Here is a 288,358-nt window from a genome sequence, read left to right as displayed (position 1 = left end):
CCGCTACGGTGCTGGCTGCTCACGCTTAGTCATGCTTGCCTGGGCTTGTCTGGCTAGCATGTTGCTCCGCCAGCCATCTCCCCAGCCTCAGTTTTATGGCTTTTGAAGGCTGTGACTTGCAGGAAAATGGCAATATGCTTGCCACAATTTATGAAGCAAGCCTGGTCCATTATATCTAGCTAAGCCCGCACTTGATTCTCCTTTCCTCGGTTTCCCCAAATGTCCCTTTATTGTTCCATGGCCTTATCCAGAACACCACACCACACTTAGTCATCTGCCTCTTCTTGGTGTGACATCTGTTGAGCCTTCTCTTCTTTATGATGACCTAGAACAGTGGTTCTCAACCTTCCTGATGCCGTGACCCTTAAGCACAGTCCCTCATGTTGCGGTGACCCCAACCATAAAGTCATTTTGTCACTACTTTGTAACTGTAATTTTGCCGCTGTTATGGATCATAAATGTAAATATCTCATATGCGGGATCACTGACACAGGACCCCCAAAGGGCTTGTGACCCACAGGTTGAGAACCTTTGACCTAGCCACTCTTAAAGACTACCAGTGGGAGGTCGTGTGTAGAATGTCACTCAACTGCAACTTATCTAAAGGAGGTTGGGTCTAGGACAGCAGTTATGGGTCTAGGAAGAGACAATTCAAGCCCCCTTATCACATGGTACCCTGTATGCATGTTCTCAGTGACTCACTGAGGATGCTGACGTTGGCCACTAGGTTGGGGCAAGGCTTTATAGGGTCTACACCCAGTAGCATCTCAGTCTCCCCTTTGCACATTGGGCTTTGGCTAGAAGTTGCTGTGTGAAGTCCACCCTTGAAGCCTGTTAGCAATGGTCACTCCAAGCATCCATCCTGCTGTACCTCAAGCTCGTCCTCTTATTCACGTGTAATCCAACACATGCAAAGTTCCCCGAGGGCAGAGGCCAGTCTTCCTTACTCTGCCTTCAGTGTGTGTGCCAGCACCCAGGAAAATCACTGAGTTTTTCACTACAAGTGAGAATTCTTAGCCTCAGAGAGGCCAAAACAGGAGAGTTGAATTTCCAGCTAGAGCCTGGCTACTTTGTTCATGGTGCAGGGAAAAAAAACCAACTGCTACTAACATTATTATCAGAGAAACGGGAATTTAAAAAAAAAAAAAGAATAGTACTAGGCACCATAGCAGCACTCAGGGAGGCAGAAGCAAGCTGATCTCTGTGAGTTCAAGGCCAGCCTGTTTTACAAAGTGACTCTAGAACAGCCAAGGCTACACAGAGAAACGCTATCTTGAAAAACCAAAACCAAAACCAACCAACAAACAAACAAAAAGAAATAGCATTCTGGAACCACTCCACCCTCTCAAGTTTGAACAACAGTCTCCACACTGACAGATGCAGGAGATCTGAGACAAGGCACAAATGAACTCCAAGAATTTCCTTTCTACACTTCAGTTCTGGCACTTTGTGTTTGTGTGCAAATGTGCGTGCACATCGTGTGCGTGCTTGAGCATATATGTGAGTGTTAAGTTGGTATGTGAGTGAGGATATATGTGTAAGTGTGTGTGTGAGTATAAATTTATGTGTGAGGAGTGTGTGTGTGTGTGTGTGTGTGTGTGTGTGTGTGTGTGTGTGTCCTGCTCATAAAATCCCAAGTATGGTCAAGGCAACATCGGGCCCCCTAGATGTAGAAAAGCACCAATATCATAAGCATGTACTCCCCAGGAAGAGAGCTGTGGGACCTCTCTGTAGGCTGGCTCTGAAGGTCCCTGGGTGTTCAGATACCAAAAGAGCCAGGCCCAGGTCCCAGACCTTGGAGACAGGCACTGCTCTGCCTCCAGATGGACCACACAGATACTCTTTCTATGTCTCAGGCCATACTGACTGACTAAATGATTGTACTGATACCAGGGCTGGATGAGCCTTAGAGTGAGGCTAGGGACACAGAGTGACTCCTCTCACATGCCACTACCTTAATTTATTTGCATCTCTTGGAAATAACTGCAGAGGAAGATGCTGAAGCAGAGCTCTGCCTGGTCCTTGAGTGTCCATGTGGCAGAGCAGGTACGCAACATGAGATATGTGGCTTTTTCTAGAGCAGTTACTGAACTCAAGGCAAACTGTGGGTTACTGAGAGCCAGTGAACAGCCCCAGCCAGGGTCAGGGGAACAAATAGTGTGAACGAAAAAGAAGGAGGTGGCAATGGGCAGTGTGGAGAGGTACCAGAAGCCTTTACTGGGGGTGAGGAGGCAAGAGCCTGCCTTTCCAACAAGCAGCAGTTCAGTTCCAAAGAGACTGACATTCAAGAAGTCCTTGCACGCTGACAAAAACATAGATGACATCAGACATTTCACATAGGAAAACAGGATGCACATGCAGCCTGCTAGGCCACTGGGGTCAATGGAATGAGTGGCCAGCTGGCCCATGCATCAGGAGAAGCACTGTGGAAAGCAGAGCAGGCAGCACCTCTAGAGTCACAATGTCACCAGACACACCACAGCAGCAGATTCACCACAGTCACAATGTCACCAGACACACCACAGCATGGTCATTGCAGTCACAATGTCACCAGACACACCACAGCAGCAGATTCACCACAGTCACAATGTCACCAGACACACCACAGCATGGTCACTGCAGTCACAATGTCACCAGACACACCACAGCAGCAGATTCACCACAGTCACAATGTCACCAGACACACCACAGCAGCACAATCTTAAGGTGACAGGAAAGACCTAGGAGAGGACATATGGAAGCTCAGTTGAAACAAGTAAGAGGGATCATCATCAATATAGGGACCCCGCATCCGCAACCAGGACTGACACATGCAACCCTCCAGAGCATCTAAGAGGGCGGTGGCACATTTTCTAAGGATTCATCCAGTGCTGCCATCACCAAGACGTTAATTCACAAAGCCTAGCACCATAGGCTCACTCTCAGGAAATGGCACCTGTTACTATCCCCATCGTGAGGAGCCTGGAAAACCCGGGTCAGACTGGGAAAAGCCAGGGAAGGAAATTATGAGGACACAAGGCCAAGTCCTGGCATAGGCTCAGGCTATGCTTCTGCTACCCCTCGACCTTAACCCCCGCCATCTTGTCCGTCCTTGTCTAGAGCAGGACTGACGTAGCACCAGATATCCGCTCTACCGCTGCTCCTGTGCCTCAAGTTCCTCTGCTAGCTCAGAACAGGTAGCATAGCTTGTGTAGAATGACCAGTTGTGTACACACACACACACACACACACACACACACACACACACACACACACACACGGGATCATAAGCAGCCCTCTGAGCTGTACTTTCCCTTGCAGGATGTTAAGAAACAGCAAGTGCGTGTAGATGGGAAGCCGCTCAGAGCTGGGAGGGCACACAGTGTACCAAAGCCATCAACAGCCCACTGTGACTCCGTGGAGGTGTAAATGACCCGTGGACGCAGGGGTACTCTTTCCAAGCAGCTCAAGCCCATGAAAGCCGTGTAGCCAGGACTGGCAGGAGTATCCTCATTAGTCGTGGACCGGTCATTGTGGGGTCACGGCCAGTAGATGGAACTAAGGACAGAAGAGGGAGGGAGGAAGCAAAGTCCAGAGCCATGAGGAGTTTGATATTGTTTGGGTTGGGGAGGGGGCCCTCTGAATGCCTATGCTTGGTCCCAGAGGCTGGGGCAGTTATTAGGAGGCAGTAGGACTTTTAAAAGGCAGAGCCTAGTGGGAAGAGGAGGACTCTGTAGGTTTGCTCTTAAAAGAGGTGTTGAAACTCCACACTCACAACCACTACCACCACCATCACCATCACCACCACCACCATCACCACCACCAACAACAACAACAACACCATCACCAATACCAATACCACCATCACCAACACCAACACTACCAACACCAGTACAACACCAACACTACCACTACCATCACCGCCATCATCACCAACACCATCACCACCACTACCACCACCACCACCATCACCACCAACACTGCTGCCACCATCACCACAGCCACCTTCCTCTCCTTGTTTCCCAGCCATCATGACATGTGCAGTTTTCCTCTGCCACATGCTGTCACGAGCCAAAAACAACAGGACCAAGGGACACCAAGTGAAACCTATGAAACTATGGCCAAAAATAGTCTTTCCTCTTATTGCATTGGCTGTCTCGGGAATTTTGTCGAAGCATCCAAATCTAACACAAAGTACACGGGTAGAGGGGTGGTCATGCCAGGAAGAGTTACAGACAAAGAAGGCCAGCTCCTCTGGGGATCTGGAATGACAGACCCTCTACCTATGATGCCTGGACTGCAAGAATGTGGGACAGGCTGAGAGGACGGTCGATGGAGAGGTAATGTCCCATGCATTGGGGTTGTCCATGCATTGCAACCCTCATTACTCTTCTTCAAGCCCTCAGACTCTTGCTCAGTGATGGATGCTTTGACATTTGGGTTAATTGGGTCTGGTTTTCTTTAGACAAAAAGCTGACCTTTGGAGGATGCTCACCCAAAACAAAACAAACAAACAAACAAACAAGAAACTTCTGCTATGTGTGTGCAGCAAGAAACGCTCACGTTATCTAAGTATATGTCCATACAACTAAATCTGGAAGGGTCTCAGCACACTGTCTGGGTCTGCCTACCCTGAGCTCGTTCTCAAAGTACAGTCATTGTCTAAATATGGATAAGCATTTGCTGTAATGGAAAATTGTATGTCACATTGAACACTATCACTGCAACAGTAAAATAAGCCAGCAGTCAGTCAACTAAAGTTCTCCATGAAAATTCAAAGCGGTTACTGCTCCATTTTAAACTTTTTATTGAGATACAGTATATGGACAGAAAGTGCTATATCTCACACGGGATGTCATCAGGCCACAAAGAAGGGCCATTTCCATCCTCTGTGACCTCTAATTGCCATCTGCAAGGACAGCGCCTGACATGGACGAAGCTGCCTGTTGAGTGTCATGTAAACTGACTCATACAGCACAGACTCTAGGAGTAGGACTTTTCTCTGCTCGACATCCTGTGGAAAGACCCATCCGTCCCGTGACACACACTTGTAGATTCTCCGCTCCCTGGTTGCTGTACTGCAGCCTGTGTGAGAATAAAGCTCAGCATCCGCCTTCTCTCTTCTGCTGATAGCTACCAGGCTTGTCTGCAGGCTGCCAATCATCACCGTGCAGCTGTGGACACCTGTGTGTGTGTGTCCCTTGGCAGCTGTGGACACCTGGGTGGGTCCCTTGGCAGCTGTTTTGGTTTCTTGTGACTGCTATTATAAATCATCACAAAACGGAGTGGCTAAAACCCCATTACATGCTCACAATTCTTGCTGTTTCAATAGGTGGGCGTTACGGTGTCAACAGGGCCATGGAGGGCCACGGCCTCTACAGCAGGCTGCTGGGAAAACTGCAACCCTTGCGTCATCCAGGTTCTTGCAGTTCCTGGTATTCCTGAAGTTGCAGCTGCACCGCAGGAATCTCCGACTCCGTGAGCATTTTGCCCCTTTCCTCTCTGTGGCCAGCATCCTTCTGACTCACCTATAAGGACCCTTAGTGTAGTATTCAGGGCCTACCCAGACAATCCAGGATGCTCTCATTTACAAAGCCTTAGTCCGTTTGTAAATCACTGATACTGAAGGTAGCACCCAAGGGGACTGGGACACGAGAGTGTTTGGGGCCTTGTACACACTGCACATTTGCTGGAGCTGAGGTTGCTCCTGAAAACATATGAGTTTAACTTTAGCTGGTACCATGAGGTCCCTTCCTCAGGCAGCTCTGAGGACTTATACCTAATCGACAGGTAGAATTCCAGCTGCCCCACAGCCTCCCTATGCCTATCACTGCCTTCTGATGATCACGGCTCTCCTGGTAGATGTGGGGCATTAGTAGAGCTATAATTTGCTTTATATTTCCATGGGAGCTGAATAGAGTTCAGAACCTTTTTGTCTGGATATTGTACTGTGTGTGCACGCGCTTGTGCGTGCATGTGTACGTGTGTGATATGTCGGGGCATGCATGCACTTGTGCACATATAACATTCTTTATCCTTTTCCCTATGCAGTTGTCCGTCTGGTTTTTTTTCTTGCAGATTATACAGCACATTGTTGGATTTTTAGTATTTGTTAAAATATATATTCCACTAAAGATGTGTGTGCCCAACGGGGGGTGTGGAATCAAGGCGCCAAGGCCTGAGATGCAAGGTCCAAGGACTTATCATCAACTCTAGAAAAGGATCCCTATAGAGGACTCCAGGTCTCCATCAGCTTGGATGGCTTCCTACAGGAACACAGATGGCAGCACACTGGTCACTGCAGGGGACTGGGTGAAGAGGACAAAAGTCGGCCCCCACTGACACCTGGAAACAGTAGCTAATTCCACCTAGGTGAAGGATGGCCACTAGAAGAGTAAGTTCTGCTTGCACTTCCACAGGCAAGTATGAATTCTGTGGGTCTTTCCTGGCTCCACAGGCATGGCTGTCCGAGTCAGCACAGCGAAGGCTAAAACAAAGTCTAAAACAAAGCGTTGGTTCCCACTGCAATCACCCCCATGTGGGCCTGGCAAGGTAGTAATGTCCGGGAAATGGTTCTGCTGTGGCCTGTGAGACATTAGCTACACCAAGCTGTCGAAGAAGGTGGATGCCAGAAGGGTCTGCACACCATGTCTCTCTCTCTCTCTCCTCTCTCTCTCTCTCTCTCTCTCTCTCTCTCTCTCTCTCTCTCTCTCTCTCTCTCACACTCACACACACACACACACACACACACACTCGCATACACACACACCAAGAGCGGCTTCCCTTTCAAGCCGTGCTTTCCAAATACCAGCAGACCACTCGCAGCTATAGTACCTGGGAGTAAAAGAGGCCATGAAGGCTGATGGGAGCACTAGGAGCCTCATGGGAGAGAACAGAGTACCACACCTCCACTCTGAGCCAAAGAACAAAACAGGCTGGCTGCGTTTCCAAAGACAGACACTTGCGCGGCCCGGACTGTTGATATCTGGCCTGCTGGAGAAAGAGCTGCTTCTGACCCATCCCATCATACCAAGAGAACAATGGCTGCCTCACCCTATTGGAAACTGAAGAGGGAAGGGCAAGTGGAAGCTACAGCCCTTGGGTCTCTGGGCTACAAAGGAGGGACCTCAACATCTTCTCAACGGCTGTCGTGCTGTTAAGGCTGGGAACCCAGCAGAGGGGCTCAGGATATCTCTGGCCACGGTTCTGCCTTGCCCCAAGCCAGGGACCATGGCCAGCCTAGAAGGAGTAGCGGCCAGAAAGCCACCAGGAGCCCAAGAAATAGTCCTCAGTGTCCCAGCTAGACCAAGGCTGGCTGTGTGCAGGCAAAGAGGGGCTCAGCTGATTGCAGGTCTGTCCTGAAAGCTACTTTCTCTCGGCAGACAACTGAAAACATATTTCCCAGGGCCTGGGCCCGGCCTAGGGTAAGTCAAGCAAAGCTACACAGGTTAACTCTGCGTGAGCAAATTAATAATGTGATGTATGGCTTGTCATAGATCTTGTCGGGGCTGTAGAAGAGCGGGGGCAATTTAATCTAGCAAGCCTATAAATCTCTAAAGGGTGAAATTAAAATCCATGCTCATGAGGCTGGGACGCAGCAGCCACGGCCTCCTACAGAGCACCCTGGGGAAGTCAGGGGGGGAGGGGGGGAGGGCGGAGAGAGGCTGGCGAACCCTCTGCTGTCCTCAGAGAACCGCTCTTGGTGACCGTAATGTGGCCCCAGGTCCCCAACTGAGCCTTATTCTGCCCTATGTCCCTCTGTGTGTCACCTCACCCACCTGTGGATGTGACCATCATAAAGGCTCCCCATAGCTACTCCCCCATGACTGTACTCTCAGGTCTAGAAGCATGGTTCCAGAAAATCCACTATAGCTTGCTCAGTAAGCTGCACTGTGGTCACTCCATCTGCTCTGTCGCCAACCCCTCAGGACTAGCCAAGGTAGTTCCAGATCTAACAGTCAGGATGCATAAACATCATGCACCCATCTGGACCTTGACCTACACAAAACTATATAACCCTAATGCCAGAAAACCAGTCCTTCCCCTGTGCCCTGGACTCCCCACAGTGGCTGGATGTCCTGTCACTCCCTTCTCTAAAATGGGATCCGTGAACAGACCACTCCCAGCCCTGGCACTACACCTCCCTGCTTGTGCATCTCGAGGAAGACCTTGGACCTAATGCGACGACTGAGCTCTGGTGCCATGAAACACTCTCCAGCAGCCTTCCATACTGCACCACACCACACAACACCACACCAAACCATACCACACTGCACTGCACCACATCACACAACACAACACCACACCCCACACTCCCTACATAGGAAACAGGGAAGACAGATTCAACAAGGACTCAGAAAATATCCATTGGATGGACGGGTGGGTGGATGGATCACTCAGCAAAGGGAATTAAGGCAACTAAAGTAAAGTATGTGGCGCCTCAATTTGAGCGTAGAGGAGTCCCTGCATATCCAGTCAGTAAATGATAACGGCTAAGTGAGGGGCTACCCTTTAAATACCCAGAAACCTCCCTACCCCCTACTTCCTCTACAAAATAAATATCATATGTGATGTGTAAAAGAAATGATGTATACAGGGAGTAAAAGCTTGGTTTCACAAAACAAAGGGCAGGGAACATTGCAAGCCCGGGCCCCTTCAAAACAGCTCTTCACATGGGACCAATGCAAGTTGGGGGTGAAACTGCCCCAGGGAATAGCAAACCAAGTACAACAGCTCACACCACTACTGCTGATTAAGCAAAGAACTACATGTGATCAAGAAGGAAAAAAAAATCAGTATTTGATAAAATGGAATTAATTTCAGAGCTAAAATCTGCTAATGGTCTCACAAGTAAGTCAAGACTGGCAGTTTCTGACCCAAAACATCACAAAGATAGGGCCCCGGAACTAATGGTAGCGTGTGCGCACACATGCGCGCGCACGCACACACACACACACACACACACACACACACACACACACACGCAAAAGCTGCAGTGCCCTGGCATTCAAAGAGCAAAAGACGTTCCCGGGGGACTCTTTACCACAAAGTGAGACATCTAGCAGGGATGTGGGTTAAGAAAATTGACTGGACTCAACGCCATTCTGAAGAAACAGATGCCAAGACAGACTCACTCCTGCCTCTGGGGCTGAAGATGGACGTAGGACCCACAGCCAGAATCAGCTCACACATCAGTCAAACAACAGCTACCACGGGCACTAGCCAGGAGCCAGAAGCAGCCACGGGGCCCAAGGTGACACCAGGTATCTGAGACATGGCAGGCAGGTTAGAGATCACACACACACACACACACACACACACACACACACACACACACACCCTGCCCTATGACCACACTGACTGAGGAACGTGTGCACAAGTCCAGTGTCCACTTCTTCCTCACTGTCACTCTCTGCCTAGTGAGGAAAGCAGTGTAGATGGGCGTGTGTCCTTCTCACAGCGGAGGCAAGACAGCCTGCTGCTAGTGGAGGCCAAGCCCGTTTCTCTGAGCTTTTAGACACCTCACACATGTTTCCCTCTGCTCCACCCTCCCCGTGACAGCTGTCAGCAACTCTGGATAATGTGGACAGATGTTACAACACGTGGCTTCACTTACTACACCAAAAGACCTAGAAACATAAACTGTGCTTTATGTGAACAATGCGCACACTTGCTGTCAGAGAGACCTGAGAAATCCATCATGCCCTAAATGCATGCGCTCGCTCGATCGCTCTCCCGTTTGGGAAACAATGGATTCCTCAAGAAAATTGCTAATCAAACCAACTGGGGGGAATACCATAAACTATATATATATATATATATATTTAAATTAACAATGCACACAACAGTTCAGAGTCATTCATATTTAGCGCTCCCTTGCTGGGAATCAATTCCAGGAATATAAAACCAAACAAATGAAACAAAAGATAAAGCATATGCGCACATAAATATGCATATATATAAAGTCACATCGGCTGAGAGTTCGGAAGCCGGCGTCACTCTCCTAGCTGGCACTTACTAGTCTGAGTTTCTTCAGAAGTGGCTGAGTGATCCCAAACCGAGCGACTCTCTCTACCATTCCTGAGATGGGAGATGCTAAGAACCAGGATCACTTCAAGTGTAAAACGGGCCCCAGCAATGGCCGCTGTTCTGAAAGGCCCCCAGCCTCTATGGCGCTTGATTTCTCTGCCATCAAGCAACAGATTCTTCACGCACATACTGCAAACTAACCCTGTGTGCATTAGGGGCAGGGGAGGCCCCCAAATCCTAGTCAGGATTACCCAGTTTATAAATACCCCCAGGAAATCCTGCCCCCCAAAAAACAAAACAAAACCAAAAAAAAACCTCTGGGAGGGAGATGTGCATACAGCCTCCTCCAAGCTCTCAGGCCAATTCTAGCTTCCAGAAAGAAGAAAGTGCTTAGGCATCTAGAAAATACTTCTGTAGTCACTCTATGCCAGATTCTCAACCACATACTTTTTTTTTTTTTACCTTTCATGTCTGATCTTTCAATCACAAAACAACAACAGATGTGTCGTTCTTTGGAATAGCATTTCAGAGTTTAGGAAGCATCTGCGCTAGATTCTTGGTAGGCAACCGTTGACACTCACAAACCACACCTCCCCAGCCAAACAGAAAGAAGCCACAATCGGCCTGAAGCCACACAGGCACCTCATGAAGCCATTGTCACCACAACAGAATCCTGCGTCAATTCAATCCTGGCTTTCACTCATGCCTCAGAACTACTTTAGACCTAAGAGAAAGGCTCCAAGGCCAACAACTTGGACAGGGCCCCAGGGACAGAAGCCCCACAGCCAGGCTGGAGTCACAGTCTTGTCATTCTGGATCCCGTCTTCTCTCTCTACCTCCACTTCCTCCCTCAGGAAAGCAGGGCAGCTTACACTGCCAGGGCAGGTCGAGCACGGGCAGTAGAGTCAGGCAGGAGAAGGCTTCCAGCAGGAAGACCTGGCCAAGACCGACAGACAAAAACCGAGCGCCCTTGTGACACTGAGCCTGACATGATGTACGAGACAGGTTTAGAATCATCCTATGGAGGAGAGAGGACCCCAAAGATGGCTCATAAAAATCAGGGGCACTTGCCACTAAGCGGCCTGGTTTATATTACCAGGGAGAGAGAAAGGCCTTCCCCTGTTGTCTTCTGACCGCCACATACGTGGCGCGTAAGCACAAGCGCACACACATACGTACGCATATGAGTGTAGTAAAATGTAACGGAGAGTGATGGGGAGCAGAGCAATGGATTGGAGGAAAAAGAGAAAAAGAAAAGAAGCCTCCAGATAGAGAAGGAGGGGGCCTGAGCACACGTGCCCGCCTCCTAGTGCATGGCTGCGAAGGCGCCTGTGAGAACAAGCAAGGCTAACTCTGGTAGCTGCTGGGCATGACTGCAGACGATCCAAGCTAATACAAATCCATAAGACCCCTCAGCGGGGAGCCAGAAGGCCCATTCTACGGGGTGGATTAGCCCCAACACCACAGTCCCTTCCTTCCGGTCTCCATTAAAAAACAGGTTTGCACGGTCCAGAACTGTAGCCCCGTCCTGCCTGTCATTGCCCTCAAGGTTCTGCACTAGGCTGCAGGAGGATCCAAGCATGAAGAAAGTTTGCTTCCAGTCCTAGCTGCAGGGAAAGGCAAAGATAGTGATGCCCCCCCCCATGGGGGTTCAGGCATTCATTTGTCCCACGATAGCACTGACGACCTGTCCCAGGCACAAGTCTAGATGCTAGGGGCGCAGAAGGGAACGGACTTTCCATTTGAGCAGCCTGTGACAGACACTAGATAATAAGTGCTGTATACAGGAGTGGGGCCCTGGATTTCAGGTCCTAGGGACAGACAGGAGGCTGCATGAACAACGGGGAGGTGGTGCCAATGCACGGGAGGCGGTCAGGGAGCTGGTGTATGAAAAGACCATGGAACAAAGGATGGAGCAAGCCATGCAGGCATCTGAGGAGGCCAGGGAGCAGGCGCTAAGGCTCTGAGGCGCGAGCAAGCCCAACAACTTGACGTCAAGGGATAAGAAGGAGAAAAGAGCCCACCTTAGCTGGAACCGTCAAGGATGGACATGACCTGCGCCGAGTGGATGGTAAAGCAAGGGCAAATTAGGTATGGGGCTGTCTGCCAGGAGCTGGGCAGCCCTGTGGGATCACGCTTAAGGAGAGAGAGCTATGGAAATGAGGCCAAGAGGACAGGTGTGGAGCGGGCAATGGGGGGGGGGGTAAATAACTGAGCACTCAGGAGAGTGAGACAGACTAGCACTGCCCCGACTGCCTGAGGACCAGGCTCAAAGTCCAACCCTAGGAAACCTCGGGGCCAGCACGCATGGAAAGCATAACCCAGGACCTGTAAGCTTTCTCAGTGAGTAAAGGCATGCTCTGCCAAGCCTCATGAGCCGAGTTCAACCCCCAGAACCCATATGATAGAAGAGGAGCATCAACTCCCAGAAGCTTTCCTCTGACCCCTTACTCTGTGGTATGTGTGTACCCCCACCACCACCACACATACACAAATGTAAAAAAATTTTTTTTAATTGTTTGCAGAAGAAGATTAAACTTAACCTGCACAGATGGTGCTACCCATCTGTAGTAGGCACCAACGGGTGAAGTTTCACAGAGCCTAACAGCATGACCTTGAAGGTGCTGTCCTCCTCGGGCTCTCTTGAATTTCTGGACAGGGACAGAGTGAGGACCAGCTGCAGGAGAGGCGACAAGCCAGTGCCCATGATGCTGACTCAGCCTATGCCAGCAGGCTGCTTGGAGACTCCTGCTGGCCCTGGTCCAGCTGGTAGGTGGGGCATAGGAGAGGAGAAGGTGGAGGAGAGATCTCCCCCCCCCCCCCCCCGCCCCACCGCTGAGAGCTGTCACCTCATCATCCTCCAAGGGAATGAGTAAGCATCACTCGGGCCCCTGCCCCGTGGGGCATCATCTCAGGTATAAGCCTATGTCAGAAATGCCTGCCTGCCGACCAGCAGCCACACCATCCCTCACCAGTGGCTTACAAGCCTCATCCTCATCACCAGCTAGACAAGGAGCTGGAAGCAGGAAAAGAGGCGCACGGCCCAGGCTGCCACCAAACCAAGGGCGCAGGCTGTAGGGCCTGGTACGCAGGTGTCTGCCATTTGTGCTATCTTTGGAGACCCTCACCTGTTGAGCCACATACTCAGAATGCAGGAGGGGCAAGAATGTGGGGGGCGGGGGGTAAGTTGAGGGCTAGAGGGTTCCTCTGTGTTCAGGTACTAACCAATTCTGTCCCTCCAGCAGGCCTCGGTGACAACTGCCCAACCTAGACAAAGCCCTGGTTGATGCCAAATGTGTTTTTCCTCTGAATTTCCTCAGTTTTGTCTAGGAAAAGTCAAGGTGTCTTAGCACTCCCTCTCAGCCTCCAGGGGTGTGATTGGTGTCTTTTATAATTATCTTTTATTTTTACCTAGCACTTCTTAGCTCAGTTGGCAAATTGGATATTTATGCACCTCCATTTCACAAACCATCTCTACCAATTATTGCTGTGAAACTAATATTTTATTCAAAACAAAAAACACAGAAACAAAAAAAGCAAAACAGAAGGGCGTACTTCTGAACTCTCCCAGTGGTAACAAGTTACCACTGAGCTCTGGGGTTGCCTCACAAGGGAAAGAAAACAAGCCGACCCTAATGGTCCCCAATGTCAGCTCCTGCCAGCACAAACCTACTCTGCCTCCACTCTGGCTCACACCAACTCACAGAGCATCAGGCTCAGTACAGTCCAGTACCCTAGACATGGAAAAGTGGCAGTGGGGCGAGGCAACCTGACACCGGAGAGATGAGAAGAGCCTGGGGCTGGTGGCCCATTGCTACACCCAACCCAGCTCAGAGACTCCCCAAGGACAAATAGACAAGGGCTGCTTGGTATCACCGAAGGAGGTCTGTTGGGACCCCCCAGCTCATAGTTAGTTCCACTTATCCACTAGTGCTGTCCACGTGGCTCAGAGTGCCTGCAGATCACAAGTCTGTGTCACTCCCCACTCTGTCCCAGAGCTCCGAAGCTCAGGCGACCATCTGCAGCCCACGATGGCCACCTAGCAATCAGAGTAGGGTAGAGTAGTCTAGCCACTCTGGCTGGAGTCCCCTGCTGCCAGATTGCGGCTAACCAGGAAAGCTCTCACCTCAATGGAGGGACCCTGACCCAAAGGAAGACTGCCCATTGGTTCTGGGCACCTGCAGATCTGTACTTCAGGGGGAAAACGTTGTCCATGTGGACCCTTAAAGCTTGTGGCTCTTTCTTTCTGAAACCACTGCCCTTTCTCAAAGGGTGAGCGATATCCATAAAGGGAGGGGGTCGTGGGGTTTAAGAGACTATGGACAAATCAGCCCAGGGGTGAAAGGTCAAGCACAATATGGGGGTTTAAGAACTTCACCCTGCACAAGGCTGTGGTGAGCTGGCTCTATTTAAACTCCGATTTAAGTCTGGCCTCTGTCAAGTTACATACAAATAGATATCAAAGATTTAAAAGTCTTTCATAAGTAAATTCTAAGTTAAGACTAGCAGCCTCCATCTGAGGCACCTATAGCCAGCCCCAGGCCCTTGCACAACCCCATTTGTACCTGCTCCAATCCCTCCAGACTCAGGGGAAGTTCGACCACAGCTTTGACTTAAAGAGGCCTGCTGCTCAGGATAAAAACAAGGCTTGGAGAAGCTGGAAACAACCTTTGCCTTCATCCTCTACAGCCAAGTCCCCATGCCAGGCTCTGCCTGCCAACAGGAACTATCCAGGCTGAGGGGCATGTCCCCGACGAACCCCCAGAGAATATCGAGTGTGGAATTTTTAACTGAGTTTCTCCCCCCGGGCCTCATTATAAAGGAAAGGGGGAGGAGGTTGGGGTACAGATCAAAGACCAGTTGCCTGGAAGCAGCGATGCCAGCAGAGACCCCAAACTCCCGAGTTGCCGCCCAGAATCGGGACTTGGTATCTGTGCCAAGCAGCTCGCCCCAGCGGACCGCACTAGCAGCCCAGCCAGCGTAAGGGAACCCGAGGAAGTGACCAGCTCCTCTGGTCGCACCAGGTAGCCCCCCTTGCCGCGGCACTGCCAGCTCCTGATAACCAAGCTGCCAGCTGATCCCTGCCGCGCCCGGCCGCTGGTCAGTGGCGGGGAGGGTCCGGCGAGCTCCCCGGGTCAGAGAGGGGCGCTGGTCCGTAGCACCCCCAGGGCCAGCAGCGGCCCGCCCTGTCGACGATGCCCCTCCGCCGCTCCAAGGTCCGAAAGGGAGCGCTGGGACCACAGCATCCCCGCCGCCGCCGCCCCCCCACCCACCCACTGCGCCCCGGGCCCCCCACACGGAATCCAGCAACCCAGGCTGCTGCCGCGGCGACTCGGTCGCCCTGGGCCCGGCTTACCTACTGTCCCGCCGGTTGCGAGCTGCGCCGCCGCCCCCGACTGGGTCGGCGAGGGCGAGAGCGGGGCGCCGCCGCAGCTCTTTGTGAGCCCGCGCCGAGCCGCACACGGAGACTGCTAATGAGCCCGGGAAGCTGGATAGCGGCGGGCGCGCCCCGGACGCCGCGCACGGCACGCAGGGCCGCCTCTGCCGAGCGCACGCGGCGCGGCCCGGGAGCACCCGCACCCACACCGCCCTCACCACCGCCACATCGGCCGCCCCCGCTCCTCCCGCGCCCGGCCACGCGGGAAGGAAACGCTTTCTGAAGAGACCCTAGGGATTCAAGGGATTCAAGACCGCGCGCCCGCGCAGAACGCAGACAAAGATGCTGCGGCGCCTCTAGGCGCGGCACGGGGACAGCGGCGGGACCGGCGGACTAGCCCACCTGGGACCTGGGTCCTCGGGACACTGGCTGACGCGGGCTCCGCAAGTCGCGGTGGTGCCCTGGGGAGCACACAGATTCCTGGGAGTGCGCTGGGACCCGCCAGTTAGGGAGCCTTACAAGTCTGGTCCCCAGCGGGCAGAACAGGTAAAGGCGACGCTGCCGGTGCCCGCACCCTGCCCCTGACGCCGCGCTGCCCCCTGGCGGGCTCCGGAGAGCGTGCCGCGCTAGGGGGCTGCGGCGACCGCGCCCAGCTCTGCCAGCTCCGCTCTCTGCGGAGCCCCAGCTTGAGTCCCTAGGGCATCGTGGCCTCAGAAAGCCTCTGCTGCAGGGAAGCCTCGTCCTGCTTACACACTGTCGAGTCCCAGGGGCCTGCTGGCCACTAGACCTTTTCACCGGGTCCCTGGTGACCACGGAGTCTCTAATACCTGTGTTGCCTTGGCTGTCCAGAATGGAGAGGCTCCCTAACCTCCAATACTCCCAAGAGAACCAGCTGCCCTACCCTTGGTATAAACAAGCCTCTTGAAACCCTTGAAGGCTGGACAAAATGCTGGTGTCACTCTTGACCTTTCACTCAGCCCTACCCACTTGTGGCAACTTGCAGGTCTAAAGTATTCAGGGTGCCTTGTTTAAGGGGCAGGGGCTCCCTTACCTCACTTCAGTCCCCAAGGGCTTCTAGTTGACCTCGGTTCCTCTCTCTCCCTCCTTCCCTTCCTCCTTCCCTCTCTCCTCCCCCCTCAGGGGTAAATTGGGATGAAGGCCAGGTACATGAAGATCGGAGGAGTGCCACAGAAGTAAGAGAGTGGCGGATAGGGCCAGCAGAGCTCTTCCAGATGCCCACAGTGACAGGAGAGACCCTGAGAAGGGCCAGGAGAAAAGCTGAATGCAGGGTCAGACCTAGTAAGGAGGAGCTCCTGAACCTGTGGCCTGTCTGCCTCCCTCTCCTTCGCCCTTCATCCCTTGTGCCAGGGCCAGTCATCATAATAGAGAAGCTTCTGCCCGGCCCAGGAACCAACTAGGTCAGTCCCACTCTAGACCCGTTCTTCCTCCTAGAGAGGTGAGCGCGTTTTACTGATTATTTCCCACCACCTTAAACATCAAACGTCCTATTGACCCAACTGACAAAAAGTTCAGCCCACGCTTTTCTCCAAATGCAAAATGGGTCCCTACTACTGAGTGTTAAGTGTGAGGTCCGGATGTGTCCATCTGCTCTGCAGTGCACAGGACATTGTGCATACCAGGCAAGCACCCTAGCACCCACCTCCCTGGAGCTATGTCCCCAAGTCCTTGGGGTTTGTTTGTTTGTTTGTTTGTTTGTTGTTGTTTTGTGGGGGGGTTTTTTGTTTGGTTTTGTTTCGAGACAGGTTCTTGCCATGTAGGTCGGGCTGCCCTTTAACTCGCTGTCCTTTCTCAGCCCACTGAAAGCTAGGATTACAAGCATATGATGTCTCCCTCAGCAATCTTGCTTGACACTAAGGTGAACAAACTCCATAGACAACTAGACACGTATGCCTGAACACGCCCCCCCCCCACACACACACATGGTCTCACCTCTCCCCTGGGTCTGTGCATGGGGGGGGGGGAGTCTTAGCAGTTTGAGGACATACCCCTTCAAAGACTCACAAATTGTAGCCAGGAGCAACAGTGTTTGATGTCCATAGCATCAAATATTCAAGCCCACCCACCCCCTGCCTCACTCTGAAGAGGCTGGGTCAGCCCACTCTTGAACAACTCTTTAAAGAACAGAGTGGAGGACGTGCTAAGCACGCGACAAAACTGAAAGGTCTCGCCTGAAAATGATCTTCATAAGCAAAGAAAACCATGCAAAATGTTTGCAAATCAATCACTGAGAAGCGTTTTCAGAGAAATGTTGGCTGATTTAAAAATAAAATAACCAATTCACAGGAAAGGAAGTACAGACGACTTGTATATCTTTTAGCGCTTTTACTGCGTGCGTGCGTGCGTGCGTGCGTGTGTGCATCATAGGACAGCTTTCAGGAGTTGGTTCTCTCCTTCCACCATGTGGTCGCAGGGATTGAATTCAGGCCGTGAGGCTTGGCTGCAGGCGTCTCTAAGGGCTAAGCCATCCCACAAACCTACAGACAACTTTTAAACACATGTGGGGATGGGAGTGTTGTTCCACCATGGGACACCATCACAGAGTACATGAGACCTTGGCATCAGTCCCCGGCATCACAAAAGAACAAAAGAAAAAGAAAGCAAATTAAAACTACACTAAGGTGTCATTGCTTTTACCTGCTGGAGACTCAGGTGTGAATAGCACAGTATGTTCCAGAAGCCAAGGGGAAACTGGCAGACTTCCTCATTGCCCACAGGAGTATAAACTGTATAACATCTATAGAGGAAAATTCAACCACTCTTAGGAAAACCACACATGCCTATTGCTTTGCATTCATCAGCTCTCTCTAATAAACACCCGTGATAAGAGCTTCTTAAAGGGAAAGTTTATTTAGGCTCTATCTCCAAGGTCCCAGTCCATTGGTCAGTTGACCTTGGTCCTAACCTCTGGTGAAACAGAACATCATGGAAAGGAGTACATTGCAAAGAAGCTGCTCGTGGGAGGATGTACAGTCCCCTTTGAAGGACACACCTCCAATGACCTAACTTCCTCCCCCTAGACCCCACCTCCTAAAGATGCCAGACTGCAGGCCAAGCATTTAACACTTGGGTCTTTGGAAAACGGTCATCTAGTGTGGAAAGTCCTTCAACCTAACTCCCTCACCATGTACATTTCTAATGGAATAGTAACACATGTGCAACTGGGCTGGGAGCATGGTCACGCTTATGATTAAAATAAGATATAAGGAAGGCAATAAGACAATAAGGTACCAGGTGCCAGATATTAGATGAGCATGGAGGGGGAAGGGAGGAGGGATACCCCAGAGAGAGGGTGGGGGTGACAGAGGAAGAGAGAAAGTAGAGGTAAGAGGGTAAGAAGAGAGAGGAAGTAGGGAGTAAGAGGTTAGAGAGAGGGGGGCGAGGAGGACTTTCCTTTTATATAGCCCTGGGCAGGGCCATGCCTCTGTGGCAGGTAGGCAGTGACATCACAAGTAGGCCAACTGAAGCAGAATCCTAACATCCCTACCTTTTCCTATAATTAAAAAATGAGGAACGTTGGATAAATGTAGGTAAGGGAGAAAAGAGACAGAGAGAGAGAGAGAGAGAGAGAGAGAGAGAGAGAGAGAGAGAGAGAGAAAGCAATAGAAACAAAATGTCCAGATTATGTAGTTAGAAGAAAAAACTCTGCCCTGAGAGTTCAAGTTAGAGGGCAGGCTGTGTCAGCCATGTCCTGCAGCAGATAAGGATCAAGGAGTATTGGGACAACCTGGAGCTGTTTGTCTTGGACCTGGAGCACACCATTTCTGCCTTTTGTAAATGGAGAAAGGGCAAAGTAATCGTCTTAACTACTTTTTTGCTAACAGTAGGGCGGCAATAGGGGGGTTAGAAGGCCGAAATGTTGGCCAGGTTCCAGAAGAATAGGCTGTTGCATTTGCTGTCCAGGGTCTGAGAACATCTGCAGCTGGGAGGGGCAATGCAAGTCCAGCTGGCACGATCTGTGAGGTTGGACGGGAGCGACTGTGGGTAGCTGCTTTGTCAGTGTCTCAGATGTAGGAGGTCTGGCAGGGTACTGGAACATATATGTGGGCAGAAGACAAAGTTGGTAGGTTAGGGAGAAAATGCCCTTTAGGTGTACATTTGAACTCTTTGGAGAACAAAGAGAAAAGGCTTGAAAATAAGGAAAGAGACAATGCTGACAATGCTTGAAAATTTGGGGAGAGCAAAGAAAAGGTTTGGATGTGGGAACTTCCTTCCATTTTACCCTAGGAAAGGCTTGAACATGGGAGAGCAGAAAAGAAAAGGTCTGGATGTGGGAACTTCCTTCCATTTTACCCAATCACTGGCAATAATTAAAACAGTTTAGTTTTGGATCTGCCCAAGTTTGGTTGCGGAGGCATGTAAGCTTAGAAGCCCTTAATGTGGGTCACATCTCTTTGTTCCTTGTTCTTTGACTTAGCAATATGTCCCAGACCATAGCCTGGCACAGTGGTCATCAAAGAGACCAGAGAGACTCCAGTCAGCAACTGATGGGAGCAGATGCAGAGTCCCACAGCCAAACATTGGGCAGAACTTGGGAGTCCTACAGTGGAAGGGAGGAAGGATCAGAGGATCCAAAGGGGTTGGCGCACCAGGAGAGCATAACCCACACAAGGCCACAGTGTGGTATTCTAAGTAGCAGTCTATCAAGGTGGCTCTGTATGCCCATCAGCTTGGCATAGTCATGGAGGATGCCTCTGTTGAGCTGTAGTGGGGACTCAGAGACAACTGCACAGCGTCTCTTCTCTGTAGGGCAGGATCCTGAGTGGAGGGGCCTCACCCAAAGCCTCAAGTTCATCTCTCCTTTCCTCTTGCTTTGATGAACTTGGCTTACCCACGGGTGACCCAGTCTCCTCTCAAAACATGGGGTCAGAGCCAGAACGTCTGTGATTAATTGGTGTCAATTTTGTGATGATCTGGCCAAGTCTAGCGGTGTGTTGGCCAAAACCACCACTTAGTAGGTTTTCCTGGCACTTAGTAGGTATGGTCCAGGTGACTGGAAGAGCACAGAAGAGCTGTCTAAAGAAAGAAGCATCTGCTTAAGACAGGAGGCTCTTAGGCTGGACACCTACAAAGCCGTCATACTCCCTTCTAATGGGTTTGCCCACTTACGTGGGGGGGGGGGGGAATTGTACAAATACATGTGAAGCACCAGTTTGGAGTGACTGAGAATAGGGGACTCTGTTGCTACTTTTCCATGGGATAGTGGTGACAGAGCTGTGACCAAAGAGAGGCCCTGGATCAAGACAGCAAGTGAGGCTGTGCTTGTCCAGTCTGCCCAGTCTTTGGCAGACTACTCTGGGGGTAGATGTGTGTCAGCCACACTCATACCTTGCTCTCTGACAATCCTTGGGACCAGGCTGGTGAGAAACATCCTGATCCAAGAGCAAACGCTTTCTGCACAAGAAGAAGGGACTAATTGAAGGTCCTTCTTTCTCAGCACTGCCCCCCCACACACACACACCCTGAAAGATAACTCAAGGCTCAGCCTGGCCAGGCCTGGTGAACCACAGGGTTGAGAAACAAAGCATCGCTAACACCTTATGAAGCATAGATAGGTAGCAGTTGATTCCCTTCTGAGCTAAGGGCTGGATGGGTGTGCTGCCTTGCACCCCATTTCTCTCACTTCTGCCTCACTAGTCCTGTTTCTCACCCTGTGCCAATGGCCAAACCTCCATGATCTGGCCACCTGTCTCAGAAACATTCTTGGCACTCTTTATGCAACACTGCGTGAGCCTAGGAAGAGCCTTCTAGTTTCTAGAGAACGAAGAACCGTTCCTTAGCAGCGGGGTCACGTTCTCTCTGCTGCAGTCCTTTGATGCATTCTCAGAGAAGCTTTTGTTAAGAGACTCCAAGACAGGAAGCCTACCCTTCTGAGTGCTCAGTTCCAGCAAGGCCTGGCAGCTTCCAGCTCCATGGCTGCCAGCCCTGCAGGCAGGACCCCCAGCCTGGCCTGATAAAACCTTTGAAACCTAACATTCACAATGTGTTCTCAGCCGATGCACTGTGCCCAGTGCAGAGGAGCCACACAATAAAGTGGTACTGCTTGAACATGTGAACAGGTGAAACAAAAATATTTAGGAAGCCATTCTGAGGCCTTCCTAATCCTCAGAGTCTGTTTTCTCGGCCTTGGGTGTGTGCTCAGCATTAACTACCAATTATCGATTAAGTAAAAGTATTCTCACAAAGGCTCCATCATCACTTCACTAGGTTCACTCTTGGAGGGCACAATGAGTGAGGGCTTCAGTGAGGACTGGCAGGGGCAACATAAAAAACGGGGAGCAATGGCTGAGAGAAATGAGTGTCCTGGGCCAGATGGAGAGAGCCGCACAGCATGACTTCGCCCCTCCCAGGCCTGGGTCCCACAGAGACCCTGAGTGGTGAGGCTATTCAGAGGCGGGGCTCCTCCTCATAGTCTGACTTAGAGATGTGGAGACAGCAAGAACAGAGGATGTCTGTCCGAGTATGTTACAGGACCTTCAAAGTCACCGTGGCCAGGGAGAATGGAAAGGGCGTCTGGCTAGGGCATTGGTGGAGTGTGAAGCTCCCAGCTGCCTGCACTGGCTCCAGCTCTGGATGAATGAATACCCTTTTTATGTGACATGAGGATCAAAGGGTTTGGGGCTTGGGTGTCTGGTTTGTTTTCGGTACTAGGGATTACGCCTCATATCTGCTACACGGGTGCTCTTCCACTGAGCCAGATAACAACTACTTTCTGTCATTGAAGCAACCCAACTTGTGGTGCAGCCAACTGTCCACATCTGCAGGTCCCTCAGCTGAAGGTCCCGTATCTGCAGCATCAACCAAGCTCAAAGCAAAAATATTTGAAAAGAGAAAGTATCTATATCAAACATGTACAGATGTGTTTCTTGTCAGTATCAGGTGATAATTTCCCCCAGCATTTACATGTATCGGGTACTGTCCATCTGTTAGAGATGCTTTTAAATAGACAGCAGGATGTGTATGTTCTGTACAAAACTACTAAAGAGACTTGAGCATCCACATGCGCATTTGAGCAACTGGTGGAATCAGTTCCCCCGCATACCGTGACAGCCACTGTGCATGGTAACTACAACATCAGCCACCACTACGTTTCTGGAATAGGGATGCAGGGGGCACACAGCAGCCTCCTCATGGTATTCAACAGGTCTCTCATGCACTGTCCACCAGCTTCATGGGTTAGGTGTCTTGCTTGCTTGTTGTTGTGATAAACACTTTGACAACAGCAACTTAAGCAATAAAGAACTTGTTGTGGCCTCCTGATGCAGAAAAATACAGTCCATCATGGTAGAGAAGACGTGACAGCAGGCAGGGAAGGCATAGTAGTGGACAAAGGGAGGCTGGATGGTCACATGCCATCCACGTTAGGGATGCAGAGACTTAACAGGAAGTGGAGCTGGGTTATAAAGTCTCAAGGCTCACGCCCGGTGACTCACTTCCTCCAAGGAGGCTCTACTCCTCAATGTCCTGAGCCTTCCTCAGCAGTGTTGCCAGAGCCAGTGGGAGACATTTTGCATTCCAGCTACAGCGCTAGGCTCTCTTCTAGGCCTGTGCCTAGACTGTTTGAGCGTTTGCCTTCGTACCACTGGAGTCACATAGCCTTCTCAAGCCCAGAGCTGGAACTGCCTAAAAGAACACAGCTCCACCCCTATCACTAGCCACCTCCCCAATGCCAAATCTCAAGGGACCTGGAAAGAGTGCAACAAAGGCTGTGCCTACCAACAAAGCTTGAACTACCACCACAGTGGGGCTAGCTAAACACTTATCATTGGTAAACATCACATCTGGCAGCCAGAGAAACTGGCCAGAGATCCTGACATGCTGCCATCTTTTGAAGATACCAAACAGTTTACCTGAGTCTGCAGAGGGTGCTATTACAGAAGAACAGGGCTAGTGAGATGGCTTAGCAGGTCAAGAAGTGTTTTGCCAAGTCCAATGACCTGAGTTTGATCCCCAAGACCTACAGAAGGAAAGGAGAAGCTGGTGAGGTGGCGCATACCTTTAATCCCAGCATTCGCTGAGGCAGAGGCAGGTGGATCATTGTGAGTTCGAGGCCCAGCCTGGTTTACAAAGTGAGTCCAGGACAGCCAAGGCTACACAAAGAAACCCTGGAGAGAGAGAGAGAGAGAGAGAGAGAGAGAGAGAGAGAGAGAGAGAGGACTAACTCCTGCAAGTTGTCCTCTGACCTCCACACACAGGCTGTACTGTGTGTGCATTCACATGAATTAATTCAATTTATTAATTAAAAATAAAATAACAAATGATGGCTTATACACAACAACCATTTGTTTCTCATAGTTTTAGAAGCTAGGATGCTCAAGATCAAGGTGGAAACAGACTTGGAGTCTGGTCTTGCTCAGCAAATGGCTGCTTTTTCACTGTATCCTCACGTGAAGAGAAAAACAGCTGAAGTAAACCCCTATAAAAGTGATAATCAAACTCTTTAGGTCTCTTCCTTCATGACCTAGTCACCCTACTAAGGGCACCCTAATACCAGAATTCTGGGGATTAGGTTTCAGCCTATGAATGTTGTGGGGACACAACATTCAGATCATAACACAGCTTACAGCAAAGCCTTCTGTCAAAAAAAAAATTCATACAGATTGGGATCATTGTACACACTCCCAGGGATGCAATGAACAGCAGCCAAAGTTGAAAACTAGAGTCTTGGGGCTAAAGAGATGGTTCATCAGTTAAGCACACAGGCTGCCCTTGTAGAGGACCCAGATTCAATTCCAGTGCACCCGGGTAGCAGTTCAAAACCATCTTTAACTCCCATTCAAGGGATCCAGTGCCCTCTAAAGATAGGCAAAACATCCATACACATAACATTAAAAAATAATGATAATAATTTATTTGAAAAAATCCACAGTCTGCTGATTGCATGAGGAGTCAAGAGGTCCCCTGGAAAACCTTACAACACTGTCACAGTTACACACTGCAATCTCCCCCTTAGTTTCTCCCTATAGATGCCTTTGGCCCTTTATTTGCGAACACATGTGGTGCTCTGGGAACAGGAAAATGTCAAAACCTTTTAGGGACTTTCAGACATGGGCTCTGAAATGACATTAAGCCTCAGGACATTTTTTAGAAAATTCTTAGAAGAATAAAAGGTCACAGTGCTCAGCCACCAAGAGGGTCCGTGGTCATCAGGTGGCATTTGCCCCGAGCCTGAAGCTGAAGCTTTACCCTGTAGTCACTCTCAGTTCTGAATCATGTGGCAGGGACAGACATTCAAAGCCCCTCACCCTCCCCATTGGCCTTCTTCACCCATGGGATGAGGACCAGCACAGTAGTGATGCAATGTTTTTGGTCAGACAAGACCTTCCTATCAAAGCCTAGTTGTATATGACCAAGTACCCAAGATGCCAGACCCTCGCAGTCATCAAAATTGATCCAGGACAGTGGCTCCAAGCTCATTGTCTATATAGATACCAAAGAAAATTAATGACACAGGTCTTCGTGGGAGTATGTAAAACAGCAGCAGGCTTGATGAGGAATTATTACAGAAAAGTGAGAAATAGAGGGAAAGAAAGATGTTAAGAGAGGAAAAGAAAGCAGTGAGAGAAACTTCCAAGAGTTGGGAGGGGGGGTTCAAGGAAAGAAAAGATCGTTGGATTCCTTCTGTCCAGCATTTCTACAGAGCAAGGGCAGAAAGTGGACAAAGACTAAGGTAATCGCTTTGGAGACTGGCTAATCCTCTGGACTATCCTGGTCCACGTGTTCTATGATGTCCATCCACTGTTCATGATGATGCTCATGCACCGTTCATGAGCCGCCTGCTCAGTTAGGAGTAGTTGAAGCCATGCTCAGTCCATTTCCCGCTTCAACTCTGTCTCCTAGCTCTTAGTCACCTGGGCAGCTTTACTTCCCCTACCTTGCAAGTGCGGTTGACCACACTAAGCTCTCTGTCTTCATCATCACATTTACTAGATCTGCATGTAGTTAAGGCTGCCTCAGGCTCTAGGATATAGCTGAAGCCCTTCCTGGTTATGTCAAATTCATCTCCTTGTCTATAAGGTGGTCAGGCACAGTGTTCTACATGGAAACTTCTCATTAACAGCCATCCTTGCAGGGGAGTCTGTCACCATGTGCTGCGTTAGAAGCAAAGATGTATGAAAAGACAAGAGTGCCTAATATATGCTCCTCGAGGGCTGTGAGGGACAACTGGTCTGCTTATCATTGGCCCAACACCCTGCCCCTCCTCTTATCAGTCTAGCTTGATTGGCTCATACCCGGCTATAGCCCTCTCATTCATTCTCCTCAGTGGCCCCAACCTTCCTTTCAATCCCAGCCTGTGTAAACGGCAAAGTGTGTGAACAGTTTACAGCTTTCACTGTGGACCCTCTTATCTTGCTACCGAGCAAGAACAAGCTCCTGCCTTGGTAGGAAGGGCCAAGGCAGTATGCCCCCACCCAACACAAACACGCATGCACTCGAGTGCACGTGCACGCACTTACACACACACACACACACACACACACACAAGGGTCCGGAGGCCTCCGTCCCTGTGATAAGAATGATCTGGTACGCGGTGGGCTGACTGCCCCTTCTCTACTTGATCTGACTCTTTGCTCTGGATAGATGCCCTATGAGACTTGGAGAACGACAAGGGAGTTCTGGAAATTTTGATATGACTTCAACTGCGCCTGTTGTTACAGATGTGGCATGCCAGATGTGTTTCCAGACATACATACAGGCAGCTGGCCTGCTGTGCATTAATTAGCTGTTCATTTCCCTCGATTCCTCCTGCGAAGAAAGAAGTGAGAGTCCGTAGGTTCCAAGTGAGAGTATGGCTGTGTCACCTTGCTCATGCACTGGCTGGCTGCTATTGGGAACAGCGGGAGGTAAGGGGGCGGGAGCGGGGGGGGGGGGTTGTGTCGAGCTGCACAGGACCCCTTTGCTGCTCCCTCTGGAACTACCTTGCCTCCTTTCCTGCCTGGTCTGTGTCCATAAAGATGACCTATGGGTTCTGGACCAGTCAGATTTCTGTCAACTTGGCACAATCTGGGAAGGGGGAACCTCAAAAAAAAAAATGAATACCTTCATCAGATTGGCCTATAGGTAAGTCTGTGGGATGTTTTCCTGACTAATGCAATGTGGAAGAGCACAGGCAGTTGTGGATGGTTCTGTCTCTGGGCAGTGGTCCCGAGTTGTGTAAGCAAGCGATGAAGAGCGAGCCAGTAAGATGTCGCAGGATATTTGATCTTGCTGTGAACCCTGAGATTGTGAACTGTAAAATCCTGTTTCTTGTTTGGCCTGGTTGAGCCCTAACACACAAGAACTGTCTGTTTATTGTAAACAGGTGATTAAGGTGTGGTTCAGCCAGCCCTAGCACATACCTTTAATCCAAGAGCTTTCAGTACAAAGGATTTAATAAAGTTAACCCTAGGTCAAGAGGTGGAGCAAGAAGCCAGCTGGCAGGGATTAAGGAGCAAGAAAGACTTTGAGTTAAAGGGTAATTTAAGACAGAGTGGATAAGAAGGGGGCTTTTAGGCTTTTTGAACTTTGAGCTAGCAAGCCTTTAGCTGTGGGGTTTTGGCCTTTTCCTCCTAGGCTGTCAGCTGAGCTAGGGAGCCTTTTGTGCCTTTTCCTCTGAGACAGTGAGCTGAGTAGGAAGGTCAGCCTTTCTCTGCCTCTCTGAGCCAGCAGGTTTTCACCCCAGCATCTGGCTCCCAAGTCTTTATTGGTAAAATCAAATGATTGGGATTTTCATTTTTTATAACAACAGTAAGAAGCATTCCTCCAGGATCTCTGCTTCAATTTTTACCTCCAGGTTCTTTCCTTGAGTTGAGACCCCCACTTCCTTCTATAATGGACCGTGATGTGGAAGTATAACTCAGATAAACCCTTTCCTCCCCAAGTGGCTTTTGGTGATGGTATTTTATCTCAGCAATAGAAAGAAAACTAGGATAGGCTCCCCAGCCGTCTGTTTGGGTTTGCCCTGTGGGAGGGCACAAAGAGAGTGCTGCTGGGTTTGGCCATGTGCTCTTCTAGCCTTTAGTTACTGCCCTACAGCCCTCTCCTGCAGCTGCCAGCTTCGCTGGATTCCAGAAAGCACTCCCCACTTGCTCTCTCCTTTAGGCCTGGGGTTGCTAACAGCTACTCTGTGCTGCTAGCACCAGGGAGTGGTCCTTTGGATTTTTAGTTCCAACTCACCGTTTCACTGGATTTCCCTTTTTTATTTCATCTGAAAGTACCACAGGGTTTCTGTGACACTTACTCAACTATGAAGTGAATGACTTAATCCATTCACCTAGTATTTATTTGGTATTATTACCTGAATGAATAGGGGGCTCTCCAGAAAGACAGATTCAGTAGATAGAAGAGGGAGAATGAAAGGGAGAAGGGATAGAAAACGAAAGAGGAGAAGAGGCAATATGAGACACAGTAAGGGAAATGGCTCATGTGATTATGGAAGCTGAGCATCCCACACAGGCCAGCTAGGGACCCTGGGATGCAGGTCATATCACTGCTAAACAGCTTCAGAGTCACAGAGGCTGAAGGAACAGTTCCTATAGTGGTGTGCAGTAACTTCCCTTTAATTGAAGCATTCTATCCTAAACTGAGGCTTATTTAAAACTCAAAAAGCAAATAAAAGAAAGCTGCTGAAATAAACAACTCACAAGTCTCAGGAAGTTCCTGAAATCTCCAAGACTGACAAGTTTCATCCCCAAGCTTATGTGAGCAGTAAGAACTTCTGAGGAGAAGAGAATCTCTGAGCAGCTAAGGTGTTTTTGGCTTTGCCTACAGGTCCAAAAAGAGTGTTCTTGAGTTATCATTTATGCTGTAGTGGGTTTTCAATAATTTAGCTGCCCTTGAGACATCCATGCTCCTGTATGTAGCTCTTTACCTATGAGCTTGTAAGTAGCTACAGTAAGACCACTGGTTCACAAGTTTGGACTGTGGTGGAGCCATGCTTTGGGTCTACCATCAGTGACTTATCTAGAGTGAATGGATATTCAGTCACATCTCCCTGAGGAAAAGTCACACAACATGTAAGCCTGGATCTCTGGTGCCCTAAGGCAGAAAAGAGTGCTTCAGGTGCTTCACAGAGTCAAATTCCCTTCGTGTGTGTGTGTGTGTGTGTGTGTGTGTGTGTGTGTGTGTGTGTTCCCTCTGGTCCCTGGCTGGTTGGATGGCCCTCACCCACACTGAATGTGTATCTTCTCCACTTAGTCCAGTGAATCACCAGTTCTCTGGGTATTCCATCACTGGGTCTACTTGGCACCTAAAATAAGCCATCACGCCATGTGATCTGTGCTAGGCCTTGAGGACACCACTGAAGCAAAACCAGATATGCTCACTGCCTCAGAGCTTTGTGGAGGGAGATGGGCATAAAGGCAGACACCACTCCAACAGAGGGAAATGTCAAGTGATGCAAACACAGGGAGACGGTTCCGTGTTAGGAAAGTTCCCAGTAGGAGAGGTGCTTGTGCTGCAGAAAGAAGTACAGCATGTACAGAGACACTGGGACTGTCTGGAAACACATCACATGAGGAACAGAAGAAAAGCTCACGTGGAAGAAGCTGAAGAAACTGGCGGGGGTTGGGGGGTTGATGCAAGGAATAGGCCAGGCCTATAAGTCCTTAGCAATGACTTTACTCTAATGAAAGACACGTGAAGCCATCTGGGTAAGTGAACAGTGGCTCTCAGATGCCTTTTGAGACCCATGCCCTTCTATAGTTCTTCCCGTTGAGTGCAGTGACTCCCAACTTAATTCTGATGAACAGAATCCACCAAAAGTGATGGGGTGGCCCTTTTGACTCTGGGTTTCAAAGTGGACGGTGGCTTCTACTTCAGGTGCTCTTCCATTGCCCTTTTCTTGCTTACCAGCTGCCACGCTAAGGCAGCACAGCACTCAGGCAGCACAGGTGGTCCTAGATCACACCCAGGCCAAATGGGACCATGATTACTGTGAGCTGGATGACCCACATTTAGGGGCCTGGCTCAGCTGAGCTCTCCAGTGCCTGCAACAGCACCCTCCATAACCAAAATGCCATGTCTTGAGAGTCTGAAAGCCATGGGCACTAACCAAGACATGCTTAGCCAAGCTAGCCAGGCCCAGGCTACCACAGTTGTGGTAATAAATATTTGTTCTCTTGAGTTCTCAAGTTTGGGAGTAACATTTTAGGCAAAGAATTACCATAATTTTTGGACTATAAGACACATCTGACCATAAGACGCACCCAGATTTTAGAGCAGTAAAACAAGAAAAACTGTAAAAACAGCAATTGGACCATAAGGTGCACCCTAATTTCGCCCCCCCCCACACACACACACAAACACTTTTGGAGGGACGAGCATCTTATAGTCTGAAAAATACAGTATCTCAGCAAATAATGGAGACCTTCAAATTTCAGGGCTGAAAGGTGTATTTGGGTGCACAGTTTTAGAGTTTCTACCTGTGACTGACTGGCTCTACCAGTTAGGGGCCTGTGGTGAGTCAGTGCATCATGGCAGAGAGCATTGTGGGAACACACTGTTCATCTTATGGAGGCTGGAATGCAAAGAGAAAGACAGGCAGGGGCTGGTATCCCCAAACCCCCTCCAAAGGCTCGGTCTCATGGACCTAACTTCCTTCTTTTAGGTTCCAGCCCCTGAAGGCTCCCCGATTTCCAGGTAGTACTCTTGGCTGGTGGTCAGGCCTGTAACAGGTGCACCTGAAATCATAGCAGTAGCTAGCTGAGCACATGTGCCACAGGAGGAGCACATTTCACCCGTCCAATAAACAGTGAGGCACTGCTAAGTGCTGGGTACCTCATAGGTGCTGACAGCATGCACTGAAATTGTGATAATAATGATTAAGCCATGTAACATATCTGGCATAGGAAGTTTATTGCGGGGAAAGGAGAGGAGTCAGGGGAAGGAGAGATAGATTCTTTTATCCAGCACACAGATGTAAGAGGTTGCTAGGACCCAAGAGTCAGGCTAGTGGAATCGCCTGAGAACTAACATTCCTCCATTTTTATTTAATTTTTTAAAATGACAAACTTAGGAAGAGGCGGTGAGGCAGGAATGAGGACATTGTGTTCAGAGAGGCAGCTTCCTGCTTACTTGGGGACAATGACATTTTTGGGGACCCTGAGAGAATTGGGATACTGGCAACGTCCTGGGTGAGCCAGCTGCTTAACTGCTGCCCAGGATCTGTGAGACCATCTGCAGCTAGGAAACTGCAGGCCCATGTGAAGCAGTCTCCCGGGTTAGCCTGGAGCGCCTGTGGGTAGCTGCCTTGGTGCTGTCTTAGATGCAGGAAACATCTGGACTCGACAGGATCCTGGGACATATACACACGCAGAAGACAAAGTTAAGTAGGTTCGGGAGAAAATTATTTTTCTTAAGTGTACATTTGAAACTTTTAGGCCCACGGTCTGGAGGAAGGGCGTCCCAAAACCAGGGAATGGGGGAGGAATCCCATCCTCTGAAATAGGCAACAGGTGGGAAACTTAGGATGTTGGTTGACAGTTTGAGAGGAGAATCTGAATGGATTTCTTGCATAAGTATACAAAGGAGATAAGTATTAAACATGTTAGCATTACCATTGTTTGTAATCTGCAGTGAACTATACATTGTAGAATAAAAACAGTAGCCACACAGCTTTGTGTCGTAGCATAACAGAGACTTGGGAAATGATTTTGGGTTAACAGCATGAACATTCTTTAAGGTGATCTCAGGATGCCTTCCGTAAAGTAGAAGGGGGAAAAAAACCTCACTTGATCTTGATTTTCAGTATGACTACACATCAAGAGAGAAGGGTTTTCACCCCCTCTATCCAAAAGACTGGATGTATATAAATTTAGCACAATGAGAAACAACTTTTAAGTCTATACCTAAAAGACAAACCAAAGGAAATTTAAAACCTTGAGCTTGGAACTACGATAGTGATTGTATAGTGGAATGGTTTACCAGAGTTAGATTAATAAATCAGAGCTCCACTGATTAGTGTCAAAGCTCTGAATGGACTTAATAAAACAGTAGCGTGGCAATGGGAAGACATCTGAAGCATTTGTCATTCATTTTATATAAATCACTTTCTTCAACCCTCAAATACTCTCTTAGGTCCTCATGACTTAAGCATTTGTGTCCTTAGGCCTTATGTAAGTATTACATCTTTCTTCTTCAATTATTTACCATGAGGCACAGGTGAGACTGCTGGGATCAGTCACTGTCCTTTAGCTAAAGGCATAGCAAAAAGCTACATCTGAAACCTGTTTTTTGTTTTTTGTTTTTGACTCTGGTAACAAGGTAGACTGTGCCTAGACCTATTAATATCATCTCTAGGAAAATGAGGCGTAAGGCCTGACTTTTATACATAAAGAGGACTGAGAAGGCATCAGAAGCCTGATTATCTTTTACTATGAGGTCTGTGAGCAAGGCAAACCTAGGTCTCTTAAAATAAGAGACCTAGTACCTAGTAGTTTTAACTAGCTAATAAATTGGCTTTTGAACTAACATGGTAGTAGATTACCTTGGGGTAAGGAGCTGGTTGCCTCTTCTCTAGCTGTCAAACTGCCATTAGCTTAGCCGTCAGTGTGATCAGAGACCTGAGAAGGATAAATTGTAATCTGAATGAATCAATCTATCAATCAAAATGACAGAGACTAGCTCATAGTCCACTACCTAGACAGTTGTCCCAGATTCCTGGAATCTCCATGTCACCATGGGCAGCGGCAATCTGGCCATCAAGCACAGAAGATGAGAGGCTGCTTTTGCGTATGTAGAGGGAGAACGTGGGAGAGACTGACCTCATCTCGTCGTCAGCAATGTGAGACAATAGCTCTCTGGGTATCCAGTTTGTCCACAGTTCGTGCTGGGCCCTAGCAGCAAGTGTTTGCGTACCACAATCCAGGGGTGGGGTCATCTGCTGTTGGTTGTGCCCGTATCTTTTCAGAGACCTTGGGAGTTACTGTTAAGATGTGGGAGTCTTTGTCAGCCTTTTGTTGATAACAAATGAATAAGGGATGACATATTCATCTATGGCTGCTTTCTGCTGACACTGGGGTGTCAATATCGGGGGGGGGGGGGCAAAAAGCTGGAATGTTGGCGATGTCTAGGAAGAACAGGCTGTTTTACTTGCTGGTCAGGATCTGTGAGACCGTCTGCAGCTAGGAAGGGAAGGGCAGTCCGCGAGGTTCGACTGGAGCGCCTGTGGGTAGCTGCCTGGGTGCTGCCTTGGATGTAGGAAACACCTGGACTTGACAGGATACTGGGACATATACACGGGCAGAAGACAAAGTTAAGTTAAGTCAGGGAGAAAATCATTTTTCCTAGGTGTACATTTGAAGCTTTTAGGCCCACGGTCTAGGCGGTTGGGGGAGAGGAGACCCCAAACCAAGGACTGGAGGAGGACTCTCACCCTCTGAAATAGGAAATGGGTGGGAAACTTAGGCTGTTCATTGACAGTACTTATCTGGAGTGCATTTGACCTGAGAGGTAACAAAAGCTAATTTAAAATGTGTGTCTAACTATTTATGTCTTTGCTGGTTCTTGGATGCACGAGTGAATGCTGTTTCACTCTCCTGCCTCCGGCTGTGCCCAGGGTTCACCTCTAGGCTTTCTGGCCAATGGATTTGGTATGATAAATTCAAATGTAATTTTAAAGTTGTTTTATATTGTTGTACAGTATTGCTGACTCTAGAACCAGGTTATTGTACGCCCTTTCTCAGACCCAGAGTCAAAAACAGGATATGGTTAAAATCCATAACTCAGGGCTGCTAGTTGAAAGCTTGTGCTCGGATAATCTTACAAACCACGTGACACGATTCTAAGGAAACAGCCTAAGTTTCCCATCCATTTCTTATTTCAGAGGGTGAGATTCCTCCTCCATTCCTTGGTTTTGGGTCTCCCCTCCCCCAACTACCTAGACCGTGGGCCTGAAAGCTTCAAATGTACACCTAGGAAAGGTGATTTTTTCTCCCTGACTTACTTAACTTTGTCTGCTCCCCGTGTATGTTGCAATGTATTAATTCTAGAGACATTCAACTGTTTACGGTGTTAGAACTTGGTTGTTATGCTCTGTCTTCACTCTCAAAAAGGTTAAAAATCACTGCCTTAAAAATATGTTTCACCTTGTTTTTGCTAATGTTACTAATCTATATTATGACTTTAGATTTTCACGAGCTATAGACTTTTTATAAACTAAAGCATATAGGAAACTGTTATGGTCCATAGTGGTGCACTAACAAAGTCAAAAACAATTCTAAGTCTTGGTTATTTGGTTTTGGCGGCCCCAGCTGGTTCCTCAGCAACCCTCCTTCTCCTCCATGTGTGGTCTGCGGAATGCTCCCAGACATAGGTTCTCAGCCTCTCAAAGGCCAGTGTTTGCAATCTTGAGTGTGCATCAGAGTCACCCAGTGGGGCTGGCAGGCTAGTTAGAGATTGCATTGCAATTGAGGGTGTTTTCGTCAGTGGACCTGGAGTGAGGTCTGGGGTTTTGTTTGTGGGGTCATTTGTGAGGCAATGCTTATGCTGCCGGTCAGGAAGCAGTTTGGGAACCCACCCACCACCTAGGCCCTGAACCGAGAACCAAGCGTGGCTCACTCCTCTTGCTTTTCATTTTTGAAACATTAAAGCCAGGAAATTGTTTATGCTCGGGTTTTTGCCAATTTGAGAATAGTACTCACAGCTGATAATCTGAGCTGCTGCGCTGGGAGAAGTGTGGGGTTCCTGGGAAAATACCACATGGATGGACACGAGACCACCCATCTAACTTAGCTGCTGTTTGAGGCGAGAGCCTGCTGTTCCAATAGATTTAAAAACAAAACAAAACAAACAAACAAACAAAAACCAAAAAACAGATACTATGTCATTGTGACCGATACATTTTCTTCTCTGGAGTTGTTTTTCTCACTACCCAGAGTAGTTTGTGGGACTTAGCTGGAATCTGGTGCAGCCACCCAGAGAACACTAGAGAACACACACGGTGGCTCAGAAGGGAATTTCAGATATCTCAAGTGGGCAAAGATAGGGGAAAACCAATTCCAGGCAGCCTGCCTCTCTGTTCCCTTAGTTAGCAGGAGTTACTCCAGCAGCCACATCCAGGCTCAGGGGTCCCTCTGGTGATCCCAGCCTCCACCCACTGCCTTCTTATGCAAATGAGCCCTCACAATTCACAGGCTGTAGATGGCTTGGCAGATCTCTGTGTGTGGTTTACTGGCTTGGGAATCTGAAATATGTTAAATCTCAGACATGTGTTAAAATGTGAAACTCCACTAAGGTGTAGGAGGAAGACACAGGATATAGTAAATGCAAGCTCAGGGTTCTCATAGCAACCATGGAAACATATTGGAGCACCCTCCTCCTCAGCCTGGCCCTCCTTAGTCTCTGCCTGTCGCCGGGAAGGGCACCATCTTCCCTTTTACTGCACAAGCCAGAGAATGGAGAAGAATCCTGGCAGGGCCGCTCCCTCAGCAGACCTCCTGCTAAGAGCATGCACACACTCACTCACAGGCAGCTGACAAAGGCCTCTTTCTTTAGCTTCCAGTCCATCTGCTGTCCTCTATCTCCCCCATCCCCCTTCATCTGGGTTTGCAGCATCCGCTCTGGTCCCCACAATCTGTTCTGTGCTTGGCAGAAAGAGCATTCTGCATTTGTGTTATCTATCTATCTATCTATCTACCTATCTATCTACTGTTTTTACAGCATCTGTGCTGGCAGCATCACAGAAGCACAGCAAAAGATTCTCCACCTCACACACAGTGGAGCAGGCTAGCTCCAGACCGCCTCTGAGCTGCCATTTCTTACTGACTAGATTGGCAAAGATGAGAATGGTTTTTATAACACTTTTGATGGTTTGGGGGGTGGGGGTGTGGAGTGGGGTGGGAGTGGTCAGCAGACACTGTTATCTGAGCCATGGCTTGTAAATGAGGAGGTTTCTGGTCCACAATACTGTTGCCATGGTAACTGGCAAGTTTGGTCAAAGTTACACACCACGGTATGGCTTGACCCATTTCTAGGTACTTACCAGGGTAGAGGGTTTTGTGGTGATGACTACAACAGTTTGTATCCCACGTGAGTATAAATAATCTAACATTGAATCATGAGGTGCTGAATGAAGGGCACATTTGCTCGTGGAATTCTATATAGCTGTAAAAACACACATAGAAACCCTCTATGTTCCCTATCATGTACTGGTATGTGAAAGAAGCAACTTTAGCTTGGTGGCGTGAACCTCCATATCTGCTTATCAGGCTCTTCTGAAGGGAACAATAGGAACTGGTGACATTAAGCCATAGCAAGCTAGCCAGTCACCCACAGGGTAGAGACCACTCCTTCTGTCCTCTGTCGCTCCTTCAGGACTTCAAACCAGGCTCTGCACTACCCATCCCAAAGTAGCTACACCAGTCACTTCTGTTACAATGATGGTTATGCCACACAGCATATCTAGTATAAGGAAGTTTATTGGGGGAGGGGAAAGGGAGAGGAGTTAGGGGGCAGATGACTGGATGTGTAGTTAGGCAGATGGGGATGGACATGAGGGCAGAGGAGGACAGGGAGAGAGAGCACGTGGAGACAGAGAGAGAGCAGAGAACTCAAGAGGTTAACAGAAAGAAAGAGACGGAGAGAGCTGATGTGGCACCCCAGGCCAGGCATGGTGGCATGCACTCTTGATCTTAGCACTCAGGAGGCAGAAGCAGATGGATCTGTGAATTTGAAGCGAACCAGATCTAAATTTTGAGAAAAGGCCCTGAAAGAAGAAGAGGAAGAGGAAGAAGAAGAAGAGGAGGAGGAGGAGGAAGAGAAGGAGGAGGCTGAGGAGGAGGAGGGGAAGGAAGATGAAGAAGAAGACAAAGAAAAAAGAAAGAACAAAAAAAAATAGTGTGGTTGCTTGAATGGGTTTAGCCCCATAGACCCATGTAGTTGAATGTTTGGCCCATAGGGAGTGGCACTATTGTGAGATACAGCCATATTGGAGGGGCTGTGGCCTTGCTGGGGAAGTGTGTCACTGTGGAGGTGGGGCTTTGAGGTCTACCTTCAGTTTAAGATGTAGAATTCTCATCCAGCCCATGTCCGCCCACGTGCTGCCATGCTTCCCACCATGATGATAATGGACTGAACCTCTAAAACTGTAAGCCAGCCCCAACTAAATGTTTTTCTTTATAAGAATTACCTTGGTCATGGTGTCTCCTCCCAGCAATGAAGCCCAAACTAAGACAGGCAGAGTCTTCTTCATCGGACTTTAAAAAGTAATTTTATTCTTAAAAAAGAAGACCAGCAGACATGGTGGCATGTACCTATAATCCCAGCACTTCAGAGATTGGGACAGGAGAATAGTAGTGAGTTTAAGGCCAGCTTGGGCTACATAGAAAAACTCTCAAAAATATAAAACAAGTGTCTGGAGAGATGGTTCAGAGATTAAGAACACCAAATGCTCTTGCTAAAGACCCAGGTCTGTCTCCCAGAACTTATGTCTGGCAGCTCACATTCATCAGTAACCCCAGATCCAGTGATCTGACGCCTCCTTCTGGCCTCTCTAGGCAACTGCACACACACAATGCACATAAACTTACAAAGGCATGCTGGTACCTGCTCTCTCTCTCTCTCTCTCTCTCTCTCTCTCTCTCTCTCTCTCTCTCTCTCTCCAGAGAACCAAGGACGCATAAACAAATATGGTGTTTTCAGAATTGGATATTAAGCAATTATCAAATATATAATTATTAGAGAATTATTTAATTAATGTAACTATTTGCAGATGATATATAGAATTCAAAGAAATCTATGTACAGTCCACCAAAAATAATACATATATACATATATGAGAGGCTAGAGAAATGGGTCAGAGATTAAGAGCACTGACTGTTTTACCAGAGGACCTCCAATCGACTCCTAGCACCCACATGGCAGATTACAACCACCTATGACCTCATTCCTGGGACTTCTGATGGCCTCTTCTGGCCTCCAAGGGTACCAGGCCATGGAACATAGACATACATGCAGCAAAGCACTCATCCATACAAATAAATTAATTTTAAAAATTTAAAGCAATACATGATCTAACAATATTACTATCTAGAAAGATAATATATCAAAAAGCAACCATACTTCCTTATATTAACATAAACAATTAGGTAAAAATTTAGAACAATTCCATTTTTAATAGTGTTAAAAACTATCCCACATACAGAAATAAACTCGAGTGAATACATGAACATTGTAAGACATAAAGTTATGTGGTATCACCTGATGACTTCAACAGAATTCAGTGAAAATCAAGATAGCCATGTGTGAGCACGTGAGCCATACACTTGTACACTGGCATACTAATTATAAGAAGTTCAAACAGCCACAACTATATATGCTAGCATGCTAATGATTGCAATCACAGGCATGGATCAGTGTAAGGAAGGGCAAGTCCAGATGTAGATCACACATCTGTAATCGTTCAATTGCCTTTAGAAAGGAAACAACACAGGAAATAGGTCAAGGGTGCTCTAGTTAAATAAGTGGTGCTCAGCCAACCAGCTATCCATACAGAAAAGTACCACACACAAACATTAATTTCATTTGTATTGCATCTGTAAACTAGCAAACAATAGAAATCATTTAAAAACATTAAACAAAGCTCGGCCATGGTGGTGCATGCCTTTAAGGGAGTCAGAGGCTGGAGGAACTCTGAGTCCCAGGCCAGCCTGGTCTACAGCCTGAGTTCTAGGATGGTCAGGGCTACACAGAGAGAGATCCTGTATCTCTCCCTACTCAATGACCACTGGGTCAAGGAAGAAAGAAAGAGAGAAATTTAAAGACTTTCTAGAATTCGATGAAAATGAATGTGTGACATACCCAAACTTATAGGACACAGTGAAAGCAATGCTAAGAAGGAAGCTCATAGCACTAAGTGCCTTTGTAAAGAAATTAGTGAGATCTCATACCAGAGACTTAACAGCACACCTGAAAGCTCTAGAACAAAAAGAAGGAAACCCACCCAAGAGCAGCAGACGGCAGGAAATAATCACACTCAGGGCTGAAATCAATACAATAGAAACAGAGAAGACACAACAAAGAATCAACAAAACCAATGAGCTGGTTCTTTGAGAAGATCAGCAAACCCTTAGCCACACTAACTAAAAGGCAGAAAAAGAGCATGTTCAAATAACAAAATCAGAAATGAAAATGGGGACTTAACAACAGACACTGAGGAAATCCAAAGAATCATTAGGTCTTACTTCAAAAACCTATACTCCACAGAGTTTGAAAATCTAAACAAAATGGATGATTTTCTTGATAAATACCAACTACCAAAGTTAAATGAAGATCAGGTCAACAATCTAAGGAAATAGAAGCAGTCATTAAAAGTTTCCCACCCCCCACCCCCCAAAGAAGTCCAAGGCAAGATGGTTTTAGCACAGAATTCTACCAGATTTCCAAAGAAGAGCTAATACCAATATTCAAATTATTCCACAAAAATGAAACAGAAGGAACACTGTTAAATTCATTTTATGGGCCACAGTCACCCTGATACCTAAACCACACAAAGACTCAACAAAGAAAGAAATCTATGATTATTTTCCCCTATAAACATTGGTGCAAACATACTCAATAAAATACTCACAAACTGAATCCAAGAACACATCAAAAACACTATCTACCATGATCAAGAAAGCTTTATCCCAGAGATGCATGGTTGGTTCAACATACACAAATCCATCAGTATAATCCACCTTAGAAACAAACTGAAAGAAAAAAAAATCACATGATTATCTCATTAGATGCTGAAAAGCCCTTGACAAAATCCAACACCTCTTCATGACAAAAGGCCTGGAGAGATCAGGGATACAAGGCACATACCTAACCACAATAAAGGCAATATACAGCAAGCCAATAGCCAACATCATCAACTTAAATGGACAGAAACTTAAAGCAATTCCACTGAAATCAGGGACAAGGCAAGGCTGACTACTCTATATATATTCAATATACTACTTAAAGTTTTAGCTAGAGCAATAAGACAACTAAAGGAGATCAAAGGAATACAAAATGGCTAAGATCAAAAACTCAAGTGCCAGCATATGCTGGTAAGGATGTGGAACAAGGGGAACGTTCTTCCATTTCTAGTGGGAGTGCAAACTTGTACAACCACTGTGGAAATCAGTCTGGAGGTTTAAAAGAAAATTGAGAATAGAGCTACCTCAATGCCCAGGAATATGACTCCTGGGCATATACCCCAAAGATGCTTCACCATACAACAAAGACACTATGTTCATAGAAGATTTATTCATCATAGCCAAAAATTTGAACCTAGATGTCCTGCAACTAAAGAATAAATAAAGGAAATGTGGCATATTTACACTGTTAGGTGGTGGTGGCACATGCCTTTAATCCCAGCACTCGGGAGGCAGAGGCAGGCGAATCGCTGTGTGTTTGAGCCCAGCCTGGTCTACAAAGCAGGTCTAGAACAGGTAAGGCTACACAAAATTACAAAAAACAAAACAAAACAACAACAACAACAAAACGATGTCAGGGTGCTTCTTCACACCTAGCCAGAAGTCTGGAATGGGTGGCATCGGCCGGATCTAGGTCCAACAGGAAGTGGGAGAAGGTCTTCTCTGGGGATTGTAGTGTTACACCTCTTTCGGGTGCTTAAAGCCCTTCACCAAGTGAGACAAGAAGAAAAGGACTGGAGCTTGAGCCCCGCTGGCGAGGCCACAGAGCGGGCAGGTCTGTCTGTGTATCCAGCGGTGAATGTCCAGAGAGGGGGGAAAAACCCTCTTGGAAGCAGCTCTCAAAGCGTTACAGCCCAGCCAAACAGCAACCCTTAGATGATCTTCGGTGAAACAGCTCATGTGTGTTTCTTCTGTGGTAAACAAGTCCTATATGAACCTTCGGGCGCCGAGAAGGCGTTTTCGGGGTGAATGCATATCATTGGCTGTGGCTGTGATGCTGGTGAGGCTCTGGTTACGTTCAGTTGGTTCAGTTGCCGGCTTAGTGACTACCTTAAGAGGTGGGGGCTGCCATGTTATGTGCGCCAGAGCACGCAGGTGCAGAACAGGGAAGGAGCGTTTCTTACTCTGCTGGTCTCAAGTTTGAGACTTCGAGGGTCTGAACACACTCCACCTCACCAGGTCCATGGCAGCTCCCCTGGTGGCGTGGTCCACATACCCCACAAACATGCAATGTACTCACTTAGAAGTAGATAGTAGTCACGAAGTACAGGGTAACCATGCTACGGAGCTAAGTAACAAGGAGGACCCAAGCAGGGACGCTTGGATCTCACTGAGAAGGGAAAACAGATTAGACACAGGGAGGAAAGGTGGGAGGAGGGGACGGGGTTGGGGAGGGGAGATGGGAACCGGAGGGTTCAGATGTGGGGGAAGCACTTGGAGAGACCACTGGAATGGAGGGGGCAACTCTGGGACAAGCTAGAAACCCAGGGTGATGGAAACTCCCAGGAATCTGTGTGGGCGACCCTAGCTAAGACTCCCACCCGTGGGGGATATGGAGCCTGAAACGGCCATCTCCTGTAGCCAGAAATGACTGCCAATAGAGGGATTGGGACACCAATACCACGCAAAACCTTAGACTCAAAATTTGTCCTGCCAGGCTGGAGAGATGACGGCTCAGCGGTTAAGAGCACCGCCTGGCCTTCCAAAGGTCCTGAGTTCAATTCCCAGCAACCACATGGTGGCTCACAACCATCTATAATGTGATCTGATGCCCTCTTCTGGCCTGCGAGTGTACATGCAGGCAGAACTATGCATGCATAATAATAAATAAATAAATCTTTAGAAATACTCATTTTCAGTTAGGTAAAGATGCTACCGTAACCTAACTCCAACCAAAAGATGAGAATTAAAGTATAACCTTGAAAGTTTGGGGCCTTGTCAGATAGTGGGTGAGCATGTCTGTTGACACCCCTCCTCTCCATGTCTGAAATGCAATGGGGTGTTGGCCACCCTGCCATTGTGAAGACAGGAGCTACCTAGGGCAGAACCAGAAAGCTGCAGAGCCTCAACAGCCCTCGGCACGCCAGCATGACAGACACATAACCTGTATTTCTTTATGATGTTTGAACAGATCTCCTGCTTATTCAGTTATGCAGGTCTAAGTGACAAATGCATCAAAAAATCTACAGCAAGCAACACGCTTAGTGAAATAAGAAATCGTGGCAATCAGGACTAATATAATGATGTTTATTTTTTTAGGGCTATCAACTAACATTATATTTGTAATCAAACAAGAGAAAAGAATTGGCAAATAAATATTTGAAAGGAAGATGGGGGAGCTTGTTATTATTCACAGGCAGTGGATTTGCTTCCCAGGAAATCCTAAGGCAGCCAATGCAAAGCTATCGGATGGATTCAGTAAGAGGATATGATACAGTACCAAATATTTAAAACTCGAAAGGGTTTATGTACTATGTCTGTGATTAATCAAACAAAAGATGAAGAAAGCAGTATCAGTAATAGAACCTAAAGTTAACTAAGAGATGGGTAGCTTCGCGTGTGGCACAGTGCACTGTGTCCATCTGCTTAGCTCCAGCGAGTGGCACAGTGCACTGTGCCCATCTGCTTTGTGAGGATCAGTGATGCCCCAGTGCAACCACAGTCGAAATTCAATGTATTTGTGTGAAACAGATTATCTTAACAGCCAGCGTGAAAATGTATCCAGAAATAGGCACTCTGGTTCTGAGAAATGGATTTCCTGGCTTGGTCTCAAGACTTACTGCATCCCTTTTGTTGTTGCTGCTGCCGTTGCTCTCGTGACCACATAGGGAATTTAACCCAAGGCCTCATGGATGCTAAGCACTTGCTGTGTCACTGAGCTACACCCTCGGGCCTTATCACAGATATAAAATAAATGCTGTGACACTAGCTCGGGGACACGATGGGTTAACAGACAATGTTAAATTAAATACCCAAGACCAGATGCATGCTATGCAGAAAATTTTGAAGTACTGGAAAGAAGAATTTGAATCAGTTGAGAAAAAAACTTGTTATTTAGTAAACAGGACAGGGGAAATTGGCTGGTCCATATGGAAGATAATGTAAAATAAAATTCAGAGAAAAAGATCTACAAATGTGTGTGTGTGTGTGTGTGTGTGTGTGTGTGTGTGTGTGTGTGTGTAACAATGATAGTAAAAGAAACTATGGGAGGGGTTGTATGGAGGAAAAGGAATGGGAAAATGATATAATTATATTTTCATTTTAAAAAAACTCTAGGAAAAAACAAAACCAAAAAAGATCTCTAATGTAAGAACAAGCACAAAATAAATATGTCACAAACAGAAATGTTTCAAAATATTTTCCAAGCCAATAATTAGTGTACCAGTCATACACCTAACTCCTGTCAGTCAGTAGGAAAAGGAAAGCCTTCTAGCTGGGGGGAAAAAAGGCCAAGAACAAGGCTGGTAATTAGCCAAAGAAAAACAGACCTGTTCAGCAGTCTTACCTACAGCTGCTGACAGAGGTGGGGATGGAGAGGCCTTGCTGAGTGTGAATATGGCCTGGGTTTAGCAGCACAGGGGGTGAAAAGTGACTGAGCCTTTCCAATAATTATAAAAATTAAAGCTAAAATAAAATGCCACTTTCCTCCATTGCTCTGGGACATCAGTGAATCTGATAACACCAAGCCTAAGTAAGATTTGGGGTAAAGCACATAGTCCTGTAAATGGCAGGTGGAAATAGAAAAGACTGCTTGGGTGGCATTAGCAAAAAATGTGAATGTTGTAGATTCTGTGATGAACAGTTTCATCTCCAGTGATCTGCTCTAGGAAAAGGAGCTGAGGATGACGTCCTGTGCAGTCCATGTCTTAGTGGGAGACTGAGGGGTATAAGACCAAAGAAGCCATGCTGACCCCGTGAACAGGGCTTAGAATGCTATCAAGGTGTGGATTTCTCTGTAAAGCCTGCTCCCATATCTCCGTCTTCCCTCTGCGTGTGTAGTTGTGGTAACCATATATCTATGTGCTAATCGTGGCAGAGAGGCTGGAGAACGGATCACCTGATATCTTGGAGTCCCTCAGCCTGCGTTTTCAGAACAAACCTCACACCGCCTGAGAAATTAACCTCAATTTATGCAAGCCACTTCAGATAGTTTCTCTCTCTCTTGCAGCTGAAACCATTCCTAATTGATTTGGCCTGTTTTAAATAGCATGACAGTTGTCGTTTGTATATGAAATGTCACCCCAATAGGCTTGTGTGCTCGATCCCCGGCTGATGGTGATGTTTGGGAATGCTCTGGAACCTACAGGAGGCAGAGACTTGCTGGGGGGAATGTGTCTCTGGGGGTGGGACTTGAGGCTTTGTAGCCTGGCCCTGCTCCCTGCTCTCTGTCTGCTCCAGACTGTCCTCGCGTTCCCACAGTCATGCTCTCCCACCACAGTGGACTGCATCCCCTCGGAACTGTGAGCCAAAACAAACCCTTGCTCCTTCAAGTTGCTTTGGCCAAAGTGCTGTATCACAGAAACAGAAGACTCAAAATTTGTCCTGCCAGGCTGGAGAGATGATGGCTCAGCGGTTAAGAGCACCGCTTGGCCTTCCAAAGGTCCTGAGTTCAATTCCCAGCAACCACATGGTGGCTCACAACCATCTATAATGTGATCTGATACCCTCCTCTGGCCTGCGGGTGTACATGCAGGCAGAACTATGCATGCATAATAAATAAATAAATGTGACCGTCATAGAAGGGAGGCGAAGGAAACCCCCTGGGCAGCAGCAGAACTCTCAAGGTACAATTAACACACACCAATAAAATAAAATCAAAGATTGCTGATGAGGGGCTCCTGCTTGCTGGAGAGTGAAGTACTGAGGATTACAAGTACTCAACTTTCCTTCCAGATATTTTTCCTCTCAAGCAGCCCCTAAAACCCACACAAACTTTAAACTGGATATTTCAGGAATCTACTCTAAAGATGCATGGAAAATGACACACACACACACACACACACACACACACACACACACACACACACACACACATATCCAGGGGGAAGGTGTCAGCTATGAAGACGCAGACCCAGGCACTGAACCCATTGAACCTTGGCCTTTGATTCCGCATGCCCAGAACTGTGGGAGACAAGTTTCTGTTGTTCCTCACCCTCCTGGCTGGTGGTGCTTTATTATAGCAATCACAATCGACCAAGGGAAGTGGCACAGCTGACTGCACCATGGCTTCTGCTCATGGGACATAGTGAGGCAAGGTATTTGGAGTCTCGACAACTGCACTGTGTCCTCACAAATCAATTAGGTTAATTGGTTTTTCTTTATGAGCAGTGTTCACTGTTGGTAAGGTCTGTTGTTTTGTTGTTGCTGTTGTCTGTGTATAGAGGCCAACTCACCATCCGTGCACACATGAAGAGAGCACATGATGTCAAAGACCACGAAGCTTATAGAAACCAGGCATCTTAAGCTAGGCTTGGTGGTGCTTGCCTGCAATCCCCGCACTCTGTGGGATGAGGCCGGAGAATCCCAAGTTCAAGGTTATCCTGGGCTACTTAGAGGATTAGAAGCTAGCCTTGAATACAGAGAGATACATGCCTCAAAACAAAGAAAGAAATATGCCCCCCAAAACATGTACAAAGAAAGAAAAAAATCTTGAGATGGGATATAATGTAATTAAGGGTTTAGGGTTCAAATGTAACTCTCACACACAAAAAAATGAAATAACCATTACTTATTGAAAAGAAGTCAAAGGATTTTGCAAGGAAGGAAAACAAACCACTCTATGTACACTCTCCCAGCTCCCTAACTGAACATAGTAATGTAGTGATATACATACATACATACACACATACATACATACATACATACACATATGATTATGTTTGGAGATGTAAAATGGAATTTTGAAGGAAAGAGTGAGGGAGGAGAGAGTAAAGGGGTTCAGGAAGAAAAGTTTACCTTCCATGGGGGGAGGGGGCGGAGCTCAATAGAAAATACTAAGGACTGAAATATCAAGAAACAGTGACAATGGAGAAGGCTGCCCAGTGACTGACAGGGGACACACAGGCAACATGGATATGCTGGTAAGAGTCACATCCCTGGATTGAGCACAGGGACTGTATCAAGCTTTATCACGCCGCTCAACCCAGACACAATTTCAGACTCATAAGTTATTTATTTCTGGAAGTTTCTATTTACTGTTTTCATGCTATGGTAGAGGATGGGTAAAGTGACTACTGTATTTCAGAAACACGGTGCTTGAAAGGAAGTGCTTTTTTTTTTTTAAAGTAACCACCTAATTAGTAAAGCGTGCGGCTTCATTTCAAATAATTCAAGCAAAGCAGTGTCTGTATCCTGCATCTGTCTGAACACAGTCAAAGAATGGAGTCCTGTGAGGAGAATTCTCAGTACTGGTGAGTAAAGTCCAAGAAAGGAAGACATGAGCCTTGTGACCTCAGTTTCTTCAAAACCACCGAATTGTTCTTAAGTTGTGCTTTTGCGCCCCTCCCAGATGTAGCAGCTAGGAGTGAGTTTATAACAGATTATTCTAGCACTCCTGTTGTTATTTGTTTATATGCCTCTGCGGGAAAACAAGTTTTTGCCACATGTGTCTCGCCCTTGTGATGGAACACTTTATTCACGTGACTCCCTCAGAGTATAAAGTGTCTGATGCTCTGAATAAAGCTGCCTATTGCATGAGACTTTAGTCTGCATCATTTATCAGCTCTATTCTCCCAGGTCCCACTGCCTCAAGAGCAGTAAACAGTATAAGCTTTGAGCAGGAATGTCGGTGTCTCCCAGGATACAAAGAGAGAATGAATCTAACCAAAATTCCAATGTCCTTGAAGAAATTCACAAGCTGTCTCTAAAACTGTGTGAGAAGGGACTTTAACAGTCAACATAGCTCCGAAATACACTGCTGGGTGCTTTGTATTCCTTTACTTCCAGTAGCATTTTTGTCAGGTATGGTGACATATGCCTTTAGCTAGTATTTGGGAGGCAGAAGCAGGCAGATGTTTGTGAGGGCAAGGTCAGCATGGGCTATATAGTGAGTTCCAAGTCAGCCAAGTGCTACACAGTGAGACTCTGCCACAAAATAAAAGGGAAAAGGGGTGGAAAGTAAAAGGAGTCATGTTCTAGAAAAGAGATCACAAAAGTGACAAGAATAAGGCAGGCCATATGGGCAGAAAGACAGAGACCAACAAGCCTGAATACAATCCTAAAATGGAACCACACATCTACAGGCAGTGGACCCTCTCTGTCTCTCTGACTATCTGTCTGTTTCTCTGTCTGTTTCTGTCTCTGTCTCTGTCTCTGTCTGTCTGTGTGTGTGTCTGTGTGTGTGTCTGTCTGTCTCTCTCTCTCTGTCTCTGTGTCTGTCTCTGTTTCTCTGTCTCTCTCTGTCTCTCTCTGTGTGTCTCTGTCTCTCTCTTTCTCTCTCTCTCTATCTCTCGTGTGTGTGTGTGTGTGTGTGTGTGTGTGTGTGTGTGTGTGTGTGTGGTGTGTGTGTGTGTGTGTGTGTGTGTGTGTGTGTGTGTGTGTGTATGTGTGTGTGTGTGTTTCACATGCCCATGGGTACATATATGAAGGCCAGCTATCTCCGCCTTCCTGTTGATGCAGGATCTCCCACCCCACCCTGCAGCTTGCTGTTTCAGCACCTACCAGTCTCTGCTTCTTGTAGTATGCAACTGACTTTTTATAAATTGGGGGAGAGGGGCTAGATTCTTGAATAGATGTGTGCCTGTACAGAAAAAGGGACCTTGGGCCATATCCTGCACTGTACATGACAATGAACTCAAATGGACCATAGATCTAAATGTAAAACCTAAGCTCATAAAAGTTCTAAACTCCGAAGAGGAAATTGTGACCTTGGGCTCAGCAAAGATTTCTGGCAATATAACTAACACATGAGTCATAGAAGAAATAGCCAATAAATAGGCTCCATAAAGTGAGAAACCCTGCTCCACAATAGGCACTGTTAAGAGGATTGAAAGACAAGACACAGGAATGGAAGGGAAATACTTAAAAATCATATATCGGATGGGATCTTTGGTTCCAGAAAGAAAATATTTACAAAATTGTACACATTAAATATGAATATTTACTATCAACCCCAACCAGTGAAGCTGTTTTAAATTGAATGTTGTAGTTGTGACCTGATGTTGAAGTCTGTGTGGTTAGAAAAGCCAGCACTAGCTGGGCACGGTGGTGCATGCCTATAATCCCAGCACTCTGAGAGGGAGAGGCAGGCAGATCTTTGTGAGTTCGAGGCCATCCTGGTCTACAAAGTGAGTCCCGGACAGCCAAGACTACACAGAGAAACCATACACAGAGAAAAAAAAGCGAGGGGGGGGGTAGAAAGAAAAGCCAGCACTATTGTAATAATAAAATATGAAACCCATATGTAATGCAGGAGGGGCTACACGCACATATAATTTCTCTCACCAAATCGCTGCCAAGAGTACAAAAGGGCCATGGGAGGAGGAGCCGGGAAACTGAGGTCAACAGAGCCAGAGTGACATACAGAAGCTGTGACGACAGAATTACTTTCTCAGAAAACATGCAAGGATTTGTCATGAGGGCTGGGCTTTAGCTGGGTGGCGAGTCTACAAACAGCACCTTCAGCTTAGATTTTAGGAAGCAGGGTGTGGGTAGCTATTAAAGTACAAAAGTCCTGAACATCTGTTTAAACACACACACACACACACACACACACACACACACACACACACACACAAATAAAACATGTGGTGGGGAAATAAGCCAGTCACAAAGAAGACATCAGAGGTCTCTGCTGACCTAGGGACAGATACCTTGGGAGGTCCAATATCAGAGGGAAAGTGACCTATTTTAAAAGGCAGAGAGTAGAGGGGCTGAGGATGGCAAAGTGTCTCCCATCCCATGTCAGCCTGAGTAAGGCTTTTGACTTAGCAGGAGGAACTCTCTCACACTGCAGAATAGTTAAGCCCTCAATAGTCTTCGGTCTGTTGTCACTTTGCAATGCAGAAAACTGCCCCAAGAGAAGAGCAGGTAAAATGTCCATCCACGAGTCAAAACAAGGAGCTGAGGACAGCTTCTGTGGTACAGTGTTAGCAACATCAGCATGAGAACCTGGCTTTCACCCCTGGGATCCATCCAAAAAGCTGGATGTGTAGATTGCACTAGAAATCTCAGCACTGGGCACGTGGAGACGGGTCGCGGAGGTTCTTTGGCCAACCGGCTTTGTGTAATCAGCAAGCTCCAGGTCCCAATGAGGGACCTTGTGGCTGTAAAGCAAAGTGATGTTAACCTCTGACCTCTACAAAAGCACACATGCACGTGCATCTGCACAGCAGCATGCACACGCACAAGTGAGGAAATAGAACCCAAGATGACGACAACACTCAGGCTGAGTGTCAGCTCTGGGAACAATCCAGGGGTGGGGGTGGCGGGAGGCTGAAAAATAAATTATCAGAAAAATAATAGATACCCCCAAAGAGCTGGGCAGAAGCTCTTGCCTAGGTTAGCAACAGCAATGGAAGATGAAGAAGCCCAAAAGTCCTCCCCTCCAGCACTGGGTGCCTGGCACTGGCGACTGACACAGCAGAACTAAGACTCCAAACGACTTCTGAGGCAGCTGGAGACATTTAGTAAACCACACGCTGGTTTACCAAATGGTACAGGAGTAAACTCTGGAACCCTGACAAACAGAGCACAGCAAGATGGCAGAAAAACCTGGTGGGGACGTGGGTCCTCCCAGTGGGCGGGGGTCCTCGGGGTTCAAAAGATGAGGTCCTCAATGCATTCGGAGGAGAAGGATTGTGTTCCAGAGCTACATGAAATGTTAACACACACACACACACACACACACACACACACACACACACACACACACCCTCCCCAGAGTGGCCTGATTGGGAGGAAACACTTAGCGCAATGTACTAGAAATACCCAAGCCATGTGAGTCTTTCTGCTTCTGGGCTAACTCACTCAGTATGATAGTTTCTAGTTCCATCCATTTGTCCACAAATTTCTGGATTTCCTTGTTTGTTTGTTTGTTTATTAATTTATTTATTTTGGTTTTTTGAGACAGGGTTTCCTCTGTGTAGCTTTTCCACAACGACACTGAATGGTCTCAGTTCCTCCAATCAAAAGACACAGACTAGCACATTGGATTGTAAGTCAGGGTGTATCTATTATTGGCTGCCTTCAAGAAACACACTTTGCCTTCAAAGACAAACACACCTCGGGAAGAAAGCATGGAAGAAGACAATCCAGGCAACCAGGATGGAAGAAGCAGGTGTCACTGTTCCAATACCTGCAAAATTGACTTCAGTCTGAAACCAATAAGATGAGATGAAGAAGGCAACGTCATCCCAGTTAAAGGAACGGGCCAGGAAGAGAGCATCACAGATCTAAACATATGCACATCAACCTCGGGTCACTCTGTTTCATAAAGTCACTGCTGTAAACTCTAAAGCCACAGGCTAACCCAGCACAGCAGCAGTGTGTGACATCAGTGCCTCACTGTCACAAGCAGACAGCGCAGCCTGACAAAACTAAACAGAGAAGTGTTGGCTTTAAATGATACCATCGGTCAAATGGACCTAATAGACTTCAACGGGACACTTTGTCCAAACATCACAGAATACGCAGTCTTCTCAGAAGCACATAGAACCTTCTCTAAAACAGACCATGTATTAGAATGCAAGGCAAGTGCCAACAAATAAAAATAAAAATAAAATAACTTCTTGCATTCAATCTGACCATGACAGAATAAAGCTAGAAATGAATGGCAGTGGAAACTACAAAATAATATACAAGCTCAGGGCCAATAATACTCCACCGAATGATGAGTGTGTCATCAAGGAAGTCAAGGAGAGGCTGGGCATCGTGGTGCACACCTTTAATCGCCCCCAGCACTTGGGAGGCAAAGGCAGATAGATCTCTGTGAGTTCAAGGCCAGCCAAGAATATGTAGTACAGCCCTTTCTCAAACAGACAAGCAAGCAAGCAAACAAACAAACAAAAAAGAAAGAAAAAAAAGAAAAAAATTAGATACCACAATTAAAAAACACAAGCCCAATTATAAGCCAAGCCTATGAGAAACGATAAAAGCATTCCTAGTAGAGAAGTTTAAGGTTTTAAATGGTTACATTAACCAAAAAAAAAAAAGGGGGCCTGAGGGGATGGAGAGATGGAAAAATGGTTCAGAGCACCTAAGCTCCATTCCCAGCATCCATATGAGATAGCTCAAAGCTGCCTATAATTCCAGGTCCAGGAAAGTCAACATTCTTTTTCTGGTTTCTTCAGGCACCTGCACTCATTCCACATACCCCCTCCTCTCACACACATAATATAAGATAAAAATAAAATCTCTTTAAAAAGATAGTTCACACACAAAAATAATTTAATGATGTACCTTAAGGTTTTGGAAAAATAAGAACAAGCCAAATCTCAAAGCAGAAGATATAATGACATAATTAATTTAATGTCAATTAAATTATGATATATTTTATTATTTATTTACTTATTTCCCAGGAAGACATTATATAAATAGAATCAAACAAATAAAAACAAGAAACAATACCAAATAATCAATAAAACAAATAGTCAGGCCTTTGAAAAGATAAACCAGATGGGTGAACCCTTAACCAAACTAACCAAAAGAAAGAAGGAGTGGGCTGGAGAGATGGCTCAGAGGTTAAGGACACTGACTGCTCCTCTGGAGGTCCTGAGTTCAATTCCCAGCAACCACATGGTGGCTCACAACCATCTATAATGTGAACCAGTGCCCTCTTCTGGCCTGCAGGTGCACATGCAGACAGAGCACTGTATACATAATAATAAATAAATAAATCTAAAAAAAAAAAAAGAAAGAGGGAGAACCCAAATTAATAAAACTAGAGATGAAGCCATTATAAGAGATACTAGAGAAATTTGGAAATCACAAGTATATACCTTAAAGACTTATTATATTCCATGGCTGAGGAGATGACTCGGTGGGTAAAGGCATCTGTGGTCGAGCCCTAAACCCTGAAGTCAAACTCAGAATCCGCATGGCAGGAGAGAAACAGCCTCCCCAAGTTTTCCTCTGACCCCCACACAGGTCAGACATGCCCATGTATGTGCATGCACTCCTCTCTCTCTCTCTCTCTCTCTCTCTCTCTCTCTCTCTCTCTCTCTCACACACACACACACACACACACACACAGACACACACTCACACACACACCACACACAAACACATACTCACAAGTAAGTTAATGAAAATGCTAAAACATATTCCAATAAAGTAGAAATTGTGAAAGAAATAGTTGACGATCTGAATGCATATAACCTCCTAAAGTTAAACCAAGATGAGATAAATAACTTAAACAGATTTACATCAAGAGATGAGATGGAAGCAGTAATTAAAAACCACTTAAATAGTCCAGCCCCAAAGAGATTTGCTGCAGCGTTCTAGGAGGACTTTAACAGAGTGCGCACCAACCCTTCTCAAAGGATTTTGTAAACTGGAAAAGGAACGGCAGCTTCCAGCCTCATTTTATGAAGCCAGTATTCCCTTGAAACCAAAGCCAGAAAAAGACACAACAATAAGAAGAAAATTATAGACCAATCTTCCTGATGAACATAGCCGTGAAAGTTCTCAATGAAATGCTTGCAAACCAAATTCAAGAACGAATCCAAAGGATCATTTATAATCATCAAGTCTGCTTCATTCCAGAGGTATAGAGCTGGCCCAACAGAAGGAAACCGATAAATGTAATCCATCACACAAACTGACGCAAGGACAGAAGTCACACAACCGTGTCACTAAATGGAGGGAAAGCTTTTGACAATATCCAGAACCCTTTGTAATAAAAACCCTGAAGAGACTAGAGAGGGAGGGAAAATGTTTCAATATAGTAGAGGCTACACATGAGAAACCTACAGCCAATGTCACACGCACAAGGGCAAATTCCTGGTCCTTGGCAAAGATTGTTTGTGGTCTTTTTAAAGTAGATGAGAGAGGGTTTTGCTCATAGACTTTATTGATGTTGAAGGGCTCTAATGTGCCCAAGCATGGCAAACATGGCGCTGGCAGATGTTGCCCTCCTCCTTTCCTATCGACCTTATGAAACCATCAGATTCCTTTATTTAGGCACATTCCTAAAGCTGACACTGTAGGCCCTTTTCTTTAGTTGGTCACTTCCTTAAGCCTGACTCATTACTGATCATCACCAAGATCCAGCAATCAAAATTCCCCATTTGGCGACACTGAATAGCCTGTCCAATCAGAACCCAGCTAATCCAAACATGGACTTCCCCCTTTTCCCCTTTAAAAATCACTTCTGCAAAGCCATTTGCTGCTGTTTCTGCCACATTCAGATTCACCCACGTTGCCTCTCTGTCTTGCTTAATAAAGAATCTTTTTGTGTTGTGTTGTGTTTGGGTGTGGTCTGTGTCTAGTTGGTAGTCCAGAAAGGAACACTCTGCATGGCACAGGGTCCCTTCAGTTGTTGCTATAATAAGCAACCTGAAGCAGGCTAACTTTATAAAATAAGGAGGTCTGGTTAGCTCTGAGCTTTGATGTTATAAGCTCAAACAGCGTGACACAGACTTCATGGATGTTCCCCTTAGCTGCCCGACTCGTACTGGATAATAACAGGAAACTGCTGTGGTGTGGCGAAAAGAGATCACATCTCTTTAGAGTTCCGCCATTCTTTCTGAGAGCATACCAGACAGAACCACCCTTGGGCCTTCCCCGGCACTGAGAACCAATCCTCAACACAGATCCTTTGTGGGACAAGCTTAAGCCACCTCTACACCCATTGGTTTCCAGTCTGTTAAAATTATGTTGATGAGTGTCAAAAGACAAATTCACTTTGGTAAAATGATAGTGTTTATAGTTTTCTAGAAACCATCGTCTTCACGATTGTTAGACCTTGTGATTGAAAAGTTGCTTGCCAGCCACTGAACACAAGGGAGGTCAGAGGACGGCTCTCCCAGGACTCGGGTCTCTCCTGCCACCTTGTGGGATCTAGGTGAAAGTCAGGTCACCAGGCCTGCTCACAAGCGCCTGCTGAAGCTCTGGGACCCTGGGACCGCCTCTTCCCGGTGGTTTTATAAGGTATGTAATTTGGATGCTGCTGCTCCAAACTAAATTTTGCTTCAGGCTTTCTGGAGGGGTCGGCTTATCTGTCTTTGCGGTCTGCAGAGCAGATGATCTCGGAGCCTTCGTGGGTTCTCGCCACGCCGCTTAGCACACAGCCCCTGAGCTGTGTGTCTGACACCTGTGCTTCTCTCCAGGAGACCCCCTAATGGAGGAGCCTGGCCTCTTCTCCAGCTGTTCCTCTCTCAAGAGGAGTAACCCCGGGTCCGGGAGTGTGATGTTCTCATTTTCCTTCCGGTGGATCCAGAATCTGCCGCCGTACCCCTCACCCATGCAGCCGTGCCTCTAACAGCTGTTTTTTCCTGTTGTGTCCTGGTGCTCTGCCCTGAGCCTGTAGAGACATTTTCAGGAAAGATGGTTGAGCATGCTCCATACTCATCATGGAGATGAACTGGAGGGCATATGTTTTCGAGAAGCATCGAGAGCTTTCATAAACGGGAAATTTCCTTTCAGGTTTCACCACCAGGCAAGGCTGTGTGGTAGAGTAAATGACCTACTTGTCTTTGCCTTAAATAAGGAAGCATCAATAAATAGCACATTTTTACTGAACTGACACCCTGAAGCACTCCTGGAGTCTCAGCCACAATCACTGCTAATCAAGCTTTAAAATCAAGTTTCAAAGGATAATCTACGATTTAGAGGCCATTTGCAGAGACTACAGGAAGCAATCCTTCCAAACTCTTGCCCTTGTTGGAAAACTTTTGACTTAATCAGTTTGGGTGCTGGGGCCTTGAGATTGGGGGTTTGCTTGTTTCATGTTTATGTAATTAGGATCTTTTCAGTTTCTAGTAACAGAAGCCTCAGTGCAGGATGACTATAAAAATAAGGAAGTTGGGTAGGCCAAATGGTTCAGCAGATAAAGGCTTTTTCCGACAAATCTGTGAGGCCCACATGGTAGACCTCCATAGTACACACACACACACACACACACACACACACACACACACACACACAGAGAGAGAGAGAGAGAGAGAGAGAGAGAGAGAGAGAGACAGAGACAGAGACAGAGAGAGAGACACAGAGACACAGACACACACACACACACACACACACACACACACACACACACACACAGAGAGAGAGAGACAGACAGACAGACAGACAGACAGACAGACAGAAAGTCAAAAAACCTGAAAAATGATGTCAACTGGCTCATATAAACAGTTTTAAAGCTCACTGTGGAGGCTGAGGCAGGACAACCATATATTTTTATTATAATTCCTTTATTCTTCAAAATATAATGAAGTGTGATTACATCCACCCCTCACTTCCTCCCTCAACCTTTCCAACATCTCCCCCAAAACACCCTCCTCCCAGGTTCTTCATGTCTTTTTTTTTTTTTTAAATAACTGACTAAGTCCTATCAATACAAGCATTGGTATGTGCATCCACTGGGGCATGAAAAACCTACCAGTAGCCACACCCTCAAATAATGCTCCTCCTCCCCCAGCAGTTGTCTGCGGCCAGTAGAATCTCTGTAAGGGATAGGGGCTGCTGAAGTTTGGGCTGGCTTGATCTTTGAGGCCCACCTGAACCACACTGATAAAATCATCCAGGTACACAACTGACAGAGGAAAACAACCAACTCAACTGCATGTTGTCTACAAGAAATCTGTTTTAAATGTGCATACACCTATAAATACAAGGAGAGTAGTGGAGAAGACAGCCATGCTGATGGCGACCCTAAGAACACTGAACAGCGATATTAACTTCAGGCAGAGCAAGGAAAACTCTCAGGGATAAAGAAGTTGTTTTCAGAAGGACAACTAACAGGGTAATTCTCCAAGAACACACATCAGTCCCTGTTGTGTGTATGGCTAACTGCAGAACATCATTATATGTGAGCAAAGCTGGTTTTTTAAAAGTGAGGCCAAAAGGGTGAATATACTATGATAGAGAATCCAGCTCCCGTGGGCTGAAAGTCAGCAAAGACAGCTGAACTCAACAGCCCTTGTCTATGGCTGGAGATGGTAACTACAACTGTAACCCTCCATTCCTCCACGGCCAGTGTGGAACTGGCACGTTCTGGAGCAGGACACACAACCAGGCAAGTCTCTGGTGCCCCATATTGGACCATGTCCCCTGGAGGGGGAGACCTGGTGGCACTCAGAGGAAGGATAGCAGGCTACCAAGAAGAGACTTGATACCCTATGAGCATATACAGGGGGAGGAGGTCCCCCTCAGTCACAGTCATAGGGGAGGTGAGTAAGGGGAAAATGGGAGGGAGGGAGGAATGGGAGGATACAAAGGATGGGATAACCATTGAGATGTAAGATGAATAAATTAATAAAATATAAAAAAATAAAAATAAAGAGAGGAGCATCACATAGCCAATGCTTTCGGAACAACACAAGCTAGAGACCAGTGACCACAATTATTAATAAGCACCAAAAGACTTAGTGATGAAACGTGGCACAGATGGGTGAAGAAATGACAAGTTTAAGAATACTTAGAACTAATAAAAATGCTGCAATTAGGTGGGGATTTATGGCATTGAATGAATACATTGGGGGGGGGGACCCTGAAACCAACAGTCTATGCTTCCACTATAGGACCTGGGACATAGAAGTACTAATTTAACAGAGCAAGGAACAGCAAAGGAAGTACTCAGCATCAGGGCAGAAGGGGCAAGCACGAAGATCAGTGGCAGAACATTTGTCTGGCACTCATGAGGCACTGGGTTCATTTCCTGTATGGAACACCACAAAACAACCAAACAATCAGGTAAATCTTAAGAGCAGAAGTGACATCACCAACAGGAAGTGAAGAGACAATGGAGTCGACCAAGTTAAAAGATGTGTCATTAAAAGACAGGGCATAATATGTCATTAATACCAGAAGGTAGGGAGGAGAGAGAAGAGGGGAGAGAGGAAAGGAGGCAGGGAAAAGAGAAAGGAGGAGGGAAAAACCATGGAGATATAAAAACATCCAGCGGCTCATAGGATCCTGGGGCAGGAGCTGGACAGACACAGCACAGAGGAGCTTCAGGCGTGAGCTTTGCTGTGTACCTTAGTGGGAGGCACATGCCATCATACAGCTGTCCAAGCTGTGCAGCACACAGAGCCTGATGTAGACGGCTAGTGTGGCTGCTGTAGCAGCACGGGCTTAGTTGTTAGCTCCCCTTTGGGGAGGAGCTGGCAGTGCTAAGGCTATCCTGTGGAGCAGAGGAGACGCAGGAACATTCCTTTCTGCCCAAATTTGCCGTAAACCCAAAGCTGCCCTAGAATGTAGAGAGTCTATTTGAAAAGAAAAAGTATATGGCATATATATATATATATATATATATATATATATATAGAGAGAGAGAGAGAGAGAGAGAGAGAGAGAGAGAGAGAGAGAGAGAGAGAGAAAGAGAGAGAGTCAATTATTTAGATATCAACAATTTTTCAGCATGTTAACAAAAAACTGTTATTAAAAACAGAAACATAAACCCTTTTATTTTTAAAAGTATATAAATTTCAGAAAAATGTAAAAATGAGAGACTATAGACAGATAAGGCTAAGGTACTTATTAAGGCGTAATTATTTTGCTCATCTCATTTTTAATGCTCAAAGAATCCCAATCAAGCTTTTTAAAATTATGTAAATGTATTGGATAATTAACATTTTAAGAAATAATGTTATTAGGAAAATTTTTCTGAATTTTAAACACCCCGCAAATGTACAAAATTAATTTTCTATTCAGCACTAAATACATTTTTAAAATGTTAACTTTTTCACATTAACCTGCCAACAAAGATCATTACTCTAAAGGTTTTTCCCCCTATGGTTGTTGGATGGTTGCTAGTAGCAACCATAGATGTGTGTGTGTGTGTGTGTGTCTCTCTCTGACTGTTCACCTTTGCTATGAGAGGGTAACTTCTTCCAGCTTTAGCCTTCTGGGTCAGGAGTAGGAGAGGACATTTCCAGATGTGTCTAGGGAGCTTTCTTTTCTGCTTTGTCCACATATGGATGATCTGATTTTAATTCCACCACTGGCAAGAATGATAGAATTAAGGTTTAACTGGGAGGATTTTGTGAGACTTTGCATATGTGAGTGAGGATAAGGATGAGTATCTAACAAAGTCAGAAAAAGGGAAGGCTTCCGGGAGGCTACACAACCCGAACATACACTTCCTTGTGCATATTGTTACTAAATTTTACTCATCTTTTAAAAGTAGAAATGTATGAATTAACTTATGGCTCTTATAAAATAATTGTTGCATTTTCGCTTTCATATTCTCACAAGATTATCTCAACGTGTAAGCTATTGGAGAGTTGCTCTTGTCTGCTACTGATACAAGACTCCATTGTGCCCAAAACCTGCTCTCAGGCTTTCACTAACTCTGTATGTGTTGTTTGATGATACCAGATATGCCCCTCCCGTGGGCAAAGGAAAGCACACTCCGCCTGAGAAGGTGTCCAGTTCAGTCCTTTACAAGGTTGTTTACTTTGGGGTTTTTATCCATTGTTATTAAGGATCATTGAAGTTACAAACTGTTACTTAATCCTTTTATTGTATCAATTCTGTGTTTATTGTTTCAGTTTTGAATTCTGTGTTTCCAGTTGTATCATGGGGTGTACATAATTTTTACTATTTGTCATCTTGCGCTTGGAGCACTCTACACCACTGCACAGTGCACCTTTCTATTCCTGGTGTTTTTGTTGGTTTGGAAGTCTAGTCACCGTGCAGGAGTTCAGCCACTCCGCTTTTCTTCAGACACACATTTATGTGACAGCTGTTCTTCTATCTTTCACTGTTAACTACTAATATATCATATATTTTAAGCAAGTTTTTTACTGTGGCGCTTGGTTGGGTCATTTGTTGAAGGTGTTTTCTTTCCTCCAGGTTATGTTTTGGGCATCTTTGTTAAATATTAAGTGGCTGAAGCTATGTGTATTCATGTTTGAGCCTTTGATTTTATCCTATTTGTCTACATGGTGTTTTTCTTTTTCTTTTCTTTTTTTTTTAATGAGGTACAATGCCAATTTAATCAATGAATTCCTCAGAATTAATACATATAAACCAAACCCTCCAGCCTAAAGGACTTTCTAACCCTGAAACTAGAGGGACCCTGCAGGAGGATGAAAATCTGGCACTGCTCCTTAAAGGACAGGAAACTTCACATCCTCTGTTCAGGAAGCATTTTATTGTTGCTCTGAGGACGGGAGCTGGTGCAGGGGACAGCCTCTCAGAGCATCTCCTACATAGCCTGGCCTAGCTTCTGAATCTTGCTCTTTGCGGGCATATCAACATACTTCTCCCCGATTGGGACAATCATCCCACCCAGGATTGACTGATCAGTCTTAACCTCCAATTTCAGTGTCTCCCCTTGACCCAGGGAGCTCTTCAGCACTGCCTTTAACTCAGAAAGAACCGCTTCTTCTAAAGGAGACGCTGTGCATGGCACTTCAACACGGTGAACAAGCACGATGGTGGAAAAGGCAGAGATGCCTCCCTGGGTGTTGCTTAAGTGACCGTTTTCAGCAAGTAAACTCATGAGGGTGGCCGTCAGTGGAGAGAAATTCTCCTTTGTCGTGAGGTCCTTCAGGCTTTTCCCTTTGATGGAGCGCTTGATGTAGGGATTTAGGGCAGCAAGAGATACCTTGGAATCCTTCAGGAGTTATCCCACTTGCAGCAACTTCTTCTCTGCTTGCTCCAGCTTATTCTGTTTAGATGCCGCAAAATAAACGGCAGTGACATAGCGACCTTCGATGCCATATATCTGAACAGGGGGCTTCACAAGCTTGGTAAAGGGCCTGACCACCGAGGTACTGAAGCTCCGCACCTGTCGGGACAGCCCGGACACTGCTAGGGCGGTCATCTTTCTCGGGCAGCTCCTACATGATTTTTTTAAATGTCAGTCTCGTTTTTTTTTTTTTTTTTTTAAATAACTTCGGCTCTGTAATATATCTTAAGATCTGGAATGGAAATCCATCTAGCATTGTTCTTTTTCCTCAGGATTGTTTTGTCTCTCTTAAATCTTTTGTGGTCCGATATGAATTTTAGGATAGTTTTCCCCATTCTGTGATGAATGAGATAGGGATTTTATCGAATGTGTAAATAGCTCTTGGTAAAATGATCATTTTCATAATATTAACTCTACTTATCTGTGAGCATGGGATGTCTTTTCATTTTCTAGACTCTTTCTCTCCCATTCTTTTTGTTTGTTTGTTTTTCAAGACAGTGTTTCTTTGTGTAGCTTTGGCTGCCCTGGATTTGCGTTGTAGACCAGGCTAGCCTCAAACTCACAGAGGTCCTCCTACCTCTCTGCCTCTCAGAGTGCTGGGATTAAAAGTATGTGCTACTGAGCCTGGTTCCTCTCTTTCTCTTTTCTTTTCCTTCCTTCCTTTCTTCCTCCCTCCCTTCCTCCTCCCACTTTCTTTCTGTATTTTAAGAAGGAATGTTTATAGGTATTCTTTGAAAGTCTGGTAGAATTCTGCTGGGAATCCATCTGGCCCTGGGGTCTGTCTGTGTGTCTGTCTGTCTGTCTATCTATCTATCTATTAAGATGGAAAGTATTTTTATTTAGGTTGTTGATATCATCTGGCTTAATTTTGATGATTTGGCTAAAACTAGAAAATTATCCATTTCTTTTAGATTTCCAGCTTAATGGAGTACAAGATTTAAAAACATTCCCTTATAATATTCTGAATTTCTTTGTATTAGTTGGAATATTTCCCTTTTAATTTGGATCCTCTCTCTCTCTTGGTTAGACAGGCCAAGGGTCTGTTCTCCTTTCAAAGTCCTAGCTCATAGATTGACTGGTTTTTTTAAAAAAAGAATTGTTTTGTTTCTATTTCTATTATTGCTACTCTTATTTTTATTATTTCTTGCCAGTAACTGGGTTAGTATTTGGTTTCTTCTTGTTTTTCCAACTTTTTGAGTTGTATTATTAAGCCATTTATTTCTTCTCTCTCTCTCTCTCTCTCTCTTTTTTTTTTTTTTTTTTTTTTTTTTTTTTTTTTTTTTTGGTATGCGCTTAGATAGAGCTATACATTTCACTCCGAGGACTGCTTTCTATGCATTCCAGAGGTTTTGTCATGTTTTCATTTTGATGCAGCTCCAGGAAATTGTTTCTCTCTTGATGTTCCTCTTTGGTCCACTCATCCTCATGCGACAACTCAGCGATGAGTTGTTCAATGGTCATGAGGTTTACTAGAGGTTTGTTTGGTGTCAATTTTAAGTTTTATTACATTGTGATCAGATAGGATACAAGGAGTGGTTTTAATCTCTTTGAATTTGTAAAGATTTGTGTGTGTGTGTGTGTGTGTGTGTGTGTGTGTGTGTGTGTGTGTCTCAGGATGTGGCCTATTTCAGAGCAGGTCTCATGTGCCGCTGAGGAGGGTGTGTGTTATGTGGAGTTTGGGAGTATCCTGTAGATACCTGTGAAGACCATTTGATATATGGGGTCAATTCCTTCTGATGTCTTTCTGGTTTTGTCCAGATGACCTGTCTACTGGAGAAAATGAAGTAGCGGAATCACCTACTATTGATGGTCGATGTTAATTTGTGTCCTTAAATCCAGTAGCACTTTTTAAAAACATGCTATTAGGCAGCTCTGCGTTTGGTATATATATCTTTAGGATAGTAATGTCTTCTTGGCTAACTGTTTCCTTGATTAGAATGAAGTGTCCCTCTTTTATCTCTTCTGAATGGTTTTTAGTTCAAAGTCTATTTTTATCAGATATTACGGTGACAATGCCTGTTTGCTTCCTGGTACCATTTAATTGGAGTACTTTTCTTTATCCTTCTACTCCAAGGCAGTACTTACCTTTAAAGCTAAAAGGTGTTTTGTTTTTCTAGACAATAGACAAATGGATTTTGTTTCTTCATCTATCCATCCAGTCTGTATTTTGTGATTGGAGAACTGAAGCTGATATTTAAAATTATTATTGAAATGTGTGTATTAATTGTGGTCATTGTATTGATTTTTTGTGTTGTATTATGTCCTACATTGTGTTTTAATAATTATGGTTTCATATTTTTTCACAGTCTCTCTCCTGTGCACATTCCTCTCTTTAGCCTTAAATATTGTTTCCTGTATTTTCTTTAGGTTTGGTATATTAGATATACTTTTTTAAAGGCTGTTTATATTGTGGAAAATAGTTTTCTCCCTCAATTATGGCAGATAGTTTTGCTGGGTATATTAGTCTAGGTTGCCAGTCAGTCTTTTAAGCCTTGGAAGTAATTGCTCCAGGCTCTTCTGACTTTCCAAGTTTCCAATGAGAAATTAGCTGTTAGTCTGATGTGTTTTCTTTAAATGTGACTTGTTTTGTTTTTCTTGCTGCTTTCAATACACTTTCTTTCCTTTTCCCTTTTTCTTTCTTCAAAACAGGGTTTGTCTGTTTAACAGCCTTGGCTGTCCTGGACCTCCCTTTATAGGCCAGGCTGGCCTCAAACTCATAGAGATCCACCTGCTTCTGCCTCCCAAGTGCTAGGATTAAAGGTGCACTCCACCACTGCATGGCCCAATACACTCTCTATGTTATGTATTCTTAATATTTTAACTGTAATATGCTGTAGGGATCTTTTTCTCTTGTCTTGTATATTTGGCTGTTTGCTTCTGTCATCTGTATAAATGTGTGTTTCCTTAGCTTGGGGACATTTTCTTCTATGACCTTGTTGAAGATCTGGTCTATGACATTGGCTTGGAATTATTCTCTCTTGTCTATGTCTGTAATTCAAAGGTTTGGCTTTTCATGGTGGCCCATTTCCTGTATGCTCCTTTCTTGTTTTGTTTGTTTGTAAATAACTCATATTTCCTGTTTATTTGGTCTTGATCCTCTGGTTTATTTTTGAGTCCTGATATTCTATCTTCTGCTTGATTCATTCTACTTGCATGGCTTTCCATTGAATTTTTCAGTTAGGTTACTGGGTTTTTGCAATTCCATCCTCATTTCAGCTTGAGTCCTTACTGAATTCCATTCTCAAGTTCTGGATTGTCTTTGCCATTTCCATTAGCCGTATGTTTATATTTTCTTGAGCACCATCAACTTAAGTGGTTTCTCTTTTATTTTGTATGTTCTTTAAACTCCTTAAATTCTTTGGTGAAGTTTATGATTGCTCTTTTAAATTGTGTGATTTATGGTTCATCTAGGAAATTCTCATTGGCACGCACTTCTACAGGACTGGCAGGTTGTAGAGAGAAGATATTGGGTGGATCTTTCATGTTGTTGATATTTCTGTGATGGGATTTGCACTTGTGAGTTTCTTTGGTTAGTTGTAAGTCTGATAAGGACAGAGCAGGTTGGGGCAGAAGAAAGGGTATTGGGGGAGGGGTTTGCCATAGATATTGGAAGTGGGTTGGGTGTAACAAGATCAGGTGGACAAAGGTGTCTGGGGTGATGTATGGGATGTGCTTCCTGTCCAAGCTAGGGGTATGGGGACAGATCTGATGGATACAAAGGTTGGATGTGGTGTGGATGGGCCTGTGAGTTGGGAGATAGGTAGGAGGGCCAAAGCAGAAGAGAAGTTGTTGGGATCAGTTGCAGGGCAGGCAGAGGAGGCCTGACTAAGCTGTGGCACTTGACATGGGACCTGGGGTGGATTTGGTGGGTTGGGGGAGAAGGCATGAATGGAGAACAGGGAGAGTAACTGGGATAGACTCTGGAGAAGGATGTGGGAGATATGTCTGAGTGGAGAGGTTGGATGCAGTGCCTGTGGATATGATTTTAACAATGCCACATATTTGGTAATTAAGATTTCCTCCAAATTCAAATAACAAATACACATATGTATATACATGTACATATATTTTAATCTTTTGGTAATTAGTTTTGAAGTAGCAGAAGCAGTAGCATAATGCATCTGATAGTGTGGATAAGGGTTGTTCAGGTCAATTAAGTAAGTTTCTCACGATTATAAATCATGCTTGCTCCAGTTCCACAAGGACCCCACCACAGTCTTTGGGATGGAGGAAAATCACGGGTTTCCCATGTGCGCCTATCTTGGCCTCATCACTCAGACTACGGATCTTCTTTTTCTTCAAATCCATCACAGCTGCATTTATATTGTCCACCTGGGAAAAGGAGAAAACTATGGGTACATCTGAGATCATAAAAATACCATCTGTCTCTTCTGCCTTTGCACAGGGCTGCTCCTAAGTCATCACATGTGCTGGGGCATGGTAGCTCAGTCATGGAGCACTTGCCCAGAGTGCATGCAACCAGTCTGGAGTCCCACACTCAGTACCAAAACAAAACAAAAACACCCACAAAATAAGCCTAAACTTTTCAGGGAAAAGAAAAGATGAAAATTGAGACCAGAGACCTTTTACATTAGTGGATATTTCTTTTTGTAGCCTACATTGTGTATGTCATACTTCATACATTTCCTTAGTATTGAAGAAACTTTTTCTGAGGAAGTTGGGTTTCTTATCTATAATGAAAAAAAAATAAGAGAGAGAGAGAGAGAGAGAGAGAGAGAGAGAGAGAGAGAGAGAGAAGGGAGCGGGGTTGTTGTGTATGTATCCTAAGTTCCCCAAAGGTTCATTAGGCAGGGCTTAGAGGGTGGTCTCAGGGCATTAGAGCTATGCCTTTGAAGGAGACAGTGGAGCTACAGCTGGTCCTCCCCTCTGGTGTCTTTTGCTCCTTGCCATGAAGTGCTGCAAGAAAGACAGTAAGCCATGAATTGGGATCTCCAAACCAGTGAGCCAGAATAAACCCTTCGTCTTTACAGGTTATTTCTGCTATTTCCTACAATGAAGGAGATGTTTTAGCATAAGGATCTACCAGGTGAATTGATTAGCAGTTTGCACGTAGTAGGTACCCAGTAACCCTGATCCCAACCAACACCCTCCGAACCCCCCCTACCCCAAGTCCTGGTTTTGTGTTACAAGATATTTGATCCCATTGTGATCCTTGAGATTGTGTGCTGTAAAAAACTTGTCTTTTGTTTAGCTTGGTTGAGCCCTAACACCTTTAATCCAGGAACTTTCATAAACAGGTGATTAAGGTGTGATTGAGTCAGACCTGGCATACACCTTTAATCCAAGAGCTTTCCAAAGGTACACAGGATTTAACCCTAGGTCAAGAGATGGAGCAAGAAACCAACTGACAGGGATTAAAGAGTAGGAGGTACTTTGAGTTGAGGGGTATTTAAGATAGGTAGCTTTTAGCTCTCTAGCTCTTAAGCTCTTCAACTCCTTGGCCTTTGGATTTTGGAGCTTTGAGCTAGCAAGCCTTTGGCCTTGGGTTTTTGGATTTTTCTTCTTGGGCCAACAGCTGAGCTAGTGAGCCTTTGGGGCCTTTTTCCTCAGGACAAGAGCTGAGTGGGAAGGTCAGCTGGGTCCTTTCTCTCTGTCTCTCTGAGCCAGGAGGTTTTCAACCAGCATCTGGTTCCTGAGTCTTTATTGGTAAAATAGGATGTTTGGGATTTTCAAGTAAAACAACAGTTATAATCTTTGTGGTTAAAACTAGAGATAAAAATCACTATAGTGCTGTTATCAAAATGTTTCTCTCCATCATAAGACCCCGAACTTGTAGAACTTTCTGCTGAGTCTCTTCATTGTGTCTCATATATATTTTTGGGAAAAGAGCATCACACTAGTGGTGGGGACAGTGGGAGCTCTGTGTGATAATGGATTAGGCTGCAGGTTCCAGTGGGAGTTTATGGGATTCTGAGTGACAACTCATGCATTCTGCAAGGTTACACACAAAAATACAGATGCATGTATTCGTCAGAGGGTTTAGAACTAATGACACTCCAACAGCAACAGGTACACTCAGCAACCCAGATCTTGGTTTCTGACACCATTCTCTGGAGCTTCTGGGAGAAAGATTTGATTCTAGTGTTTCAGCACAGATTATGAGTTTGCAGCCTCTGGAAATAAGAAAGTTTAGAAAATTTTATAGAGTTTTTTATGTACATGGATGTTTTGTCTGTATGTATGTCTGTGTGCCATGTGTGTGTCCAGTGCCTGCAGAGGCCAGAAGAAGGTTGAATCCCCTAGAACTGATGTTACAGAAAGTTGTGAGCTGCTAAGTGGATACAAGGAATAGAACCAGAGCCCCCCACAGGAAAGCAACACATGTTCTTAACTGCTGAGCCACCTCTTCTACCTAAGATAACAGAAAGTATCTTTTTTAATGTTGTAATATGTCAACCCACATAGATCCAAATAGCTCCCAAGAACTGAAGCAATAGCCACAGTTCAGGTTGATGCAACCTTCCATTTATTAAGTGGGGCTTTGCATAATGGCTACCTTCCAAAAAGAGTATGGTAGGGAAAAAAGGAACGGTTGCTTGGCAGTGGTAAAATGGACTGACTTTTCAGGCAGATGGGCAGGGTTAATGTGAACGATGACATTAACAGTGTCTTCCTTCCTATGTCATATTTATTGACATGATGCAATAAGAATGGCAGCCGCCTTTCCAAATCAAAAGCCCCAGTTCAAGAAGGAGTAAAACAGCAGGCAGCTCTCAATGATGGCAGACAGTTTAAAAGTAACTGTCCTTTCTCCTATGTCAAGGTCACCAGCAACTAGGAAAATCTGAGAAACCACCATGGGCAAGAGGAGTCCAGGGAGACAGCAGTCTAACTTGAAATTCTAGAATAACGACAAAAAAGGCATTGGAGCTGGGTGGCTTTAATCCCAGCATGCTGGAGGCAGAAGCAGGTGGCTCTCTGTGAGTTCTAGACCAGCCTGGTCTACACGGGGGAGTTCAGGACAGCCAGGGCTACATAGAGAAACCATGTTTCAAGAAAACAAAACAAAGTGGGGGAGGGGTCATAGGATAAAAGGTATGGAAATTGAACAAATCTAGACGTTAGTTACTAATAGTGACTCAACCTTGGTAAGTTAACTGTGACAAATGTATTATACTAACATAAAGATGTTCTTTAACACAAATAATACGAAGAAATCAATCACATTTGTAATGACTGGAGCTTGCTAAATACTGGTTAGAGGAAGTCAACTGTAAAATGACATCTATAACTCACTTTTGTATGTTTGACTTATAGACTGTGCACAGGTGCTCATTTCAGAAAGCTACCTTTAGTTCTGATTGGCATGATGTCATCTACTGAATGCCTATTTGATAGGTAAAAGTAAAGTGACATGTTGAAAATTAAGATGGTTTAACAAAGAAGAGAGATGTGACAAGATCTTGAAAACTGTTCAGTCTGGGTGGTAGGAATTTAGGGTTTGATGATCTTTCTACTTCCAATATTGACATTTTATAACGTAACTATAATGCCATTTGATAACTCCTATTCAAACTGTGGCAAGAATTTACAGGACAGTTTACCCAAGCACTAATATCTACAGTTTAGATGTTGCATCCTGTATTTTAGTCTATTATTTAACTGCCCTAAACTAAATGCCTTGATTCGCTCTTTCTTTGTTGTTGAGATGGAACACCATGACTGAAACAGCTTGGGGAGGAAAGGGTTTACTTCATCTTACAATCTTACTTCACACTCTATCACCAGGGAAGTCAGGCTGGCTCCTCCTGGCCTTTTCTCTTGTTGAGAGTCAGACCAACCCAAGGCTTCCCAGAGGCCTCATGAAAGGACAAAGGGAACAGCAGTTCTGTGCCCTTGTACAGGGACAGGCATGGCAAGATCCAGTCTGGGGCTGAAGCCAGGACCTCAAAGCAGTTGAAGTTGCAGTTTCTGGGGCTCTGACTCTTGCTCTTGAGCTGTGGTTATCAGTCCTGATGCTGTGTCTGAGGTACCCTGTGTTCTCTTTGCCTACACTGTCTGCCTTAGCTTTCTGCTGACCTTGGCAGTATCCTCCTGTAAATAGTATGTAAGAGGCCATGCTGCTTTATAACTTGCTTGGCATAAGTCATCAGCGTATGCAAGACTTCCCCGTCCCAGCTTTTCTTTTGTCTTCTTTATTTATTTATCATCCCTTAACACCCACTGTTTGGGACTCTTATTCTTGATGGTCTGGGTCATTTTCTTATTTACCTTGGGACACTCACATGGGCGAGGCCCTCCCACATCAATCATTAACTAGGAAATACCCCCATGGCTTGCCTACAGGTTTATCTTAGAGAGGCATTTCCTCAGTTGAGGTTTTTTTCTCCCCCTTAAGTAACTCTAAGTTGACAAAACCTAGCCAGCACACTAACAAACACTTCTAACATGTAACAAGTTCCTTTTACAAATCCTTAATTAATATTGGACTGGCATCTCTTTCTATTACTATTTCTTTCACTGACTCATTTTGATTTTAAAGATCTTGTGCTATATCCATTCTTCTGTTAGTGTTGCTGTGAAAATTTCAATTCCCTTAAACATTCATTTATTTTTAATTGTGTGTCTGAGCATGTGTATGTGCATGTGAGTGCGGCTGCCTGGAGGCTGGAGGCTTCAGACCCTCTGGAGCTGGAGTTACCGGAGGTTGTGAGCACCTAACATAGGTGTTAGCAACCAAACTCAAGTCTTCTGTAAGAGCAGCAAGTGCTCTGTTGGGGGATGGTCTAATGTATTTTGATGCTAACTACTGTTTGTTGTCTCTGTGACCCACCTTTTGATTAATAGAAAGCCATCCCACCTGGAAGGGCAGAGGAGCTAGAGATGTGGCCAAGGTTAGAGTGTGTGTGTGTGTGTGTGTGTGTGTGTGTGTGTGAGAGAGAGAGAGAGAGAGAGAGAGAGAGAGAGAGAGAGAGAGAGAGAGAGAGAGAGAGATCTTGGAAAGAGGAAAAGAGAGACCACCACAAAAAAGGAGAGAGACCTGAAGGAAAGAGAGGAGGCCGCCATGGGTTAGATGGAAGAGAAACAGATGGCCAGCATGGATGGAGAATCCGGCCCAGATAAAGAACATCAACAAGCATGTGGGATTATGGGTGGGAGGGAGCTTGATAGAAGTTACTAGAAACAGATGGCATGGGATTGAGGCAGGGATCACACACCTGCCCCACTGTGAAAAATAGTTTAGAGGAGTAATGTCTGCCCTGCCCCAGGTTGACTAAGGCTATCTTAAAATATAACAAGTGTCTGCGCCTTGATTGATTGGTAGCCCGGCATGCTGAGCTTACTGATAAGACTGGTAATTTAAAAACAACAGTGCTCTTACCCACTGGATCATCTATCCAGCTCACTGGTTCTCAACCTCCCTAATGCTGAGAACCTTTAGTATAGTTCCTCATTTGTGGTAACCCCCAACTATAACTATAATTTTGCTACTTTTATGAATTGTGATGTGTTTTCCAATTATCTCAGATGGGCCCTGTAAAGGGTCACTCAATCCCCACCCCAACAGGGGTTGCGATCTACAGGTTGAAAACTACCGCTCTAGTTCCAAATGTACAATTTTTTTTACAAATTCTCTGAATATTTTGTTTGACAATTACAAAAAGAATAAAATAAAACTGTCTTTGTTTTCTGAATTGAAAGGACATATATAACCATATAAGAAATGCAACAAACAAACAAGCCTTGATTTGGGAAATGAATTCTAGCTCCCCCAAGTAATAAAAACAATAACGGTCAATAGTAACCCATCTTTAAAAGCGCCTTCACTATCCTGCAAACACTTGCAGCTCCTCCTCAGATAGCTCTCTGGGGTCCTGAGTGTCATTGGTGTAAATTGGGGCTGCATGATTCCCACTTTAACTTCATACCAGCAACTGAGTATGTCATTGTGAGTCTGGAGCTCTGGTTGACTTCCCTTCTTATGGTGACTTAAGAATGACAGTTATTAGGGCTGGAGAGATGGCTCAGTGGTTAAGAGCACTGGCTGCTCTTCCAGAGGTCCTGAGTTCAATTCTCAATGACCACATGGTGGCTCACAACCATCTATAATAGGATCTGATGCCCTGTTCTGTAATGCAGATGTACAGGAAGACAGAACATAAGTAAATAAATATTTTTTTTTAAAAAATGACAGTTGTCAAAGCTTTAAAATGTTTGGATTATCATAATTAGAATTCATAAGAAGACTCAGGTACATTTTTATCACCGTAAAGTGCTCAGTGGCCCCATTTAAAATGATAGTGTGGGGCTGGAGAGATGGCTCACTGGTTAAAGGCACTTGTTCTTTTTGTTCCCAGCATCTATGTGGTGCTCACAACCATCTGTAAGTCTAGTTCCTGGGGATCCAGTCCCTGCTTCTGACTTCTGTGGTGCCAGACAAGCAAGTGGTGCACATACACCCATGCCGACAAACACTCATACATATAAAATAAAAGAAATAAATCTTAAAAAAAAAAAAAAGGCAAGGCAATGAAATTTTCTTTGCCGGCAGGCAAGTTTTACCTTGTACCCTTAAGGAAAATAATTCTCAGTCTAACAAACAAGCAACATTTTACGAACAAGCAACAGTGTGCCACTTTTAATAGTTCATGATTGATTTAACAAAGAGACTTCATTTTACATAAAAATATAATGTTAATTGATATCAATAATGGATGAATCTAGTCCTTGACCTGACTTAAGTCTTTTAAAGCTAAGTGAAAAGTCTGTATTAAATATTTATGTTTCAATCCTACCCTAAAGGCTAAATCTAAATGAACTGTATAAACATAACATTATTCTGACTAGGGCAGGGCTGATTGCTCAGCAGTTAAGAGTGCTTGCTGCTTTTCCAGAACACCCAAGCTCTGTCCCCAGAGATCAGTTCCCAGCAGCCATGCTGGGTGGCTCGCCAGGACCTGCAACTCCAGTGTCCCGGTCTGGCCTGCACAGACACCATATAATAATACATCTTTTAAAAACCATGTACTCCCGGGAATATTTCAAATGACCCTTCCTACCTAAGCCTCCATCTTTGCAGTGAAGCTGGTAGTGTCCGTGTACGGCTTTTCCTAAGTGCTGGGCTCCGTGAATGTTCACGAGCAGAGAGCAAAACACTTGTGTAAGCCCGACAGGTGCTACGGCTTTGCTCTTAAGTATCCCCCAGACGTCTGAGCTCCAGCACACACCTTTATTAGGAGGTGGTGGAGTCTTTAGGGGGTGGGACTTTATGGGAGGAAGTCCCCTCAATGGGGGCATGCTGGCACTCTGCCCTTTCATCTTTCTCTGTAATAAGCTACACTTATAGAACAATGTTAGCATGCAGCACATTCTCACCAAGCTGTCAAGCTGTCCACCTGTTTGTCTGCTTTGTCTTGTTCTCTGTAAGTGTCACCATACCATGAAATCCCCGCATCCAGGAGACAGTGGCACAGGCACTGCTTGCAGAAGGATGTGCTGGGGAGGGAGGGGTTCGTGCCAAAAAGAATATGGAGTTTTAAAAGGCTGTTTCACTATGTTGCCCAGACTAGCCTTGGGTGCATAGGCTCAAGTGATGTCCCCACTTTAGCCCCTAGGGTAAATGAGACAATGGGTGTGTGACGCCATTGGACTAGACTAAAATTATTATTTGTGTGGCTGTGTGCAGGTCAAAGGTCATATCTTTTTCAAGAACTCTCTAGCTTTTTCTGAGACAAGGTCTTTCACTGAACCTGGAGTTCACAGGTAAGGCCAGGTTAACTGGCAAGTGAGTTCAGGGATATGTCTGCCTTAGCCTCCCCAGGGCTGGGATTATAGGCAAGTCCCACCACACCGGCTTTACACGGGGCTGGCCATCAATTTCAGGTCCTCAAGCTTGTGTGTCAAGCTTATCAAGGTATCTTTGTGGGTCCCTGAAGTTAGTTTTGAAAGTCAAATTTCTCTTGGTTGAAGAGCACTCCTAGGGATGAAGGAAATAAGTTATCTCACTAGCCGTTTGCTTTAAAGTCACATAGCTTCCACAAGGCATATGCGGCTCAATGAAAAGAGACCTGTAAAATACAAAAGCATGAACAGGAAAACAATTCATCTACCATGTGACCATGCCAACACCAAAACTGTAACTATTGTTGCCTGTTTTCAACATTTACCTAACATTAAAAATAATATTTTTCATGCTGGGCATGGTGGCACACACCTTTAATCCCAGCACTCAGGAGGCAAAGGCAGGTGGATGGCTGTGAGTTCGAGGCCAGCCTGGTCTACAAAGTGACTCCAGGGCAGCCAAGGCTACACAGAGAAATCCTGTCTTGAATAATAATAATAATAATAATAATAATAATAATAATAATAATAATAATAATAATAACAACAACAACAACAACAACAACAACAACAATAATAATAATAATAATTTTCTTAGATGCTTTTTCTCATCAACCTGCAAAAATAAGACAACCTTGTACAGGTGCCTGTACAAACACCTGGCTGCCATTACTGTCACTCATTTGGTTAATCCCCTACAGCAGCCAGTCTCTGCTGCCCCTCTCCAGCAATGTGTCTACACTGTACCTCTCCAGCATGCTGGGCTGCCTCCTTAGCCAGCCCTTGTGGCTGCACTCCTCACTTTACTTCAGCTGACACTCATCATGCGAGGACATGCCTCCTGTGCATGGAGGCCTGCGTCTGTCTGTCTGTCTCTGTCTGTCTCTGTCTCTGTCTCTGTCTCTGTCTCTGTCTCTCTCTCTCTCTCTCTCTCTCTCTCTCTCTCTCTCTCTCTCTCTGATACACAGTTACACCCTAAGCCACAGACTCCTCATCTTGCTTGGGCCCCAACAACAGGTACCCAAGAGTCCCAGTGTGTAGTCCGTCCTCATCTTGTTTGTTTCTTCCCAATACCTGCCCAGGGAATCTACCCTCATGGCTACACACCCACTGGGGTGTTCCATGGCATGCCAACTCACGTGATGGTGCACAAGTCACACCGCGTGGTGTCTTACTTCCTATGCTAATCTCCATGTCCTGCAATGATGTATTCTACACGTGACTAGCCATGAACCTCCATGCTAGGCAACACCCCGCCCTGAACACACACACACACACACACACACACACACACACACACACGAACTCGCACATGCACAGACATACAAGTCTGTCACCACTCTCCCTCATACAATGGAGGCTATTGTACTCCACACACCAACCCTGTGTAGATTTTTCAATGTGGATGGCTTCCACCCACTGTATAGCGCTGTGTCTCATCCTCTCAAGCTGCACCACACAGTCCCAGAACCCGGGTGGGTTACAATCAACAGATGTTGATGTCTCACGCCTCTAGAGCCAAAAAGCGTGTTCATGGCAGATACTACACAATCAGAGGTTTCAGATGAGAAAGAGGTCCCAGTGAGACAGAGCATATCGAGTACTGGACAGAAGAAAGCAGATTCTCCAATGGGCGGACGTATGACAATAGGAAGAGTGATATTATGAAAGGAACAGCAAAAGACATACAAGCTGGAGAAGAACCATGAAGACTCACGCAAGTGTAGCTCTCCAAATCATACCCAGAGTGGCTCCATTTTGAAGCCAGCTGCACTAAGCTGTCTATGTTCCAGACTGTGGAAAGACAAAGTCATCCTTCCACGGGATAATGTTTTCTGAGACCAACAGAATCCCCGGTTAGGGTGAGGACAGAGCGTACATAAGTCTACTCTTGCTGGGTCTGAGTTTGCCTGTGCCCTGTTATCTGCTGCTTTAATCCTAGGTGGTGCTCTAAGTCTATGGCAGCCTGCTCTAGAGTGATAGCCACATAAAATAAGGGCGTGGCAGGCAGGATGCTGCAAAGCTTGCAAGTAGAAGCAGTCCTCCTTAGTCATCCACCACCTGGTAAGGAAACCCCAGTTAAGCCCACTCTACTCTTGAAGGTTAAAGTAGGATGCACTGTTCTTTGGGCAGTTGGAGCCCTCAAGTTCAGACAGACATTTCTGTCATGTCTCCCCTGAAAAGTCATGCAACAAAAAGATAGACATATCATATATATATATGACAAAATGCTAGAGAAAGCAGAGGAAACATTTTAGTGATGTGGTGCTTGTGAACCTCCTGTCTTGACAGGTTTCAAAAATCTTAAGTCAAAGGCTACACGTGTTGTTGCTTCTTGCATATGTGAATGCTGCTGGTCCCCACTGCCCTGTTTCTGGTAATTTGAAATTCAAATCATTTTAGGGCTTTAAAATTTTCACGTTATTCTTTTTTTTTTTTCAGAACACATTCATAGTTATAATATTTTGAAAACATGGAGAGGTGGCTTAATGGTTAAGAGCACTGACTGCTCTTCCAGAGGATCCAGGTTCAATTCCCAGCACCCACATGGCAACTCACAACTGTCTGTAACTCCAAGATCTGACACCCTCACCCTCACACAGATATACATGCAGGCAAAACAACAATGCACATAAAAACAAAAATAGATAAATTATTTTAAAGAAAAAGAGTCAAATCTAGCCAGACGGGGTGGTGCATGCTGATAATCTCTTCACTCTGGGAGGCAGAGGCAGGTAGATCTCTGTGAGTTCGAGGCCAGCCTGGTCTACAAAGTGAGTCCAGGAGAGCCAACACTACACAGAGAAACTCTGTCTCAAACCAAACCAAACCAAACCAAAAACAAAACAAAAATAGAGTTATTGTTTATAAATTACCAGTATTATTAGTATTATCAGTATGCCTGGCTAGCAATCAGTTAAGACAGAGACACTTGTTACATTTTAAAATAGCCTTAGTTAACCTGGGTCAGGGCAGACATTAATCCTCTAAACTACTTCCCACAGTGGAGCAGGCATGGGATCCCTGTCTCAATCCCATGCCATCTGCTTCTAATAATTTCTATCAAGCTACCTCCCACCCATAATCCCAAATACTTGCTAATGTTCTTCATCTGGGCTGAATCTCCATCCATGCCTGCCATGTGCTTCTCATCCAGCTAACCCATGGCGGCCTTCCTCTTTCTCCTCCCTCTCCTCGGGTCTCTCTTCTTCCTTCTCATGGTGTTCTTTCTTCTTCCCAGGATTCCTCTTCTCTCTCTCTCTCTCTCTCTCTCTCTCTCTCTCTCTCTCTCTCTCTCTCTCTCTCTCTCTCTCTCTCCCCAGGTACCTTAGGCACACCGCTATCGCCTCTGCCCTGCCCAGGTAGGATGGCTTTTTATTAATTAGCATCAAAATATATCAGACCACCCCCCAGCATAGTGTCAAATCTCAGGGCTAGAAAGATGACTACACAGGTAAGAGCAGTCAGCTACACTTCCAGCAAATCTTTCCCCAGCATTCAGGTCCAGGAGATCAGCGCCTTCTACGCCCTCTTCTATGCTCTGTAGGTACCAGGTGCATATATGCATGCAGGCACTCATACAGTTTTTTAAAAAGCCAGATCTCGGGACTTTGCTCTCAAAAAAAAAAACCTGCTTCAAACCTGCCTATTTAACCAATAGGCAAGGGCAGAAGGCTCCCTGCCACAGTCCTACCTGGTTTTGTGGGGATACACACACATACTAACTCAGAGAGAAAGAAATCTAGCTATCCTCACAACTACACTTTAGCTTGTCAAGCCTAAGAGGTCTCCTGTAGGCCCTCCTATTAAAAAGTCCAGCCGATTGCCAAGCCGTAAGAGTGCACTCATTACTAGTCACATGAGTGAGGCACCTGGGACAGCACTGTCATCACTGCTGACATGTGTCTGTAATGGAAGTTTGGTTTCTTTGTAAACTCAGTTATGTAAATATGTTTTCATTTTAATCCCAAGTGTGGGGTTTTTAGTCTGGGCTTTAGTACGCCCACAGCTGATAATTGTCTCCTGTGGGGAGAGGTCTTTGCCAGCTGGTAACAGCCTGCCTCCTGCAGCAGAGAGACGGGGGTAGTCTAGGACTCTGAGCCATATAAAATACAAGAGCCCTGAGAGAGAAAGTGCGGCACGTGCTGTGTGGAGGTTTGGAGAGACAGAGACGGACCCTGTGGTGGCTTGGAGATAGACAAAGAGAAATGGAGTGGCTGGAGAAGACTGCTTGCTGTTTGCTGTTGACAGACATTGGGATCCCCCTCAAAGAACTCAGTGGCCCTAAACAGCTGGGAGAAGTAAAGTTCTACACCCCTCTCCCCACTAACATTCTTTCTCATACCCAGGATTAAGGGGTTAGTGGAAGGGAGGTAGAGGCTTCAATACCCCCAAATAAAACAGAGTTTAAAAACAAGCATCAACATGTTTCACATGAAACTGTGAGCAGGAACTGTGCATCAGACTTCCAGCTCCCCAACTCCAGCTCCTGAGCACACCAAATGGGGCTGCTGCTGCCCCTCCTCTGCACAGCCACAGGAACTGAAATGCTGACCACTGAGAGGACTTCGAATTGGCCTTATCACGTTTTGTACTTTAGAAGACAGTTCAAGACCGAAGGCCTTCAGCCACAATAGACTGGTGATAGCCCTGCAATGCACTGAGGCTGAAATCTCAATATTTACACTCACAAATACGTTTGCTGCCCAAGGAAAGGCAAGAAATTTTGCTCCACCTGATCTGAGAAAGTAAGACCCTTCCATCTTGTGACACCACTGTCTGAGAATGCCACAGCTCCAAGAGGAATAAGTAACAACCCTCCAAGGTCTTTGTCTTGTAGCATCTGTCCATTTAGCAAGAAGGGTAGGCTATCTTGGCAATGTCTCTTTGTAAAAATTGCCAAGATGGAGCTGAAGAGAGATGGCTCTGTGGTTAAGAGCACTGGCTACTCTTCCAGAGGCTTGGCGTTCAGTTCTCAGCACTTACATGGTGGGTCACAATTGTCTGTAACTCCAGTTCCAGGGGATCCCAGGCCCCTTTCTGGTCTCCATGGGAACTGCATACATGAAGTGCACAGGCTACATGCAGGCAAAACACCCAAACACAAAAATAAGTGCTAAAAAAATAAATAAAAATTGCCAAGAGTTGCAGTTTATACTCATAACATTGATTGATGGCTTAGCCTGGCCCAGACTGATGCTCTCAGTTTCTTCCCTTTAGTTATAGAAACTTTTCTACTTTCAGAGGAAACAGAGCTGCCTAGACCCAGACTACATCCTCCAGCCTCTCTTGCAGCCACATTTACCATCTGACTAAGTTCGGGTCTTGTCCTCTCTCTGATTTCCCTTCCTGTTGGCTGCTGAACAGCAATGCCTGAGGCAGTCCCATAAAGCCACGTGTGACAGTTCAGGACCGGAAAATAAAATCCATGTAATTTGGCCACTTTTGTGTGTGGTGACTTTGGGGCAACAGGTGAGTGTAAGACTGAAGTAGCAACTGAGCACTTTCTACACTGTCACATGTCATAGCATTTCTATTCCCCCGCTTCTGATCTCTACTTTTGGATTTGCTGTGACTTCACTGGACTCCCACTTTTCTTTACTTAACTTCTGACTCACAGCTGGCCTCCTTTGATGGCGTGAGCTCCCTTGATGTGGAACCTAGACCGCAGAGTGTAGGAGAAAGGAGCGTACACTCAAAGGCAGATGGGCTGGCTTTTCATCTTGGGGGCCTTATATGTACTGATAAAACCTCCAGCCAAATTAACCTGGCCAGAATGAAAGACAGGGTAAACACCAGGCTTGGGTAGTCCCTGGTCTAACATCACCTAGTTTCCCCAAGCCCAAACTATAAGGTCTGATCATATAATGAAGGTCGCCAGCCTTATGGATAAGAGCACACCCTGGAAACAGAATAAATCTGAGTTTGGGCCTGAGCCCTGATGTGTACATCTAATGCTACAGTGGGCACATTCACCGAGTCTTGGCTTTTTTCACCTGCACTTTGGGTTAGTAGCATCCTAACAGAGCAGCTATGAGAGTTAAAGAGAACAATGTGCATCTAGTACTTCATATATGTCTAAGGATATGGCGTGTTTGTCCGCTGTGGGCTGGCTCTCCCCTTTCCACGGCTATTCCCTCTGCTGTGGCAGCTCTCCCCTCATAGTCTCTAGGAAATCTCTTCACAATCGTCATAGCCAGTGGCCCGTGATACCTTCCAGCTCTTTGACCTGAGCAATCAACTTCTGCCTCACTTGTATTACTGAGAAGACACACATCTTAACTCCATCATCACAACACAGCCCTCTTGGCTGGCCCTCACTGGGGACAGGGTACATGTATTTTGCTGAATTCTAGGTACTCAGAAAAATGTAGGTGCTCATGTATAAATGTGTACCCTTGACTTCATTCTCGTCAACCTAGCTCTCTTGTGAGTTGGCACTGAGGCTTGGCCATCAATTTTGTCATGATGTCTAGCCAATGAATTGTCCTAGCAAATTAATTTAAAGTAAAGCCTAATTGGCATTGCTGGTAGTCTAATAGTCAAGTTATCCAAACATGGCCGTCTACAAGATAAATAGTCTTGAATGAGAATGTTTGTGTTGTTTCTTCATGTTTTCTCAGATGGTGTTAGCAAAATGCAGTTTAGGAGATATAATTGGGGCCAGGAGAGACGGCTCAGTGAGTAAATGTGCTTGCCACCAATCCTAACGACCTGAGCTTGATCCACCGCACACACATGGTGGAAGCGGAGAACTGACTCTTGAAAGGTGTCCTCTGACCTCCACACCCATGGCATGGTCTGCTGTGGGGAGAGGAGTAAATCTAAAAAAAAATTCAGTAATTGAAAGTGAATTGGTTTTGTCATAAAGGGTAAGTTATTCATTTTTTAAGCATAGAGCAGAATTATAAGACTACTTTGGCTAGGATGTAGGCCAGTGTCTGGCACACGCTAGCCCATAGGAGGCCCTCAGTTCAAACCCTGGCATAGCAAAGGAAATCTTGGCATGTTGATGAAATCCTTATTTTAGAAACTTTCTTCATGTGCCTAATTGCCTCACAGTGGTAGTGAAAAGCTTTGTAAGTACATTCCTATTACAAGAGAGGCCACGTTTAGTCAGAACCACCATTTTGGTGGCCTGTTTTAAGTCTAGTGGGTCTAGCTGTCCTCAAAATACATTAATAATATTGTTATCGTTTCCTAAAAGGAAAAAGAATGAACACACACACACACACACACACACACACACACACACACATGTGCACACACATTTACCTTTAAAGAAGAATAAGAGTACTATTCCTTTTAAAACTTAATAAAAGTTTCTGGTGAAATGTAATCAGAAAGCGTGTGTGAGCGAGAGAGTTGAAAAAGCACACAGTCAGATGATAAACTACCTCGATGCAGACGTGATGCATTCCTCCAGCCTTGTTCTTCTGCAGAAAGCCTGCGATTGGACTGTCACTCCCCAGCGGATGAAGCAGTTCCATCTTGGTGTTTCCCAGATTGACAAAAACAACAGACACTCCGTGTTCTGGAAGAGGGACCGCCTCACTTACCTGGGCCCCTAGAACATCCCTATAAAATGAGGAGGCCTTTTCTAAATCTGGTACTGCTATGGCCACGTGATTGAGCCGACCCAGGTTCCACACAGGACCCGGTGCGTGATGCAGGGACTGTGATGTGGAAAAACTTCGCCCGGTTGCAAATGGAGCTCGGACTCTAGTGAAAAGACCTGAAAGATAGGACAGCAGATGACATCACTTTTCTCCTTTGAGAATTAATTACTTCTAAGTTTAATTTAAAAACTAAACAAAGAGCTATAAAATTCATTGTTTACATTATCTATGCTTTTTAATTGTTTAGTATTAAATTGGAAAATGCATGTGAAAGCTACTCACTCTTCTCTGCCACAAACTAGCAAGCTGTGTGTCACTCAGGTCTGGTGGCACAGATTTATAATTCAGCTAGTTTAGAGGCAGAGGCAGGAGGGGCAGAAGTCCAAGGCCTGCCTAGGCTGTAAAGTGAGTTCAAGGCCAGCATGGGCAGATTAGTGAGACTGTCTCAAATTGAAGGAAAAAAACCAAAAAACCAAAAAACCGGGGCTGAGGATAGCTAAGTGGCACACTGGTTACCTACTAAGTATGAGGCTCTAGGTTCAGACTGCAGAGGGAAAAGCTATTTGTTTAGAATTAGAATCTAATTCTTGGACTAGAGAGATAGTTCAGAGGTTAAAGAGCACTTCCTGCTCTTGTAGAGGGCCTGAGCTCAGTCCCTAGCACCCATGTTGAGCAATTAATAACTGCCTGTAACACCGGCTCCAGGCCGTGCTGGTGCCTCTGGCCTCCAAGAGCGCCAACACTCGCGCACACAAACCCACACCCAGGCCCACACCCAGAGGCATAATTAAAAGTAAAAACCCATGCCTGCTAAACTTCCAATTCTGAGCTTCATTTTCACTCTGAATGAAGAGCAGCACTTTTCATAGTAACCTGTGTTTACTGTGACGCTTAGGGGTACTTGCATATCCGGAGTACTCAGTGACGTTTGCATTTTACGAAAGTCTGACTGTGACAGTGAACAACCCACGCTCAGACAGAAGAGCAGTCTCCTTCCCAATCTGTGCACACTTCCATTGTTTCACGTCATGGAATGGATCCATGAGAGGCATACCGATGCAGTACTTCTGGTGTGTATTTTATTTAATAGCATCAGCTAAGGAAAACATCGGAACTTCTTGGTGGGAACCAAGAGCAAAGTGTATACAACCTGTTGGGGTTTCTTCTGAGCCAGAGTCTTAGATCATTTTACCAGCCATGTGGCACCCCTAGAATAGACTGAACAGGTTAATAGAATGTAAGTCGGGGAACGAGCCAAAGCTGATGGCCTAGGCATTTGTTCATAAATAATAAAGTCTCAGAGTCGTTATTTGAGGAACTAGGGCATGGGTGGTAAAAACCGTGGTTACAAATTTTGACAGAATAGAAGCAGGACTACCTGGGCTGTGAAGAAAGCCTTTCACTTGGTGTGCGCATAGTTTATGTCAACTTGGCACAAGGTACAGTCATCTGGGAAGTGGAATCCTTAATGGAGAAAATGTTTGTGCCGCACAAGCCGTTGGGGGAACCTGTGGTACGCCTTCTTTAGTGCTTGACGGGGAAGAGTCTAGCCTAGTGTGGGCTTTGCCATTCCTCAGCTGGGGGTCCTAGGCGCTGTAAGAAAGCAGGCTGAGCAAGCCAGGGGAGGCGAGCCAGTAAGCAGTACCCCTCCACAGCCTCTGCCTCAGTGCCTGCCTCGAGCTCCTGCCTTGAGTTTCCTCAGTGATGGACTGATATCTGAAAGGTGAGATAAAATAATCCATTTCCTCCCCGAGTTGCTCTTGGTTACGATGCTTGTCATAGCAATAGAGACCTAACTAAGGCATCCAGCAATTGAAGAAGATGGGGGGGTCGGGGGGGGTCCCCCTGACTGTTACTATGCTTCCCTACTTCCTAAACACTGGGATTTAAGAGCTAGACTCCACCAGGTGTGCTGGTGCACGCCTTTAATCCCAGCACTTGGGAGGCAGAGGCAGACAGATCGCTGTGAGTTCTAGGCCAGCCTGGTCTACAAAGTGAGTCCAGGACAGCCCAGGCTACACAGAGACAGAGAAATCTTGTCTAAAAAAAAAAAAGAGAGAGAGAGAGAGAGAGAGAGCGCTAGACTCCATAGAATGAAAACTGTATGCATATAATGTAACTATCGAATTGTAAATATATACCACTTAATTTAGTATTAAAAGGTTGTCTGCTACAGACTGGTCAATATGACAAATTACCAAATTACCCAAGAGTGCTCATCACCAATAGGTTAATGTAGTCCAATGCTATGTACTCTTTGTATTACCATGAAATACAAGTGTATGAATATCCAAGGTACACAAATAGAACTGCACAGTTGAAACTCAACCCCCACAAAGAGAATATCCAATCTTTACAATGTGATGTTTCCTATTCTATCTCTGTTTTCAAAACATACTAGGATCATCCACTAAATATTTAATTTTCTGGTTCAGTGTGAAGAGACATAGATGGTGCCAAAATCATAACTCAGTGTCTGATACTTTAGAGTAGGCACACAGTGAATTCATCCTCTCACACTGAGTGCTGGGAGCCAGACCAATCCAAGGTTTCCACAAAGGCCCAGAGAAAAGGACAAGAGAGATGTTAGTTTTGTTTGTTTGTTTTGTTTTTCGAGACAGGGTTTCTCTGTGTAGCCTTGACTTCCCTGGACTCACTCTGTAGACCAGGCTGGCCTCCAACTCACAGCAATCTGCCTGCCTCTGCCTCCCAAGTGCTGGGATTAAAGGCGTGTGCCACCACCGCCCGACTTGAGAAGTTAGTTTTATGTCCTTGTCCAGGGGCAGAATTGACAAGGTCTGGGTTTGGGGCCAGAGCCAGGGCCTCAAAGGAGTTAATGTTTCAGGTCCTGGGAACCTGAATTTCTCCCCTAAAGGGCTGTTGTTATCAGTTCTAAGGCAGCTATGTTCTCTTTGTCAGTATTGTTTGATTTAGCTCTTTGCTGGCCGTGGCCAATTCTCACTCTAGAAAGAGTAAATGTTCTGTACGTCTTATTACATTCCTTGGCATAAGTCATCAGCTGTGTCACCAGATGTGTCTTCTGTATCTTCTCATCCCTAGTCCTCTCTATCAACACCTCACTAGTTGGGACACTTACTTGCGGGTTTGAGTCAGCTAAGGACATAAAATGATGGCTTGTCAATGGATTGTTTGAACATTCTCCATACCTGTTTCAAGAGGGCACAGTATTACAATCTGCAGTGGAGTAGATGAAGTCCTGCGTGAATGTGTTTTGTTGACATAGCACACCATGTCAAGGACACCAGTGGTCAGACCCATGGGAATGACCAAGCCTTCCTCTGGTCCACATAGAAGTGTGTTTAGCAACAACTGACCAATGTGTGCAAAATCTAGCAACAGCAGCCTCCTCCTCCCAGATGACTGAAACCTTACAGAGACCGCCGACCTAGAATAACTCACCTACCCCTTTCTTGCTGTACATAAAACGCATGATCAGTTCCCAGGTTGTGTTGCTGCCCTCCATCAGAGTGAGTACAGCCTACCTCATCCTTGCTTTTCTGTATGAATATCTGTCCCTTCTTTATTTCTGAGTCACCCCAGTCAGGTTTCCAGGACCCAACAGTGGAGGGCAATGCACAGATGCTAGCAGCATCTTCAGTGGAACTGCTACCCCTCCCCCTTCTGTGCATTTCTCCCACTGGGGCTGGTTTGCAATGGGCTCAATACAAAAGTATTTGTAGCTTTAGAACAGCATAGATGGGAAATGTCAGTGAACTTCCACAGAGTCTGTGCCATCTGTAAGGAATATTGTAGGGAACGGCCAAATACCGAGTCCAGGTCCATCTCTGATGTCCTACTACTAGTAGGAACATACAGAAATGTCAAAGGAGCAAATGGCAGGATGTTCGGGTGAAAGCTAGCTTTAATGTTCTCTGCTCTAAGGACAATACAGGCTCTGGAATGCCAAGGAAAGCCCAAGCAGCAGTTAGTGGAGCTGTCTCTGTGGCTTTTTATCAATCATTTGGTTTACTAAAACAGCTGGTTCTTTGATTAATAGAAAACAAACTTCCTTTAAAATGTGAGAAAGCAACAGTATCTTTCTGTTGTAGTTACTAAAATTTTGACACTATCTTATCTCTAGAAATAAATGGTAACTGATTTCTCTGGAGATAACTAGTTTGAGGGGAAAAAACCCTCTCTTTTTATTGGCTTTCTTTGGTTCCTAAAACAGACATTTTATGAATGGTGTAGAAGGTTACTGTGATGCCAGTGAAAACTTAGTGACAGGGTTTACTTAAAAATGAAGGGATAGTAAGACAGTAGTGGTGCAAGCCTTTAATCCCAGCACTCGGGAGGCAGAGGCAGGTGGGTTTCTGTGAGTTCAAGGATAGCCTAGTCTACAGAGTGAGCTACAGGACTGCCAGGGCTACACAGAGAAAGCCTGTCTTGGAAAATGAAAGAAGTTGTTTTAGGGCAGGAGAGATGTCTCAGTGGATTAGAGCACTGTCTACTCTTTCATTGGTCCTGAGTTCAATTCCCAGCAACCACATGGTGGCTCACAACCATCTGTACTGGAAGCTGATGCCCTCTTCTGGCAGGCAGGTGTGCATGTAGCTAGAGCTCTCATATATAAATATAAATAAATAAAATCTTAAAAAAAAAATGAAGGGACAGGGCTGGCCTGGTGGAGCACACCTTTAATCTCAACAGTTAGGAGGCAGAGGCAGGGAAACCTCTGGGAGTTCACAGCCAGGCAGAACTACATAGTAAGACCTTGCCACAAATAGATGGTAGATAGTTTGATTGATAGATAGATAGATAGATAGATAGATAGATAGATAGAGGCAAGTGGAATACACTGTGAGATGCACTGCTTCACACTCACCAAGAAAGCAAGGGGGAAAAAGAGAGAAAGAAACTGAAATTCTTGTACAGCATTGAACAAAAGGTGCAATGGTGTGGCTGTCATGCAATGGCTCAGCAATGCCGCAAAACAAAAATTAAATCACAGAATTATCACAGATAGACCCAATATCTATTCCTAAGTGCTCAAAACACACGAACCTGAACATCAAAACCCAAACAAAATGCATACACTGATGTTCATAGCAGCAATATTTGCACAGACAAGCAACAGTCTATCACTCAACCTTACTGACACTCTAAAAAGGAAGAACCTCTAAAATATCATGCTAAATGAGGAAAGCCGGACATAAGGCCTTACACAGTATGATCCCATTTATATCAAACTTCTAGAAGAGTTCACAGCACAGAGCCAGGCAGAACAGTGATTACCAAAGGCTGGAGGGAAAAGAGAATGGAGACTGTGGTCTGTGAGAGTGGCTCCCATAGGCTCAGACATGTGAATGCTTGCTCCCCAGTTGGTGGGCTGTGTGGGAAGGATTAGGAGGCGTGGCCTTGTGGACTTATGCCACTGGGGGTGGGCTTTGAGGTTTCTAGTGTCTCTTTCTCTGCACTCTACTTGCTCATAAGGATGTAATCTCTAAGCTACTGCTCCAGCACCATGGCTGCCTACCTGCATGCCTGCCCGTGACCATGCTTCCTACCATGACGGTTGTGGACTCGCCCTCAGGAACTAAAGGTCTCAATAAATTCTTTCAGCTATAACCTCCCTTGGTTGTGGCATCTTCACAGCAATAGAAACATAACAGAGACAGAGAGTAACTGCTTAATAACCATGAGCTTCCTTTTGGGTTATGAAATCATTTTTGCAATGCTTGTAAAACATGATATAAATAAATACCATACATTTTTAATAGTTGTGTGAACTTTATCTAAAGGAGAAAGAGGTATTATTCTGCAGTAAGAGTCTGTGGGTAAACTCTAGTAGACCAAGCAACTGGAAATAAAGAGTTGAAAATAATGTATTTTATTGAGGTATGATTGACAAGTATAAACCATATACATATACACTGAAAATTCATAATGTGATATATATACATATATATGTATATATATAATGGATTGCCACATCAAGACAAGTGTGTATATGTATGTGTGTGTGTGTGTGTGTGTGTGTGTGTGTGTGTGTGTGTGTGTGTATGTGTACATGCACATGTTCACAAAGGCCAGAAGATGAAGTTAGGCAACCTCCACCCTATCCATATAAGGCTTGCTTTTGAGCTAGGTCTCTACATGAATCCCATGGTGATTGGCTAGGCTGGCTTTGCTCCTTCCCCAAAGCCATAGCTAGGACAGATGTGTCATGCCTCTCTGTTTTACATGTGTGCTGGGGATCAGCACTCGGGTCGTCATGCTTGCAGACACTTTACTGACTGGACCATCTTCCCAGATTCAAGCTAACTCTTCAGAGATATCTTTATTCACACTCTTGGGAAGTCACAACTCTAGTTTTAGGTTTCTCTGCTCCAGCTCAGAAGTTATGACAGAGACTCAGTCCTTTGGCCTCCAGAATGTTTAATTTGTCATTCTTCCAATAAGGAAGGGTTACTTTACTTGAATAAACTACAATGCACAACTATCTATGAATAAACCTGTAAGAAACTTACAAGTAAGAGGATTAAAAACAAGAATGCAAAGATAATTACAGGAGCTAGAAGATGGTAGCATAAATTATTGAAGAGAGTAATAGAACAGAAAGGGTTAAATTGAGGGGGGTGAGAAGGAATATGGTGAGGGATAATTAACACTAAAGACTATATGGAAACCATATATATGTGTGTGTGTATATATATACACACACACATATATACATATATAGTGTGTGTTCATACACAACACCTCTCTCTCTCTCTCTCTCTCTCTCTCTCTCTCTCTCTCTCTTTCTTCCAACTCCAATGGAGGCGTATATATAGCTCAATGCAGAACACTTGCCTAGCATGCACAAAGCTCTGTATTTGATTGCCCTCATCAAATCAAAACAACGCCCCCCCCTCCCCGATTCAAGTATACTGCTCATGAGCATTTCTTCATTTGGGGGAACTTCTTTTCTTACAATACAGAAATGGGAACTAAACATCAAATCAGTCTTTCAACAACCTATAACCCAATTTATTCCCAATGCTATATGCTATAATACAAGTAACATATATTATAAATCGTGAATGTTTATATATATATATATATATATATATATATATATATATAAAATATGTATGATATGATTTAAATGGAGTTACCCTAAATGGGGCAACAATGCCCAATGCCTCTACTGGATACACAGAATAACAAATAAAAAGGCCAGTGCCAAAAATGGGTTACCTCTTTTGGAGTTGTTAGCCTAATGAATGCCATAGACTCCCCAAAGTATAAGCGATTGCCAATGCTTTTGGTTACCCTCCAGCACACTTATTGCTGATGCTATCCCACATACTTAAGTCACAAAACATGAAGAAGTTAAGCTGGTACCCACTGGAAGCTTCATTTCATATGCTGGAAGGTGCCATGCACACTACTGGAAGAGTAAAGTAATTATCAGTCTTACCTAACTGCGAACCCTGACAGCTACAATCACCAGCCCAGAGAAGACGTGCCCACTGATGCAATAGTGGCAAAGATGTCATGAGAGTAACCAACAACGGATTTAAAGGCCCATTCCGTAAGTTGAGACCATACCCGACACCATTATTAGTAAATGAAATAGTGGCTAGACAGATCATAGACCCCACTACTATTACTCTGGTAAATAGCCGTAGTATTAAACTGACTTTTAATGATTTATCATTATACCCGTAGATCAGTGTGTCTCTCCACCGTCAGTAGAGAAGCTTCTATTTAAGCATATAGTGATTAACACAGAGACTGGAAACAGGGCAAGCTACAGGCAATAAGCCACTGTTCAGTCCTAAATGGAGCATATATATCACATCCCCCCTCCCAAATTCAGGGATTACTCTGGAAGAGGGGGCAGAAAAAAAATGTAAGAGCCAGAAGCAGTGGATGAGTACAAAGAATACAGCAGTGCAGCCTCGCATATGAATCGACAGCAGCTATGGCGGCATGCAAAAGGCCTGCAAAAATCCAGTCCAGACAAAAATGCCAACGTGGAAAGAGAGGCGGGCACAAGGTCAGAGGGGTGTGCACGAGGTCCCACCGGTGGCTGAAGAGTACTGACCACTGACAGCTGGTAGGAGAGGGTGTCGCCCTGGGTAGTCTGACCATACTCCAATGGTAGGCCACACATCCTTTTGCCTCTACCTCCCAGATACTAAGAGGATAGACACATTCCACCAGCCCCTAACTCATCTTTCACTCTGGAAACCTTACTGTGAGGGGCATGGTTTCAGAAATGGCTGAAAGTGGGCCAGGTGGCGGCAGCGCACGCCTTTAATCCCAGCACTTGGGAGGCAGAGGCAGGGGGATCTCTGTGAGTTCGAGGCCAGCCTGTTTTACAGAGTGAGTCCAGGACAGACAAGGCTACACAGAAAAATCCTGTCTTGAAAACAAAAAAAAACAAACAAACAAAATAAATAAATAAATAAATAAACAAACAAACAAAAGAAAAGAAATGGTTGAAAATATTTAAATATTTTCTGACATCCTGATGGCATTCACTGCTGGCAGGTTTTAGAGACATACCTCTACATTTGCTCTTTGGTAAAGGAATACACATCACAGTCTTTCTGAGTTAAAACTTGTTGCTTACAACCCCCAACCCTGACAGGGGTGTATGGCTCAGTGACAGAGCAGTTGCCTAGCATGAATAAAGCTCTAGGTTTTATCGCCAGCCTCACAACAAAACAGAACTGTTCTGACTCATATGGTCATACAGCTTGCGACCATTTTGTCACATGGGGGCTTCTTTTCATATACTATAAAAATGGAAACAAAACAACAAATCTGTCTTCGAGAAACCTTTAAACCAGACCCCCCCGCCCCCTCAATGCTATATGCCTCAATTTCTAGGAACCCTCTATGTTTTCGCAGCTGCTAGGGTTCATCATCAGTAGAGGCCGGAATTGGAAGAGTAAAATCGGATTCCACCCTTTCCCCAGTACTGACCCAAGGTCTTACTTCACTGCTGTATTTATGCATCAATGCTATTATGAAATCTTGCTTAATCTATTATCCTCCCAGACTACATTGTGAAAGCACAGATCCTGAAGTGGGAGGGCACAGTATGGTAGCACGACTTTGCCTTTTAGTCTACATGGCCATAAAATAGAGATAAGAGAGAAATAATAAGAAAGGTGCACTGGATACTGTGTTATCAGATCTTTACTGTGATTCTGTAGGTTGGATATTATGGCCTCCACTTTCAGAAATATGGAATTAGGCCTAGAGAGATTAGGTTCTTTGCCTCGACATCACTTTAAGTGGTGATGAGCCCAGGTGTGTCAGACACCGGAGTTGATGTCGGGAAACTATTGTGTTTAACTCACTCCTCTGCAGTCCTTTTCCTTCCATGCTGGGAATCGAACCTATGGCCTTTCATATGCTAGACAAGCACTGCTCCATGGAACTATACTCCAGGTCCTTTGCAACCCTTTGCTTTTGACTTTGGAAACGTGTTATTTTGCTTTGAGATAGAGTTTCACGTATCTTAGGTTGGCCTCAAACTTGGTACGTAGCTGAGGATGAGCCTCAACTTCTGCTCCTCCTGTGTGTATTTTCCAGGTGCTGGGATTACAGGTACGCACCGCCATGCTGTGTAGGTGGGAAGGGAGACAGAAGCCAGGCTTTGTGCACGTACAGAAAGCACTCTACCAACCGAGCTCGGTCTCAGCCCAGATTCTCATTTATTTATTTATTTTTGGGTTTTTGGAAACAGGGTCTCTCTGTGTATCCTTGGCTGTCCTGGACTCACTTTGTAAACCAGACTGGCCTTGAACTCACAGCGATCCACCTGCCTCTGCCTCCTGAGTGCTGGGATTCTAGGCACGCACCACTGCAACTGGCTCAGAGTCTTAATTTTTAGCATCATTAGTATATATCTGACAAGCAATATCTACTTTCTAAGAGCTTACTAAGAGAGGATACGTGATTCTACTTTAATAGATATTCACAAAAATCAACTTATGATGAGCGAGCTAAGATGGTGGCTTATATTTGATCAGGCGTATAGAAAACTATACCAACAGGGAGCATTAGCAAAACTCAGCATTAGCTGTTAGTCAGAAAATCATCTTGACTATTGTGCTGTGCCTTTGGATACAATACTCTTCTTTCTTACACACACACACACACACACACACACACACACACACACACACACACCCGTACTAAACTGATTAAGTGCTAAGGCAGCTAAATTTATTATGGTGTACTTTTTTCCCCCTTTGCTTGTGGCTCATAGCTTTGCCGTGGGTTCTTGTCTGTGATTGGCCAGAAAGGCTAGAGGGATCCACAAAACGAAACAAAACAAAACACACAAATTTAGTTTGACTTTGAAAGACAACTAGTAGGTTTCAACCAATGAGCAGACAGAACTTTCCAGGCAAAAAGTATAAGATTAATAAAAGTTCATTCCCCTGAACACGTTTGGAGTATGCTAGCTAAAGGACTGGTCACAAATGTAACAGAGTAACTCTGGAACAATACTGCCTTACATTTTCTTCCAAGTAGAAAATCTCAAACTGAGGGTAGGAACCGCCACCATGAAGGAAGAGAAGTGAAGAAAGTGAGACAGGCAGAAAACTTGGGCATCTGTTACCACGATTCTACTTATCAATAAAAGAGACGGAGGTCGAAGGAACGCAAGGAATTTACAAATCCTTCTGCTTGTTCCTTTTCTATTTATGTCAGATGAAAAATATAATGGGGTAGGTATGCTTGGGCTCAGAGAGACTTTATGGGAGTAGCCACTTTGTTGGGTTTCTCCTGTCTCTTAACGGCGGGCATATCTGGAGTCCTCTCCTGATCTACTGCAGTCCTCCTGGGCAGCTTACCTGTCTGGTCCACTTTGGCCAAGGGCAACCCGATAGCAGAGAGACAGACAATCAGGACCTCCTGCTCTAAGGGTCACAGCTCCGGGGAGCCCAGCACTTTAGACCCAGCTCTTGGCCACCCGCGCGCGGCCTCCCGTCCAGCGTGCCCAGCGTCCGGGAGCCCCTGACGGTACCCAGTATTCACCTGTGGCGCCCGCTGCCAACGAGGCGACCTTCACTATACCCTTCATGTCCCGAAGCTACAGGCTTGCACAGCGAACCTGGCAGGAGTGAACGAGACTGGGCAGGGGGCGGGGCCCGAGATCCTGGGCACTTCTAGAGCCGAAGTGGGCGGGGAAAATGGGACAGGGGCGGGGCGCCAGTCGCGGGTCAGTCGGGAAGTTTGACTGACGGCTGAAGTGAGCAGGGAGAGAGGGTAAGGGGCGGGGCGTGGGTCCAGGGGCGGGGCCATAAGACGCGGAAGCTCGGCAGCTGTCTACAAAGGGCTGGAGAAACAGGGCAGTGTCGGGGCGGGAGGCCTGGGATCGTGACTGATGCGGCGTGAAGCAACCTTTTGTTCGATGAAAATACTTGTACCGAAAGCAGAAACAGAAAGTGACCACGTGACACCACCGTGGTTCTCTCAGAAATACAGAACAACGCAATTGGAGAAAGAGGCAAGTCGCTCCAGATGGCCAATAGAACTTTTCGATTTCCTGCCCCCACCCCCAGGCATGCCCAATAGTAGCGTTCTCAGTGCCATAGACGCCGCCTGGGTGCTGGGCCGGAACCTGGGTGTCGCGGAACCTTAGGCTCTGAGCTCCAGGTGGCGTGAAGTGCGTATTTGTCGTACGGCTTCCGGCCGGCTTTCAGCCCTCGTGTGGCGCTGTAGTTGCTAGCTATGGCGCCTCGCGTGTCGCGTCGACAGACCCTGGAACGCTGTCTGAGGGAGTTCAGGAAAGCCACCAGCCGACCCGAGTGTTTCCTTACGTAAGTGCAGACCCAGGCCTGGGAGAGGGACCCGTATTGCATGCAGGGCAGCTGGGCGGGCCCGCATCCGGCAACGTCTGAAAGCCAGGAAGGGAAATACAAGTCGCTTAACCCCAATATCAGAAGGTTTTTGCTCCCTTGGCCTGTCAAAACTTTAACACTGAAAGCGGTGCAGTGTAGAACTCCTAGTTGTATGCTGTTGAACTAAATCAAAGTTCAGTTACTTTGCGTCCGGAGAGGCTTATGACACACGCTAGCTTACTTAGTCCGTGCTGATGGCACTTTCTGCATGTGTCCTCAAAATACCCGCCACTTACCTGTCATTAAGCTTTATTGAAAGTATGCACTTGTAGCTTGTCAGTGCACTTCACGACTGTGTTTGCAGAGACCCACAGCCAGACATGAGGCAAAGCCGAGGATCCCTGCGGAAGAAGGGGAGGAAGGATTGTAGGCGCCAGAGGAGTCCAGGACACCCCAGGAACACGACCCACAGAATCAACTAAGTGGGGGCGCGTAGGGGCTCACAGAGACTGAGGAGGCAGCCTTGGAGCCAACAGGGCTCTATGTTAGGTCCTCTGCATAAATGTTATGGTTGTTTAGCTTGGGGTTTTTATGGAACTCCTAAAAGTGTGGGTGTGGGTGTCTCTGATTCTTTTGCCTGCTCTCCGTATCCTTTTCCTCCTACTGGGTTGCCTTGTTTGTGCCTAGTCTTATTGCATCTGGTTATGCCTTGTTCGGTTGAAATCCCTAGGAGGCCTGCTTTTTTTTTTTTTTTTTTTTTTTTTCTTTCCCTAAAGAGAAAAGGAGCAATGGACCTGGGAAAGAGGGTGGGGGGGGGGTGGAAGGAGAGGCAGTGGTGAGGATGTACAGTATGAAAGAAAAGAGAGAGAAAGAATATGAATTAGGACAGACTTCTATATTCCCAGCACTTGCTTAATTATGACTTGGACTTATATTGCAAATTCATACTTTTTTTTTTAAAAAAAAGATATATTTATTATTTATACAGTGTTCTGCCCTCATGTGTGTCTGCACTCCACACACCAGGTCTCATTAGAGATGGTTGTGAGCCACCATGTGGTTGCTGGGAGTTGAACACAGGGCCTTTGGAAGAACAGACAGTGCTCTTAACCTCTGAGCCATCCATTTCTCCAGCCCCACAAATTCAAACTCTTAGCATCCCAGACTCACTGTGTCCCGAATGGAACTTCCCTACCCTTCTAAACGCCGCTCTCCACTGAAGTCATTTCTTCATTTCTAATATCTACGCTTACCATTATTGCCTCGGTAATTACCAGTTCTGTCAGTTCATTTAGTCAGATTCAGCTGGTCTACTTCCTTGATGCCTTCCTCTGTCTCTCTTTCTTGTATTTTCTCTGTCCTGTCAGTCATATCTAAGCTATTTTTAGACTTTAAGTCCTACTTGCCGTACTCACTGCTGGGGCTCCAGCGTCAACCTCCTTCATCCTTATGGATGGTGCTTCAACTTCCTAACAACGCTACCTTTATTATTCTTTCTCTTTCTGAACCATAAACCATCCTTTCATCCTTCTGCTTGCAGCTCTTGGGTTCTCATTATACTTAAAATGACAAGTTCATATCTTTGATCCCTGCATGGTTTGGATCTTGGTCCCTCAGAATAGACAATGTCAGCCTCACAGTCAGCTTCCTCAGTCTCACAACCAGCTGTCTTGGTCTTGCTGATTTTCACTTTGCCTAAAGTCATCTCTTTTTTCAGGGAATTAGTTCTAAATGTTTCTTTTTCTTTCTTTCTTTCTTTTTCTTTTTGTTTTTGTTTTTCAAGACAGGGTTTCTCTGTGTAGCCTTGGCTGTCCTGGACTCACTTTGTAGACCAGGTTGGCCTCAAACTTACAGCTATCCACCTGCCTCTGCCTCCCCAGTGCTGGGATTAAAGGCGTGTGCCACCACGCCCGGCCCCTGAATGTTTCTTATAGCCAGAATACGTGTTCCCAGATCTTTACTATGTAGTCTCTTCTATCTGTAGATCTTAGTTCAGATGTTGTATCCTTAGTGAAATTTTCCCAGATGGTGATCACTTGCCAAATGAATAATAAATGAAGAGTGTATATAATGGAGCAGGTTTGAGGATTCAAGGCTGACTTACTGGGTCTCTCCCGGCAAGCAGATGAGTAGTGATTTTCCAGCTTTCAGTCTGTACAGCAAAGCCAGATACTTTCAGTCTGCCTCATCAGTAAGATACACACTGTTAGGACCAGAATCTGTACTTAAATCTGGTGCTTCATTTATATTTAATTTTGCAAATAAGGTATGCGTTTTATTTTTTGTTTTATTTCAGAATTCTTGATATTACTGTATAATTCATCTCACTTAATCTCCTTTCCCAATAGGATTCAAAATGGACTAGCATCAAACTTCACTTCTTTAACAAAAGTTCTGTATGATTTTAATAAAATATTAGAGAATGGCCGATTCTCTGGAAGCCCTTTACAAAAACTTGCGATAAACAATTTTGATGATGAGCAGATTTGGCAACAACTGGAACTGCAAAATGAACCAATCTTACAATACTTCCAGAAAGCAGTTAGTGAAACCATCGAGGATGAAGATATCAGCCTTCTCCCAGAAAGTGAAGATGAGGAGTGTGAAGAGGATGCCTCAGAGATGGAGGCTGACAGCCAGGAGAACCTGGAGACAGATGTGGAGGAGGAGCAACTGTCGGATGTGGGTGCTGATGTCCCTAAAGGGACTGAGAGAACCAAAAGCTCAAGCAAATCTGACCCAAGGAAAAGTCCAGATTTTAGTGATGAGGATTCTGATCTTGACTTTGACATAGGTAAATTGGAACAACAGACTAAGATGCAAATCAAGCCACCCGGAAAACCAAAAGAAAAGTCTGTGGTAGATGATAAATTTTTCAAACTATCTGACATGGAGAACTTTCTAGAAAAAATAGAAAAGGAAGAAGAAAAAAGACCTGATGATGAGGAAGAGGAAGATATTAACCTGTTTGAAGACATTGACTCGGATGATGATGAGGGAGGGCTATTTGGACGTCAGAAGATTAAGGTAAGGTTTTAGGAAAAGGAACTTTCTCTTTAAACTAAATGTCATGCTTTCCTAAGGAGAAATTTAATGTGCCTCAAAATTCATGAGAGCACAAATAAAGTATTGAAAAACAGGGAAGAAATTAATTAAATTTAAAAACCAAGTCAGTGGGCTGGGCCTGGTGGCACATGCCTTTAATCCCAGTACTCAGGGAGGCAGAGACAGGTGGATCTCTGTGAGCTCAGGGCCAGCCTGGTCTACAAAGCAAGTTCAGGACAGCCAGGGCTATACAGAGAAACCTTGACTTAAAAAAAACAAAACAAAACAAACAAACTGAAATAGTGGTGCAAGAGTATAAGCCTCAGAGGTAGGAGGCTGAGGCTGGAAAAATATGTCCAAAACCAGCCTAGGCTAAGTGATGAGAACCTGTCTCAAAAACCCCTCTCCCCCTCCCCCCAAAAAAAAATTTTTAAAAAAGGAAAGAAAAGGCCAAAAGATGATTGTAACAATTATCAATTTGGAGATTGTTTTATTTTTAATTAATAGTAATTAGAAGTTTTGAGATATGGACTAGTACACTCTTAGGTGTTATAAGTAGATGTGTGCTTTCATTCAATTTGTTGTGTTCTGGCTGTCCTTATGGTTTTACAGTAGCTAACTAGTTGCTAGTTTCCCTAATAACTATTTTTGGCTGGGGTGGTGTTAAAGTTAGAAAGCATTCTGTATGTGTGTATAATATACATAGGCATATAAGTGGTTTTATATGTTTTTCTATCTTTAAACTTTTCAAAACATTTTTATTTTAGCCAAATAAAAGTTCTAGAAATCTGAAATACAAGGACTTCTTTGATCCAGTTGAAAGTGATGACGACGTAACTAGTGTTATGGATGACGAGCTGGGTTCAGACAAAGAGGAAGGATTTGCTGAAGAAGAAGAAAACATTTCTGAAACGTGAGCATTTCAAGTCTTTCTTTACTTTGTATTAGTAGTGGTCCAGTCATAGATATAAGGTATGTCCTCAGAGTTATCAAATATATAACAGAAGTTAAACTCCAAATCTAGTACCAGAAAACGTCTCTGAATTTCAAAGGACACTGGAGATCACTTAGGAAGAAAATTTGCATCAGCACTAGTAGTCAGCCTTTTATTTTTATTTTATTTATTACTGGGTTTTTGAGACAGAGGTCTCTGTAAAATATTCCTGGCTGTCCTGGAACTTGCTCTGCAGACTAGGCTGGCCCCAAACTCACAGAAATGAGCCTGCCTCTGCATCCTGAGTGCTGGGATGAAAGATGTGTTTCATTACTGCCCAGCTAGCCTTTTATATTATAAAAAAGAAGCTTGCATTTGGGTTTTGTGCCAATAAAACTTTCTTTTTAAGTTTTAAAAATTTATTTTATCTGTATGAGTGTTTTATTTACATGTATGTCTGCACACCATATCCGTGTTTGGTGCCTGCAAAGGCCAGAAGAGGATGTCAGATTCCCTGGGACTAGAGATACAGTGCCACCAAACAGTTGTGAGCCACCATCTGAGTGCTGGGAATTGAACCTCTGGAAGAGCTGCCAATGTTCTTTGCAATCTCTCCAGCTCCTGGTGTTATTTATTTATTTATTTATTTTTAAGTAAGCATTTTGTATCATGGTTGATAATGTATTTGATGTATTAGTACTTTTTGTTTTATTTCCACATAGCTAACATTTCACATAAAGAATCTCTTCCTTAGCCATGTGTAATGGCATACAACTAAGTAATCATAGCACTTGGAAGACAGAGGTGTGTCTCTGTGAGTTTCTCTAGCCTAAGTTTACCCAAAGATTTCAAAGACAACCAGGGATACAGAGAGAGGGGGATAGATAGATAGGTGGGTAGAAAGGAAAGGGGCCGGGGAGGAGGAGGAGGGAGTAAAGAAAAGTCTCTTCCTTTTGGGCCATTGAGATGGCTCAGTAGGTAAAACATAGATAAAAGCAATTGCTGTGCAAGACTGGTGACCTGAATGATCAGAAAATTTGATACCCTAAACTCACAAAAGTTATCCTATGGCCTCCACATTTGTGCTGTGCTACATGTATGCCTACATGTGTCATGCATACAAAATACTAAATAAATAAATAAAATTTTAAAGGATTTTTGTTCCTTAGAGACTTAGCAACCCTAGAAGTTCTGAATATTGAATGACATTAGGTATTTAAAAGTACTTTATAATCGGAATATTTATCTTTGAGTTTCTAGAGGCTTGTAGAATTTTTCCTTTGATAACCATCTTGGTATTATAGGGATGAAGACACTGACCTGGAAGAAAATGAGCATAGTGAGCAACGTAAAGAAAGCTTGAAAAGAGTGACCTTTGCTTTGCCAGGTGATGAGGCTGAAGACACAAGTCCCTTAGCTGTAAAGCAGGAATCTGATGACGTTAAATCCTCTTTTGAGAAGAGACAGGAGAAGGTAATTCATGTTTAACATGGTGGGAACTTTGCTTTTAAAAAGCCAAGGCCTTGCTCCGCAGAGATTGTGCGCCCTCAGCTAGGTATTATGGTGTATTCTGTAAACCTAGCACTTGGAGGGCTGAGACAGGAGGATTATGTCAAGTTCAGGCCCAAATTTGGCTAATTAGCATCAAACCTGCTGAGGCTGTGTAGCCGACCTTATCTCATAAAAGAAATAATAACAATCCTGTGTATACTCTATATAGATAACAGATGAAAAGCACCTCATGATTTGTATAAGTTAGGGCCTCCGTGTCTTAGCCCATAGCCTTCGTTTGGAGCCAGATTTGTGAAATCTTTGTATCTCTGTGCCTATTTACTGTCTGTGGCGTGCTGCTTCTGCTTAACCATCCTGGGACCCTCTTAACTGTTCCAGCTGCTCTAGGAAAGTATGTCTCTTTGTGAGTGCTGGACAGATTAGATAGATAGATAGATAGATAGATAGATAGATAGATAGATAGATAGATAGATAGAATTATGCAGTTAATTTTAATAAACTTAGTTTGGCCCTTGTCCTGTGGTTCTATCATTTTATTCATCTTAAAATTACATCACACAGAAATTAGAACAAGTAGAAAATACAGGATCACAATTACCTAAGAATTATTTTTCAAAAGTAATTTAAATTAAATTCAGGATTGTCACCTTGTCTCTAGGAAAGATAGAAAGTCTGAAGGAAATAACTTTATAATGAATTGCTATCTTAATATCTTCCTGCCTCACTTCTCCCCACTTTCCAAAAAATACTTCACAAAGGAATTATACAAACTTTCAAGAAATAAGTCATTTGGTGCTTAGTTGATACTCAACATATAAAAAGTAAAGCAGAATTTATAAATGGCACTAATTAAATCTAACTCAACATGTAAGTGTCCGCATAGTCTTTAGCCTCATTATCAGGTAGTTATATAAGAATCCAGAATAACTAGGTGAGAACAGTGCCTCACAGTCAGGTGGCATCATTCTTTTAATTCAGTGTTAGGGAATCAGCAGAGTTCTTGTTTTAGAGATTGAGGGGGTAAAAAGTATGACCAGCTCCAGGTATGTCAGGGCGATTTGGCCAAATTTTATTCCTTTTCTTATTCAGTGAACTACAAATGCATCAGGTCAAAAGCTGCCATTATGGCTATTGGCCTGATAGAAGAAACAAGAGTAAGACAATGTCCATTGTTACACTCCCCACTCTCATCTAACATTTGTTTTAGACTTGTCTGTGTAGCAACAAAAACAAAAGATAATGAAGGCTAAAATGAATGCGCTGTTATTTGCAGAAGATCTGTTGAGACCTAATAGGTGAGCAGAAGGGCAAGTAGGGAAATAGGAAGATTCTGTAAGATGAAACTAACATTCTGTCTGCTAATGTGTTTAAAACTGTCTGTTATGGGGTGGAGGTGAGAAATTTGGGTGTGGAGTCAAGAGCCAGGCTTCGTCAATGCCAACATTCAAAGACAAAAATTACTTTAGGATGTTGTAAAAGGATGCCCCACATAGCTCCTGATGCTTCAGGGGAGTTAAGTACATTAGTAAGCATAAGCATTTCAAAATAACTCCTGTCTTATTCCTAGATGAATGAAAAAATCGCGTCTTTGGAAAAAGAGTTGTTGGAACAAAAGCCTTGGCAGCTTCAAGGGGAAGTGACAGCTCAGAAGCGGCCAGAGAACAGCCTTCTAGAAGAGACCCTCCACTTTGACCACGCCGTCAGGATGGGTATGTCACCTGCTGAGCTTCTGCAGTGTGTCTGCTTTTGTGCTTTTTTGTAGTTCGTTTCAGAAAGATTTTGAGTACTGTTTGTTTTTTTTCCCCCTGCTGCTTGTTTTTTTAAAACTTGCAAACATACAAAAAAGTTGAAAAAATAAGAATAAATAGTACAGTGGATATCTGTGTGCCATTTAACGGAATTCACCAGATGGTAACAGTTTGCAATCTTTGCCTTCTGTCTCCTGTGCATCTTTGTGATTATGTATGCCCCTCCCCCATCACTAAAGAATAATTGTCAGAGGCTGGAAAAATGGCTCTGTTGCTAAAGAACTTGCTCTACAAGCATGTGGGCCTAAATTGAGACCCCCAGTTCCCACACAAAAAGCTCCTGAAATCCTAGTGCCGAGGAGTCAGCCATGGGAGAATGGCTGGAGATTGCTAACCAGCTACTCTGGTGGAATTGATGTCATAGGTTCAGTTAGAGACCCTGCCTCAACAAACAAGGTGGAGGGCATTCCAGCAAGGTGCCCAGTGTTGACCTCAGGTGTCCACATGACACAGACAGGTGTCATATGCATCCACTCACGGAGAAGGAAAATTGTCAATATCATGGAAGTGTTGTCATTTACCATAGCCATTCAAGTTTTATGGCCCTTAAACTTGGAGGACCATCAGAAGATGGACCAACCAGTACAGTGCAGTTTGTGGAATGCTTGAATTCCCGGATATGATCCCTAGTCCAGCAGAAACCAGGCATGGTGGCCTATCCTAGCATTTGTGATTGAAGGAGACATGCCAGAGGTTCAACAGAAGTTTAAAATCACCCTCAGGCAAGTTTGAGACCAGCCTGGGCTGTCTGAGACTCTGTCATAACATATACACCCTGCCTGAGAGAGAGAGAGAGAGAGAGAGAGAGAGAGAGAGAGAGAGAGAGAGAGAGAGAGAGAGAGAGAGAGAGAAGAGAGAGAAGAGAGAGAGGGAGGGAGGGAGGGAGGGAGGGAGGGGGAGAGGGAGAGAATGAGTTGAGAGAATTGTCTTTTCTACAGAAATAAAATGTAAACTCATTTGACTTTTTTCTCCTCTACCCCCACCCCCCAAATGGTCTCTCTGTAGCCCTGGCTGTCCTGGAACTCGCTCTGTAAACCAGGCTGTCCTTGAACTCAGAGGTCCACCTGCTCTGCCTCCTGAGTGTTGATGAAAGGGTTGCACTACCACTCCCAGCTTTGAATCTAATGGATATAAGAAAGAACTTGATGAATAGCGAGGGTTTACAGTTCAGTTGTGAACAGTTCAGTGAGCTGTGGCAGGGCGCAGGCCTAAAAACAACACTATAAGCAATTCTCCACTGTCTGATTAGAAGGTGTAGAGTTGGCCTAAGGATTTATATTTTAGTTCCCAGCTACTGCTTATGTTGTGGGTCTAACAAGGATTTGCGAATCCCTGGTCTGATGTGTATTTTTCTAACAAACATGTCTTATGTTTCTTTTAGCCCCTGTAATCACAGAGGAAACCACTCTCCATCTAGAAGATATCATTAAACAGAGGATACGAGATCAGGTGAGTAAAAACCGAGTGAATTTTAAATTAATTTTCACTGCAATTTTTAGAAATAATGCTTTGTTAATTTTATTTGGTCCTCTTGTCTTCAAAGCCTGAGACTGGACCCAGGTATTTTTACCTTCACTGTAGGGCATTGCTCTATATTCATGCCCAAGAAAGTACCATGCCTGCTGGGAGGGCTAGCCAGGATCATCAGTTCTGAGTCTTGGTGACTGGGTGGCTAATAGAGCTAATGATGGACACCTGGTTTGCTATGGTCATACCGAGACCCTTCCTCAGTTTAGGCACTGTATCTGCTGTAGTAAATCAAGGTGGACCTTTTCAGATGTTAATGACCTAGAAAAATTTGGGGGAAGTTCATCTGGTTTTGTAAGCTTAGAATAAAAATAGGCATTATATGACAAGTACAGTAAGAGATGCTTCCTTAATGTGTCTACATGGAGGAGCAAGAGCAGGACAGTACTGTATGAGAGTGTCTTAAAATTTGGAATAAAGTACAAAAACTAGGTTTTTTTAATCACATAGTAAGGTGGGCTGGAGAAATGGTTCTAAAGTAAAGTAAATCTAAGGGTTGGTGGTATGGCTTTGGCGGAACCCTTGCTTGGCATGCCTGAGCCTCTGGTTTAATTCCTAGCAAATGGTGACAAGGAAATGAAAGTTGGTAACCATGAGAAAGATTAATTTTAAGACAAAGGCAGAAGGAATATTTGGGCTAATAGCTTCTTTGTTCTTCATCATACTTTATTTAAAAAGTCACTTTTTTTTTTTTGAGACAAATCTCACTGTGTGTCCTGGCTGGCCTGGAATACTATATTGACCAGGGTTCTTTAGAACTCAAAAAGATCTACCTACCTCTGCCTCTCTAGTACTGGGGTTAAAAGTGTGGGCCATCATATTTAGTGCTTGCTATTATTACTAATTTTGAGACAAGGTTTCATTTACCCCTAGGTGGCCTGGAACTAAGTGAGTAGCCCAGGGATGACCTTGAGCTTCTGATCCTCCTGCCTCTACCTTTTAAGTGCTGGTATTACAGGCATGGACCACCATGCACTGTTGGTATTGCAGGCATGGACCACCATGCACTGTTGGTATTGCAGGCATGGGCCACCATGCACTGTTGGTATTGCAGGCATAGACCACCATGCTCTGTTGGTATTACAGGCATGGACCACCATGCACTGTTGGTATTGCAGGCATGGACCACCATGCACTGTTGGTATTGCAGGCATGGACCACCATGCACTGTTGGTATTGCAGGCATGGACCGCCATGCACTGTTGGTATTATAGGCATGGACCACCATGCACTGTTGGTATAGCAGGCATGGGCCACCATGCACTGTTGGTATTGCAGGCATGGGCCACCATGCACTGTTGGTATTGCAGGCATGGACCACCATGCACTGTTGGTATTGCAGGCATGGGCCACCATGCACTGTTGGTATTGCAGGCATGGGCCACCATGCACTGTTGGTATTGCAGGCATGGACCACCATGCACTGTTGGTATTGCAGGCATGGGCCACCATGCACTGTTGGTATTGCAGGCATAGACCACCATGCTCTGTTGGTATTACAGGCATGGACCACCATGCACTGTTGGTATTGCAGGCATGGACCACCATGCACTGTTGGTATTGCAGGCATGGACCACCATGCACTGTTGGTATTGCAGGCATGGACCACCATGCACTGTTGGTATTATAGGCATGGACCACCATGCACTGTTGGTATTGCAGGCATGGGCCACCATGCACTGTTGGTATTGCAGGCATGGACCACCATGCACTGTTGGTATTGCAGGCATGGACCACCATGCACTGTTGGTATTTCAGGCATGGGCCACCATGCACTGTTGGTATTGCAGGCATGGACCACCATGCACTGTTGGTATTGCAGGCATGGGCCACCATGCACTGTTGGTATTGCAGGCATGGGCCACCATGCACTGTTGGTATTGCAGGCATGGGCCACCATGCACTGTTGGTATTGCAGGCATGGGCCACCATGCACTGTTGGTATTGCAGGCATGGGCTACCATTGCACTGTTGGTATTGCAGGCATGGGCCACCATGCACTGTTGGTATTGCAGGCATGGGCCACCATGCACTGTTGGTATTGCAGGCATGGGCCACCATGCACTGTTGGTATTTCAGGCATGGGCCACCATGCACTGTTGGTATTGCAGGCATGGGCTACCATTGCACTGTTGGTATTGCAGGCATGGACCACCATGCACTGTTGGTATTGCAGGCATGGACCACCATGCACTGTTGGTATTGCAGGCATGGGCCACCATGCACTGTTGGTATAGCAGGCATGGGCCACCATGCACTGTTGGTATTGCAGGCATGGGCTACTATTTATTGTACTGTTGGTATTGTAGGCATGGACCACCATGCACTGTTGGTATTGCAGGCATGGGCTACCATTGCACTGTTGGTATTGCAGGCATGGGCTACCATTGCACTGTTGGTATTGCAGGCATGGACTACCATTGCACTGTTGGTATTGCAGGCATGGACTGCCATGCGCTGTTTTGTGGGGCAGAGGAGTAAATCCAAATAAGCATTCTATCAGGCAAGCTATAACCCCAGCCCCAGATAATCACTTTAGAAGTTGAAAATTAATTTCTTTGCTGTAATTCTTACTGGCTATAATATATAAATGTTTGATTCTATTAACTTTTTTTGCATTTCAGGCTTGGGATGATGTAGAACGAAAAGAAAAACCTAAAGAGGATGCGTATGAATATAAAAAGCGTTTAACGCTAGACCATGAGAAGAGTAAGCTGAGCCTCGCTGAGATTTATGAGCAGGAATATATCAAACTCAACCAGGTAAGGTGACCTCCAAGGCAGGGCCGTGCCTGCTGAAGATACCCAGATCTTCAGTCAGTCCTGATCTAATCTAGCTGTCAGACACGCTGGCGATAGGGGGCGAATGAGACGCACATGGGGTTTGCTCTGCAAAGAGCGTTGGTCATCACAATATGTATAATCAGCTGCTGACTTTTCTGCAATTTTAATAGGGCATTGTAATTCTAAAATCATATTTCTTTGACACTTGAAATAATTGATATATTCTATATCTTTATGAAATGATCTTGATCCTTGTGCTATTTTGTTTTATTTTTCTTAAATTCTAAAATTAATTTCTAGTAGGACAAGGTCATATCCTGGGAAGACTTGTTTTTCCACCTGGGTTTATTAATGTGGGCCACAGGCACAGAGAGCCAGTCACTTCTTATTCCTGTGCGCCACACCCCCTAGTCTCCCTACCCCACCCCCACTGTGCACGCACGCTTCTATGTTAATTGTGAAAAACAAGATAACAAAAGACTATTGTAGCCTTTCATGGTGCACTTTGGGGCCAGGGGAAGAACAAATATTAAACTCTGACTCCATAGAGTTAAATCTGTTGTTTTCATATTAGTGAGATTAATCTGAGTGACACTTTAACAGATTGCACTCGCTCAACAGAAAAGAAAACATTCTTTTATATAAACCACTCATCAGGCATGATGGTGCACTCCTGAAATCCCAGGACTCAGGGGACCAGTAAGAGTGCTCATATTTTGAGGTAGTGAGACTATGTCTTGAAAAACCAAAAATACATAAGTGAATAATTCTGAGGCACTTTCTGTAGTTCTGGGCAAGTGCTGCTTCACTGTAGTGTCTAAGTCCTTGCTCACCAATCTGCTGCTGCCTGTCCCTCCCTTCTCTGCTATGTTACACCTTAGGCCTGTGAGTTTGCCTGTTTGGAACATTTTGTATAAATGAAGTCACACAATTTTTGACTCATTTAGCATTATATCTTCATGTTGGCATTTATATTAGCACTTTATTTCTATTTTATTTCTGGATAATATTCCATTTATATATGTGCCATGGTTTCTTGATTCATTTCCCTCCCCTCGTCCTCCTTCCTCTTCCTCCTCTTCTTCCTCTCTTCCTCCTCCTCTTCCCCTTCTTCCTTCTCCCCCTCTTCCTCCTCTTCCCTCTTATTCCTCCTCCTCCTTCTCTTCTTCCTCCTCTTCTTATTCCTCCTCCTCTTCCTCCTCCTCCTCCTCCTCCTCTTCCTCCTCCTCCTCCTCCTCCTCCTCCTCCTCCTCCTTCTTCTTCTTCTTCTTCTTCTTCTCTCTCTCTCTCTCTCTCTCTCTCTCTCTCTCTCTCTCTCTGTGTGTGTGTGTGTGTGTGTACCTACTTTTGTTTCCTTGACTCTAATTCTCTTTAACCTTCTGTGAACTGCCAAGCATACTGCCATTGCGACTGCATCATTTTACTTTGCTATCAGTAATTCCTAGCATTCAAATTTCTTCACCTTCACCAACATTTGTTAATTTTCCTTAAATATAGTCATCTTATTATTAGTAGCTTAACTCTTGGTGCAAAATACCAAAGGAATTGAACTGTTAGTTCTAAATTTCAGACGCAATGGGTACTAAACTGTGCATGCCTGTAGTTGTTGGCAGGCACCAGCACCATTATGGTGCTGATACCTGTAATTTTGCTTTTGGGACATTCTCTCCTTCCTTTTTAAAATAATGTAACACTATGTAACCCACACTGGTGTTCAACTTGTAATGTTGCCTCAGCCCTCTGCATGCTGGGAATTGCTGGTAGCTCCATCATTCCTGAATGGGATTTGGTTTTGTTTGAGACAAGAGCTCACTCTGTAGCCCTGGTTGACCTCAGACTCACAGAGATCTGCCTGCCTGCCTGCCTCTGCCTCTCCAGGCTGGGGATAAAGGTGTGCACCACCATATCGGGCTGGAATGTTGCTGGATAGTTAAAGCTGTGGTTCTGAGGAACTAGGGGCACCCTCATTGCTTGTTGTGTTTTGTCTGTGGCACACTGCTAAGCTACTTTGTCTCATGTTGACTTGCTCACTTAGCAAAAAACGGAAGAAGAAGAAAATCCAGAGCATGTAGAAATTCAGAAGATGATGGATTCTCTCTTCCTAAAATTGGATGCTCTATCAAACTTCCACTTCATCCCCAAACCGGTATGTGAATTAACAGTGCGGTGTTAAAAACAGCTTATGTGAACTTAATAGCTCGGAGCTCCAGGCAACGTCCCGACACAAACCTGCAAGTTACTACAGGGCTTCAGTAAAGGAGGGGCACTTTGTTCTTGGGTTAATTCTGCCTTCCGTTCTGCTGCGACCTAATCTCCAGCGAGCCCCTCAGCTGTGAGCCTCCTCCCCTTCAGGGATCCTTCCTCCCCTAAGTGTGTCCCTCACGTGGATAGGTGCCTGCTGCAAGTCATAAGTCACGTCAGGTTCTCTGCTTTCATCACTTTCACTGCCCCAAACACTAAGAGGTTTTACTGTTCATGTGTTGCAGATGAGCATACTGAAGTTTGGAACGTGGGAGGGGCAGAACTAGCAGTGGGTCCATGTGCTCTGTACTGCCTGTTCGTTTGTTTGTTTGTTTGTTTGTTTGTTTGAGACAGGGCTTCTCTGTGTAGCCTTGGCTATCCTGGACTTGTTTTGTAGACCAGGCTGGCCTCGAGCTTACAGAGGTCGCCTAGCTCTGCCTCTTGAGTGCTGGGATTAAAGACGTGTGCCACCATGCCCAGCCACTGTGTACTGCTTATTGCGCTCCGTCCAGTCCCAGACTGCTCAGTCTCCTATCCAGTCCTGAGTCTTTTCCTGGGCTGGCTGAGAATCCACTAACTCCTTGAAACTCCATCTGCTTACAGCCATTGTGACTCTATGAAAGGGGCTTGAGCCGTCATGGTGCTTGTTTGCGTGTTGCCCTTTGGAGTTTCTTTTGAATGTTGTGGACTAAAGACTAATCTAGGTGTCAGAAGCATGCAAAGGTGAAGGAAACCTGTGCCCACCATGTTTCTTGAGACAAGGTCTCTTCATTGACTCTGAAGGTCACTGTTTCAGATAGACACAGTTGTCAGTGAGCTTCCAGATTCTGCCTGTCTCCTGTGCAGACATACCCATTTGTTACATGGAGATTGGTGGTTTGAATTCATGACCTCTCACTTTAACAGCAAGCACCTAACCCACTGAACCGTTGCCCCGGCCTCTGTTTGCCTTTTGCTGTTGTTTTACAGTTTACTCTTCCGGAATGCCAATGGCTGTTACAGGCCCCTTTAATATTTTCCTTTTCATATTCAGGTCTGTATTTCACACCATCTCTGCTGATATGAACTTTTCACCAGCTGCCATATTCCACTGTGGTTTGAAATTGCCTCCCTGTTTGTTTTTGATTGTCAGAGAACACATTATTTCTTGTAAATATCTGAAAGTGGCCTGTTTGGAAAAAACTTTTTTTTCACATTCCATATTTTCTTCTTACTTATAATCTAGGATCCTGGCCTGTTTCTCATGTGTTTTTACTCTTAAGACATTTCCCCAGAATGTTGTCCTCTATGTCTGGCGTGGACACAGATATCCTGAAATGATAGTAGCTACGATTACCTATACTGTCCCTCACAAGACTGAGCATGTTAATGTTCCCCCATAAACAGTTTTGAGCCACTTTATGCTAATTATAAAGCTGGTTTCTAGTAGCTTGAATAGTTTATCAAGTAGTCTGTATTTTTCTCATAAGCATGTTTTCATGTTTCTTCAGAGAGCTTAAAATTTTCCAAAACAAAAAGTGAGATTATAAGAATCATTATATTTTTAAGTAGATAGAATTGCTTGGGAATGTCCACATAGGTGACATGGAGTAGTATTTGGCTGCAGCAGAGATGCTGTGTAGATATGCAAATATAAATGCTATTGGAATGCTTTGTTGCTGCCATCGTCATGACTGTCATTCCACTCAGTACACTGATGTCTTTTTATTTTGCTTTGTTTCGTTTTCTGCTTCTTTTTATTGTATAATTTAAAAGAACAAATTTCTCTCATACAGTACATTCCAACCACAGCGTCTCCTCCCTCTACTCCTCTCAGTTCCCCACCCACCTCCCCTCTCCCTCAGAGCCACCCTCCTTCATTTCCCCTGAGAAAGAACAGGCCTCTCAGGGATCTCAACCAGACACGGCACAAGATGCAATAAGGCCAGTTACAGTTACAGACCTCGCACTGAGGCTGGGTGAGTCAACCCAGTAGGAGGAAGGGGTCTTAAGAGCAGGTGAATGAGTCAGAGATACCCCCATTCTCACTGTCAGGTGCCCTCCTCCCAAAAAACCTACCAAGCCAACAACCCTAACATATATGCAGAGGAAGTTAATTCCATAAAAAACTTCTTGGATGATGTTTGTTCCATTTCCTTCTCCTCAGTAAATGCCTGTCTTTTTCCTAGCCTGTTCCTGAAATTAAAGTTGTGTCGAATCTGCCAGCTATAACCATGGAGGAAGTGGCCCCAGTGAGCGTCAGTGATGCAGCCCTCTTGGCCCCAGAGGAAATTAAGGTGAGAAGCCAGTGTGGAAATGTTCAGTGACTCCCTGGAAGTAAGGTCACTGAAGCCGGTCTGCATTATTTAGTGTAACTTTCCTTGAGTTTTAGTCTTTATTCCAGTGTATCTCAGTAATTTCTAGGTGTGTTCCCCCACACTCCTGTAACTGAGTTGTACGCCCATTGATACAGCCAACTGCACTTGAAAATATTCAGCAAAGTTGAGTCTGTATTGAGCATGTGCAGACTTTACAGCCGCTATTTGTATGTAGAGTTTTCAGTGTCCTAGGTTTCAGGTAATCCATGCATAGTTTGAAGTGTAAGGAAGCATGAATGTAGGTGATATAAATAGTTAATTTCATATACAAGGTTTGAGCATGTGGGAACTTGGGTATCTGCAGGGCCGTGGGATTGGTCCACTGTGAATATGGATGCCTACATGGTGAGACGAATGATTAATTAATACTTAATTACCAATCTTGTGTGTTCAGGCATCAGTGCAAGTTGCAGATAAGATTATTACAAATGCTTTTAAAGTGACTGCTTTAGTCTTGTGAAGATGCAGTAATTCTTTAGTATTGGCCCACACCACGTTGCCTCTGACCATAGTAATCATAAAGTGCAGTGTAAAGCTTGCCATTGTTGAAGCCTAGAGTCCAGCAGACCATTTACACCCTGGAACACATGGATATACCAGGTGCCGGTGTCCTCTGACTCCTGAACACGCAAACTCTTCCCTTACAGAAACAGTGGCTTCCGGCAGGCCCATATCTGCTCTGTCGGAGAAGCAGCAGAGTCTCCTGTTAGTTTCACTTGCCTAGTTACACGTATCGCCACCGCTGCTGTCAGAACCTCTGCCATCTTAGGCCAGTGATAACTGGCATGATGAGCTGACAGTTCAGGAGAAATGAGGAAGTCAGTTTTTGCTGGAGACAGGTTTCCCTGCTTCCTCTCTTCCTTGATCCAAACCTAGGAGCTGTTGTTCACAGCTTAGAGCCAAGGCTGAGTCAGACATGTCCTGGTTCCATGTTGGAGAGCACCTGTTGGCCAGTATTGGGGGCTTGAGAGCCTAGCTCTCTGTGTTTCCTGTGTGAGTTCATTTGGGTCTGAACTGTAGAGCAGGTCAGTTCCAGCAAAGAACACAGTGTAGGCTTTAGAGTTACCAGAGCTCCTTGGAACCAAACAGGGCTTGCTCTGCATCCTCAGATGCTGTGCCACAGACATCCAGCCATTGGCCATTGAGTGCTCATCCTCGCATCCCTCAGCAGATGCTAGACTGAGATAACAAGTACGGTGGTGGTTTAGGGCTTTTATTTATTTGGTGAGATTTTTTTGTTTGTTTATTTTTGTTTTTGTTTTTAATAGGAGAAAAATAAAGCTGGAGATCTAAAAACAGCTGCTGAGAAAACAGCTACAGACAAGAAACGGGAACGGAGGAAAAAGAAATTTCAGAAACGTTTGAAAATAAAGGAGAAGGAGAAGCGGAGAAAATTGCTTGAAAAGAGCAACCCAGATCAGCCTGGGAAGTCCAGCAGGGCAGCGGCTTCAGAGAAGCTGAAGCAGTTGACCAGAACAGGCAAAGTGTCCTTGCTGAAGGTAAGTGAGGAGAGGCCTGTCAGGGTGCGTGGCATGCCTTCGGCTGCTTCTCAGCTCGGGTGTCCAGCTGCCCCTGGGTTGTAGAAGCTCACTGCTCAAGGGTGGCCCCAGCTCCCTACAGGCTTTCTGTGGACCTTTATTTACAGTGACAGGTCTGGCAGCAAGTTTTCTTCTATTCTCTTTCTCCCCCTCTAAGATACAAGGGAGTTGTGATAATGGAATATATTTGTTAAGGTGGTGATTGAGGTTTTGTCGTGGCTTTTCATGTTATGCATTTATTCATTGTTGGAATCATACTGTACTATTAGTCTTTGGGTTTTCTCACACAAGCACGTTTTGGTAACATGTCTGTTCTCTTTTAACTGCAGGATGAACGAAAAGATAAGCCCTTAAAGTCATCTCAGGCGTTCTTTTCTAAATTGCAAGATCAAGTGAAAATGCAGATTAATGATGCAAAACAACCAGGGAAGGTAAAGAAGAAAAAGCAGGACATATCTGTTCATAAATTGAAGCTGTAATATATTTGAGTTTAATGTATAAATCTGTATGTTTCTATCATTATTTTGTTTTATAATAAAATTCTTGAGGCCTAAGTGTTTCCTGTTGTTTTGATAAAGACCATGACCAAAGAAACTTGTGGAAGAAAGGGCTAATTCATTTTACAGCTTACAGTCTATCACTGTTTACTGGCTTTCCCAGCTTGCTCTCTCCACAGAACTACTTCCTCAGGGCTTATAACACTCATGGGGTTATCAATCATTAATTCAGGAAATCTCCCACAGGCTTCCTTCCTTCCTTCCTTCCTTCCTTCCTTCCTTCCTTCCTTCCTTCCCTCCTTCCTTGCTTCCTTCCATTTTTCTTTGTGTAACAGCCCTGGCTGTCCTGGAGCTCAGAGAGATCACCTGCCTCTGCCTCGCAAGTGCTGGGATTAAAGGTGTGTGCCACCATGCCCGGTTTAGAGGCATTTTCTTACTTGAGGTTCTTTTTTTCCCAGGTAACTCTAGCTTGTGTTAAATTGACAAAAATAAATAAATAAATAACCAGCACGGACCATCTTTGCTTGATGGGAACTGTTTGAGACTTCACAGTGCTGTGGCAAAGTTAATTGGAAAGCCTCTTTGGGACCAGGGGTGGCACACACCCATAATCCCAGCCACTCAGGAGATGGAGACTGAGTGCTTCCCCCCTCCCCCTGCCCTCATCCTCCCCTCCCCCTCCTTCATTGGTGCCCTCCAGGCTGATAGCACTGACCACATTTGCTATGAGAAGTGCTCAGAGCCAGCCGTTTTGCTCATAGCCAGTTGTCTACGTACATAGTCCTTTAAGTTCTTGATTTTCTTTTCCCACTATTGTGTCTGTTATTTCACGAAACAGCATATACATATGTGGCTTACACCTTTCCCCTTGGAAAGTCTTAATACCCTACAAAGGGTTAGCACAGGGAGAGACTACAGTTCATAGAGGACAGACATGATCTAGAAGGGAATCTAGAAGCAACAAGCTCAATCCAGTTTGGAATGTAGACTGGCAGTCTTCAAAGTCTCCTGTGACCACCAGGGGTCCATTGCTCAGACTTCTCCATTCAAATGTCTTTGATTGATGATGTCATGGAAAAATAAGGAGCCTTACTTCCAGATAGGTGGAGAATGAGACTAAAACTAAGAACGACTGGAAAGGCTCTTGTTTTTCATCTGCAGAGGTCAAATCCAATGGTGAAGGTCCTGTGTAGAGTTATTTATTAAGGCTGAATGTCACTATAAGCAGATAGAGTTAAGCTCTAGGATTAAACACTGGTTCTGTGAGTTTATTTGTGTTGCTACAGTGAACTAAATTTGGGTAATTTATAGTCAAACTTTTTTTTTTGAGACAGGGTTTCTCTGTGTAGTCTGGGCTATCCTGGACTCACTTTATAGACCAGGCTGGCCCCAAACTCAAGAGATCCACCTGCCTCTGGGATTAAAGGCATGTGCCACCACACCTGGCTGTCAACTTAATTCTTAACAGTACAGTTCAGAGACTGTGGTGTCTGGTGAGGGATTTTGTTGGCCTCATTCTTGTGTGAGTAGGCAGATGGAGGGGACTGTTCCCCAAGCCTTGGGGTGTATGTGTGAGTGCCTGCATGCTTGCATGTACATTGGCTTCCTGGAACTGGAGTTGCAGGTAAATGACTGATATAGTTGCTTAGACCAAACTGAGGTCTTCTGACAGAGTGGCAAGTATTCTTTATTTTTTATTTTCATGTGCATTGGTATAAGGGTGTCAGATCCCTTGGAACTGGAGTTTCATACAGTTGTAAGCTGCCATGTAGGTGCTGGGATTTGAACCTGCGTCCTTTGGAGGAGCAGACAGTGCTCTTAATGACTTAACCATCTCTTCAGCCCCCGCAGCAAGTACTCTGAGTCATCTCTAGTGCCTAGACTCATTCTGTTTTACAGTGGTGCTAGTTGCATCCAGTCCCTGGGGGCTCTGCCATGCAGCACAGTCTGGAGGTAAGAGGGTAGCTTTTAGGTGTTGGTCCTCTCCTACAGCGTGGATCCTGGACCTCTAGTTCAGATTGTCAGCTGAGACATTTCTCTGTTGCCCATTAAGTTTTAACACATGAGTTTTGGGGACATCTTCTGACTGTGGCACCAGTAATATGACATTAAAATTCCCCCCAAGTTGGTGCTTGTTTTTTTTGAGACAGGTGGCAGTATGCAGCTCCAAGAAGCCTATGTAGACCAGGCTGGCCTCCAACTCAGACCCACCTGTCTCTCAAGTGCTGGGAGTAAAGGCATGTGTCACCACACTTAGCCATCTCCCCAGACTTTTATTCAAAATAGGATTTATCCTTTCCCTTAAAAACAAACAACTTTTGAGCAACCCTCTGGTCTCCTTACACCTTAAGGGGTTTTAGTAGCAATTTGAGTATTACATGGTCTAGGACTTTGTTTGGTTTTGTGGGTTTTTTTTTTACATTCAAATGATTTGCTATGCCAGGCTCTTGTATGTGACCTACAGTAACTACATTTTAAGTCTAATCTGACTAGTATTGTTGTTTAATTGTATTAATCAATGATCATCTCATGTCATTATTGACCTGATTTTATTTGGTTTTATTATTTATATTCTCTTTTTTTTCTCTGACTTTCTCTGGTCCTTTTTTCCTATCTAGTCAAACTAATATTATATATCTTAGCTATATCTCTTTTACTTAATTTTTAGTTGTGTTAGGAATGCTGGGCGAGGTGGTACACACCTTTAATCTCAGCATTTGGGAGACAGAGGCAAGTGAATCTCTGAGCTTAAGGCCAGCCTGATCTACAGAATGAATTCCAGGATGACCAGGGCTACGCAGAGAAACCTGTCTCAAACAAAACAAAACAACAAACAAAAAACCAGGACGTGGTGGCGCACAACTTTAATCCCAGCATTCCAGGTGAATCACTGTGAGTTTGAGGCAGGATGGTCTATAAAAGAGAACTCCAGGACAGCCAAGGCTACATAGAGAAACCCTGTTTCAGCCAGGCGTGGTAGCGCACACCTTTAATCCCAGCACTCGGGAGGCAAAGGCAGGCGGATCACCGTGAGTTCAAGGTCAGCATGGTCTACAAAGCAAGTTCAGGATAGTTAAGGCTACATAGAGAAACCATGTCTTGAAAAACCAAAAGAGAGCTGGGCGTGGTGGCGCACGCCTTTAATCCCAGCACTTGGGAAGTAGAGGCAGGTGGTGAATCGATGTGAGTTCAAGGCCAGCCTGGTCTACAAAGTGAGTCCAGGACAGCTAAGGCAACATAGAGAGACCCTGTCTCGGGGAAAAAAAAATCCAAAAGAGAGAGACCCTGTTTCAAAAAACCATAAAACCAACCAAACAAACAAAAAACAAAACAAAACAAACAAAGAACAGAAAACAAAAAACCCCCAAACAACAATAACAAAAGAACTACTGTAGCAGCCCTAATTTACCACCCACATGGTTAGTTTTGTGCTACCCTAGTGTATGACTTGTGAGGCACTTGAGGCATTGCAATCATTTGCTGCTTTCACCCATTTTGCTATTGCTAACACACACACACACACACACACACACACACACACACACACACACACACACACACACACACACACACACACACACACACACACACACACACACACACACACACACACACACACACACACACACACATCATATTTCATCTAGCAAGCAGCAGGCTGCTTGCGAGGGGTGCATTGCGCACTCTCTAGTTTTAAACCCAGCCTCCCTCTGCTCGATCACTCTGGCTTCCACTTGGCATGCCTTGGAGTGGAGGCTCGGGGATCTTCTGGGAACGCCTGCAGGTCGGTGCTCCGCCGGGTCCGGGCCGTGCAGAGCTGCTTCCCTCCCTGTGTCCCCTCGTGCGTGGCCGCGGCGGGTTACGCTGCAGTGAGTTCAGCAGAGTCTGACAGAGTCAGCGTCCTCTTTCTAAGACAAATGGTTCTAGAAAGGACCTGGAAGTAAGTGCAGTTGGCCTTTCTGAGGCAAGGGACACAGAGTCTGCGCGGAGTTGCAGGACCGCCCCATCTGTGTCCAGTTCAGAGTTCTCGTTCTAGAAGTTGTCATTCCCCGTTTCAGTTGTCGCCGGGCCCCGTTAATGTCTATTTTTTTTAAACGTATGTATTCTGTTTTATAGGGAGAAGAAATTGAACGAATAATGACACCAAATGTTATTTCACTTCGCATTAGTTCACGGCGAGAGTAAAAGTAAACCTTTGAGGGGGGCCACTGTTATAACTGATGGAGGTAGCAGGCACCTTTAATTAATTCAAGTCAAGGGCGTGAAAGCAAAACCTTGCGGGCCCTTCACATGAGATTACCCGAAGTTTCTTCTTGGGTCGCCCACTTTTTCTAACAGTCATGATGTCACAAAGGAAATCACCTGACCAAAAAAGGCCCCGTAGAAGCTTATCTACCAGCAAAACTACTACGAAAAGCCAGTCTCACTCGATTATCTCGTATTTTAACAGTGCGCCACCTACTAAGCTTGCATGCTCAGTTTGTCATAAAATGGTGCCCAGGTACGACCTAATCCGGCACCTTGATGAGGCCTGTGCTAACAATGATGGCATTGGTCACACTGAGCCTGTTCAGGCTGGGTTAATGAATCCCGCTGTACCCATGCCAGATGTACCCAGTATTGCTTCAAAAGACATAACGCCTCAGAAGTTGTCACCACAAAAGAGAAGTTTAGTTCCCGTCCAGTGTGGTTCAAAACCGGGCGTACAACAGCAGACCAGTCCCTACTTTAAAGATGCATCGGTGTGCAAAAATCAAAGTGAGCTTCCAAATCAGAGTGTGGAAATTAGGTCTATGGGAAGTCTGTCGTCTAAATTGTCCAGAAAATATGTAAAAGCTAAAAAGTCACTGGCTAAGAATGAGGGACTAGCTAGTCATTGTCCACAGAGGTCTCCATCCACACCTGGTGCCAGCTGGGTTGAAGACTGCTCAGAGACGGATGACAAAGATGAGAGTCTGAACGGTTCCCAAAAGGAAAACATTTTTTCACGCGCACCTCTAAAGGAAGACAATGCTTCAGAACCCAAGTTAAAGAGCAGTAAAATAATGGGAGAGGAGAGCCAAAAGGCTTCCTGTGGGGAGCCAGCCCTCACCCCTGCATCCTCAGGTCATGCTCCCATAGTGTCTTCATCAGGCTTGACTCTTCCTCATAACATAAAGTTGGCTTCGGGAGACAGTCTTGTAAAGCAAGAGGATGCCAGAGGGCTAGGGGTGGGGCTTGCCGAACAGCTTGAGGCAGGCGGCCATGAAGATGTACAAATGACTGTTGATGCTTCGCTTAATAGGACAGTGTCGGAGAATGAGGTGCAATCAAACAGCCCCAGGGACACCTCCACGTGGGGTAACAACCAAGAGCTTCTTAGGGAAGCTGGCAGCACCTCAAAGAGACAAAGGGATGGCAGCCCTCTGAAGCCGGAGTCCAGTTGTGGTGTGCCCGGTGAGACAGCTGGACCCCCACCGGGTCACCCGTACTACTTGAGGAGCTTCCTGGTGGTGCTGCAGGCCGTCCTGGAGATCGAAGAGGACGCGAGGCTGTTCAATGACCAGGAGAAGGAGATTATAACTAAGTTTTACCAGTTGTCAGGTAGCTTCAGCCTGTTTGCCTTCAGAGTTGTCTGTCTTACCTGGTTTGTGTGTGTGATGCAAGGAGCAGTCTAGTCTAATGACCACAGGAGTCGCTGTGGTGTATTGTGGGACTCGCTCTGTGTCAAGGATAAGCCCATTAAAAATAAGTTCTTGTGCCCAGCGATATCTACTCTGCAAGTAGTACTTGAGTTACAATGGCAGTAGCTTGCTTATTTTCCCCCCTCCACAACCCGGCCCCCCCCCCCCCCCCCCCCCCGCTATGCCATTTGTTTTTTGAGACAGGGTTTCTCTGTGTAGCCTTGGCTGTTCTGGAACTCACTCTATAGACCAGGCTGACCTCTCGAGTGCTAGGACTAAAGGCTTGCCTGGCTTAGGTGTCTTATTCTTAAATGTCTGTTTTGATGAGGGTAAAGCAATGTCCAGTGTCCAGAGTTAAACAAACAAAAACCTACAGTGCTGCCACAGAGAAGTGTAACTATGTTTCTGTCCTATCCCATTGAGGGTGTTTTCTGTTTTCACATACTGTGTCTTCAAAAAGAACAGTAAAACCCTGGGGGAGGGAAGGGGTGAGGTGGAGTGGGTGGTGAGTAAAGTCAGAGTGTGGGGAAAAAATGGGAAAATGCAATCTTAAATTGATATTAAAAGACTAGTTTGTTGCTTGGTAGCCAGTGGTGGCTCCATGCATGCTGGTAGTGCAGGTTTGTTACAAAAGTTACCCTTAAGTGGCTGTCACTGTTAGTCCAAGGCTGTGGTGTCTCTGGAGTGGAGGTAAGAAGAATTGCTTTACCAGGTGGCCGCAGAGTCTTCTGATGAAGTGTGGCTGTGGCGGGGCATTAAAATCCAAGAGAAAACCAAAGTCCACCTGGTAGCACAATGGCGTTAAGTACGCCCACAGAGGTGGGCGTGGTGGTGCACGCCTTATAATCCCAGCACTCGGGAGACAGAGAGGCAGGAGGATTGCTGTCAGTTCGAGGCCATCCTGGTCTACAAACGTGTCCAGGATAGCCAAGGCTACACAGAGAAACCCTGGCTCGAAAAATCGAGAAAAACAAAACAAAACAAAAAGTATGCCCACAGCTTCTGTCGCTGTGGTTCTCATCGGAAGATGAATGTGTTGACACAACAGCATTCACTGTCTCCTGTATGGCCTTGTCAGACTGTCTGGATGCTTCTCCAAAACCAAGAAATAGAAATAGTTTTGAGTCAGTGGTTGTGGTGACGCACACCTTTTGTCCCAGCATTCAGGGAGACAGAGGCAGGTGGATCTCTGTGAGTTCCAGGCCAGCTTGCTCTACAGAGTGAGTTCCAGGACAGCCAGGACTACACATAGAAACCTGCCTCAAAAAACCAAAATAATATTAATAATACTTAAAAAAATTGCTCAAGGCAAGTTCAACAGATTCTTGTGTGTCACTCTTGGTGGGGAATCATATATGACATGTCTTTTTTTTTTTTTTCTCGTTGATTTATTATCCATTAAAATTCTGTCTCTGTGAGGGAGGGCTCATGCAGCTTGGGCTTTCTCTAGCTGAAGATGACTTTGATCCTCCTGCCTCCACCTCTGGAGTGCTGGGATCACAGGTGCTCATCATCATGCCCGGCCATGTACAATTTTTTGTCCAAGAAAATAGCTGCTGCTAATTGCTTCTGCTTCCTTAGAGGAAAGACATGTTGAAATTCTAAGAAATGCAATCATATCCTTTTGTAGTTGGCAGAAACTTAAGGATAATCCAGGTAATAAGGTTAATTAAAGTAGGTTTGCCTAGATCAAAACAAGGCGTTTTGGGGGAGGCAATTCAGATTGTTTTTGATCAAAATTACAATAAGGTATATTGTCTTAGTAAAGGTTTCTATTGCTGTGATGAAACATCAAGACCAAAAGCAATTTAGGGAAGAAAGGTTTATTTCAGCTTACAGTTCCACATCACTGTCCATCAGGGAGGGAAGTCAGGACAGAAACCCAAAAAGGGTAGGATCCTGTAGGCAGGAATGGAAGCAAAGGCAGAGGAGGAGTGTTGCTCGCTGGCTCGTTCGTTCTTCATGGGTACTTCAGCCTGCTTTCTTAAAGCATCCGGGACCACTGGCCCGGGGTGGTCCTGCCCACAGTGAGCTGGGCCCTCCCCCGGCAAGTCAGCAAGGAAATGCAGCGCAGCCCTGCCTACGGGCCAGTATGGTGAGGGCATTCTCCCAGTTCAAGTTCCGTCTTCCAAAATTTGGGTCAAATTGACATAAAACTAGACAACACATGTTAAACTGGGAGAATAGAACAAAGTAACTAGAATTCTGGGAAGGGCGTCTCTGAGGAGTAGATAGGTTGCACTAAAAAGTAGAGGAACTTGATTTTAGAAGTTTTAATATGGCCAGTGTTCATTGACAAAGTAGAATTTTTAATGGTTTATACCATGAGATGACATCATTATACATAAAGTAAAAATGCGTATATTTCTAATAGTACGTATTTACCTCATACCTAAAAGCAAATGGAACCCATATGTTTTTAAGAAAAATGTTGTTGTTGTTGTTGTTGTTGTTGTTATTATGCTGTTTTTCTTTGTTACAGCTAGTGGTCAGAAGTTGTATGTAAGGCTCTTTCAACGTAAATTAACCTGGATTAAGATGAGTAAATTGGAGTACGAAGAGATTGCCTCAGACTTAACCCCTGTGGTGGAAGAATTAAAGGACTCTGGCTTTCTACAAACAGGTATGGTTTGAGGGAGGCACTGAGGAAAAACAGGACTTAAGAATCACTTTCATACAGATGGTGGCTGGGACTGCCTTTTCTCCCAGCACTCAGGAGACAGATGCAGGTGGATCTCTTGAGTTCCAGGCCAGCCTGCTCTACAGAGTGAGTTCCAGGCCAGCCTGCTCTACAGAGTGAGTTCCAGGCCAGCCTGCTCTACAGAGTGAGTTCCAGGCCAGCCTGCTCTACAGAGTGAGTTCCAGGCCAGCCTGCTCTACAGAGTGAGTTTCAGGACAGCTGGGACTACACAGAGAGACCCTGTGTCAAACAACAACAACAATGAGGTCAGGGAGGCCAAGGCAGGTGGATCTCTGTGAGCTCAAGGCCAGCCTGGTCTACAAAGGGAATCCAGGACAGCCAGGACTACATAGAGAGACCCTGTCTTGAAAAACAAAAGCAAACAAAAAAAAAGAATCACTTTCCTTGGACCATTGGAATGTTAGTGTGGTACCACCTCCTGGCTAGTGTCTGCTGAATCATGACTGCTTTAAGAAAAGATCTAGAGCTGGTAAGGTAGGCCAACAGGGTCTTAGGTTCTCGAGTGGTGGTTGCTAGGGCAATGAAGGATGGACTGCCATTCATTGCCTTCCTAGTGCAAGTGTAGTCACCTGGAGATGGGATGTCCCACAGCAGAGGGCATTCCTCTTTAGCACTCGCCTTCCACCGAGAACGTGACTCATCTTACTCAAACGCCTCCTCTCTGACAAAGCAAAGCCAGCTGGGATGAAACCAGTGTTTCTCTCAACCCAGCTCACCCCACCATGCCCACACATGCTGCCCCTGTATGCTGACTGCCTGTACAGGGTGGGATGGGAGGGGCATCGGGAGAAGAAGGGATGTGTACCCCAGTTCAAGTGGCGGACACTTTGGACGAAACGATCGCAGTAGGCGGCTGCAGTCGGCAGAGCCTTTAGTGGGAACAGTAGATAAAGACGATATGGGGTGATGGCCATGGAGGGGCAGGGTGGGGCAGAGGTGGGGCGTGCTGGGTGAAGGGGTAGAGTGTAGGACAGCAGCCTGGCTTGAGTGGTCAGCAGTGCTTCCCGTTCCTCTGTGGGAGCTGACCCTTGCTTCCTGTTTACTTGGAAGGTCTGGTGCAAATAGGTTAATATGTTTGATGGATGGCATTCCCTTCATCTGCCGCTGCTGGGGACTTCCCTTTAAACCTGAGCGGAGGCTGAGCCCTGATGGTTCACCATGGGCACCATGGCTGTTTCTCTGCCCCTTTTGCAGCCACATGGCGGTGCTCAGGGGTCTCTGTCATGGTGATCACATTCTTGTTTCAGAACCTTGGACTTAATGTCTTTTGTACATCGGACAGTGCCCACGGTTTAACCACACAACCTGTCCCTCTCTACCTCTGATTCTGCGCTGTGTCCTCACAAGAGATTTACCTGACTATTCCTGTGTAAAGCAACCACCGTCCCCGCCAGGCCTCACACAATTTTGGTTTTCCTTTTAAAAAAAGAAAGAAGCCTTATTTTTACTTCTATGTTGCTGTGTGTGTCGGCATGCGGGCGTGTGCTTGACAGTACACGTGCCCAGGCAGGCAAGAGGTATCGATCGGGTCATTGGCAGCTGGCATTAGGTGGCTGTGCTGTTGGGAACTGAATCCAGGTCCTCTGGGAGAACAAGTATTCTTAACTGCTGAGCCATTGGCCCAGCACCTAGCTCTTTTTTTTTTCTTTTATATCACCTTTTACTGCCTGCCATGGGTAATTATTGTGGTAGGAAATGAGCTGCCTTTTTGGTCAAGGATCTGGCTCACTGCAGTGTCCCAGGGCCTTAGAACCGTACACTCAATAAATACTTACTGGATGGAGGAAGAAGACACTGCCGCACTCAAAGGTCTTACAGCCATGTGGCGGGGTCTGACTCCGCCCACGGCACTCACCCTGGCGTGGTATCTGGGGTACAGCACAGCAGGATGCTGGAGTATTGAGCCCTTGTAAGGCTTCCCAGCCTGCGTCACATCCTAGGCAGAGTGAGTGGAGGAAAGCTGGGGGTCGCTTCACTCTGTGCCCTAGTTTGGAGAGACCCCCTCACACGCCTCTACAGGTGAGGAAGCTGGAAGGTGTGTGCCAGTAAACTTTGTTCACAGTTTGTTGTCTGCGGTGGGGTCTTTTTGTTGTTGTTGTTTGTGTGTTTGTTTTTATTTACCGAGACAGGGTTTCTCTGTGTAGGCCTCAATGTCCTGGAACTCACTCTTTAGACCAGGCTGGGCTGGAACTCAGGGATCCGCCTGCCTCTGCTCTCGAGTGCTGGCATTAAAGTTGTGCCCAGCCTCCACCGCCCTGCCGTTGTCTGTGGTCTTTAATGGAAAGAGATTGATGAGCTCTTGACAAACTCCTGATTTGTCTTGGAAAACGTATTACAGTTTCCGTAGTAAGCTCTCATTTTATTTGCATCTAGCCAATTCTCTTCCTTCCCCAAGTAAATAATGCTCTGTAATAGCAAATTCTATAAAACGACTTCTAATTTTTGGTTGTTGTTCACTATTGCAGAATCCGAGTTGCAGGAACTCTCTGATTTGCTTGAACTCCTTTCTGCCCCAGAACTGAAAGCCCTAGCCAAAACCTTCCACTTGGTGAGTCCAGGTGGGCAGAAGCAGCAGCTGGTGGATGCCTTTCTCAAGCTGGCCAGACAGCGCTCCGTCTGCACGTGGGGCAGGATGCAGCCCGGAGTCAGAGCAGTGATTTTAAAAAGGTTAGTGGCCATCGTATCAGGGAAACCGTTTGCTGTATGGAGAAGCACACTGACTGGCTAGTCTGGACTGTGTATCCTTTCAGACTGTGGCTGCTTATGCCTGTTGCCCTGTGGTTGACAGCTGAAAGCCTTCGCTATCCTGTCCTCAGCGCTTTTTACGTAGCTTCTCCGAAAACCTTGTGTAAGACTGCTAATTTCTAGAAGCAAGAAACATTAAGAGAGCTGGGCACAGTGGTGCACACCTTTAATCCCAGCCCTTGGGGAGGCAGACGCAGGTGGATCTCTGAGTTTGAGGCCAGCCTGGTCTATAGAGTGAGTTCCAGGACAGTAAGAACAGCCACGGCTACACAGAGAAACCCTGCCTTGGAAAAAAAAAAGAGGGAGAAAGAAAGAAAGAAAGAAAGAAAGAAAGAAAGAAAGAAAGAAAGAAAGGGAAACATCAAGGGGCAATAAAGCAAAGGTATGGGCCTTTTGTACAAGTTCATGATTTATTATCTTAAAAAACTACCAGTTGCTGTAACTACTGTCTTTACAGACTTTAGGGCAAGCTGTCGGTCACACTTTTAATTTAGTAAGCTTTTTCTCGAAGTGTTGTGGAGTCAGCCTTAGTATGCATCTTTTTGTTGTCTTAAGTTTTACCCAGCACTCTGGGTGGTTTCTCTAATCTTTAGAAAGCACTTGCGCTGTTAATTTCGGAAATGCCATAAAAACCCATGGAGTTCATCTGCCTTATCATGGGCCCATGATTCTGGAGCAGTTCAGAATCAGATGGAATACTTGTTTATATTTTGTATGTTATGTATGTGTCTCTGCATAAATGACTCCATTTTAGTAAATCATGAATGTAAGAGGTTGACTTCGGAAGTATAAGAAGGCCCAGGGCCTGGGTTGTACCTGGTGGTCAAGCACCTGCCCAGTGTGTGCAAGACGGGTTTAAGCTCTAGTACCAGAAAAAAGTCTGTGTGCCTGGAGAAGTAGGAAATCCTCATCTACTTAGTATATTAATTGTCTTCAAAATTAAAAACAAAACCCAGAAATCTTATGTCCCATTTAGTAAAGAAATGTACATTAAAATTACCAGCTTTCATTACTGGCACTTAGAATCGAACCAGATGTAATAAAAGAAAGAAAATGAGCAGTTTCCGACACTGGATTTGGGGTTGCATGCGGAAAACATTCTCCAGGCTATTTCACTTGAACGGAAATCCTTGAACATGAACCAGCTCCCCCGTGACCAGTGCCTTCCACGGAGGAAGCAGAAATGTGTGTGTGTGTGTGTGTGTGTGTGTGTGTGTGTGTGTGTGTGTGTGTGTGTGTGTGTGTGTGTTTTGTTCTGTTCTGTTCTGTCTTTTGAGACAGGGTTTCTCTGTGTGACAGCCCTGGCTCTTCTGAAGCTCCTCTCTAGACCAGGCTGGCCTCGAACTCACAGAGATCCTCCTGCCTCCACCTCCTGAGTGCTGAGATTGGTTTTCTGTAGCCCAGCAGCTTGCTTTGCTGGGCTCTGCGTATAGTGCAGGAGGTAGACACAGGCCAGGTGGAACCGCTCCGCCCCAGCTTAGGGATGGGTGCTTTGGTCTGTGCCTGTGCCTCAGGTCTCCAGTAGTGGCACTGGTCTCCGCAGCGCTCCCAGATACCAACGACTGTTTTTCCTTGAGAAGCTTCTGCATGAGAAGGTGTGACATCTTCACTAGTGCCACTGACCCGACTCAGGGTGACTTTGCCCCACAGGAGCATTGACACCATCTAGAGACAGTTTCTGGTTGTCACCACTGGGGGAGGGAGCATCTGCGAGTGGGAGCGGGACATGCTAAACATCTATTATAGAATGCACAGGAGAGCTCCCAACCCCAAACATGGAGTCACCCAGCCTAAATGCGTGGGGTACTGAGGCCAAGGAACCCTGTTGCTGTAGCCCAGAAGAGCCACGTGGCCCTAGGTTTAGTTCAGACCTCCAAACTCACCTTGCAGATGTCGGCAGCTGTCCTGGAATGGCAGTGTTTCCAGATAGCTTTGCAAACCGGAATAGCACCACACCATGGGAGCATCTGTGCCACTTGCTCTCAACTGCCACCTACCAAGAGCTTCTGTTAGGGACAGTTTAAGTACCTATCTCCTTCCTTCCTCCCTCCCTTCCTTCCCTCCCTCTTTCCCTTCCTTCCCTCCCTCTTTCCCTTCCTTCCCTCCCCCCTTTCTCTTTTTGGAAGCAATTTATTCTTAATTTTTAAAAAAGTTTATTATAATGGGGCTGGTGAAATGACTCAGCAGATAAAAGAGCTTGCCTCCAGGAACCTAGCTTTGATTCCTATGACCCATATCAACGAATGTGCACACATGCACACACATACACATACACACAGAGATACATGTAATATTTTTTAAAGGCCTATTATAGAGGCCGATTGGGCAGTTTGGGTCCTAGAACTCTGTGACTTTTAGAGTTTGGTATTACAGTAATAGAAAATAATGAGAAGACAGTGAGTGCACCCAGAAAAGGGGTCTGTGTTGTTGTGGTGGTGCTGAGGGCTGGTATCAGCGGCTCCCAGTCTTTAAATGGTCATTCAGATCAATAATTGAGAATTGCTAATATCAAAGAAGAAGTAAGTTCTTTAATGAGTGTGCCCTGGTGTTTTGAACATCCGTGGCCATGGTAAGTAAGCCCTGTGTGGTTTGTGGCTGGGGAAGTAAAATATAAAAAATGAAATATGCGCCATACAACAGATAATGATATGGGGAAGTTTATTATAAAGGTAGGGGTACAAGAGAGAGAGAGAGAGAGAGAGAGAGAGAGAGAGAGAGAGAGAGAGAAAGATGTCATAGGTTGCTAGGCAGACTGGGGCAAGATGCTAACAGGAAGGAAGCAGCATTACTGAGTAAACACCACATGAAACCGGTCAGAGATAAACTTATAATTGGGCACTAGCCCAAAAGGCGTGTCCCATGAGATTGAGATAGATATGAGGACATCCTATTAGGACTCTAGGTAAGAGAAATATAGGAGATGGGGAAATAGAAGAATCCAGAGGGTCCTAGAAACCTATAAGAAGAACATTGTGATGGGTGGATCTAGGCCCAGGGGAGTCTGCTCAAACTACTGCACCAACCAAGGACAATACAAGCAGCAAACATGGAACCCCTACTCTGATCTAGCCAATGGACAGGACATTCTCCACAGTTATGTGGAGAGCGGGGACTGACTGGGACATGAACTCCGGTGCCCTATATTTGGCCACTTCCCCTTGGTGGGAAGGCCTAGTGGCACTGAGAGTAAGAATAAGTAGGCTACCAAGATGAGACTTGATAGCCTATGACCATATAGTGGGGGAGGAGGTGCCCCTCAGTCATAGGCCTAGGAGAGGGGAATAGGATGAAAGCGGGAGGGAGGGAGGAACGGGAGGATACAAGTGATGGGATAACAACTGAGATGTAATCTGAATAAATTAATAAAAAAATAAAAAAACTCAGTCATTTTCGTCCATGTCCCTAAGTGAGGCTCTGAGCTCTGAAAAGTAACACTCCGTTGTCACACAATAGGGAGTGCTAAATCTGCTGCATGATTAGAACAGGGCCTGTATTTCTCATTATTTTAGACTGATTTGTGAAATGTCATACCCAAGTGCATAAACGCTAACGAGGTGATTCTATACTGTCTGTACTATAGAGCTAAAGACTTGGTGGGACGGTCACTGCGAGTCTGTAAAGGCCCTAGGGCTGTGTTTTCCCGAATCCTGCTGCTGTTTTCGTTGACTGATTCCATGGAAGACGAAGAAGCTGCTTGTGGTGGTCAAGGTCAGCTTTCCACTGTGCTCCTGGTCAATCTGGGCCGAATGGAATTTCCTCGCTATACCATCAGTCGGAAGACCCAGATCTTCAGGGACAGAGAGGACCTCATCAGGTAGGCCACACTAAGTCACTGTAATAGGAAGTGTCGCTGTTCTTTGTTGCCAGCCAGTGTGGAACCGTGGAGTGCATGGCACAGTCATTTTTACGTTTCCAGGTTTTGTCCTGTTTTGCCTTCCTCACGTGTGCTTCTGCGCCTGCAGGGAGAATGCGGACCTGTACTTAGACCAAGGCTGCCAGGCAGCGAGACTCGAGTTAAAACTATAGAATTTGTTACTAGATTATGTTTCTGAGTAGCTGTGGCAGGAAACACAGATTCAGAAATGGCTGACGAGAGCGCGTGCACATGTGCATTAGAGTCAAGTACATGGTGGGTTAGAACATCATGGATCTTACGAATATTGGCTTGGTCAGCAGAAATAAGCTTTGATTAAAAAAAATAGTATGTAGGTCTTTAGAGAGAGAAATACTCATTTTTTTTTTGCATTTATTTATTGGTTTTTTTGACAGGATTTTTCTTGCCTAGGATTCTAGGCTGGCCTGGCAATCACAACGTTCTTGTCCTCTGATCTCAACCCTCCTGAGTGTGTATGTGGTGTGTACAACCATGCTGTCATGTTTCCTTCAAAAAAAGAAAAAGAAAAAGCAACTTTCATAGGAAAGATGAATTTCTGACATCACTGTAAAAGTAACTTCTCCTCCTATGATGATGATGATGATGATGATGATGATGATGATGATGATGATGATGATGTAATTGTTTTAGAAGCTTACTGCTTCTGTCTGCTGACTTAGGCTAGTCCTGGAAGCCTCTAGCCTCTGTACAATCTAGTTTAGGCCTAGAACATTTTCAGCCTCTGTGACTTACTGCTCAATAAGCTCACCCTTACTTGTTCTTCCTGAACTCTGGCTGGCTGGTTCAACTCAGCTGTGCTGGCTCAAACTAACTCTAGTAATCTGTTCTAATCTTCTGGTTCCTTCTCATTCTCAGCTCGTTCTGGCTTCACCTGTGTCTAGATTGTTCTCTCTTCAACCTCTCTCTGTAAAACTCTCCTGGTAAAACTGCCTCTGAATTCCACAAACTGAACTGCCACACACAACTCCACTCACTGCCTCTCAACTTACTGACTCAACGGTACTGACTAGAACTCAGCGATCTGCAAGCTTCTGTCTCCCGAGTGCTGGGAATAAACGTGTGTAGCACCACACCTGGAATTAAGCTTTTCTTTACCTGAAACTTGCTCTATTCCAGGCTGGCCTTGAACTCAGATCTGCCTGTCTGTCTCCTGGATTAAAGGCATGTCTGTATTCCAGCTGGATCACACAGACCTAGAAGGTCTTTGGATGTGATCTCTTGCCAGAGCAGCCACATTCTGAATTAAAATTCCTCTACATATCACTTTTGGTTATTGACTTAAGATTTGTAATTCAAATTTAATAAATACTGCTCAGACCTTTGCTTTGGGAATCCAAGGCTGTGTTTTAGGGACAGATGAGGGATGAGCGCTGCCCATATGATCCAGGTGGTGACAAGGACTAAGCAGGTGGCACTTGAGGGAGATGGAGTAAGGTGGTGGGCTTGGTTCAGGTGGGAGTTGGATCCGCTGTGATGCTGCATTCAAAGGGATGCTCTTACTATGGTGATGGTCTGAGGTGGGGAGGGTGTACCACCTTCCTGCCCCAACCTCCAGATGGCGGTCCCCTTTGTCTTTTGAGAAGAGTCTGGTGTAGCCCAGGCTGCCCTTGAGCTTGGCGTACCCAAGGATGACCTTGAAGTCCTGAATTCCTTGTTTCAATGTGTGCCAACAGAACTGGTTTATACAGTGCTTGGGATCGAACCTAGGGCTTTGTATGCAGCAGGCGAGGGCTCTATCACTGAGCTACAGCCCCTGGCTGTGTTTTTTTCTGTTTTCTTATTGACCTTGGCGTTGGCTAGTAGCATATCATAAATAATGGAGTATACAGGTTTGTGAGCAAACTTGACCTCTGGATGCAAGGTGTTTTCTTGCTCTGTTAGTGTTTGTTCTTACTGGTATTTCATGCTTCTCCAAAATGCAATGCCTGTGCTCCCAGAGTGTGTCAGTCTGTCGGTCACATAACTATGATTTTCATATGTAAGGCAGTAAGGAGAAGTCCTATTTCTTCTACTAAGCAGTTTATAAAATTGCATCATTGCTGTCTCCCCAAAGCATTTCCAATTACTTTGGAAATAGCCCGTCATTCTTTGGCTTGGGCTGTATTCCTATGACACCTCTGACTACATTGCTTACTGTGTCAAATTGACACATTACTACAATCCTGAAGTCAGTCACAGATTTGCTTGGTGGCTCCCAAAGAGGTGAATGAATGAATGCGTGCCGAAACCCAGAGTACTGATCCGATCGCTGTGGTGTTTGTGTAATGGGCGAGCTTTGTAATCCTGCAGTGTAAATCTTCCTAGTAGGGCAGCCTGAATCAGTTGTTACTGGGACACAACTTAAGTATGCTTCACTTTTTGTGTTTCTTCCCCCCATTTCTGAGACAGGATAGCATTGGGTAGCCTTGGCTAGCCTGGAACCCAGAGATCCACCTGCTTCCGCTCCCCAGTGCTGGGACGGAAGGCAAGCACCACCACACCCGCACATCCCTCATGTGTTCATAGACATGCTTTATCCTTCTGAGATAAGCCAGTGGCCAGGAGGTGGTGATGGCTCTGGAAGAGCTCCTCCACTTAAGACCTGGTGGCATTTCCCCTAGATATGCAGCGGCTGCCCACATGCTGAGTGACATCTCAGCTGCAATGGCCAGTGGGAACTGGGAAGAAGCCAGAGAGCTTTCTCAGAGCGCGAAAAGAGACTGGGAGCAACTGAAAAGCCACCCTTCCCTAAGGTGAGTGAGTGAGTGAATGCGTGCGTGCGTGCGTGCGTGCGTGCGTGTATTCCAGTCAGTGACAGGGGTGGAATCCATAGTTTGAGATGGAGAGGGTAGAAGAAGGTAACAGAGGGAGACTATGAGGAGGATACATTGTACATATGTATGAAATAGTCAATAAATTAAAAATATTAAAAGCAGCCAGGGGTGGTTAAAGGATTAAAAGCACGCCTTCAATCCTAGCACTCAGGAGGCAGAGGCAGGCAGATTGCTTTGGGTTTGAGGACAACCTGGCCCACAAAGTGAGTCTAGGACAACCGAGGCTACACAGAGAGACCTTGCCTTGAGAGCAAACAAACAAACAAATACACAAATAAAAATAAAAATATTAAAAGCAAAATATGAAATCAGTGTGGAGAAATGTTGAGGAAGATAGCCAGTGTCAACTTCTGGCCTCCTTGTAGACATTTACCTGCACACTCTTGAACACAAACACACAGACAACCTCCCTGTGCTGCTAGTTTTATGTCAAGTTGACACAAGCTGTGGTCACCTAAGAAGAGGGAACCTCCATTGAGAACCTGCCTCCATAAGGTGAAGCTATGGGCAAGCCTGTAGGGTTTTCTCAATTAGTGATCAATGGGGGAGGGCCCAGCCCATTGTGGGTGGCACCATCCCTGGGCTGGTGGTCCTGGGTTCTATGAGAAAGCAGACAGAGCAAGCCAATAAGCAGCACCCTCCATGGCCTCTGCATCAGCTCCTGCCTCCAGTTCCTGTGCTGCTTAGGTTCCTGTCCTGATTTCTTTAGTGATGGACTATGATGTGGAAACCCTTTCCTCCCTGAGTTGCTTTTTGTCATGGTGTTTCATCGCAGCAATAGTAACCCTCACTGAAACACTGCCCAAAATGAAAACAAAACCAGAAGTGAATAATGTTTAAAGAGGTAGATTGTTCAAGTTGATGCCAGTGTTGACATGTATTGGAATATCATGTCACACCCCAGTAATATATACAGTTTTTGTGTGTTTATATGTCAGTTACAAAATGAACTTTATTTTATTATTTTAAAGGATTTATTTATTTATTATGTATACAGTGCTCTGCCTGCATGTACACCTGCACGACAGAAGAGGGCATCAGATCCCATTCTAGATGGTCATGAGCCACCATGTGGTTGCTGGGAATTGAACTCAGGACCTCTGGAAGAGCAGTCAGTGCTCTTAACCTCTGAGCCATCTCTCCAGCCCCTGAACTTAATTTTAAAGAGTTGTGGCAATTTGTAGAGAAAGATAAATACTAGAATGTATTTTAAAATAATGTTTAAAGACTAAATCTCACCATTTGTTACAGATCTTAGGAAGTTGGCAGGTTTGTCCAGGTGTGCGGATGAGGTTTCAAATCTTATTAGGTATTCTCACCTCACACACCCTGAGTGTCCCGGGGCAGGGCTTGGCTGCAATGGTTTAATTTTGTGGTGCAGAAAACTGTGTGTACAACTCAAAGGTACTGGGATATATTGTTTTAAAGATGGGAATTCAACATTTTGTCACTTCTTATAAGCCCAGTTATTAAACCGCTCTCGTGCGTTGTCCTTTCAGGTACCACGAGGCCTTGCCGCTCTTTCTGCGATGCTTCACTGTTGGCTGGATTTACACGAGGATTTTCTCTCGGGCTGTAGAAATCCTGGAGAGACTTCGCATGTATGAGGTCAGAGCGCCCTGCTCCGTCCTGCACTGATAGGACTGTGGTGCACACGGGAGTGAAAACCCCATGGCTCTCAGCGTTCCCACTATTGCATCATCTCAGACGACCTGATGACAGCATGTTTAATATAGGCACTCTGCTGTCCTGGCTTGGTAGAGAGAAGGTAGCGTTGCCCGCCCTTGTTTACTCGGCTTGCGACTTGACAGGTCTGCAGACTGGGCAGGCTTGGTGGTCATGAGCATCACCGTAGGATCCCAGTCGGCCTTCCCTGGGCCTCAGAGCTGGGCATCAGTCTGAGCAGCTGTGTATCTTGTGGGGGAAAGCCCACACCCCCCTGTCGTCTGCCAGGTATTGTCTTCAGATAGTTTGTAGTCACAAATGAACAGTTTGGTCACATCCTTAGGTTAAGATTAAGAAGTTGCCAGAGTCCCCTTTTACTGTGTCTTGTATTTCTATATTGACAAGTGGTGTTTTACAAAGAGGAAGTGGCAGTCTGGGTCTTTGACTTGGGTCTCCTGAATCCCTGGATGATCCATGGACATGACGTCATGTCTGCCATCCTGAAGCTTTTAGGGCTCCATTGCTCAGTGTATTATAGTTGACAAGATTTAAAGGTAAAGCAAAGTTAAAAATTAAGTAAAAAAATAAAGCTGGTTTACTTACCTTAAAAAAGATTCCCTTTGTAAGGTGGCTTTGTTTGGTACACCATTGGGACTAAGGGTGAAGGAGGACACAGCTTTGTGGTTTTTGCATCCTCTGGGAAGACAGGTGCAGTCTCCAGTCAATTCATGCAGTTGTGTTGAAGTTTCTGATTCACAGCCAGATCTCAGACTGAAGGACTTCTCTTCCTTCCTGTGTCCCCATCCATGTGTCCTGCCTCAAACCTCAAGGGGTTTAGAGCCTGCTGGCTTCCCAGAGTGTCAGGGTGTGCCAGCACCAGCCAGCGCTTAGCTGCCTATATGTAGCCAGGGTCCTCAGTGTCTCTGGGCTACCAGAGGTGACTTGGAGAAGCCTTGTGTCTGCTCCTAGCCCGAGGGCTCAGCACTGCTAGGCAGGGACCTGCGGTCAGGTACAGATGCCCGGGCAGCTATGGTCAGGCAGAGCATCTCAAAACTCCTGCCTGTCTGCGCTGGACCTTGGCCTTTATTGCAAACAGACCTTATCAACTCTGTAGGTGGCTGACTATAACTAGAGTCAATGTTTCCAGAATCTAACAACCTTTCTTCTCTTTTTTAAAAAAAATATATTTTATTAATTTATTCATATTACATCTAAATTGTTATCCCATCCCTTGTATCCTCCCATTCCTCCCTCCCTCCCATTTTCCCCTTACTCCCCTCCCCTATGACTGTGTATGAGACTGTGTATGAGGGACCTCTTCCCCCTGTATATGCTCGTAGGGTATCAAGTCTCTTCTTGGTAGCCTGCTGTCCTTCCTCTGAGTGCCACCAGGCCTCCCCATCCAGGGGATGTGGACTAATATGGGGCACCAGAGTTCGTGTGAAAGTCAGTCCCCACTCTCCACTCAACTGTGAAGAATGTCCTGTCCATTGGGTAGATCTGGGTAGGGGTTCAAAGTTTACTGCATGTATTGTCCTTGGCTGGTGCCATAGTTTAAGCAGGACCCCTGGGCCCAGATCTGCCTGTCATAATGTTCTTGTAGGTTTCTGGAACCCTCTGGATCCTTCTATTTCCCCATTCTCCCATGCTTCTCTCATCTAGAGTCCCAATAGGATGTCCTCCCCTCTGTCCCACTTTCCTGGTAAGTGAAGACTTTCATGGGACATGCCCCTTGGGCTAGTGACCAGATATAAGTGAGTATATACTATTTGATTCTTTCTGCTTCTGGGTTACTCATTCATTATGATAATTTCTAGTTCAATCCATTTTTCCACAAATTTCGGGAATTCCTTGTTTTTAATAGCTGAGTAGTATTCCATAGTGTAAATGTACCAGTTTCTTTATCCATTCTTCTACTGAGGGACACTTAGGCTATTTCCATGTTCTGGCTATTATGAATAAGGCTGCTATGAACATGGTTGAGCAAATTTTCTTGTTGTGTTCTGGAGCATCTTCTGGGTATATTCCAAGCAGTGGAATAGCTGGGTCTTGAGGAAGCCCTATTCCCATTTTTCTGAGATAGTACCAGATAGATTTCCAAAGTGACTGTACTAGTTTGCATTCCCACCAGCAATGAAGGAGTGTTCCTCTCTCCCCACATCCTCGCCAGCATGTGGTGCCGCTTGAATTTTTGATCTTAGCCATTCTGATGGGTGTAAGATGGAATCTCAGAGTTGTTTTGATTTGCATTTCCCTGATGACTAAGGAGGTTGAGCATTTCTTTAAGTGTTTCTCAGCCATTTGATATTCCTCTGTTGAGAATTCTCTGTTTAGTTCTGAGCTCCATTTCTCAATTGGGTTATTTGGTTTGGTGGTGTTTAGTTTCTTGAGTTCTTTATATATTTTGGATACTAGACCTTTGTCAGATGAAGAGTTGGTGAAGGTCTTTTCCCAGTCTGTAGATTGTCACTTTGTTCTGTTGACAGTGTCTCTTGCCTTACAGAAGCTTCTCAGCCTCATAAGGTACCATGTATTAATTGTTGACCTTAAGGCCTGGGTTGTTGGTGTTCTGTTCAGGAAGTTGTCTCCTGTGCCAATGTGTTCCAGGCTCTTCCCCACTTTTTCTTCTAACTGACTTAGTGTCTCTGACAACCTTTCTTCTTATTGTTGCCACAGGAAGCCGTGGAGGAACTTGAAAACCTCTTGTCTCAGAAAATCTATTGTCCTGACAGCAGAGGCCGCTGGTGGGATCGCCTGGCTCTTAACCTGCACCAGCACCTGAAGCGTCTGGAAGCGGTACTTAGCAGCACACGCTGGCTGCTTTAATGTGACTTGTAATGGCAAGCTCTAAGTGCTTAAGCATGGGGTGGGGCGGGGGTCCACAGGGGGATGAGGGCACAGCGGGGAGGGAGGTGGAGGGAGGGGGTGGGAGGCAGAACAGACCTGAGGGCCTCACATATACTTAAACAAGTACTCTGCCACTGAGCCTAGGAAAGCATCTTTCCTTAATTAACTTGTTTGTTTGTATGTTTATTGGTGGGCAGAGTTTCTATCTATCTACTTATTTGTTTGTTTGTTGTTCTGGGTAGAGTTTCACTATGTGGCTCTGGCTGCCCTTACTATGTAGACCAGTCTGGCATCAAGCACACAGAGATCCACCAGCTTCTGCCTCCCCGGTGCTGATATTAAAGGCATGCACCACCATGCCAGCCATTTATTTTTATTTCAGTGAAAATATAATTGCTTCCCTTTCCTTTCTCATTAATTTTTATGTTAATGCTAACACCAAAAAAATTAATCTATGGTCCTGGGAAAATAGTAAAAGGTATGATTTTTATTAATATTGATGTATTTCTGTATAACACATGGAAATGTTACTCTAGATAAAACAAAAAGATTTAAATATTTAATTTTTATCAAAACTTTAGAAACCACTATAACAAATGTAACAAATCAATAATAAACTTATAAATGAAAAGAAATTCTAAATATAAATAGAAGATATTTTTCCTTTTGTTAACATTTGTTATTGAGTTCTTCAAACCCTGTCCCCCACCCCAAAATAGCAGGGGTGAGTCTCACATTAGCATTAAATAAAGGCAGGAGCTGTCTGTCTGCTTTTGACTGGGAGAGGAAAGGGGTTGACAGTGGCTCCAGGAAGTGGCATCAAGGAGAGAGAGCATCAGGTGCGTCTCAGCTCCTTGCAGGTTGATGCTCATATGAGGAAGGACTCCGCCCTTCCACACCCCACTTCTCAGGTGGACCCCTCTCTCTGTGCTTTTGCAGAGTATTTGGCCTCAGCTCTGAACAGGCCATCTCCTCTGGCAGGCCCCAGGGATCCTGGGGCCTTGGAGTAGACAGATTCTGTCACTGTTGTGGCTGAGCAGGGTGGAACATTTGAGGCCCCTGCCTCTGAGCCAGGCGGGTAACAGTGACTCTTTGTGTGGCTGCCCGTGGCCTCCCTCCCGACCGTCTCCTTCCCAGCCCTGTGTTTGAACTGAATGGAGGGGACTGTCTCGGGGAGGGTTTGTTTTTCCAGTACTACACTAAGTGAATCAGGGAGAGAGGGGTGGAAAAAACTGCCCATGGACTGTGAAGGTATGATGATGTGTGTTTACTGCATTCTACTAAGGCAGCGCCTTGTTACCTCAGGTGCCTGAGAAAAGCCAACGGAAGCTGTTTTCTGTCCTGAGGTGGGCAGGGTGCTTGCTGGCTCAGAACCAGCATGGAAGAGGAGCGCATGTGCGCGTACGCTACCTCTTGTCTTTCACTGCAGTTACAGCCAAGGATGTTGCCGAGCCTCTCTTGTTCACAGTTCTAGGGGTGCTTGCTGTAGTCACAGGCCGGACAGGCCAGGGCTTAGTTTTCACTGATGCTAAGAAAGTTCTAGTTACTGTAGCCTTTTCCCAATAAACTCAGTGCCACCCACACAGTTCTTATTATCCTGTCACCACGTCTTCTGTCTTCTCTGTGTTGTGTCTGTCTCCAGGACATACGAGGTGGGAACTGGGGCCACCCTGGCCATCTTTCCATATGTCAGGCCTCTTCTGCAGGAGCAGAGTGCTGCAGGCCCTTCACCCTTGTAGACTCTTCAGATCTATTAGTTCCTCGAGCTTTGAGCATCCATTCATCCCTCAGGGCTTTTTGTTTGTTTGTTTAAGTTTTTCTTTAAAAATTTAAATTATATTGTGTCTATGTGAGTACGTATGTGTATCTGTGTGTCTGTGTATCTATGTGTGCTTGTGTGTGTATGCACGTCTGTGTGAGTGCATTGTGTATCTGTGTGTATATCTATGTGTGTGTTTATCCCTCTTTCTGTGTGTGAGCGAGCGCACATATGAGTATGCTTATGCAAGTACCGCAGTGTGCATGTGGAGGTCAGGGGGGCAGCCTCAGATGATGGGCCTCAGCCTTCACCATGTTTGGCAGGGTCTCTGATTCCCTGCACTGGGCTAGCTGGCCCTTGAACCCAGCAGCTTCTCCTGTTTCCCCTCCTGTTTGCTTTAGGAATACCAGGATTACAAACAGTTGCTAGTGTGCCCCGTTTTCCGTGGGTTCTGAGGATGCAAACTGCTTTACCTGTAGAAGCGTCTCCTGGCCTCCTACTGCTTGATGCTGACAAAGTCTGTCTCTTTTTGACCTTTTGCCAACAATCCCACTGGCCACCTTCGTAGCTCAGTTTTCTGGTTTCTTTGACTTGGTGTTTGCTTCCAAGTTCCATCCTTGTCCCAGCATGTCCTGATGTCATTTGTTGTCATGGCTGAACGATGGATGTCATGTAACACGTGCAGACCAAAGCTTGTTTGGTCACCTTTAAATGGGTGCTCAGGTCCTCTCTGCCCTTTGGCTGTGGCGAATGTTGCTTCCGGGATATGGGTATGTCGTATTCCTTGGGTGCCTAGTTTTAACTCTTTGGGGATGTACCTAGGGAAGAAACTGCTGCCTCCTGTGGCAACTTTCTGTTCGGCTCTTTAAAAACTGTTGTTTACAGTATTCCTCCATTTTTATATTCCCACCAGTAAGGCAAGAGGGCTCTGGTTTCTCCGCAGCCTTGCCAACACTTGTCAATTTTCACTTTTCTGAGTGACATAAGGAACGGTGTCTTCCTGGAGCGTTTGTATTTCTGCTGAACGTGGAGGAATCTTAGAACATAGGCTTCTCTCCCTGGGAGTGAGGAGCCTTGCTCGGCTCTGCTCCTGCCTGCACTTAGCATCTCCATGTAAATTGCTCTCCCCCCCCCAGCCCCTCCTCCCCACCTCCAGCTGAGATTGTGTGTGTGTGTGTGTGTGTGTGTGTGTGTGTGTGTGTGTGTGTGACTTCCAAGCCAAGGCTTCCAGTAAGATCTCCTTTAGCCTGTGACTTGGGTGTCTCTAAGACCATGGTCTCCGTGAGGAGGTAGCTGCTGAGAGCCTCTCATTCATTGGGGGGGGGGGGGAGGCTGGGGGGGGGGGCTGGGTAGGATCAGAGCCCCAGTGCCAGCAGCATGAACAAGCTAGGCTTTGTCCTCACAGGCCAATCAGAGAGAAGTAATAGTGAAAAGCATTCTTTTCTACCTTTTGTACTCCATGTAGCCGCCCTGGGAAAAGAACAAATACAGAGGTCTTGTGACCACCCCCTCCTTCCCCCGAGCCCCAGAGCCCCCATCGGCCTTCAGGCTCCTAGCTTGAGGTTTGGGTTTAGCCTCTGCCTTGGAGTCAGGGCCTTGCAGCCAACTCCAGCAAAGTGAGTCCCCTTCACAGCCCACGGCTCACCCCACCCCACAGTCCAGCAGCGCCATGCTGGCACTGGTGGCCAGTCAGTAAGAAGAGTTCAATTCCAATCACGACGGGGCCATCGAGACCTCAGACAAGGGACAGCAAGGAGCGTTTGAGCAGACTGAAGGGAGGGAGTGTTGAGAAGAGAACAGAAATAGAACAAACTTTGCCAGCCATTCTTTTGGAGGAAGTCAGAGCTGGTCGTCCAAAGCCCAGGCCTTTAGCTAACAACCCTCGTCAACCATCCACAGAAGGTGCCCGGCTTGGGGAGGAGGATGAAGAGGCGTTGCAGCGTCTCTGCAGACGAGAAGAGAAAGAGTGTGAAGGTGCAGGGCGTCATTCGGATGAGAATCCTTATGCGAGAAATAAAGTTCCCTCCAGCTCTGACTTCAGAGACCACTGAAATCGAGTGGAAACGCGGAGGGGGCCTCACAAAACACCCACGTTAAATGCAGAGAGAGTGAGGCAGCCGCAAGAGCCAGGGGTTCCGTCACCCGCCTTGCTGACCATTCTGCGCAGGCGCAGATCACTGGGAGACGTGGTTAAAGTGGCAAACTCCCTTGTGGTACAGCTGGTTCCTAATGTGGAGATGAAGAAGATGGTTCAGAGGGGAGGAAAGTTGAACGACAGGGCTGAAGGAGATAAGGATGACGGTGAGGAGAGGAGAGAGAGGAATGGGAACAAGATGATTGACACTGATGGACTCTAATTTTTTTTTAAATTATTTATTTATTTAATGTATATAACTGCTTTATACCTGGAGGCTAGAAGAGGGCACCAAATCTCATTATCGATGGTTGTGAGCCACCATGTGGTTGCTGGGAATTGAACTCCGGTCCTCTGGAAGAGCAGGTGGTGCTCTTAACCTCTGAGCCATCTCTCCAGCCCTGGACTCTAATCCTTAAGAGTTTTTTCTCCTTCATTTTTTCCGGTCACTGAGAATAAAAGCTGTCCTCGACTCTGCTCAGTTGCCCTGTTTTGCGGTCTCTTTTCTTTCATTTCTGAGACAGGTTTTCTCTGCGTAGCCCTGGCTGTTCTGGAACTCGCCCTGTAGACCAGGATGATCTTGAGTTCACAGAGATCCACCTGCTTCTGCCTCCGAATGCTGGGATTACAGGTGTGCTCCACCTTGCCCAGCTCAGGTCTCTTTTCTTAATACCACAGTTTTCAACTTAGGGAAAAATTAAGCAAAATACAGTGGGAACAGAGGCACTATTTTTTTATTCTAGATTCATCTGTATCCTTTCTTGGCCCAACACAAACTTGGTGGAATCCACAGTAATGCTGAGTCCTGGGGGGGAACCCTGCCTTGCCAGAGGCCGAGTGCTTGCCCCCTTGTAGCACTGCATAGAACTTTAGCTTTTTCCTCCTTTCTCTGTACACGACGCTCAGAGACTCGTTGTGTCTCTGTGTGCCTTTGGACAGTTAGAATTACCAACATGTGTTCATTTTCTCCTATTTAATAAAAAGGGAAAATGTGTTTATTTTTTAAGTGTATAGAAGGTGTGCAAAGGGTGGGTTTGGGGTGTTGAATGGCTAGGAGGCTGTTTTGACAACACAGTGCCTCCTGTAGTTTATCTTTATCATTGTGAGCTATCATCTTATATTTTCACACTTACTAAAAATCACTTTTTAGATTTATTTTATATGCCTGACTGTTTTGCCTACATGTATGTATGTGCACCATGTGAGTACCTCATGCCATGGAGGCCCGGAGAGGGCATTGGATCCCCTGGAACTGGAGTTAAGGATGACTGTAAACCATCGTGTGTGTGTGTGTGTGTGTGTGTGTGTGTGTGTGTGTGTAGGACCCCATCCTAGCTGGGTCCTCTGCAAGAGCACCAGGTGCTCCTCGCTGTGGCCCAGCCCCTTCAGGTGGCCCTTTTAAAGTAAAAGTCTCTCCTAACGATGGCTGGAACCCTGCCCCTCGGTTAGGGATCAGCAGAACCTGTGGAATCTTCTTTGAACTTTGAACTTGGCTTTCCCTGTTGTGACTGTTTTATTTGTGTGGGTGTTTATGTTTGTGCCCGTGAAGGCCAGGAGAGGACACCAGATCTTGGACCTAGAATTACAGCCAGTTGTGCGCTACCAAATAGATGCTGGCAATGGAAACTGGGTCCTCTGCAAGAGCAGCCGGTGCCCTTATTGAACCTTGTCTCCAGCCCCATCTCCCACTGTAGTTTTGTTTATTTAAAAATGTCCCCACTGTGGGGGACAAAGGTGATGTCCAACTTTTGAAGTTAGAAGTGCACGCATTGATCTGTTACAGTTAGACAAAAGGTGTCCACAGAGGACAACAAATGGAGGACAAGAGGCTGCAGAGTGGTGCAGTTCTGCACGTGTGGCTCGTGTGGCCCTGCACATGGTGGACCATCCTTGTCTCAGCTGCACCCTCTCCTGCAAGGTGGTCTGACAAGGTGTCAGAGCTGTGTACAATCTTGTTCCAGGAGATGAGCCCCTTTTCTGGATGGCCTCGGGGCCCTGGGCTGAGACAAATGGGGAGCTGTCAGTTTCTTGGGGCACACTGTCTCAGTAGTCTGATAGAGGAAGGAAAGGGCACAAGTGTCTCCTTAGGGCGTCTTCACTCCTGCCAGGTGGTGGCTTCACTCTGGCCACCTGAGACACAGCGGGGTGTGCTGTGTGCAGCACATTTTACTGGGAGGGTTCTAGTTAAAGCTGTCTGAACGAGACCTACGGAAATAGCCTGCATCTCACCAAGCGCAGTCTGCCCACTTATTAAAATAGAATAATTAGTTGCAAGTCTTCTTGTCAAACTAAATAAACAGCTGCTGCCTTCAGGACTTTTGGGATCCTGACATGTGACCTGTTATTTGCTAGGCAATTCGGTGCATCAGCAAGGGCCTAGCAGATCCGGAAGTGAGGACGGGACATCGACTTTCACTTTACCAGCGGGCTGTGCGCCTGAGAGAGTCTCCAAGCTGCAAAAAATACAAGCACCTCTTCAGCCAGCTGCCAGAAATCACTGTGGGAGATGTTAAGCACGTAGGTATCCTTTGGGGGCGTTTGTGTTTGTTGTTGGTTAAACCCATGCCACATCCCCAGTTTTCCTTTGATTTTTCTGACTGGAGGCCCACCTGGGAATCGCTTTAATATGCACTTCCCCTTGGACTCAGAGTGGTCTAATGCTCATTTGAGTCAGTGACGTCACCATTTCATTATAATGTTCTCTTCTCTGATACATCTGGGCTATCCCATAAGAACTGAGAGCTTCCACCACTCTTGCCTGCTTCTCTGGGTGGCCTCTTAGGCGTGCTTCAATGGCTGGGAAAGTCATGTCCTTCAGAGTGTGACAACATGGCTCTCATACCAGTCGTTGTACTCTGCAGGAGTAGGCAGGATGCTGCAGGCAAGTTTTCAGGGGCTTCCATTGAGGCAAGGCAAATCAAGCGCGTTTGTTTTTGAGACAAAGTCTCATTCTGTAGCCTTGGCTGGCCTGGAACTTACTATGTAGACCAGGCTAACCTCAAACTCATGGAAATCCACCTGCTTCCACCTCCTGAGTGCTGGGACTAAAGGTGTGCGTCACCATGCCTGACCTCGATCAATGATTTTCGCTACCATTGTAGGTGACCATCACAGGCAGGCTGTGCCCACAGCATGGGATGGGCAAGTCTGTGTTTGTCATCGAGGCTGGAGACACCACCAATCCCACCACAATCTTGTGCTCCGTGGAGGAGCTGGCTCTGGACTATTATAGGCAGAGTGGCTTTGACCAGGGTAAGTCTCATGCATCCCAGCCAGTCAGCAAATGGGGGAAGAGTGTTGCAGGATGGTTTGTCAGCAGTGGGTTGCTCTCCTCTCTGACCTCAGAAGAAGCCACAGCTGGCCAGAGGTGTGTGAAAAAGAATTCTGTTGTGTGGAATGGGGACATCTGCTGTTTGGCCAGTATTGCTACCTGCTGGCTGTGAGGATGGAGCGCTGTGCTAGGCTGGTTGCAGTAAGGAGACTCTTTGCTACCAGGGGCTGGTGGTGGGTGGAGGCGGTGAGAAAGGACACAGGGTTGCGCTATAAAAGGCTGCCTGGTCCTGAAGCTGTCCTTGAGGCCCAGAGCCAGTACATCTGAAGGAGTTAGCAGGCACACAGGTCGTAGGGGTGAGGGGCTGAACGGAATTCTGCTAGCTTCCAAGAACACAAGTCTCAGGGCTGAGAGCCTCGTGGCCTTGGCAACTGTTGCAGGATAGAAAGGAGGGATGCTGAAGGGCCCTGCTAGTCTGCTCGTTGCATGTGAATGTCCGGTGAGAAACTGCTGTAGCATGCTGACCAGTGTAGAACTGAGAGCTGTCGTACGTGCAACAGGCCACCACAAAAGCTGCACACCTACCACAACGGCTTGATCCCTCAGTCCTTTTGCCACATTGCCTCTCGCATTCTCTTGTCATCCTGCCCCATCGCTGGGCGGTGAGGTGGCCAGACCTGTGGTTGCCCTTCCTTCTGCCCTGCTGTACTGCCTTTAGGGCATTGGGGGTTCAAGATGGGATACTCACAGTCCCAGAGAGTAGTAGGTCTGCTCCTTGACGCGCGGTCCTTAGTCAGAAGCCAGGTTTGACACCAGGCTAGCCCTGGTGAATGTGGTTTTGTGACAGGCAGAGTGAGTGGTGAATGTATACAGTTTGGAAGGTTCCGTATATGGGAGCCGAGAATGGCCATTTGAGAAATGCACGTGTATGAGTTTGAGACATGTGGTTCCTCCCCCACGTTCCTGACTTGGTTGTCCCAGGACCTTGTGTGCCAGGCAGTCAGGTGGTTGAGGAGCTAGCTTTCCTCTTGGAATTCCTTGGCCCCTGTACAGGAGGCTCTTGCAAAGTTCATTGACCACCATGGTGCCTCCCAGGAGTGGGATGGTGAGACCACATGTGTCATGCTTGGACCTGCTTAGGTACAGGGCTGAGCGTTGCAGTCATCCTGAGTGACAGCCTCTCTGGCACTTGTCTCTTCAGTGTGGTTAGCCCTGTCGCATTACAATCGTGAAGAGGTTTTGTGGGTTTTGCTTTGTTTTGTTTTTAAATAGTCGACTAATTTCTTGTGTCAGTTGGCAACTCCTTGAGTTTGTGTATTTGCCAGTAGCAGCTTCTCCCCCCCTTTCAGTCTTCCTTCACAGTTGGTCTCAGGGAGTGTACTGTAAGTAATGCTTTAGCCACAGCCTGGAGAAAAGTGGAATCTTGAATACATGCCTTATAATTGGAAAAATCAAATGTCCACCACAGGCCCCTTTGTAAAATCTAATAAGTAGGAAAGCATAAGTCAGTCTTGAAGGAAAGGATTATAGAGGAAGTGCCTTGCCTGGTATCAGAGACAAGGAACAGGGTGGGGCCACTTGTCCTGGACCCCCCCCCCCCCCCAGTTTGCTCTCTTCTTTTTTGGGACAGGATCTCCCTGTGTATCCCTGGCTGGCCTGGAACTCACTACATAGGTCAGGATGACCTAAAGTACACAGATCCACCTGTCCCTGTCTCCTGAGTGATGGGGCTAAAGGCATGTGCCACTGCACCTGGCTGGTTTTTCTTTCTAAGAAAAACTTCATCGTGGACGATACTGACCCTAGTGTTGTGTGAGGGTGGGAAAAAGTGTGCTGGCCCCACAAGCCCGCTCAGCTTCTTCTATCTTCCGCCTCTCCCCCTGGATCTAATTAGCCAGTGTTCACCCATGATGGCACTGGCTGTGCAGCTTCCCTGTGCAGGTCTCCCCTGGGGATACCAAGTCCTGTCCTTGTGTTCAGGTAGATCTCCCCCTGTGCCGTGCTTTAGGGTGACGAGTGTGAAACAGCTCCAGGATTCAGTCAGATGGCATTATATGGGGTTCACCGGGCTGTGAAGGAAGGATTTTGGAGAATAGGTTTTCTTCCTGTGGCGTGTTAACATCAGTCTACTCCCAGTTCGCCTGCTCACAGGGAAGGCTGGTGCACCAGGGAACAAGTGCTGACACCGGAAATGCAGTGAGCCCGAAAGGCTTAGAAATCAAAGAACAGAGTGGAAATTCCAGGCCCTGGATAATGTCACAGGAGACATGTAAACTGTCCTGTCTAATGGCTAGAGAAAGGGCAGCTATGAACGGAACACAGAAAAAATGCTTCAAGTTAGCCAGGAGTCTGAAAAGCAGCAGGAAATTCTTTTTTTTTTTCCAGAATATTAAATAGTTTCACATCAGATGGTTTCAGTTTATATTACATTCTAATATATTAAAAAATTAACGTGACTTGCTTCTAGAGGGATTTATGCATAGAGACAATTTCCTACCCTCCAGGGACCACTATTGCAGAATAAGGTGGGAGGATTACACCAAAAACGACTGCAGGCAGAATTCAGAGCATAGTGGTGGTCAGGAACAACTCTGACACCCATGTCAGTGACTAGATAATAGTGACAAGAGACAGAAACCTGGAAGTTAGGCCCAGCTTCCTTCCCAGCAGGCCAGAGCCTGGTATCCTGATGGGATTGCTCCTGGAGGCTTTGCTCAGCCCAGCTGTTCACCCTGTTCACTCTGTCCTTTGGTACTACAGAAGCAGGCCACGGGGACAGGAGCCAGAACAGCTCTGGAGTGCAGGATAGAGGTGCATGACCACAGGCTCCATCCCAGGTCCATTTTCATGGGCCCCACTGGTGCTGGGTAGGAAACCCAGCATGCTAGGCTCCTGAGTGCTCAACCCCAGCTGCTTCCTCCCCTGTCGTCTCTGTCAGCTTTATTGTGAGCATTAATAGGAAGGTAGAGAGATGGCCACGGAACTGCCTTCCCTTTGTGGCTGTGTGGCTTTGCAGAGACAGCCAGCTTGGAGAGAGGAGCTTGGCGAGTTCGCGCTCTGTGGGACACAGGTCTGGAGTCTATGCCAAGACATTCATCGCTGTCTAGACCCTGCTGACCCTGCTGCTGACTTGCAGTGACCCTAGGACCCAGCTGTTCTCTGAGGTTGTCTCCCCGTGATTGTGTTCAGCATGAGGAGGGTACTTGAACTAGGTGGTCTTTACAGCAGTTTCCATAGAAGCCCTACATATCAGGAACATGTAGGTAACCTCATCAGGCCAAAGTGGCTTAATGAGTGGGTGAACCCATGAATGGAGAGTGTCGGGCGAGTCTGAGGTTGCAGCGCTGCCCTGAATGCCTGGCCTTCTTATGTCAGTTCCTGCTGGGAAAACAGTTCTTGTAGGTTGTCAGGGGCCTGCACCAGAGCCTGCTTGTGAATTTTGTGCCCGGCCTAGTTTGTGCATTCATATAGCCCCTCTAGGGGCTGAGGAAGGAGCCTGCTTTGTTAAAGCAAACCTGCCCCATAGACTGTCCACCAATATTGAGAACCACTGCTTTGTGACTCGCCAATTTTTATGTGAACTTTTCCCCTTACATGAAGCTTCTATGTGCAAAGAACATAGTATGAAAAATGAACCGGGAATAGCATGAAAATAGCATGTCTTTCAGTTATTTCCCTGAGGTAGAATTTATATTAAGTCATCGTGATTCCTGAGCATAGTCCTTTTTCTCCTGTGTGACACTGTGGTAGGGATTCATGGGGAAGGATCCACCTTCAGCACCCTGTGTGGCCTCCTGCTGTGGGATGTCATCTTCATGGATGGGATACCGGATGTCTTCAGAAATGCCTACCAGGTAACCTGCTGACGTCATCCCACGGAGCCTCTCCTGCGCGTGTCTGTGGCTCCTGCCCTCCTCTGAAGCCAGCTGCACCCAGGCTTCTTGGTGATCTTTGGGAACTACTCTCACGGTGGACAGTGGTGCTAATTGCATGGGGAAAGGACCTTTTTATTTTAAAGAGCAAACTAGCAGACTTTAGCTTCAAGCCTGGTTTCGCGTCAATGTTACGTTTTGAACTGTAGGACAGAGTACCCTCAGCTGAGCACTGGACCTAGCCCCAGCGTCCAGCCAAGGGCTCTCACACGATCCACTCACATCAGCCGGAGCTCTACCAACTGGACTTATAGCAAACAGTCACTAAAATTCCAGGAAAAGAACTTAGTTTACATGATTACATGTATCTGATATTTTTTTTTTTTGCTCATTTCTTCTGAGGAGGAAAATGTGCCAACCAATAGGCTAGCTTCCAGATCTCCTAGGCCTTGCGTTTCACACCATGTTTGTGTGCCCTCCCCAAACACGCTAGAAAAGTTTCCTTCTCTTCCACACAGGCGGCCCCGCTGGATTTGTGCACGGACAGCTTCTTCTCAAGCAGGGAGCAGGCCCTGGAAGCCAGGCTTCAGCTGATCCACAGCGCCCCTGCTGAGAGCCTGCGGGCCTGGGTGACTGAGGCATGGCAGGCCCAGCAAGGCCGAGTAGCTTCCCTGGTCAGCTGGGATCGCTTCACTTCCCTTCAGCAAGCTCAGGTACTGCTTCGCCTGCAGTCTGATCAGCCATTGCCTCACAGTGCTGCTCTGCTTTGACAGCTGTAGCCATTGCAATTGCACAAGTGCACAGAGATGTGTTTACGTGTGTGTGTGTGTGTGTGTGTGTGTGTGTGTGTGTGTGTGTGTGTGTGCATAAACATGGAGAGCAGCACGCATATGTGTGCTTGTGTGCATGTTGATCATCCATCCCTGCGCCGGGATGCCATGGCTAGTGACAGCCACTTGAGAACAGTCAGAAAGCTCCAGTGTGATGCCTTTCCCACAGTTTCCCTCTGCTTGGCTTGTGGCCACAGCAGGGAAGGTGGCTTCTGTGCGTAGCAGCTGCTGACCTCTGGAAGGCCTCATCACTCCTGAGTGCTGAGCCAAACTCCCTCTTCATCCGATGTGCCACAGGATGTTCACACCAGGCAGAGGGTGGTAAACTGGCCACGAGGAGCTCTAGAGTTTGCCCATGGCATTCTGGCAGCCACTGGGAGCCTGGTCAGAGTGGCAGAGCTACTGCTGGTGTCCCTGGAGCTGTGTAGGTTGGATTGTACTGGTGTACTCTGATGGCCGCTCACGCCCATTTTGGAGTCTCTGTCCTGAAGGTGGAAAACTCTCCCTTTGTTTTGTGTTTAGGATCTTGTCTCCTGCCTCGGGGGTCCTGTCCTCAGCGGTGTGTGCAGGCGCCTGGCTGCTGACTTTCGGCACTGCCGAGGGGGCCTCCCTGACTTGGTGGTGTGGAATTCTCAGAGCCACCACTGCAAGGTGAGTAGAGAAAAAAACCACTTGTCATTTTATCAGCAACTATGCCAGAGTCCATGTGCTGGGCGTTTTCTTCCTGGCTGTTGGAAGGATTGAAGTCTTTGATAGCCATGGGCTGAGGGGCTGAGGTTCACAGAGCTTCTCTGAGGAGCTGGGGTGCAAGCAAGACAGGCAGTCTCATGCCACCCCCATCGTGGAGGTGATGCTGTACCAGGATTATATCCTGTTACTAGAACCAGTCACCAGCTGCAAGGCACACTGAGAGGCAGGGCTTCACACAGTGTGTGGACCCAGCACCTCAGGAGTCTAGAGGAACCCAGATTCCCTGGCCCAGGCCTGTCCACGCACCTGTTTACACCCACTGGCTAGTTTTATCACACACTGCATATGCGCTCTTACTGTCTCTCCTTCCCCCTTTCCTTCATTCCCTTCTCGCCCCTTTTTTCTGACTGAGATTTCATCCTAGTTTGTGATTTGTCTTTTTATTTTCATAGTATCTTTTGATCAGACATTTGAATTTTTGATCAAATGGGTGTTCTTTAATGGACCGTACCTTTGGTGTAAGATATCAGAGATACCTAACCTGAAACCAAAAAGGGGTTTCTCTTGTGTTTTGTTCTGCAAATCCTGTGTTTACGTTTTGTCATCTGTTTATGTACTTTCCTGTCTTCTGAGGGCTGTGGATTAAAATGACTGTTTTTTTGGGGGGGGGGAGTAGTTGACCATTCAGCCCCCATTCAGCTGTCTCTGCTGAGAATCTTTTTATTTATTATGAGATAGAACTCCAGGCCCATTGCATGAAGGACTGAATTTATTCTTCAGCCTGGGCTTCTGCTTCTTCCTTAGTTCGTAGCCATAAAAAGCCAACTGACTTCTCAGCTTCTTTAGAGCTGAAATTTTGCCTGTTCTGCCAATTTCTGCCAACCCTGTAGGTTTGGGCACAATTCCACGAATGCCAACAGGTTGCCCACACTGGCCTTTTTTTTTTTTTTCCTTCTGGTATCAGGGCAGAATCCAGCACCATGACCTTGAAATAATGGCCTTCACCTTGCCAGGGTCCACTTACTCTCAGGGGTCAGGGGTGAGCTGCCTCTGGCTGGCGAGCCTGACTTTAGAGAAGAGACTTGCAGTCAGCTGGATCCCTTTGGTACCCAGAATAAGACATAAGAATCTTCCTGGAGCACTTGCTGCCCTCAGTTGCACTGCTGCCTCACACAGCCTAGAGAGCCATATCTCTACCCAGCTCCAAGCACCAGGATAGCAAGTGCCAGCATGCCAGTCTTAATGGGCTCTAGGAATGGGCATGCCAGGCCCTTTATCAACTTACTTATTTCCCCAGCAAAGCAGTATAAAATTGAGTCGTGTGTGTGTGTGTGTGTGTGTGTGTGTGTGTGTGTGTACATATTCACATGGATGTATGTGGTAAGTGTGCATGCATATGGAGGCTGAAAGTTGACATTGTGTTTCTTCATTGTTGGCTTTTTCACCGTATATGTCAAGGCAGGGTCTCTTAACTGAACCAAGAGGTCACCAATTTGGCTTGTCTAGCTAGCCAGCTTGACCTCCTGCATGGTAGGACTGCAGGATGGCTGCCACACATGCCCAGCCTTTAATGGGTTCTGGGAATCTGGAGTTGGCTAAAATCAATTCACTGAGTAATCTTTATAGCACTAGCCATAGTGAGGTCTTTTAAATCCAACTTAACTTCTGCCTTTTAATGGGGGTATTTGGAACATTTAGCACATGCACACGGGGACACACACACACACACACACACACACACACACACACACACACACACCTAGAATATGTATATTTGGAAAGAGTCTCATGTAGCCCAGTGTTTTTGTAAGGGTTTCTGTAGCTGTGATAAAGTATCATAACCGAGAACAACTTGAGGAAGAAAGGGTTAATTTCAGCTTACAACTCTCAGGTCACATCTGCTACTGAGAGAAGTCAGGGCAGGAATTCAAGATAGGATCCTGGAGGCAGGAGCTGATGCAGAGGCCATGGAGGGATGCTACTTACTGGCTTGCTCCTCATGCCTTACTCAGCCCTCTTTTTTTGTAGATCCCAGGTCCACAAGGAGTGGCCCCACCCACAGTGAACTGTGCCTTCTCACACCAACAATCCATCAAGAAAATGCCACACACACTTTCCCTCAGACAAATCTGATAGGTTAATTTTCTCAATTGAGTTTTCCTTTTCCCAAGTAACTCTAGCTTGTGTTGAGTTAACACAGAACTACCTAGCACAACCATGCTAGCTGCAAAGTCAATTTGTAGGCAAGGACAAACTTGAACTTCTAATCCTCCTGCCTCCAACTTCCAAGTGCTGGGTATTCTGGGCATGCGCTTCAGTGCCTGGTGTGATGCAGTGCTGGAGCTGGGGCTGGGCCTCGGTGTGCCCCAGGCAAGCAGTCTACCACCTGGTTCCTTCCTCGGCTGAACATTTACAGTTGGTATCAATACTGAAATGATTGGTTTTGAATCTTGACTCTGGTTTCCTATTTGTCTCTGCTTTTCCCCCTTAACACTCATTTCCTTCTTTTCTCACTTTAGAAAAGATTGTGCCAGTTAGTTTTTGTCATCTTGACACAAAGCTAAACTTACCTGGGAGAAGGGAACTTCAGTTGAGGAAATGGTTCCATCAGATTGGCCTATAGGCAGGTCTGTGTGGTATTTTCTTGATTGCTCATTAGTGTGAGAAGATGTGTTCCACTGTGGATGGTGCTGCCCTAGCAGGTGTCCTGGTGGCATGAGCGGGAGCCTAGAAGCAAGCCAGAAAGCAGCGTTCCTCCCTGCTTCCTGCCCCTGCTCCTGCCTGAGTTCCCACGCTGACTTCCCTCAGTGATGAACTGTTGTTCCCCGGGAATGTGAGGTGACCAAACCCTTTCCTCCTCGCTTGGTTTGGTCAGTTTTTGTCACAGCAGCAGAGAAGCAAACTGAGCCGGTGTCCAGTGTGCAGCTTACGTCTCAGGAAAGTGTATTGTTTAATGTCCAGGACAGACAACCTCCAGCAGCACACTCCTGTCTCCCAGACACTGTGTCCTCGGGCATTTCACTTCTGCCTTAGAAGTGCTGTGACTCATTTTTGCTTTCTGTAGCTGATTAGTGTACATCCCTCCTGTGCACAGCCCAGGCTTCCTTCACCCTCCTGTCAGTGGGCGTGTCCTAGTTACCAGTATTTTGTCTAGGCAAAGAATTCTTTGTTAACAGTTTTTTTCTTTTCTGTCCTTTAAAAGCCTTGGCTGCTGCTCTCCATGGCAACGTCTTCTTTCCTGGATGCTCTAAGATGGCCTCTTCACGGCTGATTATCAAATTGGGTGCTAGTGTTTCTTAGTGAAGTGTTCCTGTTTCTGGGCCTGGAGTTCATTGAACTCTTTCTTTGATCCTGGGGTTCTAGTTTTCATCATGTTTACAAAGTTTCTATCATTATTTAAGCCCCAAATTTTCTGTCTTCGTTCCCTCTGGGGACCCTAATTCACTGCATTGGTGGTTAGATGCTCTATTTAAAACTTTAATCTCAGCACTCAGGAAGCAGAGGCAGACAGCCCACTGTGAGTTCAAGACCAGCCTGATTCATCTACATATTGAGTTCCAGGGTAGCCAGGGCTACAAAGACTCTGTCTACACACACACACACACACACACACACACACACACACACACACACCGCACTGCACTGCACTGCACTTGATTACTTCTATTGCTGCCTCCTAACTTGCAAGTGCACAGCAATGACCCAGCCTCTCCCTTCAAGCAGCTGATACATAATAAGCAGGGCCAGCAAGATGGCTCAGTCACCAAAGGTGCTTGCCACCAAGCCTGACAACCTGAGTTAAGACCCCAGACTGATGCCTGCAAGCTGTCTTCTGATAACTCCCAGGAAGATCCTCCTGAAAGGCAGGGTAGATCTTTGTGAAATGAGCGTCAGCAGAGGCTTGAGACATAAGAAACAATGCATGTGATGAACAGAGAGAAATGTCCTCATCAGGTGTCATACCAGGTCCTGGGGTGGGGATGAGACGGTGTGAATGAAGCCTTTGGGATGGCTGGTGGGGACTAGATCCTACCTCTGCTGCACAATGGGAAGTTGAGGTTCAAATGCAAACAGAACAAATTGGGGGGTTAAAGTAGGGAACAGCAACCCAGTGCACACCTTCAAGCCGTTTCGGTTGCTACTTACTCAGTTTACTGAGTCTCAAGAACTGTCTAGCTCCCATAGAATAATTTCTCAAGCTTTGTCTTAGCTGCATCTCTATTTGTTGTAAATGTGCCCGGTGGTGTGGACTGAGCCATCTACATAGGTGGCAGTGTGAGTGCCTGTAGCTCATGTGGCTACCTCCCTGTTTCAGTAAGATGTAAGTGTGGAAACTTCTCTTGCAGCTGGTGGAAGTTAAAGGCCCCAGTGACCGCCTGTCGTGTAAGCAGATGATCTGGCTGGATGAACTGCAAAGGCTGGGGGCTGAAGTGGAAGTCTGCCACGTGGTTGCGATGGGTGCAAAGAGCAAAGGTCTTGGCTGAGTGGTGTCACACTGGGGACATGTGGCCATCTGCTGCGACAAGATCCTCAAGAGGATAAAAGATGTCCCCATGGAGACATGTGGCCATCCATTGGACAAGATCTTCAAGAGGATAAAAGATGTCCCCATGGAGACATGTGGCCATCCGTTGGACAAGATCTTCAAGAGGATAAAAGATGTCCCCATGGAGACATGTGGCCATCCGTTGGACAAGATCTTCAAGAGGATAAAAGATGTCCCCATGGAGACATGTGGCCATCCGTTGGACAAGATCTTCAAGAGGATAAAAGATGTCCCCTTGGAGACATGTGGCCATCCGTTGGACAAGATCTTCAAGAGGATAAAAGATGTCCCCATGGAGACATGTGGCCATCCGTTGGACAAGATCTTCAAGAGGATAAAAGATGTCCCCATGGAGACATGTGGCCATCCATTGGACAAGATCTTCAAGAGGATAAAAGATGTCTCCATGGAGACATGTGGCCATCCGTTGGACAAGATCTTCAAGAGGATAAAAGATGTCCCCTTGGAGACATGTGGCCACCCGTTGGACAAGATCTTCAAGAGGAGAAAGCTTTTGCACTGTCTACACTTTGAGTTGTCCTAACACCTGAGATCAAATGACGCATCATGTATAGTAACTGTGTCACAAATCTTGACATCTGCTGGAAAACACTGGATCCGCGCAGTGGGTGGGCGGACTGTTGAAAATGCAGCCGTTTGCGTGGGCGTCGTAGGAGCTGAATGCCTCCCTGTTATTAGGCTTTTTAAAAAGCCAGAGAAAAAAATGAATATGATAAATCTAGTTGACACCTTTAGAGCTTTTTGTTTTGTTTTGTGAATTTTATAGCTTTAGTCCTTTAAAAAATTATTTATTACATCTCGACCAAAGCCCCCTTCCCCCCTCCCCTATCTTCAGTAAAAAGGAGCCCATCAGTTCCTCTCAGGGCTGAGCATGTCCTCTTCCCTGTGACCTGGCAAGCTGTAACCTGGACCTGCACAGCTTTCAGGCAGCTCTCCACAGCCTAAGACTGTCTCCTCTCTGTAGCTTGGCTAGTCAGCCCTCCACCAGTAGCCTTTTATCCTTCTTTAAAACAAAATGAAACAAAACAAACAAACAAACAAACAAAAAAACAAAACAGGATTGGCCTTTGAGAATCTTCTAAGTGTTCACTTCCCCAGGCATGTGATATTTTGTCAATTTTCTGAGTCTCCTGAGCCTCTCCTGCCTCAGGCAAAACAGGAGCTTTGCTCTCGTCAGCTGCCTTCATTTAAGGCTGAGTGATGAACAGGAACTGACCCAATTACTTTGCCTGTTTAAGGAGCAGAGTTGAAAAAAGTTATAACTTAGCACTAAGGCGTTCTTCTAGTCATCTTACATAGATGAATTCAAGGTTTTCTCTGGCTAATTGTGCTTCAATGTTAAATACACTCATGGAAAAATCTTAGTATTCTTTTTTGGAGATTGTCATATACTGCTTTCTACAATCTCCATTACACATTTATAGAATATATCTCTTATCTTAACATTCCCAAATAATTAATAATATCAAACCAAATAATTCTATAGCTCCTATTGAGTTTCAAGCATGGTTCTAACAACTTCACATGTATTGTGGGATCATAACTAAATTTTGAGGTAACTAAATTTTGTGTGTGTGTGTGTGTGTGCGCGTGTGTGTGTGTGTGTGTGTGCGTGTGCGCACGCACGCACATGCCCACACACCTAAGGGTTGCTCTCAAGGCTTCATACATGGTAGGCCATCCATTGGACAAGATCCATGGTAGGCAGGGACTGTACCACCAGCCCTAACAAGGGTCTGTCCTCCCCACACATTACAGTATGAGATGGAGGCTCAGAGAGGTTAAATAATGTTCCAGGGTGGGTGGCAGCAGTAGTGGTTCTGAGTTTTAAGCTAGGGATGGTGGCTTTTGATACAGTAATATGTGAGTGCACAGTAATAAAACTTCAATGTGAAGAGAAAATTGTGAAAGTGAGAAAAAAATTGAGTATTTATTTCTTGTATATTTTATTTAACATAATGGGTTACTATTATTCTGACTTTAAAAAATAAGGTAATATCATTTACAACAACATGGATAAACCTGAAGGACGTTAGTTAAATGAAATATACAAGAAGTGAAATATACAAATATACAATTGTTGATCTTGGTAACTGCGCTAACAATGTTCTGTCTAGAAAGTCTTCTCCTGTGCTAATGAGTTCAAAGCTGTTCCCCAGTTTCTCTTTGGCAGGCTCAGTGTGTCTGGTTTTATGTTGAGATCTTTAATCCACGTGGAGTTGAGTTTTGTATGGGGTGATAAGTACGGAGTTATTTGGATTCATCTACATGCAGCTGTCCAGTTTGACTGATACTATTTGTTCAAGATGCTGTCTTATTTCCAGTGTGCATATCTGGCTTCTTTATCAAGAATCAAGTGTCCATAGGCATGTGGATTTATGTTTTTGCCTTCATTTCTCTTCTGCTGATCAATGTGTCTGTTTTGTGCCAATACCTTGCTGTTTTTATTACTCTATCTCTGTAGAACAATTTGAAGTTGGGGGTAGTGATACTGCCAGAATTTCTTTATTATTTAGGATTGTTTTAGTTATCCTGGTGAGTGGTGTGTGTGTGTGTGTGTGTGTGTGTGTGTGTGTGTGTGTGTGTGTGTGTGTGTGTGTGTGTTTCCACATGAGGCCAAAAATTGTTTCAAGATCTGTAAAGAATCATGTTGGATTGTTCATGGGGATTGCGCTGAATCTGTAGCTTGTTCTTAGTAGGTTGCCCTTTATTGTTTGGTTTATTTTTTTGTTTTGTTTTGCTTTTTGATTTTTCAGTACAGGGTCTCTCTGTGTAGCCTTGGCTATCCTGGACTTGCTTCGTAGACCAGGCTGGCCTCGAACTCACAAATATCCACCTGCCTCTGCCTCCTGAGTGCTGGGACTAAAAGGGGGCCAGTTTTACTATATTAATCCTCCTGATGCATGAGCATGAGAGATTTTTTCATCTAATATCTTCTTCAATTTTTTTTCACTATTTTTTTCTTAAACTTTTTATCACACACTTGCTTAGAATTACCCCAAGATACTTTATATTACTTGAAGCTACTGCGAAGGAGGTGTTGTTCTCAGTCCATTTGTCATTTGTATATAGAATGACAGCTGCTTTTTGTGAGTTAATTTTGTATCCAGCCACTTTGCTATAGGAGTCTCCTGGCAGAATGCTTGACATCCCTTATGCGTGCTATTATATCTGTAGCAAGTAGTGATACCTTGACTTCTTCCTTTCCCTTTGTATCCCCTCCATCACCTTAGGTGTCTAGCTCTAGCTAGCTAGAACTTCAAGTACTATACTGAATAGATATGGAGAAAGTGGGTATTAGGGTAACTGTGGCCTCAGAAAATGACCTGGGCAATGTTCCTTCTGTTTCTATTTTGTGGAATAATTTGAGGAGTGTTGGTGTTAATTAACTCTTCTTTGAAGATCTGGTAGAATTCTGCACTAAAACCATCTGGCTCTAGACTGTGATTGGGAGACAATTAGTGACTACTTATATTTTACTAGGGGCTACAGCTCTGTTTAAATTGTTCATTTGATCTTGACAACTTTGTTGAGTGCTATTTGTCAAGATAATTATCCATATCTTTTAGGTTTTCCAATTTGGTGGGTACAGGTTTTTAAAGCATGTCCTTATGGTTCTCTGGACTCCCTCAGCATCTGTTCTTATATTCCTCTGTTCATTTCTAATTTTGTTAATGTAGATATTCTTTCTCTGCCTTTTAGGTAATTTGGATAAGGGTTGATCAGTCTTATTTTCTCAAAAAAACCAACTCTTTGGTTTATTGATTCTTTGCATTGTTTTTGTTCTTTTTTATTGATTTCAGCCCTGAGTTTGATTGTTTCTTGCCATCTACCCTTTTTAGGTGTGATTTCTTTCAGGTGTGCTGTTGAGTTACTAGTTTCTTGATTTTATATGCAGGCACTTGGAACTGACCTCATTTGTCCCACAAGTGTGTGTGGTCAGACAGGATCCAGGGAGTTATTTCAATTTTCTAGTATCTGTTGAGACTTGCTTTGTGTTCAAATATGTGGTCAATTTGGGGTAAGTTCAATGAGTATTGAAAAGCAGGTATATTTTTCTGTGTTTTGGGTAAAATGTTCTGTAAATATCTCTTAGGTCCATTTGGTTTATAATGTCACTTAGCCCCACCATTTCTCTGTTTAGTTTTTGTCTGGATGTCTTGTCTGTTGACAGAAGTAGGGTAATAAAGTCTTCCACTATCAATGCATGAGGATCAGTATGTGATTTAAACTATAGTCCTGTGTCTTTTATGGACTTAGGTGCCCTTGTGTTTGGTACATAGATGTTAAGTGCAATGTCTTCTAGGTGGATTTTTCCTTTGATGACTATGAATTGTCCTTTCCTGTCTCTTCTGATTAGTTTTGAAGTCTATTTCTTTTTGTCAGATATTAAATTGGCTAATTTGCTTCTTAGGTCTATTTGCTTGGAATACTTTTCTCATCCTTGTACTTTGAGGTGATATTTATCCTTGATATTAAGGTATTTCTTGGATGTAGCAGGATGGATCCTGTTTTCACACCCATTCTGTTAGTCTTTTTATTGATATTGAGAAATATCAATGAACAGTGTGTGTGTGGGGGGGTGTGTTTCTCCTCTTTTGTTTGATGATCTGGGATTATTGATTCCTTGTGTTTTCTGGGTGTGGCTGACCTCCTTAGGTTGGATTTTTTCCTTCTAGTGTCTTTTGTAATGTGGGATTTGTAAGATAGACATTGCTTAAATTAGGTTTTTATCATGGAATGTCCTACTTTTTCCATCTATTGTGATTGAAAATTTTGCTGGGTATAGAGGTCTGGGCTGGTGTCTGTGGTCTCATTATTAGAGTTTGTAGAATATCTGTCCAGAACCTTCTGGCTCTTAGAGACTTCCTTGAGAAGTCAGGTGTTATTCTAATAAGTCTGCTGTTATGTTACTTGGCTGTTTTCCCTTGCAGCTTTTCATATACTCTGTTCTGTAGTTTTGTGTTTTGATTCTTATGTGCCAAGGCAAATTTCTTTTCTAGTTCAGTCTATTTGATGTTCTGTATGCTTCTTGTACCTCGATATGCATCTCCTTTATGTTAGGGAAATTTTTCTTTTATGATTTTGTTGAAAATATTATCTGTGCTATTGACTTGTGTTTCCTCTCCTTCCTCTATTTCTATTATTCAGAGATTTGGTCTTTTATATGGTCCGAGACTTCCCAGATGTTTTATACCTCTGCGATATTTATTTATTTATTTTTTGGTTTAACATATTCTTTGACCAAGGTATCCATTTCATTATGTTTTCAATGCCTTAGGTTCTGTCTTCTGTCTTGTCTTCTGTTGGTTCCTGTTTGAGTTCCTAAATTTTTCATTCCAGATTTCCCATAGTTTGGGCTTTCTTCATTGACTCAATTTCCACATTTAGGTCATGAACTGTTTTATTCATATCCTTTCACTATTTGTGGTTTCATAGTTTTGGTTTTATTTTTAAGGGATTTATATCCACCATATTCATAAAGGCTACTTTAAGGTATTTGTCTTGTTCTTCAGCTATGTTAAGTTTCTCAGGCCCCTGTGGTAGGGTTCTGGACTCTAGTAGAGACATACTGTCCTGGCTGCCGCTGTGGTCTTATGCTGGTGTGTAGGCATCTGAGTTTTCAATGACTGTAATTCTAGGAGCCGATATCTGGTCTGTGTTGGATGGGTGTTTTGTTCCTTGGTTTCTGTTGCCTTCTGTGGCTCTTAGGAGGGTGTGGTGACTATATGCTTCTATGTAAGGAATTCTGGGATTCTGCTAGGTGTGGCCACTGGGGATAGGTATTGGAAGCTGACACTTAAGAATGAGGATGGGCTTTGGGGTTGGGGGAGGGGTAAGGAGTCCACACGAGGGAAGAAAGTATTTTACCAAGTTCTGGATAACCTCCCAAGAATAGGGGCAGAGATTAAAGAGAGGCCATAACAGGTAGTTTGCTAGAGATCTGGGCATTATGAGACTAGGGGATTGGATTTGGAGGAGAGTGAAGGTTTGAAGCTCTTAGCTGCTTCACTGGCCTACTTTCTTCTCTAGCAGTCTTGGCAGGCAGGATCCCAGGGAATGCCTGCTGGAATTGGTGGCTGGAATAACGGGACAAGTGGGGAGGAAGGTTGGAGAAGATCTGTGTGATCTACTGGAGATGGGGGCAGAGAGGAAGGTGAGGCTACAGTAGGTGGTCAGCTACAGTTAGGCATGAGCTGGGGGCGCTGGCTTCAGAAGAGAGGATGGAGAGGTGAAGATCTGCAGTTAGGCTGTGTGCTTCCCTGGCCAGAGTGACCTGTTGGTTCCCAGGGGATGCCTGCTCTTGTCTGGGGCTGGGGTGATGGGATGAATAGCAGGAAGAAGGTTGGAAAAAAGTCCAGATGATCTAGTGGAGTTGGGGCCAGAAAGGAAGAGGAATCTGCAGTGAGTGGTCTGTTCCAAAGCTGCGGGTGAGTGTGGGGGTTTGGATTTGGAAGAGCAGAGGGAGAAGTGAGGATTTGCAGTTAGGCTACCTGCTTCCCTGACCAGAGTGGCCTGCAGGAAATCTCTGTTAACAAAACATCATTACAAAATAAGGCCACGCCTTAACTTCCATATCTGAGCATCGAGGCTAGATTAACAAAGGCAAGACCAATGTCAAGGCATTTGCACATTCATTTTAGCAACATCCCCATTGGCTAGATCAGGTTAATTTTATACACTGTAATTGTAATAGGGCTGCTCACTGCTGGGACAGTCTCAGGTTAGAGATGTGACTTAGAAGGTGACTTAACTGTACAGCAGGCTCAGGACTCCATGCGGGGGAGTCCCCCAGTCTTCGGGGACTCAGGGAACCAGAGTCCCCCAGTGTTAGTGTGTAGTGAATGGGAAGAACAGCCAGGGCAGTCCACTGATACCCATGTGGCTAGCTACAGTTCTGCACTGGTGTGAATGCTGCACTCCATCCCATCGTAGAGGGTATTCACCCAAGAGGAATGAAGGATACACAGGTGCAGGTGGGAGGTGAAGCCTTCCATCCCAGTCTCTGTTCTTACGGGTGGTTTCACACTGGTGACCACTACAAACGATTTCAATGGAAATTTTATTTAGCAGTCAGAATTCCCTTTACATCCATTCTGCGGAGCAGTGTCCAGTCAGCCTGCTCGCCCTGCTTCATCAGTTGTATTTAGGCACAAAGGTTTTAGTTTTGTCTCAAGTATTAATTACTTGAGGTTACTGCTTACAGCAAGAAGATCCTGTTGAGAAAATGTTGAACAGTTTTCCTCTTCAGTCAGTACAAATTAAAGTCCTTTCCTTAAATAGAGTTAGGCATTTTTGGTTTTAGAATTGGTTCCCATCATAAAACAACAATAAGACGCCCCACCTGTAAGGGTTAGCACTAGAACGTACTGGGTCATGGGCCGTTGCACAGGCTCTGCCCTCAGGGCCTCGGGGACAGTGGTGCTGAGCTCTTTGGTGTGCTGCATGCAGCCAGGCTTACCTCTTCTGCCACCGCAGTGGCACTTTTGCTAGCAGAGGTGCCAAGCAACTGTACCACAGGCCACACTGGGACTTTGGAGCTGGTTTACAGATCACTGCACAGTAAGCTGTAGCTCAATAGTCATGATTTAACACCCACCCAGTGGAAATATAAAAACACTTACAGTCGATTACCATAGAAAAATATGCAATTTCCACCATAAAGAAGTGTTAATAGTACCTGATCTTCTTGTAAGTTAACAAAAACAAAGATCTGAAAGGAGTTGGAAGTAAATGTGAGGGATGAAAATAAATTCTCAACCACAAAATAAATTTACACCAATTTAGAGAAGTAACAAAGCAGCTTAATGAAATGGGATTCCTGTCTGGCTCCAGTGGTGATGCCCTGTCATGTCTCAAGGACAGGCTGCTGTGCAGCCCAGGGCTTCCTCACTGCGGATGGTGCTTTCTGTATAAGTTGACAGGAGCCCTTGCTTTATAGACAGCAGATGGGTGAAAACATTGGGTTTAGCCCTAAGACATGAATTTTTTAAGACATCTCTTAAGAACACTGCCCTGTTAAATGCAGAGACATTATTAAACGTTAGGAAAGGTAAATAATTAAGAAACGGTTATGCGGCACATATCACATATATAGGTCAAATCATCTTGAGAAATTCTGTTATAGAAAAAGATACAAACTAAATCAACACTTTACTATAAAGTATTTCAAAATCCAAGGTGGTAATTTAAGACACTGCCATCGTCCATTAGGAAATGTCCACCTTTAAACAGGGAGAAGGAGCCCTCCGCTCTAGCCTCTGACCTCAGCCTTGGGAAGGCCGCCAGGTTCCGAGCATGGTTTGGAGCAAGGGCTTCAGATGAGCTTCTCAGCCTCGGCACTGCCCCCAAAAGCCTGGAAGGGGAGCATCTCTGCTTATTAAAATGGCACAGTTGGGGAAGTCTGCCTCCCTAAGTACGTGTATGTGTCCACTCGTGACCCCCACTAGTTATTTCTAAGGAGAAGTGTTGGCCTATGTCAGCATGCCAGCAGAGTGCTCGTGGGGAGAAGAGAGTGCCCCAGCAACCTGTGGTCGGAGTGTGGCATGCTCCTGTCCATGAACTGGGCACCTGCAGCCACAGCTGTGCATCTGCTGCCTGAAGAGCCTCTAAGGGCTGTACCCCACAGATCGCAGGGTGACTTTCTGAGGGACAAAATGTGGCTCTGGAGACTCCTGGATATTGGATGTAGCTGGTTGGCAAAAAGCTATTCCCAATATGAATGGGGTCTAAATACCCTAATTTAAAAAGCCCATTTTATATTTCCCTGTTATTCTAGCTTCTTTGTTATTCATATCTTAATGTCAAAGGCACTTCTAGGTTTTAAATAGCTACAGTGAATGCTTCAAAATTACAGTGCATCTTTTAAAAGTTAGTTGTATGGAATTAAAGACAATTTATGATTTTTGAAACACAGTGATCTAAGGTCCTAAATGAGGTGAACTCAAATAATAACGTGTGACCCCAGAACCCCAACCTTCAGTAGCTAAGTTCATGGACGACAGCTGAGGCCTGCTGGGAGTTTGATGAGATGATCTGGAAATGCATTAAATGCTAATTAACTTGCCTCTCTTCCTTCTTTGGGTTGTAATCTATCAGATAACCTTTAGTAGGTAGTAGGAAAATACATGTTGGTGAAATTCACAGAGCAGAGAAACCTCACCACTATGATCACGAGTGTAACAATGGGGAATGTGTACTGCAAGTGACCCAAATGGACCAGACCCAAAGGACAGAGGACAAACCCAACGTCACACTGCCCTTAGACTAACTGAAGGCAGCATGACAAACGCATTTTAAATATTAGTGCAAATTTCTTACATATAAAATGGCCAGTTTTAAATGCCTCTCATTTAAACATTTGCCCTCTCAGTTAGCCTCTCAGTTAGCAATTTCAGTTCAGAGGGGCAAATGTCAGCCTCTCTCAGTGTGTCCAGAAGACTCCTGAGCTTAGTCCTCATTTGCTAGGGTCTCGGTAGATAACCATATTTTGGCCCCACTTAAGAATTTGCTTAATGGTGTTCCTAAAATGCTTCGTCTGCATAGATTTCCTACAGGAGAAAATGGAAATGAAGAGGACAGGAACTCTGGTGTCCCCAAAGTGTCGTGTGGCCCTGTGGCTCTGAAGTACATTCTGCTCTGGTCCAACTCTGCGTAGCAGGCTTCTAGGGGGCCGCTGTGGTGCCGCCTCAGCACCCTGCTGAGCATGTCCACTTCATCAGCCAGGAGGGAGAGCTTGTGGAAGGCCATGATGGAGCCCCCAAGGTTGATCTGTGCCTCGGGGACCCAGCGGAAGTAGCACAATTTCCACAATTTTATGTGTGTTCCGGAGAGGCGTGGCAGGATGATGCCGTGCAGGTTGGCTGGTCTGGAAAACCACTCTTTAAAATACCGTTCCACCGCACTGCTCTGGCTGTCGGCGTGCGGAAGCGGGTCTGGCTTCAGTTTCAGTATTAGTGAGTTCCTCCGTGGAAGCAGCTCCTGGTCACCCATGAGCCCGTTCTTTAAGCATGAGGGCATTCCTCTCAGTGTGGAGCTGTGGCTTTTCTGCACAGAAGACAGATCTTGGCATTACTCTCCCAGTGCCCACTTTCCCAAAAGAACGGCAACAATGGCAGCCAGCTAGGATTGATAGATGACGGGTGGAGGTCGGCTCTGAGGGACACGGTCCTTTTCTCCCTGTGGCACTTATGCTGGCCTTCCCTGGAACCAGATTTTTTTGATTGACCTCCCAGGTTACCGCCATGTCAGAGGGAGAGTAGAAGGCAGGTGTAACCTGTCTATTCGTTTCTGAAGTGCATGCTCATAAGCCTGGGGGTAAGGGGAAATCCCACACTGCTTAATTTCTAGGAAGAGCGGGCAGACCAGCGGGAAGTCAGCTCAGGGCTGTCACCTGCCAACTCTTATGCTGGCTGGGCTTCAAGGGCCTCCATCACCAAGAAAAAGTCGGGATGCTGTCACATCAGCTAAAAGGGGAATGGCCCCTCAGAAGCTGCACTAGCTGTCTACCGGGGAAGCGGCTTTTTCTAACGCTTCTAAAGACACTCTGCGGTGCTGCACCAACATGGGTCTCCACTGCTACTGTGCCAATGTCTGCAGTTTACCTTTGTGCGCTTAAAAGACTTCCTGGAGCCGTTCTGTACACAGGGAGTGCTCTTGCCAATGTAGAAGGGGTTGTGGAAGAGGGTCCGGTCCTTGGCTGTGAACTGAAGAGCCCAGTCCCAAACTGAGGGGAATTTCAAGCCCTTTTCATCCCCCAGCTGAATATTTTTGCTGATAGCAAACTCCTGTAAAACAAAGCACGTGTGTGAGACGGGGCACGTGGCACTTGGTGAGAGAAGGACACTATGTCTGCTCAGCATGTTCCCAGCCTTCGGCCCGAGGAGCCTTTGCATTCTGGGCAATGAAGGGGCTAGGAGGAGAAAAACACCTTCACTAAAAAGGTGCTGCAAACCTTCAACCACTGCTGGGGTCCCTGCTTTAGGCTTACAAGACCTAGGTTCACACCACTGCAAATGCAACACCCCAACAACTACATGAACAACAGCATGTTCTCCTGCACCACAGGAGGAAGAAAGACCCCTCTGGAAAGCAAGCCTCAGGCCCTCTAAAAATGTAAGCAGTCACTCTAGTGACCCAGAACAAGGACCCTCATCTGAGCACAGGGACAGCAGGTTTTATCAAGTTAACATGAGACAGTGTCCTGGAAGAAATCGGTGAAAACGACAGGACTGACTCTTATTGTCTATTTGGTACCTTTGTGTTTATGTGTGGTTTAATTTTTAATTTTTAATTTGTTCACTTTTCATCCTGATTGTAGCCCCCTCCCTCATCGCCTCCCAGCCCCTCCCTCCCTCCCTCACTCCCACCCCCAGTCCTCATAAAGGGGGCGCCCTCCTCCCTATCTGACCTCAGCCTATCAAGTCTGATCTGAACTGCCTGTATCTGGTACCTTTTAATCTTTTAAACACTTCTTATTTAAAAAGGCCAAGAGTTTGAGGCAGGTGGTGGTGGTGCACACCTTTAATCCCAGTACTCTGGAGTTAGAGGCAAGCAGACCTCTATGAGCTCAAGGCCAGCCCACTCTACAAAGCAAGTTCCAGGACAACAGGCCTACATAGTGAGACCGTGGCTCAAAAAACAAAACAAAAGCCAAGAATTAGTTTGAAATTAGAAAAAATATAAAGTATATTATTTTAAAGTGTAATCAGGTTATATGACTGGGCAGCTTGTAATCATTAAGAAATGGTTAAGGGATGTACACATGCGTGTGTGAGTGTGTGTGTGTGTGTGTGTGTGTGTGTGTGTGTGTGTGTGTGTGTGTGTTTGTAGTGCAGACTTGTGGGTGAGTCTCTGAAGGGGGAGGGTGGAGATGGCTGAGGGAGGAAAGAAAAGCGGCACACAGATCATGAGGTGGTGAGACATTGTGCAATGGAAGCAGTTTCTTTCAGGAATACATTAAGTTTTCCATACCTCGGGAGCCTCTAGGTTTCAGTTATACATTAGGAAATGGTAATCTTTGTAGGAAGACAGATTAATTGCACCAAGCTTCCTCCTCAAACTGATCAGTCTAAAATCTCTCTAGCATAGAAACAGGAGTTTCTCTTGAGCCCTAGGTTCCCCAAAGCAGCAATGCTGAGTAATCGTGCTGCCTCTGTGCCGCAGGACTGCCATGTGAGACACGGCCTGCCTCCACCTCCCTCTCCATGCTCGTTCTCGCCCTGACCAGGCCCCAGGTCCAGCTCTCTCTTGGATGCTTCTCACAGCCTGACTGGTATTCTTTGCCCCTCATACCTGGACACGTGTATGTCACAGCTGGCAATGTCACTATACACAATGTGGCCAAAGGCACTTGATGGACCCACTTTGCAGATGTGAGAACCATGGGTGGGCCTAGCATTTTCTAGAAGGGGATAGAATTAAGGATTTGTGCTTTGAGGCCACTCTGCCTAGACTGGGGCCTCAAAGCTGAAGGGGAAGGCCAGAGGATGGATGATCCCTGCTTAGTTTCCCTCAAGCCTACAGGAGCTACCGTTTACCTCCCCTCCAGTCACTATAGCATTTCTGAGCGCTCCCCAATGGGGGTTCACATGGCATGAGTGAGACACAGCAAGAAGGCTCCCATCAGTGGTAGAGAGGGGCTGGGCTCCAGAATGGTTCCGTATTCTTCGTCCTCCAGCTCTATGAACTGTCACCACAGAGGCAACCCCACCCACAGTGGCTGCCATGTGACACGAGGGACTCTGAGAGTTTACATGATAACAGTGTCTGCAGAGAACTCCAGTCTACCTTTGTGTCTAAACTTCCTGTCCCACAACTCCTTAGGAAACAGTTGAAACACAGCTTTGATTCTACTGAGTTATCAGGAAATAGATAACAACTCTGATGTGCAAGAATACCCCAAAGCACAAGTGAGGCAGGCGGCTCAGTACTATGAGGCCAGCTATGCAGGAGGCTGAGGCTGAGAGATTATGAATTCAATGCCGGTCTAAATAACTGCCAGACATTGTCTCAATATTGGAAGGAAAAATAAAAGATGACGGTGGGGCAGTATTGAGCCAGGGCTGTGTTTGATGCACCACCAAAAAATCCAAAAGCATATTTAAGGTGGTTAAACTAATTGATATCCTTAAACACATTTATTACAAACAATTTACAGAGAAAAATAAGACGTTCATTAATAAAAATAAAATTTTTAGATTCTTTAATGCATTCTGAAATTATTTTGAGAGCTAATTTTCAATTATATATTTTAAACATGCAGTTAGCTGTAATTCAGTTATATTTCAAAGTTATAAAGGGATTCACCAGAGAGATGGCTCAGTACATAGGCACTGAGTGTGCAAACATGAGGACCAGAATCCGCATCCCCAGAACCCTGTAAAAGCAGGGCAGGTATGCTGACAGCCTGTGAGACAAAGAGTAGCTGCAGCCAGCACGTCACTTACTGTGCTCTGCTTCACCCGCTGATGAGGAGAGTTGAACAGGAAGGTGCCGAACAGAGAGATCCGGGTACTGTCACACAGCACTGCTAAGTATGTCTCCGAGAACTCGAAGGCAGCCGGGTACTGCTCCAATAGCTGCCACGTGGTATCCAAGAACAGCAAGAATAAAGGAGACTGGCAAATACAGACAGACAGAGGGATTGTTTAATGCTGCTCTCTGGTAGTCACTTTTAGTCTGAGATTTATTGCTGATACTAAAGAGGCTAGCGTCTAAGCTTCAAACACCTGGCCGAGCTGAGCTAAGGCCACCTGAACAGACTAAACCTATTTTTAAAAAGTAACTGCTTAGTAAGAATGGGGACAGACAGCACATGAGCGGCTGCCATGCGCCAATGGAGAAAGCCAACATGGCTGAACACTCTACAAGTGGTTCTACGGAACAACACAAAGTGCTCAGCCAAACTCGTAACTTCCGGTTGATCTGCATTCTCAGCATCCAGGCAATCCCCCAAGTTTCATAAAAACAGTCTGGCATCAGCCTTAGTCCATATGGAGTACCCCTTGGGAAGCAGCTGCTTATGGCTCCTTTGGACGCACTGTCACTAGTCAGTGATGCTTTCCAAGCTGGCTGCCTGGACTTCTGCAGCCAAACAGGGGTCCCAGGAAGCCACACAGGTGCCACAAAGATGTTTCTCTCAAAGGCTCAGTTTTCTTAAGGCCTCTTTTCAGGAAATGTGAAACTCCAAAGATGACTTGAGTTAGTCAGGGTCCTTAGCATATAATGGAATACAGTAGGGGGTGCACGGTGGCATGTCCATCCACACATGCATGTGAGGTACTCTGACTCTCACCACCTGCCCTCTTACACTTAGCCCTCCCAAGTCCCTAGGAGCCTCCTCCCCACACAAGAGAGAACATGGTATCTGTCTTCCCAAGTTCGGCAGGTTTTGCTTTGCCCTCACGATCTCCGATCTCCAGTTCTACACTGTTCCTTCTTTTTCATGGTACAGCACTATCTCTATATACATGCTCTGGCTTTCCCTACTCATTCAGTTGGGATGATGCCACAGTGGACATGGGCAGTATCTCTGTCTGTGCGATCTTTGCCCTCCTGGTATACAGACGGGTGGCGTTGCTGGATCATAAGGTAGTTCCTGTTTTAGATTTTTAGGAACCGCCACCCTGGTTCCCATGGGGATTGCACTAATCTACATTCCCGGCAGCACTGCATAGAGTTCCTTGTGCCCTGCATCTGCACAGCACTGGCTGCTTGCCTACGCCTGCACCTCCTCTGTGCTCTCCGCTAGTGGTTTCCATGCTTAGGTCTTATATTATAAGGTCTTTGATTCATTTTGAATTAATTTTTTTTTCAGGGAGAGGAAGGAATCAAGTTCCAGTGTTCTAAATGTGGATAATCTGGTCTCCCCAGCAAGTCCTTACTTAAAGAGACTGTCATCACTCTGTTTTCAGTACTTCTGAAAATCACACAGCTGCAATTGCATGGACTTGTCTCTTCGTCCACTGTTTCTTTTCTGTTGTCTGCACATCCTTTTGGCCAGCCCTCTGCTGGTTTTGTTAGCTTTGTTCTACAGTATGATTTGAGGTTAGGTACTGTGGCACTTCTAGCATTGCTGCTGCTGCTTCTATTTTTGTTAAGAATACTATGTTCTAAAATAAGATCTATTTTGGAGAAAGTTCCATGAGTTACTAAGAAAAATGTGTATACAGTAGCTGTTAGGTAGAATCCATTAAATATATTTGATCTGTAATGCAGTTTAATTCTGATGTTTTTGCTTTTATTCTTCTGAATGTCTTATGAATTCAGGAGAAAGTGTGTTAGTTGCTTTTCTCACCACTGAACTCAAACATCTGAAAAGAAGCAATCTATGTTTTGCCTCACAGTTTGAAGGTGTCTAGTCCATTGTGGGAAGCATGGTAGCAAATGGACATGACCACTGTGGCAGCTGCTAGCTCTTATCTGAATGGATCAGGAAGCAGGAGCAGACAAGAAGCAGTGCCAGGCTATGAGCCATAAAGCCCAAGAGCAGCAAGTCACTTCTTATAGTGAGGCTCCACATCCTAAAGATTCCAGAGCCTTCCAAGACAGTAGGACAGCTGGACCAAGTGTGCAAATATGTTAGCCTATGGGGAACATTCCCATCCAAACCACAACACTCAACCAATGGTCCCTACAGGTTCATGGCCAGCTCAATGCAACATGCATTTAGTCCACCTCCCCAAGTTCCTCATTTTACAGCTCTAACATTATTCACAGGTTTAACGCTTGGTCTCTTTTGAGATTCAAAATAAACTTTTGTTGATGAGCCCATAAGAAAGTGAAGAGTAAGTTAACCTCCAACTAGACTGGTATAGAATAAACATTCTCACTCAAAAGGCAGGAATGGAGCAAAGAAAAATAAAAACAAAACACAACAGCAACAACTGAAACAAAACAACCTCCCCCCAAAAAAACCTTTACTAAAGCAAGGTTGAAAACCTGCCTGGCACTTGGGACTTGTGATGGGTCATGTGTGCTCAGATCAGCTTCTGTAGCTGGGCCTCCAGCTCTGCTGCCTTTGACACATACGGCCTTTCTCTCTCTTTGGGTCAGTTCTAGCCAATGCCACAGCTTGTTGGCATCTCCAATATTTTGGAGTCCCCACTGCAATTTGGGTTTCACTTTCACAGCTTTAGGTATAGCAGACCTGGATGCCCATATAGGAAATCCAACTTGTTACATGGTCTTATTGATAACAGCCCACCCTCACGCTTGAATTTTGCAGTCCTGTAAAACCATTGCCATGTGGACAATGCCAAGATCATTGGCAGGTCAAGGTGTTACTTGAATCCCTCGGACCACAGCAGCAAGTTGGGTATTTTGGTCACTGCTTTCGAGTATCTTGCCACTGAACCTAGGAAAGCTCTTTCCCGGCTGCCATATGCTATCAAGGTACTCTGAATCTCTGTCCTTTGAAGTGAATTTGCACTGGGTGTGGCCTTCCTTGGCCCCCAAAGCACCTTTCTTACTGCTTTTAAAGTTCAAGGTTTCTCGTTCGTAACACAGAATGAACCAGCCATTCATTCTGCGGGGATCCTGACACTAACTTTAATATGGCTCAAGCTCTTTTAAACTGCACATTTCTGTCCACAACTTTAACCAGATACTCACCCCTTCCCTTCCCTGCTCTACTTTCTGCTCCATCTTACTGTAAATCTGGGTAAACAAAGTGAGCAATAAGCATTCTGAGCCCAAATGCTCTGCTGTCTTGAAATTTCCTCTGCAAAACAAATCAGCCCTTTCCTTTTGAGTTCTGCCTGAGTCAAGTTCTCAGGAACAGAGCAGAGCGCACAGCACAGCTAGGTGCTGTCGTAGACAGTTACATGGATGGCTTCCAGTCCTTGTTCCCTTTTGAGACCCTGAGAGCATGGTCTTCTCCGCCATGTTTCCACATTATTCTTGTCTTTCCCACGCACACTAGAATGGCTCATGAAGCTGTGTTTAGAGTTTCAGAGCTAAGTTATACCGAAGCTCCAAACTCCTCAATGTTTAGAACACCAGTTCCAATGGCCTATAAGTTAGTGAGGTTTATGCCAGCAATGGCTCCACTTATTGCTTCCAGGTTTCTGTTACTTAGTTTTCTCATTGTTGTGACCAAATGCCTAACAAGAAGCAAACTACAGGAGATTTATTTTGGTTGGTGGTTTGAATGGATAAAATGCATTATGGTGTGGAAGATGCCACGGGTGGCTGGCTCTTCAGTAGCAGAACCTTAGCAGAAACTTCTCCCATGAGCTAGAAATTGAGGGCAAGATGTAGGGTCAGGTTCTGAACCTCAAGGCCCACCCCAGTGAGGTGGATCCTCATAAAAAAAGCCAACCAGATTAAAAAACAAAACAAAAAATCTTGTTCTGGGATGGAGTATTCAAACACACAAACCTGCAAGGGCATTTTTATATTGGTGCTGTAACAAAGGGGTATATATACCATCTATAACTGTTGCATTGGGTCGGCCTTTATGTCCACTAATGTTGGCTTTGTTTAACTCCAGAATCGATGCATATATGTTTATAACTGTTATGTATTTTGATGAATTGCTCTCACTTTACCAATGAAGTGAGCTTATGTCTTCTACGTAATTTTGAAATCTGCTTTGTTGGATATGAATATAGCTATTCTTCATTTGCTTGAAATATATTTTTCTATCCTTTTGCTTTCAGACTGTATTTTATCTTTGCCAGTGAGGTATATTTATTGCAGGCAGCAAATATTTGGCTCTTGTTTTTTAATCCAACATTTTTGACAGTTTGCATAATTCCCTGGCCTTGATCCGTGAGGCCAGTGAACCTGCCTGAGGGCTGCCCCTAATAAAACTGTTTTTATACTTTTAATTCAGCTTGAATCGGCTTATTTCATCAGCAGAGAAAACCTATTAAGTAATCTTTTTACATTAATTTGGATTCCAATTTATTACTTAGCCTTTAACTAACAAAGCTAGGATGTGTTAAATCAATACTGCAAAATTGAACAGTATTATCATTTCCACAATGGCAACATTTTGTCTCATATATATTTGAAATGTGCTAATTTGGAGCCTATGAAATGGTTCAGTGGGTAAATGAACTTACCACATGAAGGCAAAGACCTGAGTTTGACCCCAAAATTTCATGATGGAAGAGAACTGACTCCTGGAAGTCATCCTCTGACCTTCACAGGCATGTCGTGGCATACACTAGGCATCCAGTCACACACACACACACACACACACACACACACACACACACACACACACACGTATATGCTTTAAGAAGTACTAGTGAAGCAGTGGGACTAGTTACCTCTTTCTCTGACCTCTTCAGGTGGTTGCATCTGTCCAGGAACTGATATCCTGCCATGACCCACTCCTTCTGTATCAGACTCTGAAATCCAGTAATTGTCCTGAAATACGGATCCATCATCACTTGAACAAGAGAAGCTACCAGACAACTCAAGTCTCTTCCCTCCTCCTCTGTCAATAAAATGATGACAAAGAGAAATACTGGCTGTAAGTTAGGTAATTCAACATTCTGTATTTAAATTGTCTTCAAATTAGTCTATGTAAGAAGATTGTAGTGGATCCCAGCAGGTCTCAAATACAGTAAACTTCTTTTTTACAATTCATGTTCTATTTTTATTGGAGATCTATATGAACCAAAAGAAGTATTAAAACAAGTCATCAGTGAGTAAAACAAACTACAATATTTTATTTTTATTCATTGCATCACACTGAAGACGTCATTACACACTAAAGCACTGACTGTGAGTTTAGTAGGAAACGGACTTTCATATGTCATTATTTGCAAATAATGGCAGTTCATTGCTCCTCCCTCCCTGCCTCTCTTCCTTTATTCTTCTCTCATATATTACATCCTAACTGCAGTTTCCCCCCCTCCTCCCCTTCAAGTCCTCCCCCATCCCCGCCTCCCCGCCATCATCCACTCCTCCTCTTTTCCCTTCAGAAAAGGGCAGGCCTCCCAGTGGTACCATCCAAACATAGCATATTAATTTGCAATAAGACTAGGTACCGCCCCTCATATTAAGGCTGGATGAGGCAACCCAATAGGTAGGAAAGGATCCTAATAGCAGGTAAAACATTGCTCACATTTTTACATCTCAATACTTTGTGGTAGAACATCTTTCTAGAATACATTCTACTACTGTTTTGTTGAGGATATTAAATAAAACACACTCTTTCCAGAAACACCATACTTCACATGGCAATGACTCAGAAGTGAATGATGGAATGGAACTGTCCCTGTCTTGTGAAAAGGCGACAAGCATTCCCTTCCTGCCCTGTACAGCTATTTCCTTTTTCTTTTCAGATCTTTGCTTTTTTGTTTTTGTTTTTGTTTTGTTTTGTTGAGACAAGGTTTCGTGCAACCCATACTGACTTCAAATTTGCAATAAAGCCAAGAGTGGCAATGATCCTCTCTGTGCCCCAAGTGCTAATATCACAGTGTGCATCTGCCACTCAACCACTATCCTTTTCTATGAATCTAGAATTACCTTGTATCAAAGCCAGGCAAAATGATAAGAAAAGTATCAACTGACAGCCTTTGCAAATACACATATAATAGTCATTAATAAAATATTAATAAGACAAATTGCTATGGGAATCAGGAATTTTTCCCTGGAATGCAGCTATTGCTTTACCATTCGACAAAGAAACACAGCATACTAATGAAATAAAAGTCAATAATATTATGATCTAGAGGCAAACTAGCATCTGACATACTTCCATATTTATTCCTAACTTTAAAAAACCTCTTAGCAAACTAGGAAATAAAGAGAACCGTATCAGAGGCTTTTCCCAACCCCTACAACTAAGATAATATCCATACGGTAAAGGACTCAATGCTTTTCCCGTAAAATTAGGAACGAGACAAGGATGTCAGCAACAATCAGGCAAAAGAGAAGAAACAAAGGGTAACGGTATAAAAATATTAAAAACTGCATTTATCAACAACGTAATCCTGTATGTTAAAGATCAAGGTCCAGGGGCGGCTCAGTTAGTAAAAGGCTTGCCACGCAGGGATGCAGAATCGGGTTCAGATTCACAGCACCCTCATAGAAAGCTGAGTGGGTGCCGTAAGCCTCGTGCTGGGTATGTGGACACGGGTGGGTCCGGGGAGCTCACTGCTAACCAGACTAGCCAAATCTATGAACTCCGTGTTCAACCAGAGACACTATGTCAAAAAAATGAGGTTAAGAGTGATTGGCAATGACATCTAATGCTCATCACTGGCCTCCACACACATGAACACGTACATAATACACCACACATATACAAGAAACATTTCAAAGGAATCCAGAAAATAACAAGTAGAATAAATAAGACCACACAAATCCTACACATAACAATGAGTAGACAATAAGCCTGGAAATGCAGTTAAGGAAACACCGTAACCACAGAAACGTGTAAGAATACCTTAAATATATTCAAGAGATTTAATAGAATCAATGTAAATCTTGTACAGTGAAACCTATAACGACGGCTGCCAAATGAAGGAAGACCAGAGTAATGGGGAGACAGCACCTTACGGTTTGGCAGATCCCACACAGATACATACAGACGGCATTCTGCCTAAGCTGGCCTATGGATCAACATACTCATATAAACACTCCAGGAGGCATTTTTTTTTAACTCTAGAAATTATGCAGAAATATAAGTAGCCCAGAATAGCCAGAACAGTTTCAAAGACAAAGCTATGTAGTTAAATGTCTCAATTTCAAAGCTTAAAGAACAACTATGTTAAGTACCTTGCAGGACTACAGAGAGACGCTGGCTTTCAAGCACGTATACAAGTTCTGCTGAGTGTTTAAGGAAAGCCCTGCGAGGGAGAAAGAAAAGGCACTGTTAAATATCAACTCCTACCACACATACGCACCTTTTCCTGCTGAGATGCCTTGTCCACCTGTGTAAATGTATTCTAAAAGGGCTTAGAATCAAGGAAAACTAGTCACTCACTGCATGTACACATGCTTGCAACTTTTATGAATTTCTCTGGTATTAGCAGGAATGATTCTTTAGAGAACAATGTCAGGGGAATTCACGAGCCCTATAGTGAAAAACAGTGGCTGGAAGGCATAGTGTGAGGAAACAAAACCTCAGAGGTGACCGTGGCAGTGGCCGTCAGAGGGCAGGGACCAGGAGAAGGCTGGGGAAGGCGGCACTAGTGAAATCTAGACATTACAGCAACGCTGCCTGCCGGGGTTGGGAGCTGCCCTCCAGTGAGATGAGAAGTTACCCTGAGGGACGCTAGGTGAAGGGCATGTGGCTCTCTGTACTAACTTTTACTTCATGTGAGCCTATAATTATTTCAAAATAGAAAGTTAAAAAAAGTCAACACACCTGACATATTCTAACCACCGAGTACTTTCCAGTGAAGACAACCATTTCTCTTCAGTTTCCTCAAAAGGCTCTGTAACACACACACACACACACACACACAATGCTGTTAAGCTCTTTAAGCTTGGTTTTTACATAATCACATCAGTTAAGCAATATCCCACACATAGTTAATAATTAGCTTTGAGGAAAACTTCAGTAAGTACTCAGGAAGATAAGTTATGGTTTTCTTAAGACAGTGTCCCGCCATGAAGCCCAGACTAGACTCAGAATTCTGGGTCCTCTGGCTTCATCCTCTCAAATGCTTGGGTCACAGACATGGGCCACTGTACCAAGGTGACATGTTACAGTTCTATAATGAAGCAGAAGAAAACACTCCCCTGGGTCCTGGCAAGTCCACATAACTCTGCATCCTGGGGGCTGGGGACTCCGGGCTCCCCAGAAAGTGATGCCTTGACTAGGGCTCACTTCACAGCACTGCCACTCCAGGTCTCAGCCCCTGCTTCTCACCACCACAGCTGCCAGGGTCAGCTCTGTGTGCATGTGGCCCTGCCCAAGGTGCCCATAACCATTCAAGGCCACACCCGTGCTAAGGCCTCCTACCCCAACACTCACAACTCATCATCCAAGACCTGCCGCAAAGCCAGTTCTCCCCATGCCCAGGAGACACGGGCTTCTCTCAAATAGGATCCGCTCTCCTCCAAAGACGCTTTCACAAGTAGCCTTCCCAGAGCACGCTGTAACCAGCAGGGCCCACTTAGCTAGAACTCTGTTACACTTACAGCACACGCTGAGCACAGCACTAGCCTTGAAATATAAACACAGGCACCAAATCTCAGTAATGCGTGTCTGCTGAGTGAACGCTTCTTTAAAGTAATCAATATCTTTCATGATTTGGTGGAAATTTAACAGGTTTGTTTTTTTCTCTCCAAAATCAAAAGAGGTTTAGACTTCATTTCCTAGAGCTTGAGTCTCTCCTTGAATGTTTCTACTCTATTTTTAAGGATGTCCTGAAAGTTCCCACTCAATTCTTTATTCCCATTCATTTTATACAGGCACAAAATTAAAAAGACATTACCATTTACACACAGTTGCTTAAGTTTCACAAATGCCGCTTGTATTTCTTGGATATTGGGCAAGGCCTTATCCAGATCTGACTTGTAAACATCGCTTCTCTGCGGATGACTTTTAGTTATAGCATTGCAAATCCTAGTAAAGACAAAAACCTTTAGCTGTGTTCATCCATCTCTTCAACACAGGACATTTACGTGCAGAAGAATCTTATGCTTCCTGGGATAATTACACGGTGGTGTGGTGGTGTCGCCCTACGTGGCCTAGTGAGAACAACAAGCAGGCACCACACGCTACCACAGGAACCAAATGGGAAAACCGGGGAGAACAGCTAGAGAACTCCTAACAGTGGGACATGCCTAGTCCTCGTAAGGCGCCTCGGACCTGAGAGGTGCACGAGCGCGAGTTGGTGGTGGGGAGTGTGTTCATGGAGGAGCATGAAGAAGGTGGCCAGGAGGGAAGAGCCCTTTGAAACGTCTGTCGGGACAGTGGAAAGACAAGGGAATTTTCAGGTGGCTGGAGCCCATGAAATGGGACACACAAAAAGAAAATGACAACACCGGGAGGCCATATGTAGGCTTATGAGATTCTGAGACGCTAAGTGTCACAAGCACGAGGGGTTACAGCTGGGAAGGGAGAGAAAGGCGGCGGGCTGGGAGGCATGATGGCCACGACCCTGGCTTCAGGGTTAGATAGCAAGTTAAAGGGCCTTGAAGATGTCCAAATAAAGATGTCCAGCTAGCTGGAGATGACATCAAGGTGTTGGTTACTAAAGCCACAGGCCTCGGTGACCTTCTGTAGAAAGAAACACAGCTCAGAAGGAGGACGAGGCCTTAGACCCCAGAGGGCGTTTAGAAGGAATAGGACAGGCTATGAGGGTATAGTGCCAGCAAGGGGCAGGGCAGCTTGGAGGACCCGGGGCATTGAGAGTTGGGCAGCTGTAACCCTGCAGTTCTGAGTGCACCTGAGAGAAGCTTCCTACTAGGGACAGGGAGGTTCCTGGGGATTTAGCAGACATTGCCAAGCTGGTTTGTGCAGATCCGTTAAAACCATTTCCTAAGCTATTCTGATGTCACAGACCTAAACAAAATACATGGTATTGAAAGAAGTCTGACTTATCCTGAAGTGCCTCAAGTGGAAATCATTGTACTTTCAATGTTAAAGACAAGTGTTTTATCAAAGATAATTTGACTATATTCATTCTTTTCAAAATGGTAATCCTGTGTAGAGTATGTGGTGCTACCAACTATTTCCGATTCATAAGGGATTTACTGCTCTTGTTTATGATACTAAGTCCACTGACAAACACCCTTTGTCCGTTACCTCTGGTCGATCTTCCTCTGCTGCAGCGCATCTTTGATGAGGGCCATTCGCACAAGAGCACTGCCGTTAGAGTGGCTCCAACACCAGAGCTAGGAGACAGGCAGACCCTCACTTAAGTGGACAGAAACAGTGCACGGTAGCATCAGTGATGCCCAACAGAAGTCACTTACTGGCATTCTTCTTCCAACAAAAGAATGGGAAAAGATCTTCAGGTCTTGGTCTGCTAATGAACTTGGCACGACGAAGTATTCTGGAAGGCTGGGAGGGAGAGAAACAGGTCACTCCTGAGTCCTGTGCTCACCTATAGTCACTGCCACTCTGTTCACAATAGCTCGGCTGGGAAGACGGAGCTTCAGTTCAGAAAATGCCCTGGCAGATTGGATGTAGGTGAACCCGTGGGGCATTTTCTTGATTGATGATCGATGTGGGAGGACCCAGCTCACCATGGCAGTGCCACTCCAGGGATGGTAGCCCTGGGTGCTATATAAAGCAGGCTGCGCAACCCAGGAGGAACAAGATAGCAAGCAACATTCACCCATGGCCGCTGCCGCCTCCAGATTTCTGCTCTCTTTGAGTTCCTGCCCTGACTTCCTTCAATGATGAACAGTGATGTGGAAGTGTGAGCTAAATAAACCCTTTCTTCCCAAGCTGCTTATGGTCATGGTGTTTACTCAGAGCAATAGCAACCCTAACTAAGACACTGCCCATCAACTGATGCCTAGACAATGAAATGTGGTCCATATGCACCGCGGAATTTTATTCACCAGTACAGGAAAACGAAGGCATGAATGTCATGCATTTGCAGAAAAATGGATGGAGCTGGAAACCATTTTGTTAGCAATACATGGCAGACTTAAAAGTCAAATACGACATTTTTTTCATATGTCAAGCCTAGACTTAGATTTATGATAGTTGTATGTTTGTGAAGGTCATGACACTAGGACGGGGACCATAAAAGGGGACACAAGATTTTAAGGGAGTGGGGAAGAGGGAAAAGGTCATGGAATGCATATGACATGAAAGCCGGAAGGAGGAGGCCATCAAGATGGGGGAAGAAGGAACACGAGAGGAGTGGGGCGCTGGGCATGAATCAGAACCAAACATAATGGCACATATGTAAGAACACAACACTATGAAACACATTATTGTCAAATTAAAAACTTCATTTCAGGAGCTGGGAGACAATTCAGTCAGTAGAGCTTCTGCCTCTGAAGCACTGAGACCTGGGTTTGATTCCCGGAACCATGTACAGAGCTGGGCGTGATGTCTCCTGTTTCTGCTCCCAGGGCTGGGGAGGCAGAGGCAGGTGGATTCCTGGAGCTCACTGGCCAGCCCAGCCTAAGCCACTAAGACAGTCCAGCTCAAAATCAATGGTGGATAAAGCCCGAGGGGTAGTGCTCGATGTTGTTCTCTGGCCTCTACATGCACACACATACTCCACACCACAAATGGTTTTTCAAAAAGGGAGAAAAAGTCCCATACACATAAGACACAATGACGTGCTCTGAAACATACCTATGGCCACTAAGCGCACTCCTCTTAGTCGGATGGCACCATGGCAGGCACTGACAATCCTATCCATCTCAGTGTATATGTGTGATGTGGTCAATTCTCATAAGATTAAAATTTGAGCATGAGAAAAATACAGAACAATTTAAAATATTTTCTAGCATGACTATTAAGCACAAGCACTCTCTAGAAGCATTTTTCCATTGTATAGCCACGTCTTCATAGGCTGTGAGAAAGATGATGTCAGGCAAACAAAACCAAAGCCCATGTGGTGGTTTGAATAAGAACGGCCGTAAGCCCTTATGTGAATGCTTAGTCATCACAGAGTGAAACTACTTGAGAAGGATTAGAAGGTATGGCTTGGTTGGAGGAAGTGTGTCACTTTGGGTAGGCTTTGAAATTCTTCTTAAAAACTTTTTATTGATTCACTGTGAGTTTCACATCATCTGCCACAGTCCCACTCATCTCCCTGCCCTTTGCATTTGCCTTCTGCCCTTCAACCTGCCCTTCAAAAGAAAAAAAAATAGAAAAAAGTAATATACATATAAATAGAAAATAGAAAAAAAAACATAGAAAAACATCTGGTCATGGAAGCTGCAGTGTGTCACAGTGGGTCCCACAGTAACCCTTTTGTCCACACATCTTTACTTGCAAATATTCATTGCAATGAGTCATTGGTCTGGATCAAGGCCTCTGGCTTCTGCTACACCATAAATACTGGATCCTCACTGGGACACCTAGCAAATATCCTGTTGTTGCCCTGGGTCATGGAGATTCTGCAGCTTTGGATATGCAGCACTGGTCCCTTCACTTGTTCCAGTAGAGCATAGATGGGGGTAAATGTTGGGGTGGGCCAACTCACAGCCCTGGATTTGGGCCTGGGTGGTAGCTAAGTTGGTCAGCCCGCCAGCTCTCCTGCATGTGCAAACTCTCTGGCATTGCTCTGACTAGTACACCCCATGCTGGAGCCGGCAGGGGGCTGGGCCAGCTCTCTTGCTCTCACACCCTCTGGCCATCAGGGACAGCTCCACTGTGTTGCCCAGGCAAGGTGTATAGCCTGCTCTTCCAAGTGCTGCAGCTGGTGAGGGTGAGGGGCAGGGCCAGTTCTCTAGCTCTCATGACCTTGTGGCCAGCTCTCCCAACTACTGCAGGTGGTGAGGAAGAGTAGTGGCTTTGAGGTTTCTAAAGCCCACATTAGGGCCAGTGTTGTTCTCTCTGTCTCCAGATAAGGATGTAGCTCTCAGCTACTGCCCCAGTGCCTGTCTGCATGCTGCCATGCTCCCCACTATGATAATACACTAAACCTCTAAAACTGTAAACCAGTCTAAGTTTAATGCTTTCTCTTATAAGAGCTGCCGTTGTCATGGTGGCGCGTCACAACAACGGAACAGTGCTTACGACAGACAGCCCATAAATCTACAAAGACGCTCACAGCCCTCCTTGTCTTCCTCTGCTACCCTTCTCACTCAGACTCTCAACAGACCACAGTTACTGGTAGGTAAGCTCACTGCCCTTTGAAACATCCTCTCTCTTTTTTTTTTTCTCCACACAGCCCAGCAGGCAGACAGAGGCAGCCCTAGCCAGGCTGTGCCATGTGCTTCTCAGGACATACACTGGCACATTGCTAACTGGAAAGGTGAAATCCAAAGGAAAGCAGATGAAAGCTATATGAGCCAAAGCACCTTTCCCAGACCTGTACACGGATGAATTCCCCATATGGTGCCAACAAGTGGTACCATGATAGCTCAGTTCTGCCCCAAGAAAGCCGATTAGAAGCCAACAAAGACTTCATTGGTCTCAAAGCATCTTTAAAACTTTGCCTATACTAAATTATGTTAAACAAAGAAAGAAAACTTGCTGGTTGCATTTAAAGAATTCTAGGGCACCAGCTCACAAGTTTAAAAACTAAAAGAAAGATTCATATTGTTTTTTAACATGAACTATAGTTCATGATACTCAAAGAGCCGATAGAGTAACGTATGACAGAAAGCAGACGGATGGCACCATTAGGATATAAGCAACAGAAACCATTAATGAAACAGCAGACCCAGGCAGCCATTCTCCCGCTTCATGACAGCTATTCTGGGACACGGAACCCAAGGAATAAAAAACGGAACCTTACACTAGATAGATTAAGCACACAGCCCTCGGGCCTGTCAGGCAGGCCGCACTGTAAGTACACACACAGACACAGTAAGCTGGCCAGGCAGAGAAAGAAAGTACATATATAGCAGGCAAGCTAGAGACTAGACACGGGGCAAATGACCACCTGATGAAGGATTCTTGCAAAAACACTGAGGCTGGATCCAATCACTCCTTAAGACGCAGAAGAACATGTTAAGGGACAGTACAGACATAAAATCAATAGTACCAGAATGTGGGAAATTCCACAGAACAACAACCCAGTTTTGCCTATAAATACATAAGAATAATAGAGACAGGACAAGAACATTGTATGTTAAAAGGCCCATGGGACACATCACTCAAATTCAGTATAAAACTTTCTTGAACCTTAAATCAACATTAAAAGATAGTTATAAGAAAGTTACAAACAAATACTCACTAGATTACTGATGATAATAACAAATTACTGTCACATCTTTTATATGCTATGGATATGGATGGTGTGCTTAACTTTAAAATAAAATATCCTTTAAATCCTATTTAAAACAGGCAGCAACATAACCGGCAAGTTCATCAATAGAAGGAGAGTTGAGTTATTCTTTACAGAATCCTTCCCCCGGCCCGTGTGTGTGTGTGTGTGTGTGTGTGTGTGTGTGTGTGTGTGTGTGTGTGTGTGTGTGTGTGTGTGTGCGCGCGCACACACACATGCATGTGCGCAGGTGTTAAAGTAAGACTTACCAAGTAGATATCATGTAACCCTCGTTGATAGAACAAACTCTCCACCCAGAAGCGCCTGTCCTTTTGATCTCCCTGTCCCAATCTGAGTATGTTTCAAACAGTGGCGTCCTCTGGGTGCTGCTACTGCCAGCTCCGCTCCATAGTCCTCCGCCTCCTGAGGACACTCCGTTAACTTTGTTGGCTATGGGAAAAGCAATATTATCAATTTTGTTGAACCAGTTCCTTCTCAGCCAGCATTTGCTTGCTCTGTCTTCTGTCACGTGCATGCTCTCCTGCCTTATCTTTCCATCAAAACCTCACCTGGCCTTTGCCCAGCTCTTTCCTACTGTGTAGACCCCATTCGCTTTCCTGTTCTTCTCCTGGCTTTCTCTCCTGTGCTTACAGGCCAGCAGGTCACCTTGACTTTGGAGACGTCCATCCCAGCCCACTGGTGGCTACCGCTGCTGTGCCACACGTTGTTCTTTCTTCTACTAGGCACTTCCTTACATAAGGAACAATGCCTGATGCTCATATTTTGTCTCCACTTACTACCCTTATTTTTCACGTATCTCCCGTTCCTACCAATGAATGGAAACTTCCCAAGCCCCAGCTATCTCGCTGCTCCAAACTGAGGGGTGCCTGCCACCCGCTTACTGTCTCCACACTGGAGTAGGGAGTGCATGCCTCACTCAACAGTCTTCAAGTCCTCAAGACACTTTCTCTCTCTAGCATCATGTTCTCATCTGTTCACGAAATGCTCAGCAGGAGAGAGCTGTGCCAGGCAGGCTGATGTGCCACAGGGTGATGGCATAACCCCTCTTGGTCCAGTGTCTTACTGCCACAGGTTTAAGTGGCAGTCCCTACGCTGACATTCCTGACCAGGTGTTGTCTTCACACAATGTTTCTGTGATATTGGCTTCTTGCTCCAGCCTTTCAATGACGCTCCTTGTTCAAAAGAAGATAATCTAAATGGCTTCTTTGGGCCATAGAGATCCCTTATAACCACTTTCTTTTGTGTGGCCATGCAAAATGCCTGATTATCACATGAACATGTTATACCCCATTCTTAGTGATTATTAACTCTTGGTACAAGACAGATATTTTGGAGAACTTATGATGAGCTAAGTTCCAAGAACAGAAAGCTAAATTTTCCACCTATTCTAAAAAGCCATAGCAAGACAGTTGTGGATAGGTGCACAAATTCTGAGCACTGAGTAACTGTGTGCAATAAAGATGCAGAGGGGGCTGGCCAAGAAAGCTGACTTGACAATGTCTGAACAGAGTTCTGATAAATTGTCACAAGTTGTCAGGCAGCTGGTAAGGAGGAGGGGGCCATGCTGAACAGCGAAGAGGACGATGGTAGAGCTTCAAGGAATCCGTGCAATTAGAGCAGAAGAGCAGGCCTGGCAGAGGAGCAGCTGGAGATGACATGAGGCCTATGCGTTAGATCTATGCTACTCAAAAAATGGAACCACTAGCCAGCCACAGTGTCCATTTAAACTGAACTAAAATGAAAATTACATATGAGTTAATATCAGTTACTCAGGTACACTAAGAACATTTCAAGTGCTTACTAGCCACATGGAGCAGGTAGCTGTGCTACAGGACAGTGCAGAAGAAGGGGCACTTCCCTCCTAGGCAGTGCCAGGCTATCACCAAGGCTCTGATGTGCTGTGTTCGGAGTCTGAATTTTACCCTTTACACGGCTCTACTTTAGCTATAGCTAGTGAGTCTGGTTTTAACAGGGTCTGACACAAATTATGCTGTAATTAACCTGCATCCTCACATCCCACTCCACTTGAGCACTTTCTCTATGGAAGATAGCACCTAGAAAGTGTGCTGGCTGACTCACAGGACTTCCGGATGACTAATTTATATAGTGTTCCAGAGCATTAAGCAAGTCATCCTATGACTAAATGTAAAGGGGAAAAAATCCCTATGATCAGTTCAGTGAGCGCAGTAGAACTTTTGGTAGAGTTATTTTATTTTACTTTATTTTTTGGTTGTGAGCCTAGCCTTTAATGGCCGAGCCATCTCTCCAGCCCAGCTCATTTTTTCAAAAAGGCATCCTTTCCAACTTGATAAAGACTATTTCTCCAGATCCCACAGTAAACAGCATAAACATTAAAACCAAGGACAGAAATGGTGGCTTCCAGCTAGCACCATGCCACAGACTTTGGCTACTTAACAGGACAGGCACCACAAAACACAAATATAAAGAACACACTCATGGGGGCGGGGTAGCGTTTCAGCAGCAAATCTGTAGCTGAGTTCATGTTTAGTTTTCAGAATTTCTGAAATCACATTGAGAATGCTCCACAATTTATAAGAGTGTATCTCTAGATCTATTTACAAATAGACAGATGACTTTTTTTAAAAACATAAAGTGAGAGCTCTTTGGGGTCCTACATATGTACACTATTTTGCAGATTTTTCTTGTTCGTTTCTCAACAGCTAGGAGTACAAGGCCATGAGCTCTGTGTCTCCTTTGGAGAGAGTTCATTATGCAGTGGGTCATAGGTACGTAATCTGACTGCACAGACTAAAAATTCTCGTGCTTCCTAAAAAGCCCCAAGAGGCCTGTTCTACCTGTGCACCACTCAGAAGGATTGAGTAGCAAGCTATCTGAGGGAGTCGTTTTCGGAGACCTGGGTTTCCGATGGCTACCTGACTGAAGTTTCACAACACAGCTCTTCAGCAGAGCACATGCACCTAGGCACTAGGCATTCCTGATCCTGGCCTTTTCGACAGTATTTTAAGAATCTAGCCCTAGAATGATGACATTATTTTAGAGCTTGTAATGTAATTGACCCCACTGGCACTCAGTGAGGCCTCATGTAATAAGAAAGACAGTAAAAATGGTCAATATATTAAAGGCAAGCCTACTACCATGATGGTACACTGGGAATTAGAAATCACAAAGAAGGGACAAGGTAACCTCTGAATACCGAGGGTGTTCTTAGCAGGAGGCTTGGACCCTAAGAGCCTGTGATGGAGCCAACATGGCTGTTTCTACAGGATCCTCCAAGCGTTCTGCTGCTTTGGTGGCCAGCATTCGAGAGACAAGACTGGTCACAGCATCTGTAGTCACACTTAGAACCCTAAACGCTCCCAAGTAGCAAACTAACAATTCCTACACTGTTTCAAATTCTTGCATACTACATATTTTTTCAAATTAAGTTTCAAATTCTAAAATACTAAGACCTATATTACTAAAAAGGAGTATTTAATGAGTTCACTAAAAATGTTCATGTTTTGATGGGGCTGCTCTGGATTACAGAAGCAGTTTTAGCTATCTGTGCAATGGACAGCTGCTGACATCAAGCCTGCACTTACTTCCTGAGGTTCTCAAGTCCTCTGGTCCAGAAGCATAATCTGACATCTAGCCAGGCTTGTACAACGGTGAGTCTGTCCTTTTCCAGAACACTATCTGACTAATAATAATCTGAATGCTGACTGCAGAGTCCTCAGCTTCTCTGAAGGAAGGAGGAAGAAGACAGAACTTCGGTCTTCTTCGTGCTCACCTGCTGTGGTGCTTGTGAGCAGCAACCGTTGTGAAGCCTGTGGTGCTGCACACTGCCTTGTACCTCAGGATGCTCACTGACATGAGTGGATGGCTACTGATCCTTTCAGAAATGGTCCTTACTCATCTGATGCTGGACATAAAAGAAAACCTCACACTACCTAAGACAGTAGGAGAGTCTCTTCCAGATAACTGCAGGGGACAGTGTCCAACTTCAGGTCCTATTTGTGGAAACGCCTTTGTCACCTACCTGCCTGAAAAGGGGGCTTCTGTAATCCAGCCAATGAGTCAAGGTGCCATCCAGAGGTTCAAGAGAGGGTAACTGAGCATCTTTCACTCACAAATTAGTGAACTGTGACTGCAGTGTATGCAAATTTCAGGCTCCTTGTGATCTTAGGGATGCAGTTTATGCTTCTGTAACAGCATGGAAGGATATTACAGGATGTTACCCTATGAGGAAACTGAGTAAAACTTTGGACAGATCTATGCTTATGAAGGATTTGCTGGAGGAGTTAGAAGGATGTACTCTTGAATATTTTAAGTAATTACCAATCATCCAATCGCATCAGCCAGTTATAAGAAATAAGAGGGGCTGGTTTATAGGAAAACATAAAGTAGTCCAAGTTGCATAGATTGGAGATGCCCATAAGAAACAAGGAAGGTAGGATTCAAAGAGTGACTTGTGGTGGCATCAGGCCACCAGCTGTGCAGTGGACGGGACTTGAACAGCCCAAGCCCTCATGTTTCTCAAAGCCACAACCTAACCACCACATCGCTGCTATCAGAAAAAGCAGCGTCAAGATCTGAGCCATGCCACCAGCAAGTGGAAGTAGACTCAGAGGCTGAGCCCGGAAACTGTCCTGCCCGCTACTCTCCTGAAACGGGACATCACACTAATGAGCTTGGAGACCACTGATCTGTGGCTGGCAGTCAAGGACTTATGTTTGGTCTTCAGATGGGAAGTGAATTTACATAAAAATGTCAGCTTCAAAATAACTGTGTTGCCCAAGCCTAAATTATAATTACTATACATATGGACAAGAAAAATTGAGCCACAAGGGCTTATGGTACCCAGTTTCTGTGAAGTACACAGTGAAAGCTGTTCTGAGCTATTACCTCATCTCTCCTCTCTAGAGTGTTGGGAAGTGCCTTTCACAGTATGAAGGTGTACTTGAAGCATCTGTGTCCAAACTGCTAACACCACACTTGATACCACAGTGAAACTGGAATCATAAGTTCCTCAAATTAATACCTTGTATTGTACGAAAGAAAAAAATTCAGTATAATTAGTAATCTATAAGCCCTAGAGCAGTGGTTTTCAACTTTCCTATGCTGCAACCCTTAATACAGTTTCTCATGTCGTGGTGACCCCCAACCATAAAACTATATTCATTGCTACTTCATGGCTAACTATAATTTTGCTACTGTTATGAATGTAAATATTTTTGGAGATGAGAGGTTTGCAAGGGGGTCGCGACCCACAGGTTGAGCCGCACTGCCCAAACCATGCTGGGGTGAATGGATCTTCATTAGCTTTTCTTCCTTGGACAGTGATAGAATGTGTACTTCAGGCAGCTGCCACTGTGTAGTAACTAACCTACCAGCAGGCTAACAGGAGACACACTATTTAAAACAGAATTACATGATCAAATCTAGATTTTTTTTTCTTGATGGTGCCATAGCTAACATAGATATGTGGACAAAGCTGTTAGTTACAACAAAGTTGCTTAGAATACATCTGGTTTTTGACAAATGCTCATCTTCCTTCCACGAGTCTTATTCAGAACAGAAGTGGGTATTTTGGAAATCTTATTGAAGCTCTCTAAAAGATGTTAACCATCTGAAGTTTTATATAAAATCATATTTTACCAGTAATTTTATGATTTTCAACTACCTTTTTTTTGCCAGTTTTAAAATTCAAGCTATGAAATAAAAATAGCAGGAGATATATGGAGCATAACATACACATGAGTGTCTACAGGTAAAATAGGTTCTTTGACCCCTACAAACTAATGCACTGGTACTTATGGCTGTCTGGTTACTTCTCGAAAACACCAACAAAAGTGGCTTCAAGTGCATGGTGTTTATCTTAGCAGCTAACAAGCTAATAACCCTACGCTCATTAAAGCCTTAACAAACAGACAAATAAAATGGACACATGTAAAGTTAGTCACAATACTTAGTATTTTCATATTTACCTGAATTGTGGTATTTTTTCCCAACATATTCAAAGGCAAAGAGTAGCTGGAGGTCTGTTGGCTGGGAATAATGAGCTATTGCAAGGCATACCTAGGAAAAATTCTACATTTAGAATTTGAATTTAACACACTTAGTTAAATGAATGTACAATAAGGCCTTGGGCACTGGGAGAGTCATCTTGGGGCAGTGACTACGGATACTATTTACATGTTTGTCTGTTGACCTAGAATATCAATTAACTACTTAAGGCCAAGTATCTCATTCATTGTTATGCCCCCAAGACACTGTTTAATCTTTAACTAATACACTGTAAGCATTCAGTATTTGCTGAGTTCAATTTTTAAGTGGAATAACTTTATCTTGAGATAATACTCAATACAAAATAAAACTTGAGAGCTAAAGAAGTATTCTCCACAGAAACAGGAACAACATCTCCACTCAACAACAAAACCCCAAGCTTCAATTTTAGTGGATTTTTAAAATCTTCAGGGATTGAAAAAAAAAAAGTAAGTCTAAGCCACAGCCACAAAAAAAATTAAAATTAGCAATAGCTATACCAAGATTCAGATGAAGATATGGCTGGTGCAGAGAAGTATGTTTAGAAAAGCATTCAAGTGAAATGGACTGAGGCTAAGAGAGCATGGGCTAGCAAACCAACAAATCACTGCATCAGTCCTGGCTCTCCTCAGCACCTGCTATGACTTGTGTGAAGTGTTTCCTTTCTCACAGCCTTGGTCCCTTTCTCTGTTGGATGATGGAAACACCCGGGCTGTTTTAAGTATTAACAACTGAGCATGCCTAGCCTCAAAGGAACTCTCTATATAGGAAACACTGTTATTCTCATAAGCCACTAGATAGGATGAAGGACGGTGTCCCATGATCACAAGCCACAGACTAGACTAAGGAAGAAACCATCCCTATGTGAATAAAGAGGGGAAAGAAGTCTAAGATGAACAGAAGAATAAGGGTAGAAAGCCTTCCTTACAGTGGTCATCTATGAGTTAGACGTGATGCACTAAACAAGAATGATACAGTCTTGACAATGAGCAAACAAACAATAAAAGTTCATCGTTAGCTCCTTTCATGTCACTGATGTCTGGAGTGAGTTTATGCAAATTCCATTAGCCACTAAGTATCTGTCAGCTTGTTACTTAAAACGTATTTTAAAGCATCTTCCAGGCTATAACATTTCCTATCATAGGGAGTTAAAACATATAACCTAGGAGACAGAACTTATCACTACATTTTAAAGTAAGGAAAAGCTCCCTAAACTTTTATTGCCTTGATTTCTCCGTGCCTAGCCACAGGGATCCCTGCAATGGTCCCACTTACAATTTTATAAGACTACGTATTCCTATTTGCAACTCTAGTTCTGCCATCAACCTGTGTGTTGTTTAGTGTTTATTCACATCTCGACAGAGCCTACACTCACTGGGAGATGAGCCCTGGACGTGCCCTGATAGGCTAATGGATGTGGAAAGGTCCATCTTAAGTGGGAGAACCGTGCCCTCGGCAGGGGGCCCCAGACTGGGCTGTGGGGAGGCAGCTTCCCTGGCCTTGTTGCTGTGGTATGATGTGACCTGAGGCTTGCTCCAAGCTCCCGATGCTTGTCCTTCCTGCGTGACAGGCTGCAACTGAGCCAAATGACCTTTCTCCCTTAAGTTGCTTTGGTCAGAGTACTTTATTCCAACCACAGGAAGAAAAACTAAAACATTCTTCTTTGAAGGACTTCTAAGCACCAAATTTCTGTAATCTATGCCTTGACAAAGTCTGTGTCATGTCCTATTCCTTTAGGCACCATGTTCCCTTCACATACAAACTTACTGTACTTTTCACTATGAAATTTCCATGACTGCCCTATTTTGCTATACTGCCATTAACTACCTCCTGAATCCAGGTGTGTCTTGTGGTAGTAACTCTGTGGACTTCTCTGAATTCCAGAAAACTATCCTTAAGCACTGTCTTCTAAAATGTGTTGTTGGCTAATCATTTGGCTGTCTTGGTAACCTGCTGTGGTGCCTACCTACTTGCATAGCTCCTCCACAAGACATCTCTTATCTTCGCGAGGTTCCTTTAGTCATCCATGGTCAGAGAGCAGCACGCCTGCATACATTCTGCCTGGCTGGCTGCGGCCACATCCTCTGCCATGCCCACTGCTCCTCTCAGCCAGCCATACTTTGCTGTAAACAGCATGTCTGGTAAACATGATTCTTACCAAACTTTCCTGGATGGAGTCCATGAAACTAAAACTTTTGCATGTTGTAGCATGACCTGTGACTTTCTGGACAGGTGTTATGTCTAGTGATGACAGCACTAAACGTGCTAGCAGACAGATCAGTTACAGGTGTAGTTATGAAAAATGCTGCACACCACTGTAACTAGTCTACTGCTTTTTCTAAGAAAACCAGAAAGCTGCATAAGCCCATTTACACAGAAGAAATTACCAGATCACTAATGGTTTATGAAGCATAAAGCCCATGTGCAAAGCAAGACTCAACACAACCTATTTCTACGCCTCCTTTAAAATCATACAGCAGCACACTAGCTTATGAAGCATGTGTGTGTAAAGACGATGAATAGTATTTGTGAAACTGAAACTGGGTTCGGTGACTTCCGTGAAAGCTGCTTTTCTAAGAAGGAAGGGGAGCTTGTAGTGCAAATTGAATTGGCTGTTCAGAAGCATGTTACAAGCATGCACAGGTTACCGTCTGGCGCAGGCATATGCATACTTGCATATCTAGAGGATAGTCATGTTGCAAAGAAGAGAGAAAGCATTTTGTCTTTGCACTTTTCCCAACACACTGTTTTAAAAGCCTGTTTGTAAGAGATTTTGAAAGGCTTTATAAGATCTCATTAGCATATAAAGTTATTCTTATTATATAAATTAATAATTTTTAAAGGAAAAGCCCATGGTCGATTTATCTTCTGATTGAAGCACAGCTCTGGAGACATTAAATCCACAAGATGATTAACCTTCAGCCCTACTACATTTACAAACAAACCAAGTTCCCTACATTTGTGGCTTAACAGCAAGGAGTGTCAGGTTCCAGGCAAAAAAGGACAGCCCCAGCCAGGTGTGCTCACACTTGCCATCCCGCCAGCATTTGGAAGGCTGAGAAAGCATTACAACTTTGAAGGCCAGCCAAGGCCACAAAGTGAGACTGGTTCAGGAGAGCGGGAAGCCAGGCTGGAGAGGCTTGCTGCACAGACATAAAGCCCAGAGTTTGATCTCCAGAACCACATCAAGAGCTGGAGGCAGGATGTGCGCCTGTCATCCAGAGGCGGGGAAGGAGACAAGTGGGCCCTTGAGGCTTGCTGCCAGCCAGTCCAGCCTGCTACTTGGCAAGCTCCAGGCCAGTGAGACACTGAGTCTTAAAAACAAGGTGGACAGTTCCTGAGGTTGACCTTTGGTCCACACAAACAAAGGTCAACATTGACTGTTTTGGTCTTTTGTTTTGATTTAAAAAAAAAAAAGGTTTTATTATGCAGCTCAGGCTGCTTTGAATTCAGTATTTTTCTGCCTTACCCTCCCAAATGATGGTATATACAACCATGCCTGGCTGGCTCGCCAACTTTTTTTCCCTTTGGTGTCTTTGTTTTTGTTTTTTGTTTGTTTTGGTTTGGTTTTCGAGACAGGGTTTCTCTGTGTAACCTTGGCTGTCCTGGACTTGTTTTTGTCGACCAAACTGGCCTTGAACTCCCAGGGATCTGCCTGCCTCAACCTCCCAAGTGCTGGGATTAAAGGCATGCGCCACCACACCCAGCTGGTGTTTTTGTTTTTTAACTGTGCATGTGTGTGTGTGCCTGCAATGTCCACACAGATCAGCAGACAGTTTGAGAGCCCCTACAGCTGAGTGACAGGCAGTTATGAGCTTGCATCATATGGGTGCTTAGAATTGAACTCCTGTCCTCTGTAAGAGCAGAGATACTTTTTATCTACTGAGCCATCTCTCCAGCCCCTTTCTTTAAGTAGATGAACGAAATTCATTTCTAACTGAGAATAAAATAGAGGCATCAGATATTTAATTCAATTAACATTCATTCTTCTACCTATGTATGCTTAAGTGATAAATCATTAAAAATAATCTTAAATATTTTAATTTTTAAAAACCCTGTTTTAACACTTCAGTTTAAAAGTATGTCCAAAGGAAATGGTAGTTCAAAGCTGCTATGAGAAAAATGTCAAATTATGTATCATCAAACTCCTTCCTTTGGATAGACTTTCACCAAAGAGTATTATTTCCTAAAACAGCACAAGGATGGTAAAGATGAGCAGTACTGTGACACAGTTGTACAAATTAACCTAGTTTAGCCTCGGCACAACTGAAAGGGAGCCAATCAGAAAGCCAGCCAGTGTGAGAGCAACATTTAACAAGATGTGAGCCAATCTAGCATTCTGAGCCTCCCTATTTCAAACAAAAAACAAAAATGTTTTCCGTGTTTCAAAAGAAATGATCCATAGTTCCTGCACCAAAGAATTCTAAGTGTGTATCTGATTCTTTTAAAGACCTTAATAAAAGCCAAAGCATTTCCCATAGGAAAGTTAACATTAAAGATCCCAGGAAGCAAATAAACTGGGCCTTCACTTCCCAACTGATGCTCACTACATACTGATCTTAGGAACAGGGTCTCACTGTGCTGCTTACAGCAGCCTTGAACTCCTGGCTGTATTCAGGGAATCCTCTTGCTTTGGCCTGTCACTGGGATAGTGGGAGCACAGTCATACCCCGCTAAAAAATGTAGGGTTCATTGTTTCTCAGAAGTGAATCTCAAGTTTGTAGCACAGGCTGACCTTGAACTCAGTCTACCAAATAACTGGGACTACAGGTACATGCCATGGTATCAGGTCCTATTGAACCGACACAAAACCCTTCACTTGAAATTTCAAATCCCGGGGCTGGAGAGATGGCTTGGTGGTGAAGAGCACTGGCTGCTCTTCCAGAGGACCTGGGCTTGATTCCCAGCACTACATGGCAGCTCACAATTGTCTGTAACTCAAGTTCTAGGGTATCCAATGTTCTCTGTTAGTCTCTGCAAGCACCAGGCATACATGTGATGCCCAGACAAAGATGTAGGAAAACCACTCATACACATTACAATAAACTTATAAAAGAAATTTAAAAACCAGTACGCTTTTATAAGCATATACAACTCTATATTCAAAAGACGTAAATCAGGAAAAATGTTTCGGTTTTATTCCCACCGTTTCCCTTTTCCATCTTCATTTTTGTCATCACTGCACAAAAGACAGGAACTATTTCTTTTGGGCCTCAGGCAAGACTTTTTTGTAGGACACTGGGAAAGGATTTTTTTCAGAAACTTGGCTTTGAGAAAGGACATAAAGACCTGGACTGCTTTTCATGGACAGGTCAATGAACACAAACAAGGGATACCTTGAGCTTATAAGCACCGACTACATCTTTTATGCTTTTACTGTTACTTTCTTCGCACTCATCTGTTCCTGCTTCACTCTGACTAGACTTGCACTCTTTAAGGAAAGAAGCTGCAGCTTGCTCTTCTTTTCTAGCTTAAAAATCTAGCACATTGTGAAAGAGCTATCCAATGATTACCCATTCCCCACCTCCACCCCACCCCCAACACATCCAGTGTGGGGCAGTTTTGTGTCAACTTGCCACAAGCTAAAGTCATCTGAGAGGACGAACCTCAATTAAGAAAACACTTCTAGGGCTGGATAGATGGCTCAGAGGTTAAGAATACTGGCTGTTCGTCCAGAGATCCTGAGCTCAATCCCCAGAAACCACATGGTGGCTCATTACCATCTATAATGAGATCTGGTGCCCTCTTCTGTCATACAGGTGTACATGCAGGCAGAACACTGTATATGTAATAAATAAATCTAGATAGAAAGAGAGAGAAAGAAAACGCTTCCATAAGACTGACTTGTCGGCAAGCCTGTAAGGCATTTCCTTAATTATGGTTGATGTGCGGCCACCCCTGGGCTGGTGGTACTGGGTTCTATAAGAAAACAGGCTGAGCAAGCCATAGGGAGCAAGCCAGAGGCCCTCCATGGCCTCTGCATCAGCTCCTGCCTCCAGGTTCCTGCCCTGTGGGAGTTCCTGTCCTGGCTTCCTTCAGTGATGGACTACAATGTGGACGTGTAAGCCGAATAAGCCCTTTCCTCCCCAACTTCCTCTTGGTCATAGTGTTTCATCACAGCAACAGACACCCTAACTAGGATACCCCAGAAGAAAGTGAGCAAGTGAAAAATGAAAAATTCCTTACAAAACACACACCAAAACATAACCAACAAGTACTCTAGAGCAACTCAAATAACTGTGCCTTCCATTCACTGGATAAGTCATCGGAAAAATATAGTAAGAGTGGGAAAGCTTTAAACTTTCTGAATAGAAATTAGGCTATGTCTGATTTCTTAGGTGAAACCCTCTAACTTGATCTCACAAGTCCTGGGGTGTGCCCACTCCTCGGCACGCTGCACGCCATGGGGACAAAGTTCTCATAAGTAGCTCCTAGCTTCCTTGATCAATGAAAATACAAGTATATATTTAAGCCTGAGAAAGTGGCTTGGCTAAGTACTTTACATGCAGTGTTCTACTTAATCAGTCCTAAAATCTTTCTACATAAGAACAGGCACACTGAAAGTGAAATGCCAAAATCACGAACAGCAGAATCCAACTTCTGAAAGGAGCCTAAAGTTACCAAGGTGAATGCTCATGCTAACAGATGGCTATGCTGACTGCGGATGAAAACAGTAGCTCAGACCCATGGCTGTCCCTCCGCTCACAGGACCAGCAGCCATACATTTGTAGATATTCATCTCATGCCTGCCTTCCAGTGAAGAAACTGCTGGCTCTAGTTCTAAAGACAAATCTACTACAAAACAGCCAGCTGCCTTGAGATGTTTCTGACAGCCTTCCTGGCAACAACAGGAATTTTACTGCTGTCTGCTGGGCATGAGAAACCAATGCACTCTTAGTAGGGTAGCCTCAGTCCTCGCCCACTGGGACACACCCGCTCTGTTCCTGCTAGAATGGAGTGGGCTTCTCTAAGCTTTGAGCATCTTCTGCATCGGACCAAACAGAGGGGCAGGTGGTCTACCAGCTTCATTCTGCTGGCAAAGCTAAAGCAAGGAACTGAAGAAATGGTTTCTGCTCTTGCTTTTACTCCAGAAGTAAATAGTACACATTTCCCAGAAGTCAAGGGAGAAACCGATCAATTAAAAAGTGTCTAGCTTTGAGTTGCCCCTGCAGAGTATATTTCAAATTAATTCATTAAGGTTTCTTTAAACCACTAATAATCATTAGGTCCTTTTTTTTTAATAATCATTGTGGGATTTTTAAAAATAATTTACTTATTTTCATTTTATGTGTCTTGGTGTTCTGTCTGCATGTATGTCTGTGTGAAGGTGTTAGATCTTGGAGTTGCAGACGGTTGTGAGCTGCCATGTGGGTGCTGGGAATTGAACCCAGGGCCTCTGGAAGAGCAGTCAGTGCTCTTAACTCCTGGGCCATCTTTCCAGCCCCCATTAGGCACTTTCTACAACTACGCACTTACCTAATCCTTATGAAGCCAGAGTCTAGCTTTCATTTTGTTCACAAAGTTCTCTGATCCTAAATTAAAAGCCTTACCAACTACAACCCCAGATCTCCAACTTTTCAACACTTTTTTTTTAAACCAAGAAAGAAACTAGCTGGTAATGGTCATAAAGAAGAAAATATAATTATTTCTATGTCAGTCTTTAATATTTTAGTAGCTGATTAAAAAAAACAGATGAAAGGAGCTATAAACTTATATGAGAAAACAATTCCCTTAATACTCTTGGCTTTAACTTTATGTAAAGAGACAGCTAATGATAACTTCCCCTTAAAAAAAAAAAAAAGCTGAGCAATTTAGCAGTGAAGCAGGGCCAGGAGGGGCTTCAGCAGGGGAAGCTGCTTCCAGCCACACCTAAGACACGCCTCCTTGGGACTCACATGATAGAAAGACAGCCCCAAGCACACAGTAATTGGCCCTCTGACTGCCACATGTGTGCATGTATGCACACACACAATAAATGACATTTTAAAAAGCCAGCTTTCACATGACTAGAAATAGTATTTTACTAGTTTATTATACTATTTTGGTATAGAATTCAGAATTTGATAAAGCTTAACAGCATTACCTTTTTGGCACTTTCAGGACCCGATTCATCAAATCGAAATCTGACAATTCGAAAATCTTTACAATAAATAATTAATTCCGTTGGATTAAATTTCAGCTTCTGGTTGGGGCCTAGGACTTTCTGTTTCCTCTTATGGTCATTCACTGAAGAAGGAGGAGAAGAGACAGAAAAGCATGTGACAAAGTTCTCTCTTAGTGCTCTTCAAGATTCTTCTTGTTTGTCTTGTTCTGTTTCTCGAGACAGAGTTTCTCTGTTACACAGAGCCCTGGCTGTCCTGGACTCACTCTGTAGACCAGGATGGTCTCAAACTCACAGAGATCCGCCTGCCTCTGCCTCCGAGGGCTGGGATTAAAGGCGTGCGCCACCACGCCTGGCAGCTCTTCTGCATTGTAAAGAGCTTCCCAGCAGAGACCAGCACCGAGCCACCAGTGCTGGAGCCGGCCCCACTGCTTGGCGCCACTTCCTGACTTTTCATATCTGCCTGTGGCTCCTAGACTTTTGGAGGGTTGGCTCTGACTTTGATTTTAGAGATATTCTAGAGGATTTACATTGATATACTTAATGATTTTTAATTAAAAAGAGAACACAATTTTATAAACTAAAAAAAATCATATCTCCATTTTACAAGCATTTCTTGACTTTTCTGTTTGTTAAATTCTTGGGACTTAAAAAAAAAAATAAGTGTAAAAGTCTACAGAAATAAAATTCCAACTCAAATATTTGAGACAATGGTCCATTAAGGAATACTTCTGGATTTCAGTCAACTTTCAGAGACCCATTCCATTTTATGAAATTCTTTCACTGTGCTTTCCAGGCCAGCCTTGAGTTCTGGGACTCAGGTGACCCTTTTGCCTCGGCCTCCCGAGCAGCTGAGGCTAGCCTATAAGCGCAACTACCACATGCAGCTCCAACTTTTAGAGGAAGCACATGCAGAACACCACATACCTGTGACAATCTGCTCAATACATGTCAAGGGGACATCATGTTCTCCAAGAAGAAGGTTTCTGTAATGGAATTTCTGAAATGGAAACAATATGCATGTGAATTCTCTTGTCAGTGGCCTCAAAGTGGTAATAACAAGCCTTATTCAATGTGATAAGAAACTCAGAGATCGTTGCAGTGCAGCAAGGGCCATCCCCGGAGGAAATGACATCTCACAGCACAAGTAGGAAGTAGAGGCAGAAAGACATGTGTGTTTTGACTTTTGAGACAGGATGTCACTAGGTAGCCCAGGCTGGCTTTTAACTCCTGAGAATTCTTTAGCTTTAGCAACCTGAGGCTTGGATTACATGCACAGATCACCACATTTTTATTCTAACAAAAGGAAATTAAAATATATACCACAGTGTGACTATAATATCTGAGAGATGTAACATGATCAATCGTTCTATAGGCAAACAAGTGCATGCCTAGTTCTGGATGAATAGGCCACAAAGTAATAAAAGAAAGGAGGCTCGTAGGTCACCAGACTTTAAGGAGTAAAATCATATCTGATTGTCACAAGAGGAGCTAGTGTGGGAAGTGACATAATGTCTACTACAATCTTTTTAGAGGTGTGTTGGGTTTTGATATAGGGTCTTGCTCAGCTTCACCTTAGAACTGTAGTCTCCTGCCTCAATTTTCCAAGTACTACAACCTTAGAAAAGGCTTTGGGGCTGGGAATGTAGGTAGAAGTCCCAAGTTTGATTCCTAGCACCTGGCAAAGTGGAACACATCTGTAATCCCAGAATTCAGGAGGTAGAGGCAAAAGGATCAGAAGTTCAAGGTCACTCTCAACTACACAAGGAGTGTGAAGCCAGCCTGGGGTACATGAGAGCCTGTAAAATGAGAGAAAGAAGGGAAAGCAGTAAAAACAAGGCTTTTGGTGAGTGCCAGCCCACGGTTTACGCCTCCTAGCAAATACTTCCTAGTCATTTTCCAACCTGGATGTCATAGTAACTGCTGTCAGCATGGCTCCAGCTTATCACTGGGTTTAAGCTACTCCGGTATAGGGTCCCCCGCTCAGTGAATGAAGTCTGGGGCCACAGATTCTTCAGTGAAGCCAAAAGCAAAGGGAAAATGCAAGGCCACATCAGAGGAGCTAGTTTCCCTGCATACCAAGCATTGCTAATGCCTTAAATTAAGTCTAAGTATAATTCTGGAGATTAACACATATACAATATACAGAAAATATTTTAAAAATTAGTGAATGGCTATATGAAATAAAATATATTTATATACAGATCATTCAAAGAAATGCTTGGGTTATCAAAAAATATTTTATCAATATTTTTTCACTCTATACACTAGAAAATGGAATTCAAGTTTCTGGGAAAAAGAGCTAAGTAGTGGAAAAAATAAACCAATAAATCAATAAAATGTTCACCATTTATATTATATGCCAAATAACTGAGTTTTTCTATTCATGATTAGTCAAAAAGAATATTTGTTTTTATAAATACATTTCTAAAAATGAAGGAAGAAAATAACCCTCTTATTGAAAAACATATATAACCAGTAATCCCAGAGAATAAAGCAGAGTGACTTAAAATCATCTGACTAAGCCTAATATGAGGTGTAATCTAGTACATGATTGAGAGGAGGAGGTGAGACAGAGGCAGGAAGATCCAGAGCTCAAACCCAGCCTGAGCGATATGCTGAGGCTGTGGACTGGGAATGTAGCTTAAAAGTAGCGTGTGTGCAAAGACCTTAGCCTGAGCTAATATTACACCAAAAGAAAACAAGCCAACAATCACAAAACCCGCTCACTCTAGTACTCAAACAAGCTGTGGCATTCTCCTTCACTGTATTGATTTTTGTAAATTAATTTTATTAGTTCTATGAGAATTCTGTACAATGAGTTTTGATCGAATTCATTCCTCCCTCAGCTCCTCCCAAATCCATCACCCTTGCCTACTCACACAAATTTGTGCTAATGCTATCAATTCCATTTTTAGAGTACATTTCCAACATTAATGGTTTGTTGATAATCTAACAGTTTTCCATATATTTTTATTTATATAACAATATATTCTACTTAGAATTAAAACCTCAACATAATTAAGCAGTATACAAATAAATACCTGTAATGGCATTGGGTCATCTGTAATAAAGGAAATTTTGAAGTTACTGCATATCAACTTTCCCCATAAATCATACTGGCTCGTGTCTGTTGCGATGCATTTTCTCACAAAATTTACTTCATTTACAACAATTTCTCCTAAAAACAAAACAAAACATAGTGAGCTACAAATATGCCAAACAAACCCAAAACCACCGTGTGACCTTGCCGGAGGACTTCATGACTGGCGTTGTCTGGAGCCATGACTGTGAAGAGCAGCTGCCACTGGCTGCCAGCACTTGTGGGCACTTTCTTTGCGTGCTTGGTGGGTATGGAACAGAAGGAAGCCCAAAAAGCTCTGGGGTCTGAGGTGACTGAAGCAGAAAGGCTGCCGCAGCCCTGTGCTTTGCTGCTGCTCTACTGCCTCTAGTTAGCAGGTTCCAAAGACGGTCCTGAGAGACTCGTGATGGAATTTCTGTGATTTGTTAAGATGTGGCACACACTAACAAGCGTGTCTTTGATCATTTTTAAGGAAATGAGAACCAGCATCCATTTTTATCTGCTTTAAAGTATACTTCAGAAAAAAACTTTGCATTCAAATTGTAACAGAGTAAATAATAAAACTTTACAAATAAAGTCTCAGTTAAAAGGGAAGACTAAAAAACAAATATTAGAAACCCAAACAAGAGCTCTCAAATGCTTCAGAAATGAGTAATTTCTCGAAAAGACATTTAAAACTTGATCATCATTTTAAGATCTACAATGCAATTAGACGGGGCACATTTTAAGCATTCAGCCACTTTGGTCAATGGCAGAAAGCCAGGATACAGTCTATTTTGCACTTTCTATCACTAAGAAACTGTTTTCATGGTGATGGCTAGAACCTGTTTGCCGACAATCCCCAAACACCTCATTTATGAAGACTGGAACGTTAAGTCTCAAAACAATCCTCTCTAACAAAAAAAAATGTTAACAATAAACTGCATGACAGTGAATAAATTTTACTCAAAGCTCTTAAAAATTCATAAGGCTAATTTCAAGAACAGCCGCTAATATTTACTTAAGGATTTAATTCATATGCTCATGTCAAATTCCTGGCTCAAGTCACTTCAGAAAATTTCCATCCTGAATACAAGCTTCCCTCACACACGGCTTAAGGCCCTGAATGCCAAGTCCTGCTCAGCTGTCTTCCTCACCCTCCCGCCCCAGCCACAATGGCCTTCTATGAACCCCTTTTAGATACCACACTCCTTCCATTTATGGGTCTTTGAACATGCTCCTGCCTTGGAAGATTCTTTCTTTTAGACAGTGACTGCACTAAAGAACGTCTTAAAATAAATCTTCTTGCCTAGATTAAATCTCCCTTATCACAGCACCATATACTTGTAATTAATCCCACTGCTCATTGCAGCTACAAGTTGACACACGTTTACTTTCTAAGTTAATGCTTGCCTCATAGTCAGGATTATATCTCCAATGGTGGCAGAATACAGACTTTTTGTTGAAACTTCAGTCATAGAACAGTATCTCATACGTGTTAGGTGGCTGCAGCAAAGAGCCAGACTGACTGAAGCAAAGATGGGTACCTGGAATCACACCAGTTAGTAAAGCAGAGTAGGAGCGAATTTACAGTAAGGAGTCTGGGGTCTATGCTGCTGCAGTGGGAATGTCTCAGCACAGTGAGCAGACTGATGTGACGAGTCAGCATCATGATGGCCTGTGGTACTGCAGCAGGAGCCTAAGAAGCAGACAGCTGCAAACATGTGAGGATTCAGCGGATGCTCAAGCCTGATGCTCAGTACTGTTGTAGTTGGTTACACCCTCCACAGCGCCCAGGCCAGGCCTCCAGTCCTTTGATCTTCTAAAACAGTGTATCCGTGAATTAAAACGCTACAAAACTTAGTCTAAATCATCTAGGCAGCCATCTGCAAAGCGGTATTACATGAGCCCTTTAAAAGACAGTTTTGTTTTCTGCTTTTCCAGAGAGTGACATACAACCCAACTGAGGAAATGAGACTTGGGGAGGGGCAGAAAACAAGAACAATACCAAAATAGCACAAGAGTGACCATGTAAGACATAAACTATGACAGCTCCACGCCAATGGCTGTTCTCGTTTTCCAGATGCATACTTCCCTGATAGTTAGGGCATTCGCTACCAGCCTCCAAGCTAAGCTCTGTCACTGAAGCACTGTTGGTTTTGTACTTGGTGAAAGGGACAATGAACACGGGGCTTCCAGAACAGTGCTCCAGGCTTAGCTGACACTCAAAACTCAGATAACAAACATTTCCTGAGAAGGTTCCTGATGACACTTCTCCACGAGCCCCAGGTCTGACTTAGGTGACTGTCCTGAGCCCTCACAACCTTTGTTAACCTCTACCAAAGCATTTCTGCCAAAGAACGGAAACTGTATAAGGGCAGAATCTGAAGCTCACCACCACCACGTTCCCAAAACAAAAAACAAAAAACTGTCCGCCAAGTGACATTGGGCATGCACTCCATACCTGCTGAAGAAAGCAACCCATTACAGTCAGTCACAGCATTTCAATCTTCTCTCCCTCCCCACCTCCAGGATCCTGCCTCATGGATGGAAGAGAGCAAAGGTCATCAAACCCTACACACTGCAAATCTTACATCCCAACCACAAAGCTGCGGGCCCTCTACTTGCTCCCTGGCAAGGCCAGCAGCAGGAAATCACTACCTCCTAAGACAGTCCACTTTCTGGCAGCTGAAATAGAAAGTTCTTCCTCGAGCTGGGTCACTGTTGTGAACAAAGCAGAGCCAAAGACATGGCTCTTTTCATGTCACTAAAGAGTTTTCTCTGCACTGACATTCAATCTGCCCTCTACAGTTGCAAAGCATAAATCTGTACGTGAAAGTCAGCAGTGTAGTGAGGTGGGCCAGGCTGCTTAGTGGCTAACACACATGGGAGCCAGGCACGGAAGTCCCCTCTGCCTTGGCAGGCTCTGCAACACTGGGCAGCTCCCTGAATTCTTGCTAGCTCCTTCACCTATCAAAGGAAGACAAGTTAGTGCCTTGCCTGACAGGGCTGTTGTGAGGATCGACCTATGGGGTGCTATCAGCCAAGGCTGTGAGTTCAAGTGTCAGAAGCGCGCCTGGAACCAGGTTAGCAACAAGGAAATTCTGCAGCTTTGTGTTAGCTGGACATCAAGGACAAGAAAACACAGAGGCCTGAACACCGTCACGCCGGCCCTTGGTGCTCTTCACTCGTTGGCACGGGTTTTCTAGAACTGCAGTACAGGCAGTACTGCCATGCTTTCCTTAGTATGAATGTGGACGCAGCTGGAAGCAGAGCTGTGTGAGGATGACCCAACTGTGGCTGGGCGCAGTTGAGTTATAACTATTTGTCAAAAGGAGGACACAAAGGAACGGGTTATCTCTGCACGGCGCCCACTAAACTGTACTGATAATAATCTAATCCTGTGGTTTCCAGTTTCCATTTCAAACCGTGCCTACACATCATAGAAATTTAGGGGACCAAAACAGAGTTCCTAACTTTGTATTTTGCCAACTTAATAATTTTTTACTTAGCAAGAGAATATCCTATATCAAAGAAGTTGGAAGATAATGTCAGCACAACAATTTTTAAAATCAAATAACGTCAACCTTATAAAAGAAACTCCATCTTCCTGAACTTCCTTTTACCATGGTCTAGCAAAAAGAACACTTCAGGCTGAGCACAGTGGCTTACAATGCCAGACCTTAGGAGGCTGAAGCCAGGGGATCACTGAATCCAAGGGTTTGAAACCAAAATATTGTTACAGTCAACTAGATAGATAGATAGATAGATAGATAGATTGCCCAAACATCATCCAAGCCCTACCTGGAATTCTGGGACTACTTATCAGTTCACAGCCTTCTATCTATCCAGGCAGCATGGAAGCCCCTCAGGGCCCTGTTGTGACCCAGATTCACTATACTTCAGGAACCTTCCCCTCCTACACAAAACCTAGTACCCAGGAAGTCCTCATATATTCCTATACATAAATACATACACAGTTACATGCTTTAATGTTTTCTTTCTTTTTTTAAAGATTTATTTACTAAGTACACCTGCACACCATAAGAGGGCACCAGATCTCATTATAGATAGTGGTGAGCCACCATGTGGTTGCTGGGAATTGAACTCAGGCCCTTTGGAAGAGCAGCCAGTGCTCTTAACCTCTGAGCCATCTCTCCAGCCCGTACTCTGTTTTCTAAAAGCATGAAATGACTGGCATCTACACAATATAGTGCTAAGAGAACAGGAGTCATATAATAAGCTGATGACAAAGGGCATGCCAGCCCAAGCGGTAGCTACGCTGACACAGTACTTACTCCAATTGCAGCCTCAGAAGTAATTCTCTTGACAAGTCTAGCATGAAATAGCAGTGTGTTTCTCTTGCTCCTAAATCCAGGAGTTGGACTGTTTGCTTGCATGCCTAAGGTAACAGTTTCAGCAGGGTGGGGTCCTTTTATTCAATACTTTACTCAGTGAGAGCTCAGTGTCACATTTCAGGCACCATGTAAGATGTCACGGGATTTGATACATTGATGATATTTGAAACAATCCCTGTCTAAAAGAGCTTGGTGAACAGGGGAAGTTGAAAGTTACTAACGTAAACCAGAATCTGAATTAAATTACTCACCATTTTCTTCAATTTCCCTTACCTAATGAACAATGGGGATCATTTAAAACTTGGCATTAAGGCCTAACAGAGCACAAGACCAAGGCACACAAGTAAACAATTGATTTTGTGTTCTAACTTTCATCTGCTTATTGAATTAGAAGTTCAAACTTGGGGCAACTGAAGTAGGATATCTTTGGACCTAAGGCAGTAAGCCAAAGCATAGCGTGCAATACTATATCACTGAACAATCACTTCTTGTTCCGTGTGCCTGGGTAAAGAAAGCCACAGGTGACTTGGGAAAATTTTCTCTTGCCCTCTGATTGCAATGAAGGCCAGAGCTGTGTTAGCCAAGCCCTCAGTAAAAAGTGTATCTATCTGAGGTCCTTACAGTTTGTTCACTGTCATTTTTGTGGGTGAAGACGAAAACCCAGTGACTTACACAAACTAAGCATGTTAAGCACACAATCTACCGTAAGCTACAACTAGGCTGTTCGGTTATCAGATCACAATCCTTCCTACATGTTTTCCAGATGACAGGTGGAGAGCTCCATGTTGTAGGCTGAGGAAGTACAGCACGGGCTCTAACAGTAATCACAGACTTGTGCCTTAGAGTTAAGGCAGGAAATGGAGACGGCAGTGGGATCCCAAAGAGGATGGGAAGGTGAGCTTAAGAGGGTAAGGACAGCAGGGTTAGGTGAGGAGCAAGGCTCTACAATTCGGGATCAGCTCAGTACTCTGTGAAGGTCAGTGAGGAGCGAAGAGAGCCTGGACATCAGGGTTATCATCCATGCAAGTACAGTTCACATGTGACATGAGCTTTGATGCAAAAAAACCAATACAGGTCAGGAATTTCCTTAACTGGCAATTAAACAGAAGACACTTTTTTTTCTAGGAAAAGTACACTAATCACAGTCAGGAACTGAGGTTAATTTTTTTAAAAGTAATTTTAAAGACTATTTCTTCACTAAGAAAATTCTTTAACCATAATCATATGCACTGATACGTTTCCTAAGCATATCTTAAGTTTAGAAGATAATTAAAAAAAAAAAAGGCCACATTGGTTTCAGTGTCAAAGCACAGAATTGCTGAGGAGGGGACTGTCTGTCTAAGAACCAGGCCAGTTCAAAGTAAAGGCAAAGTTCAAGAGCTCCCAGGCACTGGATGAGCATGGTCACTGCTTCCCTTGCTGTTTTAAAAATACCTACAGTGGCAAACACCAACAGGGACCATGCACATGATTAGGGAGCAAAGGTTACTGTGTACTGCTGCTGTTCACTCTCAGGGATAGCAGAGAGGCTCATTAGTACACACCGAGTAAAAGACACCAACAAAATCCAGAAAAATACAACTTCATAATAAAGCCTAAAAAAACTTTTCAAGAGTTGCCATCTACTGTCCAGAACCGAAGGTCAATGCTTTAACTGTTCATTCCTACTTACTATGTATTTTTTAAGTTTGCACATTTGTTAAGTTACCATCAACAGAGTCTTAACTATCTTATTTAATTGATGGATTTGAGATTTCTAACATAGCAAACTGGTTTACGATCATAATTTAAGCCTAAGATAGATAGGCCTTCCTACACTCTGGCAATTTGCCCTAATAAGCTTATTGAACAACCAACTTCTCTTTAATTACTGTGTAAATGTTACACAACTCAAAATAATAATCAAATAATAGTTTTCTACACTGTAAAACTGTTTACTATAAACCCCTACATCTATTTCTAGGGACGCTATCTGCGGTAAATTAGTTCTTAACATGTGATTCTCAACCCTAAGAGGCACACTCATCAAACACACACACACACACACACACACACACACACACACACACACACGGGGGGGGGGGGGGGGGGAGATTAGGGCAATGTCTAGAGACATTCTGGTTGTGCTGAGGCCATGACAGTTATTCAGCAGGAGATGGGGCGCCACTGGCATGGAACAGATCGAGGCCAAAATGCAGGGATGGCTGTCAGCTCAGGACAGCTTCTCACACAACAAAGAATTGCCCGGCCGGAAAGGTCAATAGTGCCTCTGCTGGAAAACAAAGTTCTAAACTGAAAACAAGCAAATTTGCAGACAGCTGACAACCTCAAAAAACACGGAATGATTCAATGTCTGCTAATCTCTGTCATTAGCTTAGAGACACAAGCATGCTTTTCATACTATCAAAACACATTAAAATGATGATTTGATTATTAATCATGAATTCATTAGGTGCTAACACATGTAGGGCAAAAGAACTTTCACTACCCAAGTAATTAGATCCTTCTTTCAAAACTAGCATTTCAGAAGACAGGAATGAGGTCGTTATGCTCTTGAAACTCTTCTATCGTACTTTAAACTTTCCGAGACAAACATCAATTATGTCTGGCCAACTCTTTATTCTTCTTACTTCTTAAGTTTTTTTTAAACTGGAAAAAGTTTAAGATAATAGAACGAGAAAGTTAACCACACAGGTACCATCCAGTCCAATCCGTGCAATCTCAGTCCAAAACACATTAGAATTGTCAAATTTACCTGGCAAAAGGACTGGCTCCAGTTTTTTAATCTTCGGTTCGGAACTGATCTTATCGTCAGTCTGAAAGACATGAGCAAAATAAAGCAAAATCCAAATACCGCCCGTCATAAGACACTAGGGCAAAGTTTCTAAGTGATGACACATGCGACAGACACATATCTCCCACTTAAAACTCTCTCAAGTTCAAGTCGAGATCGTTTTCAGATCTACCCACTATGGACTTGAGAGCCTGACAGTAAACATATTTACAACAGCCCAAAGCCGCTTTCAAGAGTTCCCAATTACTAGACAGGTAAGCTCTGCGAAGTGTCCACTGCGCTGCAACCATCTGGCAGTCACAGCAGGGTCGGTGCCAGCCCCGAAGGAAGGAAAGAAACGCAGCTCGGGACTGTCCCCCGCTAAGGTCTCGACACGACAGGACTAGGGACCGCAGGACTTCAGCCAGAGAATGGCCGCCACCGCGGAGCTCTACAAGTTTCCACCGCGCCCGTGGCTCCCGGGAGGAGCGCTCCCCCGCGCCGCGTCCAGGTCCCGGGGCGGCCCGCGGAGCCGCGAGAGCTTACCTGGGGCGGCGGCAGGAGGTAGGACCTGAAGCTGGGTCTGGGCGGCTTGAGGGAGAACATGGTGCCGCCGCCTGTGCGCCCCGGCCCTATGGCCGGCCAGACGCCTCTGGGATCAACGTTCCCGGTACGGCTGCCCAGGCCGGGTCTGCGGCCCGCCCCGCCGGGCGGACAGCCGGGCGGGGACCGACGAGGCGGAGTGCCCGCCCGAGGTGGGCGGGGCCGAGAGGAGCCACGCCCATCCCCGGAAGCGCCGCGCGGAGCGGCGGCCGAGGCTCTCAACCTCTAGGCCGCACTGTCGCGGAGCGGGAAGCTGGATTGGGGCGTTGCGGGGGGGCCTCCCCGAGAGGCCATCTTGAGAGCGCGCTTCTACGGAGGCCCGCTTGGGTCATGGCGGCTTTCACGGGACCTATTGCGACTCGCGGGGTCCTTGATGACCATGCGAGGCTGCTGTAGCGTTGTCGTGGGCAGTGAGCATTGCAGCTCCTGTCCCGGGACCCGTCTCGGCATCTGCCGTGGCTGAGGTCGCATCCCTCCTGAGCTACTAGCATCGGTTTTTCTGTTGCTGGGTTTGTTTTCTTTGAAGCGAGAGAAGTGCAGAAACCCCGGGCAACGCGAGGCCTCACAGTCACAGTTGCCTGCGTGTTGAGGGGCACCCACAATGGACCACCCAAAGATCTAGGCTTAAAAGCACACAAGCCGCCACGGCGGATTCTCTTTCACATCTTTCTACCCGTCGAACTAACCACTGGTTTCTTTACTGAGACTTCGCTTGTGCTGGGTGGCTGAGACAGATGATACTAGCTGGCAAACCAGAACACCTCTCCCCCCCCCCCCCCAATTTAGTCTACGGGTTTTATTCTTCTCGTTAAACTTTACGTGAAAAGGGATATTAAGCAAGTGTCTCTCTTCCTTTTGCATCCTCATACATAAAGATGCTATTGAGCAGGTTAAGTCATCAGAAGGCCAGGGAGAGGAGACCCCAGCGCTGTGGGGGCTCCTCACTGTTAAGTCTCAAGCCAGGGACAAAAGGCTGTGGTGACTATTTAACGTGTTCAAGCAAACCTGGCCACCAGGTTCTCCTCAGTCCCCACCGGTTACAGGGTATGGCTGGCATACCCAGCCCTCTACCCGGAACTTTTCCGCAGAGCTTCTTCTGTATATAATGTAGCCATTTGGGTTACCTGCCCCTTTTTTATCTTTTGCCCTCCAGACTGCTGCACCTAATTCCCCTCTCTCCTCTCCCTTCCCCTCCCTGTTCTCAGGTGGCTTAGAGTCAAGTTCACTCTGGACTCACTCAGTTTTCTCTGGCCCTGGCTATGCTCTCCTTTTTATCCATAAACTTCCTCATTCACCATACCTAAGAACAGTTGTGTCCTTTCATTCTCTCTCTCTCCCTGCCCCCTCCCTCCCTTCCCCCCCCTCTCTCTCCTCTCTCTCTCCTCTTCCTCTACATTCATACACTAGATTGTAGAAATGAGAATCCACTGCTTCGTCGCAAAGAACAGCTCAACTTCTGTACAGTACCGGACCTGTCTAGACTTACCTTGCTTCTGAAGGGAAGTGGCCTTTGGCGGAAGGGAGCCAGTGGTATTCCATGCCCTTATACTTTGAAAAATAATGCTTCCCACCCAGAATTTTATCATGAATGTCACGGGGAAACTGATGTGGCCCCAGAAATCATAGTCACCATGCCAACATGTCATTAACTGTGTGTGTGTGTGTGTGTGTGTGTGTGTGTGTGTGTGTGTGTGTGTACACATACGTGCAAGAGAGCTTTTAAGTATTCGAAGACTTGCTCTCCAGTTTATCCTGGATTCAGAGCTCTGGATCTTTCTGACTAACCTGTTTAGTAACACTTGATTGTACTTTGACAAGTAAATTCGATTGAATTACTCATGAAAAACCAGTGGTGCGCATTTAACTTTTACAACTATTCTGTTACTTTTCCACATTAAATGAATTTACCTCATGTTTGTCTGAATACACATCTTCAAACACTTGTGCCCTTTTGGGGGGAGGGAGTTCTCTTGTCCATGCTTTCCTGAGGATCTGCAGCTTTAATATTCATGTCAGCAAAAATTAAAAACTACAAAAACTCCAGATCTGTTATTGGCTTAACAGTAATCTTTCTGCATAATTCTTTTGGTAACATATTCTGGATATCTAGTTGTATTAATCTGCTTAGGCTACTGTGACAAACTACTCGACCACTGGGCCTGCTGCTTCTGACTCCTCTCCTGCAGCATTAGGCTGCTCCAGGCACCCTGGTCTAGACAGCAAAAATGTATTTTCACAGTTATGGAGTCTGAGAAACACAAGATCAAGGCTCTGTCAAGATGACTTTGGGTTTCCCACCTCTTTTCTTTTTTTTGCTGTACTAGCAATTGAAGCCCAGACTCCCCATGCACTTAGCAGGTGCACCACCACTGGACTACAGCCCCAACTCCTCTATTGACAGGGTTTTACTTGGTTGCTGGCCTTGATCTTGGGATCTTCCTGCCTCAGCCTCCCAGTAGATGGGATTACAGGCCATCTGGTGCTTCCAGCCTCAGCTTCAAAGATGTTCCTCACCAGGGCTCTCAGCACCTTCAGCCAATACCTTCCTTCTTGCTATGTTCTCACATGGTGGGTCTTTCTTCTTGGAATACTAACCCTATTTGATTAATCCCAAATTTTTGTCTTAAGGGCCCTGCCTCTAGATACAGTCTCGTCAGGCACCAATGTCTCAGCATGTGTGTTTGGGGGTGAGGATGAAAGTCAGCCTGTTGACAGATTTTCAAGCCTCTTCTCAGAGTCTCATCTTGACTACTGTATGTTTGGTGTGTTAGACTTCTTTTAGCTTTTGTGTCACCATTTTAAGCTGTTTGTCTAATTACATATATGCTTCCATTTTTGTCTTTTCTGTTATAGAGAACACTGGCATCCCCTAGAGATCACTTCCTTTTCTGAGAGAGACCTGGAGAGAGAGAGAGAGAGAGAGAGAGAGAGAGAGAGAGAGAGAGAGAGAGAGAGAGAGAGATTTTTCTTGAATACCTATTGGGTGCTAGATACTTTATGCTTCCTTTAGTCACTCATTCAGTCAGTTAACAGATTTATTTTTGCATTTTTTTCTTTATTAATTTATTCTTGTTACATCTCAATGGTTATCCCATCCCTTGTATCCTCCCATTCTTCCCTCCCTCCTCTTTTCCCCTTATTCCCCTCCCCTATGACTGTTCCTGAGGGGGATTACCTCCCCCTGTATATGCTCATAGGGTATCAAGTCTCTTCTTGGTAACCTGCTGTCCTTCCTCTGAGTGCCACCAAGTCTCACCCTCCAGGGGACATGGTCAAAGATGAGGCACCAGAGTATGTGAGAAAGTAGTATCCCACTCTCCACTCTACTGTGGAGAATGTTCTGTCCATTGGCTAGATCTGGGTAGAGGTTTAAGGTTTACCGCCTGTATTGTCCTTGGCCTTAGTTTGAGCGGGATCCTTGGGCCCAAATCTGCCTATCATAATGTTCTACTTGTAGGTTTCTAGGACCCTCTGGATCCTTCTACTTTGCCATTCTCCCATGCTTCTCTCATCTAGAGTCCCAATAGAATGTCCTCCCCTCTGTCTCAGTTTCCTGGTAAGTGAAGGCTTTCGTGGGACAGTTAACAGATTTTTATTGAATGCCAGCTTTGAGTTGGGCCTGAATCAGGTCCTGTTAAGAGGCCAATGTTCTTTACATTCAGGAAATTTTCATTATGAGTAGCAAGCAAGCAAGAAAAAAAAAACCCACACACATGACATGGTTTAAAGGTACTGTAAAGGAAATTACAAGTGGAGGGGAGAATAAAGACTTAGGTGAAGCCAAGGAAAGCCTTTATGACCTCGATGACATTTGAGCAGAGACTAAGGGGAGTAAAGGAGGTGAAAATCAACAGGAAGAGTTTTGAGGCAAAAGCAAACAGCACAAATACCCTGAGGCAAAAGCTTCAAATGATGTGTCTGAGGTCAGGATGCCTGAAGCAGCCTAATCCAGTGGAGAAGGGGTCAGAGGGAAAACAACAGGCCAGTTATAGTCCTTGATAATTGGAAACTGAGCTAAGCTGAGGAGTGACAGGGACCTGACCTAATAGTTTAAACCATCCCACTGCTGTAGTGGCACAGCAGGAGAGAGCAGTTGGGGCCTGTGACAACAGTATAGATAAAATCGGAGACATCGGTCACTGTGGACTTGACTAGAGGTGGCATAGCTGATGTCTGCAGAATGATGCCTTTGGCTGGGTATATGAGTCTCAAGAAAACAACTACAAATGTTGCAGTGTATTAGAGGATAATTCAGGGAAGATGACAAGCCACCACAGTTTTTTTTAGACCACATATAAACCAGATAAAACTACAACATATTAAAGCCGAATGAACAAACAGAGAATCCCCCCCAAAAAAACACCCAAGGGAAGCCTTGACAACTACATACCTAAGGGAAGTTATATCCTTGGGCCATTCCAAAATAGAGGAAATGACACTAACAAGCGCTCATCACCCTGAAATGTTTGTGATGTTACTGTCAAGAATCGGTGAGGCATCCGCAGCACTCCAGAGTAGCCTAAGGTGTTTGCTGAGAGATCCTGTCTGGTTGAGGGCGGTGGCAGAAACAGAAACAGAGATAATTTTTTTTTTTGAAAAGCAGCAGAAAACAACAGGATCCTTATAAGGTGTGTGTTGGCGGAGGGAGAGACTGAGGAGTAGGACTGAAGGAACTTTGAAAACAGCCTAAGGAGACTTCCCTTCCAGGAAAAGGAATCCACACTGAGGACAAACTGCCGAGAGTGAAGCAAAATTGAGTCAACAAGAAGCAAAGGCAAGGGAAGGTCAGCTAAGAATATGAGCTGGTTGGAAAAGCTGTCTTATACTACCTCCAAAAGTTAAGAAAAAATTTCACGTAAAAATAATATCGGGGAAGGGGGGGGAGATGTCAATGAGAAGTCTGGAGAGATGGCTCAGTCTGTAAGCACTTGCTGCAAAGGATAAGGATCTGAGTTTGACCTCTAGAATCCACATAAAAAGCCAAACCCAACTGCCTGTGTCTATGCCCCCCATCCCTGGGACATAGTAAAGACAAGGGGATACCTAGCACTTGTTGGCCAGCTGTAATGCCTGAATATGAGAGTTCTAGGTTCAGTTAGAGACCCTGTCTCAAAAAAATAAGGTGTAGGGGCTGAAGAGATGGCTCAGTGATTAAGAGCACTGGCTGCTTATCCAGAGGACCTGGGTGCAGTCCCCAGTACCCACATGGCAGCTCACAACTGTCTGTAACTCCAGCTCCAGGGGACCTGATACTCTCACACCAATGCACATAAAATAAAATAAAAAATTTTTTTCTTTTTTGTTTTTTTTGAGACAGGGTTTCTCTGTGTAGCCTTGGCTGTCCTGGACTCGCTTTACAGACCACCAGGCTGGCCTCGAACTCACAGCGATCCACCTGCCTCTGCCTCCTGAGTGCTGGGATTAAAGGCGTGCGCCACCATGCCTGGCTCTAAAAATAATTTTTTAAAGGCAGAAAGTGATAGAAGATACCAGTTTCAACATCTGGCCTCCACATGACCTGTACTTGCACACAAATGCATAAATACATGGACACACACACACACACACACACACACACACACACACACACACACACACCACAAAGGAATGAAAACAGCGGTAATGAAAGGGAATAAGAAGGAAGCAACATTCCTACAGATGACAAAACACACCACAGAGCTATGCTCACTAGGCAGATTGAAACTACTGTTTCAGAGGGAGTGCAGAGGTCTGAAGAACATGAAATGGTAACATCTCTGATCTAGAAACATTAAAAAAAATGAGTGGAATTAGAAACAAAGAAAAACCACTTTCAAAATGAAAAACTGAGCTAAAAGGATCTCAAGGATGAATAATAGAATCGAAGATGTCCAAGGAGGATGGAAAGATAAGAGATAGAACAGGTAAGGGGCTGGCGTCATCTGCTTTCTGTTACTGTAATAAAGACCCCCACGACAAATGCAAGTGCAGAGGAAACGGTTCCTCTCATCTTATAGCTCATCACTGAGGGAAGTCACAGTAGAAACTTAAAGCGGGAACCCGGGAATTGGGAACTGAAGCAGAGGCCGTGTAGGAGTGCTGTGTACTGGCTTGCTCCTCATCCCTTGCCTAGCCTGCTTTCTTACATAAGCCAGGACCACTGTCTAGGGATGGCACTGCCCACAGTGGACTGGTCCCACCCATGTTAATTAGCAGTCATGAGCATACTCAATAGACTTGCGCATAGGCTGATCTGATAGAGGCGCTTTCTCACCTAAGGTTCCTTCTTCCCAGATGACCCTAGCTTACATCAAGTTGACAAGAAACTTCACCAGCACAATTGACCCCTTGTCAATTTGACACACAAATTCATCACTATTAAACCACAGCTTTCCCATTCCTTTGTGTTTATCCTCAAGATCTCATTAGTATAAAATATAACTTTTAAAGTACCACAGTATTTTTAAAAATTCAAACACATTAAAAGTTGTTTCTTTTTCTTTTTTCTTTTTTTTCTTTTTCTTTTTTGTTTTTTTTTTTGTGTTTTTTTTTGTTTGTTTGTTTTTGGTTTTTTTGAGACAGGGTTTCTCTGTGTAGCCTTGACTGTCCTAGACTCACTTTGTAGACTAGGCTGGCCTCAAACTCACAGCGATTCGCCAGCCTCTGCCTCCCCAGTGCTAGGATTAAAGACCTGCATCACCATGCTAGGTCAGTTTCTTTAAAATACCCAACATCTCATTAAAATTCTAGTCTCCCAACTTTAGGTTTCTGTAAAATAAAATAAATAAAGTAAATAATTTCTTTTTCCAAGATGGGAAAACCAGGGCACAATTATAATCAAAGCAAAACCAACATCCGGCAAGGTAAATCAAATCGTGAAATTCCATATCTGTCATCTGGGATTCACTCATGACCTTCAGACTCCCTGTCCATCTTGTAGCCTACATGCTGCCAAGACCAGATTCACAGGGGAGACTCTTACACATCACCAAGATTGGCTGCCAGCATGAGATGAAGCCGTGACCACCATGGACCACAGCTTCTGTGTGCTAACTCTGAGGAAATACTCCCAGAAGATTTCCCCTTAACGATGCAGGTCTCTCCTGAGGATCATCAGACTGCTCAGCCCCAGCTAGCCAGCATCAACTAGCCTAAGAAAGCAAAGTTTTCACTTCCATGGTGCTGGTCTCTTGTTTTCGGCAGCTGACCAGAAACCCAGACTCTTATTAAAGTAGTCATAGAAACTGTCTCAATAAAGTCTCTAATGGGCTTTCTACTGTCCCTCTGAAACTTCACAAGCCAGGCCTTCATTGTCTGCATTGCTCTCAACATCTTGACCTTCCAAGCTCCCACAAAACATCCTATCAAGCTTGGAGCACAAATGGCTTTCCCAAACACTTCTAAAATCTTTCCCCAAACAACAGGGACACGTCTGTCACGGTCACATCCTACTCTCTAGTACCAAATCCTGCCCTAGTTTGCTTTCTATCATTGTAATAAAGACACCACGACCAACAGCAACTTTGGAAAGAAAGAGTTTGTTTATTTCAGGGATCAAGAACGGAAGCACAGGCCTTGGAAGAAGCTGCTCACCGGTTTGTCCCTGGCTTGCTCAGGACCACCAAGCCAGGACTGGTACCATCCACAGTAGTCTGGGCCCTCCTGCATAAATCACTAATCGAGAGAATGGCCCCACAGATTTTCCCAAAGAGCAAACATTGTCTCCATTGAGGTTGTACTTCCCAGATGACACCGGCTTGTGCCAAGGTGACAAACCAAAAGACAAAACCCAACTGGAACAAGGACAAAGTGACAGATATTTAACACAGACCAAAAACAAACAAACAAACAAACAAACAAACCAGTATGCAAATCTTATATTATCCTTGGTGCAGAGGAAGGTTTGGGGGCTGCAAGGTAAGGAAACAGCCCAAATGCTACCACCTGTAGTTCAAAGGAGGCCCGTTCTTCCAGGTGAGATGCAGCCTCCATGTGGGCCAAAAGAGGAAACAGTATGGAACAGTGCCCCCAGACCTTAGCACAACTGACTCCATGATGGAAGCACTAAAACAGCTTGTAGACAGTACCTCCCACCAAAAGTAAAACAAAATCGTTAGTTCTGGAAAAAAAGTCTCAAAATGTACTAATCTTGCTTTTTAGCTTCTGTAGCTCTGCTTTTGGTGAACTATTCTTCTTAACTGAAGTATGTCAACCCAGGACATGGTTTTTTGTGCTTAAAAAGCTCATCCTGAGAAAGGCTCAGGGGCCACACAGCGATGCCGACCACCCATCATAAAGGTGGCATTCTATTGACTTAGACTCGTGTCCCAGCAGTCTTCTCTGGTGAATCCAACACAGCAAGTATTCTATCACAACAAGAAGAAAATAAGCTAAGACAACTGGAGCAGTGGCAAGACCGCCTCTTCAACAAATGGTACTGGGAAATGGGGCATCTTCAATATGAAAAGGGGGGACTAGATTGCCATCTCTCACCTGAACAAAATCTGACCCAAATGTCAAAGGACTTAAGGTCTGAAACACTGAACTGCTAGAAGAAAGCATAAATCAGTTCAGGAAAGGGCCTGCCTTTTCCCTTTGTTTTGGGACAGGGTCTCACTGTGTAGTGTAGCTGGGCCAGAACTTGCTCTATAGATGAGGCTAGCCTTGAACAGAAAGGGATCTGCCTTCTTCTACCTCCCCAGTTCTGGGATTAACGATGTGTGCCACCACACCCAGTTTGACTTTTTTTTTTCCTTGAAACTATACTTTATTTTCTGTGTAGCAATACAGTTTACATGTTAAATAACACTATTATAAAATGATTTGGTATAGTTCTGAACAGAAGAAAAAGGGGGAAATTTTCAGCTCTTAAAATCCTTCCACCGAAATGGTTTTTTAATTCATTTTTTCTAAGTGGGTCAGTACAACAGATGCACTCAATGACTAGTCATGTCTCATTTTTATTGCACTGATGGTCAGTGGAATTTTTTCAAAGCCCGACGTTTACAATGATTACCTCAAAGGAGTAAAATATGTTGGATTTTCTTGGAAGGCGGAAATGGTTCCTGACACTTCCATACAAAGAAAGTTGTATTCACATATCATCTCGGTGTAGGGAGGGATTATCCACAGGGTTGAAACTAGAAAAAAAAATTAACTTTATGTCAAGAAAAGACTGTTTGAAAAGTTCTGCAGTTGCGCACAAAATAGCTCCAAGAAAATAGACTTGCTTGAAAGGTAAAACTTGAGATGCACAGAGATGGTGAGATGCGGGCTCAGTCAGTACAGGAGATGTTTACCACCAAGCCTAGTGACCTGAGCTCAATCCACGGGGCCACATGATGGGAGGAGAGAAAGGACTCCTACAAGTTGCCCTCTGACCTTTACACGTGCACCACGCACATGCACACTCCTTCCTTCCATGGACACGAATGAACAAGCAAATGTAATCTCAAAATGAAACGACCTCTGCACAGCAAAAGAGACAACACACACAGTAAAGAGACACCTTTCAGAATGAGAGGACGATGTTTGGGCAGCTATAGTGACCTAGAATCCAGAAAGAAATACAAAATTTCCAAACTCCCCCTGCCCCAAATGATCCAAACTGACTAATCAATTGAATAGATACTTCTTAATTTCTTAAAATTAAAATTAAAGTGTATAGGTGTTTTGACTGCACATATGTCTATGTACCACATGTGTTCCTGGTGCCCATAGAGGCCAAGAGAAGAGGACTTTGGGTCCTCTGGAACTGCGTAGTTATCAGCTGTGGTGTAGGTGGTAGGACCTGAAACCTGGCTCTCTGGAAGAAGAATAAGTGCTCTTAACTGCTGAGCCATCTCTCCATGAATGGACACTTCTTAAAGGAAGAAATAAAAATGATGAGTAAATGCTTGAAAGATGTTCCATATCCTTGGTTATCAGGGAAATGCAAATCAAAACTGCTCTGAGACTCCATTTCACTGCAATCAGAATGCCTAAAACACACACACACACACACACACACACACACACACACACACACACACACACAAACACGCACGCACACACACACAAAACAAAACAAAACAAAAACCAAAGAGGATGTACAGAAAGAGGAACACTTCGTAACTTCTGCAGTCACTATGGAAACCAGTAGGGATGTTCCTCAAAACACAAAAAATAGAACTATCATATGATTCAGCTATATCATCCCACAAAGATGTTTGCACATTCATGTGTATTACGGCTCTCTCTATATTCACAGTAGCCAAGATATGGAACCAGCCTAGATATCCACCAGCAGATGGATGGATAAAGAAAAAAGTATGTACATACTCAATGAAATAGTATTCAGTTGTAGAGAATAAAATTATGGCATTGCAGGAAATGTATATAACTGAAGAGCACTATGCTAAACAAAACAAATCAGACAAATACCAAGTGTTTTCTCTCATCTATACATATTGGCATGAAAGTAAGAAGGGAACTATGAGAAGGGAGAAAGAAGTCAAAAAGAGGAGGAGAGGGAATAAGTGTGAAAAATAGAATACACAGGACATGAAAATAGAAGGGGAGATATTTGGGGATCAGTGAGACGGGAAAGGGGGTCTGGAATCAGACAGTCCAGAGGAATAAGAGCAAAGTATAGTGACACACAGTATGGAAATACAATGAAACCCATCACTTTGTACACTGGCCAAAATAATTAACTAATATTCTTCTTGTTTGAAAAGAGTAACTTCATTGACATTAGAATATATGTTTGAAACCACAAACTGAAAGAATATATTTCATTGAGGACTCTAATCCAGACATATCAGCATTAAAACACATTCCTCTAAAACTCGCAGACTCATTTTTGTCCTGAGTGTGTGTGTGTGTGTGTGTGTGTGTGTGTGTGTGTGTGTGTGTGTGTGAAAGTCTGAGGAAAACCGGTGGGAGTCCGTTCACTTCTGCCACTGTGTAAGTCCCTGGGATGAAACTCAGGTGTCAGGGTTGGTAGCACGTGCCCTTAACCACTGAGCCAGCCCATATTATGTTTCATCTCCTATGAAGGAAGGAAGCTGGCAACTGAACCTCACCACTTGCTGAGGTGACAAAAAATAAGTGTGAATGGTGTGTGTCTCGAGGTGAGCGGGGCATCACTACCTCGCCAAAAGTAGCAAATTCTGAACCCTGCTGGGAGCCCTGGGAAATTGAGGTCCAGCTCTGCTGCCAACAGCCTGAGAAGCTCCTGCACCCCCCACTTCCCTCAGGGACCTGCACTCAGACACGGCCTGGGCTTTGACTATACCACAGAAAGACATTTCAGGATGAGTCAGGGCGAAGCAACATTCATGGCGTTTATTATCAAGGCGAGAACACACTTTAGCTTCGAGAGTGGATGGTGAAGGAGGAGACATTGCCTACACATCAGTGAGCATAAAACACAAGACTGGGTGTGAGCATTTTAAGAGTCACACTTAGGTATCTTTGTGTTGGCTATATTCATGGCTCTGGGGCTTGCTAAGTTATGTCGCTGAAAGGGATGTAATTTATAACAAGGTTTAATGATTGAACAAAGCTAAAATTTAAGTGATTTAAAATTTAAGTAAAACTTTGGGAACTGGTTTGCTTAATTTTCTCACCTTAAAGAAAAATGTTATCAGCTAGAAGTAAAATTATAAGTGGCCTACTGAGGTGCACTGTTTAGACTCAAGGGTGAGAGAGGTGTAAGATGCATTCTGACCCTAAGCAAGCACGATTCATTTGCTGATTTTAACATCTTTATTTGAGATGTCCTTAGGAAAACACGTATCTCTGCAGGCAATTTTGGCTTTATTAGTGCTGTTGAAATTTCTTGACTTTCAATGAGAAGGAAAGGCAAGCTGGATTCCAGGCTGCAGAGCTGCTGCTTCTTCTTCTTCTTCTTCTTCTTCTTCTTCTTCTTCTTCTTCTTCTTCTTCTTCTTCTTCTTCTTCTTTTTCTTCTTCTTCTCCTGTCCCTTAGTTTTCTTTTTGTTTTGCTGCAGCCCTGGGAGTCCTCTTACCGTTGTGCAGAACAGAGGAACATACCAAGCTCCTTCTAAGTATCCAAGAGGTAAAATTTAGACCAGAGGGACTTGACATGACAAATGACCCATGTTCCTGAATGAGTAAACTGACCCCAGAGGGTCAGCCAGAAGATTAATACGGCTTTAAAAGTCCTTCAAGTAAAAACAAAAATGATAACCACAGTTCCAAAACCCACTCAGGAGGAAAACAAAAACTATAGTGAATGACAAGTGCAGTGACTTTAAAACCTGTCTGCAAAAACGTCAGCAAATTCCTGTGTGTGACCCCACCCCTTGAATCTGAGCTGGCTTTAGTGGCTGACTCAGTTGTAGCCAACAGAATGCACGGGAAGTAAGTCTGCATGACTTCTCCCACAAAAATGCTGACTTTTCCTCCCTGCTTGAGAAGACACTCGCTTTTGGACTCTGGAGCCACAGTGTGAGAAATCTGCTTACTGTGAGGGAGCCTGGGTCTCCCCCATGACACCACAGATTGGCACTCTGTTCGGAGACAGAGATCCCAGCAGAGAGTCAGGCTCAGCTTTCAAACACGTGACTCAAAATGTCTCTGGCTATTTCAGCCCACAGCTGTTGAGTCACCTCCAGATGCTAAGTCTTCCCTGAATGCCATGGCATGGAAACCACAGTGTGCTATTGCAGGCCTAGGCGGATATGTAATGGGCAATTGCTGGCATTGTCATCCAATTCTACACTCAAGGGTCCCACAGTAGCAGGTTGAAATTGGTAGGAGTATTTACACCCCAGGAATCAGCAAGCATCCAAATCAGGGTGTTAATCACTGGCTGTGCCTGCGTATTTTCTGACCCTTAGAACCCATGAGATAAATGACTTACGCCACACAGTTTGGTAGTCATCAAATACAGATGGCGCTGATTGGAACAGCAAGGAAATGGTCTTTGTGAACAAGATTACTGTCTCGTTTCTTTGGGGGGAGAATAGAGGTATTGAGACTTCTGGAGTGGACGGCAAGTTCTCTGTCTTTAAATATGTGTCATGGTTTTTATTTGATCATTACTGTTGTTTGGATGAAGGTCTCACTATGCTATCCCAGGCTAGCTCAACCTCATGAACTTGGGTGCTCTGGTAGCTAGAACGACAGATACATGCCACCACAATTAAGTTGCCAAATTCACTAATCTCAGTGGCGGTTGCAAAGATAACCATTGTATAATACTTAATTAAACCGCATATTTTTCATGTGATTTTCTGTATCCTTTATAATAAATCATTTTTTAAAAAATATTTATTTATTATGTGTTGTCTGCATGTAATGCCTACAGGCCAGAAGAGGGCACCAGATCTCATATAGATGGTTATAAGCCACCATGTGGTTGCTGGGAATTGAACTGAGGACCTTTGGAAGAAAAGCCAGTGCTCTTAACCCCTGAGCCATCTCTTCAGCCCATAATAAACCATTTTTAAAGGAAATCTTTCTCTTTGTTCCTAGTGTATTCAGCGAGATGCACCTGAATATGGAATTACTGTTTGACAACATTCACAATTTAAATGTAAGAATTGAAACCTAGATTGCGGAAGACTGTGAGGGCACTAGACTCTTGTGTTCACGGATAAGCACCAGGGAAACAGGGGCTGTTAAACATGATGAGTTGTCTCTTCAATTGAAGACATGTTGTATACCTCTTTCTCCACCCAGAAAGCTGAGAGTGGACGTAGTTAATAGCCTACTGGCCTGTGCTATCTGTAGGGCCAGGCCACACCTGACTCTCCCAGACTATGTTTACTCCAGACTCCTCTTCCTCCCTCAACCTCTTTATTGAGTGTTGTTTTCCAGATAGAACCCATCCTTAAGGGAGATGTTGCATGTTCTTTATTGCCTGGTGACCTCTACACTATCTGTATGACCACACCAGATCCTCACGTAGGCCCTTAAGCTACAGAACGCATTCTTGTGGAAGAGGTCACATGTACTTTGCAAAAGAGTTTCAATGTAGTCACGCTTAAGCTTTATTCTGTACACAAGATTGAGATAATTGTCACCAAGAAACCTTTTTTTTTTCCTCCAAAACTGTACTGTACTTAAATATGCCTAAAGTAAAGTGCCTGGTGTAGGACTCTAGAAGTTTGGAACCAACACTGGCTACTGAGTTGTGTTGGACCAGACTTTCTTCTTGCCTCACGTGGATCACCAATACAGCTCAACATATGCAGTGTTCTTATTTGAATGCACTAGGCGGTGCTATGTATTTCATTACATTGGCTATTTATTCCTGATATCTGGCTTCCAGTATTTAGACAAAGTTGTGAGAACAACGGGAACTGTGACAATGCCACACCAAGCAGCTGGGCCCAGGCCTCTGGGTAGAACTCTCAGTACCTGAGTTGTGCTGTGTTGGTAAAAAAACACATGAATACCTACATGTTCTGATTTATGCTACGTAGGGAAGCTCTTAAGAATATCTGGCCTGCCACAGGCTCTCAGATTTCACCATGGGGAGCTATTCATTTGAATCTGTAAAACAAATGTCCCTAAAAAGTATGGCATCTAAAGTTGCTTTTACTCAATAGCCAATAAGATATAAGTGCCAACATTCTTAAGAGAGACTTACAGGGATATGACATGTAACCCACACCTGAGGCAAGGTAGGAGAACTCTCAGCAAGTGTGTGTGTGTGTGTGTGTGTGTGTGTGTGTGTGTGTGTGTGTGTGTTGAACAGGGAGATGGAGAATTCAGGGACAAGCTTTCCCTTCTTCGACTTGGTTCCGTTATAGATCTTCAAGCTGTTCTAAGAAATCTATTCCTCTCTTGCACTTGGCTAAGGCTGAACGTTTTTGTTATCAAAATACAGAGGAAGGAGGGTGAAGGGTAAAATAGCAGTGAGGATAAGGAACTTTGTTATTAACTACCTAAAGACTCCTGTAAGACACATGAGTTGATGTATAAATATACATATAGAGAGTAAGTGAATCTGGGCTGACGATGCTTCCTATAAGAGCCAAAGACCATCTAATAAAAACCCCCAACACCAGCCATAAAAAAAAAAGGGGCATCTTTTAAGTTGTTGGTCAGGGCTGTCCAAGAGACTCCCTATTGCCATTGCCTCGTGGAGGTGGAGTGTATGTAAGTCCACACTGCTGAAGACGCTAGACACTTCAGATGCAGGGCCCAGAGCTGAAAATCCTCATGCCTGAGTACTGGCTTTCATGGTACCACAAGGTACCATGCCCATTTTCAGAGGAAACAGTCAACAGTCCTACCCAGGTATAATACCTATGAACTACACCACCATCCAGCACGGCGTGATAACAACCCTAAGGCTGCAGTAGTGGCACACACATCTTGGCAGTGACCCACGGCTCCTTGATCTGACTTAAGGCCCCACTCAACAAGAGGGAAATCATGCCTGGTACTGGAAACCTAGTCGACTATCCAGGGCTAGTGAAACGATGGGTCTTGGAGGAGAACCTACAACCAACGCTTTACTAAACCAGGACTCTAAACATTTGTCCTTATACCAACAGATAAATGTAGTCCTTCCCCCTACCCCCTTCAAGGAAACTTCTCTTTGTAAAAGAGAAAGACTGCCACAGAAAACCACAACCAGTCAAAATTCATAGTTGTGGAGCCCAGTCCCATCTATAATATAGTTCCTGAACCTAAGGCTTGGGGATCAAAAGGAGGAGGAGCGATTGCAATAGCCAGAGGAATAGAGAGTTTGGTGTGAGATTTTTGTCTCCTAGGAATGTCAGAAGCTACACCCCTTAAGTCTAACCAACACATGCCTAAACAGGAGCTGAAGAGGGGCAATAGATATGCTCATGTAAATGGAGGAAAGCCCAAGAGGCCTCAACCTCTTTGGCAAAGAATAACAGGCAACTAAGGAATGCTGGGAGCCAGAGAAAGTCTTCCCCAGGGAAGAGCTGGCCAATTGATTATTCAACACCAAACGGTCAGCCCTGAAAACATACACATACAAGTTATTAAACCTTATACAGACTGATCATGTTATACTTATGTATGTAGGTGTGTGTGTGTGTGTGTGTGTGTGTGTGTGTGTGTGTGTGTGTGTAACAATAAGGAAAAAGAGGCCATGGAGGGAGGAAAGGGAAAAGTTATTGATAGTTGCACTAACCTCAAGAAAAGAAAAAATATATTTATTAAGTTTTTGTTATCAAAAGGAAAGGTTTAAGAATGAGAGAAGATGCACTGAGTGAAATGAAGTGACCTCGGTAATTCCCTCTTGTTCTGGCTCCATTTTGTGTGTGTTTAGACAGTTCTCAGCCTTCTACCCCCGCCTTCTCACAATGGTCTCTGACTCTGCCTTGGCAACACATTTGAAATTTCAATCGCCTTGACCATGGTCCAGATGTATTAATCAAAATAATTAAAGTAAACTAAAATAACTAGAAAAGATATAATTTAAAAAATAATTGACAAGTTGCATTTAAAATAATTATTATGCTCTGTCAGGAATGAATGTTTCAAGGTACTCCGACCCTCATCTAACTTTGATGTAAAGTATGGTCTTTGTGGCTTTTGCCTTTAAGAACTTGTACTCCTTAGCTTGGGTATCAATAGGCTTTTCACAGGCACAAGCCCACTGTTGGTATGGCTATCAATAAAAAGGGCTTACAACTTCTTCTTCTTTTTTTTTTTTTTTTTAGATAGGACAGGGCTTCTCTGTGTAACCTTGACTGTTCTGGACTCACTCTGTAGACCACGCTGGCATTTAACTCAGAGATCTACTTGCCTCTGCCTCCAGAGTGCTGGAATTAAAGGCATGCGCCACCATGCCCAGCTCAGACATTTTGAAAGGTTCATCCCAGTTCAGAGATTCTAGTCTATTAAAATCTCAGTCTTTTAAAGAAACTTTGAGTTTATTTTAGGAAAAGGGATTCAGTCTCATTCCTGTTCATCACAGTTTCTCACTTCCTTTGGCACCACCAAGGTGAGCTTCAAATGGAAAACAAACCACAGACTCTTCTCTGATGCTCTGCGCTTCTATGCCTGCCTGTCTTTATGTGTCTCCCCTCTATCTCACCCTCCACACTGTACCTCAGAGGAAGAAATCGCCTTGTTCATCCTCCTTTTGTTCCTTTGTACAAAATCTCTCATTTTCATCTGCCATGGTCCCTTACTACCACCATTTGTTCTTAGATCTTGGATCTACTAGCCCATGTTTCTTTTTAGGAAGTTGTTGGCTTTGTGAGCGCCATCAATGGTTCTAGGCAGTTGATTGGCTCTGCTCCACGTGTGTCTGCTGGAGACTTCCTTGAGTCCTTGTTAGAGGTACTGTGCACCAACTAACCTCCATTCTTACCAGAGAAGTTTTCTTTTCTATTCCTTGTGTATAGTTGAGTGTCGACACTCCTAGACGGTGCCCGTGCCCCTCCCGGACTACTGCACAGAGTCCTAGTGTTACGATAGGTGTTGACTTTGTGAGAATGCATTGTACAAAATGGAATTAATCTTGTTCCACATTAATGAAGTGGAACAGAGGGTCCAACTGATGAAACTGCAGATATACCAATGAGACTGGCCTTGCACAGGGGCTGTCTCCATCAGGCACCCAGCACCTGCCAGCTCCTGCAAGCTGTGGAAAATGTCAGTGAGCCCTCTGTTGTATAGCATGCATGACATTTCAGTCTTAACACCCCAACCTTCCCTTTGTTCTTGGAGCACACATACACCCCACTCCTGGGCGTATGTGTCTCAATGGGCAATCCTAACCCATTTCTTTGTTTTGTGTGAACGTGGCATCAAAACTCCATGTGTTCTCAGCCTTGAGCTGTTCGCTGTGATTGTTGAACCACCAGCCTTTAGGTTTTCATCTACAGCTTTGCACAAACCATTCCTAGAGAAAGATATGTTGATTTGGGTTTTGCCATTAAGGACTACAAAGACAGGAAAATGCAAACTCAGTACCCTTGTATTCACCAAGCTCAGTCGTCCTGCGTTAGAATGTGAGTTTTCAGAGAATTGTGCTTTCCCTTTTGTAAAATTTGAAAACATAAAACCAACAAAAACTGCTCATAAAAACTTACTAAGTGTGTGGCTGTTGCTCACTTTTTGTTTGTTTGTTTGTTTGTGTTTTGTTGTTTGATTTTTGAGACAAGGTTTCTCTGCATAGCCTTGGCTCCCTTTGTAGACCAGGCTATTTTTATTTTTCTTCTTCCCTTCCCTATTTTCACATCTACTATCTCTTTACTTTCTCTTGTGTCGCTTACTTAAGTGGCTCAGTAGTGACTTCAGTGCCTTATGACCTCTGTCAGACTGTATGTGGCCCTCAGAAGAAAGAAATGCAGTCTTGATAATGAGTAGCCAATTAGCTCCACTGGCCTAGTGTCTTTTTACACGTTTGTTTGTTTGTTTGTTTGTTGTTTATTTGTTTTTGACAATCTTAGGTAGCCCAGGCTAACCTGGAACTTGCCAGGTAGCCAACGGTGACTGTACATTTTTTTATTTTCCTACCTCCACCTCCCTGGGTGCTGGGATTACAACTGTACACCACTACACACAGTTCATGTGGCGCTGCTGTTTGAACCTGGAGACTTGGGTGTACTAAGTACTCTACCTACTGAGCTACAGCCCCATCCTACTAAGAACAACATAGTTTACTAAAACGTGCTTGACAAAACACCACAGTAAGTTCATTACAATTCAAATTAAGTTTAAAATTTCACCATTTCAAAATGAACGCATTTCCAGAAATTGATTGTTTTATATGGCCAACACGGCACCATCTGCAGTGCTGGTTTGTTGTTGTTGTTGTTGTTGTTGTTGTTAAGTGTGTTGTTTTCTTTTTGTTTTTTGATGTTTTAATCAAAGAAGCAAAACAGATTAGCATTCAGTTTCCGTGTTTCTTTTCTCTTGTTTGGCGTTTTGGCCCTCTGGCGCAACTGCCACAACTGTTAAGTTGCTGATGCTGCTGGCATGTCCTGCCCTGTCTAATTTGCTAGGAGAGGGTTCAGCACTCCTAGGACGGCCATGTAAACTTCTTGATCGTAGACAAGAGAATCCTAAAGTCTGGTGTGGCTTCACAGATAGTAAGTTCTCCTTTTCAGTCCTGTCGGCGACCGTGAGGGCTGACCTGGAGATCTGAGGAGCCAGGAGAGAAGCGCTGCCCTCAGCCTCCAACTCGTCTTGCGAGGCAGCTTCGGACACGATGTACGGGATGTCTGTGCTGCGGGAGCGAGTGATCCTTTGAACCTGGCATTTCCATTCTGCCGAGTGGAAGTTCCATGCTTGGTCCATAATTGAACTGTACTCGGCACTCCAGTTGCTATGTCCCCGGACCAGCTTTCTCCCCTCAGAATAGACGAAGCTTCTGGACTTCATTGTTTTGTAGGTGTTGGGGTCTCCCGGGTAGTAGCGCGTGAGTTGGCTTTCCCGCAGCTGGTGGGGAACTGTGCCTTCGACAGTCAGCTGACTACCTGTAACACCCGGGGCGTTGAGACTCTGTGCAGTTTCTGCACTCTTGAAGTCGGAGACAGCAGGGTCTGGTCCGGGTCTGGGCTCTGTGCTCATGGGACCATCCAGGGCTAGCCGGGTGCGGCCTGGTGTGGCGGGTGGGCTGGGGCCAGGGGTGTGGTGCAGGCTGCTCGGCCCATCCAGGTGCGACTTTGCATCTTCTTCCTTCACACGGAAGGAACAGGTTTTTTTCCGGAACGCTGTCCCTGGTGACATCGAGAGGGCAGGCTCCTCAAACAGAAGCTCCTCACCATTGAAATGGTAGCGGTACAAGCTATAGCCATCTGCGCTGTTGATGCTGCTCTGCCGCAGCAGGTAGGTGGCCTCGCATTCTGAGGATGCCCGCGACCGAGCCTGGATCAGATCAGACCTGTCGATGCCCGCCAGATTCTCCAAAGCATTCACCATCCTGCCAGACAGCTCCTCCAGCTGAGAAAGCCGAAGGTCAACAGTCTGTAGAGACGTTTTCATGAAAGTCTCTCTTTCATTGATTTCCTCCAACCTCATTGACATATTTTCAACTCTGGTAAATATAAAGGGATAGGTGTATTAAATTGAGATTAATCCAATATTTAAAAAAGTAGAGATAATGTCGTTGCTATATGAGCCTTTGATCCCCTGCCTCGCTGAGCCTGTCTGTGCATGCTGCCTAACCCTAACACAAGCTCTCATTCAAATTATGAGAAGCATTAGGAAATACCAGTTAGCACACACACACACACATATGTGTGTGTGTGTGTGTGTGTATTTTGCCATCAGTTAGAGCAATGGGTGCTCGTGCTCACTACTAAGTCTTTAGTTGGTGCTGGTCCAAGCATATTTAATCCCCACCACTGCCCTCAGGAGGTAAGCACTGTTACTGTCGTCCCCATTTTACAGAATGGGAATTAAGCCACGGATCTCGTCTGCGGTCCCAGCTAATAAGGCCAGGATGTGTGATTTGAACACACAGTGTTTGCTTCAACCATTGCCTCTCAGCTGGTTCCTCGCACTGCCTTAGTAACGAAACAGATACTGTACTGGTTCTTTGATGATCAGCTGGATTGGATTATGGAACCTCGCAAGCACCCAGGGTCTTAGTGAGTACACCTTTGGAAATGCCTGTCATGACATCTTCTGAGAGGATTCATTGAGGGGGGAGACTCACTGTAGGCAGCACCATCCCATAGGCTGGGGTTCCCGCTAAGTGAAAAGGGAAGGAGAAAGGCACTGCGGAGATGAGTCATGCCGGTGTCACCCTTTCTCTGCTTTCTGACCCACTAGATGTGAGCAAGCTCCCACTTCCACAGCTGCCACAAGCCAGCTGCCATGTCATCCTGCCGTGATGGACTGTACACCACACTGTGAGCTAAAACAAATCCCTCCTTTTTTGAGTTGCTTCTACAAATACTGTACAGCCTCAGTATCTACCAGAGACCCTCATGGGTACCAGAATCCATTAAATACTCAAGTCCCTTATAAATTGGCACACTAACTGCATATAACCTGTGCACATCTTCTCACATACCTCAAGTCATCTCTAGATGCCTAATAATGCTTAATATAAATGCTATGTAAAAATTGCTCCATTGTATTATTTAGGCAATAATGACAAAAAAAATTGCATGTGTTCAGAATAGAGAGAATTTTAAAATATTTCTTTTAAGATTTATTACATGTATTATTTTTATTTGTGGCGTGTGTGTGTGTGTGTGGATTTATTGCATTTATTTATTTTTATTTGAGGGTATGCTTCAGTGCCTGTGCCATGGAGTAGGGGAGGGCAAATGTTCCACAGTGTATGTGTGGAGGTCAAAGGATAACTTGCAGGATTCTCTTTCCTTCTACCATGTGGGTCCTAGAGATCAAACTCAGATGGTTCAGCCTGGTGGCAAGCACCTTCACACACTGAGCCACCTCACCTGCCTTTATTATAGATTTTCAATCTGAAGTTTTTGCATCCACAAATTCAGAACCCACACATCTGGAAGGCCAAGTGTACTAGTAGTTACTCTTGGTTGTTTTAGAGGTCATAAGATAATTAATAATAATTGGGTCATAACAAAATAAAATAAATAAATAAATAAAATTTGGAGGCGGGGTTTGAGACAGGGTTTCTCTGTGTAGCCTTGGCTGTCCTGAACTCATTTTGTAGACCAGGCCAGCCTCGAACTCACAGCAATCTGCCTGCCTCTGTCTCCCAAGTGCTGGATTAAAGGTGTGCACCACCATGCCAAATTTTTATTGGAAGTTCAAGGTACTGAAAAAATGAATTCTATTAATTAAGTGCATGTTATCATATGATTTAATTGAAGAACAATATATCATTAAATTATGCACATACCAGATTATTATTTATATCTATTAATAGTCTCTTAGTGAGGTTACACAAGAAAAGATCTTGGCAAAGCATAAATATCAGCTGTTAGATCACTTTTAAAAAAATATCCTAGGTCATCAAACAAAATTTATGAAACTAATGCTGCTTGGATTGAAACCTGCTAGAATTAAACCTTTTATATTTCAATATGTACAGTAGGGGTTAGGCTCATGGCACATAACTCTAGGAGGCAGTGAGGTATGCCCAGGATTTTGGATGACCTCCTAACAGTTGGATGTGTTCCAGGATGAGCTGCGAGGCCTGGCTCCAGTTGCGTACTGAAGTGGCTTGTCCAGGCCGGTTCCTCCCTGAGATGGCAAACTCCTTGATGTGATGCCACCATGTTTTGGTTTCCTTCCAACTTTCTTAAGTGAGAATGTGTGGTTTCTATAATAACTTGGCTTGCAGTGCAGGCTGTTTCTAGGTTTTGGTGTCCTTGTTATAAACGCCTCTCTGTTCTGCTCACTTTCTTCATAGCCATCACTGTGAGAGTCTGCCCTCCCTTTTTCTTTCCTTTTTCTTTCTCTCTCTCTTTTTGTAAAAGATTTATTTTTTTATTATGTACAGTGTGCTGCCTGCATGTGTGTGCAGCAGGCCAGAGAGGGCACCAGATCTCATTTTAGATGGTTATGAGCCACCATGTGGTTGCTGGGAATTGAACTCAGGACCTTTGGAAGAGAAGCCAGTGCTTTTAACCTCTGAGCCATCTCACCATCCCTCTTTTCTTTTCATTTTTGTTTTTGTTTTTGTTTTGTTATCTGATGCTTAATGCTCTCTTTGCACTACCACCTCTGCCCACGCTGGACATCCAGTGTGCCACACACAGCTTGCCATTGTGTTAGCAACCCTTGCTTGGCATTTGCCTCAAGTTGGTTTGGTCAGTGCTGCTCTCGTGTTGCCCACATTGACAGCTGCACTCTGCTGCATGGCAGGGTCCTGGCTTCTATTCTTAACTCTTTTCTTGGAGAGAGAACTGTTTCTGCGCCTCTTGACTAACCCCCATCATTTGAGCAGGAATCTGGCTTCCTAGAAGCTTGCACTAAGCCAAACCAGATTCAGGGTGGGCGAGAAGACATGGTGACCTTACGGTAAAGCCTTTCTCATCAGCTGGTCCAATTCTGCGAATTCTCTCTGCACATGCCCTTCAGGGATGTGCAGAAGAATCTCACTGCAGACTTCCTGAAGGTTACTTGGGATTCACGGTTAAATACGTTCCTCGCTTTCCTCCATCTATTACCTCTAATGATTCCTTTTGTATTTAAACCACAATGCCTCCACAACAGTCAAACTTGAGATCCTTTAACAGACATTCCAGTAAAAGATAGCGCAGCTGGGCACGCACTTAAGTATAAATAAACTGGTAAAAGTATAGAGATAGTAATCTCCCCCCAACACTTCCTATAATTATCTGCCCCTCCACGTTAACTAGCTCAGAGTACAGCTTGTCAGCCACTCAGACGTGAAGAAAGAACCCTCAAAGTCATTGCTGCTTTGCTCCCCCTGTGCTCCGCTTGCCCCTCACCCTTCCGTCCCACCACATCGAATCTGGTCCTGGTTTCTGGGAGGCATCCCATTTTGGCCTCTCACATCTCCCTTCTCTAAGGCTACTTTCTTCCTGAAGCCGAGGAAGAAAATGTTTTCTAAAACAACAGAGGTCAAGAGAAACTGTGAGATGCTCCGTTAAGACCCGTAAACCACTGCAGCTCAGAGAAAGCAAGATGTTAATCACTCGGATGAATCAAAGGAAGGTGGACTGGGGTGGGGTTCTTCTTGCTTGTTTTTTTTTTTTTTTTTTTTTTGTATTTTTTCCTGATGTTGAAATTGTATAGTAAATGTGCAAAAAGAAGGAAAGGTGGGCTGAGTTCATTTACTTTTAAATGATTAATGAAAACAACAAATTATAAATGTCCTAGTTACTTTTCTATGGCTGTGATAAGATAGCATGACCAGGGCAACTTATAAAAGAGAGCCCTCAATTTGGCTTATGATTCCAGAGAGTTAAAGACCATAATGGAGAACAAAGGAACAGCTGATAGAGCGTATCTTCATTCATAACCATGAGGCAGAATAAGAGCACAGGGAATGGCATGGGCTTTTGAAACATCAAAGGCCACTCCCATGACACACTTCCTTCAACAAGGCCACACCTCCTACTCCTCCTTAAACAGTTCTACCAACTCTGGACCAAGTATTCAAGTAAATGAGCCTATGGGGGGCTATTCCTATTCACAGCACACATTTCACTCCTGACTCCAGCTAGCTCGTGGACAGACATATGCAAAATGCACTTAGTTTAACTCTAAAAGTCTTTGTACTCTTTCACAGCCTCAACCCAGTTTCGAAGTCCAAAGTCTTTTCTACGACTCAAAGCAATCTATTAATTGTAGCCCCCATAAAGTTAAAGAGCAAATTGTACACCCGCAACATACAATGGAACAGATACACATTACCATTCCAAAAAGGAGAGACGAGGGGAATACTGAGGAAATACTGGACAAAGGAAGACCAAACCCTAGCAGTGTCCAAGGGCTTAGATGCACTCCCACTTCCAGCTTTGTGCCTGCAATGTATTTCTCCCTCTTAGGCTGGTTCCGCTTCCTGTTTGCACTTCTCTTTGGCAGGTCTTCCATGGCTCTGGCCTCTCCATCATCCTGGTATCGCTAACACAATTCAAGCTTCACTTGCCCAGTTTCATGCAATGGCCTCTCGGGACCTCCACGCACAGACTGCCCCGCCACACACCTGGCCTCGGGGCGTCATCTTAACCACGGTAGAGCAGTCCTAGATCCTCTTTTAGTCATGGGTCCTCCATAATCCTAAAGCCGGAACCACATGGACAACACACCCAAATCTGACTACCAACTTGGGGTGAACCCAGGGACCCCAATTTTGTAGCAGCTTTGATTTGTTGCCGTCTTTTAGGAGCAGAAAATCCCTTAGGCCGTTTCTTTTCACCAGTTGGAGGCTAGCTGTGGGAGGTCTTCGCCTGAGAGCGCCCTTCCATTTAGCCCGTTTCTAACCGTACACTTCTTTAACCTTCTCGTCTCTTTCAGCACAAGCCTTAACGGCAACATTGAACCGTCTGCTGCTCATTTTCCTCTTTGAAAATGTACATTTGTGTTTCTTTCTGTCCCACTTGCCCCTTTTCATAATAGATTTGCTTAAGAGTGATTACTAGCAGCCACAGGACAGAGTCGATATTAATCATGAATCTCTTTTACCCAGGAAATTAGTCCATTACTTCCCAATTTAGCTTCTGGCAAATCCTTAGGACCAGGACAGAAAGCAACCACATCCATTGCCAAAATACCACAAGAGTGGTCTCTAGCCCCATTGCTGACACTGTTCTCCTCTGAGACCTCCTGAACTTGGACCTCCACAGTCTGCATAGCTCTCAACACTTCCGAGTCACTACAAGGAAGGTTCATTATGCTCTGCTTCTATAGTCCAAAGTCCCAAAGTCTTCTATACTCCTCCCCCAAAACAGCATGGTCAGGTCTATCATAGCAGCGTCTACTCTTCACCTTCTGCCTTAGTTAATTTTCTATTGCTGTGATAAAACACCATGACCAAAGCGACTGATGTGTGAAATGAAGTGTTTCATTTAGCTTGTGGTTTCAGAGGGTTAGAGTCCAAGATGGCAGAGCAAAGGAACATCTGAGAGCTTACATCATAGCTCACAGCCCAGCCACATAGGAGAGAGAGAGAGAGAGAGAGAGAGAGAGAGAGAGAGAGAGAGAGAGAGAGAGAGAGAGAGAACACACTTGGAATCTCATGAATTTTCTTTTGAAATTTCAAAGCCCACCCTTCCAACAAGGACACATATCATAATCTTTCCTAAAGAGTTCCACCAACTGGGGACCAAGCATTGAAATAAATGAGCCTATGGGGGCCATTCTCACTCCAAGCACAACAATAAGCTATCTTCTTTTCTAGTCCTGCCTTGAGACTTCTTATCAATTTCGGCATCTGCACAGAATGATTCCATATGGCAATGACAGACTACCTAGGGGTTACTTGATGTCTTTCAATGTGCTTGGTAGCTAAACAAGAGGACCCTCGATTCTTCACGATAGAGACTCACAGTGAAACAATTAATTGGTAAATACATAGGTAACCGTGGTATTTACAAATGAGAATAGTTCTATTCCTTTTCAAGAAACATTCAAGCCATTTCTCTTTATGGTCTTATTGACACTGATTCCTTGCTATTTCCCTCCAGGAGCTCCTGCTTTCTGTGACTCCTCCTACATGGGGACTCACTTGAAAAGCACACGAAGCATCCCTGGGTTCTGTTTCACACCCCACAGCAGAATTCGTTTACAGCACAGGTCATTTAAGGAATACTTCTGCAAAGGCACTGGGCCCATTTTTCTAACTGCCAGACACAGGAGTTTCGAACTGGCAGGGTGGCGGAAAGTTCCCGAGGGCTAGCCTGCTCCTTCTTCTATGAAAAGACATTGGGCACAACTGAAACCTAGGCACTTTTAGGGCCCATGTGCATCGTTCCCTTGTCTTTGAGGAGCATTTTTAGCTCCGTTTAGCTTCCAGCATCATTTGTCTCCCCCTTCTTCTTTCTAAAGACATTGAAGAGGCCAGGGACTAATTTACTTAATCATCTTAAACTTTAACTAATAACTGTAGTTTCCTGTACTCCTTCAGATTTTTCTGTCTAATTCAGAGGTTAGTATAGATGGACTTTGGGTTTCTCTGTTTAAAAGGCGCACCCTAAATGCCAACATCATTCCCAAGGTTTGAGATTAACATCTTACATTACATACTCCCTCATTTTGTTTGTTTAGTTTAAGGGTTTGTTTTAAGGTTTTAAAAAAAACCCTCAAGGCTTTTCTGATTAATCCAGTACTAACTTTGGGGAGTCTATTAGAGCTGGGAATGGAGTTACCCCTGTATCTTCTCTTTGTCATGCACCTGTCATAAAGAGTCCACTGTGAAACAACAATAGTAGTTGTGGGACTCTGCTGGGCACAGTTGAAGTCTGACTTCTCCAGATAGCTGTTTTGTGCACAGTCTGTGAAGGTGGACTCCCTTTTCTCAGCCGGGTTCCCACTCCACCTGATCTGGTAACTCCAGATTTTGTAATGAGTGTCACATAGCCCTGAAGGAAGAGTAATGGCCAGACCCTTTCCTGATAAGGAACCTGTTCAGCAAGCACAGGGAATTCCTGGAAGTACCCCACCCTATGCTGAGGAGATCCTAGCCTCCAGCAAATGAGCTGTAATCATACTTTAGAAGTTATTCCCACCTAAAGGATAATAAAGTACTGTTTTCTCCTTCTTGTGATAGGACCCTATGATGCTGTATGTAGATTAAATATCCTGCCACCCTAGCCCTGTCAAATCAGACAGATCTCCCTCAGCCTCCCCACTGCCCATGGTTTATAAATAAAGGCTGGCTGGTGTGCTCAAGATACACTCCTCCACCATGACCATCTGAGATTCCATTTATTCAGGGGCCGTGGGGGACACCGACGCTGGATGGCTGTTCTCACCAGACCTGCCTGCCAGTGGGATGTCAAACACCCACCTGCTTCCTCTGCTATACTCAGCACAGTAGCTCAAACAAGGAGCTGTAACACTTTGGTATCACCACAGGCTTCTGAAGCTCCCAATTTCCACTGCCGTCTGAGACCTACAGTCACATTCTAAAAGAGCTAAACTAACACACCGGTGGGAACTCATTTTCCACCTCCCTTGGTAAGACCTGGCCTAGTACCCAGCCCATGAGCCATACCCTGAGTGCTCTACTCTGCCTCTGAGCAAGAAACTGGACCTTGGGACCTTTGATCTTGTCTGGAGGCAAGCAGTGCCTGGACCAACCCATGGGATGTGTAACCCAGGCCAGCGCACTGGGGCTGAATGACAAGTAGTGACTGCGGCACAGTCTTCTTGGGAGAAGTTGAAACTGTATAAGTGAAGGTTCCCCCACGAAATGCAGATGTTCTGTGGGTATCAAAGAATATGACTGTGTGTAATTAAGTGTCACTTCTGGCCTCCTCCACATCTCCGCAGACCTCTACTCTGATTACTAGGTGGGTATTTTGTCTTTAATGTAATGCCCGTAAACCTTAAAGTTGAACAAAACCTTTGTTGTTAAAGAAATTAAAGATAGTGCTTCCCTATCATTTTAAAAACAATAATAGATTTAACAATGTGGAACTTCTGGACACTGTGGGGGAACTTTTGTAGTAATTTCTGCAGGATTAACTGCACGTGGTACAGTTCTGTTGAATTTTGCCTGGGTTTTCATCTGTTAAGGTAAGTTTCACCTTCCTCTTTGCATGATGAGCATCTGTGTCTTTTTGAAAGAAAGGACCTACACATGTGGAGTTTTGTACTCAGCCAGTTACTAAAACGTGTGTGTGTGTGTGTGTGTGTGTGTGTGTGTGTCTGTGTGTGTCTGTGTGTGTGTATATGCATAACAGTCACCCTTTACCTGCAAGGCACCTCATAAATTACACAGAACATTTCTGTAATGACAGAGTTAAATATTCACACCAAAATATAATGTTAGTGGAGTTAGTTCCAGTTCATTCTTGCATCAACCCATGTTTCGTGATTTTTATGGTATCCTACCCTTGAGTTCTAAGACTATTCCTACTCTATAATTTTATTCCAGATCCATAGATCATAAGGTTGTCTAATCCACCCTAAATTTTACATCTGGTTATTTTAATTTCCAGTTACTTCCTTACATGGGGCTGTCTTTAATGTTGGTAATTACAGGGAGAACACCCAGGGAAGCACCTTGTTCTGACTTGCTGAGATTTTATACATGAAAGACTGAATGAAGGCTAATGATGACAGAAGAAAGCTCAAGCCTTAAGTCTCTCCTCCGTCTCATTCTTTGTAGCCAACAACACAGCAAGCAGTTACTAAAAGAATATTAATCTCTCTGGGATGCTAGCTGTGTTCCTCATTTATATACTACCACTGGCCTTTCCTGAGATCTCCCGAGTTTCTAGAAATTGAGGTATCTGAATCACTAGCTTTCCTGGTACTTTCTGTGTGGGCCAGACCCTGTGCTCAGCTTCTAAATGAAGTTCACTGGCATCCTGGATTCTCCCTTCCCCATTCCTAGTTCCTCACTCTTCATCTGCCATCATTAGGGCTGCAAAGCCTAGCAAAGACACATAGTGCCTGGAGGCAATCAAATGCATTTATGCTGCCAGTGGTGACAGGAAACTACCATTGTCATAGCATCCCTGCTGGTCGGTTCTGGGGAGCAGAGACTCTCTTCAGCCTCCAAGCCCAGGCATCCTTACATTTGGGCTATAGGGTGCGTGCTGGCCAATTTTATGTCAACCTGACACAAGTAAAGAGTTACTGGAGGGAGCCTCAGTAGAGAAAATGCCTCCAGAAGATACAGCTGTAGGGCACTTTCTTAATTAGTGATCGATTCTGGAGGACCAGCCCATTGTGGGTGGTGCCATCCCAGGGCTGGGGTCCTGGGTTCTATAAGAAAGCAGACTGAGCAAGCCATGGGGAGCAAGGCAGTAAACTGCACCCCACCCATGGCCTCTGCATCAGCCCCTGCCTTCAGGTTCCTGCCTTGCTTGAGTTCCTGTCCTGACTTCCTTCATGATGGACAGTGATATGGAAATGTAAGCCAAATAAGTCCCTTCCTCCCCAACTTGCTTTTGGTCGTGGTGTTTTATCACAGCAAGAGAAACCCTAACTAAGACAGTCACTGATGAAAGCCACGGGAGCTGCACTGACACGGCCCAATATAATGCTATGCTCTCTCATTATTGCTGAGTCTGCATTATGCTGCCAAAGGATTCCGCGGCTATGGCCCTCGTTTGGGTGGCTGTGCTTGGCCCTGATTCTTGATTTTCTTTCCTTCTAAGCTCCCAGTCTTCACATTAGTGTAATGCCCCTGCCTCTCTTGTGGCCTTTATTTCTTCTGAAAAGAAGGAAGAGTTTTCTGATTGGAGATTGGAAACCAGAGCACCCCTACACTTTTCCTTCTTTCTTTGAAAGTTGGCTGGCTGCCTGCAAGGAAAGTGGTTTTCTATGTGTCTTGTGCCGCAGAAGCTTGGTGGGGCTGCTGACTGTGTCTGCTGTGCAGGTGCTGTGGGGTTTACACCCAGTGACTGAGCTGGCACGCCTAACCCTGGGAATATATTTATCAAGCGTGGAGCCACATCATCCAGTACAACTCTATTGTTAATGAAGTTGATATTTATATCTGTTTGCCTAGTGACTGTATCTCTCTGTCTCTGTCTCTGTCTCTGTCTCTGTCTCTGTCTCTCTCTGTCTCTCTGTCTCTGTCTCTCTGTCTCTGTCTCTCTGTCTCTGTCTCTGTCTCTCTCTGTGTCTCTCTCTCTCTCTCTCTCTCTCTCTCTCTCTCTCTCTCTCTCTCTCTCTCTGGAGTGGCTCTGTGTTGGTTAGTTTTATGTCAACTTGATTTAAAGTTGGCTATTTTTGTCACAGTGGCAACTTAACTAACACACATGATGTGTTCAAGTTGACAAGTTCCGACTTGGTCCTGCTGGTGGATACTGTTACATAGTCTCCTGTCCCCACTTCTTGGTTGTCTGCTGTTGCTGTTTGAGGAAGGAGACAATGCCAACATTAAGCCTTGTTTTGGTGTTGGTGATACTAAGCATTCCTTCTCCCCATCCTCTCTCTCCTTCTCCCCATATTCTCCTCCTCCCCTTCCTCCTCCTCCTCCTCTCTTTTCTCTTTCTGTTCCTTTTATTTTGATACACATTTCAGGTTGCTCTGGAACTCACTGCAAACCTCAGAATGACTTTGAGACTTTGAACGACTGATCTTCCTGCCTTGGTTCTCAAGTGCTGGCATTACACAGGCTTGTGCTACCACGCCTAGCTGATACCCAATGTTCTGGGAACTGTGTATTATATCATCCATTGCTTTTTCCATTCTTAATAGAAATCGCCAGATCTTTTTTCCCCCAAGATACAGTTTCTCTGTGTAGCCTATGTAGCCTTGGCTGTCCTGGAACTCACTCTGTTAGACCAGGCTGGCCTGGAATTCACAGAGATGCCCCTGCCTCTGCCTCTCCAAGTGCTGGGATTACAGGCATGCGCCACCATATGTGGAGTCACCAAATCCTCAGGAAACGCAAAACCTCAATTCAGATACACAAATCGGACAGGCAACCTCTTAACAGGGCTGGGAAGAATCAGAAACTGCTGTTAAAGGTTTGGACCACTTATGAGCACTGGCCTCCCTAGCACAGGACCAATCGCATCTAAATGCATACTTTATAAGCTGCATTATCATCTGTACATTTGGAAGCATCAGAAGACAAAATGAATGAAGAGAAGGCTCTATGACCAGATTCATACACAAGTCTGTGGGGAAAAGCCCTAGTATAGAAGGTTCTAGGGGATCAGAATCTGCCATTACATGTTTGGTTAGTCAAAACCATAGAAATTTGAGCCAGGATGGAGCAAAGTTGAGTCCCATCACCTGCCTCAAATTCTACAAGGGAACTGATTGAGAATGGAGTAGAAATTTGTAGTCAAATCAGGAGAGGTATAAACTTTTACTCATTCATTCATTCATTCATTCATTCATTCATAAAACTCTGTTCATACTTTGTGGAATTGTGGTTGGTCAAATCCAGACATGCTGACTGCATTTTAGGGTTGCAATGGTCTTGGCCAAGTGAAATATGTTTAGTGGTCAGGAAACTTTCTCAAATGGCATTGGCACTTGAGCAGAGATCTAAGAGATGAGTAGGGAAGGTGGGTGTGGGTGGACTAGGTAGAGGGATTGGCATGGGCAGAACCCCTGTGACAGATAGGACAAGGTGCTTGGAGGAAGCCAAAGAAGAATAAGATAAGGGAAATGAAATCATGGTGACATTCAGTTTCTGTCTTGTTGAAGCAACTGAATGGCGGTGTCATTTATGAGACCTGGAGCCCGGGAGAGGCTGTTCTACATCTGGGAGAACCATGAGAGCCAGTGTGCATGTTGGTAGAGCTGGGGTTGAACCCTCTGCTGCAACCCAGGGCTGTGTTATCTCACACTGAGTCATGCTGTAAAGCCCTTACTGAGGAACTAAACAATGGGCATTACAAAATCTTGACAGTTGATGACAAAAAATAAGCATTAGAACTTAATGTTCATTTCTAAGCATTAGGAGGAAGGCCGTGAGTTGAGTTCCCACACTGACGTGCTCAGTGGCCCCTATGTGGAGGGACATGACTAATGTGCAAAGTCCTGGGTGAGCACATCAGAAAAAGGCACTGAGACTCCCCAGGACGTGTCTGCAAAGGTAGTTGGGCAACAGAGAGGTGAGAGAAAGTCTGATGCGTGCTTCGCCAGGCCAGACAGAACCCACACCCGCTGGCTGAAGCAGATACCACTGAGGGAAAGCATGGCCAGTCATGAAATGGCAAATACGGTGCAGGAATGAGCTGAGTGAGTAAACTAAAGGGCTAGAAGAATTAGCAGACATTTCCGAACGCATGAATGTTGGTTTTCAAAGTAACCACAAGGACCTTAAATTAGGTGCAGACGAGGAGCAGCCCCCCCCTTCCTCCACGTCCCTTGCTCCCCTGGTGGGCTGTCTGACTGGGAAGAAAGCACCTACCTCCTCTTGTCTAAAGCCTTCACCTGTGACTCAGCCTTGGCAAAGAGCAGCAAAAGGAAGCAGAGGGCCAGGAATGTGTTCCCTTCTCTTGGTGGGGCCCTCAGCCAAGAAAACAGGAAGTAGTGTGTTTGTATTGCCCTGCTCGCTTTTATACCTATTACGTGTGCACAGAGCCCCAAGAGAAAAGTGCAATTTGGTAGTGCGCTGATAACTACATTCATGAATCACTGGTCCAAGAATGATAAAAATCCGAACAATGCTAGGGGAAGAGAGAAGGGAGAGAGGCAGAACAAAACCAGATATACTTTCCATTGTGGACGGCTGCCTACAATTACGTTCGAGTTTATGGCTAACTTCTAAATGGAAAATTTCTCACTACCTTGTGAAGAGATAATTTGTATGTTTTAGAAGCTTAGCAACTACTGGAAAAACTGTCAATTGAGTGTTTCAGAGTCTTAGTAAAAATGTACTTTATTAAGGCTTAAGTATTGGTGCAGGTAGCTGGCTGGGTTCAGTTGAATTACAAGGTGACAGGGGCTTGTGGAGGCCATATCTAGAGTCATATCTAGACATTGTGGGCTGAGGCAGAATCAACAGCCTCGAATGCTCTGGGAGGTGGGGTGGGGGTGGCTTGAAGATGTGTCTGGCAGTTCTGGAGCAGAACTTGATTGGCCGAGGTTGTCTAAGGGACCCTTTTCAAATGCTATCATGTCTGTGTTTCTCAGTATATGGTGGCATCAGTGTCAGAAAACTAATTCAAAGTGCTCAAGGATATAAGGATGGGCCAGAACCATCCCTTAGGCATATCTCTCACATCTGTTTCTACCCGCTCTCAGGAACAACATACTAGCAAGATCTGAAAAAGCTTACATTGCTTCTCCTAAGCAATAAAGGGCCCAACAATTCTGATTTCAAAAACCATAGAGAAAAAGAGCCTTTTGTTCCTGCCTATTCTTGCTTTGCTGGCGACTTATTCCCAGCATAGGGTACAGAAATACATCAGACTGGTCCACCACTAGCTTTCTGTTACTCCTTGGCCCTCCTTCAATTGTGTGTGCCCGTTTATTCTTTTCTTCCACTCATCCTCCGTTAAACTGTGGCATGATGCTTTCTCTGTCTGCAGGACAGATCCTGCCTTACTCCAGCCCTCCCAGCCCTCACTCGCCTCCCATTCCAGAGCTCTGAGCCTTTTCTTCTGGTCCTCTCTGCAGCAGCAAGGGTGCATACAAGCAGCGTGAGGAGCTCAGTCCCCAGAGGGCCACCACCTGGCTTAGCAAAGGGAACAGCACTCTAGATGCAGAGGAATGGTGGCTTTCTGCAGTTTACATAGGATTCGAGGTAAACTCCCCCCTTAAGGAAGTATGGTTTTTCCCCCTGTTCCTGAGTAGCATTTATTTCGAATAAATGTAATTTTTCACTTTTATATACAATTTGCATCACTATTGCGGAGGTGGGGGAAGGCGAGTCTTTAAAACACAGTTTGAATAGGCAGGAGAAGAACTCTGAGCTATTACATATGACCTTAGCCGAAAACCCAAGCAGCGATTTAAAATGAACTTCAACACCCTGCGCAGAGCGGGGGTGCAGAGCTGGACGACGCACCTCTCACACGTGACCCGGATGCGCTCGTCGCTGGAGGACTGCTGCTCGTCCTCCTTTTCCCGGAAGTGCTCCTGCACGCACTGCTCCTCAAACTCATGCAGTTTCTTCAGCTCCTCCTCACTGAGGAACAGCTCTGTGCAGGGAGAGAAGGGTGGGGGCACGTGAGGGACCGCTCGAGAGGGCTCAGTTTAGCTGTGTTGTTGAGAATTTTAGAGTCTGCTTTCTTAAGCTTTAATTCTACACCACGGGTAGGTCGGTTCCCCTGATTACTTCTAGTGTTCACCCCCCCCCCCACACCTCACCCTAAAAGAAATGATGTCTCCTGCACCATTTCAAATGCTATTGGAGTAAAAAGGGTCACTTTTTAATGGAAAGGCAAAGGGAATTGCATCTGTTTGGAAAGGGAAGGGTTTCCCAGCAAAGGTTTTGCACATTGTCGAGCAATCAGCCAACCTTTATACGGCTTCATTTCTTACCCTCTCTAGACGGAACACATTAGTACATTTAAAGGGGGTGTTGAAGCGTATGGAAGTGTGTATGGAAGAAAGACTTGAGAGCGTTCAGTCTCCGGTCTCCATGATGCAGCTTTTACCAATACTGATTACAACAAAAATGAGCAAACTAGAACACGCAGAAAACAAGAAACACCCTAACACGCTCAGCAATTGGAGTGGCATGTTTTTCACACACCTCTGTATTTTGCTGGGGCTGCTATCTAGTACCCTTCTCTTTGAAATTGGCCCCAAAATAGAAATGAAGACTCCGCAGCGTACTTAACCCACGGTCCCGCTCCTCCTGGTCCCCTTCTCTTTTTTTTCTGCAGCGACCACTGAGACGCATAATGATGATGTAGGCGTGGCTTAAGATGATCATCGGCGGGGGCAGGACCGGCCTGTCATGAAACGTCATGATCAGTTGGTATCGCTGGAACTTCCACACTTGATTGGATATTGACTTGACTTCAAAGAAGGTATTGCTGTAAAAGAAGATGTTTTTACAGTTACTTTATAGTGTGATTTTTGGGGCTATTGGTTACTTGGATTTAAATGAAAATCCATCATCGGATGGACTTGGTACAATCTCACTGAGGCCAGTCTCTTGATCATCTGATTATTTGCCGTACCTATCAGTGTAGATTATCTATGTTTAAAGCTGCATAGATTTTTTTGTTGTTGAATTTTGGCATATACCGTTTTCTTGAAAACCCACACCTAACTCAGCTGATGAACACACTCCGTGCACTGTTTCAACTCTATAAAGGTTGTATGAGGAGGTAAGACATTTAACTTGAAATCACTAGACGACCTACTTTTGTCTGCTAATTAATTATTGAGCATATTCGACTGAACACGCACTAATTTGGATGTGGGTAAGCGCTGGGGCTTTATGAAAGCCCATTATTTTCTAGAGATAGTAGCTTTTTCCTTTCTCAAGCCTCATTCAGCTGGTGCCTGCTCTCTGCGCTGCCCTGTCTTGTCACATGGTATGACTTTACAAAACTTCTAGGGAGAATTTTTCTTTGTATTTTTCAATTTAGCAGATATTTGGGTTTGGGTTTGTTTGGTTTTTGTTAGTTCATTTTTTTGTTGTTGTTGTTTTTGTTTTTTGTTTTTGGGTTTTTTATGAGACAGGGTATTGTGAAGTCCAAGCTGGTCTGGAACTTGCTTGAACTTATTGAGGATGACTTTGAACAACTTGACCACCTTGCTTCCATCTCCCAAATCCATCTTAGAATGTAAAACATGTCTCTCAACATTTGTTAACAATTGTCAACATCCTCAATGCATATCAAATGGACAATTTTATAAAAAAGCTTGACTTAGTAATTTAAGCCACTTTGCTGCTCTGACTGATAAGATTTGATATTTCACATATAAAATAACCACAATGGCTTCTGAGTTAGTGTTTTCAGGTGTCTCAGGCAGTGAAGGAAAGGCACACCTGGCTTATCTCCTCTCTATCTCAGGAGACTACATCCTACGAAAATACTTTCATTAGATTAAAATGTGTACTTCAGTGTTAAAATACTTGCCAAGATTATATTTAAATGTGTTTGAGTGCTGACAGTTGGTTTATGACTACGCCCAGACTGACTCAAGTTGAGAAAAAATGACTGCAAAACCCTGTCCCTTTAGAAACATGAGGAAACTTCTCTGAACAGATATATGCAGGTAGCACCTTAACTTTCTGCCCTGCACTAAAGAACTGTAGAGCAATGAAGAGCCACCACGAGGCCTCTGCCATGCTCTCTCATGATGCTTACTTGAAAACAGCAATCAGGAGGTTGACCAGCAGGATGTTGGCCACCAGGAGATAACAGGCCATGAGGGCAGGTGTGAGCCAGGCACCGGGGATGCAGGGAGGGAGCCTCTTGCCTTCTTCATCATAGAGATTTTCACCACAAGGAGCTGAAAGAAAAGGTTGTTTGGTCTGGGTGTGTGAAGAGCTTTTTGTTTTTGTATATGTAATAGAAAGAATAAATATCTATTATATGTGTTTTAAATAATCTATTTGGGGATTTGATACATATGTGATTGTGTATGCACGTGTGTGTATCTGTATATAGAGGCCAGATGCTTGCAACTTTATCTTCTGAGGCAAGGTCTCTCATTGAACCTGCATTGGCTTTTTTGGCTGCACTAGAGCCAGAAGCCCCAAAAATCGTCCTGTTAGGTGTGTGCTGCTGCATTTGGCTCTTTTATGTGGATTCTAGAGCACAGAGCTCACAGGAACACTTTACCCACTGAGCCATTTCCCCAGCCCTCTTTTGTTTGAGACAGGTTTTACTATGTAGCCCAGGCTGACCTCAAACTCTGAATCCTCCTGCCTCAGCCTCTCATGTGCTACAATTACAGTTCTGCACCCCCACACTTGGCTTAATTTGACTTTTGTATTTTATAAGCAGTAATTTTCTAAGCAAAAATATCAAATCATGTAAAGGAGTTAATAAAAGTTGTATTTTCACTGAGAGACTCATAGTGAGCTTGTTGTATCTGCAGACATTTCCCATTTTTTTATTCCCCCTCCTCAGTTAGAAGCTTTGTTTGTTTATAGTGCCAGGGAAAATAAACACAGGGCCTTGAACATACTAGAGAGGCATTCTACAATTGAGCCTCACTCCATTTATATACAAGTTCTTAATGATTAAAGATCCATTTACCATTATTGTATCTTCCTGTGTTGTCTACTAGAAGTCTATTCTGTCTTTTAACTATTTGCCATCAGCTTTTGCTGCCTTCTTGGTAATTTCCTGGTTGAACTGTTCATGAACTCTGGAAACACTTTGGTTTCAGGTGTTGAGTAGGGGCTTCTACCACCCTCTCAAGTCGACTATGGTGTCATGTTTGAGTCCTTTCCCTCTCTTTTCTCTTAGGAGACCTATTTCCAAAGTGGGGGAAATGGATGATCTCAACATGGAACTCTCAGTCTGCTTCCTTTTATTTGAAGTCTAAAAACTGAAGATGTATTTAAAAACTAGTAATAAGACTCTCAGTAATCAGCTGAGGAAAAGATTATTTAATTTAACATTCTGCAAACTAAACCCACCAATTCCACGTGAACTTACGGTTTATTTCCATTGCGTAGACTAGACAATCGTTGGATATGAAGAGTGTGTTTTGTTTTTCAGTTGTCCCAGGAGGGGAGGAAAGAAAACCAGAAGATGGTTGAGAGGAACATAAACCAATTTACCAACACAGGAACTGATTTGCTACCAACAGATGCAAAGACTCAAGCCTGAGAGTTACAAGGTGATGCCTGGAGCAGTGCCCTGCTTAGAAGAAAGGTACCTATTGTTAGCTCCGAGAAGCGGGTTTCATGAATATTTATCTAGCCATATGTCTATGAGCAACAGCAGGAGCTCAGGGGGTGAGCACTGGAAGGACACGTGCTGCTGACAGATGATCTTTTTCACCTTTGAACAGAACAATCAAGCGTTCCCTGTGTTCTACTGTGAAAAATGCATCAGCACAAATGGATACAAAGATACAGTGAGACAGCCAGAGGAGGGGCTGAAAACCCCAAGTTAATGATGTTACTGAAAAAAAAAAAGTCTAGTCTTTTTGTTTATCTCATTAACTAGTATAATTAAAAACATGAACAACAAAAACACTACAGCTTTGTCTATAGTCCAGAAACTGTTTGTTTGCTTTGAATATATATCTCTTTAATGGAATTTGTTTTTAGACAATTTCTCACATGTATGCAATACATACCAACCACTTACATCCCCACCTTCTCACCTCCTCTGTCAACCTCCCCTTCTCCCAACAAATTTCTCTCTCCTATTTATGACTATTCATTTGTTTTATGACCCACTTAGATTAATCAGGACCACCTGTATGCCCATGAATTTGAGGGCTATTCTTTGGGGTCTGGTGGGCCCAGTAGAGGCTACACAATTAAGACAATGATTTCCCCTTTTTCTGAGAGTCTTTTGATAGCCAATAGTTCTGAAGTAAAGGGTAAGGTCCTGTGAACCCTTCCCATTTCCCTGACTTACTGATAGGCCTGGTCTGGTGTGGGCCCCTGTGCAGGTAATTACAGCTGTTGTGAGTTATTGATGGTAATAGCTGGGGCTACATCACATGATGTAACACCCAACATCCCAAGGGGAGTTAGACTGAGAACTCTAGAGAGTGAGTTTTAGAGAAAAAGAAAGAGCTGGTACCTCAAAATCTATACTTCATTCTGTACTCATTTCTTCATAAAATAATCCAATGCCTATGGCAGAATGAAAAATACTTTCCTCCCAAACTAATGAATGTTCTTTCGTTAATTTGGAACTGATCATCTGCTCTGGAAGCAGGGAAGAGAGTCTTACTATGAATTCTAGTCTTACGGTCTATCTGGTCTGCAAACACCTCTCCGTAGATCATCCAGTAGGGCATGTAGAAGATGTTTCGGGCCAGTTTCCAAGATGGTTTCTCCTCTGGGTGCAAGATGGCCTGGCGAGCTACTCCAAAACTCATCAGCACAACCAGCATGATGACCACAAAGTACAGCATGTCAATCATCTGCATAGAAAGAACATGTGTCTTACAGCACAGACTCATGGACCAAGTTCATCATGGCTCATGCTATTGGGCTCTCCGAAGATGTCACTTCAATTATAATGAAGAACATTTGTTTCTCATCTTTCTTTCTCATCCACTTTCTGGTAGCTTTTTATACCTTATGTAAAGAAAGCTCTTCATCTGTGTGGGATCCTTCTTGCTTTTCTTTCATTGCTACCCATTGCTCTAGATGGTTCTAGATTGCCCCTCACTGAAAGCCTTTTTTAAAGTTTTTATCTAGAATACCCCTCACTAAAGGCCATGTGTTAATAGTTTAGTTTTCAGGTTGATATTATGGATCCTCATGATGGAGATAGGACCTTTTGGGAAGTCATTAAGTCATCAGGATGATGGTTGGATCTCATCTCCTCCCTCCCTTCTCTCTCTCTCTCTCTCTCTCTCTCTCTCTCTCTCTCTCCCTCTCTCTCTCTCCCTCTCCTCTTTTCCTCCTTGCCTTATGCTGTAAGCATGCCTGCTCCAACATGTATTTGTACCATGAGGCGCTCCCTCGACACACACCCAAAGCAACATGCTCAGCCAACCATGACTGTGAGCTGTAATACACTTTTTCTTTATAAGTTGTATTTTACTACAGCAACAAAAAGCCAGCTGACACACCCATGCACAGATGCTCTTCTGGTAATTAAAGCTGCAAATAGAGAAAGGGCTGGCCATGGTGGCATACCAACACTTTAAAGCAGAGGCGGGGAGAAGGGATGGTTTGTGAATTTGAAGCCAATTTGGTCTACATAATGATTGCCAGGCCAGCCAGGGCTAGTAAATGCCCTATCTTACAAATGAAAAGGAAATAGAGAAAGAGAGGACTTGTCAGAAAACATGGTTTGGTTTGGTTTGTTTGTTTGTTTGTTTGTTTGTTTAGGAGCAACAGCAAGAGAGTCCTCATCTTGGAAATAGAGACATGAAGAATTGTGAGGACACACTAATCTCTATTCATCACAAGAATTCTGAGTGGCTCGTGCTCCAGATGCTAAATTGATATAACTCCCATATCCTCCTTTTTTTTTTTTAATGCTTCAGATTGAACCAGGCCCCATATGTGCTGGGCAGGGACTGAGCTACATGCCAGTGCTAAACTAGTGTAGCCCCAATTTAAACAAAAGCCATTTTTAAGTATATGTATATGGGTGCTTTGCCTACAAGTCTGTCACACCATGCACATGCACTGCCTACAGGAGGTATCAGATCACTTGGAACTGGAGTTACAGGCAGTTGTGGGCCAACATGTGGCTACTAGGAATCCAATGAATTCAGATTCTCTCGAAGAATAGCCAGTGCCCTTAACCATTGAGCCATCCTTTGAGCTCCTATAACCCCTAATTTTAAACATCCCTGAGTATGAGGGTTCTTATTGGAATTAACTAACGCATGTGTCCTCTATGTCAAATCTACCGGTTCTATTAAATTGCTAATTATGATTCTACCATCCTGTTACTTGATTGTTACATAACTTAGAAGGTGACCTTTCTTCTGGGACTGGTCCTAACACAAGCCGTTTCAGTAATGCAGAGATAGCTTGCTGGCTTGTAATTAGGCTCTCATTCTGTGACCTGTTCTGAAAGAAAGATCACCGTGTATTTTTCTCATGCTAATCACAGAAAGAACAGGCATCTACCAACCACCCCAAGCTATAGCATATGAGCCAAAAACTGTTTGTTGAGTTGCAGGTAGGGGACAGCTTTAGGTGTCACTGTCACTGTCCCTGCCTTCTGCCAAAGGCCAGGAAGTTATCAATCTGAATTTTACTATGAAAGTGTTCTAAAATGGATGCAATCTCATAAAACTTAAAATCTTCATCCGAGTGTAAAAAAATATCTGTGATGGTTCCAGCCTCCAAGATGCAGAGCAAATATATTGAGAAAAAACAATTGCTGCTGAATTGTTTTTAAAATTTTTTAATTATTTCATGTGTATGGGTGCTTTGCCTATATGTAGGTCTATGCAATATATGTGTATAGTGTACTCAGAGGCCAGAAAAGGGTGTTGGGTTCCCTGGTACTAGAGTTATTACAGATTGTTGTTACCTGCCATGTGGGTGCTGGGAATCAAACCCAGGTCCTTTAGAAGAATGGCCAGTGCTCTTAACCACTGAGCTATCTCTCCAGCCTCCTGCTACTAAACTACGTCTAAGAACTTAGGTTCTCTTTGTCCTGGGACATCAAAGAAAATTCTTAGAAAAGTAGAGGCTGGTTTTTTTCTCTCTTAATATCAGAATATAATCAGTACAGAACCAGAACAAATTTGATAAGTGAAATTGATCATCCTACAGTTTAAATATGACATAGAAGAGGCAAGATGGTGCGCACTGAGTCCCTGGTGCAGAGTGAGAGATAAATATCTGCGCGTTTGTGTGTGTGTGTGTGTGTGTGTTTGTGTGTGTGTGTTTGTGTGTGTGTGTGTTTGTGTGTGTGTGTGTTTGTGTGTGTGTGTGTGTGTGTGTGTGTGTGTGTGTGTGTGTGTGTGTATGTGTGTTTAACTCATGGTTTCCTGTTTGAGTTTGTGAAGATGTCAACACACAGGGCAACTGTATATGTTAAACCAGCTGCAAAGGAAAGACCAAAGGAAAATCAAAGGAAGCAACGCCCAAGCCTGGCCTGGCCTGGTCTGGTGCTCTGATGCCAGCCAAACTATCCGGTTGCCCACACAGAGTTGTTACTAACCATCTTTCCGATCATCATCACGTAGGGGCCAAGATACTTGTTGACACCAAAGATGTCTAACACTCGGATGTACCAGAGGATGATGTCCACACAGTAGATGACCCGGCCATAGCCCATGTATGGCTGGTTCTGGAGACGAAGGATCGCCCCAACCATGAACATGGAAATAGCCACGAGGTCCGTGATGTTCCAGTACTCTTGGAGCCACACTTTGATTTTCTGGCTGAGTTTGCCTGGTTCTGACATGAGGATCTGCAAGGAAACCCCAAAAAGCAATAAACTGAGGTGGTCCTTATCAGAAACCTGATCTTCGTTAGAATCTCGGAAAGATAAGAGTCCCAGGATTATCTGGGCCCTTTGTGGCTCAAGATCTCTGCACATTAATTTTTCGGGCAGAGGGTATATCTAGAGGGGAAATTCCATGGAATCCTCTGTATTCTTAGATGCAAGGGTTTCGTAGACTCAGGAAATGCCTTCCAAATTGTCTCCTTCTGGCTGTAATTAGAGCAGCTGCCTTTTGATTCCCTTTTTAATTATCTGGACCCATGCCTGTTGGCTCACATTCCAGAACTGTAAAGAAGGACAACTCGAGATCAGGAACGAGTCTTCCATTACCACAGAGGGATGACCCACCTGGCTGAGGATGGCTGGAGGGGGCTTGCCAAAATTCCTTCTCAAGTTAGACATGAGAAGTCAGGGAGAGTTGAGGCTGATCTTCCCTCCTGTTTGAGATACTGCCTCCAAGGACACTTCCACACAGTAAAATGGAAATTATTCAGCCAGCAGTTTGCATAGTCACACACGTACTGTCATGACAGGCACAATAGGGCACAAGGCAGCCATTCCAGGGTACCCCGTCAGCTTTGAAACTCATGAATCCCAAGGGCCAGTGGGATGTTAGCCGTCTATCAACTAACACGGAAGGGCTAGCTATCTCAGCAAGCCATGTGCACCAGCGGCCAGCTGTCCTGACTCTCCCGTAACTACAGGCAGGACCCACATCTTAATGCAGGGCCAGCAAGATGGGTCAGTGGGTCAAAGCACTTGCCACGCGAGCCTGGCGAGCTGAGTTTGGGTGCCCAGGACCCACATAAAGGTAGAAAGACAAAACTAGCTTCCCAAGACAGTCCTCTGACCCTTAAAGTGTGGCCCCTCCTCCATAATGTACACATTATATAATGGTAAGACAGGCAGGTCCCTTGGGAAGTCCTGGATATAACAGGCACAGAAATCTAATGGATCCCAGCCAGAGAAGCAACAGGAGTCATGCAAGAGGGCGAGGGTGGGGTGTGGAGTGAATTCCCAGGACTCTTGATTGCTCAGCTGTCACTTGACTGATGACATCAAGCTTACTCTACTGGATGAGGCCAGTAGTAATTACAAAATAACAGTATTGGTTCTGTGTCCATTGTGAAAAGATCAGTAATCTGTGGTGTGTGTGTGTGTGTGTGTGTGTGTGTGTGTGTGTGTCTGTGTGTCTGTGTGTCTGTGTCTGTGTGTGTGGTTCACCTTTCCTGAAGAAACTGCCTTCTTGGCTTTCCATTTTAAGTAAAAGACCTCAGTGATAGGTGTCATGTGTGAGAGTGCGTCTGTTCTTTTTCAGCACTTAGTTTAAAAACTGGGGCTGGCCCTCCATTTGCGCCAGATGCTCTGGGCCCCGCCCAGATCCCCTGGAGCCTCTCAGCAGGTGGGCATGCCACCATTTGTTGCAGGTGCTGCTGTGAGGCCCATACCTGCCCCACTCTGGGAGGCCCGCCCTTGGGTAATTGGAGTCACGGCTGTGCTTGGTGCCAAACCACTGATGTGGGTAGGAAACTCTGGTCCCTTCTTTCAGGGTGGGTCACCTATGGGATTACAAGAGGCCTCTTTCTGAAACCATGCCTCATGAGTCTCCTTCCCCTGATCCCTCTCACCAAGAACTCTACCCCCACAGACCTCTCAAACAAGAGACCAGTGACGCAAGTACACAGTGTGACCCACAGCAAAAATGCCATTCCTGAGGCGGCGGCGGCGGAGGAGATTTGTGGATCTGTGGGTGAAGTGTCTGTTGGCCAAGCATGAGTTCAGATGTCTGGAACTCACATAAAATCTGGATATGGTGGTGTATGCCTATAACCCCAGCACTAAGGTGATTCAGGAGGGAGTGTTGCAGAGACAGAGGAATCCTGGGACCTTGTCACCGGCCAGGCTAGCCAAAACTGAGTTTCAGGCTCATTAAGAGACCCTGCTTCAAGCACGAAGGTAGAGAAATGATCGAATGAGGCCAACCTGCACCAGCATGGGCACACACGTGAGTACACACACACACACACACACACACACACACACACACACACACACACACACACATTTGTAAAAGTGCCATCTCATATATTCCTCTAGTGTTAATCTCAGGTCCCATAAGACTGTCAAATTTTGTGACCATTTGTACCTATCAGCTCATCTCAAGTAGCCGGCAGCATTGGCTATAGCTCTTTTATACACTCAAACCTACTTTTATTATCAAGTGTTATTTGTTTTGAGTTCAAAACAATTTGAACCATGAGTTTAAATTTAGTCAGAGGGAGGAGGTGCACACATCTGAAACAAGAGACTAGAATGACCCGGATAGTGCTGCCTCTCAGGGAGGGTCCTAGGAGCCAGCATCTGCATCAAACTCTGCATTAATCACATCTGAAATGGAACTCAGCTGTTAGTGGGGTGGGACAAGCCTTTTCGATAATCACCTCTCGTATTTTCTCTAACGCCAGGCTCACGATATAGGAGATGACAATCCATTCTTGCGGGGAGGGCCATCCATCCATCCTCACTAGGATGACGTAGTTAAACAGCAGCAGGTAGCCCAAGTAGGAGATCTGAGGAAGGAAAGGCTGGCAGTTGTGTCTCAGGGATAACGTGCAGTGCTTCAGCTACAAACAGTTCTTTTCTTCCCATAGACTGACCTACTAAGAGGACACCCCTCCTCCCTGCACATCACTCGTGCAGAAACTGAGGTAGGTTAAGGTTGTCCTACACTTAGATGTGACGCAGGCTCTGAAAGTCCATGCTATGTCCCAAGTATACCTTTGTTATGAAGTTGCAGAAATCATAACATACAAGGGACCCTCTTACATTCTGGGGAAATGGCAATGGTGGTTTAGCCTTCCTACCTCACACAGCTTGCTCTTAAATGCCCCCATTGTAGATGGACAACGGAGAAGTAAGAAGAGAGGGCATGACAGGGAATTCTCGGCCAAGGCCCACAGAGCTGGCCTAAGAGTCCCCTTGGTTTCCAGTGACAGGGCTGTAATATTCTGTAGCCACAGCAAATGATCTTTTTGACTAGGAGATGGGTAGACTTGGCATGGGGGAAGAGGTGAGGCACATAGGGTGAGGGCATGCCGAGGGAAGGTCCTCTGAAGCTGGCTTTGCAGAACGGCCATGTGTCCAAGCTACCATACTCGTGGGCACAGCTCTGGGAATGTTCCAATTGCCCCTTGTGTCCTGTCCTGCCCGCTCTTGCTGCCAGTGAGCCACATTCTCAGAGGAGTATAGACCAAAGGCTGAAGAATGACCAGATGTTTCCAAGCACATCTGTTTGGTGTGGGCTTTAGAGAAGAAAGCCTTGGTTAACTCTTGAGTGTGTTTATGATCTGGGTTCAGCTTTGCTATTGTTTCTGTTGGAAATGCTCCCATTGGCCTATGTGTTAAACACTTTGTTACCAGCCTGTGGCGCAGCCTTTAAGAGCAGGGCCTAGCAGGTCACGGGGTGGAGTGGGGTAGGGGTGGGGTGGGCCTTTGGAGGGAATATTGGGACTCTAGCCCCTTCCTTTTCCTTCCCTTTGTTCCATAGCTGTGAGAAGTGTGGTTCTGCTTTGTCACAGTCTCCCAATGATGGGCTTACCTTACCACCGGCTCAAAAGCACCAGGGCCAACAACAGACTGTGGACTGAAACATCAGGACTGTGAGCTGAAGGAACCTGTTACTTTTCCATAGGTTCATCAGTTGGGGTGTGTATTATAGTGATAGAATATTCTCTTAACAACTATGTCGTGTTAGTGGGGAAAATGAGATCTGTGAGTTTGCTCTCTGAGTCAATAGCCATTTTTATCTTAAAACATTTATTTTTAAAAGTCTTTATGTGTGTGGATATTTTGCATGCATGTATGTGTAGGCACGATGTGCCTGGTGTCTGTGGAAGCCAGAAGAGAATGCTGGGTGGCCAGGAACTGGAGTTACAGATGGTTATGAGTCACCATGTGGATGCTGGGAATTGAACCAGGGACCTCTGGAAGAGCAGACAGTGCTCTTAACTGCTGAGCCATCTCTCCTGGTTCCATTTCTGTTTATTTTAGAACCAAACAAAACCTTCCTAAATTTCAGCCACTAAATGTATTTTACAAATGCTTTCTGTTACGCTATTTTGCTTCATGGAGTGGTCATGTGGGCCTAGCATGACCAATATGCCTATATATGAAATATGTATGACAATATATTGGGATCTAATTTTAAAGCTTCAGTTAGTTATAGTTTTGTTTTTTATAACTCATTTTAGCTTAAGGAATGTTTGGACACTTGTTTGAAGCTTTTGACATTTTTCTTGGTTCCGATGTAGCTCAGCATACCCCACATGACCGAGAACAATCTTCAGGGAGAGCCTTACCGTGTAAAACCAGAACTTGACAATGGGTGCATTATAGAATTCACAGATTTTTGTTGCAATGGGAATGCTCTTCTGCTTTTTGTGCTCATTCTCCTCATCCCCCTTTCTCGAGCCAGCATCTGCATTTGCATCCTGGAAAACAACATGGCATATGGCAAGTGGTCTGCAGGTGGGAATCGGCCATCCCCACCCAGCACATGGCAGGCAGTCTGCAAGTGGGGATAGGTCATCCCCAACACATGGTAGGAAGTCTACAGGTGTGAATAGGCTATCCCCAACACATGGTAGGAAGTCTACAGGTGTGAATAGGCTATCCCCAACACATGGTAGGAAGTCTACAGGTGTGAATAGGCTATCCCCAACACATGGTAGGAAGTCTACAGGTGTGAAAAGAGCTTCCCCAACACACAGCAGGTAGTCTGAAGGTGGGAATAGGCCATGCTCAGCACATGGCAGGCAGTGTGCTAGTGGGGATAGGTCATTCCCAACACATGGTAGGAAGTCTGCAGGTGTGAATGGGCCATTCCTAACACATGGCAGACAGTCTGCAGGTGTAAAGAGGCCATCCCCAACACACAGCAGTCTGCAGGTGTGAATAGACCATCCCCAACACACAGCAGTCTGCAGGTGTGAATAGACCATCCCCAACACACAGCAGACTGCAGGTGTGAACAGACCATCCCCAACACATGGCAGATTGTCTGCAGGTGGGAACTCTGCCATTCCCAGTACAAAGTGGCCTTAACAAGGGAAAGTTCTCCAAGTGCCCCTGTTAGCAAGCTTTTAAATCCATAGAGAAACAAATCTTAACACTGAAAATGAGAGCCATGCGACCCTCTTGGGCACCACTGACCACATTCTCTTCTTCCTTTTCTTTGCCGTCTTCATTCTCCTTAGATGTTTGATATGAGAAGTCGTCATAGGTACGGAACTCCAAAAACAAGATGGTGGGTGGAAGAAGGATTCCCATGATGACCTAAGTGATGAGGAACAAATCAAGTTCGAAACCATGGTAATTCTATGAAAATCTTCTAGTCTCTGCCGGTTACTTTTGTGTGTGTGTGTGTGTGTGTGTGTGTGTGTGTGCTGTGACAAAAAAAAAATTATGGGAGGAAAGACATATTTTAACTCATCATAGTGGGGAGAGGAGAAGAGGGGAGGGGAGGGCAGAGCAGCTCACGTCCTGGTGGGGCGGGGGTGGGGTAGTGACCCTGCACTTGGGGCTTTCTCCCATTTCCTCTTTATTTTACCCATTTGTAGCCTATGGACTGGTGCTATCCACATTTTGGGCAGTCCCCTCCCCCCCTTAGTTAATCCTTCCTAGATATACCCTCACAGTGGACACAGAGGGAGGGGTGCTCTGCTGAGTCACCAACTGTCGATACCACACACCCTGTGGATATTTATGGTCATTAGGTGACACGGTATTTGCATATAATCTGCACACATCCTCCCACATGCTCCGAATCATATCTAGATAGCTGCTAACCTGATACAGTATTAATGCTGGGTTACAAGCTGTTATACTGTCTTGCTTAGTGAGTAAAGAGAAAAGAATAGCTTATCTACATTCAGCTCAGATATATTCACAAATATTGTTTTCTTTCATCACATATCCATCTAGTGGGTGCATGTCACATGCACAGTGTGCAAGAGTTGGTCCTCTCCTTCAGCTTCGTGGGTGTCAGGCATTGAACTCAGGGCGACAGGCTTGGCATGAGGCACCTTTGCCCACTAGGGCATTTTGAAAGGCTCTAAAGAGGTTTTTGATGTGTGTTTAGTTGATTTCAAGCACGTGGAATCCTTGGAGCTGGAGGGCTGGCTGTACAGTCAGTGGTGTAAAGTTAGACTGTCCACATTTGTCGATTGCAGAGGAGCCTGGATTGTGTTCACTCCTGCTCTGACAATCTGCGTCTGCATGCCGGATACTCTGGTTGAATAGCAGATTGTGAAAAGTTTGCAAACTATCCACTGGTTTGTTTTTTTTTTTTTCCAAAAGAGAAATGACAAACAATGCTCTAAAAGGCAATCATCTAGGAGGAAATCTCCCCACGGGCAAGGCGGGCAGAGGCTTGGCTGGAGAACTTGTCCACGTGAACATATCCTTGTATCAGATCCCAACACCAGAAAAAGCAAACTACCCACACAAAGCAAGTACGCAACTAAATTAAAATCTAATTACGCCTGTTTTATGTAAAGATACCTCAGGGTGATGAGGATATGTGCGTTCGGAGTTGGAAGGCTCAAGTGACTCACAGGGCAAGGGCTGAGCTCGGCCGGGAGGATGGACTGATACCTGGTTCACTGCTGTTTTTTCAGGTGTTTCTCTGTGCTCCACTGATTGCTAAGAACACTCCAAGCTGTGGTTCTATTAACCCTGAACCTTCACTTTTTGTGTGTAGCTTTAATTTCACCCTAAAATTCAGACTCCCTGTCTGTTTTGTTTCGTTTTTTCCTTTCAAGGCAGGATTTCTCTGTGTAGCTTTAACTGCCCTGGACTCACTTTGTAGACCAGGCTGGCCTCGAACTCACTGCAATTCGCCTGCCTCTGCTTCCCGAGTGCTGGGATTAAAGGCGTGTGCCACCACCACCCAGCCAACCCCATCTATTTTCATGCTAAGGATTATTAAGTTTTTGCCTCCCTGTAACTACATCCCTGACACTTTGGGGCTTCTTTGCTGTTCACTTAATCTGTTAGTTTGTTCTCTCTCTCTCTCTCTCTCTCTCTCTCTCTCTCTCTCTCTCTCTCTCTCTCTCTCCCCCTCCATCCCACTCAACCCCACCCCTGCAAGCTCCAGCGACCCATGTGTCATGTCTTCCCTGCACTAAGATTTCACGTCTGACATTTTTTTTTTTAACACAGGTCCTGGGGAGTCAATCTTAAGTCCTCATTCTTGCACAGTAAGTGCTGGACCGATAGAAGCATCTCCTACCTCCTCATCCCTGTTTTCCTAACTACATCCTTAGGTCCCACCAAATCTCCGCACTTATTCAGTCTAATTGCCTCACATTCAGTTGCATGGATTTTATATGAGGGGCGGGGTATGTGAAACACAGGGGCTTATTTATTCTGTTAATGTTTTGAGATAGGTATGTAGAAAGCAAAGTTTCAACATCTGTCTGGTTTATTTTGTCTTACTTTTTGCAGTACTTGGGATTAATCCCAGGCCCTCAAAACACAAGTCAAGGGTCCTGCCACTAAGCTGTTGTCACCTTTGTGCCTCAGCGTCCCGTATAGCTGGGATCGCAGGCACACACCACCAGTCCTCACCTGGCTCTTTGCCTGTTTCAGATGAACCTGCTTTTCTTGTGCACCTCACTTTTTAGTCTGTTGCTGTACAGGGCCGCACGCCTGCTAGGCAAATGTACCACTGAGCAACATTGTCTGCTTTCCTCATATGTTTTAAATAGATGGATCAGATTTTTAAAAGTTTCCAGGTTCCAATTGTTTCTCTAATCAAAACTATGAAGATGAAAGCCTTATTTTTTGTTATATATATTTAATTCTTTATTCATATATATATGTATATGTATATATATATGTATACATATACATATATATATATGTATATATATGTTTCTTTGTTTTGCTGTCTTCTAGGCTTCCATTCTGCTGATGACGTGGGATGATAATCCACCAATTATCACTTCATACTTGACCTATTTTCTTTAAAGCCTTTAGAATCTCTTTGATCTTGGCGTTCTGAAAACAAACTATATTTGTTAATACCCAAGGCCCCAGACAATATCAGTCTAAGAAGTTAGATTGTGTAGAATTGGTGACCTATGCATAGAGTTTGTATTTCTAAGAGGTGGCGTCTCTTCTGCTAGTCACTACGCTATACAGGATGGGTGCCAATCTGAAAATCTGCCCCTGCCCCCACTCATCCCCACCCCACCCCACCCCCACTTCTGCTGCTCTCTCCTCCTCTTCCTCCTCTTCCTTCCTTCCTTCCTTCCTTCCTTCCTTTTCTTCTTTTTCTGAGACAGGGTTTCTTCATGTAGCCCTGGATGTCCTGGACTCGAGTTGTAGACCAGGCTGGCCTAGAACTCATAGAGGTCCACCTGCCCCAAGTTCTGGGACTACAGACCTGTACCACCACACCTGGCTGAAAACATCAAGGTTTAAATACTCCAAACTCTGGTCCTAGCACAATGCCAGAAGTGGGAAATCCCACACCTGACTCAATGTGACAGGCCATAGTTAGAATGTGAGAACCCTAGAAACAGTGAATAAAATGAATCTTCCAGCTGTGCATATATAGCAAATGTGAAACAATTAATTTTGCACTTGGGCTTGAATACCATCTCCAAGATAGCTTATTATGTCTGGGTTAAAAATCCAGACCTAAAAAGAAATTGAAAACAGTTTTGGCCTCACATATTTCAAATAAGGGGTACTGAAGCTGCAGTGTTTTGCCTCTATTCCATAGAGATCCCATAAAACCAACATAATACAACCATTAGCTAGACAGAGTGCCTCCCAAATAGAACCCTTTCTCAAGATAATCCAGGCGTTTGTTAGCAGTGATTTTTTTTTCTCACTCAACACATTCTCTTCAAACCTCTTTATGGTTCCATTTTCTCTCATAAGCCATCTGTAAGGGAGATACTGTCAGCTAAAATACTGCTGAAACAGAGGTCAGATCTATACTTTGAGTTTTTAAAGACTAATTTATTTTTATGCGCATGGGTGTTTTGTTTGCATGTATGTCTATGCATCGTGTGCATGCAATGCCTGAGGCCAGAAGAGACCATTGGATCTCCTGGAACTGGAGCTATAGACATTTGTTAATCACTGTGGGGGTGCTGGGAATTGAACCGGGATCTCTGCAAGACTCATTTTTAACCACTGAGCCATCTCTCCAGCCCCCAGGTCTATGGTGACCTAGCTGGAGAACATAATCAGCCGAAAACACAGACTGTACCGAGAGCGCTGTAAGCCAGGCACGCTGGCTATACAGAGACTGGAGTGTCTGACTCCCTCAGCTCAAGCCCTGTCCCACGCTGACCAGCTCATACCTTGGGCAACTTAATCTCCAAGCTTCGAGTTCCTGTAAAAGCTAGGCCTCTTGGGGTTGCTCAGGGGAATACAGTGGTCCTTAACCATCTGTGGACGCCTGGAATATAGACAGTACTGACCCCCTTGTCCACTGTGTGTTGTCTATATGCCCTGCAGCATTGCCGCCTATTGGGCAGAGCTAATGTGCCATACACTTACACCCTGGTGCCTCCTGGGTGGTACCATTCTCCTCTTTGAGGCCATTAGTGAGGAATTTCAGGATTACTTGAATGCAAGCACTGGGATGTTGTGACAGTTGGTCTGGTAACCGAGATACCTACTGGATGACTAATGGGCAGGTGCAGCGCACATCGTGGACATGCTGGACAGACAGATGCTCTATGTTCCGGGAGGGATAGAGTGGGATCATGTGAGACTTCATTGTGCTACTCGGAACAATATACAATTTACAGCTCAACTGTGGCGGTCAGAGGTAGCGCCATGGCAGAGCCTTCATCTAAATTACATCAGGCCCTTGATTGCCGCCCCCCCCCAAAAAAAAACAAGCAAAGAAAAGACCCTTATGAACTGATGTTTTTCCCTTGATTTTCCATTTAACACTTTTAGACTGTGAGTGATATGTTAATTGACACAGAGGAAAGTGAACTACCCTACCGCAAACGGGAAAGCTACGGGGACCAAGCTCAGCCTAGTGTCCCCCATTTCCGTGATAGCAGCCCTATGGCCACAGCACACCCACCTTCAGGCCAGGGTTCTTCCTCATGCGAAGCCTTCCCATCCACATGTCGGTCAGCAACATCTGGCTGCAGGTGTGAGCGATGAAGTCCCTGTGCTTGGCTGCCACAGCCAGCTTGAGGCAGGTTGAGTTGCTCCAGTTTTTGAGCTCGTAGGTCAGAAGTTTCATGGCAACCTGCTCATCATGCTTGTAAGACTGGTCTAACAGCTCCACAGCGAGCTGGCCAAAATCTCTGGAGGGGAAAAAAAAAATGATGCCAGTATCAGTAAAGCCATAGGGGCTATGAGTTTGTGCTAAGACATATGTGCCCATTGGAGCTTGGAGAGCCACAAGACACAGAAGGGAGGATTGAAAGTGGCTTTGAGGCCCTCTGAACGTTCTCAGTACCTGTCCCCAGAAGAGGGGGCAGCAAGTAGCAGGCTCTGTGACTGCTCAGGAAAGGGACTGATCACTCTTCCTGCAACAGAGCTTTAGAGGGGCCAAACTACGTCCCTTGGTCCCCAAGGAGACAAGGTCCTTTTCCTTGAGCTGTACACAGAACAATGAGGCAGATGGAAAAGACAGGGTCTGTGGGGTTGCAAGTGGTAACCAGTGGCTACTACTTCCGGGGTCAGGGAGTCAGGCAAGCGGAGCACCAGGATGGCTTGTGGGTGCTGGCTAGGTTCTAGTTTTAAATACGGGTGCTGGCCATTGCCATGTATTTGGCAGACACCAAACATTTAAACCACGTGCTTCTCGTGTATTATGTAAGACTTCAACAAGGCATTGAATACAGGATAAAGCAATATTCTCAGTGCAACGAGATAGAGTACAGCTGTCATGGGGCCCAGAGCAAGACATCTGATTGCTAACGGCACGGAAATGGAGAAAGTGACACAGCTGAATTTTGAACAAAGTTGGTTCTTTTTTCCTCATGACCCTGATTCCAATATTTAATGACAGCTCTTTCCCTCTCCTTTGTCCTTTTCTTTCTTTCTTTCTTTCTTTCTTTCTTTCTTTTTTCTTTCTTTTTTTTTTGTCATGAGATATGATTCCTCTCTGGCTTCACTTCTCGGATGTCTCTTGAAGATTCTGCCGTGTACAGTACTTTCTGGTCCCTGTCCTAGCCTTCAGGGTGACAGGTCATCATGGGACATATCTCTGTTCTTGAAAGCCTTGGGCTCTGGAGTTAGAGGGATGGCTTAGTGAGTAAGAACACTTGTCTCTCTTGCAGAGGACGCAGGTGTAGTTCCCACCATCCACACCTGAAACTACCTGAAACTCCAGGTCCAGAGGATTGGATGCCCTCTTCAGACCTTCTCAAGCACCAGGCACATGCATGGCACACACACACACACACACACACACACACACACACACACACACACACACACATACACAGAGAGAGAGAGAGAGAGAGAGAGAGAGAGACAGAGAGAGACAGAGACAGAGACAGAGACAGAGACAGAGACAGAGACAGAGAGACAGACAGAGAGAGTCAAAATATTCATAAAATAAAAATAAAATAAAACATTTAAAGCCTTAGGTTCTAACACTTAGAAGCCAGCTAATCATTTTGGAAATCACTGAATCCAGAGCAGAAACTTCCAAACAAAGCATGCAATATCCTGCCACAGCTCCTGGCAGGGTCTGCCTTAAGTTCATGTGCCTACAAAGCCATCCCTAGCCTTCAGAGTTCCAGGCTGGCACGTGATGAGCTTGGAAAGGGCTGGTCTCCCCTAACAACAGATAAAACCCCAGACAAGCCAGAGGGCAGCATCCCTTCTTCACTGGCCTTAGACTGCAGGGACAGGCAGGCAGACACAGCGTCATTGCTTACTGTAGCCAATAGGTCTGCAGAACCAGGGCGGGTTTAGGAAACATGAGCTATAACCGACGAACTGCTGAAAGCTTGCTGTGATCAAGTCCAAATGTGATCAAGTCCAGGCCCACCCAACTAGGTTCTCACAGCGATTGTAGAACCCGCTCTTCCAGTAGATGAAAGAGAAAAGGAACTGCACTGCCCTCTGGCCAATACCAGGCTCTCTTTAGCTGTCGGCCCAGCTCCAGGGGAAGAAGAATCCAGAAGTCTTCCAGACATCCAGAGCCCGTGTAGGGATGTGTTGAAGTTTATACAACATAAGTGAGTGTCTCCTTACCAAATTTATTTCACTACCTTTGCATCAAAGCAAAGAAGTTTGCTTTATCGTCTGCATGAGAAAGGAACAGACCAAACCATTAGCAGCTCAGAAGTAACCCAGAGGCACAGCAGTGAAAATACCGACAGACGTAATGGGCAACACGATTTATGAGTAAGCCTCAGCCCACAATGGTCCTTAAATGAGAAGTGCGGTGGTCAGGCCTTCATCAGGGAGAGCATCAGGGCAGTCAGTAGTCAGCCGCATCCTCGGATTCCTTCAAGATACTCACTTGGAATTGTTGTCCAGATCCTGGGAGATGTCATCCACCAGCTCGCTCTCGGAGGATTCGTGGGCCATAGCCTTATAGAGCTTACAGGCCACCAAGGCCTTCGCCATGCACTCTTCCCCGCGCTGCCACAGGAAGACAGCCATCTTCTGGCGCTTCATGAGCACAGCCCACACCATGAGCTCATGGTACGGGTACTGGAACCGACTCACGGCGGGGTCATCCACATCGATGTCAATCTCTTCCTCTTTCTTCTTTTTCTTTTTCTTCTTCCCTTTGGCTGGAGGTTCATCATCCTGAGGAGAGAAAAACACACTTAAAAAAAAATAGCTCTTCCTAAAAGGGCAACACATGGGTTGGGAGTTAAAAGAGAAGAGAAGACATCCGTGTCAGGAGCAACTGAGAGACTTGGTAAGCCAGGCTTCCCATCACCAGTCTGCATACAGATTCCTTTGAGAAGGCGCATGTGTTTATTATGAAAAGCAAATCGCTTAAACCAAGTGACCTGAAAAGGAATGTTGCTGTTCGAATAACTCACTGCACTGGGTTAGCCTTTTTTTTTTTTCTTTAGAAGGTTTTAACCAAGGAGAGAAAACAACACCCTTCTGCAAAAACAAAACAAAACAAAAACAAACAAACAAACCTCCCCATAAACCAAATTCAGATAGCACAACAGGAAAGGTGAAATCACTCTTTGTCTCTTGCGGGACATCTTCCAACACAGCAGAACACCAATACTTGTTTGCAAGATGTAGCTGAACTAGAAAGTAATAGAAACAGTGTAGGCAGAGTCTGGTGACACAGGACACCTAACCTGGACACTGAGGCAGGCGGTCACTTTCAAGACCTGCCTGGGCTAGAGAGTGAGTCAAAGGCAAGTCTGGGCAACTTGAGGGAGATTCTGCCTTAAAGTAAAGGGCTTGCAACATGGCATGAGGGACTGAGTTTGTAATCCCAACGCCATGCAGAAGGCCAGCTGAGGCAGCCTGCGCCTGTAATCTCAGCACTGGGAGGCGGGTACAGAGGATTCCTGGGTTTGATGGCCACTCAGTGAGACTGAGCTTCAGTGAAAGACTGTGTCTCAAAATATAAGGTGGAAGGGAAAGACAAGGGATGAGGGATGGGGGGATATGTGCAATTTTTGAAACTCAGGAGATAGGAAAGTGGCCCAGCAGGTTCCTGCAGTCATGTCTAAGGACCAGAGTTCAGTTCCCAGGACATACATGGTAGAAGGAGAGAACTGACCGACATCTGCAAGCTGTACTCTGACTTCTATTGGCATGTAATGCACATGTGCACACACACACACACACACCCCACATACAAATAAGATGTAATAAAAAGAAAATGCAGAACAAGAATTACGTATCACTGACAGGGAGAAGAGGCTAGAGTGTGCATAAAAGCTTGTAAAGGTGAAGTAACTGTTAGGAAAACGAAAATTACCAACTTCAACTCTGTAAGACAGGAAGCCTGAGTGAATTTGTATTCCCAGTGCCTAACATCAAGGAAATGAAAAATAAACTAAAAACAGGACTGCGAGCAGAGTGTTACACAGGCACACCCAGGGGAGAATGGTGGGAGGACACGGGAGGAGTTGGAGGGAGTTAATGAGGGTAGATTTGATTGATTAAAACACAGTATATGCATGTATGCAATTCTCAGTGAGAAAGAAAAGTTGTTTTAGATATAATAACATTAGGCTGGGGAGATGCCTCAGTGGGTGAAATGCTTGCCTCTGAAGTGGGATGGCTGAGTTCAGGTCTCTAGGACTCATGTAGGAGCTGGGTAGCTGTCATATCTGCCTGTGATCCTCACCCTTAGGAGGCAGACATGAGATTTCCCCATGCCCAGCTGGTTGGATAAAGTAGTTGTAATTAACAAGCTTCCGGTTCAGTGAGAGATCCTGCCTCAATAAATACAGAGCATCTGAGGAAACTGTGATGACAACCTCAGCCCTGCATGCACTCACACACATAGGAAGACAACAGCACACACACAGGAAAATGCAGGGCACACACACATACACAGGACACACATACAACACAGTACAGCATGCACACACAGGAAGAAAACAGCATACATACACATACAGGAATACACAGCACACACACAGAGGACATACATACAGCACAACACACACACACACACACACACACACACACACACACACACACACACACACAGCACTTTAAGTTTTTAAAGGTCTAAGAGCTTCTTTTAGGATTCAGGCCACTCATCTAAGATTTTGGTGAGTTGGACAGAGTACTTATTCATGGAAAACATCGCTCAGTCTAAAAGCTTTCACGGAATGACCAAGATATCACAAACTACCCCAGACACGGTCTACTTACTTCCATTCCCAGAAGTTTAAGTGCTTTCGGCTGCATAATGAAGAAGCAGGAAAAGACACGTTTACTCAGATAACTGTCAGTACTGTGTTGATTAAGTTAAATACTTTGTATCACTATTAATTAATGACAATATCCAAGCGGGGGAATGCTTTCATATGGAAAGCATCTGTCTGCAGAAGTCAGCTGGGAAAGACACACACACACACACACACACACACACACACACACACACACACAACCTTCCTTATAAGTAGAAGCAAATGAATCTCGCCTTACAGATTGTGGAGTGTGGAAGGCTCCCTACAGCTCTGACATTTACATGACCAGGGAGCTGACAGGCTGGAGCAAGAAAAAGCATGGTGGCAGGTCAGGGATTAGCTTTGATTTTGGTGGAGGAATAGGATGTAATATTGTGGCGTGGGAATGGCTTGCCACAGCTGTCTTGGATGCCTTAGGTATATGGTGAGTTTGGCTATGATTGTTTGACCAGCAGGGAGCCCTTGACTTTTGAGGGGTGGGCGGGGGCAACAAATGTTGTTCTGTGTTCCTTGCTTTGGAAGATGACAGCAGCTCTAGTGATTGGCGGCAGGGCAGTTTGAGAGAACAGAAACATGGGGCGCAGGAGGAAGGCTACTGTGGGAAAAGAGGGAGGGCAGACATACTTAACAGGTTGCACTGCCTGGCCCAGTCATAAGACGTGATGTGAGTGGCCGCATGTGAGGCTGGGGGGTCAGGGCAGAGGCAAGGTGATGTATTCGGGGACAGGTGGAGTGAAGAGCTGCATCCTGCACAGGTGGACTTAGGGGAACACAAGGAACCACATGTCACTCGGGAGACACAGGGCACTGCGTGTCTGCTGAGCTCTACCCTCTTAGGGCCAAACAGGTTGTTGTAGAGAGTCCGGAAGCTTTTCCGAGTGTAGTTGCAGCGGTAGGCGCCTCCCATGAGGTACTCCAGCACCAGCCCTATGTCGATGAGGCTGATGTGGTAATCAGGTGGAAGGTTGCTCTGTAAGAAAGGGAGTGCGCAGTGAGGACAGCATCCCACAAGTTAGGCCTATGCCACGATCCCAGGGGCAACTGGCTGTCACCGTAGCAACAATATTCAGTCTGTTACCATGTGATGCACGGGGGGATGACAGGTTAAACCACATTCCAGAAATTGGCTTGAGCTTTTCCATTGAGAAGAAAGAGTTAGACTCCAAACTACTATAGAAGTCTATGGCACCCCCGGGGCCAGACAGAGTGGCCTGTAGTTGGCATGTGGAGGAGGGAGAGTAGTGTGGTGCCAGTGGACTATCAGCAGGCCTATTTTGACACCCTTGATTGCCCCTGGCAGAGGGGCTAGCCTCAAGGAGTGGGTCTCATGGGAACCTGTAGGATGTCAGAGTATTTTTTTTAGGGGTGGAGCCTCACTGGTGAAAGCTTAAATGGTACTCTGTGACTCTGGGGGCCATTGGATCTTCAGTAAAAAACACATCCAGCAGCGACATGGTATGACTAGGAGCTACGAACTGAATCGTATCAGTGTGGAAGAGGGTCTGCTGGGACACAGTCCCGATGGCGAGAACCAACGTCCTTCACTGTGTCACTCATCCGCATCCTAGATCGGCTGAATGTGTTGCTGATTTTGCAATAGCTGAAATGATGTTGGTACACTGGGATCCATCAAATGTCCTTTTTATAAGTAGACTTGCCAAGCCGGGCGTGGTGGCGCACGCCTTTAGTCCCAGCACTCGGGAGGCAGAGGCAGGAGGATCTCTGTGAGTTCAAGGCCAGCCTGGTCTACAAAGTGAGTCCAAGACAGTCAAGGCTACACAGAGAGACCCTGTCTTGAAAAACTAAAAAAAAGTAGACTTGCCACCCTGGCTGAATCCTTTACTCCTGAAATACGTATTTCTTCAGCTCCTAATATGATAAGTGGGCATGTTGGGTATCTCTTACTGGTGGGACCTTTTCTTTTCTCAGTGCAAGAGATTGAGCTCAAGTTTTCATACATCGTAGGTATGCGCTCTACCGTTGAGCTACATCCTGGCCCAAGGATTTCTTATTGGCAACAAGAAGACGCAGGCCTGCTTGTAAGGAGCTGGATGCTAGGGGAGTAGGATGGAGCTGCGAAGAGCTCAGCGCAGCACCGTGTGTCACTCACAGGAGGAGGGTGTGGCTGGCAATGCCAAGGTAGGTTGTTTGGGGTGAGTAAGGGTTTCCAGGAGGTGGTGACATAGGAGTGGTGGAACAGGCATGGTGGGGGTAAAAAGAGAAAAGGCAAGTGCTGTGGGTGAGTGGAGCTGTGTCCCAGACAGAATATAGCCTCCCAGGGCTCCCTGTGTTAAGGTGGGTTGGTGTAGAATGTGGTGGAAGGTGGCGGGAGGGCGTAGGGGGCGTGGGCATGGGCCAGGATCCATGGGGATTTGTGTGTCCTGGAGGGAGCTTGAACTTCAGACAATTTGGGGGTGTCGATTCTGAACAGGGAATCAAGCGAAGGAAGGAGGACTACAGGAGGAGGGGCGATTGTCCACGTCCTTCAGCTGTGGAATGGTTGGCCTTGAACTTGAAGAGCACTCACTGTGGAAGGGTGCACTTCTTCATCTGTCTTCCACCTGGGTCTTGAGGGAGGACGCAGAATTCTTGTGTGTGGACCCAGGCTCTGGCTAGAGGCCTCTGAGGTCCCTCAGTTCCCAGATCCACTGAGAAATCATATTCTTGTATTCTTAGAACTGAATATCCAGGCCGCTCTCTCACTCTAGAGAGGCGGATTCTCTGCGAGAGCCGCATCTCATTTCTAACTTGTAGACAGGACACGAGAGAAGCCACAGTAGGACTGACTGACGGAGGAGAGTCACAGGAACACAGGCTGACTATAGTGGGGATCCCTGGAGAGTGAGGAGAGCAGCCCCGCCTCAGAAACAAAGGACTTGCAAAGGCTGAGAATCTCCTCAGACAGAACACACAGACTTCCTGGGGAGCCTCCTATTGACACTTCTGGGGTCACCTTGGTGCTACACTATAATCAAGTGGTTATCAGTGTGTTCCTGGGCTGTGATAAAGCTTATTCTATCTCCCCTCTACTTGAAGTTTTACTTTTGGTTTTTTGCGGGTTTTTGTTGTTGTTTTTTGGTCCGTATGTGTTTGTTTGGCATGCATGAATGTGTGTACCTGTGTTTGTGTGTGGGTGTACATATGGATATATGTGTGTGCACATGTGTAAGGAGACCTAAGGTTGATGTCCAGTGTCTTCTTCAACTTCTCTCTACTGTATATATTGAAGTACAGCCTCCAATGAACTTGGAGCTTGCCAACTTACTTCAAAGATTCCTTGCCTCTACCTCAGGCAGGCTAGGGTTATGGTGGGGGCAGGAATCATGTCTATCCAGGTTAGATTTTTACAATTAGTTATATGTGTGTATATATATATATGCATATATATATGCATACATATATATACACACACACACATATGGTGTGTGTGTGTGTGTGTGTGTGTGTGCGCGCGCATGCACACACATGTACATGTGCCACAGTCCACCTGTTGAAGTCAGAGGAAAGTCAGCAGGAGTCATTTCTCTCCTTCTACTGTATGAGTCCCAGAGATCAAACTCAGATAGACAAACTAGTCGGCAAACAATTTTGCCTGCTAAGCTGTCTCATGGGACCCAGCCTAGCGTTTATTTGATTCTAGAAATCCAAACTCCAGCTCTCATGCTTTCAAGCACCTTACAGCCATCTCCCTGGCCCTTTTTCTTCTTCTCTTTTTAAAGTTATACATAAACTCTTATGTATACAGAGGAACAGAGGAAGTCATTATTCCCTATGTCTCAATTAGAAACAGTACGTTGTTTGTAATCATTACTTTAGCACCAGATGCCAGCAGGAGGTTGGGAAAGGGCAAATGCACTCACCTTCTTCACGTCCCTCACCAGCAGGTGAAGCGTGTTTGGCGGGCCCAGTCTCTGAAACGGAAGCAGTCAGCCACAGTGAGCGGGCTCGACTCTTCAACTCTGGAGCAAAGTTCTACCCCGCTGAAGTGTGTGCGGTGTACTACTGGCTTGTCTCTTTCAGAAGATAACTGGCTGTGGTTACCACACTCAAATGCGTGTGGAACACTTTGGAATAATTGTAGTGTTCCTTCAAGGCTAAATATGCACGTGTTTTTACACCATTCCTGCCACTGAAAGTCTTAGAGCAGGGAAGAAGTTATACATTTTCAAACCTTGAATTGTACGAGTGCAGGCGAAGCTATTTTCATCCAAACGCTTCACCTGCCAACACAACACACAGCTCCTGACTGGTAAAACTTGTTTCCGCTGTAGCCCACGGAAACGTGAGGGTCCTAAGCAACAACCGAATAACAGCCCCGATGACTGTTCAGTCTGCTGACACTTTAAGGACACGAGGCCCTCTTGCACAAGAGCACAAGATGTAAATGCTTGTGAAGCAATTGATGGTTCAGCTGGCCTTTTCCCTGTTGCACAGGCAACACATGAGTCATCACTCGGAACTGAATCTGAGTGGTTCCCCCCAGGCTAGTGATCTACAGCACTGTCCTCCTTCTCCACATGAGCTGCACCTCCTGCCAAGCTCCTGACCCCCAGGGAAATGCCTAATGCTGCAATGTTCTCTGTTGCTAAGTCATGGTGTCCAGTGGTTTGGGGCCCGTGGGTGCTCAGTAGCTTAGGGCACTTTCACCTCAGAGGTAACTCTATGAGGCTATGAGCCCACGGTACAGCGACAATCATCTGTCTATGCCAGCTGGAGTTCATGGCTGGCTGGCAAGGCGTAGCTGCTAAGGATATGAATGCAGACTGGCCAGGAACAAGTGAGAAATAACTGCTTCCCTCTACATGGTCTGTACTCCGCTGAGCGCCTCTGTTTTTTTTTTTTTTTTTTCTTTTTCTGCATAAGATGTGTCAGTGATCAGAGTATTCTTGGTGCTAGGTCGCCTCCACCCTCCCTCCTGGGATGCTCACGGTGTTGTAAAGCTCCTCCAGCCTCGGGATGGTGAGGAAGTGTTGCATGTTCACTCCGTTTTCGATCAGGAGCTTCACAAAGTCAACCCGATCTAAGACAAGAGCATCCAGCATGGCTTGCTCCAGGGCGTTCACCTGTGTGAAATCCAGAAGCGAGACCTTGAGCTGCCTCCCCAGAGACTCCAGGCAGGAGACCTTAGGGCAGGCACATCATGGAAAGTTCCAGAATGTTCTGAGCTGTATTCTCTGAAGGTTTTGTTTTGGTTTTGGTTTTGTTGACCTGATGCTGGGACTTGAGCCTATGACCTCATATATGCCAGTCAGGAGCTCTACTAAGGGCCTGCACCCTGGCCTGTGTCTCCCAGGGTTGTTTCCTTTTAATAAACACGCCTTAACCTTCTTTCTTCTCCTCTCAGTCTGAACCCCGCATATTCTATCAAAGTTTGTAAGGGATTTCATCTTTTTAAAAAATGAGTCAAAGAGGGCTAGAGAGTTGGCTCAGAAGTTAAGAACACTTCATTGTTCTTGAAGAGGGCCCAGGTTCAATTCCCAGCACTTACAGTTCACAACTTATCCATCAACTCCAGTCCCAGGGGACCCAATGCCTTCTTCTGACCACTGCAAGTGCTAGGCATGTACATAGTGCACACACATGCACACAGCCAAAACACCCACACACATAAAATAATAAGAATAAATACATCTAAAAGATCTTAATGAGTTGAGTACAAGCATCCCAATGTTCCCTAACTTAGTTTCTCTCTGCTCTTTCCCTGACTGGGGAAACATCTTTTGGCAGTGGTAGGAGCATGTGGGCACATCACAGGCCACGCTGTGTGGGCGAGTGACCACAGCCTACTATTTATGGAACAAAGGTACCACTCCGAAAGGAAGCTTTGGTCATCTTACTCATGGCAGCTTGGCAGCCATACAGACACTTGGTGCAAGAAAATATGGGAAACAAACATATTTACATATTTACAATTCATGCAACACACCCCCTTGAAGATAGAGCTAGTGGTAGCGTGGAGAGGGGTAGAAGTTAGGGACCAGGAGCTACCCAGCTTGAGAGACTGAAGCCATTCTGGCATGATGTTTCCAGATATCCCTGCTGCTGAGACCCAGCCTCTGCAGTGACAATCAAACACCACAGTGACAACCACTTCTATTTATGAAGCTGTTTTGACAACTACATCATAGTGAACACACTACTGCTATAGAAATATTAACACTAGCCCACCAATCCTCCATTCTGGTGGGGATGAAGCAAAGGTACCTAAAGCATCCTTTCCCCGGAGAACCAGAATAACGCCAGCCCTGGTCTCTGCAATCTCGGGACACAGAGCAAGGACTTTGCACACACCCAGTTCAGCAGCTCAATCTTCCGGGGGTCCGTCTCTTCCTCCACTTCCTCTTTCACTTTGCCTTTCTTCTTGCCTTTTCCTTTCCCTCTTCCCTTGGTGGTGGCTGTGGGTGGCTTCTTCTCCTTCTCTGTGACTTTGGTGTCCACTGGAGGGGCCAGGCTTCCCAGTGGCTGCAATCCACACCAAGCAGGGTTGGACAAAGAGCAAGATTTCCCCCTTAATCTCAGACAAGCATAGTGACACCCTGAACCTTAATGTGCGCACACTCCTATATATACATATACACATACCCACATACTCAACAGCACAGAATCACACACATCCACACATGAATGGTTCCTACACATATATACATTATAAGGTTCATACATGCACATTTATATTCACGCAAATGATGCTTCGTGTGCACATGGTGAAGATGTATACACCCATGGATAGAGCTATAGACACGTACATGAATACACACACATGCATACACCCAAGCCATATACGCACCAGCACACACAGAGATTAACACATGTATACACACAAACTCTGTCACTGTGGCCTGGCTATCTGATGAAGAAGATCCTGATACTATGTACCACAGTGGGAGCAGCTGTGGCCTGGAGAAATCACCCGGCACAAAGACTTACTTGGTCTGATGCAATGGCAGTATGTATTTGGAGTGGATAACATGTTGATTGATGATGGGTGTATTTTAAGAAAAGGATGCTGGGAGGCAAATTAAAAGGTACCGGAGCGTGTGCTGATGGTCCTCTCGTGATAGGAGTCTGTGACTGTGAATGGTTAGAGGCAACAGGTAAAAAACGAGTTGCTGTTCAGGGAGAAATGTGAATGGGAGATTGTTGTGGTTAAAGCAGCACTGGCAGGTGCCTTGGAGTCATGTGGTGATGGATGGAGGCTTCAGGAGCATGTGCAGTGTGGTGATGGGTGGAGGCTTCAGGAGCATGTGCAGTGTGGTGGTGTGTGGAGGCTTCAGGAGCATGTGCAATGTGGTGATGGGTGGAGGCTTCAGGAGCATGTGCAGTGTGGTGATGGGTGAAGGCTTCAGGAGCATGTGCAGTGTGATGATGGGTGGAAGTTTCAGGAGCATGTGCAGTGTGGTGATGGGTGGAGGCTTCAGGAGCATGTGCAGTGTGGTGATGGGTGGAGGCTTCAGGAGCATGTGCAGTGTGGTGATGGGTGGAGGCTTCAGGAGCATGTGCAGTGTGGTGATGGGTGGAGGCTTCAGGAGCATGTGCAGTGTGGTGATGGGTGGAGGCTTCAGGAGCATGTGCAATGTGGTGATGGGTGGAGGTTTCAGGAGCATGTGCAGTGTGTTGATGGGTAGAGGCTTCAGGAGCATGTGCAGCGTGGTGATGGAGGTTTCAAGAGCACATGCAGTGTGGTGATGGGTGGAGGTTTCAAGGGCTCATGCAGTGGTGACAAAGGTCTCAAGGGTAAAGGGGTACTCGCTTGGGGGAATAGAAGGGAAAAAGAAGTGGGTCTGATCTCCACTAAGTGTGGAACACGGGGCATGATCTCCTGGGTGTGGAACAAGGACTAATGTCATGGTAATACAGCCAGGGTCAGAAACCAAACCACTGTCCCTCTGCTGATGTCCTCCCATCATGCTCTGATGACACAGTCCCTCCTCTTCACTCTTTCTGCTTGCTTTGCTGCATCCTTCTATTTGTCCATTGCTCTGCTTGGGTCACTGGTGACAGTGCTGGTACCCAGGTCCTGGGCATCATCCAGCCCCCTTCATGTCAGGCCCTTAGGTCATCTAACTCCCTTCGGCTTCTCTGCCAGCTCCTTGGGCACAGCGAGCTCCAGCCTTTGTCTCCTCTGTGTGGCCAGTGCTTCTCAGTGTCAAGGCTCTTCTGGGATCTGCCCTCAGCCCTCTTCACTTTTATTTTGCTTTATCCCTTGGCAGTCTCTCTGATGCTTACACCAATGGCCACTGTTTATTTCTGAACACTCTCCCCTGTCCAGTTTCAGCCCACTCTCCTCCCCAAGTTCCTCTGGTGGACTTGGCAGCTCCATCTGCATGTCTCATAGACTCTTTCCTTCTGTATGAGTCAGCTTTCTGCTGTTACAACAAAGTACCAAGAGCTAGAAGATATAAATACATACATATATATATATATATCCTTTGGAGACTGAAACTCCACATCACACGGGGCCAGCTCGGCCCAGGCCCTCCTTGCTGCACTATGAACATGGGGCAAGGTACCACAGTGGGAGCAGCTGTGGACTGGAGAAGTTACCTGCTGAGGCAGGAAACCAGAGAAGGGAGAGGAGGGGTGTCCTTGCTCCTTTTATTTATCCCAACCTCTCCCACAGGAGCTAGCCATGGGCCTGAGGAATGACAGCAACCTCTTCCGAGGGCAGTGGCCTCTGCGTCCTGAGTATCTTCTACCAGATCCCACTGCTTCTTTTTGGTTTTTTGGCTTTTTGGTTTTGTTGTTTGAGACAGGATTTCTCTGTGTAGTCTTCACTGTCCTGGACTCGCTTTGTAGACCAGGCTGGCCTCGAACTCATAGTGATCTGCCTGCCTCTGCCTCCTAAGTGCTGGGATTAAAGGCATGCAACACCATGGCCTGGTCAGATCCCACTTCTCAAGGCTTCCTCCATATCAGCACTATTGCTCTGGGCACAAAGCTTCTAATGGGTGACCCTCCAGGGACAAACCAGAGTCGTTAGGATGCCTGCTATTAAAACAGGCACACAGACAAAAGCAAAACAGAAAGTAAAAAATGTTGCTGAGAAAGCAGAGGTCTCCCAGGAGACATCTTTTCCAAACCAGTCCTTTCCAGGGTCCCTCATCTCCATAAAGTGGCACCCCCCCCTCTATGTGGTCATGCTTCCTACCCAAAACTGCTTAATTCTATCCTGCTCTTGCTTTCTTGTCTGTCTTCACTCTAGGTCCAGATACTCTTTCTCATCTGAGTCATTTCAACAGCCCAAGCTGGACGTGGTGGCGCACATGCCTTTAATCCCAGCACTCAGGAGGCAGAGGCAGGCAAATCTCTTTGAGTTTGAGGCCAGCCTGGTATACAACTGGAGTCCAAGACAGCCAAGGCTACACAGAGAAACCCTGTTTTGAAAAACAAGAGAGAGAGAGAGAGAGAGAGAGAGAGAGAGAGAGAGAGAGAGAGAGAGACTTCAACAGCCTATTAGAGGATCCTGTACAGCTGCCAATGCTTCTGAAAATACAGTCCAAAGCATGTAATGCCACCTGCAGACACCTACACACACACACACACACACACACACACACACACACACACACACAGAGAGAGAGAGAGAGAGAGAGAGAGAGAGAGAGAGAGAGAGAGAGAGAGAGAATAATAGTGATAATAATGATACTGTCAAAAGAGTAAAGGCAGCCTATAGTGCAGTGGTTCTCAACCTTATTAATACTTTGATTCTTACTTTATATGGTGCCTCATGTTGTGGTGACCCCCACCCTTAAAATTATTTTGTTGCTACTTAATAACTACAGTTTTGCTGCTGTTATGAATCATAGTGTAGATATCTGATATGCAGGCTGTCTGATATATAAGCCCCAAAGAGGTTGTGACCCACTGGTTGAGAACCACTGATATAGGATGACGGAATAGATTGCAAGTCAAAGCTATGAAAAGCGATTAATGTTCAGAATATATAGAGAACTCCTAAAACTCAGCAACACAAATCCCATTCAAAAATAAGCAAAAGACTTGAATAGCTATTTCTCCAAAGAATTTCACAAGTGGAAGGGACAGATGCTCACCACCGGGGATAACACAGGAGGCAAAAATGAAAATCTGCTGAGATGCCATCCCAACCCACTAGGATGACTATTACAGGGGAAAAAAATAGAAAATAACACACATTTCTGAGAAAGTAGAGAAATAAGAATGCATGTTGGGTGCAAGTATAAAATTATGTAAGTGTCCTGAAAGATTATGGTGATTACCAAAAACACGGAACATGGAATAATCACATGATTAAGTGAATTAGGACAGAAGCCTTCTTCTGGTTATATTCCCAAAGGAATTTAAGGCAAGACTCAAATGGAGACCTGCACCCCCACATTCATAGCAGTGCTACTCACAGTAGCTAGTATTCACTGATGGCTGGGTGGTAGGCAATGTGAGCACACAAAAAGTAGGATTCCTTTCTTCCTTTGTTCCTCCTTTCATTTCTTTCTTTCTTTCTTTCTTTTTTTTTTTTTTTTTTTTTTTTTTTTTTTGAGACAAGGTCTCACTATGTATCTGCTGGCCTGGAACTCAGACTGATATCAGTCTCACAGTGTTACACTTTTCCTTCTGCCTCCCAACTGCTTGGATTAAAAGTGTGTGCCACCACATGAGGCCTAAAGTGAAACACTTTTTTCAGCCTTAAAAAGAACATGTGGACATGGTGGCATGCCTTTAGTACCAGCACTTGGAAGACAGAGGCAGATGAATCTCTGTGTTAGGCTAGCCGGGTCTACATCGCAAGTTCTAGAACAGCCGGGAATACACCGAGAAATCCTATCGAGAAATGCAAAGCCAAGAACACCAAAAAGGGAGGGAAAAGGAGAGAAAGAGAAGAAAGAAAGGAGGAGAGAAGAGAAAGAAGAGTATTCTGACACATGTTGATACATTCACAGAGCAGGGGGACCTCAAGGATACTGTGCCAAGTGGAAGAAGCTGTCACCCAAGGACAAACACCATGTTTCCACTAGTGAGAGCCCCTGGGCTAGAACTACCCAGCTAAGGCACCCCCAAGGTCCTGTTTGTTAAAAACAAAACAAAGTCTTTCTGCTCAGTAGTGCACCATCACATCCTGGCCAGCTCTCAACCTTCTCCCGAGTCATCCCATCTCACTCTGTATTCCAGCCACAGTGCTCCCATTTCCTAGTTTTTCCCATTTCTTTCTTGCCTCAGTTGGCTCCAGTCGCCTCTCCCTCTGTGGAAGGCGCTTGCTCCTCGTGGCCACCCAGCGCACATCTATCTATTATCATCCAGACTCAGGGTCCACCCATCTTTGTTCAACAGTGTCTTCCCTGGTGTCCCATTACCAATTAGCACCCTATCTTCTCTCCCACGCATGTGCATCTACTACTGTAGCTCCTCCTGAAATTTAGAATCCAACAATTACCTGCCATTTTGTTCCACACCAGCCTCCTCCTCCCTTCCATCTCCCTGCCTCCACGTCTGCCCCCAGTGAAGACTTTGTTAAAGGCTTTTGAGAGTCTGTCTCTATTCACTTCTGTGTCCCCAAGTGCATGAAACAAGGGCACCAGACACAAGAAGCAACCATCAACCAACCTTTCCTAAACTGGCGAATAAAACTATGCGGTTTTGAAAACCCGTTGAGCAAGTGTGAAGCGGCAGCAGCTCATCTCTCTGCCGTGGCTTCTGACCTTGCTGTTGTGGTGAGCAGAGAGGGCGCCAGAGGTGTGGTGGTATCGGGAGAGAGCTTCTAGTTGCTCAGATGAGCTCACCCACTCTGCTTCCTGCCTAACTTCCAGGATGCCAAGAGCACTATGGGTAACCTCAGACGATGAGCTGTAGTCCAGGCTGGCAGAGCCTGCAGTCCTGAAGAGGGGCTTCAGAGGCTGTCTAGAAGAGGGCAGTTGATGGGTGAATATAGCTATTGTACATTTTAGATGTGGACGGTCCACACTAGATGGTTAATGAGTTAAAAGGGAATATTATGGAGAAATCCCAGAGAACAAGCAAAGAGTGGTAGCCTAGAGAGATAGAGATCAGGCTATTGGTGGCATTTGCTTCAGCCGTGAGAAAAATCAGATGAGTGATATAATTGGAGTCTTACAAACCAATAGGGTTGTGACATGGTAGACTAAATCTAGCAGAGTGAAAGATAACAAGAAACAGAATCCTCACCCCAGCTACCCCACACCTATCCCTGGGTGCCACCTGCCTGGCCCTAGAAGAGCCACCATTAGAGCTGTGGGGTGAGGGATGTGTGTAGCAGGCAGTGTGCATGACGGAATCCATGGGGGTTTCTACAGATGGGTTAATAGGGGTGAAATGAACCTGTTTCTGGGCTGAGGGATGAATAGAGCCAGCACAAGGCAGGTGAGAGTCATCTGTGCTGTGCAGCTGAGATCACACCCAACTCAGGGTATTACATCGTAGATACCACACCCTTCAAAGGATATGAGTTGGCATGGACCGCTGAGCTATTATTGCTAGAAATAGTGTCTCTGGCATCCCTTTTGGATCCTCATATGGCTTTCTAGCCTGCCACAAGGCTTATAAGCCTGGTTTAAGCTCTAATTTTTAGGACAAAAGAAGTTGCTTTGATTGAAGAAGTGACTGCCTGAAGGGCACCTGAGTCACTTATGACACAGCTAAGTGTGTGCTCACTGTGGTTGCATGTGTGTGCACCTACACACAGCTTGCCCTACATCACAACACACACACACACAATCTTTCAACCACACATATACCTTGTCCCAGTCACAAACATACAAAATATCCCTCAATCAAACACACACACACACACACACACACACACACACACCACTCAGGCCCACATCTACTACTTACCCACACATCATATAGCATGCATATACAGACACTGTTCTATGGATGTAATATGCACAAAAGTACATGTGTCCATTCCTTCACATTTACACACACACACACACACACACACACACACACACACACACACACACACACATATATATATATATATATATATATATATATATATGTTAGAGCCCCATAGACACCACACATACAAAACTACATCTTTGTATCACAACCTATGTATCACAAGCCACATATTCCACACGCATGCTGTGTACAGACTCTCTGCATACTATACGTTAAACCACACCACAGGTACTAGACCGGAGGCACCACACAGAACGTTCATGCCACATCACACATGGAGTTCTCCATCACCTTCCCCCACCAAATTTTCATAAAACGCAGTCTGAAAACTCAGTGCCCTAGAAGGAAATGCTGCAGTTAACTTTAATGATCTGTTTTCTTCTTTCAAAAAGTAAAACCCTCTTTTACCAGCAATGACTAAAGGTTTGGTGATTAGTTTCCTCAGGAAAACCCGCTCGGTGTGGAGTCTGAGCTCTGAGCCTTTGTTTCTTTGGTTCCTTTGAAGTTAAACAGGAACATCTTCCAGTAATCTCATGGATTACCCAGACCAGAACCCTCAGCTCATCTCCTGAGACCCAGGTCCTGAGCAAGGGCCCGCTAAACAGCGCTGCTCCAAGTTACAATAAATATTCTAAACAGAAAACAGTTTCTCCAGGCACAGAGGCGAATGGGAGATGAAGGCAGGAGAATCAGGAGTTCAAGACACCAATCCTGCCTACACAGGCAGGCACCTCTCTTGGCCAGACTGTATGAGACCCTGTCTCCAGAAAACAACAACAACAAAGCAAACAAACAAACACACAAACAAACCAAACCGACAACAGAAAAACAGTTTCACCGGCCAGTGTGGGCCAAAGACGAAGATCTGACTTCGTGCTATGTCAACTCGGTTCCAAGCCAATGCCAAGCTCAGCTGATCCGGAGCGGACGCGTTGGTTCCTGGGAAAGGAAGACGTGAGAAATGGTCCTCATTTGTGTCTGGACCACCTGGACTTTGTCAGGTTCTGGGTCAGGGAACTTGGGCTTCTTATTGGGAGCTGATTTGGAACTAAGCACCTATCACTTCTTTCTTTCTTGTCCCAAAAGCTAAGAACTCTGCCTTTTTTTTTTTTTTTTTCCTTCAGGTCTGCTAAGAGTAAGCCAGCGGCAACCTTATCCCAGGCCAACTGGGCATGGTTTCCTGGAAGGGATGGAGGAGGATCTAAGTAATTCATGGCCCTCAACTGAAAAGGAGAGAAGTCTGAAACCGTTCTACAACTGCCAGAAGAGCCAAGGACACTGTCCCCGGGCACCACAGAGCCCAGTGCAGCATAAAGCAGACAGTTGGTGGTTAACTTCGCCTTGTCCCTATGGCCCTAGGCTAGTGAGAGGCAGGAAGGAAATGCACTTCCCACTCAGACCCCTATTCTTAGAGGTGGGGTGCAGTGTTCAGAAATCCCCACAGACTTACTATGGATGGACACAGCTCTGAGAGCTTAGTAACATCCACGGGCATCCATCAACGCCCCCATCCCACAAAAGGCCTCTCAGAGTCTGGTCATTCCAGCATTTCAAGCTGAGGTCACCCCAGGCAACCTGGCTGGTGGCTCAGGGTTCTTTTTAGTGAAAGTCCTTAGTAGGAGGAGAAGTGAAGGCTCCCTCACTATTGGCAAAGGCCTTGCCCCAGGCACCTCTGCAAAGACAAAAAAAATCAGAATTTCCGTTTCCCAGAAGCTCACCTTTCAGCAGGGCAGTTAAAATCGCCATCTCGACATCTTGCTGACCCTCTGAGCCCATGCGAAACACAGTAACCTGGAAGCAGGTGAATGGGGAAAAAGATGGCACAGAGTCAAGGCAACACTGAAGGCAGGAGGAGGAACTGAGCTGTTCTTTAAACTGAACAAGACTGCTGCAGTGAACCAAGACCGATGTGGTGAACCAGAGCTGAGAGCCGTTCACAAGAGTTGTCAATCTCCAGGAGCTTCCATGTTGTTCTTGCTAATAGAATCCTTGCCTGGCCTTGGAGTTTGTTATTTTTCCCACCTTGGGAAGAGGGTGCTTACTCAGCATTTTTGCCCTAATATTTAAATAGCCATCTGAGCTGATGAACAACTATCTAACCAGAAGGAGCATGCTGTCAGGAAATGTGCAACTTTAGAATTTTGAATCTGTCATCCCCTGTGACTGAGGAGTGCCTATGCCTTCTAAACACAGTTGAAGGAAGGAATGAGAAATGACCCCCGAATTTGCAAAGGGAAGTGAATTTAACTTTGTAACCACGTCCACATTTTGTGTTTATGTCTCTCTTCCCAGGGGCTTTAAATTGGATTCATGTTTTGTATGTCTGAGTTGAGTGACACGGTGTACTTCACTTTTGCTAAGGTCTGTCTGGAAACATCTGAGAGCCTCTGTGGCAGTGGTTCTCAACCTTCCTGATGCTGCGACCCTTTAAGTCCCTTTAAATCAGGTCCTTGTGTTGTGGCAACCTCCCACCCTGCCCCAACCAGAACATCATTTTCATTGCTACTTCATAAATGCAATTTTGCTGCTGTTACAAATCATCATAATGTAAATATCTGTGTTTTCCGATGATCTTAGGTGGCCCCTGGGAAACAGTCAGTCAGCAGCCGAAGGGGTCGCGCCCCACAGGCTGAGAACCACTGCTCTATGAGCTTGTTCCCTTCTCTCAGGTGCACTCAGGCAGCCAGTTTGGAATGGGTTGGAAGCTGCCTTCTGAGAAGGTCAAGCAAAGCATGCAAGAGTCCATGAAGCAAGCACAGCAGGGCTAGACCCAGAAACAGCTCTCTCTGTGGAACTTGTTTGGAAATGAGTTCGAGGCACTCACGAGCTCTTTCTTCTTCATGCACTCCAGGATAATTGCAAACAGCTGATGGGACTGCGACTTGCTATAATTAAATGTTTTCTGAATGGTAACGAGAAGCTGGTCCCGCAAGGACTCGCTTATGATCCTGTTCAAAGAGGAAAAGAGAGAGAAGGAAGCAGAGGTGTTAGGGCAGCTCCTGAGGAAACCAGACAGTTTTGCCCACCCAGGACTTTTGATTTGTGACTGCTAATGGAAGAGGTTTGTGTACAGGAGGCAAAAAGTCACCCTGGTCTAAGATCATCATTATTAATAATTGGCCTAAGTCTTTGCAAGACTTATAGGGGAAAAAGAAGTTTTAAGAAAGGCTTTGATAGAGAGGATTCTCAGGAACACGAGCTCCTGGGCACTCTCATGCTGACCTGGGGAACTCCTTAAGAAAACTCCTTAAGAGTTAGACATTTTGGGGGCTGAAGAGATGGCTCAGAGGTTAAGCGCACTGCCTGTTCTTCCAAAGGTCCTGAGTTCGATTCCCAGCAACCACATGGTGGCTCACAACCATCTACAATGAGATCTGGTGCCCTCTTCTGGCGGGCAGACACACATGCAGGCAGAATATGGTATAAATAATAAATTAATCTTATTTTTAAAAATTAAATTAAGTTTAAAAAGAGAGTTAGACATTTTGGGGTTTGTCTCAGTGGGTCATGTCAGATGTTCTCCCCAGACTAACAAAAAGCCATTAAGAGCTCGCCCTCATCACACGCCAGTCCTACCCTCCTTCATCGCAGTATTTGTGTGCGAAGGACAAGATGTCGGAGGCACGCCCACTGCCGTCACAAACCACCACGGGGACAGGAGGGTCTTCTCTGAGATATTCCAGGACGATAGAAACCACATTAGGGCCACCTTCCACCACAAGGCCCACGACAGGCACACCCTGGCCCAGCCCTGCAACAACACAACCACACTTACAGTTCACACCAGCCTGAACAGCTCCATGTTGTCTTAAACGCTGCAACAGCGAAAAGCACAAACTTCCTGCCCCAGCGCTTTCCCCGTGGGGCTGTGTGGACCAACGCATGGGCTGAGTCAGGCAAAGGGTGACTGTGGTCATTCTTACATTCGAACTTCTCTACGCATGGCTTCCCTGTAAACCCCAGAACCTCAAAGCCCTTGCGCTCCCTGACACTCCCATGTGACCTAACTCCTGTAAAGAATCTGGCATGGGGACGCTTGGGAGTGAGTTTTAAAGAGCTAAGGGTGCTCCTTTTCTTCCCTGCCTAGGTGTGAAATGCCCAAGCTGGAGGCTGGCCTTGAAGGATGAGCCAGGATAATTGGGGATGGACTAGCCAGAGGGGAACTCAGCTCAACCCAGAGCCCCTCTTGTATTGGCTATATAACACTGGGCCAGTGATCAAAACACCATCTCACAGATGGCCGAGTGTAAAAGGAACTATGCCTCGCTTATCTCATAAGGGGCAATGGGTCTGCACTGTTAGAACACGTTTGCCTTTGGGTGGTGCTTTGGGAGGTTGAAGAGGCACACGGGTGTAGTAGTCTGCTATTGTTTCTGCCTCCAGAGCCTGGAATAAGGCAGAGCAGGATAAATATTGCCCATCTAAACACCTGAAGTACAAACCCGAGAACAATTCAGGTATCAAATTTTTAGATTGGAGATGATTATTGGTAAAAGTTATGAGAATATGCCAAATTTTCATAAATCAAGTCTGAAACACTTCTGGCCCCAGTATATTAATTTTAGGGACAAAAACATGGATCGCTATTAGCCCATTGCTAATGGCTATTTCCATGGTCGGCTATGATTTAAAAGAAATAAATAAGCCTGGTGGTGTTGCCCTCCTTTAATCCCAGTACTAGGAGGCAGAGGCAGGTGGATTTCTGAGTCTGAGGCCAGCCTGGTCTATAGAGCGAGTTTCAGGACAACCAGGGCTATACAGAGAAACCCTGTTTCTAAAAACTATAAGTAAATAAATAATAGGGCTCTTCAAGAACACAGTAGGAATAGACAAAGCTTTGGTACTCGATCCAGCAGGATGAGTTCTGGGAAGCAGGAGAGATAACATCGGAAGGATAGTGGAGAGGAGTCTGCATGACAAAGCTGCCTACCTCACAGTGTCATCTCTGCCTGGCCAGGACCTATTACACAGTTGTTCCTAGGTATCTACTGGGGATTGGTCCCAGAGCCTCACAGCATCGCCCTGGATGCTCAAGATGCTGATTCAAGATGCTCAAATCTTTTATATAAGATGGTGTAGTGTCCGCACAAACATTTCCTGTATGCCTCAAACTATCTCTAGGGGATTTATAATACCTGGCATGATGTAATGACATGAAAGTAGCTATTATACTGTGTTGCTTAGAGGTAACCACCAGGGAAAAACTCTGTACACACCAATTAAAGACAGAATTTCTCTCCAGAATGTTTTCCATCTGTGCCCAGTGAAGTTCCAGGACTTGGGTCCTGTTAATATGCAGGGTCACTGTTCTCTGATCAGTTTTTCCTAGGATTCTTTGGTTCTGAGCAACATTGTAAGTGGCAATCAGGGGGAAATGTCCTTGATCTTATGGGTCAAGAGCTTCAGATAAAATCTGCCAGCACAGTTATAAGAAGCCTTGAGACTATCAACCTGTGAGGCAAGACGCCTCTGAGGGTCATATATCAGGTACATTACAATTTATAACAGTAGCAAAATTATAGTTATGAAGTAGCAATGAAAATATTTTTATGGTGGGGGATCACCACAGCACAAGTAACTGTATTAAAGGGTCGCAGCATTAGAAAGGTTGAGAACTGTTGGGCTAAGCCATGAACAAGAAATAAAATGGAAATAACATGGAAAATGGACCAAGGTGACACTGTCTTCGTCTTTGAGATCTCCATCCCAGCAGGCTTGGAGTTTTATATCTTCTTCATGGTGACATCATCTCCAGATGCAGCGTAATACCTGCGCTTGGCTCAGGCTGGGCTCCTGAAGTTCGCTGCAGTAGAGGTGACCACTGAGCCCCCCTTTGCTGTCCTTGCCCCACTCAGAGGCCTAGGCAAAGGATGACAAAGGGAAGCCCATTAGTCACGGCTCCAGGTAGAACTCACAAGTCCAAAGACATTTAAAGTGTAAGAGAAGTCCAACTGGTTTATGCATCAGGATTGGAGTCTTGGGACCCCTGCACTCACAAAGTCACAGCAGCTGTGGCTGTCTACACAAGATCAAACAGGTCAGCAAGGCAGCATGGGTGTGGGAGGGGCTGACAAATTGATGGGGAAGGTTAACCACACTTCAGTGGGTACATGTTCAGCACAAACAGACTCAAATGAGTTTGTCTGTTTTTGAGAGGACATGAATTTGGGGGGTATGGAGGTGAGGGGGATATGGGAGAAGTAGAGGAGGAATTTAGTGAAAATGAATTGTATGAAAATCTCAAAGAACTAATAGAAATATTTTTTAAGCTGGTTTTTGGAAATCCACAGCCTTTCATAGCAGCTCCCCCAATCCTAACCACTTGAGTGACATCACAGTTACTTACGTTCCAGCCATTTCCTAGTTCTAGATTTTAATGTACAAAGGTATCACTGTTGATGTTAAGAACAAAATATCCTACGAGATTATTTAATAATTGTTTGAGAGAATTTTTGCATGTGGGCATGTCCCAGGAGGATATGCAAACTACCTCAGTTCTAACCTGAGCAGTGGCTGCTCATTCCTCAGAGCTATGCCAACTGGACCAGCAAGGACAGGTCTCATCAGGAACAGATGACCCTGCTGCCAGGTCCAGGGACTTCCTCATCTGGCCATCTTAGTCCACGTGAGAGACTCCGAGTGACAGAGATATTTAATGACCCTACAACACTTACCAGTTCATAGGATGAGTCATAGCAAGTCTTTGAGAACAGGGTTTTTTTTTTCCTTATAAGACATTAAGGAAAATAATAACAGGAAACACAGTAAACAGGAATGAGGGCAACATAACAGGCAGCAGCATCACCATGACATACTGTGCCAGAGTAATTCTCAGGCCAACTCGTGAGCTTGGGCAAAGCATCACATGGCTGCTGTGCGAAGACAATTTGACAGGTGACTAGGGCAAAGAGTCTGAGCTCGTTCCATGGACCTAGCAAGAATCAAGGTTAAGACTCTCAACACCCTCAGGTAGCTTCCGTCTCAGCTCCTTTCTACCTTGGCAGACTCAGCCCCGAGCTGGTACCCACGGCCTCCCAAGACTTACTCGTGTTAATCTTCTGCAGGGAGATGTGCTTTTCCAGCTGCCTTCGAAGCTTCACCTCAGCGCCATACTTGCCCAGGGTGCCGTTGTCAGCCAGGATGAAGTGAGTGTGGGAATTATTGAGCACGGAGAGCTTGCTCAGAGGGTTGGACATGGTCTGGTAGACTCTCGTTACCTGACAAAAAGTGCGGTGGAAATCAAAACTGCAGAACTCAGATACCAAGAGTCACGGGTTAGCTTTTTGTTTTGTCTTTCAAGGTCGCTGGACTGGCCGACAGTGAGTCCCCAGAGCCCCCTGCCTTCATTGCCAGCATGGGGTTATGGTCACACATATTCACACTTGGCTTTATATGAGTGAGGGTGAATGTAAACTCAAGCCCTCACCCTTATTTGGAGAACCCTTCGCACACCCGCGGAGCCGTCTCTCCAGACCCCTGAGCACAAATTGTATAGCAACTTTATTTTCAATAGACCAGCTATCAACAGCCCAAATGTCCTTCAAGAGACAATGGCTAAACAGCCTGCAGCCGTAAATTCACATCCCAGAATACCATTTGGCAGTGGGAAGGAACACAGGACAGCCGGAGTGTCCCAACAATTAAATAGACTGGAAAAACCCATCCCTCTAAGGTTACATGCTGTGTGATACACCATCCCGAAAATAATAATTTTTTTTAAAACGTATCGAGATATGTAACATATTAGCGGTTGTCAGAGTTAAGGAGGAAATAGAGATGAGTGGACGTTGGTATAGATGTTTAAGAGTATCATGAGGACTTCCTGAGGTTGATAAGGTATCTTGATCACGTGGGTGCCAACATCCTGATTGTACCACTGTTTTTCAAGAAGCTTCTACCAGAGAAATGAGTGAAGGGTTACTCTCTGGTATTTCTTATAACAATGTACAAATTTCCAACAATCTCAAAAGACAGACTGCAGTTTTCAAAAGCCACCAGTGCCCTCAGACACAACTTACATCTTTTCCCACCAGATCTTCCTTGTTCTCCACCATGCCCCACGGCGCGATTCCTATAGCACAAAGCCGGCCTCTGGACTTGGAGGAGTGGTCCTTCAAGGCATCCCCCACGTGGCTGACGACACCTGCGAGCAGCCATATGCCACGTTTCAGGGCCTTCTGTGCCACATCGCATCACTACTGACACACGACAGGGGCGCCTGCTCTGAACCCTCCGTAATCCCCGCGGGTCAGGGATGGAACCTGTTCTTTTCGTGAAGAGAAAACATCCCACAAGTCTATGCCCATCATAATCATTGATCCTGTGTTAACTCGTGGAGTGGGGGGGGGGGGGAATAAGACAAAACAGCTGGGCAAAAATTTCCTCTGCAGATTTCTATGACCCGAAGCTGGAAGTCACTGGGCTCTCATTGGCAGCCCTTGGCTACATTCCGCTAACAGCAAGAGCCAGACCACCAGGGGTGTCCCTTAACTCATATATGTTTCAGTTTGTTCTCCAATAAAATGTAGAAACAATGCCTATGGGCTCATGGAAACGACACTTGTCCATGGCTATGCCCAAGGGCAGGCTCAGATGTCCACCGCCATTGCTGTTATTTCCACTGAGGTTTGGACCACGGATGCCACCCCCCAAATCCCCGAAGCCCTATGTCAGATGCTTGGTGTCTAGCAGGGCTTACTGGGATGTTGTGTAAACTCTAAGAGAAAGGGCCTAGTGTGTGGTCTGTGAGTCACTGGGAAGTGCCCTTGAAGAGCTGTCAACTCTAATCGCCTCTCTTTAGTTTGCTCCACTGTGTACTCCCACCATGAGGTATTGCCTCAGGCCAGAAGAATGGAGGCAGCTGACCGTGGGCTGAAACCTCTAACCCCGTGAGCCAGAGTACGCTTTCTCTCTTTATAAGCTCATTATCTTGAGCATCTGTTATGGTGCTGGGAAGCCACCTAACAAAATAATACTTATATTACTTAAATAAATCAACCACAGTGACAGCAAAACTGCGCTGGCTAAAGTTTTCACCCTCGTCATATCTGGGAATCAGGATTCCATGCGTCCAGCCCTCTGGCCATTCTTACTGGGAAGCCCTCTGCACCCTTGGTGAGTTCCAGTGGAGTAGATTCCCAGCAAGGGCGGGGCTTCTCTTACCAGTACTCACACCCCCGGTGAAGATCCAGGCCCCAGTGGTCATGGCGGCCTTGATCAGGCCTTTCCCAAACACTTGCTTCAGCTTGGGCTGCATCTCAAAGCTCTGGAGGCCTCCGTGCACTGAGATCAGGAGCTTGGGCAGCTCCAGCTGCCAATCCTTTACCATGAGATGGAGCAGGGAATCCGGCTTGGTGTCGTAGGAAACCCGGATGTACTACAAAAGAGTGTGTGGTACTCAGCACCTGCCATTGGTTCTGTTTCTCTGCTGGAGGGGAGCAGAGCTATGCCACACGCCCATGGAAGAACCCCCCTCAGAGCCTGAGGACCCTCTGGGTCTTGGGCCCTCTGTGTTCATGGGTAGCCAGGTGACTAAAGGAACTTGGAGAAAGTGAGATTCAGCAAAGGAAAATCCAAGTCGGCAGTACTATGAGTCAAGGGTTCGGGTTGCCCTGACAGCCACATGTAAACTCTATTCCAGTGCAGTGGAGGTAAGGGATAGGTAAGGGTGCTCCTGAGGCCCAGAGGAGTTTGCTGATTCCTCATATACGTGAGCACAACCAAGAAGGTGTCATTTGCTAAGAAGGGATGAAGCTAGACCAATCGGGACCCTGATTGTGGGCTTCTCAGCCTTGAGAGCTGCATTTCTGTTTATAAATTACCTCATCTAAAGTGTTGTAGTGTTAACTGACCAGGCTAATGTGCCTGTCTGAATTTGAATTGTAGATGGGTATTTTAAATGGTCTAGCATAGTAATATTTACTAAATGTACTATGCTATATTTACATGAGAGTTGGTATATATATGTACCAAAAAAATTAAAAACCAAAAAATAAATAAATAAAAAAAGAAAATCTTTTGTCTGACATTCAAACATGTCTGAGCGTCTTGTACTTTATTTGCAAACTTAGTCTTGAAAGAGTCAGCTCCACATTGGCTCGGCTCGAACAAGGGTCCAGGACGTTGTGCAATGTTATTGCCGAGTGAGTAGGAATGTAGTCATGGGCCCACATCTGGACTTCGCCTTCTTTTCCTCGGGGCAAAGAAGGCATTAATGGCCAGAGGTCACGGTCCTTCTGTGCTGGTTTTGTGTGTCCATGTTAATATGTACGAGGACCATCCCAGAGACTCTTGTGCTGTGGTATTTGGGACATAACAATTTTATTTGAATCATAATGTTGCACCAAATGAAATGAAATTGCAAAAAATAGTGTTGCGAAGCAGCAGCAGGTTGCAGCTGCTGTCTCCCCTTAGACAGGGCTCTCCAGAAAAGGAGCTAGCACTCCCCCATCTACAGACAACTGTGAGAGACCGGTCTCCCCTTGCTAGTTGAGAAAAGAAGACACAGAGAAGCTGCCTTCAGGGGAAATGCTTGCAGAGACTCCACAAGCACTGAGAAGGGTGGCAAGCCCACAGTTGGGATTACTGTTTTAAAGAGCTTTCTCATCGGTAGGTGTGCTTGTTGGTTTTTGTTGTTGTTGTTGTTGTTGTTGTCAACTCGACACAAGCTAGGAGTCACCTGGGAAGAGGGAACCTCAACTGAGAAAATGCTCTTATCAGAATGGCCTGTGGGCAAGCCTATAGGGCATTTTCTTGGTTGATAACTGATGTGGGAGGGCCCAGCTCACTGTGGGTAGCACCACCCCTGGGCAGGTGGTCCTGGGTTCTATAAGAAAGTAGGCTGAGCAAGCCATGGAGGATTAAGCCAGGGGGCCTCACTCCTCCACGGCCTCTGCTTCAGTTCCTGCCTTGAGTTTCTTCAGTGATGAACTATTTCCCAGAAAGATAAGATGAAAAAAACTCCTTTTTTCTCCTTACGTTTCCTTTAGTCACAGTATTTATCATGGCAATACAAAGCAAACCAGGACACCAGAGATGGGTGGGGCAAAAGCGCATGTGTATGATTGGGCTAGGGTGTGCTTTGGGGTTTAGAACTTGGGGTGGATTCATAGAGGCTGTGTGTACTTTACAGTGGTGTCGGGTTCTCACTTATGGGTAAAATCCACCCATGTGGATTCATCTCATGGACTTGCAGTGATGCGCCTATGAAGGCTTAGCTGTAAGCCCAAGGAAGACCCAGGTCTCTGCATCCTAGGGGCCAGGAGACAGGTTATAGTGAAGCCTGGGTCCCTGAGCACAGTGCCCAGTCACCCCCTTACCATGGCTTTGTTGGAGTAGCCCCCACCCTGGAACTCCAGAATCCCATAGGAGTCTGTTGGGTAGCTCTGGGTGTGTTTGCTGACAGACCATTTGCCGGACTGCGTGTCCCCCGGCTTGCCCTCCTCTGTGGTTGTGCTGGGAGCTCCGGGTAGCGGCAGTGGCGGGATGTGCTGGTTAGTTAGCTGACCACAGCAACACCTGAAAGAAAAGCAAAGCAGGCCAGTCAGCAGCATGTGCTTCCAGAGCCCCCATACACTAGTGAGTGTAAATTAGTCTGAGAGGACCAGATGGGCCCAGCCAGGACCACAAGAACACCTTAGTCATCAGCTTTATCAGGGACAGACGTGCCCCCTGTGGTGCCCTTTTCCAAAGAGCAACACATCACTACTTATATACCAGTCCGTCTACAACACAGTGGGCGGCTGCTCTTTCTTACTGAATGAGTGGCTATCTTTCTACTGTCTCCAGGACACTAGCAGGAGCTGGACTCTCTGGACACTGCTGAATATTTTGTGACAAAGGACAGCCATAGCCTTGGAACAGATAAGTGACCTTGCAGGATTCTACACACTGCAGAGCTCAGGGCTCTTCTGCGGGGTTTGTTTGTTGTTTTCAGTGAAACCATTTTTTTTTTCCTGCCGAAGTAGCACTGAAGGTTGGGGTGTCATGTCCTGAGAAGCCACCTGTTAGACTGTCTCTGCCCAGGCTTTGGGGATCCTTGTTTTCAGGGTCTCTCCATAGCTCAGTCAGCCCTCTGAGCATGTCCAAGGTTCCCTTTGTCACTGTCATCGTTGGCTGCCACATGGCTCATGCCTGAGCCACCAAAGCATGGAATGTCCCTTAGAAAGAACAGCAGTGACCCAGAGTGACATCTTGGGGTGTGTGTGTGTGTGTGTGTGTGTGTGTGTGTGTGTGTGTGTGCACATGTTTCTCCCTGCCTTTCTGGTTATTTTATTAGTAATGTGAGCTGATATTTGGGGTTATTCTCCCTCCCTCTCTCTCTCCCCCCCTCTCTCATTTCTTCTCTTCTTCCCCCCCTCTTTGTCCTTTCCATTTCCTTTCCCTTCTCTTTTCTCTTTTCCTTCCCCTCCTTCCATCTTCTCCCTTCCCTCCCTTCTTTCTTCCCTCTATCTCTCCTTTCTTTTCCTTCCTCCCTTTCATCTTCCCTCCCTCCCTCCCAGTTGTTTTCACTGTTCTGAGTGCTTATAAAAGTTCGTGTGAATTTTAGAATTTGACCGTCAATTTCTATAACAAAGTCACCCAAGTCAGTGGGGTAACGTCAGTCAGACTTTGGCTGCTATGCTTTGGGGCCTAGGAGGAGAGACTGATGTCACTGTTTCAGAAACCATTGTCCACCATGGCAGGGAGGAAAAGGATGAACAGAACCAGGCACCTTCCAGTGGCCGAGACACAGAGAGAGAAAGCTTGTGTTTCGGGACCCTTTCTCCCCTTAACTGTACAGGGGTTCAGGTGAGGAGAGAGGTCTGCAGGGTACCAGGGAGCTGGGGAGCTGGAGGATGTAAGACACTGGGGGTAGGTACCAAGCAAATCTGACGCAGATGATGCCCACGCATCTGTGCCCTCCTGTAAGAATGACCCTGCCCACATGGATCTCAGAGGGGGCCTGTGGCTGCTGAGTCTTTCGCACTCCTCAATCTCGGCCTCAGCTTCTTCTCTGAAAGGAGAGGTTTTAGCCAAATCCTTCAGGTTGCTTGCATGCTTGGATGGCTTCCTATTTACCCTATAGTGTGCATTTCGAGCAGGTGAGTGGAAGTGCTCTGGCTCTCTTGTGAACAAGGGCCTCAGGCATTTCACTCAACCACTCAGATCTTTCTTAGCGATAGAAAATCCTTTTTGTATAAATAAATCAGGGAGTTGGACTGCAGGGGCTCAAGAAGATAGCTTGAGACTGTCTAAAGAAAGACCTTGCTCGCATCTGGCTGGGAGAAAGCCCAGGAGAAAGCTGCAGAGAGAAATCCCCTACTAAGGAGATTGCCTCTCAACACAGGAGCTTATTAGCCTGGTGACTCTGTGTGAACGGCCCTGTGGGGACACATTCTGGCATGTCCTTGTCTCCCCTGCCTTCTCCCACAGTCACTGAAGGAATAGTTGCGGAGACACACTGGACAAGCCCTGACTCAGATAATGCCGCCTTCACAATAGTGTGCAACATACCTGTTAGGGTCTTTTGTACTTGGAATTACAAAGATGCATTCCCTTTTGCAGAACGTTTTCTCTATCCAAGCTTTCTGACCCTGGAAGAGAAAGGAATGTGAATTAGATTCCATAAGCTGTCACTGTGGGTCATGAAAAAAGAAATCACTTGAAAGATGGATCAGGAGGGAAAGATGTTTGCCACCGTGTCTGACGACCTGAATTCAATCCTTGGAACCCATGTATAAGAGAACAGACTTTTACGAGTTGTCCTCTGCTCCATCCGTGAACCATGACACATGAGCATGTGCACACAATCCATCCATCCATCAATCAGTCAATGCAATTTTAAAAACTTAACATGCCATTAATAGGAAGTTTCCTATGCTCCCTGGTGTGTGTGTGTGTGTGTGTGTGTGTGTGTGTGTGTGTGTGTGTGTGTGCGTGCGTGTTTATTTATTTATGGTTTCTTGTTTTGCAGGGCTGGGGATCAAACATATATCTTACCCAATGTCATTCCTGCTGAGCTACTGCCTTGGCCTTGCCAGTGATGACTGAAAAGTCACTTCCATTGAAGGGCTGCATGTGTGTAAGGATCTGGTGTTTTGTAAGAACAGTGGCCCGGAAACGTGTATTTCTGTTTCCCGATTGTTAAACTTAATTCACAGGTCTCTACCAGCTGAATATATTCTTTGGGCAAGGTTCTGCTCTGGGTGCTATGGGGCCTTTCCAAGGAAAGGAAGCAGGGGACAAGTGTCCTTTACCCTCTAAAAATAGCAGGTGGGGTGGCTGAGACAACACAAAGTGGGTGCGTGGAGGGGGGCAGCATCAGACTGGATCCAGGCCACAAGGATTGAGACAGCTTCCTGTAGTGGCTTGCCAGTGTGGGCAGAGCAGAAGCTGTATTCAAGTCGTATCGCCCTCAGACGCCAGCCAGGAACGCCCTCATGAGGAGGAGACCAGCACAGTGCAGTGATTGGCCTGCCTCAGATGCTCCTCCTTGTTTCCCAGGGGGAGACTGTAGGTGGGAGCTGGCACTGGGAAGTCCAGGCTGGCTAGAGGAAAGCTAATAGTCTCTAGCTCCATGAGGCTTCACTCAGTGTGTGTGTGTGTGTGTGTGTGTGTGTGCGTGTGTGTGTTGAAGTGCACATGTACACCCACACTGGAGGTCAATCAGTCTCAAAGCCTTGCAAATGCTAGGCAAACACCCCACCACAGTGCTAAAGCCCCATGCATAAATAATTTAACGACTATTTGACAATGGTTCTCAACCTGTGGGTCGCGACCCCTTTGGCAACCCTTTATCTTTGAAAACTATTTACATTATGATTCATGGCAATAGCAAAACTACCGTTATGAAGTAACAACGAAAATGATTTTATGGCTGGGAGATCACCACCACAAGTGTGAGGATCTGTATTAAAGGGTCCCAGCATCGGAAAGGTAGAGAACCACTGGGCCTTGAGCACTGTGCTGCTGGCCTTGGAAGTTGGTACTTTTGTGCTCTTGAAGGAATGTACCATCAACAGCAAAGCAGAGGCCCACTGTCTGAAAGGAAGCTTTCCTTCACCTTTGTATGGCATTTCTCGCCTCCCAGAGGAGCTCACAGAGCATGCTCATGCTTGATTATGAAAGCAAGATCACAGCGCTTTGACCGTACGCCATGGTCTGAGATAGACTCCAACCAAACAATTCCTAAACACCTACAGTTAGGTTACTTTTTCACAGAAGTGCAAAGACAGCAGTTCTGAGCTGTGCTCTGTGCGGTCTGTGAACAGAGGAGTAAATGGCTATGAACAAGTTACGGACAACCAGAGACGGCCTTTCACTATCGGAGGAAGCAGTACAAGTATGAAAAATGGGGAAGAGTTGAATGCGATGGACCCAAAATGAAATTCTCAATGTGGAAGTAACAGTTTGTGACATGGAGAGCCATGTGAGAGTGGGTGTCATCTTCCTATACATGCACAGGGACACACATGCACACACTCATATAGCATGATGAATATGCTATATATTACCTAACATTACAAGCAGCATCAAGATGTTGAGTCTTAAAACAATAAGTAGTTATCATTTCCCAGAACACGACACCTAAAAGTGTGCGTACAGTTGGTGCTTCTGACTCCGGGTTTTTCCACATGGATTCAACCAAGCCGTAAGCAAGAGTGTGGTCTCATCTAAAGAGATGGGTCCAGGGAGGAACCACTTCCTGACTCACAGAGCTTTGACCCTCATTCCGTCTCTTGCCATGTGAGCCTCTCCGTGGGCCCTCAGCATGGCCGCTGAGCTCCTCAGAGTGAGCATGCGCAAGGCCTCTGTAACCTCATATCTGAGGTCTGTCCCATTGCCTTCCCATCTCCTGCTCATCAGGAGTAAGTCACTCGAAGGTGGCAGACAAGCATGACCTCAGGACGCAGGGCCCTGTGAACTAGTGTGTCTACCACACACACACTTCAGTCTGAGTGCGTACACAATCATGTCCGACCCTTGAAAGGGCCCCAAGAGCAATGTCATTCACCCACAACCATAGATATGCCCAGTGTTCAAATGATGGGTTCTAAATTCCAGCCTTCACAAAACCAGGGCTCCTTTAGAACCAGCTGAAGCCAGGGCTGGGGCCTGTAACGCTGTGTGCCAGATAGGTAGGGAAATATTTGGTTCTAACCTGCCAATGTGTCCAAAGAACACGGGAGCTACAGTGAAGGACCTTTGTCGGCTTTATCTGGGATTGAGTATGAAAATAAGTGACCACAATAAAGGATTACAACCTTTGGATTGACAATATACCCGTACAGATGTACACATTAAGTTAGCACACAGGGAGGGAGAGCTGTTCTCCTGCTGGATGAGGTGACTGATGCTTGGAAGCGGGTGGATTCAGGAAGCCAGCTTTGCAGCCATCAATCAAAAGCTGTGATGAGCATCAGTAAACTTATATGACCAGAAACACAGGCCATCGGTACTCAACATTGGAAAAGGTAACCCAGAGGAGCCATTTGGTGAACACCTGAGACTGAGAGTGCGCCACCAGTGATGGGAAAGTGTAGCCCCCAGACATTTTGCTTGTCACCAGCCCACACTCTCCACAGACATCCAGCCAGTGGAGAGTGAAAGCAGACTGAGGACCAGGCAGGGACTGAAGGAGCAGGATTGTCACCCAGCGCCCCGCTTCCTGCCTTCATAGTCTCCAGGAGTCTCATTGTACAGGCCACCCCCTCTCCTGCCTTCAGCCCCCCCTCATAAACCAGGGCTTCTTCAAACCCTTTCCACTCAGACCTCTCCCCTTGGGAAATTTTACAGAGTCTCCAGAAATTGACATATAAAGTGTGTGGTATATATGTATAACATTCATTGATAATGAATCATAAAGAAATGCATTTAAAATAACTATTTGATTACTTATTGTGTGCTATAATAACTCTTTGATATTGTGATATTCAGTTTTACCATTTACTGAAGATGAAAGTAATCCTGCATATTAATTGGATGAATGTGCCTATTTATTTTTCCATAGAGAATTCAGTCTTTGCTGAATATTTGATGACTGCATGATTCAGATCATCTTCAACAGCTTTCAGCGTTGATTGATGTTTTAATCTTATAATTGTCAGTGTTGAGGATGCTGCTTCATATAAACTTACAGTGAAGAATATGTTTAGGACCATTTCAGAAACTGTTGGAAAATTTATCCCAGACCCAAGCCAAAACACATTCAATGACTTTTAAAGATGAAACTCACGTCAAGAAATCAAACAGCAATTTTTTAAAAATCAGACATTCTGACACTTCCAAAGCTACTTTGGAATTCGGTACTTACATACTTAGAGGTGGCTGAGAAAATACTAAACATCTCTGCTCTCCATAACTGAAACATTATGTTTCTCTAAGAGCACAGAAGTTAACAAAAGGACAGGGCCTCATCAGACCACAGCCTGGCCTTTCTGCTTCAGGTGGCAATGATTGGAGTCACCTGGCCTGACACCTGCCCAGTGCAGCGTTCTCGTCTGCACAGTGTGCTCAGGGTCCAGGCTCTGTGAAGCCGAGCCATACCACATCCATGAGCACCGAGCACAGAGCACCGAGCACCGAGCACCGAGCACTGAGCACCACCAGAAATGTGTCAGATTCATCAGATGTTAGACTCTAAGTTGATTTCTGGTCACCCCAGTTCAAAAGTGACTCGCTACAGCCAGTGTTCCCAGATCTCCATATTGTTACCTGGCTCCACTTGGGGTCACTTTTTCACTGTTTCAGAAGGTGGGTGTGTAGCCAGGTATGGTGGCACATACCTGTAATCCC

The 288,358-nt window shown here is 45.3% G+C and overlaps 6 protein-coding genes and 1 pseudogene across 16 annotated transcripts in view; 2 read left to right on the top strand and 5 right to left on the bottom strand.

Annotated features, from left to right (window-relative positions):
- Positions 1 to 15,933, bottom strand: part of APBA2 (amyloid beta precursor protein binding family A member 2) — a 226,919-nt gene extending 210,986 nt beyond the window's left edge. For 4 of the 6 annotated variants that reach the window (XM_084771982.1, XM_084771980.1, XM_084771987.1 and 1 more), the window contains exon 1: positions 15,365 to 15,515. The gene's annotated coding sequence lies outside the window, so the exon portion shown is untranslated. Of the gene's footprint in view, positions 1 to 15,364; positions 15,516 to 15,787 lie in introns of those variants that run through there. The other 2 variants (XM_084771985.1, XM_084771981.1) reach the window with 2 other exon arrangements.
- A 42,582-nt stretch (positions 15,934 to 58,515) lies between these two features.
- LOC311581758 (ATP synthase subunit O, mitochondrial-like) lies at positions 58,516 to 59,259 on the bottom strand (annotated as a pseudogene). The gene has a single exon. The product of its transcript is annotated as an ATP synthase subunit O, mitochondrial-like (transcript).
- Positions 59,260 to 63,130: 3,871 nt separating this feature from the next.
- Positions 63,131 to 89,666, bottom strand: MCEE (methylmalonyl-CoA epimerase). 2 transcript variants are annotated; one of them, XM_084751875.1, is made up of 4 exons: positions 89,512 to 89,666; positions 78,277 to 78,614; positions 71,045 to 71,106; positions 63,267 to 63,409 (listed from the first exon to the last, which is right to left on the bottom strand). In XM_084751875.1, exons 1-3 carry the CDS (start codon positions 89,555 to 89,557, stop codon positions 71,092 to 71,094), a joined length of 399 nt encoding a protein of 132 aa, XP_084608001.1. In that variant the 5' UTR covers positions 89,558 to 89,666; the 3' UTR covers positions 63,267 to 63,409; positions 71,045 to 71,091. The 2 variants fall into 2 exon arrangements, with proteins under 2 accessions (XP_084608000.1, XP_084608001.1); XM_084751874.1 differs by lacking the exon at positions 71,045 to 71,106 and having other exon boundaries at positions 63,131 to 63,409.
- A 457-nt stretch (positions 89,667 to 90,123) lies between these two features.
- Positions 90,124 to 108,616, top strand: MPHOSPH10 (M-phase phosphoprotein 10). Its single transcript, XM_084765526.1, has 11 exons — positions 90,124 to 90,296; positions 92,666 to 93,344; positions 94,130 to 94,275; positions 95,601 to 95,769; positions 97,376 to 97,517; positions 98,998 to 99,065; positions 101,768 to 101,905; positions 103,962 to 104,072; positions 106,336 to 106,443; positions 107,793 to 108,023; positions 108,392 to 108,616. The coding sequence occupies exons 1-11, from the start codon at positions 90,208 to 90,210 to the stop codon at positions 108,539 to 108,541; spliced, it is 2,031 nt and encodes a 676-aa protein (XP_084621652.1). The 5' UTR covers positions 90,124 to 90,207; the 3' UTR covers positions 108,542 to 108,616.
- Positions 108,617 to 112,321: 3,705 nt separating this feature from the next.
- Positions 112,322 to 148,744, top strand: FAN1 (FANCD2 and FANCI associated nuclease 1). The gene is made up of 14 exons (XM_084772359.1): positions 112,322 to 112,499; positions 112,676 to 114,142; positions 116,705 to 116,845; positions 119,389 to 119,590; positions 123,249 to 123,482; positions 126,164 to 126,295; positions 127,876 to 127,984; positions 130,718 to 130,837; positions 137,134 to 137,298; positions 137,883 to 138,033; positions 141,803 to 141,906; positions 142,443 to 142,637; positions 143,277 to 143,405; positions 147,791 to 148,744. The coding sequence occupies exons 2-14, from the start codon at positions 112,900 to 112,902 to the stop codon at positions 147,926 to 147,928; spliced, it is 3,063 nt and encodes a 1,020-aa protein (XP_084628485.1). The 5' UTR covers positions 112,322 to 112,499; positions 112,676 to 112,899; the 3' UTR covers positions 147,929 to 148,744.
- A 6,311-nt stretch (positions 148,745 to 155,055) lies between these two features.
- On the bottom strand, positions 155,056 to 200,920 carry MTMR10 (myotubularin related protein 10). The gene is made up of 16 exons (XM_084772360.1): positions 200,705 to 200,920; positions 200,141 to 200,201; positions 193,011 to 193,147; positions 190,894 to 190,966; positions 189,949 to 190,091; positions 181,808 to 181,898; positions 176,108 to 176,288; positions 171,907 to 171,994; positions 171,737 to 171,825; positions 170,421 to 170,551; positions 169,346 to 169,415; positions 168,754 to 168,824; positions 166,293 to 166,462; positions 161,460 to 161,630; positions 158,616 to 158,798; positions 155,056 to 158,058 (listed from the first exon to the last, which is right to left on the bottom strand). Exons 1-16 carry the CDS (start codon positions 200,762 to 200,764, stop codon positions 157,462 to 157,464), a joined length of 2,316 nt encoding a protein of 771 aa, XP_084628486.1. The 5' UTR covers positions 200,765 to 200,920; the 3' UTR covers positions 155,056 to 157,461.
- An 18,606-nt stretch (positions 200,921 to 219,526) lies between these two features.
- TRPM1 (transient receptor potential cation channel subfamily M member 1) lies at positions 219,527 to 284,225 on the bottom strand. Of its 4 annotated transcripts, XM_084771979.1 has the most exons (26): positions 284,078 to 284,225; positions 281,902 to 282,100; positions 279,746 to 279,959; positions 278,602 to 278,726; positions 277,629 to 277,800; positions 274,160 to 274,334; positions 273,408 to 273,531; positions 272,302 to 272,374; positions 271,422 to 271,522; positions 263,978 to 264,148; positions 262,615 to 262,749; positions 261,547 to 261,597; positions 258,516 to 258,656; positions 257,649 to 257,678; positions 255,298 to 255,590; positions 252,892 to 253,120; positions 247,983 to 248,105; positions 247,130 to 247,261; positions 245,213 to 245,341; positions 242,487 to 242,738; positions 239,595 to 239,769; positions 238,320 to 238,340; positions 237,018 to 237,162; positions 235,528 to 235,730; positions 234,755 to 234,887; positions 219,527 to 220,729 (listed from the first exon to the last, which is right to left on the bottom strand). In XM_084771979.1, the coding sequence occupies exons 1-26, from the start codon at positions 284,188 to 284,190 to the stop codon at positions 219,577 to 219,579; spliced, it is 4,812 nt and encodes a 1,603-aa protein (XP_084628105.1). In that variant the 5' UTR covers positions 284,191 to 284,225; the 3' UTR covers positions 219,527 to 219,576. The 4 variants fall into 4 exon arrangements, with proteins under 4 accessions (XP_084628105.1, XP_084628102.1, XP_084628103.1 ...); XM_084771976.1 differs by lacking the exon at positions 257,649 to 257,678; XM_084771977.1 differs by lacking the exons at positions 257,649 to 257,678; positions 258,516 to 258,656 and having other exon boundaries at positions 239,577 to 239,769.
- Positions 284,226 to 288,358: the final 4,133 nt, after the last annotated feature.

This window comes from Acomys minous (genome assembly GCF_964271855.1).
Source record: "Acomys minous genome assembly, chromosome: 2".
In the NCBI taxonomy this organism is placed as follows: Eukaryota; Metazoa; Chordata; class Mammalia; order Rodentia; family Muridae; genus Acomys; species Acomys minous.
Note: the sequence above shows the minus strand (reverse complement) of the source record. Positions and strands in the feature narration are given on the sequence as shown.

Bases quoted from the DNA above. Each gene is read 5' to 3' on its own strand.
- MTMR10 (XM_084772360.1), bottom strand. From the start codon at position 200,764: ATGTTCTCCCTCAAGCCGCCCAGACCCAGCTTCAGGTCCTACCTCCTG. The intron at 171,995-176,107 runs GTAAGTCTTACT...TCTCCCTCCCAG, and splicing joins GGTTACATGATATCTACTTG to CCTTCCAGAATACTTCGTCG. The intron at 170,552-171,736 runs GTAACGGACAAA...TGTCTTTACTAG, and splicing joins CAGAGGAAGATCGACCAGAG to GATTTGCAATGCTATAACTA.
- MCEE (XM_084751874.1), bottom strand. From the start codon at position 89,557: ATGAAGGGTATAGTGAAGGTCGCCTCGTTGGCAGCGGGCGCCACAG. The intron at 78,615-89,511 runs GTGAATACTGGG...CCTATCTTTCAG, and splicing joins GTTGGCAGCGGGCGCCACAG to GTCTTTTCACTAGAGTCCGA. The intron at 63,410-78,276 runs GTAGTTTATCAT...TCCTTTTCCCAG, and splicing joins TGCATCACGTCTGCATCGAG to GTGGACAATATAAATGCAGC.
- MPHOSPH10 (XM_084765526.1), top strand. From the start codon at position 90,208: ATGGCGCCTCGCGTGTCGCGTCGACAGACCCTGGAACGCTGTCTGAGG. The intron at 106,444-107,792 runs GTGAGAAGCCAG...TGTTTTTAATAG, and splicing joins TGGCCCCAGAGGAAATTAAG to GAGAAAAATAAAGCTGGAGA. The intron at 108,024-108,391 runs GTAAGTGAGGAG...TTTTAACTGCAG, and splicing joins GCAAAGTGTCCTTGCTGAAG to GATGAACGAAAAGATAAGCC.
- TRPM1 (XM_084771979.1), bottom strand. From the start codon at position 284,190: ATGGAATCTAATTCACATTCCTTTCTCTTCCAGGGTCAGAAAGCTTGG. The intron at 261,598-262,614 runs GTGAGCATCCCA...CTTCCGTTTCAG, and splicing joins TGGAGGAGCTTTACAACACC to AGACTGGGCCCGCCAAACAC. The intron at 220,730-234,754 runs GTGCGTCGTCCA...TATATTTACCAG, and splicing joins ATCCGGGTCACGTGTGAGAG to AGTTGAAAATATGTCAATGA.
- FAN1 (XM_084772359.1), top strand. From the start codon at position 112,900: ATGATGTCACAAAGGAAATCACCTGACCAAAAAAGGCCCCGTAGAAGC. The intron at 127,985-130,717 runs GTCAGAGCGCCC...TTGTTGCCACAG, and splicing joins AGAGACTTCGCATGTATGAG to GAAGCCGTGGAGGAACTTGA. The intron at 142,638-143,276 runs GTACTGCTTCGC...TTTTGTGTTTAG, and splicing joins CTTCCCTTCAGCAAGCTCAG to GATCTTGTCTCCTGCCTCGG.